The sequence below is a fragment of the Triturus cristatus genome, chromosome 5_2 (genome assembly GCF_964204655.1).
Source record: "Triturus cristatus chromosome 5_2, aTriCri1.1, whole genome shotgun sequence".
NCBI lineage: Eukaryota > Metazoa > Chordata > Amphibia > Caudata > Salamandridae > Triturus > Triturus cristatus.
Window position 1 is genome coordinate 1,101,107,973 of NC_140588.1, and position 269,971 is coordinate 1,101,377,943.

At 44.5% G+C, this 269,971-nt stretch overlaps 1 protein-coding gene and 1 long non-coding RNA gene across 2 annotated transcripts; one reads left to right on the top strand and one right to left on the bottom strand.

Annotated features, from left to right (window-relative positions):
• Positions 1–74,085: 74,085 nt before the first annotated feature.
• LOC146829765 (nicotinamide N-methyltransferase-like) lies at positions 74,086–201,706 on the top strand. The gene is made up of 3 exons (XM_085608486.1): positions 74,086–75,827; positions 151,517–151,724; positions 200,908–201,706. The coding sequence occupies exons 1-3, from the start codon at positions 75,680–75,682 to the stop codon at positions 201,359–201,361; spliced, it is 810 nt and encodes a 269-aa protein (XP_085464612.1). The 5' UTR covers positions 74,086–75,679; the 3' UTR covers positions 201,362–201,706.
• Positions 201,707–210,488: 8,782 nt separating this feature from the next.
• Positions 210,489–242,328, bottom strand: LOC146829766 (uncharacterized). Its single transcript, XR_014962044.1, has 4 exons — positions 242,178–242,328; positions 227,821–228,030; positions 215,907–216,114; positions 210,489–211,109 (listed from the first exon to the last, which is right to left on the bottom strand). It is a non-coding gene; the product is annotated as an uncharacterized LOC146829766 (long non-coding RNA).
• Between the last annotated feature and the right edge of the window lie 27,643 nt (positions 242,329–269,971).

Here is a 269,971-nt window from a genome sequence, read left to right on the forward strand (position 1 = left end):
CATACTCAATCTTACGCATATCAAACGATCCATACAAAGGCCATCGTAACTCAGGATCCTTTTTGGTGTATTTCCTCCACACTGTGCTGTACATTATAGAGGAAAGACCATGCTTCACATACATATCCCTATTAGGAGTCCCCTCTGGGGGGGCTGGAGCAGATTCCTCGAGGTTTAACCGGTTTCCAAAACAGCAGCACCACTTACGGAGTGCGCTAAAAGCAGGCATGCTCAAAAATAATGCAAAATATGCAGTATTATCAATAAAATGGCACTTAAACTTTGCGCCGTTCAAATTTACACAGCTCCGGAGAAATATCTCCACATTACCTGCCTATATGTGTTGCAACGCATATATTCTCACAGTAATCAATACAAGATATGACCGGTCATCACAAATCAAACTCAAATAGCCAACCCAGGCTTCAAAACTCGGAGCAAGTACCGTACAACGGTTCTTACCAATCAAGAGTGTCCAGATTCCAACTGCCAAGTTCCAAAATTCGCCCAAACGGCTGTCACGGCAAAACCGACAGAAGAGGTCTCAGTCGAGGACCGGCGCCACCCAGAAGGTCCGTTCGGAAGGGAAGGAAGAAAACCTCGGGATGCCAGGACTAAAACGCCACTGGCAGTGATCACATCCCCGGCCAAATTCCTCACCTTCGTCACGACCAATCCTTCGAGCATCCGAGTCGCCGATGAGCCCCACGTGATGGGCGCCAATTGATGAATACAGGCCCCAGCTAGGCCCGCAGAATACAAGGGTTCGCTCTCCTGTAACAAAAGCTAGAAGGAAGTTAGCACGGAAACTGCAAAATACAAAGACAGAGTTTATTAACCCTTAAGGGTGGTCCTACAACCCATACAACACTCTTCAGTATTGCATAGAGTAGCACAAATAACTTGGGTACACAGTCCCCTTTTATACACAACAGAGGGGCTCATAAGTGGGTGGATACAACATGAAGCAAAGAGTATTACCTTTTATGGACATTTTCGATACAGAATCAATATGTGGGCGGAGTTAGAGCACTCATAAGCCAGCGAAAACATGGTCAAGCAAGGACTAACTGATAACAGATGTGGTCAAGTCTGGGCATGCGCCAGACGGACAAAGGAGCTATTTATAGACTGTTACTAGGCAGATTATGAGAGCAACTGACACGAAGATAGGACTCTTCTCGTGCTGAGCACGTGGAGACACGACAATACAAAATGGAGTCCAGACATTAGTCAACATAAGAAGAGAAACTTGGTCCAAGGAAGGGGAATTCATGTCTTTAGTGAATGCTTAATCATATCGCTGTTTCAATTTTCAACAACCGTGGCTCACCTGACAGAACTCACCATAAAGAAGCAGCCTAAAAAGGTCATTTGAACTCCAGAGTGTCAGAGGCCTCTGATACTCTGAGGGAGTCTATGTGCTCACCACCAATGTTACTAGCCTCTGACTACAGGGATTGGGACAGTGTTGACACAAGTAAATGAGATGGGTCTAGATCAGCCAGTTGCCTTTATTAGCAGGAGATTACTCCCCAGACAACAACGATGGAGTGCCATTGAGAGGGATGCCTTTGCTGTGGTCTGGTCCCTGAAGAAATTGATACTATGGCTGTTTGATACAAACTTCCATGTTCAGACTGACCACAGACCTCTCAGATCACTCATGCAGATGAGGGAGGAGAATTCAAAATGTTTGAGGTGGTCCATGTCCCTCCAAGGGATGGGCTACCCAGTGGAGCACAAATGTGGGACTGCCCATTCCCATTCATAAGGACTTGCCAGTTTTTTTTCTACTTGGCTGATGAGGACTACCAGTGTGTAGGTTAGTTACCCATCACCTTTCATCTCGGGAGGCTGTGTGAGAAAGTCATCCTTTTTGAGCCCTGATCACTCCAATTTTTTGACTGATACCTGTGGTTACAGACTCTAATGGTGCTCTGGACTCTGCTAACCAGGCCCTCAGCCAGTGCTCTGTTTAAAAGGTATATTGTAATTAGGAGTACAAACAATTGGTTCTGACAGCCTACCTGTAAGTCTCTAGTATTTGGTAGGGCATGTAGGTGTGGAGACCCATACGATTTAATGCACTCAAGTGTGAACTTCTGTTGTGTCTGTATCATTTTAAAGCCAGTCCTTCTTTGCAGGCTGCTTGAAAAAGGAATCTGTGTCCAACTTTGACTTTGGAATTAAAAGTACTCTTAAAGTCTAAAACTATATTTTAATTACACATAAGTCATTCATAAGGCATGCCCTAGGTGCCCCAAGTATAGGGTGAATTGTTATAAAAAACAGAAACATTAAAAAATGTTTTATATGCCCTATTGAGGGAAAAATTGCCAATTTCATTTTTCCCCATTGTCTGTCCTTAGCTTCATATGGTAACTTTGGAAGGCTTTATTAAACTTTAATAAAGCCTTACCTTTTACAGAAGTGAGTTAGAACAATAATTTAAAGTATCAAAATAATAGTTACAATAATTCCTACAACTTGCCAGGGTTATATTTATTATAACTATTACTGAAAAGTATGTATAGAAGCTGGTTTCCTGAAGTAACCAAAAGTTCCTTCTGATTTTTGCAGTCTCTGATAGGCGACCCAAGCTACTCCAAGGGCTGAAATAAAGAAACCATCTGGTGGTAGGAGATCTACTGCTGCAGATGCCAGGACAGGAAGGGGGCTGGGTAGCCAAACTGGTCTTCAAAGGGAGAAGGAAGGGTACTACAGGAACGAGGCTTATCCCTACATCCTGCAACTCCAGCCAGATCGGAGCACCTCTCTTTTAATTAGGAGAAGATCTGGAAGGGGAGTGTAGGGGAAAGTTAGACAAATGTGTAGGTTGGGATAGCCAGACCTGAACTCCCAGGAGAGACTTTCTCCATGTTGATTTTGAGTGAGAAATGCTTTCTGGGACAAAAGTATGCCACAGTTCTAAAGAAGTGGTTAATCAATAAATCAGTACTTGTTAAGCATGGCTACCCACCTTTGAGGTTCCCAAGGCACTGCAGACACAATGATACCGACACATAAACTGAGAAATAGTCCTCACTCCGCCCAGACATAAATGATGCAGAAACAACAGAAGTTCACAATTAGGTGTATTAAATCATTGTGTCTGTACACCCAAATGCCTCACCATATACTAGGGACTTACAGGTAGACTGTCTGAACCAATTGTAAGTACACCTACTTACCATATACCTTTTAAAAATTAATTTGTTAAGACGTGACTGAACCTTATTTTTTATTTTTATTTTTTGTGGAGTTTCACATAGTGCAAACTAGACCCAAAGGTATCAGAGCCCTGTACATGAGCACCAGTTACGTCATAGATGGACACATTCATTTTGTTTTGTTAGGCACGGGGAGATTACGTGATTTGGACAGAATCACAGAATTTTGAGCGTTCCTGCCGAGACTCGATCCTGGTTCCCCAAATCCGAGGTCGACCGCCCTAACTCTTAGGCCATATTCTCTCAACCTTTTATTTGTGATTGTGGTGTGATTTCTAATTATAGGTACCTACCTGCACCTACTAATAAACCACCTTCAAACAAATACCAGTAAAATATTAAAGGCACAGCATCCAGTCCCCCACGGCAGCCAGCCTATGGCAACGTGCCACCCCTTTGCCTGACATCTGCCAGGTCAATCAAAAGTGCAGACCTAGATGCAACAGAGCCCGGTATAGAGTTCAAACCCAATCAGGATCCATGTGGTGGTGGGAGAGTGGAGGTGGGAGAGTGAATGAAAGGGTTGATAAGCCAGCCTATCTGAGGTAGTGCTCCTTGAGAAGTTGAGCTTTCAATAACTTCCTGAACAGTTGGAGGGTTACTGTTGTTCTGATAGAGAGAATACTGTTTCAAATCCTACGGGTAGAGGCAGAGCATGCCTATTTTCTTATTTTCCCTTCATGCACTGTTTAGTCTTTGCTGATAACAGAGCTCCTTTCTGTCACTGACCACCAAATATGAATAGTTTGTGAGGTAGTGTAGGAGAGTAGGATCTGCTGCACATGGGTACCGCCACTTTGTCCTTATTCTGGCTGTGACCGTGCTAATCAGGACCACAGCCTAGCTGCTTCCTCTCTAAAATGGTTTACATGTATATTAGGTACATATCTAATTGGATTCTGGAGTGCCTTATAAGCCCCTAGTACATGGTTTATTATGTACCTAGGGCATAGGTACCTCAGAGGCCTACCAGGGGCTGAAACATGTATTATGCCACCCCTGGGAAGCACTCCAAAATGGCACCACAGGTCTTCTACTGCAGCCTGGGTAAGGGTGTGCTTGCACCCCTTACTGTGGTATAGGATACTTATATCACTATCATTGCACACACATATAAAACCTATAAGTCACTCCTATGGCACGCCTTAACAATCCTGAAGGCAGAGTGCTTGGTTTTTATGTGAGAGGGTGCCCCTGCATGAGCAGAGCCCCTCTGCAGCGTTCGGAGAGCCTCCTCTGATGCTGTTTGTGGTGCAGCCTGACCATATACTCTTAAGTGCATTATAACCTCGCGGTAAATGCTAACTTTGGGATGGCTGCACGGAAACATGTCATGTTTGGTGTCAAACGCTTTGGAATACTACGCCCCTGCCAGTTCTGGCGGCGGGGGTAGCATTCCACCCTTCTAGAGGGAGAGACATGTTCACACTGGTCTAACCCGGTAGGAATTTCCTGAGCCCTGGCATCACAAAATGGATGCCTTTGCCACAGACACGGGTCTGGCCTCCTTCTGCTGATTGAAACTCCGACAGGGTAGGCCTGGACAATAGGTTTCCTGTCCCAGGGAGGTGCAACCACCTCCCCAGACAGGCAGATGTGTATTGGGGCTGGGCGGGAGCACTCTCTGGTGCTTTGAAGCCCTGCACTGGGGGCCCACTTATAATGCCTCACAGGTATCATAACATAAACTTGGTGTCCCTGTGCATAGTCCAGTTCAAACCGGTTCCAGGGGCTACCTGCCCCTGCTCTGGCGCGAAACTGGACAAAGGAAATGGGGGTAACTACCTCTCTTTCCAAACCCTCCCATAGGTGGGTCCCTAGAGTATGTCCAACCCCCAAACTTAGTATAAGTATGGGAACCCAGTCCTTGCAACTTTAGATTACCCTGGACGAAACTCTGCAATATATATCCTGGACCACCGACGTTCTACTTTGACTAGAAGACTGAAGACATTTCCCTTGGGGACAGTTTTCACCCCAGACCGCTAAGAGAAAACCTCCCCTTCGGACAATTCCTGCGTATACGCAGGAACTGCAGCCAGCTCACTGGCGACAAAAAACAATCGTTTGCTCTGGCATCCAGATTACAGGAACGAGGCTACCCCAAGAGAATCATTGAGAAAACCAACAAGAGGGCACGCAACCAGAATAGGGAGGCCCTTTTGGAAACGGTGGTAAAAGACACTGATCCACCACAAATGACATACATCACCACATACACTGTAGCCTCTAATCAGGTTTCCAGCATCGTCCGCAAGCATTGGGGCATCATCAATTCCAGTCCCAGAGAATGGGAAGAACCCCGTTTGCATATAAACGGGCAAACAGCCTAAAAGACCAACTAGTGTCCACACGTCCTAGGGCAACGCAAAAACCAACATCCAATACCATCCTGAACACATGGGGTCTTCCCAAAATCACAGGGCATTACCCATGTAACAACTGTAGTGTGTGCCACCTGACTGAACAATCTAAAACACTCAATCTGGAACAAGGAAAAGTCTGGACACAGTCCAACCAAACAAACTGTAATTCTACTAACGTAGTTTACCTCATTACATGCCCACGTGGCTTACTCTACGTGGGAATGACAACGCGAAAGGTCAGAACCAGAGTGCTCGAACACTGCAGTACCATCAGATGCAAAAAGAATATCAGCAGACTCACTGACCATTTTTTACAACACCATCATACTCCCAATGATATGACATGGACAGTGATTGATCAATACGATCACACCCAACGTGACCATGAAAAGACTCTTCTCACAAAGGAACAGCGGTGGATTTACCGCTTATCCACCCAACATCCTGGCCTAAATGACTCCATCCCATGGTGTTCCCTAAAACCCTAACACACATTATCTCTCTGACCCAACAGTACAGAGTCCCCGATGTAGAAATGATCTCTTCAGCACCCACTGTTAGTCTTTATTAATTGGTCCCCCCTACATTTAGTCTGTGTACTCCTTGTAAGATCACTGCGCATTAGCCTCACATTTTAAGTCTCACATTTAGGCTCCAGAATACATCACTGCGCATTAGCCTCGCATTTTAACATACACATTTAGCCCCCAGAATGCACCACAGGTGCTCTGGCACCTACTTCCACATTTAGGCCCCAGAATGCACTACAAGCACTCAGGCCCTCTTGCTTGACGACAATGCACTCGTGCAAGCTTCCCGTGCCATCCCCCTGGTAACACACTGACGCCTTCACCATGCGCACAGTCACCCAGTGACTCAGCCGAGCTCGGTTGCCATGACTACGCGCCCAGCGCCCACCGTGCATAGTCTCTCTTCCATGTCTTCCCTTACAGGGACACTACTGTGGCCAGGCAGTAACCAGCCACACCTGAACTTGCCACATATGATATTTAAGCACCGGCAGGATCCGGAGCCATTTCCCTCGGAGATCTGCAACGGAACAACAGGCTTCCAGTAGATTTTGGCCAACAGAGTTGTGAGTACTGTAAACACTCATCCTTGACCGGTTAAGCCTTTATCATTTCAGGGTCAACACCTCTGCCGGATTTCTCCATAGGGGCATTTGCAGCAAAACTCTAGCATGAGGATACCCCTTTAGAGTATCCACCTTCAACTTGTGTGTGTGCTTACGACATTTAGCCCACCACACGTACCAGCGTATATTTCTGTATTTCACCATAACCGCACCACCAGTACGGTTACACCATTTGCCTCATTTTTATCGTTTATAGTGCACAATACTACCGGGAATTATGTATTTTTGTTATTTATGCTACCATGCTAAAGACTCTCCCCTCTATTTTTGTTCGCCATACATGTTGTATGTTCAGTAATGCTGGGAGAGGGAATCCCCTTCCCACATGTATAGCACTTTAGCGCGTGCTCCACATTTTCTGATCACATACTCACTCAAAGTATAGATTGCACTTTCACTTAGTCAACGGTCCTGAGGAAAGCCAGTTTTACAGAAAAGGCCTAGCTGAAATATGTAGACCACACCTTGGATGTAGGAGTTCCTAATAACCACTCCACCAACATCCACTTGCCTTGATTTTAACGCTAACAGACGCCCAGACATTAAAATTACCCCCTGGGGAACTGGGATCACTGTATAGCTTTTGAAAGATCACTTTCACATCACTCACACTGCACACTCAGCAACACACCAGCTCCGCTGTAATACAGGCATAGAAGCACACCCGGGACACATTCGGTGTCACTGGGTGGGCCCGATGATGAAGCATGCCACCAACTAGGTTGGTGGGTGAGGGCTTTATAAAGAAAACTAATAGTTTCCCCCTTTCTCATACAGTCCTGAGTCCTGTACTATTCACAAATAGGCTAGTCCTCTCTTTACTTACACATCTGTGAATATTAGACACTAATGATTCCCCTTAAATATGCTATCTGACATTCACTTCTCGTGCAAATAAAAGCATTTTTTAATAGGAGTGACACATGTATTGATCTCGATAATGTCTTGATCACTAAATAATGCGTCTAAAATGGTACCTGCGAGGAATGTACACTACTAATTTCCCGCCAACTAGGGGTCTGACATTCACTTCTCCTATGTAAGTGTTTGTATTAGGAGTAGCGGTCGCTTTGAGTTACATGAGTTTGAGATGAGGAAGGGACATTTCCTGTGTTTTAGCGCTGATCATAAAAATGTTTGGTCATGGGCAGAGTAGTTATTGGAGGAGAAAAAATCGATTAGTGACCTCTTCAAAATTAGTGACAATCGTGCGCAGGGCCACTTTAAGATGGGTACTGCAAGGAAACCGATCATGTGATCTCAAATACAGAGCTTCCACCGGGGGATGTACGTGCTTCAAATAAGTAATTGACGTTGCCTTTGAGGGGCGGAAAGAGATACGGCCCATTGTGCAAAATTCATTGATACGGTCTTTTTAGAGGTAAAAATGCAGGAGTTACCTCTTTAGAATTATTGAGATCCATTCGTAGACCCACTCCAAGATGGCACCTGTACTGAAGTATCGACCATGTGATCTGAAACGAAGTGCGTCTATGGAGATGACGTACACACGTTTTTTTAATTAAGAAAAACGCGTTCACTTTGAGGGGTGGAATGCGACGAGACTCGCCACGTTGAAAATACGCTAGTAAGATCGTTGCAATTCAAATTCAAAATTAAGGACTGTGGCTGGAATTTTGAATTTCCAAATGTGGATTTGGAGACAAGAGTGTATGTGATTTTATAGCTTGTGTACAGAGGTTGGAAGGTACAAATGATTGTAGATCGGCCCCATCAAGCGCTGAACAATATCGGAAAAGATAGATGTCGCACAGGAGAGATACAGTCTGATAGTAGGTTGTACAAGTTGCAGTTTTTAAAAAAAATGGGAACATGGCAGTTCGATGAAAGGAAGACACTGATGTATGGGGCTTTCGGTGAGGTGACGATTCAACTGGAAAGGGGGCTTAGGTTACCCTAAAGGGGTGTGATTGTTTGAAGGGACCTTCATTTCTATGTGTGTGAGAGATGCTCACATACGGAGGTGCTAAAACTTGTTTTTGCCTTACAGAATAAGGACAACATAAGTGTCTTTTTAAGAAACAGGGCTACTCAGATGTCATAGCTCCTGTGTGACGAGGTGGCTAGCTGGTACGAGGGGGCTTGGCTACTACCAGGTAATTACAAATATTATGTCGGTCTGGTGATAAGGCTATACAGTTTGAATGCTTTGAATTCTTTTTGATTTCTGTTCTGGCTGGAAGTGCTTATTTTAAAGAACCTCTTTTTGCTTATACAGTCACTGGTTGCTCATATCAAGGGTCCAGATAAGGTGGACGAAGTCCTCGTGCCCTGAAGAAATTGCCACTACAAATGATAGGCAATGAAACATGTCGGCCCAACATAACTTGGTCTGCAAACATGCAGTATGTTTTTAGTTTGAATAAGCCCTCGAGTTGTGAATAAAGTAGTCTGCTGGTGACTGTGGGTCTTATCTCAATTTTAACTGCACGGGGTTGAAGTGTGTGATTCTGTCACATAATTTCACCAAGTTCACTGGTTTTCTGGACAGCATTTTCGTTTTGGTTTTCACAAGGTAGTGACCTATGATGATAAATGTGGGCATAACTGGTGATATTTAACCAGTAAGCTCACTTGGGTGGTGTGCACGTGAGGTGCTACCTTGTTCCTGCACTTTTTTCATATTTTTTCACACATTGTTGTGTTATATACATCCGTCAAGGTATGGGGTATTCCTCTTTGAACCCTGTGACTGTTGACTTTTAGTTTGGCCATTGTGAGGAGGGACAATTCTCCTAAGTTTGTGAAGGGAGATTGTTGAGGAACAAAATAAACTTCCATTCCCACTCACAAAGTAAATATAAAGAATTGCCGTGATGGCAGATTAGGTCCATGTGGTTATATTATTGCTTAAGAATAGTCAAGACTTTCCCTCAGTGAATGGACAACCCATACCTGCTCTCCTTTACGCGGATGATGCAGTTTTAATTTCACAAACTCAAAATGGTCTCCAGAGGGTTTTAGATAGTTTTAGTAATGTTATGAATGACCTTGGCCTCGCTATTAATATCTCCAAGACATTTACTATGTCCTGTGGTCGTAGGACAAGAGGTTAAAAGGCATGTTTTTGGAGAGGCAGAAGTTGGTGCAGACTAAGAGTTTTACTTACCTTGGCATCATATTCGACCAAGGTGATGCATGGGCCCCAGCAGTAATTGCGAAAAAACTGGCGTTTATAAAGACAACAGCGGAGCTGGCTTCTTTTTTGAGAAAAGCTAGGCAGGAAACTGCCAGGTGAGCTTATTCAAATATATAAAGCTAAATGCATACCCACCGCAAAGTATGGGGCTGGTGTTTGGGGCTTTACCAACACCCAGGCATTGCAAACTGTAGAAAACTCTTTCTTAAGATACATTTTATCGGTCCCAGCAGGTACATCTTCATATGCCTGCCACGAGGAGTAGGCCCTCTCCTATATCTCAGACCTTATAAAATTGGAACCTATTCTCCTGTCGCATAGGATCTGGTTAAAAGAGCAGACTACGATAGGGAGATTTTACAAGACTGCCTTAAACTGGAGGGGGCCTTAAAGATCCCATGGGTGAGTTTTGTGCATAATATTATGAGCGCCCTAGGACATCTAGAATATTTGACAGACCCCAGGTCCATGCAGTCAATAACCAGGAAGAACCTAAGGAAGGAAGGTCTTCACCTGTCGGCCACAATAAGATTGGCAGGAGCGATACTAAAGCCAAGTGTAAGCCAACATTAGCTAACTGTCACTACTTCACATATGGAACCTTATCTAGCATTTGTGCCAGGCGGCTATGATAGGCTAACTAGGTTCAGATTTGATATTGTCCACAGACTTGTGAATTTTCCAAGTGTGAACGGTTGGTCACGTAAACTACAATCATGTGCGTGTGACAATCAATCTGCCCAATCTACTATCCTTGTAGTCTTTTTTTACAAATTGTATACGGTCTTAAGGAAAGCGTGGATTTTACCACTCTAAAATCTTTACGGGTTGCGGCAATGCTGCCCGGCACTGCTCAAATTACAGTTTTTAGAGGACGAACGTTCTGCCTGGTGTGTGGCTATGTTCTTCAAGAAAACACTTTATCAAAGGAAGTCTATTAGAATGGACGAACTATAAATGTTAAGGCATATGCCACTTTCTAGATGGGTGTTTTATTAACGGTGTGTAAACCTTTAACTGGATTTTTAATATTTTTATTCTGATGATTGTAATTATGTGATATGACTGTATTTTGATGTGCTTTCATGATTGTTAATATAGCAGTTGAATAAAGCTTTCCTTGCTTTGCTTTGCTTTGCTTCCGTTCTTTGTTTGTTGACTATGTGGCTGGTAGCCATTTTCTGTAGCTACCCTGTTTTCCAGTTTTCAAAGCTAGTTTGTATGGAGATTGATAGGAGAGGCAAAAGCCTAAGCCTCTTTGCTTGTGTTTAATTGTTTATTTGTCCCTGATATCAGTTTAGTAATATGCTTGAAGCCTAGTTGCTCATAGCATATTATGATTAGGAACAGTGTTTTATATTATATGCTTTTTTCATTTTTCACCTGCACCTCCTTGGCTCCTAAATCCCAATGGGTTTCTCATAATTCCCTAGTACACCAGCAATTCGTTTTCTTGATTTTTATTCTTTTTTACCAATCGTTTGAATAGAAAAAAAAACGTATGCAATTGTATTTTTTTTAATTTATTTTTGCATTTTCATACCACCTATTAATCCCCTGCTTGCCATAGGTGCACAGCCACACAACAACATTCATTTTCTAAGGATTTTTTCATTTTTACCTCCACCTCCCTAAGTGCCACATGTGTCTCCCTAGATGATTTACATAAATCAAACAGTTACATCTGCATATTGTTATCCTTCCTGATTGTAAATAAAATATAATGATATTTTGATGTGGTTTGACTTTGGAATGGATACACTGTATTGTTGTTAATTTTTTATTTATAACTTAGGAAACCACGCTAAATTATATTGCTATACCGTTATTACCGTTAAAAAGTTTTTCTTTCTTTTATGCTTTTAGGTGCACAAGAGAAGAGACATCACCAACAGTGCTGTCAAACAGAAGGCCTGTACATGTGATGTGTGACCACACAACATCATTTGAAGTTTGTCATCCAATCTCTTCAGGTTGTGGACTTATGTGCCATTGTCAACTGACAGCTTTAAGATGGTCCCAAAGAAAGGTGCAGCCAAGACAGTGAGAAGAAGCAGCAACCCACGACTGGCGTGTCAGTCCAAACCTTTTTCCGGCAACTTCATGTGCCTGCCACACCTGTCTCTGGGGAGCAAATTGGGAGCCGCACTCCTGGATCAATGGCACCACCCCACCTAGGCCCAAGCCCATGTCTGGTATAGAGGCATCTACTGCAAACATGGAAATGGCAACAACAGTGACATTGAATTGGATTTGTCTTGTTAGCAAAGTAGTACCCAACTCTTACCGCAAACTCAGCTAAGTGAAGAACAACAGCCAGAGCCAGCAATTATACACCTTCCTGAAGTAGGAGTAGAACAGAAGATTGAGCTTTCTGCTGAGAAAGTAGAACTCCCTCTTTCAGAAGATCCATTGGCTACCAGATCTCCAGCAAGAAAAAAGAAGGGTATTCAACTATTTTCTCTAAGCCCCCTTCTGATGATCTAGACATGGATCGGAACCAACCTCAGTTCGAGAAATGCCTTTAAAGGCAAGGGAAAAGGAAAGTTCCTGGAGCCTTACTGTTAAACAGGAATAGGAGGAGCGTTCATCACCATGAGCGCTGTTCTAGCCCCAAAAGAGACCAACATTATCCCTCCTCAACCTGCTCCAAGGGATGTGGCACTTATACCATCAGCTCCCATATTTTTGACACTCATGCAACCTGCGTCCACAATTGCCTCAGTAGAATTGCACACTGCAGAGAGGCAATCGTTGACATGCCAACCTATGTCCACTTTTTTGGGCATTGGCAGTGGCAGCAGTTGCCCAATGAAAAAGTTGACCTCCCCAGATTGAGACACCGTTATGGTTAGCAAGCAGGAGCATAACATTGCCATATGCTCCATATGTCATGCGAGTGTTCAGTGAGGTAAGCCTAGTACACAATGTGGTACTGGAGGCCAAATGAACTATATGAAAAAACATTACACAATCCTCTGGGAGGTATTCCTTGACAAAATTGCTGCAGGTGGTGCTGGTGAAGGTGATGAGAGCAGGGAATGTGTTCCGATCATTGTGGAAGGTGAAGGTGATGAGGAAGAAGAGGGTGATTCTGTACACAAAGACGCCCTGTCCCCAGCAGCACACTAGTATTGTCCACATCAGTAATGTTAAAATGTCACAAGACTCACAGTCAAATAAGGAGACCACAGCAACAGCATACGGTGACTGCACTGAGATGAACATTGAATCTGCCATCTTCTCTCCAGATGCCACGTATGTTAGCGGCACCAGAAAAAAACCCCCTGACTACTATTACTTCCATGTTTAGGCAGGAGGGGCAGTATGAACGCAACCAATCAACAGCATGTTTCTGCATCAGGAAGCTGTGCCTCCTGCTTTTTCTTTTGTGGAAGGAGTGGATTTTATACAATTTGTGGTGGGCATCTGCCTAAAGTGGTTGGTTCTCAGCTGAACCAATTTTGCCAAAGTTGCTGTTCCATCATTCCATCACAATGTGCTGAAATTGGTTGGATAGTCTTTGCAGCAGGGTGCTGTTCACTCTATCCACCTGACAACAGACATGTGGACCAGTTGCCAAGCCACTGATTACATGACTATAACTATACACTGGATCTCTTTTGTCGGGGTTAGGAAAATTATATTGTCAGGTTTTGATGCGGATAAAATTTTTAATGGCTCTCGGAAGCATGCAACAGTTGCCTTGTTTGCCATTGACTAAAGCCATACAGCTACAAAAACAGCAAGGTGTTTGAATGGCTGCAACCCAAGGAGCTCAATATTGTATTTGCTAAAATGAACAATGTCAGAGATATAGTTAATGTCATGGCAGTTGGTGGCTACCCTATGTCTTTTGCTTGACACCCTGCATCACCATCATTGTACAGGACTTTCTCAAGAAAGAGGACCGAATCAGTAACTTACTGCCGACCTGCAGAAGAATCTACACTAATGTCAGCCATTCTTTTAAAGTCTGGAAGCAGTTGAGGATCATTTCAACATGATAATATAGTGCAAGTTAAAGCCCTCGTGCAAGAGGTGCCAACATGTTGGAGCTCCACTTATTACATGTTGCACCTTCTGTTTGAGCAGTAAAGACCAATCAAGGATTATGTCATGCAAAGAGGGGGTGCATCCAGGAAAGGCATGATCATTGAGGTGGACAAATGGGGCCTAGTCAAACAGCTGACAGAGATGCTGTTCCCTTTTGAGAACCGTACGATTGTCCAGCTTATCCAGTTGTTGCATCTGCTACAGGACCAGCTGAAGAAGGTGTCAGAATGTACATAGGTGTGGACAAATAGAAAGATGAGCATGTGTTGATGGTGAGCTTAATCCTTTGCTTGGCTGATAATACGGATCTGCAAAGAGACATTGTGTTGCCCAAACAGTAAATCAGCATCAACATTTTTGATCCACGGTACAAACAATTACTGGCTACTTTCATTCCTATTTCAGAAGGGGATGCTTCACAATACAAGGTCTGGATAACTGAGTGACCGGTGAGAAGAACAAATGGAAATTAGAGGCCTAGGTTTTGGGGTGCAACCTTCAACTTCCATAGGAGCATCAGTCCTAACATCTGCAATGGCTTGGTTTCAAGTGGAAGGTCTTACATCTGGTGCAGAGGCAAAGGCAAAAAGAAATCGAGCAAGTTGCAGCACCAATGTCCATTCAGAGAGTGGTCTAGGACTATCTGGATTACCCAACAGAGGTCTATCTGCATCGAAACCCATTGGTGTATTGGTATGGGAAGAATTAGATGCCAAGGACTAGTGCTCAGCAGGCTAGAAATAAAGTATATGGCTTGTCCGACAGCCAGTGTGTCTGCTGAGTGTGTGTTCAGTACAGCTGGGACAATTGTCACAGTAGGAAGGACCGTTCTCTTGCCTCTAAAAATGAAGAGATTGACAGTGATCAAAATGAACCAACTCTTTGTACCACCAAATCACACCATCAATGAAATAAAGCAGGAGGAGGGGAGGGTTAGATTCAGGTCTAGTAGTGAGTTAGCTGGTCAATGTCTGGGTGAACCACTTGAGTTTGAGAACAAACTCCACTTCCCTGACTGAGTATGCCTAGGCCACCATAGAACTTTTACTCACTGACTACTTTGCCTTCAAAAAAGAATATCTCTAGGGGAACATTATATAGTTTGTTTGTTTGTGTCAACTGAAATATGCAGCCCCACCATTTTAGGTACAAGGATTGGAGTTAGACCAGTTAGACCCGTGGCCAGTGAAGACGTCCCTCCATTCCCTTCAAATACATTGGAAAGACAATGACTGCCTCTGCCTTTTTTTTATTCCCTTTCAGGACTGCCCTAGAACATTTGATTTACAAGACTGTCCAATGTGTGTTGCATGCATCATAGAGAATCAACAACTGTGCACCACCATGCTATCATTAGAACACCTAGCGACTGCACCAATGAGTGATATAACAGTGATTGTGAGTGATGATTCTTGTGGTAAGCTTGATTGTGATGATCTGTAATTTCTGTGACCTGATGAGTGGTTTTCTTGAAGTTGATTGGTCCTTCTCCTTTGACACTTAGCATGATTTGCTTTCCTGATCCTCTCCATTATTTTGTGGTTCACACTCTTCAAAGAGCAGATCAGTCAGTTTATTTAACAGGCACACATCTACACAAACAAACGACTCAATGTTTCTCTTCTTGTTCATTTACAGTGGTACACTACAGGTTAATCTCTCTCATTTGGGTCGGGAGTCGACACAGAGTTGGAAAGATTCATTACTCAGAGTTAGGAGGATTATGGAAGGACTCAGGGGGGATTACCTCAACAACTGCCAGAAGAAGGAAGTTTCCAACTTCAGGGAGACCAACATGATGATGACTCTAAGAGGTCTACTCAGCTCTGTGGACTGGTGAGAGGTGAGTTTGGGAAATACAATGCTGATGAGTGTGTGCTAGAAAATTTGAAACTTCTCTATTATGTGATCAAATGAGGGGCCTTTTGTTGTAAGTAACTAGAGACAGACATGTGTTGTCACATCATAACATTATGCATGCCCATGACTCAATGTTGTCATGACAGTTATGAGATTGACTAGCTCAGTACATGCAGCCACTAGTCTGTGATAGGTTGTCATTTGCTTTCACTTCTTTATTTATTGCTAACATGTGTAATAACACAAATGCTTGCAGCAGACTATGTTCTTGCTCTGACACTGAGACTTCTTGAGATACTCCTCCAGAAGCTGATGATTTGTCCTTCTCCATGACTCTACAATATAGTTTATGTTTTAGAATCTGCATGCCTTCCCTTGTCCTGCAAAAAAGCAAAAGCTCCATAACATTCCTACTCACCTTATCGACTACTTAAGCCAGGCACCAAAGATTGACATACAATCTGAGAAGAATGAAGATGCACAATGGCAATACAGTATCCTTGTTATTTTAGGAATTATTGTTTCGAACTGTGTGGGTTCACTTCAGTCCTCCATAATTTGTATTTTTCAAACCTACATGGTGGAATGTTTTGATATTTATTGACAACTTGTTTCTCTGGGACTGAAGGACTGTTTTCAATGCATTTAACTGAACTGTGTGATACGCATTCCTTTATTTCCTTCCATAACATATTGATGAAGATGTGCTACTCGTCGTCAAGATGAATATTGATGTTGGGTAATATTTGTTTTTGTCACATCTTTCCCCAAAACCCATTTCCCGTCCATTCATCAAACCACTAAGCCTCTTCCTCCAGGCTGTGTGATTTATGAAGGCATGACTTAATTTACACCATAACTGGATCATACACTTGGTGGGGTGGATTTGGCAAAAGTTTCACCAGCTCACTTTGGGATCTTGTATTTCCTGAGCAATAGCCCACACTGGCCTCATGTATCCACCCATGCATGAAAGTGATCCATATTTTAGATCTAAAAGGACATCATTCATCAGCATCATCATTCACACTTAACCTTGTCTTTTCCTGACTTTGAGTCTACTTTTCCTGACTCAAGGATTTTGTAACTTTAGTTTTAATTCAATACTAGCTCCTTATTGCTCCAAAGGAGTTGCTATTGTTATTTTTTGTTAGATTATCAGGTATTCTTTGTTGTGGCATGGTGGCATGGTGGTAGTACTCTGGTCTCAATATTTTTAAAGCTAATATATCTATATAAGTTATAACCCACTATGTGTTTTTGTTTCAATTAGATAAGCTTTCAATTATTCATATAGTTGAAGCTCACCTATGTGGGAGTGGGACCACGCTTTTGATGCCTTCTCTGTTAGTGCACTATCCTACTACTACTACCACCACCAATAATACCGGCACCTTGGGAAATCCTGAAGTAATTAAGTTTTTAATAGATTCAAAGTGGTAGCAGCCATCCCTTCATCTGTTCAGATAACAGAACAATGGAGTGAAGTGAATTGGTTTAGTTAATAAGTAACTAACTTCTACTGCAGATAAGTAATTATTTATCTAGGTTGTTGTAGGCAATATAGGTAATGACAGCATACCCCCATAATGGTCAAGATACCTTCAGGGGGTAGTAAGCCAAGGGTATACACACTTCGAGAAGCGGATTGAGAAAAACAGGCTGCTCAAAAAGACAGCAGTGCAAAGTAAAAGTAAAATACAAAAAAACTGCTACAGGCATAAAGTATGACACAATAATGTGTCCCTTTACTTTTTAACAACAAAAACCCACCCTCTCCACTCACAACAGCCCCACCCTTCTCTCCAAACAAATCAACCCATTCCCAACCAATGTCCAATGTCCAAAGAAAACTGTTCAACAAAGGCCAAACTCCCGGCCCCAAATCCCTTCCCAATTCCCACCCTTTCCACTCACAACAAAAGTCCCTCCCAGAAAAAAAAAAAAAGTCAAGATGAGGACATCATCCATGAGGGTCCAGAGGCAATCAGGGCTCTGCTCCATCCGGGCATCTATATTTTGAATTGGTCCATTCACTGAAAGAGGCGGTGCAGAAATTGGTAGTCTGAACATGGGGGATGCAGCAGTAGTGGTTAGGGCCCTGACAGCTACCGGTGGTGGTGCTGGCAGTGATATATTGGCCAGAAGTCTGGAGGCTGTGGTTATGGATGGCTAGAGAAACTGGGGTCTGGGGCCAAGGTAGATGCTTCCGCCTCTGCCTCCTCATCTAGGGCAAGCAGCTGGAGGTGTCCTGCCTGGATAGTCTCTAGCTTCTGCCATCGCTGCTGGGCCATTCTCTCCTACTATGTTGGTGGTGGTGGGGACCAGCAGGAGTTATTATATACCACAACAAAACATGAAAAAAGACACATTGTAAACAATGCTATGTGCAAACACTTGTTTGAAATTTAATGGTGGCACATTTGCAGTACAATGCTTGTTCCCTAGTGTCATTGGAACTTGATGTGATTGGGAGAGTGACAGGCCGTTTTTTACCCACTCCAGCCTCACATAAAAAGCACTGATTCTCTCACTGAAAAGAATTAAGGCAGAGTTACGCCAGATGAAAAAATCAGTGACATTTTATTTTTTTAATTTAAAGGCTTTCCTAGTGAAAAATGAAACAGCCACTTTGTGGAGAAAATAAATAAATAATAAGTAAAGCTTAAAGCACTATGGGGTAAACGTTGTTGTGTTAAATTAATTGAGGCATGCTCTCCAGCGCGTTGGGTACTTTGCTACTCTTTGTAGTTTGCAATCGGGGCAGCAATAATGGACAATTATCTTACTTGAATTCCAATGGCCCAGTCCTTCTCCAAATACCTTTAAAATTCATTAAAGAGGTAGATGAATGATAAATAAAATACTACATCACACATCTTATGTATAAAATGTGGATATCCTGTCTGCCGTAAGTAGACTGTGGGAAAAAACAATGCAATGCACCAAGGGGAAAGGAATGGGATATATACAAAGTACAAAACATTGCACATTTTTTTAGAGGGCAGATATGCTAATACTTAAAATAAAACGGCAATATATCAATACAGTTCAATTTGCAGTATCTTCTATCAAAATGATCACATTGGGCATTTTATTGGCTGGCAATGTTAGAAAAGCCAGGTAGTCAAGCCAACCATAAAGTTTTCATAATGGGGGGCTGACAATGATGACTCTGAGTCACTGAAGCATAATGAAGGGGTAGAGTAATGGTCAATGAAGGACATATGGTGCTGTTTGGAAAATACAATGGGACCTCATGCTTTTCACAATGCAGCACTCTCATGGAAACTGCTAGTATATCATATAAATTAATTACATCAAAACAGTGTGGTGGATCCAGGACCATGGCCACTCTCTTGTAAACTGTTAAAGCATGAGCAATAACATTTTAATATTGAGTAAGTCAATGTGAATAATGATACATTTATAATATTGCAGGGATTCTGTGGAGTCACAGAACTATGATTTGGATCATGCAACCTTAGTAGGTGGGGACCGAGTCATCCTACCACCTATTTGTATTAATGAATATAGTAGTCCTGGTAGACCATTTCCAAGAAATCTATTGATTAATGATTAATAGACGTACGTTTCCCGCGTGGAATATCACAGTTAAACATCATAGTTTTATGAATACAATAAACTAATATAGTCAAGAACGAGAACCCCTGTAGGGGGATAATAAAAGGCATAAAGTGTTTTAAACAAAGAACTGAGAGGATAAATATCTAAACCACAATATTTTCCCCTGTTTCTCTGTGTTCTTACTGAGAAATGAATAAAGCACGCGTTATTCAATGTATAACGAAAAAACTACCAAAATGGCCCCCACGTAGACAAACGTACGTAATTAACTAACGTATGGTATAAATAAAGAGGAAATGACGTTGCTTTTTATACAAACACCATCTAGAAACCCCGTGAGACACAAGGCTACGCGGTACAACGAGGTAAGAATATGCCGGACTGGCTTTGTTTTATAATGGTAGCGTATCGTTCTTTTGACAACGCAGTACTCAGTAGTTCAGAATTTAGAAACCTATTTGTTAATAATCTGCTACAGTATAGTACATAAGATTCTCGTAAGTTGTAATGCTAGTCTTGATATTTTGACATGTCGTGCCGAGTTAAAGTGGCAGTATACCCATAAGATACGGCGATTTCACACGTAGTCCTCTTACGTAAACTCGCATCGGAGGACCACGCACTAATATTAGAAATAAACTTCGAATAGGGCACACCGAGAAGGGGTAGGATAGAACTGTGCGTGTCAGTGGTTTTGTCGTGATGTGCTGAACTTAAAGAATAATATAGAATGCACACCGTGGTTAGTAAAATCTATGGTAAAGATAGAATGGCTGCAGTGTGCTCACACACGCAGTCGAGTGAAATGAAGTGCGTAATCAACAAAACAGTGGTCAATCTGTCTCTGTAACATACATCTTAAAGACCCTTAATTAAGCACTCTATAGTTAAAACATTTCCTCGAATAAGCATATCATGGTGCAATCTCTTAAAAATTAAAGCCTTATACCCTAGGTAGAAGGTGTAAGCGAGCGAACAGTCATGTAACCACTCGATGAACACAACAAGGTGGCTGACTAAAATTTAATGCCTCTTTGTATATACAATAGCTGTTTTGAATACTTAAAACATTAAGGTCATATAATCTAAGAGCACGTATTTTCGTTTTTAACCTTAGGTACTGGCCAGAGCTTGAATTTAATTAAAAGCCAAGAACCATAGTGATTGCGAGATACAAAGTGAAACAAACGCAACATATGGAGTTTGAATGAAGAGTTAAAGATTAATTAATACTCTACTAAAGTTCAAATGGTGAGTTTAATTAATAGTCTTGTTCTTAAAATATTTCTCAATTAAAACACATAGGGGATTAATATCTACCTATTTACTTTGTATCTTAACACAGCTTTTTGAACCAATAATCAAAAGCACAAGTACAAACATGAAGATAGTATTGAGGATTCGTCGATATTAATCATTTGAGCAACAACCTGGGTAAGCGTACTCCCTATTAACACAAAAAGAAAAAAACACAACTTAATAACCCGACAGTGAGTACAAACATAGAAATTTAACTATGACTAGTATTTAGACTATATATTTGTCTTGCTGTATAGGATGCAGTGAATTGACACACTCTCCTATGGCCGTCAATGACATTGGAGTTGAAGCCCCATTTCAGTGTAAGTATAATCACTGAATTTGATTCCAACACGGGCCTTTCCATTGAAATTCTTCCTACATGAGAAGAAATGTGTACAACAGCCTTAAGCGTAATACTACACGATTGAGTATACACAATTCATGAGACCCCCCCATATCATGCCGGTGGGATCAAAACGACCCCCTATTATATCTTGTGGGTGGACAACTATGTATATTCCTTCAATGAGAATGAATTTATAACATAGGTTCCCGTATTCTTATTCTAAACAAGGTTCGTAATAGATTATTCTGTACGGGCTTAACGTGATACCTATGAATCCAATATTGTGAACCAAAGATAAGGAAACAGTACTATGAACACTAATTGTATTTATCCTCCTTTTTTATAGATTGTTTTTAATCGATATTGCGAGCTGTTTTAATGTGTTTGTCCTGAAGAAGGTGTTACATATTAGATATTGCACCGAAACGCGTCGACAAGAGGACACAAATCATATTTGCTGTTTTTTTATATTTGCAATTTTGTTCTGTTTAATTGATTTAAATGATTTATTGAGTGTTAATTTCAATTGTATGTAATTGTGATTATAATTGCTGAATATGTGTTTTTATGGTTGATAATTATATGAATTTCACTAATTGATGGTGACTGCAAAATTCTTAGCAGCAGTGAATGTAACATTTTTAAATAAATTTGAAAAAAAAATTTTTTAATAAAAAATATCATACTATATACTTGCAGTGTAATAGTCTGTAGATTCTAAGTCTCGGGTTCACAATATAGAATATCTAAACTGATTATTGGCATATATCAAGTAAATACAAAAGGGAAGCTTCTTTTGTTAAAACTTACATACCCGGTCCCTTTTGGTATACCTGGGAAACTCTCTCCTTTTTTGTATCCTACCACCTGAGTACTCAGCCCGGGGGCCAACTAGCTATATTGTCTCACTTGCCTTCCTATGCACTCACGGAGAAACAAGTGATTAGACACCCCAGAACACAACACTCCCGACCGTCTCAGGAATCAGAGTTACAGATCACACCCTTTAGCTCTAACTCTGATATTATTACTCCACAACAAGATCTGACAGAAGCACGAGAAAAGTTCAAATTGTTTATTTTAACTATCGTGCTCTAGTATGCAGTATAAGTGCCACATCAAGTACAAAAATGGCTAAGACAAATATGGGTAGCATAGCAAGTAGTCCGTAAATCATAAATGGTGCTGTTATTATATATGAGAGTGCAGCCTATCCTCCCTCCCCTTCTACAGAAGCAAAATGATTATGTATCAGAAGATATCTGGGTGTTAGTAGCAGATCCCGTACCTCAGTCTATAGATGCAAGATTTACATCACAGGTGCTGTCTCTCTCCCTTCTCTGGAAAGATCCCTCTCTAAGTGTGTATGTTACCCACCCATGTGTACCTTAATGACCAAAGTACATGTTCCCAAAAAAACAGCTGCATTTGTATGTTTTGTTTAGGTGCCAGTGCCAGACCACAACAGAATAACAAGAAATATTGTTGTCCGACCTTGTTCAGACTAAATCTCAGGAAAGAACACAACACAAAAAACAACAGCATGTTCTGTGAGAAAGTTACTGTGTGGCACAAAGCAAACTAAGTCTGTGTAGTAACAGGCTCATGCTAACATAGGGAAAATAACAATGGCCACATGAACCAAATAACAATGTACAACACCAAATTGCATCTTTATTTACAAATTGGCCTGTTATGAATTCAATGTCAACCCAGACTCAGAAATACCTAGTCAAGCACGATTCGCAACCCAGGTCCAAGGTCATTGATTGACAGGTCATAGGTGAGTTGGCATGTAGCTGGCAGACAACTGCACGAACAGGAAAGCCCAGATCCATCCTACAAATAGGCAATCATGGCTGGAGGGGTGCACACTTTAAAAAAACACAATAAAGTGAGATGCCACATGTTAGGAACACATAGCCAATAAACATAGCACACACAGTACACACCGAAATCACACGCTCCCCGTGCCGGACATCTGGACGATTTACAAACTGGCCATATTGTGTCTAGACAAGGTCAGGGCCCACCTAAATTCTTCATTGAATACATTAAGTTATAACTCTAAAGACAGTGGTTCACATTCCTTACCAAAAAAAGGACAGCAGAAGTATTTTATGGCATTCAATGAATTGTATAACACCCAGTTCAGATCAATTGTAAGTTGAAATATACCTCAGACCCTATGGCTGTAATTGTTCTCCCTGTCACAGTTTAATTAAGCAAACTGTTCATGTTTTCCCAAATTCTTCTTGTTTTTTCAAGGTATTTCATGTTCAAGCAATAAAAAAGAAAGCCTTCTAAACAAACATACACGGTGAATAATACTAGCCTACCTGGGCATGAAATCTTCACAGTAGATAGTAGAGTAAACAAAAAGTACCACAAAGTATCTAGGGGAAAGGGGGAATCTACTAAAAAAGAACAAAAAGGTGAAAGTCAGCTACAAAAAAATAAATAAATCATGAAATATAGAAAAAAGGATAATATAGGGATAACAAAAATTATACAAACATTTGGGGAGGGGAGTTGGAAAAACAAGCATTGGTAATGCATCAGGTTTGCCTATGTAATGAATAATGAGCTGTTTTTATCAATCACCGTCCGGGTGAAGGAAATACCTTCCTGACAGGTAATACAGGAGTGAAGACGATGTGGTGTTTCAGCCAGAGCTGCTAACTCAAGAGCTGGGGATCACGGTTTGAGTTGCAGCGGTACCACACAATATCCTGTGATTCTACTCAAATCACTTAATCTCTCTAGGTATTACATTTTCATATAAATATACTGAAAGAGTAAAAGGCAACATTTTATGAAAATATAGTTTCACCAAAGTGGATTTTAACAGTTTTTTTGCAACAGGAAACTGATAAGAGAAGCGGACAATGAAAAAGCATTGGTAAATGCCAGAAAATATGCTACAGCCAATAGAAATGGAAGAAAGGTAAGTGGCACGCACAAGAACCAATTTGAAGTCAATTTGAAGTCAGTAAAGTTAGGAGGCGGAATGTAAGTCCCTTTTAAGTTTATATTAAAAACAATAGATTTCTGAACCACAGTGCAAGCGCAGCGCAGGCAAAACCTAAAAAGGAGACAATATTAAAAATAAACAAAGCAAAATTAAAAGTAGTATAATAGTGGGCAGAGGTAAAAGTTAGGAAAATAATAATAATAAATATTAGGACATCCTGGGCTGAGCAGAACCTTTGATAGCAGCGCCGGTGGTCTACGCCTCCACACAGGCAGCTGGACCCACCTCTGAGCTGTCCCTCTGCTTCTTGCCTTGGATGCTGTTGTAAGAAATAAAGATGATTTAAAAAATAGATTAGTGTTACAGTTATTTTCCCAAAAATATTTTGACAGACAAATGCAGTAACATTGTACTTTTCTAAATCAGATCCCCTATACTAATTCTATTGACTAGCGAGTTGGTCATTACGAAGCCTATAATCCCTATTCCACATTTCTGAACAAAAACTAAATTTCGAACTAATGCATTGCAATGAATGCTCTTTGATTCTAGTTGTGTTCCTCAACACCCTTGATGGGCCAACTCAGTTTCCCTTTTTTGAAAGGTATAGATGCATTTTACACATCACTCTGAGATTGCTCTGGACCGTACGAGCTACATGAAGAAAGTCACAGAGAACACATTAACTCATTATAAAATTACTAATTCACCATCTTCGTGGCAGGAAGACAGAGGAGTCTGCAAAGGCTTCTTAAAAATTCAGCCAAAGGGAGCTCTGGAGAGTATGATTAGGTAGTGCTGAGCACCTGGGTAGCTCAAACCGGATCACATAATATACAAAAGCTTAACTTACCTATGAGTGCGAGCAGGATATTATTCAGAAAAAATATGTGAGCATTGTAGAACACAACCACAACAATAATTACCCACTGAACCTACAATCTCAATGCTTAGCAGGTCGAGCCGGTTCTGATTGCACTCGATGATATCTGCCACGTGGTGCTTCAGCTTCTGTTGTGTATGCTGAACATGGGTGGAGGCTGTGTACACACCGGCGAACCCTCTCCCAATGCAGCCGAGGCTCCTGCAAGGGGTAATCACTGCCAGGCCTACCACGTGCTGCCAGCATGAAGAGGAGATAGTGTTGCAGAAAAATAAATAATGCGAGCACCTCAGCCTTCTAAAAAATAGTGTGGAGCTGCAACCTTTGGTGGCACCTATGGCCCCAAGGTGTGCATCTAGTCATTGGGGGCCTGGCGCTGCCACTCCCCTGCTCGCCTAGCTCTGCCATGCTGCTGGGTGGGGGGGGGAAAGGAAAAGAAACAGGAAAATGAAGGAAGAAAGGAAGAACCAAGGAAGCAAAGGAAAAACTTTAAAAAAATAAAAATAAAAACATGACAACAACATAAACTACACAAACACACACAATGATGAAATAAATAAAAATGAGGGCTGGATAAGTTAGATAGGGGTATTATTGAAAAGATTAAATTATATTGGAAAAAAACGATCCAGTACCATGCTAGAACAATAAACAAAATGGCCATGTCAATGCAAACCATGTAGAGCTGCTCAGACACAGTTTCCTGTAATCGAGTGCACTTTGCGGTGTCTAAAGCGTAAAAACATCTTGCAAACAGGCGTGTCAGGCAGCTCCGCCCACTCGCGGAACTTTGCAAAGTAAAGCAGAGCGTTGCCTTTGCACGCTTTGCCTGGGCATACTCCTGAGGAGACATCAAAGGGGTTTAGGGTTGACACGTATTGAATTCCTTCTAGGTGAAAAGGATGCTTATACATTTTATAGGACGCTGTAGTGCTTCTCTCAACTGCAAAATTGTGAAATACATTAACAGTGGGGTTGAAGGATCAATAAAGAAAAGATTTCATTAGCACTACAGCCATCTTCTGCAGGCTTGCTGTGAGTGCCATCATTTTTTGTTTTAAGAAGTAGAGGATATCAATGGTTTTCTCTGAGGAGGACTTGTCTTGCAATGCTAAATATCTTTATTTGGTAAAGAAGAATGCCTATGTGCCGATGACACATAGTTACAGAGGGAAACAGTGCTAATAAGGGCCCTGATTAACTTATTTTCTTGGCTTTAAGATCACAAGCTGATTCACATTTCCCAGACTCTACCACCATCTATTGACTCTTCTGTTATGGTCATTCATGCCCTACTTTTGCATTAACGGCATTACCTAAGGTTCTATTGTTATGTACTTTTTGTTTGTTCTCACTATTTTAATGCTATGCTGCTTATACCTCTTTTGACAGCCTTTCCCCTACACTTATCCTCGCTGGTAACTATGCCCACAACATGGAAAGGGATCTGATATCTAACGCTATTTAAAACTCACGTAAATAAATAAAAGAGGTCAGGATGGCAGTGGGTAAAAGATGCTGACTAGTGGTTTAAATCGTGTTCATGCCTTTAAATCGAATTTCCTTAGTTTACCACTAAGGTACTCCCTGAGGATTAGTTCTATGTAATGCTAATTGCAAACAGCCCACGGTATGTATTAACCTAGTGCAGACAAAGCTCTTGCGAGACAACGTGTGGGAAGAAATGGTTAAAGGATCAGCCAGAATAGGTTAAAAACGATGGTTTTAGGCCCAGATCTCTGTACTGGGGTGAATGTATGACATTGTTCTGCATTCTGTCCATCAACTGTTGTTTTTGCATTTGTCACCCCGAGTGGGACGGGTATGCCCAGACGTGGGTCCCGTGCTCTCCATGCCACTGAAGTGAAGCTATCCTGGCTGATGAGGGCTGAAAGCCGGAAACTGATCCTAGGATGCTTGTTTCCAGTCCAGGAAGGACCTGCCCTGGCAGTTCATACTGGACTGTTCCCATTGGGTGCAGGGTCAAGACTGATTTGCATATGGCTGGGTTCAAACTGGAATGGCATGGTGAGCAAAAAAACGATGGATTTAGGCCCAGATCTCTGTACTGGGGTGAATGTATGACATTGTTCTGCATTCTGTCCATCAATTGTTCTTTTTACACTTGGCAGTATAGTGCCAATGCAGGCACCTTTGCACCATAGTGCAAGGGTGTCTTCCTGTAGGGGAAAATTGTTTATGTACAGAAAGGTCCCCTTTCCTGCACATAAACAATATTGAAATGCCATTTGTAACTTCTATGTGTGCTGCTTAATGCAGCACAGATGGAAGTTACAAAATGTCATTTTTTTAGAGATTATACATGTGCAGGAAGGGTCACCTTCCTGTACATCAACAATCCAAGGCGTTTAGCTTTTTTTATGTGTGCTTCACGTGGCAGCACCCACGGAAAAAAACAAAAAACAGGTTTTACCTGATCTTAATTTTCGTTCTGCTTCCTATTTGCACTGTCCTTGTAAATAGAGGACAGCGTAACAATTGATGCGTGTTGCTGTGGAATGCCTACCACAACACCCACTGCCCACTCTTTTCATGCTAAGCATGGATGAAAGGGGTTCTTATTTACAAGGCAGCGCCAAGCCACCTTAAGTGGCTTAACACTGTCTTGTAAAGTAAGCAAAGCCCCTATTGCCATGGAAACATCACAAAAAGGGATGTTTCCGTGGCAGTAGGGGATTGTACATATGCCCCCTAGAACCATAGATGGGTAGACATCAATTAGGGGAATGTTTTTCACTGAGGCGTTCTAAGTGATATTGCAGACAATGAGAGCAAAGCTCAAGTCGTCTATGTCACTCAGTACCCTGTGGTGATAAACATACATACTTTTAATATCCTTTTCACAGGTTTTTCTCATAACCCACTGGAAGACCAAATGGTACTTGGAAATTTTGTTTTATTTGCAATAGTTTACATTCCTGTAAGTACATGATACTATTTTTTAATGTAGAACATTGTTACTCCTTCTGCCTTTTCAGTCTCAAATGTACTTAGCTTTTTAGGGACATATTTATCAAGAGTTCTGAGTCACCATTGTGCCTCCCAAGGGTAAACAAGGGTAATGCAAATCCTACGTTAGATTAATCAAGCCACACATTGCCCCCTTGCATGGCAAGCACAACTCAGTGCAATCTGCTGCCTTGTCTTTCTCTGTATCAGGGAGGCTTTCCATGGGTGGAGCATAGGTGTTCCTACACATTTGCCTATGGATTTTGGCGCATTCCCCGATTTGCCAGCACTGGTAAACCTAGAAATGTATCAAAAGGCTTTGTCATGGCTGGAAAATTCCTTAGTGGTTTTGGTATTTGAAGTCGCCCTCTAGTGTAAGGCTTGGAATTCTACTTTTCAAATTTTGCATCTTGTTTTATTTTGTTAGTGAGAGGAGAAAACCGACAGAGCTCTACTTTTTTGTTTGCTTCTTAAACATCATTTCTAATATTTTCAGTTTGCCGCATCAGATATTCAACAGAGGTTCAGTGCGGCAGTTCGACTGCTCTAAGAGTTATATCGGCCTTTGGTCTAGTGAGTAGCACACTAGAACAATAATATGTAACAGCAGTTTATTTTACTAACATTGTGACACACTTACAGTGGGTTATGATTTTTAGAACACCCTGAAAGGGTATTAGAAGTATATATAACAAATAAATAATTTCCCAGAATTAATGTCGTCACAGATTGGAGGTACCCTCGTAGGGACTGTCAGGCTCAACCGACAGGGCCATAGCAAAGAATAACCATTCACAAAGACTGCCAGTGCAGCTTCCAGCACACCAGGTGGGCACACTGTAGCGGTCTAGTTGTTAGCGCGTCACGTGACGTGACGCGGGTACGCAGGTTGACGCCAGGATGCGCGCGCAGGAGTAAGCGCGGAGTGTGAAGAGAGGGGTGCGTGGCAGCGAGCGCAGAGATAGAGGTGGCCGGCGCTCCTAGGTGTAACTGCTCAACTGTTGTGCCAATAAACATAGCGGAAAGACAACACTTGTTCCGAGTGCTCATTTACTAACGTTACAGTGGCGACGAGGTCGGGACGGAAACCGGACCGACGGGGGGAAGCGCAGTAGAAGGCTACACTCCACGTGGCCCCACGAGTCGAAGGAAGACACGCTACCAGGCCATCAAGCCCAAACAAAACACCGCACGGGCCGCCTGGAAAGGGGAAGTCACGAGATACGACCCAGCCAACTGCGGAGATCGACCCCAGGCACAGAGCACCCGAGGAGCGTGGCAGTGCCACGGTACAGTAACCAAACCACAAACAGGCCACAGAGACGACGCCGTCCTCAACCAATAAAAGCACACGAGCTGCCCTCGCACGTAATCAAGCACAGAAAGCGCTGCACTGGCTACCAAAGAGGAGGAAGTGGGGCCCAGTGACAAGAGCCCCCAGAGGATCGAGCACACAAGAAACAACGACAACACCCCAGGCAGCCCCCCGAGTAAAGTCACCGGCGAAACAAGCGCCAAGGAAGCAAAGATGAGTACCCCGGCAGGGTATGCGATTGCACCGGTGCAATTCCTAACGAAACCCGGTGAACCAATGATGAAATGGGAGGACTGGAAGGAATACATAGACAATTTCATAGGGGTCTTGGAGGACGAGAACGAAGAGAAATTCACACCCCAGAGGAAAAAACGCATCCTGCTACTAAATCTAGGGCCTGAAGGTCTGAGAATATACAAGAGCCTAGTGCCCACGAAGAGAGAAGACACAGACGATGACGTGTATGCGCACGCGGTGGAGGACCTGGATGAGCGATACCGCCCCACCGTCTGTGTTTCGGTAGACAGATATAATTTCCAGCAAAGGAAACAAAAGGTGGGAGAATCCATCGAAGAATATGTAGCAGCACTGAGGAAGCTAGCAGCCCCGTGCAGGTACGCACTGTGGGAAGACGAATTTATAAAAGATCAGGTGATCATGCACACCACCAGTACAAACGTGCAGGACAAGCTGTGGGCGAGTGGGGACACCACACTCAAGGAAGTAATGGTCATTGTGAAGAGGGCGGAACTCTCGAAGAGGTGCGCCGATGCTACCAGAAAAGACACAGGCGCCCCAACCATGGTGAACAGGATACAGGAGGGTGATCACCGCAGGGACCAGAAACACAAGCCTCCCACAACCAAAGGAACCAGCAGATGGCAAGGGAAACAAGCGGACGGTGAGAGCAAGAAAACGTGCTACAGGTGTGGAAGCTGGTCCCACGAAGCCCACGACAGACGTTGCCCGGCCTTCAGAGCCAGATGCATGCACTGCGGTATCATGGGCCACTACGAGAAGGTGTGTCGGAAGAAACAACAGAAAGGAGTGGTGAAATACATGGACCAAAGCGCGGAAGACCCGGAAGACGCCACGGAGGAGGAGGTGGTCACCGTACTGTGCATATATGATCAGGTACTGAGCGTGGATGCCAAGAGATCAACCAAACCGGTCCTGGAATTGTCCGTGGGCGGCATAACCATCTCGGTTGTGGCAGACACCGGATCCCCATTCACCATCGTACAGCATGCAGTGTGGGTAGAACAATTCCAACCCAAGTTGGGCCCTAGGCTGGAGAAACTAGACATACGACCGGTAACATACAATGGTGATCGCATCCCCATGCTAGGGTACCGACGCCTGTTGTTCGAATTCAGAGGCCGTACGGCGTGGTGCAAGCTGTACGTGGCCGAGAAAGGACCCTCCGTCCTGGGATGGTTGGACCAGGGCGACCTGGGCATAAAACTCGACCCAGGGGGGAAGGAACAGATCCTGCTCACAGACCAGGTGGAATGGCTGGACACAGACAGATGGAAAGAAAACTACCCGAGAGTGTTTGGGGGTGCAGTAGGAAAAATGGAGAAATTTCAACACAAAATAGTGCTGAAGGAAGGAGCCACACCAGTAGCACACAAAGTAAGGAATGTGCCCATTGCAGTAAGGGAAGCTGTCCAGACGGAACTCCAAGACCTGGAGAAGAAGGGCATCATAGAACCCATAACCTGTGCCGAATGGTTGGCGCCTTTGGTGGTCGTGATGAAACCCAACGGGAAGGTCAGGCTTTGCGTAGACTTGAGAGAACTCAATAAGAACATAGTGGTGGAGAAATTTCCCCTTCCCAAGATAGAGGAGATGCTGGCACGAACCAGAGGAGTCCAGTGGTACTCCACCATCGACCTTACATCGGCTTACCACCAGGTAGCCCTACACCCGGACAGCAAAAGTCTCACATCGTTCATTACCCCGTTTGGGTGCTACAGATTCTGTCGCATGCCGTTCGGGCTGGCCTCGGCGGCGGCCGTTTTCCAGAAGATGATGCATCAGCTGTTCAGAGACTGCAAGGACGTGCAGTACTTCCAGGACGATATACTGGTGATGGGCAGAGATAGGAGGGACCATGACCGGACACTGGAAAAGGTGTTACGGACGCTGGAAGCTAAAGGTCTCACGGCGGAATGGTCGAAATGCCGGTTGGGAATGCAATCGGTGACCTATTTAGGCCACGAAATAGGGCAACAAGGGGTCACCCCCAAGATGGAAAACGTGAAGGCCATCGTTGAAGCTCCGGCCCCCATGAACAAGGAGGAGGTCAGGTCCTTCCTGGGGATGGCGGAGTACTACAGTAAATTCGTGGTACAATTCGCATCCAAGACCTATAACTTGAGGAGGCTAACCAGAGAAAGCACGGTGTTCCAATGGACACCGGAAGCCCAGGCGGAATTTGAAGTCATCAAAAAAGGGATCCTAGAAGCGATGCCTCTCAAGGGTTACGACCCGCAAGGCGCCACCATACTCATCACGGACGCCAGCGACAAGGGGTTGGGCGCTGTACTCATGCAAGACCGAGGAAGTGGAGAAGTGGAGACGATAAGCTTCGCCTCCAGAGCACTGACGGAGACAGAAGGCAAGTACAGCGTCATTGAGAAGGAGATGTTAGCGGTAGTGTGGGCCATGACGAGATTCCGGCAATTCCTATGGGGTACCCGATTCCTGCTCAAAACGGACCACAAGCCGTTAGTGAAGGTTCTGACGTCGTGTGGACACGCCAGCGCCACACCCAGGATATCGAAAATGTCCCTAAAATTGTTGGACTACAGATATGATGTAGAGTACATCCCGGGAAACAAGAACCGAGTGGCAGACTACCTGAGCCGAGCGGCGGCCATGGAGCCGGGAGAAGAAGACCCCGCGGACAGAGGAGAGATGGTGGCTCTCATTGAGGATCAAGAGAAGATCATCAGCAGACAGGAGTGGACAGCCGCGTATGACGAAGATGCGGACCTGATGGAGATAAAAGCCCACATCACCCAAGGGTGGCCTGACAAGAAAAAGGTGAAACCCAACCTCAAACCTTTTTATGAAGTGAGAGAAGAACTGACCGTGGGAGATGAGGGCATATTCATATACCGGGGAGACAGAGTAATCCCCCCCACGAATCTCATCAACAAACTACTGGACCTATTGCATGAAGGCCACCTGGGTATTGGGAAACTCAAAGCTAGATCGAAACAGAATTACTGGTGGCCAGGCATGGACATGAGAGCAGAGAGACATGTCAGGGAGTGCCCCCAATGCCAAGGGGCGGACAAAACGTTGAGGCCATTACGCCCGGCTCTGGGGAAATTCGACACGCCCGCAAACCCATGGGAAGAGTTGTCCATAGACATTTTAGGGCCGGTGCTGGATGACCAGAGCGTGCAAAAATATGTGTGTGTCCTCATCGACCGTTATTCCAAGTGGCCAGAGATAAAAGTGAGCGAAACGATGGACACGGAGAACATCCTGGAGTTCCTATCGGAAACATTCACCCGAGAGGGAATTCCCAAGTCCATCTTAAGCGACAACGGGCCACAGTTCACATCAGAAAAATGGAAACAGTTCATGGGGAGGAACGGCATCGAGGTAAAGCACACGGCCATATACCATCCGGCAGGTAACGGTCTGGTGGAACGATTTAACAGGGTGGTGATGGGGGCCATTCAAGCAGCCATCACCTGCAACAAAGACTGGAAGAAGGCGGTGGAGAATATGGTATGGGCCTACAGGATAACGCCCACAAGCACAGGGTACAGCCCGTTCCAAATATTGAGAGGACGTGAACCTTTCACGCACGACAACAGAATCTGGAAGGAGAAGGTGGTGACCAGTGAATGGTCTCCGGCAGTCGTGAGAGCAAATATGGAGAGGGCTCAAGCCATCTACACCAACAACTACAACAAGAGGAGGAGTGTGAAGGACACTCGGTTAGTGAGAGGAGAATGGGTGAGAGTAAAGTTGGCTACCCTACAAAGGAAAGGAGACAGCAAGTACAGCAAGCCCATGCAGGTCAAGGAAGTGTATGACAGAGCGGCTCTGCTCAGCGACGGGAACGTGTGGTCGCAGGACCGCATGGCCCGGTGCAACAAAATATTGAGATGGGAACAGTGGGAGACGGAAGGCGAAGGCACGGGAGACGCGGATGGAGAGAATAAGGCGGGCGGAAGTGAAGAAAGGGAAGAAGCAGGTACAGGAGAGGAGCAAGGAGGAGAGCAAGGGGGTGAGACCCCAGTGGCAGAGATGGACAGGCTGGGAGGTAATCTGAACAGTGGGGGAGCGATGGCCGAAGGGACAGAACGTGAGGAAACACAGAGCCAAGGGGCTCGAGGGTCAAGCGGTAAGGTGACCAGGAGCGGAAGACAAGTAGTAAGGCCTTCCAGGTTCCAAGACTTTGAACTGGACTGCGAACTGTAAGTGACTTATTGTTGGGTCGGTAAAAGGGGGAGATATGTAGCGGTCTAGTTGTTAGCGCGTCACGTGACGTGACGCGGGTACGCAGGTTGACGCCAGGATGCGCGCGCAGGAGTAAGCGCGGAGTGTGAAGAGAGGGGTGCGTGGCAGCGAGCGCAGAGATAGAGGTGGCCGGCGCTCCTAGGTGTAACTGCTCAACTGTTGTGCCAATAAACATAGCGGAAAGACAACACTTGTTCCGAGTGCTCATTTACTAACGTTACACACACCCGACCTGCATCCGTAATGGGCTAGGATGCCATCCTCATTAGGACATGTGGAGTCACTGATTCTGGTGGGCCCAACGTATCTCCTCATGATGGGCACCACAGGAATAGTGGTTAATGTGCACTCTGTCCAGGGTGGGCCTAGGGTCATTTGCTCCCCAATCTCTATCTTCATTTAGTCATTTGTACTTAACAATTACATATCAGCTCTGCTTTTTATTTTATTAATTTTATTAATCAATACATTTCAACAACCTTTGTTCTCGTTCCAATTCTAAATCATGCAAAGTAAAATGCTACATTTTTAAATTCACTCTTTTCTGCTTTTTTCACATAAAATGTCTTGGATTTGGCCCTCTCTGCTGGGCTACCCCTAGACCTTTTCCTTTCACCTCTCTTATTTTGTAAGTTTGTTTTCGTTGGCTTTAGAACTCTGTCTTCTTTACCACTGCTGACCAGTGCTGATGTGTATGTCCTCTCTACCAAAACAATTATCAAATTGGCCTGAACCTGATTATAAGTCCCTTGTAAGGTGATATGCTCGATCAGTGCTTAATTTGTAAAATATGAAGTCCAGGTGCTCAAATATTGGTCGGAGGCTCCACCCACTTTCACCTGGATCTGCCCATTTCCTCCACTGGCTCCACCCACTCCCTATTGGCTCTGCCCACATCCTCAACTGGCACTGATGAAAGGCAGATGTAATACCCGATCAGAATTTCAGCAAGGGAGCCTTCCTCCAAGTAAGGTTTTGATAGGAGGATCCTCTGCCCTTTTGGAATTAATTAGGTCAAATGACTAGTGTATTGAAAAGGGACATGTTAAACATTCCAGTGGTCTATGTGCCACTTTTAGGGAAAGGACAATACTCACATGCATTATAATGCCTAGCCCTGGCATAATGGTGGCATGACACGGTGGTGGCCAGTGTTCGGATATTAGCATCATTGTCAAATTGAGGTAGCCACATGTTGTATAATGATGGCCACCATTGACAAACGAGGGCATCCTTGAACTTAGGGTGCCACCCTCATTACCGTTTTTAATATATTTTGGGCATCCATAGTATTAATGGTTTCTAGACCTGACACAAAGGTGGCATTCACGCAATGGTGCCCATTATTGGCCTATTGTGTTGTCCTTGGCATTATGCTGGCCATCTCTGGCATTTGATGGTAATACCTATGCTTGTGGGAAACAATGTGTTCTGTGAGGGAGTAGTACATATGCGTATTCTATTAGATCGCATGCAATTTGGAAGTCGAATATACAGTATTTACCAACATGAAAACTGTACTTTATGGCACAGTTTGTGCTTCTCAGACAATTATTTTTTTTTGTTTGGAGGAAGTGAGTTTGTGTATATTTAAAGCCATCCAGCTGTGCTGAGGAGACTTAGATCTGGTGTTACTTCATTGATGCCACAGAGCACTTGCTGCTATGACAGGTATTAGTTCTGTTTTTGTAAAGGGAATGCACAGATTCAATCATGCTCTATGCAAGAGTTGTAAAGCGTCCTCCAGCACGGACTTGCACAACTTGAACGAATAAACAATGAAGATTGTCTACTGGTATCCCCGTTTTCATTGGAAGGCGCAGGATCTTTTTTGCCCTAAGCTGTGTAGCTAACAAATAGTTCTGATGCACGGCTTTATTTTCGTTCTCTTGGCAAACATCAACCTAGCTGTTAGGCCGGCTTTCTGAGACCATCAGAGCTAAAAGCATGCTTCACCTCGCACCTTGCACAACAGTGGGCTTATAAACGACCCCCACTACAATGGCTCTAACCCCATCGCGAAATAAAGTATGTTTTGGCAATTTTTAATGGAATTATTGCTGTCCCTGTTTCGTAAATACAATTTGCAGTGCTTTTTGTACCTAAGCAGTGGCAGCAAGTGCGTCAGAGTCAGACACTTTAGAGTAGACTGACGGGTTAAAATAAATTAAGCAAGGGCAAGGCCCTGCCCTTCTGGCAGCCTCGGAGCATTGCACTGCACCCGGTGCTCCGCCCAACGCCGGTGGAATGCTTGCTGGGGCCTCTGAGGCGCTGACTAAGTTCAGGTGACCGTCAACATGCACCAGTAAAAGCAGCATTGTTTTTAATTACTCACTACGTGGTGGCACTGCCAGGACTGCAGGAGTGCCTTATTAAGATGCCTGCTGCTGCTCCACATCATGCTAACTGGTGCTGCGCGCTGGTAACTCGTGCAGTGCGTGTGTGCTGCGGTGAGTTCCACTGTCCCTGGAATGAAAAAAGGTTACGCACGGCACGCTGGGGCCGCCCCCTACCCCCATAGAAGAACCAAATACAGCCCAATCTTCGGCCCGCCCACCAGCAACACTGAAAACAAATTGATTCGCAATTGCGTCATGGAGATGGATTTATTATCCGGCTGATTGGCTTCCTCTCTCAGCACTGAGTGCAGCACTGCACAGCAGCACTCTTTTTCACCGAGGGACTCCGGAGACTGTACAAGTGTGAAGTGAACAACACTGCAGTAAGGCAATTATATATAATTTACTCTTTGACGCATGATGTATAGACTGCAGTCCTGCAGTTGATGTAAGTTGTAGACCTGGCCCTGATAAAAAGGTGCCGGTGCTAAGCACTGGAAAGCACCGGCACAAATTAAGCACTGAGCTCGATCCACAGAGCCTGTAAACTAAATGTTACCAGCCGGACTGCAGCATGTATTGCCGCACCCACTTAAGTACCCCCATTACAGCCTGAATGTAGTTTTGAAATGACAAATCGATTTGAAAATAAAATTCCCTTGCCAAGCCTGAAACACCCCTTTTATTGACATAAGTCACCCATAAGTAGGCCCAATGCAGCCCATAGAGCAGGGTGTATTGTAATAAAAAGGTTGGACATGTCCTGCCAGTAAAAAACCTCCTGAATTAGTTTTTTTACTACATTAAGACCTACCTCTCACATAACATAAAATTGGGTTGTCTTATTACATTTACTAAGTGCAAATGTTTGGTGTCTGAGAAATTCTAATTACTTTTTTTTTTTAATGATAAAGTCTGATTTAGAATTCAAATTGTCAAAATACCTCTTTTAGAAAGTTGACATTTTTCTGCCCTAAACTATTAGGTGCCTGCAGCCTATCCTGGGTCACATGACTGGGTGCAGTTGGCAGCTGGACATTGGTATTCCTTGCAGAGAGATCAGGGGTGCTTGGGTGGCCTGACACCTGGTAGAGTGGGGCGAAGCTGGGAATAGCCCCACTTTCAACAGAATAGGCGGTGCTCTGTCTTCACTCAAAGCACTCCTGTCACCAATGCCCCCCTGCATTGTTCATGCAGCCAGCTTTGAGCCAGGGCAGGAGAGTCATGAAACATGAATCAATTCAAAGGGCATTCTCTAGAAACATCTCCTACTTCAAAGATTGCATCATGTATACAAAAGGGTACTCTCATAGCCACTAAGTTCACTTTCTATACCTGTTGAAGGACTCTCTGAGGACTGTCTTCTAGTGCAGCCTGCTATGTACTCTGCAAGACTGCTCTACTGCACTTGGAAGGACTGCCTTAGACTCTCAGAGGCAAGTCCTGCTGCTGGAGTCCAGCACCCAGGACTACCAGTGTGAATCAAAGGGCTATTTTGATGGCTTTCTGTTCAAAGCCTCAGGGGCAGAAAAGGGCCCGCCATGTTGAGCCCACTCCTAGGCCAAATCTAAGTGAGTCCTAATCCCAAAGTAGTGCACCTCCAGTCTTGGACCCTTAATGGTCATGTTAAATGTGCCCAGATAGCCAAAATAGAAGACTTGAGTCTGAGACATTTTTTTACTAAAACCTGCTCTAAGAACCAAGAGAAGTCCAGGACAAACCTTCTTGTCGTTCCATTAAAAAGGCACATCACTGGTCCGCCTGACTTCGCAGCAGCTCCTGCTGTGTTTTTTTCCACAACAGAAAATCCTGCTGATTGGACCTTGGCCAAAGAGGTATCTGGCCTTGTGGTTCCCACGTCAGATATATCCTCCTGCCTCATGCCGGTGGAGATTTCGACTTACAAAAAAGTGACTAAGTCAGAATGTAGAACTATTCACCACAACTCCATCCTCAGACTCCATCTGCAGCCTTTTCCTGCTGAACTTTACATTCTCAGACCTTTTTCTTCTAAATTTCTTCTAATTCCAAAAGTAAGTGCATACCGGATCCAATCTACTTCCTGCACATGAACTGTGCTCCGTTTGCTGTTAGCCATCTTTTTTTACATTGACTCAGTCTCACACGACAAGATGCTTTGATCTTTTAGGTGATAGTTTTTACCTTAAACCTTAAAAATTCCTAACTCTGGTTCGACTATTTGGATTTTTGTTGTTTGATGTCAAATCATTTATTATTTTTTCTAGATTTCTACATTGGTATGGATTTTTTCTTGTTTGGGGTTTTCAATTTATTACAGTTTATTTTCCGTAAATTTGCTGCATAAATACTTTGCCAGTAAGTTAAGCCTGCTTGCTTTTGTGCAAAGCTACCAGAGGGTTAGAACTTTAATTTTGTGACATTTGTGGTGCAACCTGACAGTGATTGTGGATGTTTCTTGAGCAGGGTTTAACACCCTCACTTAATAAACAACAGAGACTGAGACGGAGCACGACAGAGCCTGAACTGCCTTGCTCTTGCACCTACCACCCACTTCCACTTGGCCGATAGCGCAGCACCTCTGGAACTGACACAGGAGGGGCAGAGTAACGGAAGCGGGAAGAGGTGCGGAGGCCCGCTTGACTATTTAGAGCTGCCAATGTGGAGGGGACCAACGTGAGGAGGAGGCAGGCAGGTAATCAGCGGGACAGGCTAGGCCAGTAGAGGCCCCCTACCGAGGCGGAAGAGGCTGACAATAGGGTAGTGCGGCTGGTCTCAGAGGGAGCCCCACCCCTGCACACTCCTGCTGTTGGCCATCAGGGCTCTTGTGGTGTTCCTGCTCCTACAGGGTCATTCTGGACCTATCCGCCTGGGACTGGGAGACAATAGCCCCTTGGGAGAACAGAACTCTTACCACCTACTTGGCGAGACAAAGCTCACAACTCAATCCGGGTGATCCCAGCAAAATTCAACTCAACATGACGACCGCCATTAATGCCGTAACATGGCAAACGCAAACAATTGAAATTCAAATGGGCACTATGTGGGCAATAGCAGCCAAAAATGATAACTCTGAATGGAATCTGGAAATGTTGAAGAAGCAGCACTGTGCGAGGTGTTCATGCTATCCAATCATTGAGATGTTCAGCTGTCTGCCAGAAGTTTTTACATCACTAGTCACAGAATTAAAACAAAGACAAAAAATGATCACAGACAATCAGGACCATCCCATAGAGGACAGGGCTCCAACTAAAGTAAAAAACAACACAAGTAACAAGACAGCAGAAGCAGAAACCTTCCCAATCAACCCACAGTCAATAACAATGAAGAGCCCAAATCATACTCTGCAGAACCAATGTTTCAAGTCCCTTACTGTCAGGATTGCTAGGTCTCACTACGCTAAAAGACACACAATCAGCACCTTGGTGAGGAAATGTAAGTTTAAGATCCAAGGAAAGCAAGGGCGGCACAAAACATGGACTAACGTATTTCCTAAGATGGCCGCCAAGAATCGACTGTTGGGACAACAGGTTAGCGTTCTCGCTACCAAGAAATTTCGCCTTGATCCAGGTGGGGCGCCCGTTCTGTGGCGCACTTCATCTGAAATCCCCGGAGTGTGAGGTATCGTTCTGGAAGCGTTGCGAAGTTAGAACAGGGTTGAAACTTCGTCGCGCTTCGATATTGCCACAGGAGGAGAAGTAGAAGTTCGAGAAACTGCTGAGCCGTAGTAAGAATTTTCCATTATTTTAAAGTCGGAGCATGCGCAACTTTGAGAACTATTATGAGAAATGCATGCGCATTGAGTTCATTCGCACTGGGCATGTGCGAAAAGTAGCCGCTACTTCATGTTGAGGAGAAGTAGAGTCAGCACAAGTATCGTCGCCTTTTTTCTGTGAGAGAAAAAACGCGCGCAGTTCTTTTCATTAAAAAATCCAGGACAGTACAAAGTGTTGGGTTTCCTGAGAGAAATTATCTAAAGATACAACCTAATTGTTATAATACTCACACAAGAATAACTACACGACAAAGATAAGAGTGAGCATGAAACAAATACAACATACTTACCAGAAAAGATTTTGAGTCCTTCTGCTGTAATAGGAATAGGTGAGGAGTCTGTCGAAGAAATAAAAGGAAAGGTTTAGAGAGTTGGTAGGAGGAGCCTTTGTGAAAAAATTAATGATTGAATGATTTTAGTTGCAGCATAAGAAGACATCACTACACACTTAAGAAGAGAGGCAAGGGTCACACCACAACGGGGTAGGTGAGCAAGTGAGAGAGATTTCATTTAGACATTTAGGATTAATAGTTTATGTTAATTAATGTGTTTCTTTACAGTAAGCTTACACCCGCATTAGCCAGAAGAAGGCAAGAAGAATTCGACGTCTGAAGCTGAAGAAAGAATCAGATGTGGTGCGACTGTCTCTTCTCTGTCCCATCCCCTTTCCCCCCCTGGGGTTCTTAGGCGTGCATGCTAAGATTGTGTGACGCTGAGGAATCTAGGAGGGGCGTTGGGAACTTGCGACATTCTGCTCCTGTGCATTGGAAGGGAAGCACGCTCTGACACTTACCCATGTTAAAAAACAAGCTAGTAACCTTATCACAGGCCCTCCTACCTCTTTGCAACTGGCAACAGCAATGAGTCAATAAATAATTCAAGATATAACTCTAACAGCAATGCTGCGCTTAGGAGCAAAGGCCTGATGGACAACCTCGAACAGACCACAGAACCTAGTAAATTGCTTTCCAGAAGGGCTAAAAAATACCTGAAGAGCAAACAAAACAACATTAAACACCGGCATTGTGTAAAGGAACTGCAATTGCGCCTGGAAGCAATAGATGGTAATCCAGGTCGCAAAATGGACCCAAAGGTCAACAACCAAAATCACTCAGGCCACAGAAACTTTAACCAATCTTTCAAAAGGCGAGGTCCATTGTCAGTCCAGGGGATGGCCACCCAACTACAGTACCTGTAGCACAACCACTCATAAAACCATGCTGCGGTGAAGGCCCGGCTGACAAAGGGCAGAAGCAAGCCCCACAGGAGATCGAAATCCCTCTACAAATTGACAGTAGATGGGGCAACAACACAGCACAGCATCTAAACAGGCCTGAGCAAGATGTGACTCCACCCAACACGGATAGCACAAGAACACCTCTCCCAGCAAAAAACAGTATTTTGTTGCGGGAGATCAGTGCAGCCCAAATAGACTTCAGAGCAAATATAACAAATAGATACTGCCCGGAAACATACACGCTACTAAAAAGCTAAGCGTCCATGCGGGAAACTACATCATAGTCCTTGCCTCAATATACATCTCAAAGAAGTTTAGATACATTAAAGAGGGCTAATATTTTACAAATTCTGTAATATGTTCCAGAGTTAATACATCTCACAACAGAAGATTTAAACAGAGTTCAATTCAAGGCCCTGAACAACAATGCAACCCAAAGAGGAAAATGTATCCACACAAGCTAATGGGCAGACTCATCAATAGAAAAACACAGATGCATAGAAAGTCCATCTTCAGAGCAGCAACCCAAGCTGCTTATCTTTAATCATTCTACAACTTGAGAATACATTTCTCATCTATCTCCTCTGCAACAGGGCACAAAATCACCAAAGATGGAAAAGCTGAGCTGCACACATATAATCAGGATGGAGCAGTAAAAACACTGTCGGGTCAGCAATCAAACTGCTCCTAGCATAGAGAGACTGTACTGGCCTGTGAGTAGAACGAACAAGACCATCAATATAATTTCATGGAATGTGTACGGGCTGAAAACCACGCTACAGAAGAGAGCTGCCTTTGAATATTTACAGACAGGGGACCTTCTGTGTCTCCAGGAAACCTGTCTACTCGCCCCAATGGTTATACCAGGATTCGAGGAATTTCAACACCCAGCTCAAAAGCATAATGTATTCGAAAGACAATCAGGGGGCCTAAACTTCAGCCAAATCCCCAATAAGCACAGACCTGGTCCAAGCCTTATGCTTGCAAGGCCTGAAATTGAACAGTTCCCCAATAATTATCCTACTCTTGAATGTTTACTTCAATTGCAAAGAAAGCCCAAGACATGGCAAGATGAGGGAACTGGTTGACACACTTGAAGAACTGTTCAACAACTACCCGAATTGTTGGATAATAATGGTTGGCGACTTCAATACGCACAAACTAGAAACAGAAACAAATGCCCTACCACCTAGAGACCATGCTGGTAATCTGATTAATACATTTCTAAACACTTACAGACTAATGTCCGTACAAGAAGCAAAGCTGCAAACCACGCTTCGATAAAGAGTCCCAAGATAAATCCAAATCACATTTTTATGAGATATTGCTTTCCAGAACAAGTGGGAGAATGTATAAAACCAGTACAGCAGACCAGTGATAACCTCCCACTGTTCACGGCTATTTATCTGCAAATGGTTAACCTGAAGCACATTATTTCCCTGGGTGCATCTAATGGGGAGAAAATACACAAGCTTCTAAGTCGACTAAAGTGGAATACATTTGATGCATTCGGCCTGGCAGCCTGGAAAAAAATGCTCAATATCGACTACACTGAGGGGAATATACCTGCAAAATGGTCAAAACTGGTGCTGGAGCTGTACCCCCTACTACTAGGCACAAAACCAAACCATCGGTCAGAATCCAGAGAAAGGGTGAGCTACCAATATCAGCCAATGTGTAAAATAAAATCCAACTAAGCACCAAGGCACTGAGACAAGCCAACCGCAACTACAAACATGGAAGGAATGAAGGAGGACTCTAAAATTGGGTGACAGCCAGGAACTCGCACAGAAGAAACATATGGAACTTAAAAAGGCAACAAGAAGATTCCCAATGGCTGTACATTTACAGTTTTTTAATCCAAAGTAGACAAGCAGAATTTTGGCTATACATCAACATACTGTCCGGGCAGGGCCACGACCGGCGAAACGTCACATATGAATTAACCATGTAAAAAACACTCTACTGCAAGTCTCCTTACAATACCCTTCCAAACTATCAATGATCACTCACAAGCACAAGCCCGCACAATGTCACTGGTAACAAAATCGGGGCAAATCAAACAATCATGGAAGAAGCAAGTGTACATCTTGATGTGTACAACCGTGTGCTAATAATAATAAAGAACTTCACAAGCAACGGAGCCCCTAGACCCAACGGCCTACCTGGAGACCTTTTCAAAGAGGATCACATATTCTGGGGAACTAGACTCACCCCGTTATACAAGTTCTGTATAATTAATTTAACAATCCCCGAAGCATGTGAAGGCTCCCTACTACAACCAATGAGACACTGACCAAATACGGGAAGATAGCCCTTCTGGACATTGAGGCAAGGGCATACGAAAGTCTACACTTACAAGATCCATAAAACTGGGCTAAAGAGGAGGCTATACTACCAGTCTACCAATCTGGCTTCAGGGCAGGAGCATCAACATTGGATAGTATTCTAGCCCTAGCCTACCTGGTAGAACAGTCCACCCAGGAAAACAGCGTCCTCTTACTGCATGCATCATTGACTACTTTGCAGCGTTTGACTGTGTCAATAGAAATGTATTCTATGAATACCTATCTAGGGGTTTGGATCATGTGGAATGGCAAGCCGACAGTACATATTGCATCCATAGAATAAAAAGCCAAGGCGGTGACCCACGCCCTCTGCAAATTCAACCCCAAGCTGTGCAGTTCGACAACCAAGCACATCTGGAAGGTTATAAAAGCCAAGTTACTTTCCTCAAATTCTTATGGGTAACTAGTCTTTCCTGGAGTTCTAATTAACACTGGTGATGGTCAGTTAAAACTAGACCTGTAGTAGAAAAGTATGGAATGGCGGCCTGCTGATTTGCATTGCTCTGCCCTGGGCGTTGTGTAGATGCTTCTGTGTAACTCTCATGGATCTTGATGCATTCCCGGAATTGCCAGAACTGGCAAACCTGTGACTGTGCCAAAATGCAACGCCTTCTCAGGGGAGGCGTAACATAGAGAAATATCTTTATTTCTCCTTGTTGCTTCCTGTTTCTATGTGTGCTGCATTCTTCAATTTAAAATCTTTATTCACCGTAAGTTAGAATTTTGATTTGTGATTCCCGAAACGCTAAAACTTGAAGGGGTTATATTTTACCATTTGGCAGTTACAGTTATTGTGACTAGCTGATGGACATTGACTGAGTGTGCCCTGGGTTCCTGCCAACCAGGTACCCAGGGCCTATGTTTCCTGGCCACAGGTCAGCCCCTGGTACCAAGGGCACTGTGACCAGGGTAGGCCTTTAAGGGCTGCAATACTTGTTGTGCCACACTTAGAGACCCTGTGCCTTCACACTCACACACTGCCTTTGCAGGCTGCGTGGTTTGGTGCAGAACAACGTGAAGAGTCGACATGGCACATCCCTGTGTTCCATGCCTACAACCCACTTCCCTGGGAGAGATCAGCCACCCCTCTAGCTGGGTGCACTATACCATTGGTGAGGGTACAGGTACATGATCCCTGTACCCCTAGAGTATCTAAGTCCATTCTATGACATTGTGAGTGCAGTGCTGCCATTAAGAATATATGGTGCTGGGAGGCTGCCATTACGAACTCCACACTACCATAATGGCTGCACTGAAAACTGAGAAGTTTGGTATCAAACGTCTCAGCACATTAAACCCACACTGATGCCAATGTGGGATTTAGTGAAAAATTCACACAGAGGGCATCTTGGAGATGCCCCCCGAAAAATGACCTACCACTAGTGTCCATGCTGAGTGGCTGATTTCAGCTGCCACCACCCGACGTGTTTCTGGATCCCTTGGTCAAGAGTCTGCTGCTCTTGGGGGCCTGAAACAATGCACATTGTGGGATGAGGTGCCAAGCCTCCTCCCCCAGGGTAGGTGGGGTCCACAAAGGGGAAGCTTCAAAGGCTTGCCACCTTTGAGAGCTTCCCCAGGCCTTTTGCTGCCCCCAGCAACTGGTCCCCACCGGTTTTGACCCCCACTTTGGGTGGGAGACCTGGTGGGAAAACCAAGAGAGGAAGGAAGGTGTGCCCACCTCTGCCCACGTCTGCCCACCTCTGCCCACCTCCGCTAACTCTACCCCTCAGGTGGGGGAGGCGAGGTGAAGCACAACCAGCAGTCACCGCCATCTTGCAGATGGGGAGACCCAGCCAACCAAGGTGAGGCTTATGCCCCCCTCCCACTGGAGGGTGGCATAATAGGGGGTGTACCCACCCCAACCTTTTACCTACCTGTATCACCCCTAAATCTAGTATTTATGGGCACCCCAGAACTTTTCTTCCTCAGACAAGAACCTGCAACAAGAAAAAAAGAAAAATGACCAAACAGCCATGCCGAAGCTAAGAAGAGGGCACCCACGGACTTGGCCCCAGCCCTACAGGCCTGTCCCCACCTCAAATCTGCAGAAGTGAAACTCTGTGTGTACTGCAGCCAGCAGCCTCAAGAACCCCGAGGACCTGCCCTGCCTTCAAAAGAAAAGACTCTGTCTCCTTTGAACACTGGATTTCCTCACCAACAGACTCCAGGTCTAACAAAGTCTGTGAGTCTGCACCACTATGCACCCGACGCCCACGGCCTGAGTTTGAGTGGCCCATAACCAAGAGGAGGTCTTCCCAGCGATCCTGACCAGTGCAGTATCCAGGTACACTGCACTGTGTAAGAAAATTAATCTGCAAAGTAATCTACTTGAAATTCTACTGAAAAGACAATACAAAGTATATGTACAGTATTTAAAAAGCATTGCATTTCTAGTAACTCTACTGTAATCAAATCAAAGTGCATATACAATTGCAATTCAAACTGTTTAAAAACTGCATTACTACTGTAAAGCATGTAATGCTTACTTGTGCCAGGCTTGCATAATTCTAGAAAATGAAATTACTAAAAGAATATTTGTATACGAAACAACATTGGTCCGTCTTCAGTATTTGAGTGTGTGACAATCATCTGCTAATTGAGTGTGTACAACAAATGCTTAATTCTACCCTCTGATATAGCCTTACTGCTCTCCCACGCAACTACAAATAGAGAGTAAGGTGCTATCTACTTTTACCTCTGCCTAACTGTTAGACCTGTCAGCCATAGGGTGGTCTCCCACTCTATTTTTGATCGTGCCTCATATTTTCCACCCTCATTTTTATGTTGGACTTAGGTCTCCAAATGCCTTTTCATTGCCAATCAGTGTTAAGGTGCAGGTGCTCCCTTTTCCCAAGATGGCTGCCACAGGCCCCTGCTACTGCTGAGTGGTCTTTCTAGTAGCACCCTAGCTGCCAGGAGCTGGCTGGAACCCCACAACAATGTTGCGACACCAGCCCGCCTTTTTTTGTCCCATAGGTAGAATGGGGAAGCTCCTGGAATGTGCTGGAACCTTCTTGAAGGGAGGTGGGGTTTTTACTTTTGCCGCCTTGGATAGAGGTCACCTGACCTAGGGCTACTTAACAGAGGGAGGGAACATTTTCTAGTCAGTTGGCCAGTTGGGGTAAAGCAGACCTGGAGGATCCACGCAGGAGTTTTAGGCGGTAGGGCCTAGCCAGGGACTTATGCCTCTGAAAGTGACAGAACTTAGGTACTGCCTTTTATGTGAGTGAGGGATCCTGTACAGCCCACTGATCTAGCCCAGCGGTAGGAGAACCCAGGGGCCATCTGCCAAACCTGACTAGGAGGGAACTAGTCACCAACTCAATCCCTACCCCCAAGAAACAGAACCCCTAAGGGCGCCAGAGACATCTGCGCCAGTAAGATTGCTAGAACGTCATGCTGAAACTGAATGCTGGAACTAAACGCTAGAACTTCATGCTGAAACTGAGTGCTGAAACTAAACGCTGGAACTTCATGCTGAAACTGAATGCTGCAACCTAATGCTGAAGCTCCCTATTGAAACCTAAGCTGAAAGTGACTGCTGGACTGCTGGGGATCAACCAGGTACTAGCGCTGTGACCCCTGCGCTCCCCGAGCATGCCTGGGATCCCCTGAGCTAGTCCCCCGTTGAGCGCTGAGCGCTCCGTCATCCTGCTTAATTTGTCCCCCCCCTGGTGCGGGGACCGGAAGCCTGCCCCCATCGATCCGGGGCCTGCGGAGAAGCCCGGGGCTCCGTCGCTGCCGTCGCAGCGTCTGCAGGCATCGTGAGAGGCCGTGAAGCCGCCCCCCGGCACCCACGTGACGAGGGCGGACTGCGCTTCACTGCCCACGCCGGGACCACGTGCGGGACCCAACGAGGTGGAGAACCCCCGAGCGACTGCCTGACCCCAAGGACGCCGAGATCAAGGTAACCCCGGGGGCTGGGAGGTAGCGTGGCCGTGCGGAGGCCTGGGACTCACCCCCCTGCTCCCCGGGAGGCTGGTGGAGGACCCGGTGCGCCCCCTGTCGATCAGGAGCGGCACCGCACTCTGAGACTCTGGTTCCCCTCTGTGGGATTCCCCCCTTGCATCGGAGACCCTGATTCCCCTCCGTGGGATTGCCCCCTGGCCTTGAGACTGCCGCGTATAAGGGGACCGCTTGCTGAGGGCCTGTTGATTACGAGTAGCGCTGTGTTCTCAAGTTCTGCTCTGAAGTGCTTAATGCTTGATTATTACGAGTAGCGCTGTGTTCTCAAGTTCTGCTCTGAATTGCTTCATACTTGATTATTACGAGTAGCGCTGTGTTCTTAAGTTCTGCTCTGAAGTACTTAATGCTTGATTATTACGAGTAGCGCTGTGTACTTAAGTTCTGCTCTGAAGTGCTTAATGCTTGATTATTACGAGTAGCGCTGTGTTCTTAAGTTCTGCTCTGAAGTGCTTAATGCTGGATTATTACGAGTAGCGCTGTGTTCTCAAGTTCTGCTCTGAGGTGCCTAATGCCTGTTTATCCCGTGTAGCGCTGTGATCTCCAGTTGTGCTCTTAAGCGCCAACGGTAAGCGCTGATAATTACTAGAGACCATGCGAGGTGCCTACGGCGGATTGAAACGCTAGTGGTGGGAGGGGCGCAGCGCGCTGGTTCACCGCTGTGTTTATCGCTCCCCCAGGTTCGCCAGGTATTGCCAATGGAACTATGATGAATGGCTGATGACTCTGACGCTAATGTATTCAGGTACTGCCTATTGCATCATAATGAATTGCTGGTGAATCTGACGCTAATGTATTCAGGTACTGCCTATGGCACCATAATGAAATACTGGTGAATCTAACGCTAATGTATTCAAGTAATGCCCATTGCCATCTCATGAACTGTATTTGCATCTAACTGCTTAGATTAACTTGATTGATTTTCATTGAACCTACGGTGTGGCGTCCATTGTTGTGTGCGTTTCCTGCTTCAGGGGATGTGTGTGTTGTATGGTCGCTTTACACTTAAGCCTTCGGGTGCCCACCCGCTCGAGTCACGTTACCCCCTTAGGGCCCGGTGACCCCAGGTCTTACACTAACTTTGGCATCCACTCAACTCTGTGTACATTATACCTCACTTTGGTATGATATATACAGAGCCAGCTGCTTACACTTATAAAATGTATAAATAATAAGAATATTTATATATGTTGTTGGCAATAAAATCAGTATGATCTGCAATTGCATTTCAGAAATGCAGTATAAAACAGTTGCAGCAGAAATCAGTTGCAATAGAAATCAAGTGAAGTTAAAAATACTTAAATATCTTCCAAAATTTACAGTGATGGACAATATAAAATGCATGGTGATAACCTGTGTCATGTTAAACCATTTTGTATCGCAGGCAATGGAAGGAATCAGGTGAGAGGCAGGGCCGTCAATCAAAGACCATCTCCTGCCAGTCTCGGGGTGACGAGCAGGACCGTCAATCAGAGACCTTCAAAGTCAGCAGTAAAAGCACATAGGCTTTTGCCAGACCTGTGCCCACTGCACTTGGTGTTGAATTGTGGTTCTACTATGTCAGAGCAGAGGTCTGTGGGGTTCCAGGACCCAGGTGGAACACGCAGATCTGGATTACCTTGCCCAGGGATGCTTGACACAGGAACACATGGAAAAGTCCATTACCAAGAGCAGGGGTGGGTGTGCCAAAGACACGCCTCAATCGGTCCAATAACGAATGTCAGTCATGGTGGTTTCTGCCACACAGTCAACAATACCAAACAGGAGATGCAAAGTCATAGGAGCGTTTATGATGTAGGTTTCAAGGGCTGTGGAGAGCCCACTTATTGAGTGAAGACTGAAGGGGTTGGTGGTTGAATTGACTACCAACAAACCTTGGCTGGAGGTTGGTGGATGTAAAGTATGGCCTTGGAATACCGGGCAAAGTCAAGTACCACTCTTGAAGTGTTCTTGCCACTTCACTGTGGCTCACTACCTTGACAGACCCAGTGGTTAGCACCATGTTGCTTCTTTAAACTTGTCCTGCGACATGCAGATGATTAGTTCCACAACTCCAAAGAAGTTCCTGGTTCTTTGTGAAAGACAGTCATGCTTCTCGGGTTTCTGAAGTACAGCTGCAGGACGAGTCAGCTGTTGGTGCAGGAGTCAAAGACAACAGGCAGGCTTCCAGGGTTGGTAATAGGTGAGTCCCACTTCTTCTCCTTGCTCTTTGCGGCTCTTCAGTGTCCTTCTTTTTTTTAGGTCAGTAGGATCTGATTTTAGGGCCAAGGGTCGGCATCTAAATACTAAATGTAGGGTAATTAAAGGGAGTACCAGGTCGTAGCCAGTGTTTGGTAAGTGTACAGGGTGCCCCTCTTTGGTGGCCTTTCTGTTTATTTATTGATATATCCTACACTGGCATTAGTGTGGATTTATTAAGATGAGATGTTTGGTACCAAACATACCTGGGTACAGTGAAGCCATCATGGTGCTGGAGAACCTGTAATAATGGGTTTCAGCCCATGTACTTTATGTGGCTTCCCTCTGCACTTGTAATATCCAAGAATGGACTTAGGTATTGTAGGATCGTAGCTACTCAGGCAGATATGACCAAACATGTGATATAATTGCATCCTGCCTTAGGACAGTAAGGCATGTAGTAGGGGAGACTTACCTATATCCCATGCATTATCTGCGGGCATGGTACATAGGGATGTGTGCCATGGCGAATCTTCACTTTTCTCTGCGCCAAGACATGCAGCCTGCAGTGGACTTGGCGAGGAGTCAATAGGGTAACACAATTGTTCTAAAGTCCTAGTAGACTTTCTTCAGTCCCAATGCCTTAGATACCAGTGGTAGCATTTACTAGGGACTAACAGGGGTTGCAGAAGTGCCAATTGTAGAACTATTTTAGGGAAAGAACACCAGTACTAAGAACCTGGTTAGTGGGGACCCAGTGCACCTCAGTTAAAGTTGCATCAAGATGCGTCAAAAAGTGGGGGTACGGCAACAGAAGTGCAGCTTCCCACGCCAGCCTTTAGTTTATTCTGCTCTAATACTTACATCACAGTTCTACCTACTGCATTTGGAGCCAAAAGGGCTCCATCATTTCTAATTCACAAGAGAGTACGGGCATATTTACAAGCACGTGGAAGAGTGGGGGTTAGCTCCAAAATTGCTAACATCATGCTCCATCACTTTAGAAATGCAGGGATGCACCCTATTTACAATAATACAGTTCACCCCTGTGTTTCTCCCTGGGCTGGCACTAAATTATGTTACTTTCAACACCAAAAAAGCACCCTTGCACAATCGCAAGTGTTCTTGCATTGAGGGAATGATTGTTTATGTGCAGGATGGTGCCCTTCCTGCACATAAACAATCCAGAATGGCAATTTGTAACTTCTATGTGTGACGCATTGTGCGACATTCATAAAAGTTGCAAATGCTCATTTTTTAATGATTGTTATGTGCAGGAAGAGACACCTTCCTGCACATATACAATGTTTCATGGCAATTTGCTGTTTCTATGTTTTCTGCACAATGCACCACACATAGAAACAGCAAACAATGAGGAAAAATAAAGCATTTCTCCTCAGTTTGCCATGTTAAGACCAGGTTTTCCCTGGTCTTAAATTTGGTGCTGCCTCCTATTTACACAACCCTTGTAATGTAATGTAAGTGGTATCTGTAAAGCGCTGACTGCCACTCCGCATGGAGCATCCTGGTGCTGGTTGGTTGGAGGTGAGAGGGGGCCCTAAGGATACTAAATAAGAGAAAGAAAGGCACAATTCATCTGTGGTGCTGAATACCCACGTTTTCAGAGCCTTCCTGAACTGTCTTTCTGTATTCAAAAATCTCAAGTGGGGTGGTAGCAGGTTCCAGGCTTTGGTCCCCAAGAAGGCCACTGTTTTTCCTCCTTTAGTTTTACATCTAAAAATGGGTGATTTGAGGAGGTTGGCTGATGAGGACCTGAGAGTCCTGGTTGTGATGTTGGGAGTGAACCGTGCCGAGAGATACTTAGGTCCCAATTTATGGCTCTATGGGTGATTAGGAGGATTTTAAAGAGAATTCTCTTGTGCAGCGGAATCCAGTGAAGAACTTTTAATGCCGCAGATGCCGAGGATCTTCCTGGGTGTTTTAGAACTAAATGAGCTGCTCCGTGTTGGACAACGTGTAGCTTCTTTAGTGTTGGCTCCTGCCAATAGGCTGTTGCAATAGTCTAGGCGCGAGAGAATCAAGGCCACTGACACTGATTTCCTTGAGGCAAGTGGAATTAGATCAAATAATTTTTTAGCAATTTGGTAAGGCTAAAGCAGGTCCGTGCTACAGCTGTGGCATGTGGAAGGAAGGAGAGCGCAGTGTCAAATTGTACTCCTACATTTTTGGCTACCTTGACTATGTCAGGCGGGGGTGATGTTTCCTCAGGCCACCATTTACAAGGCTGGAATAGGACATATTTCCCTATGGGGAGTATTTCAGTTTTGTCGGTGTTGCATCTAAGGTGGTTGTCCCTCATCTACAGGATGACTGCAGCTAGGCAGCGTTTAAAGTTAAGTCTGGCCTCTGTGGAATTGTTATCCAAAAAAAGGATCATTTGGGTATCGTCTGCATAGGACGTAACTTCAATCCCAAAGGATCCTATCAGGGAGATGAGCGGGGTCATATAAACGTTAAACAACAGTGGGCTCAATGATGAGCCCTGTGGGACTCCTGTTGTTATGTTGTGTTTTACCGAGACGAAAGTACCAAGGGTAACCGCTTGTCTGCGGTTGGTGAGAAATGATTTTATCCATTCCAGAATGGTACCAAAGATGCGTACGGCAAGTCAAGTAGGATCAGAACCGCTTTCTTGCCATTGTCGGCTATAGTTTTTAGTGAGTCGGTTATTTCCAGGAGAGCCGATTCAGTGGAATGCTTGGGGCAAAAGCCAGACTGTTGGGGGTGAAGGATATTATTGTCTTCAATGAATTTGGTTAGCTCTTTTTGAATGAATTCTTCTATGATTTTGCCTAGCAGGGAGAGTAGGGAAATAGTGCAGAGGTTTGAGAGCACAGAGGGGTCTTGTTTCGTTTTCAGTGGTTTTACCAGTGCAAGCTTCCATTTATCTGGAACTATGCCTGAGTTTAGTGAAGAGTTAACTAACTGATTTTTAATTGGATTGAACGTATCTGTGATTTTGTGGAAAATCATGGGGGGCAGGCGTCCAAGAGTGAGCCTGATTTGCAGTCTCCTATGGCCTCGCGAGTCTGTTCTAGTGAAACTGGTTCACAAGTTCGGTTAGAGTGAGCTGAGGCCACGGGGATTGGCGCGGGCCGGCATCCAGGTCCTGGAACGGAGCCGTTAAAAAGTCCTTTTGGATTTTTTGAATTTTTTTCTTCGAAGAACACTGAAATTTTATCACAAAGTTTTTGCAAGGGGGTAATTTTTTCTGTAGCTCTTTAGGGTTTGTGAAGCACTTTACGACCGAGAAGCCTCTTGTATTTTCTTTGAGTAGTACTCTTTTTTGGCGAGTTTGATGTGGTGGTGATAGAGCTTTCTACTATTTTTAAAAGCTGTTCTTTCTTCAGCGTTGTACGATCTTTTCCACTTACGCTTGTGCTGCTTACATAGAAGATGTGCTTGTGCCAGGGTGGGCGTAAACCAAGGGATTTTCTGAAAATAGGAGGTATCATCAATTCAATGAGTGTTGCAGTGGAACACCTACCACTACATCCATTGCCCACCCCCTTCCTGCCAAGTATAGCATGAAAGGGTGCCTTATTTACAAGGCAGCATTAAACTACATTAAGTCCTTTAGCACCACCTTTTATTAAGGTGAAGCCCTTATTGCCACTGGAACATCCTTAAAAGTGACATTCCTGTGGTGATAGGGGCTTGTAATATACCCCGACATCCGCGGTGATAGGGGCTTGTAATATACCCCTACATCCGCTATCTGTTAAATAAAAAAAACTATAATCAATCTTCTTGGTGCTTTTTTTGTTCAACATTATCTTATTTCGGGAAACTGGAAGGTGTCATCTTGGACATCCAGGATCTAGTTCAATTGTGTAGAAGCTGCTGATGTTTTAAACCCTGTCTCTCTTTGAGCAATTAAATCTGATTAATGAATGGTCAAGAGTCTGAAGTAAGAAGTGGCCATGTGTCCCTTGTTGGACACTATCTGGAAAGGTTCTGCTTCAAAAAGACTACCAGATTTGCTTTTCTGTATTTGTCAAATGAGCACTAAATCTCCTCTCTTAAAGACTGTGTTGTTTGCATGCTGTCTTTTGTTAGTATACGCTTTCATCTTTTGTTTGCTCACGTTGGGGCATATTATCAAGAACGGCGTTAAAAATTGGTGTGAACATGGGCTTCTATGGGAATTCTCCAGGGCATATTATTAAGTCGATTATTGCCGCTTTATCGGCAGTTTTCTGCTGCTAAACCGGCAATAATTCCTACGCTGTCCTTGATAATATGCCCCCAAGTCCTTCTCATGAGTTGTCATCTCATCCTTCTCTCTCTGATTGGTCCTTTGAGTTAAGTGGGTGTTCATTGATCTCCTGAATATCAAAGACGCATGACTTTCACCTGTGGTCACGTGAGATGTTGCAAAATAAGGTCTCAAGGTGGCATTCAATACAGTTTTCAAAATGAGCTTCTAAAGAACGGCACACTGCACTGCCTTTTTTAGGGGACTCATAAAATGATCAGCCAGCCTGTTGGCTTGCGGTCGCAGAGGTGGGCTGTTTTAATGCTTTAACCTCAAATGCTCCAAAAAAACTCTGAATTGTTGACTATTGAAAGAAGAGCCGTTGTCATACTTTACTATGGTTGGAACACTTCATGTCACAAAGATGCAATCAAGTCTTTCAATGACTCGTTCTTGAGTTGCAGATGAAAGATATGAAATCAGTGGAAATCACCAATAGATGATGTCCATTGTCAAGTGAACCGAAAAAAGCAATGGCTGTTCTCTTCCATGCGTGCTTCAGGAGTTCTAACATGCTCTGTTTTTGTACAAAGACAGTTGCATAAACGGCAGGATTTTAAAGAAACTAGACTCTGTCTTCAAGAGCTTGTTTTGCAGGAAGAAATTCACACTGTTCTTCATGCGCTACCTCAGTTATTTTCTGTCAAAGACTCTCTGGAATCAGGATTTTTGACCCTCAAAATATTACTTCGTCCTGAGTTATGAAAAGTTCATCCTTGATATTTTTGTATTTTTTATACTAGCCATCCCTGGTGAGCGACTGAGTGTGATAGTTACATAACTGATGTACAACTATGTCCTTTACCTTTAACATGCCACTATGATGGTAGTGATAAACTGGGCTCACAAAATGGTAGCTGGTGTGTTTGATTTTACAATGAAGTTGATATAGGCCTGGATGGATGGACTACTGTGACTTTGTATAGGCATTCTGGAAAAAGTAGTCAGCAGGGTTCTGATCCATCTCAGGACAATGCACAATGGTATAATCATACTCATTTAACCACAGTCCCAAACATTCAATTTGAGGAGGCATTTTGGCCTTTAGATTTCCAAATATCGTAAGTAAAACTTGATGATCAGTATCCATCGTCAAAGGTTTTCAGTACAGAAATACATAGAAATGTTCACAATCCCATACCACAGGTAAGTTTTCTTTTTCAGGTTATGCGACCACATGTCCGTAAATTCCATGGTACGGAAACCGCCCTCATCAAGGCAGCCGATGACATCCAAATCATCCGTGATCAGGGCGGGACAGCACTACTTGTACTGCTGGATATCTCGGCAGCCTTCGACACGGTCGACCATAAGATCTTGGTCGATCGTGTCGGGAGGATGGGCATTCACCATACGGCGAGAGATTTGCTCTCCTCCTTCCTGGCCGACAGAACACAGATGGTTACATTAGGACCATATCAATCAGCCAAGTTGTCACTCCCGTGTGGGGTTCCTCAAGGCTCCTCCCTGAGTCCGACACTATTTAATATCTATGTGTCGGACCTGGCAGGTATCATCAAAGCATTTGGGATGAGCCTAACCTCATATGCAGATGACACGCAACTGGTGTTGGCCATCAAGGGTGAAGGGATGGAAGTGGCAGAGCGCTTCCAAAATGCAATGTGCACGATCGGAGAGTTGATGGCAGGTAACTGCCTGAAGCTTAACTCCGACAAAACGGAGGTAGTCATCTTTGGATCCCTCTCTCCGACCTGGCCCACTCTTTGGTGGCCCCCAGCTTTCGGCATTCCACCTAGCCCGACTTCCAAGGTGAGGAATCTGGGAGTCATTTTTGATGACCATCTTAACTTTATGGCACATGCAAATAAAGTAGCAGCCACAGCCCACTACAAACTGAAAATGATAAGGAAGATTATCCCATTCCTCCCAGATGTTGCTGCCAAAACACTGGTTAGCTCCTTGGTTCTTTCATCTCTAGATTATTGTAATGCACTTCTCTTAAATGCCCAAACCACAGTCACAAAAAAACTACAAACAATACAGAATGCGGCAGCCCGCCTCCTCTCCGGAATACCCAAATTTGCTCCCATTTCCGATACCATTAGGACATACCATTGGTTAACAATCAAAAACAGGATCAAGTTCAAATCCCTCTGCATAGTTTATAAGGTTCTCCATGATCAAGGCCCACGCCCTCTCAAGGACCAGCTCATACAATATCGACCGACTAGACAACTTAGATCTACGACTCTCAACCAACTAGTGGTCCCACGCTCTAAAACTGTTTCCTGGGGTGATCGCCGCTTTTCAGTTGCGGCACCCAAGATCTGGAACACGCTACCACAACAAATCAGAACTAGTCCTTCACTCTTTCAGTTTCGTAAGAATCTGAAAACCTAGCTGTTTAACCAGTAATTTTGCCCTGGTCCCTCCACTGCTGGGGAGAGTCAGCTGCTTAGTCTAGCGCCGAGACGCCCATGGGTATTCGTTCGCGCTCAATAAATGTCAGAAATAATAATAATAATAATAATAATGTGACCTATAAAATGAAAGATTGTTTTCATCAAGTCTCTCAAAGGAGCACTTACAGTGAAAAGGTTTTTTATGTATCTGGAACACTAACGGGTCATGCCAAGAAATTAATGCACCATCGAAACATCTGACTGGATCAGCATTAGACAGCGCTCGTAGTTTAGATGGATCTGGTCTCATGCCCCCATCAGAAAAGGTATGGCCAAATACAATTAGCTTTATTTTATGGAATTTACACTTACCTGCATTCAGAGGATGAAGACATTTACACAGGATGAATCTCTTCCTTTGTGTCTGTCCTCTGAGGAAATCAAATAATTGATTGGTTGAATGCTTGAATTTATCTCAACCACTGGTAAATGCTCTGAGTCCGAATCCAGTACACTGGTTTTTGGCCCACATGCACATCAAACAGAAGCTACAAATATGTACATCATCCTTGGTCTTGCTCCAGTAGGAACAGTGGCCAAGCCAGGTCACCTTCAAGCAAGACCACAAGAAACTCTAGGCTAGTTTGTGCAATCAGGACCCCTTCAGTAAGGTGTTGTTTTATTCCATTGACCCACTGAGCAACTGACCTAGGTCTGGGCATATCTGTCATACTTAAGATACCAAACTTAGGAAAGTAAAAAAGTGATAGGTGTATGTTTCAAATTAATCTCGGCCACTGGTAAATACTCCATAATCCAGTGCATTGGTTTTTGCCCACCAGGCCACCACAGGCAGGAACTAGCCTCATGCGAATAGTCCTTGCTTCTGCTACAATAGGATAAGTTAAGCCCTGTCTATCAGACCAAGCTCCCTCCAAGCAGGAACACATTTATGTAGATAGCCAGTAGGATGTAGTTTGATCGTTATGGCACAGGCAAGTCTGAGCATACCTGTCACACCAAAGGTGTGGCACAGAGGACAAATAAGAAAGTGATGGATGGATGCTTGAATTAAGCTAAATCATTTCCCCCATCATGTTTTTTCCATTTGTTAGTGCAAACATGTCCAAACATGGGACTTGTGATCACCCCTATGTGACTGGAAGCAAGCTGCATGCTACGGAAGATACCTAATACTCTATATACTGGCAGGGAATGTCTGTGTTCCATTTCAAGGGGATTTGAGCTGGCAGTTTGGAATAAGCTGTTCCTATTATAGCAGAATGAGGTAATTGGAATGGGCTGCGGACAAAAAAATTATCAGTAGCTGAGACTAATTCGCCATACCACCCATCACATTTGACATACATTTGTGCAGCCACCCCGATGATATAGGTTGAGACTCTTTTCTGATTTACTACTCTGATACCTCAGCAGGAGCATTACATATCAAGGTGACATGTTTAGTGCTGCTACCTGCTTGAGCTTCACCTGGTCCACAATTTTAGAAATCTATTTAGGTCATTTGGAATATCAATTTAGTGGTTCCATCAGGATACATGTTTTTGATTCAGATGAATAAGTGACCAATTGGGTCCTGTTTTTGTCAGAAACATTAAAAAGCTTCATGTAGCACTGTTTGGGTAGTTCATAAAGAAAGACGACGCTTCTATGTACATCTTAAGGCATATTTTTGCACCCCATTAATGAACAATGTTGAGCTTGTATAGTAGGTCCTGACTTCACGAAACTGTAATTTGGCCTCAACACCTTAGGCTGTGCTCAGAGCAGTGTATACACTGCTTCTTTCATCTTACCTACAAAGACAACATTTCAAATTTAGCATAATTAAATGAACCTAAACCTACTTGCTTATTCAGATCTTTGTGTGCTGTTCTGTCTCTGTGCTGAGCGTAATGAGATGTTCCTTCAGTATATTAACTGCTGGTAAACCTTAACTTTTAGAAAACAAATTAAAAATACCTGTTATAGATGGGGGTCTCTAGTTGCTAGGATTTTACCCTGTCCAAGTAGAGACCTTTTATTCGAGTCAGGGTAAAAGAATCACACGTCTAAAATAACCCTTGCTCGCCACCTTGGTACCTTGGCACGAGCAGTCAGGCTTACCTCAGAGGCAATGTGTAAAACATTTACGCATAACACCCAGAAATACAGTAAACACACTACAAAAAAGCACCACACTAGTTTTATAAAAATATAGCCAATATTTATCCGTTTAAAACAAGACCAAAACAATAAAAATCAAAAATACAGTAATAAAGATAGACTACTGCAAACAGACTTAAAGTACAGTTTCTTGAACTCAATAGTTTCGTCCAGCTTTATAAAGAAACAAATCCAACAGTTCAGGCTAACCATGAGGTTGCGGGCCAGCTACATAGTCAGAAGGCCAGCAAACAGTACCTTGGAAATGCAGGGTGTCTTGGACTTTGCTGTGAGTTCCAAAGAGGCGGTGTCGTCATCATCAGCAGGTGTTGGTTCCAGAAGTTGGTGCAGGAGTCCCTTGAAGTCACACGCGTTGAGGATCGAATTCCATGAGTTTAAAGTTGGGAGTACTGGCATTGATAGCATCAGGGCTACAATGCGAAGTTGGACGATGCAATGTGTGGTGCCCAGAGGTCATGGTGCAGCATGCAGCTTGGTGATGGTGTCCTGTGTCATCGTAGAGATCAAGGCTGTGTTGTGAAGTGAACAGATGTGACGTGCAGTGTCCGCAGATCACAGTGCCGGCAGCTGCGTCATCATTGCTAAAGAGCTGTTGTCAGCGACTGCAGGCCAACCAAACAAAGGAACACACAGTAGAGGGGCCTTACACCCCCTGTCAGCTCTTCCAGCTCCTGTTCTCTGCAGGTCCCTTAGTCAAAAAGAGTTCTAAAGTTCTGGGGTCAGAGCCCCAATAGTTATGCTACTCTACTTTTCGAAGTCTTTCGCAGAAAGTGTCCTTCACCCAGTAAAAACCAGTTCTGTTCCCCATGGTCCACTTTCACTACAGGAAGTGGAGACAACATTGTGCATATCAGCTTCATCCTATTCGGGTGTTGGTGATAACCCCTCCCACTACTCTAGCCCAGAATGGCCCATCAGCATTACAGGAGCTACCTCAGCTTTCTTTGTATGAGTGCCTGGTGTGAATGCACAAACAGCCCCTGTCAGTTTAAACCCAGACCGTGAATCCACAAGTAGGCAGAGGCACACAAAATGGTTAAGCAAGAAAATGGCCAAATTTTAAAAGTGGCATTTTTCCAAACCCAATTTTAAAACACTCTTTCCTAAAAGGTGTGTTATTAAATTCAGAGCTCAGGGAGCCTAAACTCCAATTGAAAGTTACACTTGTAAAATGTTACAAGGCATCTCCAATGAGAGCCTTTGGGAGTAGTAGTGCTTGCAATAGTGAAGAACAAAATTATATCAGTATTTCACTATCAGGACATGTAAAACGTTTACACTTTAGCACTGAATAGCAGTGGAAAGGTGCACAGAGACACTTCACCAGCAAAAATAAAGCCCAGCATACCATCAAAAACTGGTGGTCAGTAAGAATAGAGACTGGGGAAACACGCCAAAAGATGCCAGGTCTAACACATGTTTCCTGCAGCTGAAAGAAGAGAGTACTACTCACCTACGAGTTCTCTTCACTAAGGCAGAAAAACCTGGGCAGACCATCAGCATTTGCGTGTTCGGTGCCAGGGTGGTGTTCCACCATAAAGTCTATTCCCTGACGAGAGATGCACCACCTCAACAGTTTTTGGTTTTCACCCCTCATCTGAATTAACCGTCTGAGGGTCTTGTGGTCTTTCTGAACTAAGACGTGAGTCCCAAACAAGTAAGGTCTTAGCTTCTTCAGAGCCCAGACCACAGAAAAAGCTTCTCACTCAATTGCTCTCCACCGCTGTTCCCTGGGGAGTAGTCGTCTGCTAAGGAAGACTACAGGCTGGTCCAGGCCCTCTTTGTTCAGTTGTGAGAGTATTGCTTCCACACCATGCTGTAAAGCATCTGTCTGCACAATGAATTCCTTGGAGAAGTCAGGTGCCTTGACCCCAGACTCTGTGCACAAGACTCTCTTCAGTGCATCAAAAGCGGTCTGATATGCATCAGTCCATTCTCCCTTCCTTGGCTGCTTCCACGAAGTAGGCTCAGTCAAGAGGGTAACAATGATGCCATACACCTTGAAAAATCTCCTATAATAACCAGTGAGACCTAAAAAGGCTTTCACCTCCATCTGGGTGTTAGGGGTCTCCCAAATCAGGATGGTGTCAGGGACACCAACTGGTTGCTTGCTACCTGGTGCCCTAAGTACACAACAGTCTCCTGCCCTATCTGCCACTTACTGTCCTTGATAGTAAGGCCTGCCTTTTGCCAAACCTTCAACAATTCCCAGAGGTGGTGCAAGGGATTGAATACTGCAATGTCATTCAGGTAGGCAGCACTGCAATCCTCCAGTTCAGCCAACACCTTGATGACCAACCTAGGAAGGTGGCAGGGGAATTCTTCAAAAATAAACTTCTTCCACCTTCTAGGAGAAGGGCACCATTGTATACAAATAGGACCTTCAGACCCACTCTTCAGTTAACTACTGGACCTGCTGAAGGACCCTCAGAGGACTGTCTGCTTCTGTATACAGTTGCACACTCTGTCAGATGTTGTCCCTGGAAGGAATGCTTTGCTGCCTGGCTACTTCCTTGAACCCTCAGAAGCCAGCCCTGCTGTTGAGCCGTACCTTAATATCTGCACCCATGCCCTCTAGAAAAGACTCCAAGGTTTAGTCTGCTGGTCTCCTGTTCAGAGCCATAAGGACATAACATGCTTCCACCATTTTTAACCAGAACTTGGATCCAACCTGAATGAATCCTCAACCCCCAAGATGTCTACATCCAATCTTGGACCCTTGACTGTGCTGAAGTTACCACGATGGCCATTTAAAAAAATTGAGGACATCAACACATTTGGCCAAAGAGTGCTCTGAGAATCAGGAGGTAAATGAAACCAACCTGCTTGCCTATCTGCCCAAGATGCATCACCAAATAGATTGACTTTGCAGGTTCTCCATCTGTGTTCCTCTCCACAGGAGCAAATGCATTACACTAGTCCTTCACCAAAGGGGTATCCGACCTTGTTGAACTGTTTTCAGCTACAGTCCTCTGTCTCCTTCTGCAGGAGGTTTTCAAATTCAATTTTGGCAACTAAGGGCCTCATTTAGAGGTCTTGCAGTCAATCTCTCCTCCTGCCTACAAGGAGGTCAATGCGTTCTATTTACATTTTGGTGCATCTATGGACAATAGTTTGTTTGGATGCTGCCATCTCAGCCAGAATTCTCCACCTACTTCATTGCTGTCATAGGCAAAAGCTGCTGTCAGAGAGACTCTAACCAATTTTTCTGCAGGGCCAGCCACGATGTGCCTTTTACTTTGAGGAAACTGTTCTGGGTAAACCTTCAAACCTGAGTTGGCAGAATCGAAGGTATAGAAGGTCAAGACTTACCAGGGAGCTAGAGTTGGTTATGTGATTGTGTCTGATATCTGGCAGTTGCATGTGGGTCTGGTGTTTGTTCTATAGGTTTGGATGTGTGCTTTGGCTGGTGGTCATAATCTGGTCAGTGTTTGTGTTTGCTTTTGATGGTGTTGTGTTTGTAGGTATGCTTTTGTGTAAGTGTGTTGTGGTGGTAGTTGGTGTGATTGTGGTGGTTGTGGGTGCTATGCTTGTGATGCCTCTGGGTGCAATTTCAATAGTGTCGGTATGTTGTGTGTGTTTTGTTTGTGTTTCTTTCTCTGTTTTTGTCTATGTATGTGTGATTGTGATGCTTATGTCTGTTGGAATAGGTGTCTGTAAGGGAGTGAGTATGCTTCGAATTTGAGTGAGAGTTTGGAATTAGGTTGAGGAATCGGATCTGCAGTGGAACAGAAGGTCAGGCTGGTTGGGAGGCTGGGGTGAGTAAGGAGGCTGGCATGCTATATGTTTGAAAAAGGGTGAAACACATTTGCACCAGCTAATTTAAAAGCTAAAACCACATGTATGTTTAGTGACACATTAAAAATTATTACTTACCAGTCTCCGCTCCACCAGAGATTCCGGCCAGGCCTTCAGGATATAGGATCTGTAAGACCTTGTTCTCCCATGTATACAGTGGTAAGATGGGGCTGGGAGTACCACCATCAGTCATCTGGGCATCCCGGTTTTTTTTATACAAGAGGTCAGGCCCTGGGGGATGGGGTCCCCAGGGCCCTAAAAAAGGACAAAGAAAGGGGGCCACACAGCCCTCCTTCTAAAAAAAAAAAAATTAAAAAAGACCGGCATCGTGCCGGTGGCCCCGCCCCCTCCCAGCAACCCTCCGCAAACGCACAATGTTGCACATTTTAAGTTGTGGAATTAATTCCCCTTCAATAATGGGGGTCCCTGGGGGTCAACCAGATACCTCCAGTATGCATCACAGGGCCCCTTTTTACACCTCTCTGCAACGCAGCTCTGTGGCACTTACTGGAGGTACCTGGTGGGCGTGTTGGACCCCAGGGACCCTCAGGACTCAAGGGGATTTAATCCCCCAATGTACAACACACCAGGGGCGCTTTTGCACAGTGGTGCAGGGAGGGGGCGTGGCCTGATTTAACAAGTGTGCAAACACACCCTGTGGTGCGTTTTACGTTGGAGGATTATCTAGAAAAAGAATTGCTATTCTGCCCCGGCCTGGTTTCCCTGTCTAGTCAGTACAGTGTGTAGTTGTCAGGAAGTGCGATAGAAATACAAAGAAGACCCGATATATGAATCCAGGTTTATATAATAAAACATATGTCTGGGAGCTGCTGACTAAGTATGTCCCATAATTCTATAGAATGTTTTGGAAAAGACCTGGCATTTTGATAAAGACAATTTAACGGGGGAGAAATTGCAGGGGGTGACTTAGAAATATGACCTTTATCTATAGGTAAATTATTTAACTGCATAGACTCTGTCCTGGAAGAGGTACAGTTCTCCTTTTTTCTCCTAACAGTATGGATTAAATTTAAGGTAACTGCATACTTGCAGGTTATGCAGCAAAACAGGGCATCTAAATCATCAAAAAGCATTGGAAGGTATGCTTTGTCTAAGGGTTCAAGCTGATTTAACACATTACCTGTGTAGCATAACCTATGAGGAGGGATGGATTCTGACTCAAAAGATGTAGAGTTTCTGGCACCTAGCGATGGTCGGGCATGGAAGGGCGCAAACGGACTTGCCTTTGGCGTGTCTTTGGCATGGCAAAGGTGCACCCGCTGAGTGTTGGCACCATGGTCTGTTTGAATAAGTGGAAGGCCGGGAAGCAACTGGAACGCTACCCGTCAAAACGGTCGATGCAAGCAGGAAGTGGAAACTTTGTACTCCCTCCACTCAAACAGCAACAGACATGCTGCAGCAGACCGGGGCAAATAGGACGTGTTGCAAGCATGTACTCCTCAAAAACAGACAAAGTATAGGTGAGTGCCCTCTCTTAAGCCCCTAGAGAATAATGTCCAACAAAATAAGGATTGTTCACATTTAAAATGATAAAAACACACTAAGAAATATAATTTCAGTATTTCAAATCAATCTGGAAAGGCGAACCTTCAGCGTGCGAAGTAATAGGCACTGTTAATATTATTAACATATATTTTCATCAACATGTAATTAAAATGCATTTAAAATATTCAATTTTTTAATATATAACAAAATGCATTTGAATATTCAAAAATATGAATTTCCACACATTCTAAATTATTAAATTGTAATTTAATTTTAAATATATAGTTTTTTTTACAATCTTCCCACTCTGTAATCCTTAGAACTTTATATACATTAGTGCAACAAAAAATAAAAATGTCAACAATGTCATAGGAGGTCTATCACTGAAACACAAATGAATAAAAAGCATAAACATGTACAATCAAACACACTACAATAAATGATATACTTACAAACAATATTGCATACAACAATATTTTCTACATCGATAGTTATGCCAACTATATTAATCCCTTCGCTGCTAGGACTTTTCCCCTCCTGTGCTAAGCCTTTTTTGGGCTATTTGGGGTAGTGCGTGCTTAGGCCCCTGTAACTTTTTGACCACCTAAGGTATCCACGCCAAATGTGCGTCCTTTTCTTCCAACATTATGGGGATTCTAAAGGTACCCAGGGTTTGTGGATTCCCCTCGAGGGGTCCCAGAAATTAGACAAAATACAGCAAAAAATGTTTTGGGGGGAGAAAAATGGGAAAAATCGGCTGCAAATGACAGCGTCTGGGTTTTTCTCTGCAAATGGTATCAAAAAAGGGTTTGTGGGGCTGAAATCACCGTTTTCCCAGCTTTTAGGGAATGGCAGACTTTTGTCAGAAAACCAACATTTTTTAGACAGTTTTGGCATTTTTCTGGGGCATAGCATTTTCTTACTATTTTTTGTGCTTTCAACCTCCTTCCAGTTAATGGTAGAAATGGGTGTGAAAGCAATAATGGATCATGGAAAGTTATACATTTTAGAAAAAGTAATTCAGCAAGGGATCATTTGTGTAGATCCATCAAGGTTTCTTTATAAAAACTAACAGATAAATATAGGAAAAATTGAAAATTAGTTGAAAAAAACAGGCTTTTGTGTCAATGTTTTTACCTGTAACTTCTTCTAATTATGACAGCTCTTGGAAAGCAATATACCGTTATATCCACTGGACCTTACTGGTTGTGGGGATATATAGGACTTGTAGGTTCACCAAGAACCATATGAACCAAGAGTCAAAAACTGAGCAGCAATTTGCAATGGTTTTTTCTTATGTTCCAGGAATATAGCAATTATTGTGGGAAAATGTATACATAGAAAAATCGGTATGAAAGACGCCTATGTTTTTCTAAAATGGGAACAAACTATAGAGTTTAGAAACAGTACATATTTGCACATTTTCGAATTTGGGAATACTCATACTAGCATGACATTTATCGGTCATTTTTCAAAATGTCTTCATTTTTACACAATGTCTTTCATTTGGAAGGCAGAAATGCATCAAAAATCAAAAGGTAATAACGGTTGCTTTGCAAATCTGAATTACCCTAAGTATCCCAATAAAAATGGTACCTCACTTGTGTGGGTAGGCATAGTGCCCTTGACAGGAAATGGCTCAAAACCCAACGTGAACACACCACATTTTCACAATGAAAATTTACCCTTTTATTGCGAAGTGTCTAGCTGTAGTTTTTGAACACTAGCTCTGCCGGCACCTAGGGAACCTAGGGAAACGTAGCAAACCTATACATTTTTTAAAGCTAGACACGCAGGGGAATCCAGGATGGGGTGACTTAGCTGCCTCCCACCAGGTTCTGTTACCCAGAATCCCTTGCAAACCTAAAAAATTGTCCAAAAAACAAATCTTCCCCACATTTCTGTGGTGGAAAGTTCTGGAATCTGCGTGGATCCACAATTTTACACCCACCCCGCGTTCCCCAAAGTCTTACAAGAAAAATGATACCTCCCTTGTGTGGGTCGGCCTAGTGCCCGCCACAGGAAATGGCGCAAAACGCAATGTGGTCACACCTCAATTTCACAGTGAAAAATGACCCTTTTTTGGCAAAGTGCCTAGCTTTCGTTTTTGAACTATAGGTCTGCCGGGACCTAGGGAAACATAGAAAACCTATACATTTTTGAAAACTAGTCACCCAAGAGAATCCAGGATGGGGTGACTAAGTTGCCTCCCACAGGTTCTATTAGCCAGAATCCCTTGCAAACCTAAAAAATTATTAAAAAAACACATTTTCCCCACATTTCTGTGGTGGAAAGTTCTGGAATCTGCGTGGATCCACAAATTTCCACCCACCCCGCGTTCCCCAAAGTCTAACGAGAAAAATGATACCTCACTTGTGCGGGTCGGCCTAGTGGCCGTGACAGGAAACGGCACAAAACCCAACGTGGTCACACCTCAATTTCGCAGTGAAAAATGACCCTTTTTTGGCAAAGTGCCTAGCTGTAGCTTTTGAACCCTAGCTCTGCGGGCACCTTGGGAAACCAAGCAAACCTTTACATTTTTGAAAACAAGACACCTAGAGAAATTCAGGATGGGGTGACTTGATTGCCTCCCACCAGGGTCTGTTACCCAGAATCCCTTGCAAACCTAAAAAATTGTCCAAAAAAACACATTTTCCCCAAATTCCTGTGGTGGAAAGTTCTGGAATCTGCGTGGATCCACAAATTTCCTCCCACCCCGTGTTCCCCAAAGTCTTACGAGAAAAATGATACCTCACTTGTGTGGGTCGGCCTAGTGCCTGCGAAAGGAAACGGCGCAAAACGCAATGTGGTCACACCTCAATTTCGCAGTGAAAATTGACCCTTTTTTGTCAAAGTGCCTAGCTGTAGTTTTTGAACCCTAGCACTGCGGGCACCTTGGGAAACCAAGCAAACCTATACATTGTTGAAAACTAGACACCCAGGAGAATCCAGGATGCTGTGACTTAGCTGCCTCCCACCAGGCCAGGTTCTGTTATCCAGAATCCCTTGCACACCTAAAAAATGGTCCAAAAAAACATTTTCTCCAAATTTCTGTGGTGGTAAGTTCTGGAATCTGCATGGATCCACAATTTTCCACCCACCCCGCGTTTCCCAAATTCTTCAGAGAAAGAAGGTACCTCACTTGTGTTGGTCAGCCTAGTGTCCGCGACAGGAAACGGCTGACAACGCAATGTGGTCACACCTCAATTTCGCAGTGAAAAACTGACCCTTTTTTGTCAAATACCTAGCTGTAGTTTGTGAACCCTAGCTCTGCCGGCACCTTGGGAAACCCAGCAAACCAATACATTTTTGAAAAATAGACACCCAGGGGAATCCAGGATGGGGTGGCTTGACTGCCTCCCACCAGGGTCTGTTACCCAGAATCCCTTGCAAACCTAAAAAGTTGTAAAAAAAAATACATTTTCCCCACATTTCTGTGGTGGAAAGTTCTGGAATCTGCGTGGATCCATAAATTCCCCATAGTCTTACGAGAAAAATGATACCTCACTTGTGTGGGTCGGCTTAGTGCCCGCAGCAGGAAACATCGCAAAACACAACGTGGTCACACCTCAATTTCGCAGAGAAAAATGACACTTTTTTGGCATAGGCATGTAGTTTGTGAACCCTAGCTCTGCGGGCACTTTGGCAAACCTAGCAAACCTACACATTTTTGAAAACTAGACACCCAAGGGAATCCAGGATGGGGTGACTTGACTGCCTCCCAACGGGGTCTGTTACCCAGAATCCCTTGCAAACCCCAAAAATTGTCAAAAAAAACACATTTTCCCCAGATTTCTGTGGTGGAAAGTTTTGGAATCTGCGTGGATCCACAAATTTCCACCCACCCTGCATTTCCCAAAGTCTTACGAGAAAAATTATACTTCACTTATGCGGGTCACACCTCAATTTTGCAGTGAAATATGACCCTTTTTTTCCAAAGTGCCTAGCTGTTGTTTTTTAACCATAGGTCTGCCGGGACCTTGGGAAACCTAGCAAACCTATACATTTTTGAAAACTAGACACCCAGGAGAATCCAGGATGGTGTGACTTAGCTGCCTTCCACCAGGTTCTGTTACCCAGAAAACTTGCACACCTAAAAAATTGTCCAAAAAAACACATTTTCTCCAATTTCTGTGGTGGTAAGTTCTGGAATCTGCATGGATCCACAATTTTCCACCCACCCCGCGATTCCCAAACTCTTCAGAGAAAAAAGGCACCTCACTTGTGTGGGTCGGCCTAGTGTCCGCGACAGGAAACGGCTGACAACGCAATGTGGTCACACCTCAATTTCGCAGTGAAAAACTGACCCTTTTTTGTCAAATACCTAGCTGTAGTTTGTGAACCCTAGCTCTGCGGGCACCATGGGAAACCAAGCAAACCTATACATTTTTGAAAACTAGTCACCCAAGGGAATCCAGGATGGAGTGACTTGGCTGCCTCCCACCAGGGTCTGTTACCCAGAATCCCTTGCAAACCTAAAAAATTGTTTAAAAAAAACACATTTTCCCCACATTTTTGTGGTGGAAAGTTCTGGAATCTGCGTGGATCCACAAATTCCCACACACCATGCGTTCCCCAAAGTGTTACGAGAAAAATTATACCTCACTTGTGTGGGTCGACCTAGTGCCCGCGACAGGAAAGTTCGCAAAACGCAACGTGGTCACACCTCAATTTCGCAGTGACAAATGAGTTTTGCAGGGGTTTCTGGGTAGTAAACATTGGGGGATCCATGCAAGTCATACCTCCCTGGAAGCCCCCGGGTTTCTAGTCTTCAGAAATGTGTGGGTTTGGGAGGTTTCCCTAGATGGCCGCCGAGCACGGGGCCAAAAACCCAGAAGACCCCCCTTGCAAAACCAGGTGGTTTTGAGATAGGTAATTTTGATGTTGCCTCACTATATTTTGGGACCATGCCTGTCACCGGTACTTGAGCCTCCCACACAAGTGAGGCACCATTTTGACCAAGAGACCTCAGGGAAAATGCAGGGTGGTGGGAAATTTGAGTGAGCCCGGTGATGCCAAATCTTTCCCACACAAAAATGTGTGAAAAAAGTGATTTTATCAGCTAAAAATGAGGTTTGCAGGGGATTCTGGGTAAGGAAACGTTGGGGGATCCACGCAAGCCATACCTCCCTGGAAGCCCCCGGGTCTCTAACTTTCAGAATTGTATGGGTTTGGTAGGTTTCCCTAGATGGCTGCCGAGCACGGGCCAAAAACCCAGGTGACCCGGCTTGCAAATCCAGGCAGTGTTGAGGTATGGCAAATTTGATGTTGCCTCACTACGTTTTGGGCCCTTGCCTGTCACGGGTACTTGGGCCACCAACACAAGTGAGGCACCATTTTCACCTTGAGACCTGGGGGAACGCTGGGTGGTGGGAAATTTTTGTGAGCCCGGTGATGCCACAACTTTCCCACATAAAAATGTGTGAAAAAAGTGTTTTTTTTCAGCTAAAAATGAGGTTTGCAGGGGATTCAGGGTAAGGAAACGTTGGGGGGTCCATGCAAGCCATACCTCCCTGGAAGCCCCCGGTGTCTACTTTTCAAAAATGTGTGGGTTTGGTAGGTTTCCCTAGATGGCCGCCAAGCATGGGGCCAAAAACACAGGTGACCTCCCGTTCAAAACCATATAGTTTTAACAAAATTAGTTGTTTGTTTCTACAGCGTGAGAATTTCAGCACAATATTGCAAGGAATATGTGACAGACATTTTGAGGTTTGCAGGATATTGTGGATAAAATAACTTTTTGGAATTCACAAGAGCGACATCACCATGAACTCCCATGGGTTTACGACAATATCTACAGTTGGTAGGTTATTCTTAGATGGAATGTACACCTTGGCAGAGAAACTAAAAAGACAAAGATTCCTGCACAGCCATCTATTCCTCAAACACATGCATATACTGGTTGGATTTGGCATGAGGGCGAGTGATGGATCAGTATATAAAATTTTATTAACAATAGATTTCTCAAAAATGAAATGCACTGTCAATAATTAAATGGACAAAAAACCAAACCAGTGAATCGCAGCTCGTGAGCTGTAAAGCCATGGCAAGGCACCAACTGCTTTACAGGCCATTCACACACCTTTTATAAGTGATACACACAAGACCATTCACACCACCAGGCACAAAAACAACACATTACAACATTGACAAAAAGGGACAAGGTACACCCTGCTTCGGAAAGACAAATATTTCTGCACAGCCATCTAATCTTCAAGCACACACGCATACTGGTTGGATTTGGCATGAGGGTGAGTGATGGTTCAGTATATACAATTGTATTAGCAAGTGATTTCACAAAAATGAAATGCACTGTTAATAATTGAAAGGGCGAGAAACTGAACCAGTCACTCACAGCTCGTGAGCTGTGAAGCCACGACAAGGCACCAACCTCTTTACAGGCCATTCATATACCTTTCATATGTGTGATATATACAAAACCATTCACACCGCAAGCTGTGGGCCCATCACATTACAACACACACCAGCAGACAGCGCCATTCAAGGGCCCATCATTTTCACACACCCACATTCCTAACACAGCAACCACACAAGCTGATTGATAGCGTGGAGTGGCACTTAGCTAGCAGTGTGTGTAGTGACCAGCAGCAAGTCACTACTCACACACCGCAAGCTGAGCGCCAGTCCACGCACACCGCTAGCCAAACACTAGTACACGCATACCGCCAGCCAAGCACCAATCCATGCACACCGCTAGACAGACACCAGTCCTCGCACACCGCCAGCCAAGCACCAATCTAGATACACCACCAGCCAAGTGCTAATCCACGCACACTGCCAGCCAAGCGCCAATCCACGCACACCACCAGCCAAGCGCCAGTGCATGCACACCACCAGTCAAGCGCCAGTCCAGGCACACCTCCAGCCAATCACCAATCCATGCACACCGCCAGCCAAGCACCTGTCCATGCACACCGCTAGCCAAGCCCCAGTCCACGCACACCACCAGCCAAGCGCCAGTCCACACACACCACAGTCAAGCACCAGTCCAGGCAAACCACCAGCCAAGCACCAGTCCACGCACACCGCCAGCAAAGCTCCAGTCCACGCACATTTAGGATTTTTTTTAGACAAAAGTAAAAACACAAACAAATTGCAAATAGATACAAATCTACTAACACAAAATCTGAAACTAAATACATTGCACTAATGCCAACCTTGAAACAGAATCAAATTTTTTAAAGACTACAGACAAGGCAGTTCACTTTACCACTCATGGATCCGCCCAAAAATTATTTTGCTTGTGGTACGCTCTAAAACAAGCAGGGACACACAGCCCAGGGTTAGAAGGACACTCGGGCAGTACATATGAGTCTCCTTCCGTGTTCCTCTTCGCCAACAGACTGTACATCTCCTAGTGGGAAAGTCTTTTGAGGATGTGGGAAGAATGAAATCAGGAAAGTGGGGATCTTTCAATCGAGCCACATCCTTCACCACTCCAACTCTAGGAACACTTGCCTGTTCCACAACAACAAGGCTGCCTATCACAGATTGCTTAAACTGCACAAAAGTCAACTTTGATGCAGGAGAACACTCCTTGAACACAACAAAAGCATTAAAAGTTGCTAAATTAAAGAGATGGATGGCCAACTTCTTATATCAAACGTAAGCCTTACGAATAGCAGTGTAAGGTTCCAACATCTGATCTACTCTATCAGCACTATCCATGTGCTTATTGTAGTCTAAAATGCACACAGGTTTGCGCACTTCAGAAATCTGACCCCAAACAGCCACAGGTGAAGTACTCTCATCATGGATGGTAGTCAGCATATACACATCCCTCCTGTCCACAAATTTCACAGCTAGTAGTTCATCACTACGCAAGGAACTGCACTGTCCCTGAAGTGTTCTGCAAACAAGCTCTTTTGGATAACCTTTATGGTTAGAGCTGGTTGAGCCACAAGCAAAAGTGTCCACTTTGAAAAATTCCTTATACAATTGCACAGCAGTGTAGAAGTTATCAAGGTACAAATGGTGGCCTCTGTTAAACAGTCCTCTAGCAAGATCCCACACAATTTTCTCAGCAACTCCAAAAGTGGACGGACAACCAGGGGGGTCAATAGTGGAATCCCTACCAGTGTACACACGGAAATTAAAAACATATCCTGTCCTACTCTCAGACAACACATACAGCTTAATTCTATAGCGTGCCCTCTTGCTAGGGATGTACTGCCTAAAAACCAAATGGCCCTTGCACAAGACCAAAGACTCATCAATAGATATTTCTTTCCCTGGTGTATAGATCTCTGAAAATCTATCTACAAAGTGATCAAGAACAGGCCGAATCTTAAAAAGACGGTCACATTCAGGGTGATTTTGTGGCAAAGCCAAAGAATTATCAACAAAATGCAGCATTTGTAGCAAAAGTAAATACCGATCACAAGTCATAACTGCAGGAAATATGGACGTTGCCATCAAGGGACTGGTAGACCAATATGAAGCCATGGATGGCTTCCTTATCAAACCCATCAATAAAGTCAAACCCCAAAACTTCTTCATCTCTTCCAAATTTGTGGGAGTCTACCGGGTAGCTCTAGAGTGGGGTCTAAGTTTGTCACTGTTGTCCCTCAAAAACTGTTCAGCATACAAATTAGTCTGCTCAACCATCTCACCCCAAAAATACATCATCCATAAACAACTTAAAAAACTGTATAGGCAAAAAACGTTCACAATCCACTCTAGACCCTGCATCCCCACTAAAGGCAGGCAATACCGGCTGCACCATGTTTGGATCAATCCAGAGTCCAGCACTTCCAGTAGGAAGCCTAGCAGCCTCAGGCTGCAATCCAGATGCCTCTTGCACCATCGGCACAGCATTATCCTCCTCTAAAACAGGCACTTAATCCGCACTGAGAGTAGCTTCATCTGCACAGAGAGTACCTTCATCATCCGATGATTCCATGTGGAGAGAAAACTCACTGCCTGAATGTTCCCCTCCCTCCTCTCCCTCAGATGCACTGTCAGTCTCATAATCATGCTCAGAGGAAGATTCAAGAAGCATACCAACCACCTGCTGAGCAGTCATTCCACGGGTAGCCATACTGCTTACTAATACAAGTACCTTGTCAAACAAGTCAACAACAACAAAAACTTTGAAAAATAAGTAATAAACAAAATGCACCTTTATCAGAAATACCTATATACTCCAAAATGATACCACTCACTTGCCAGAAGCAGCTAAATTCACCACCACCTACTCTGCACAGACACAGTATGGATCAATACCCACTAAAAAAGAAAGAGAAAAGAAAATTACACATAAGACAATGTAAAACACATCGCAAAGAATTCCATGCACAAAACACTAACTAAATAAGCTGCCATTATGACACCACTTACAAAAACATTCATCCATACATGACAAAAATAATAATTTGGAGAAAATACAACAAAAAAAATGTTCTTACCAAAAAAAAGCAACTGCGCAAAACTGCAGAGCACCACTGTCGAAATCGCAAACTGGAATCAAAAGCTTTACACTAGGATGAAAAGGAGAATAAAACATTACAATCACATATGCAAATAATGCACCAGTCCACGCACAACCCACCAGCCAAGCTAAGGAGTAGGTGGACCTAAGAGTATACATAAAATATTCACCCCCGTAAAAGGGGAGCAACCCTTGCCTTTGAGGCCACTCCCAAACACAAAAAAAAACAGGTGTCTAGTGGCTTCTGCCCCCCCTAGATGGCAGATGGGCCTAAAAACATACTGCTATTCTGCCACCCAAAGAGGGCAGAAATGACCACAATCATCCTCCCATAAAGGGGAGCGACCCTTGTCCAAGGGGCGGCTCCCCAACATAAAAAACAAAAACCCGGGTGGCCTAGTGGCCCTACAAAAAAACAAATCAGCCAATCTGCCCCTCAAGGTGGCAGAAACGGCCAAATTAATGCTTACCAAATGGGAGCAACCCTTGCCCAAGGGGCCACGTCCCACGAACAAAATCCCTGGTGGTCTAGTGGGCCCAATTTTTAAAAAAACATGACGATCTGGCCCCCTGCGGGGCAGACACAGCCACAAATAATGACCCCGAAGGTGAGTGACCCTTGTTCAAGGGGTCACTCTCCACAAATAACTCCCTGGTGGCCTAGTGGGCCCTACATTAAACAAGCATTTGCAATGCAAATCGGTCTCGCCTTTGGGACCTTATATGTACTTAGCTATGCAGCACATTAGCCTGCGCCCTGAAACATCTGCTGTTCTTTGACATGGAGGGAAAGCAAGCACCAAACTGCATGACACGCCAAGTATTGGAACACACGGGGAGAAATATTGCCTTTCAGCGGGAAATGGTGTAGGCTAAAGCTCTGTTTTTAATATAAAATCTGGGCTTTCGGTGGTCATATCACTGAAAATACAAGATTTTAAAAAAATATTATTGTCTATGGGTGCTCGTGAAAGACAATTTCTATGGACTGAAAACTACAGAATGCTGAATTGATTCTGGTATTATACTGACCTCTGCTGCATTTTTTTGTTAAATAAAGAAAATCTGCCCCCCCAGGGGGGCAGACAAAGCCTGTATTACATTGCCCCCAAAAAGGGGAGCGACCCTTGCCTAAGGGGCTGCTCCCCCCCAAAAAAAACTTTTTAAAAAATGGCCCCCAAAGGGGAGCGACCCTTGCCCAAGGGGCCACTCCCCACTACGTCAAAGTTACATGGCCAAAGGGCCGATATTAATATTTAAAAAAAGGAAATATTGCCCCCCAAAAGGGGGAGTGACCCTTGCCTAAGGGGCCCCTCCCCCCAAACAACACAATTGTGGACAATCGCACAATCGTGCAGCAGGAATGCACAAAAGAGGCATAGAGGGGAAGGAAAGCCCTTTCCTTTCCCTTAATGTCTCTTTTAAGAAAATCCCCCCCCTCCCCAGCCCCAAAACTAACCTCTTAGTTCACCGACATGCACGAAGAAAATGGCTTCCTGCGCGTAGGTGATCCAAGGGAACCCTCAATGACGTCAGCGCTCCTCGCATGCTGACATCATTGATGACGCGAGGGGGTGTGGGGGGAAGCAGGGAAGGTCTTCCCCTGCCTTCCCCAGGAAAAAAAAACAGAACGGCCGCCCACGGGGGGAGCGCCAGCGCGGCGACTGTGTACCATGACGAGCCCAGCTCAGCATGAGCACCGAAGGGGTTAAGGACAATACTAAAAACTATATTTTCACATTTGATATTCCTGTCAATGACATTTTTGATATTCTTGATAGAATATTTTTATATTAAAGAATCATTTTTTAATATTTAACCTTGCCTGACACCTTGTCTTTTTGCCTCCTCACGGGATGAGCGTGTGAAGGGGGTCGAAATCATGTGACCTAATGGTACTGTGTAAGTTAGTGAATTTGTTGATGGTTTGTTACTGCAATTCCGGTCACATACTATTGACCAGTTACCGATACCTCAAGGAAATGATAACTGATTTTCAAAGGGAACATCATCACCTTTGGGATGGTGCTGGCTGCATCAGTGGAGTAATTCACTGTACAGCTTTGTTTCCTTAAGGGAACCCTGGCTGCTTTGAAAAACGTTTCCTGTTTGAGAATGCTTTACAGGGACAATTGTCTTCTGTCCTTTGAAGGCCAGGTTGTTTGCAGACAATTACACTGACCTACATGTTGCAAGCTACCTAATTAATTATTATTAGGGCAGGCCCTTCAGCTTCCGTCCACCAATGGTGATTTTATGAGCCAAGCTGACAGCAAATAGGTTGGTTTAAAAAACATCTAATTCATGCATGGCTTTCTGTTAACACTCGCATTAAACGTACCATACTTCAAAGTGTCAATATTAGCAAAAAGATGAATGCCAATAAACCACTTAAATCAGGAAGAAACTGTCAACAGACATAGATTGGCATAGATTAAAATAGATGAATGTCTAAAAGGTATGCATTATTTGTGTGTTGACTTCTCTCTGTTTTCCCTTTGTTTACAATTTAGAACGTTTTGCTATAAAACGGGTTTGCATGCAGAAAGCGTAAAGATTGATTACACGGATCTCAGAAAATGGCTTCCTTTTCTGAGCTGAAAGAGCTTCATGATCAATATTTGGAACCAGCACTGTTAATGGAGATGTACTTTGGGAAGGAATCCGCCTTCCGTGATGATACGAGTAATCAGATTTTTCCTCTTTTGTGCAAAACCTTCTCTTCAGGTATGATTAATTTTTACCCCACTTGATTCCCACATGCACAAGATCTCTGAATCCTGCTGGTAGTTCACACATGGAATCTGGGTATGTAAACATGCAATCACCCAACTGAAAGGTGTGAATTATTACTGGGTTTAAACATATGCTCTTTGGTTATGCATTGAGCCCTTTAAAATATAGATTAGGTGACTTGTCTTTGGGCGTGTTAGTTGTTTCATTAAATCTGCTCAGTAAAACAACTCTATATTCATTATATTAATTACAGCAATCAAACACTGGCAATTTTGTGTTACTCTGTACAAGCAATGCTTTCCATGGGTGTTGCACATGTATTTCCCACTAATCTCCCATGGTTTTTGATGCATTCTCAGATTTACATGGACATGTAAACCAGGAAATGTGCCAAAATCTTCATGTCTTGCCAGGTGAGGGTTAATGAGGAGAAATACCTTTATTTCTTCTTGTTTTTTTTCCTCTTTCTATGTGTGCTGCACTATGCAGCACATTAGAAAGAGGAAAAAGGCTCTCAGGAATGTTTTTTGTGCAGGATGGTGCCCCTTTCTGCACAAAAAAATCCTGCCTGCAACAGAGGCACCTTTCTACCATGGTGGATGAGTGCTTGTGTTTGTGTTTGGCTACCAAAATGGCATCAGTGGAAGAGGAAAACATAGAAATGAGCAACATTGGATCAATCAATCAAGGTTCTCAAAAAGCACAACTAGTCACCCGTTAGGTTCTCAAGGTGCTGGGGGGGTTCTGCAGCTTCAGTTGGAGAGCCAGGTCTTGAGGTCCTTCCTAAATTGAGACAATGACAGCGATTGCTTGAGTTGTAGTGTTCCAGGTTTCCACAGTGAGGTAGGAGAAGGATCTTTATCAGACCAAGGACTTGCGGATCCTTTGGATAGTGGCCAGGGCAAGTTGGGCGGAGGATAAGTCTGGCAGAAGTGTTTTGGATGCTCTAAAATGTATTTTGAAATTTTTTAGTGGTGCCGACAGAGTGTGTTGCTATATTCAAGTTTGCTGCTGATGAGCACCTGGGTGACCAGTCTCCTGCACTTGGTGGGGATAAGACAGCGTTGCGAGGAGCCGAGAATGATGCCCGGGTTGTGTGCGTGGTCATTAAGCATTGGAGGTTCTGAGCAATGCAGGCCACCAATAGTCATCCCATGCGGAGGCAGTGGAGCACAGGCTGAGGACTTTGGTTTTGTTTGGTTTAAGTTTGAGGCAGCTGTCCTTCATCCAGGTGGATAGTGCCTTCATCCCATTGTGGTGGTTGGTCTAAGTGGCTGTAGGTTCATAGGTGAGGGAGAGAATCAGACAGGTTTTGTTGGTGTAGGTGACAATGTTGAGTCAGTGGTTTATGATGATGGCTGCAAGCATGGCAATGTAGATGTTGAAGAGGGTGGGGCTCAAAGAGGAACCCTGAGGGACTCTGTAGCTGATCTCTATAGGTTCTGAGGAAAACTGTTGGAGCCTGACTCTCTGGGCTCTGCCGGTGAGGTACGAGAGGATCCACTCTAAGATTTTTTTGTGGATGCCGGCATTATGGAGCCTTGTGCAGAGGGTGTGGAGATGGTGTTGAAGGTGGCAGAGAGGTCCAGGAGGATGAGGGCTATGGCTTCATCTCAGTCAAGGGGACTGCGGATGTCATCTGTAGAATAGCAGTCTTGGTGCTGTGGTTACTTCTGAAGCCTAATTGGGAGGGGTGTGGTTTGTTTCAATGGATTCGGTAAGTTGGGCGTTGATGACCTTATTAAAGACTTTGGCTGGGAAGGGGTGTAGAGTTTGTAATTCTTGAGGCCCATCAGGTCGGCAGAGGGATTTCAGCAGCTGGTTGATCTTTGCATGTTTCCAGTCTTCAGAGATGGTGGGTGACTCGATGGAGCAGTTGATGGTGAGTTTGCGAGCCATAGTGGTGCCAACTCGTATGAAAATGTGATGGAGGCAGGGGTTCAAGGGGGCTTCAGAGTGGATACTTTTCATGATACTTAGGGTGCCGTCCATGGTGAGGGTGGTCCAGTTGAGGAGGGTCATCAGAGATCCGGAGCATTTGGGGTCAGAGGATGCAGACAGGGTGGGTGGGTCCTGGGTTTCAAATCTGTAATAGATATCTATGATCTTGCTGTGGAAGGGGTGGTGAAGTTGTTGTAGAGATCTTGGGAGGGGGGATGTCTGTGGGATCTGTGCTGGGTTTGGTGAATTCTTTGATTGTGGTGAAGAGTTATTTGCTGTTGTGAGCATTGGCGTTGATACATTCCTTCATGGTGGCTTTCTTTGCAGTTCTAATAAGGTGGAGGTGTTTGGTGATGGTGGGTTTTAGGCTCTGTGGCCTGCTGAGGTCGTGCTTCTCCTCTATTTTCTCTCGAGCTGTCTGCAAGTGCACCTGAAATCTTGGACATTGAGTGAAAGTGAGAACCAGCTGGCTTACTTGGAGGGCTGCTTGCAGAAGGCTTCCTGAAGGGGCAAATGTGTTGGCGCAGTCATAGATCCATAGGTGGATGTTGCGTGCTGAGATATTGGCATCGGTGGAGGTCAGTGGTGGGGTCTTACAGATGGAGGTGGTGAGTTGGTTTTCAGAGACTTTGTTCCAGCATCTGTGTGGTTACTGATTGGCACAGTGGTGTTTATTGGGTGTGACTGATGAAGTCATCGGTCCAACATAGTTTGGGGGTGTGGCTGATGGAAATGTTGTTGCTTGCGGACAAGATGGGGTTGAGCGTGCATACTGCAGAGTGGGCAAAAGGATACCCACTCGATTGAATAAGATAAATACTGCGCATTCCTGCCATTGCCCAGTAACGCAGGGCATTGCAGCAAGGTGATCGGCTGTGCTTCTCTGCCCCACTATTTTATAAATATAGCCCTGTGTGTGGATGGAAGATGTAAACTGACCAAATGAGTCGGATCAGTGTTCACCCTTGATGCTTTTTTTGTAAGCACTTAAAGGATAAAAGGTTATCTCTGATCTGCATCCAGGGAACAGGAAGAATTAGACCTTTTAAATGATGTACACATTAACAAGGTAAGGAACAGAAGGTTCTTCAAAGCACAGGAGGGAACCCTGGGCTGCATCTTTTAGCCCAGCACTGACTCTGAAAAGTAATTCTAAGCGTACTTACCAGTAACTTGTATATCTTTCCATAGGAGTCCATTGTGTGGTTTTCAGCAGAAAATGTTCTAAGTGTCCATTATTGAAACGTACAAATATTCCTCTAAAATCAGTCGAAATACAAATTTCGATTTATTCACCTGTAATCAGGAAAGAACCCAGTGCTGCATCTTTTAGCCCAGCACTGACCATGAAAAGTAATTCTAAGCGTACTTACCATGAAGTACTGGGTATTTTAAGCCCAGCGGTGCAGGGGAACACACCCTATGACTTCGGGGTTCTTCCTGTTTCAGACCTACAGAAAGACAGAGTCTTCTGGGTGAAGTCAAAGATCAGTTTATTGGCTGCAGACCAATTACAGGTATCCTAGAAGTACAACAGCGTGTATGTTCTCAGGAGACTGCTGAAAATCACAGAAACGGGCTTCTCCTTAAATACAAAATATCCTGCTTCTGGCACACATTCCTTGGTTTACGATATGGCCACTACATGTGTACATTACAAATGAAAAAGGCAGAGTCATGATGACCATCCCATATTCCAGTTAAGCCAGCCCGTAATTATTTACCCAGCAAGGCTCAGATCCCACATCAGATATCGATAGGCCCCAATAAACATGAGCATCTCCTGTTTGGAAAACAAGCCATAAAGCAGGAACAGTCCGGTGCGAAAGAGATTAGCTGGAGGCTTGTGTAGGATGAAAAGGCTTTATGGTGTGTCAAGCCCTGATGCTAATCATAGGTGGCCAGAGGACGGGGAACTCGTGAGACCGGACTGACCTGGGGCAGCAGAGCCAAGCTGCCCAGGTCACAGAAAAGTCAAAGGAAAGGCCCATGTGCTCGAAAAGGCCCGTATTTGCTTCATGCTATGTAGCCTATGTGAGGGCAACCATAAGATGGCCACCGCTTCTAAAATGGAACCCACGTAGTGATGTATAATAGCGTATACACAGTGCATTCATAGCTAAAACGTTACAAAAAGCACTTGTACATACCGCATTAACCATTCGCGGTTCACTAATACCGGGATAGACAGGGGTAGGGCCCTGCCTCCTACGCGGTCCCAAATTCTAAAGTACGACAAGTGTGCACTTTAAGGAGACTATATAGCCAAATATGTCACAGTACATCCTGAACTGACATCAAATAAAGCAACGTTCTCTGCCACCAAATGATGGTGATTAGTAGAGATGCAGGAAAGGGGAAAGAAAATCCCCTTTTCCCCTCACAACAAGGCACCATTATTTCATCCCCTCCATTGTGACTGACAGGCAGCGCCAGTGACCTCATAAGAGATACTACTGCTGGCACTGCACCAAAAAACCTATGACATAGAATGAGACATAAACACACTGCAGGGTGGAGGAGATCTGTAAATCACACATCTACCTTCCAGAAGCATACGGTCTGATCAGGTATGTTTCTACTGGTCATAATATATAAAACACCTGATTCTACTAGAACAGCAACACTTTTCAAGGAACCTCGGGACAATATAATAATACTGGCTTCTAAAAAATGTTAATAACTGCCAGATCCGGCTGTCCAGTTTTCATGGTTTGTCAATCTACCTGAGCGCAAATCATCGTGTTAGTGTAATCAAGAAGAAAAATAAGTGAAAGATCAGAAAGTACCTCACATAAGCTTCAGCAAGAGAGCTACTGGTTGGTACTCACTAGTTTGCTTAAATGTTTCAATCATAAGTGACTTTTATGACTGTGAAGAAATGAAATTGGTGTCACACTTATATATAAGAGGTGAAGATAAAGAAAAAGACAAAAGTGATGTGTGAAAGAATGACACAAGCACTCTTTGTCTGCTGCATGATATATCATTGGATTTGATGACTTTGAATTTGAGATTTCAAAAGTAAGTTGGAAAACTGGCATTGTTAGTTTTGTTCGTACTTTTCATGGATTTTTTTACATTTATTGTGGTGGATGGCGTGCAGTTTCAGTAGGGGCCTAGTTGTTTCTTTGTAAGTATTTTTCGTCTTGTATAAAGGAACCATCTTGCGCACTTCAGTACATTTTCTCCTTGTTCAGAAATCAATTTGCAATATTTATTTAATTCACTATGTAGCCCAGTAGTCTACCAATAGACCTTTCAGCCAGTAGGCCCAGAGCTAATCACTCATGGGTGCATGAAACAATTGTCTCTGTGGTGCCTGTTTTATTTAGACATCAGTTAGGGTATGGATGATAATTAGATAGAAATACAAATTCTGTTTTTAGTAATCTTTCACTTTATTTGCTGTGTGTGTTAATGCCTTTGTTGGATGTGTGTAGTTGTACATTTTTAGCACTGTGGATTATTGTTTTTGGCATTGTTGCATTAAAGATGTGTTGTTTTGCATGTCTCCTTTGTTTGGTCAGTGTGTGAGTGTGTTTGTAATAGAAGGCTAGTAATCGCTTTGGCTCCCAGTGTGGCCAGGGGACTATTTGCAAAGTTTGTGTCCATTATGTTCCAGGCCTCCTGCTTGTTGTTGTGAGTGACCATGTGGCTGGTGGCCATTTTGTGGAGGCAGTCAATGTTCTTTTGCCATAGGCCTGCATTTTCTTCCAATTGTAGGCTTATTGCTTCTTGTTGTGGCCTGGCCATTTGGCTGGGAGCCATTGTGTGAAGGCAGCCGGTATGCCTTTGCCATAGGCCTGTGTTTTCTTCCTGTTGTAGGCTTATTGCTTCTTCGTGTGGCCTGGCCACGTGGCTGGCGGTCATTTTGTCAAGTCAGTCAGTGTGTTTCTGCCTTCGGCATGCATGCCTTCTGTGTTGTTGCCATGTTTTCTTGTTGGTTGTTGTTTTGCATGCACATATTTTATCTTTTATTCAGCAAAAATGAAGCACACTTTACTACATTTTCTCCATTTAAAAGATAATTTAGCAATTTTGATTTGAATTGATTAACTATGTGGCTTAGTCTACCAATGGGTTTTCCAGCCAATAGGCCCAGAGCTACTCATGGGTGCATGAAACAAACTGTTTCTGTGGTGTCTGTTGAATTTAAACATCGTTTAGGGTGTGGATGGCAATGGATTGAATTTTTTTTTGTGGTCTTTCACTTTTTTTCTATGCATGCAGAACCTTTTTAGCACTCTGGAATTTTGTTTTTGGCATTGTTGCAATAAAGATGTATTGTTTTGCATGCCTCCTGTGTCTGGCCAATGTGTGAGTGTGTTTTTAATAGGAAGCCAGCATTTGTCTTGGTTCCCCATGTGTCCAGGGGCCATTTTGTATAATCTTTGTCCATAGACCTGCTTGTGTTCATTGTTTTGCAGGCCTCCTGCTTGTTGTTGTGCTTGATCATGTGGCTGGTGGCCATTTTGTGGAGGCAGTCAGTTTGCTTTTGCCATAGGCCTGCATGCCTTCCCTTTGTTCTTCTTGGCCTATTGCTTCTTGTTGTGGTGGTCTTGCCATGTGGCTGGCGGCTATTTTGTGAAGGTAGCCAGGGTGCTTTTGCCATAGGCCTGCATGTCCTCTCTGTGTTCTCCCGTGCCTTCTTCTTGCTTGTTGTTGTTGATGATGATGACCATGTGGCACTGGCTGGCAGCCATTTTGTGCATTCAGCCAGTGTGCCCCTCTGCGATATGCTTGCGTGGATGGTTGATCAATGAGATAAGTCTAGCAGCTTAATAAATTTATAATTAGATATGTGATAGTCATTTTTAATATTTTACTTATTATAATAATTTATTCAATATTTTTTTGTTTATTTTATTTACATTTTGCTTGATTTTGGTAGTTTTTGTAGTTTGTTTCTTTTTTATATTTTACATTTTTTATACTTTTTCAATTTTTTTATAAGGTTTTTAAAGAAAAAAGTTTTTATTTGTTTTACTTTTTTTTCAGTTTCAAAGTAACATGGTTTAGCATCAATGAACCATTAGCCCCATCTAGGGATTGTTTCATTGTCATTTGTCAGCTGCAGCTCCCTCAGTGTCGCATCCCACATGATGCACAATGCCAATTGCCGAACCATTACATTTTATATTTTTGTTGTTCTTCTTCTTCTTTCCTATTCTTTCTGAGTGTACTCTACAGTGCACCATGAAAGCCCTTGTTGTTGTCATAGTCTCATAAATGGTTAGACTGTATTGTTTTTTTTTTGGTTAACTGAGGTAATAACACTAACAAGTGTTACCTCACACTAATTAATATTATGTTTGTTTGTGCTAGCAATTGAACAACAACAATGCCATGTTTCACTGCTCTTCTTATTCTTTTTTTTTTTCCTCATTAGTCTTAGAATTGCCAGCCACGAGACCTCTATCCGATACCACCCTTTTCACGTGTCGGGACAGAAGCTTCTGATACTGCCTTACTTATCCGGACCTGCCCATGCACCTCAAAAGCCATGTTTTCCCTTGTCTTCGGCTCTCCCATAAGTGCGACCCCTCAATGGATACCAACTAAGAGAGATCCGAAGCTTCCTGCGAAATGGCATGTGCTTTATACTGAGGTCGGATTAGGCATAATCATTGGACAGTCCCTACATATCCCTATCCTTTTCTACCTCGCCAGCCATTCCTTAACTGCTAGCCAAAAGGTGTACCTTCTCCTTTCTAAGGAAATTGCATCCAAGCTAAAAGTGAATTCCAAGGATGATTTCCACTCTATATACATAAGAGGATTAGGGCTAATCCACTTTTTACACAATTCTCTTTGTGCCAACAGAATAGCATAAAAAATCAGTGTTTGCTTATCCGCATATTGTTCATTAGCTTCATTGTCTATCCCAAAGAAACCAGGAGAGGCTTACCTGGATTTGTACTTTCAAGACGTCTGCCAGAGCCTGGCATACTTCTCCCAAAAATACCTCAATCTTTGGGCATCTCAGAAACATATGCAGGTTGTCTGCCCTCTTCAAGCCGCATTTGGGACACATTGGCTCTCCTCTGTTCCCCACTTTTGGCAGCTTGTATGGAGTCCAATCTACTTTGTGGATAGAGAAAAGGTGATTTCTCCTTGAATAGGCGTGCTTGATCACTTTGTAAAGTGTAGAAAAGGATTCTTGCCATAATTATCCAGCGTTGCTCCTCCTGGCAAGTCAGTCCCCCACAACTCTTGTGGCAAGGTGCGCTCTCCATCCTCTTCTTCCATCATCCGCCAATACCAATACAATGTTTCTCTCTTCTTAGGACCATCAAGAGTCAAAGCTTCTTCTAACTCATTGAATCCACCTATCTTATTTTCTATTGACTGGAACCAACTCTGGTTTTGTAGATATTTGAACCTGGAAACTTGATTGTTCATTTTAATTTAAATCCCTTCCCATGAAATCAACAGTTTTCCCTCTGATAGATCCTCCCATCTTTCTAGTCCAGCCTTTCTTAGTGGCCCTGTCTGTTTGTCCTTCATCCACTCAGATGATCCAGTCATATCGCAAATGGGGGCCATGTTGCTATAGTACAACAATTTCAATCTCCTTCTAAAAATCTTGGATCTGCATATTTCCTCATAAAACCCGAAGTCCCTCCTTCTACACCTTCTAGCAAACCAGTAAACAGCTTCCCAACTTCCGAGTTTGAGGGTTTGTCCAGAAGCATCCTGTTATTTTTAAGCTGGAAGGCGTAAGCATATAATTCCAAATCCGGAAGAGTCAGACCTCCTTTTTCTCTCCTCCTCCACAGTTTTTTCCACGAGATACAGGGTCCTTTTGCCGCCCCGATAAATGAACCAATCTTACCCTGTAACTTTGAGAGCCCTACTTCTTTAAACGGTAGCGGTATGGTGTTGAAAAGAGAAGTATAATCATTTTTATTAGATTTACTCTCCCCAAGATTGTCAGAGGTAAGGTGCATCCAGCTTATCATTAAATCACATATTTCTTTTTTTCACCCTGTTGAACTCTTTTTCAGCCAGCCTGTTTAGGTCTTGAGTCACTCTAACTCCCAAATAGATCATTTCAGTTGTAGTTTTTTAAGCCCTCCATTTAGATTCCAGACCATTAGCTCAGTTTTTCCCCTGTTTATCTCGTATCCTGAGAATCTTCCAAAATCCTCTGCAATTTTTACTGCATAAGTCATTGTGTTTTCCGAGTCTGCCATGTATAGCAGCAGGTCATCAGCATATAATGCCAATTTCTTGAACTAAGCTTTACATTGGAAGGGTTCAATCCTCTGCTCTGTCCTCAGTATTTTCACTAACAGCTCCAAGTAAAGATTAAACAAAAGTGGAGAAAGTGGGCACCCTTGTCTTGTCCCTCTCCTGATATTAAATACCGATGTTAATACTCCATTTACGAGGACTTCTGCTCTTGGTTTTTTATAAAAACCTACAATTGCATTGCAAAATCTATCTCCTAATTTAACTGTTTTCAAAACTGCTTGCCCAATTCAAGCGATCGGAAGCCTTGGTGCCGTCCAAAGCTATAACTGCCAGGAGAGCATTATTTGCTACAGCCAAATCAATTGTCCCAATCAATGAATAAGTTAGCTCATGTAATGCCCTTCCCTGCATAAAACCTTTCTGGTCCTCATGCACTAGATCCCCCATAACATACTTAAGTCTGTCTGCCAGGACATTTGCAAAACTCTTGTAATGACAATTCAGATGCGACACTAGCCTATAAGAATCACATCTGTTTTTGCTCTTACCTGGCTCCAAAATCAAAGAAATTCTGACCATGACTCTGGTTGGAGTGCCCCCTTCAAGAAAAAATAATTAAATAATTTAGTCAGAATTGGAGAGAAAGTATCCTCTAATGCACTGTAAACTTCTAAAGGTAAACTGTCTGGGCCGGGTGCTTTCCACGCTTACCCTTTTTCAATACCTGCTCCACTTCTTCCTTCCGTGTTTCAGTGTTTAGAAAAGCAGTTTTCCCTCCCTCCAAAGCAACAATATCGAGCCCCCACTCAACCAACTGTCCCTCATATCTTCAGACATCTCCAGATTCTCTTCATATAAAGTTACAAAGTAGTTATAAAAAGCCTCCTCAACCTCTTTTCTATTAGTCAGGACCCTCCCGGTATTCTGGAACTCTATTTGCTGTATTACATTTTTTTACCTGATCTTTCTTTGTCTGCCTAGCTAACAATTTCCAACTATTTTCCCCATGCTAGAATCACGCTGGTTTACTTGTTTCCCACCTTTCCCTTACCATCTTATCAAGAATAGGGGCAAGTTTTACCTTCAGGTCAGATAAATCCATCTGTCTAGACTCTCACTGGTTACTGTGGGCCATGTCTCCTTCCAATACTCTTATTTTCTCCTCCGATTCACTAATCTCTTCCGGGATCAATCTTCTCTTTCCAGCTGCATAACTAATTAGCTTTCCTCTCAAGAAAGCTTTATAGGAGTCCCTCACGACCCCAGCCGAGGCCAAACCCCAATTAAAGTAAAAAAACTCATCTGTCTCCTCTCTCTATTGCTACACAATTGCCTGATCCAGCATCAAAGTACGATCCAGAGTCCACCTGGAGGATAAAACATCTTCCCTAAATCAGGTCTCCCAAAAAATTGCAGAACGGTCTGACAGATGAATCCCAATATGTTTTATGTCGTTTATTAGCTCCTTTCACCCTAAATCCAGCAAAATATAATCTATCCGCGACTGGTGGTGACATTTCTTATTTGTGTATGTATATCCTCTTTCATCCTCCATTTTCAATCCCCAGCTATCAAATAATTCCAGTTGTTTCATCATTGATTTTATCTGCCCCATCATTTTCTGGTTTGCGATTACTCTGCTACCAGTCAATCTATCCAAAATTCAATATAATACCACATTAAAATCACCTCCCAGAATAATTGGATCTGAGGAGTAGGATAGCTGCACAAATAACTCTTGCAACGGTGTTATATGGTCCTCATTTGGCCCATAATACCCTGACAGCGTAAAATCATACCCCCTACCCTTAATTTTGCTACAACCCATTTACCTCGGCTGTCTGAATTGCTTCCTAAGATGGATACCTTAGGATCTTGTTTAGTCAATATCACCGCCCCTTTAGTTACAAAGGTTTGCTTTGTACACACCGATTGATGCACCCACCTTTGGGACCCAAAGACCTCTTTACACTGTTTCTCTGTCAGATGCGTCTCCTGAAGCACACAAATCCGGGCAGGACAATCTTTTTAATACTGAGATTAATATTTAATCTCCTTGACCTCACCCTTAAACCATTAACATTCCAGGATAAGATCTTCAAACTCAGCTTCTGTCCATCTCCCATGTATCTATCTTTGTACCCTTCACTTTTGGCAAAATAGCGGCTTCTGAGGAAATTGTCTTTCTCTTTTCCCTAAATGCTCCCCACCCTGTGACCCTTTCCCTTGCCCAGCCACCCCCCATGGAGAACCCACCCCCCTTTCTAATGGCCTTAGCCTATGGGTTATCCCCCAAGTGTGTTTTTTTAATCTTAACTTAAACATATTCATATCTAGCCACTCTTTACTATATATATATATTTACAGAATTCTATAAAGGCACCCACTTCACTCACAGCTCTAAAATTGTGCGTCTTATTATTCATCATTACCTTGCAAACCGCCGGGAACTTCATTTGCACTGAAGCCCCCAACTCCTTCGATTGGTCCATTCTCTTGCCCAGCTCCCACTGTCTATTGGACATAATGTAAGAAATATCGGACCTAATTTCGCAAGACACCCCATCTACCTTTACTACTTTCATTTTCGATGCCCAGGATAAAGCCTTCTCTTTCAAGGAGTAAGTAAGGAAATTAACCAAGATCCTCCTGGGTTTGCTTTTATTCAGATGGAGCCTAAAGAGGTCTCTATGTATTCTCTGGATATCCGTACCCAACTACTGCACCGTCTTTAATCAACTTTATTACCAGCCCTTTCAAGTCTTTTCCCTCCGCTCCATCTGGGACATTTAGGATCCGTAAGTTATTTCTTCATTGATTACTTTCCATCCTTTCCTCCCAATCCTGACGCCCTGGTTCTCTAGATTTTAAGGCTTTTATGTCATCTTCATTTGTTTGTATCTTGCTTTTGAGTTTTTCAACTGATGCTTGTAGAACAGTTGTTCTCCCTGCCAGATCATCAATTTTCTTCTAAAACACCTCACACGTCAGTTTAATCTCTCTCTGATTTCCCTAGCTATCAAATCACCCAGAGCTGCTCCCCCAATATTTACTTCCACCTGCTCTCGCTGTGTCGTATCTTTACTCAAAGTTTGTTCTGTGCCAAGTTTTTCTGTCCCCCTTATTTTAATCTCTGTATCTCCCACTGGCGTTGAATTGTTCGTATTCCTAGCACTCAATTTTTTTTGGGGGGATTTTTTATGTCCTCCGGATCTTCTCAGACGTCATCCTGTAATATTGTGTACCTATTGGGGCTACACAACTTTTCCCACTCCACCGGTGCTTCCTCAACCAAATGATGTGACTGTCCCTCCATCATCCTACTGCTCTCCTTCTTCCTATCCACTGTCCCAGCTTCACTCAATATTAGAGTCTTTGGCAATACTTTAAAGAAAGTCCTGAGGGAGGGGGTAACTTTTACCTTCTGGGCTTTGTTCATGTTTCTTTACCAGCCCCTCTTGCCACTCTTGCTTGATCACTTTCTGTTTGCTTCCCCGGGGAAATCTAACCACTGGAATTTTAATTTCAGGGTTTTTTCTCCTTTCCTTTCTTTCTACCCTCACCATAGCCACCACCACCTAACCACTGCTCTAGTGAGGCTTTCCCTCTCATTGTACTCCTTAAAGTGTACCTTCCAACCCCCTGCTGTTTCAGTTCACTTGTCTTTCTGTTTGATGGTTTGTTTTTTGATTTTGGCTTTACTTTCACATCTAGCACCTCTTTGGGCTTCTTTTCCTCCCCTCCCTTCAAACTAGCACTCAGCTGTAGGTCCAGAGCTCTACCTGTATTCCCCGTCGTGCCCTCTAAACCTTCTAAGTCTCCAGCCCCCCTTCTTGGTGCCTTTGGGCCATCCCCACCGCCTCGTCTCCGGAAGGGTATTCTTGCTTCTGCTTTCCTCCCTCTCTTCACCTCCAGCGCGTCTCTCGACCAGCGCTGCTCGCTACCTTCCCAGCCTGCCGTGACTGCTTTCTCTCTGCTTCCACTTACTTTTCCCTTTTTGGACATTTCCTCAAAAGGTGCAAAGAAGACTTTCCCAGCTCTCCTCGCAAACCGCAATACACTTCCCGCTCCACACGGCTCTATGCTCTGCTCCACACGACTCTGCTCTCCAGCCGCTCTGACACTGAAGCCCCACCCACAGGAAAGGACGCTGTTACGAGCCTGCACTGTGCATCTGAGTCTCAGCTTACGGTAAAATACTGTCAATTAATCCTTCTAAAAGATTAAATTGCCACTGATATCATTCCGGTATTTCCTAAGTGAAATCCTCTTTAAAGTGGTCAGCTTTAGCCCTTTATTCCGCACACACTTGGAGGAGCTCCCAGTGATCCGCCTTTAGCCGGCCACCATGTTCTCCTCGTCCGACCGAACCGACACGTCTGCTGCTATTCTTGCTTATTTGCTTTTAGGTGTCCAGGAGAGGAGGAGACAACATCACCCACGGTACTGCCAGACAGAAGGCCTGCGCACAATTTCATGTGACATGTGACAACAGACATCTCTTCAACTTGTGAATCTAATACAAGTGCTGCTGCATGGTAACTGACTGCTTCAAGATGGCCCCAAAGAGAGGTACCGGTGCCAAGAAAGTCAAAGTTGCCAGTGAGAAGAAGGCGCTGCCACTTGCACCCACTGGTATGTCACCCAAGACCTTTTTTAGGAAACCAAAAATTGAGCCTGTAGTAGCGGTGTTCAGGAAGAAATCTTGGAGCAGCAACCAAGCATCAGTGGTCCTACCTCATCAACCTAGGCCCAAGCCTATGTCTGTCTCACAGGCAGCCAGTCTAATCACAACAACGTTGACAAGCAGTGACGTTGACATTGACTTATCGTTATCACAAAGTAGTACCCAATCAATACAGGAAACTCAGATAAGTGGAGAACAACAGCCGTAACCCCCACCAATTGTAGTTCTACCGGAAGTAGGGGCAGTTCAGTAGATCGAGCTTCCTGCAGAGGAAGAAAAAGAGCAAGCTATTCTTTCAGAAGATCCATTGTGTTCTAGATCCCCAGCAAGGAAAAGAAGGGTTAGTCCATCAACATATGTTCCAAGCCCCCTTTCTAATGATCTAGATGACACTTGCATCCCACCTCACTCCCAGAGTGAGACATGTCACAAGACAAGGCTACGGAAAAGGAAGGTTCCGGAAAGCCTTAGAGTTATGGCGGTAGATATAGAAGAGGAGTACGATGATGAGCCAGCCATCATGGACATTAGCCCTGCCCCAGTGGAGACTGACATTATTCCATCCCAAATTGCTGTGAGGGATGTGGCATGGATACCACCAACACAGATTCCACAAACACCACCTCCATATGCCATATTTACAAAGTCCCCGCAGTGACCTTCATCGACCACAACCACCTCAGTAGAAGTAGATACTGCAGAGCGTCAAATGTCACGCCCACCTACCAGTTCATCTGACATTGCAAGTGGCACCAGCAGCGTCAGAAAGTTGACCCCCTCGGTTTTGGACTTCTTTTCGTTTAGCCAGAAGGAAGTGAAGAGTGCTATATGTTCCATTTGTAGAGTAGGTGTTAGTCAGGGTAAGCTTGGTACAAACTATGGTGCCGGAGGCCAAACAACCCATCTGAGAAAACCTCACTTGATCCAGTGGGAGGCGCACCTTAGTGGCCAAAAAACTGCAAGCGTTGTTGGTAGAGGGGATTAAGATCCGATCACAGTGGAATGTGAAGAAGAAGGAGACACAAAGAAGCCTTGTCCCCAGCAGTACAGTGGTACAGCCCACATCATCATTAGCAACATAGCAATTGCACACGACTCAGGCCGAGACACCAAGGGGTCCAAGGCAAGAGAGTACTGCAACTAAAAATCATTGAGCCTACCAATATCTGGTCTCAAGAAGTCACCTGCATTAGTGGCATCAGAAATGAAAAAAATCCAGGCTATCATTCTCAGCATGTTTAGGCCAGAGGGGCAGTATGAACGCAACCACCCAACGGCACATTTGTACAACGTGAATCTGGCTAAAATGTTAATGCTGGACCTACTCCCTTTTTCTTTTGTGAAAGGGATGGGGTTTCTAAAATTTGTGGCAGCCAACTGCCAGGAATGGAAGGTTGCCAGCCGTTCCTATTTCACCAGAGTTGCTGTTCTAGCACTACATCACGACATGCTGGAATTGCTTGTACAAGCTTTACAGCAGAGTGCTGTTCACGCTGTCCACCTGATGACAGATATGTGGGCCAGTTGTTAATCCACTGATTACATATGCATCACTGCACAATGGATCTCTTTTTTGGGGGTTAGAGAAAAGATATCTGCAGGTGCTGATACTGCTGACTTTTTAATGGCGCTCAGAAGCATGCTACAGTAGCCATGTTCAGCATGGAGAAATCCCGTACGGCTGCAAACATTTTGGAATACCTTAACACTTTGAATAGCTGTAACCAAGAGGTATTAACATTGGTTTTGTTGCCATGGACAATGGCAGTATTATAGTTAAGGTGATAGCCGATGGTGGGCATTTTTGTGTCCTGTGTTTGGCGCACAGCAATAACATCATTGTTGAAGACTTTCTGCAAAAATAAGACTGAGACAGCAATTTACCAATCACCTGCAGAAGAATCTACACACATTTCAGCCATTATTTTAAAGACCAAAAGCAGCTGAGGCTCATTAAGCATGATAATAGAATGCCAGTTAAAAAGTGCCAACACATTGGAAGACAACCTATTACATGCTTGAACATCTGTTTGAGCAGCACAGACCAATACATGAATATGTCATGTAAAGAGGGGATGCTACTTTGAAAGGCATGATCATTGAAATGGACCAATGGGATCTGGTTAAATGCCTGACAGAGATGTTGCTTCCTTTGAGGTCTTCACATGTGAGGTCACTAAGGAGGACTGTACCATGGGCCAAGCTATGCCATTGTTGCACATGCTATTGGAACAGCTAAATGAGGTGTCTGCAATGTACGCAGGTGTGCTGGGGAAAAAATAAGCATTTGAGTTGGTGGAGAGCTTAATCATTCACTTATTTGAAAATACAAGCTTGCATCCAACAATTATATTTCTGCAATAATTCTTGATCTGTTAAACGGTAGCGGCAGTTTCAGTCGATAACCTTTCAAGTATTGCCCGGCGGTAATCGCCTCTTATACCATTCGATGTTAAACCAATAAAGAGGCAGGCGCCGGAGACTGGAAGGCAGGAAACAAAGTTTTATTCCGTCGGAGCAGAACACATCAGATCAGACAGCAAGGTATCGTCACGAGGTGCTCTAACTGCATCTCTGAGGCCTGGCCTCTTATACACAGGTTTATGACTTTATTGCAGGTTTATCATACATGGCACATTCTTGAGATCACTTTGATGAATGAAAGAACGTCTTCAGAATCCTTGGCTTAGATCCGATCCCACGCATAGCTACAGTAGAAGTTCCCACCCCACCCGCAGTAGGAGATGGCTATCACACAGCAGGATATTCCGCCAATTCCCGGGGGGCGTGTGTGACCGGTCGGGTCTCAGGGGGTGGGGGGCCTTGATCTACTGTAATCCCTTTGATGTGGGGCGTTTTCCTTACAGTAGGGACAATAAACTGCATCCGCAGGGCTAGGTGATGGCCTGGGATCGGTTCGGACAATGGGGCGCAGAGGAAGGGGGCTATCAAAGAGATGCATGACCATGTATGGGATGTCGGTCAGGCGTGGGGTGCGGTTCCATGGCAGGGTCGTGCAGAAGGAGAGGGTTTACGGCCCGTGTATGAGAGAGCGGGGGTGGCCGGCGCGCGGGGGATGCTTGCAGCGCCAGGGGGACGCGCTGGCGATCGGCAATGAGCAGGGAGAGGCCAGGGTGCCTAAAATGGCTGCCGTGTGCTTTCCTGTGTGTCGCGCTGGGGAGAGACAAGATGGCGCAGATAATGTTCAGTTTGCAAGCTAAATTTCCACAGTCCTCCCTTTTAACATATCTCGCCAGCTTGTCTAGTTCGGATCTATCCCCATAATACTACGAACTTCCACCTCATACAGAGCTTTCATTCGTTCCGCTTCAAAGTTCAAAGTCTTAGGGCAGATGCAGTTCATAAAAAGCGAACATAAAGGTGGCAGACACTGAATCCCCAAGCAACATCCACATAGTATCACAATCGGTATTAGGATAAATGAAAACAGCCTCCATCCCCAACTTTTAATAGTGTCCCAAAACCAACTTCCAAGGGACCATCCTTCTTGCTCCTGATGAACCTCTGCGGAAAGTCTGTGGAGGTGTTCAATTGCTTTGTAGACTGAGGGTGAGTTATCCGGTACATAGGTACAACAGCTGGACCCAATGATGCGGCATGCTCCTCCACGATCAGCCAGAACCACATCTAGAACGAGGCGGTTCTGAAGAGCCACCAGGCGGACGGCCTGAAGCTCGGCGGTGTTGTTGGCGAGGATGCCAGCCGTAATGTTCATCGCCGTCTCGACTGCCTGAGTTAAGTGGCGGATGGCACGGCTGTTTGCCATTGAACCCCAGAGTGGAACAAGTCCCTTTACTGCATCCAGGAACTGTGCCCCGGTGGAGTCGGCTTGTACAAGGTCTTTGGTACTTTTCTGTCGGTGATGGTTTGCTGGAGCCACATATGTCGGAGGAAGGACAAAAGCCATGTAGCAGGTGCCTCCCCAACCTTTCGGGAGCCAGGTGTAGGCCTTAGTACCACAGATGAAGTACATATTCGGGGAGGCAACAAAGGAGGGTGGATCAACTGAGTCCAATGTTCGGGTGATGAGGCAGGAGCTGTGGCCCACCGGCTGCGCCCCCAGTCCTTCGAGGCACACAAATCCAGTGATGTTGATGACGGATAGGGCCACTGTCAGGGTGGCGGCCGTTCGTTTCCGGAGGTAAGAGAAGGTGGGTCTGGCTGGGTTGTTGAACACTTGCATTTCAACTCGTTCTTTGGCAGGGATGTCCATGTGAAAGGAAGTGTTTGATCTCAGAGGGCAGAAGGGGGCAGAAGTTTTTCCAGTTTTGTTCAGCCAGAACCCATGGTAGAAGTGTGACACAGTTTTGCCAGAAGTGGCATTGTCCTTGTAGCTTTCCTGCAGGAGGATTAGCCAGGCGAGGCAGGAACCATGGACAGAAAAAGGTGAAGGGATGAAAGGGATAGAGTGTCCAGTGGCATGTGGTAGCAATCCACAGATCCAGCAATTAGTGGCGTTGGCGACAAGATTGTGTTGGTGGAGCAACTGCACAAAAGAGTTATTCCAGAACTCCTTACGCCTTTCTCGGAGTTGGGGTGAAAGTGAGATCAGATGGTGTTCTTTCATGGTGGTAGGTTGAACGGTGGTCAGCAATGTCTTATGAGCGGGTGTGCTCTCCTCCATGATCCAGAAGGTGACCACGAGGAGAAGGCAAAAGAGAAGGGTAATGAAAAGTGCAATAGTCTTTGAGCTGTGCATTCTGTCAGTCTTTGGGTTTTTGTAGTGGATCTTCGGACGTCCGGTTGCTTCCATCATCTTCATGTCGGGCGCTTCCATCACCTTCAAGAGACTCGGTAGCGGGCAGAACCACAGACCTTGTTTAGTTTCTCTCCTGGTGGCCTTTGAGGTGACTAGGCTACCGCTCTGAGATTTCCACTTAGTTTGTGGTCTGCTTAGCCGAAGTTCTCTCCTTTCGTCGCAAGTTATACCCTTCCTTGGATGGCACGGTGGGATCGGGATATTTCACTAACTCAAGTGTCTCCGTATCTGGGCAGCGGTTCAGGGATGGTCGGTCTTTGTCCAGAAGTTCTTCTTGGGCGGTGATGTTGTCCGTGGTCGTCAGGGTCGGTGATACCTTCTTGCAGTGGTGTGCATGCAGCCAATTGCGTTTCCCCTCCACTCGAAGAGCTGTTCGGGTGGTGATTAGGACTTGCAGGGGGCCCGTCCACCGGGGCTCCAGACTCTTGGTGCGCTGGAAGTTACGCACTAAGACAAAGTCACCGGGCTGGATGTCGTGTCCGGGGCCCCTGGAAAGTGAAACATCGGGAATGGCTTGCAGCACCTGCTGATGGATAACAGACAACGTTTTAGTTAGGTTATATAAATAGTCAGACATGAGGACGTCCGGGACGTCGTGGATGGATGTTGGCTTTGGTGCAGTCCAAAGGTTCATGGGCCGCCCGAAAACGACCTCGTAGGGGGTTAAGTGGTGTTTAGTGGGGGTGGAACGCATTGATAGCAATGCTAGCGGGAGAGCGTCTGGCCATTTCAGTCCTGTGGTGGCAACTATTTTCGCTATCTTAAGCTTCAATGTGGCATTATGACGCTCAACCAAGCCTGCAGATTGGGGGTGGAAGACCGCATGGAATTTCTGTTTTACACCCAGCCCCTTTAAGATGAGTTGGATAACCTCGGCTACAAAGTGGGGGCCGTTATCGCTCCACAAAATTCGACAAAGGCCGTATCGGGGGAAGAATTCTTTCAGTAGTACTTTTACGGTAGTCATAGCGGTGTTGTCGTGGGTTGGGTAGGCTTCCACCCACTTGCTGAAGGCACACACAACGACAAGTACATACTTCAAACCTTGGCACCTTTCTAACTGGACATAGTCCATTTGTAGGACTTCAAAGGGGTGATTGGGAACCCCAAACCCTCCCCGGGGTACAGCAATTCCTTTCCCAGGGTTGTGTTGGAGGCATACCAGGCATCGTTGGACCAGACGTTTGGCTGAGTCTGGGATTTTGTCGTTGTGCCAGACTTTGGAGATGAGTTCGATCATGGGGGCAGACCCTATGTGTGCGGGGGAGTGTGCCATGGTCAGCATGGGGATCAAGTATGAGTCGGGTAGCAACCATTTGTTCGAGTCTTTAGTTCGCCAGCAACCGTCATCGTCCTTCAATCCCACCCGGGCCCATTCAGTTAATTCGTGTGGTGTGCTGGCTAGTTGGATATCCCTAATCGTTTCCCTAGCATCCTTCCATTTCTCAGTTTGTGACCTGGTCACGTACATATGGGTCGTGGACCTATTCTCGGCTGTGGTTCCGGCAGTAATGTCAGCTAGTGCATTTCCCTGTCCTATAATGTCTGTTACCTTCTTGTGTGCCTGGCATTTGATCACAGCCAGCCGTGTGGGGAGGAGGACTGCTTTGGTCAGGGCAGAGACTAGATCTCCATGCAGGATGGGTGTGCCATGGGAAGTCAAGAATCCCCTCTCTTTCCATAAGAGCCCAAAGTGGTGAACTACCCCGAAGAGGTACTGACTGTCTGTGTAAATGTTTGCGGTTGTCCCTGCTGCCAGGATGCATGCTCGTGTGAGAGCAATTAGTTCCGCCGCCTGTGCGGATCGCTGTGTGATGCGGGCTGTCTCAACAACTGTTCGGGCTGTGGTGACTGCATAGGCAGCTGAGGTGGTGCCATCGGGGAGCTTGATACATGAGCCATCCACCCACAGTTCTCCGTCAGGGTCCGGGAAGGCAGTATCCCGGAGGTCAACCCTACTCTTGGTCTGTTCGTCGGTGAGGGTCACGCAGTCATGTATAGGGGACGCATTGGGGTCAGCGTCAGGGAGAGGTAGTAGTGTAGCTGGATTCAGAGTGGTGCATCGTTTCAATGTGATGTGGGGTGCAAGCAGAGTCAGTTCGTAACCAGTCAGTCGTGCGCTAGTCAGGTGTTGAGTCTTGGTTTGGTTCAGGAGGGTGTCAACCGCATGGGGTACCAATACTGTGAGGGGGTTCAAGAGCACGATCCCCTCACTTTGCCGGATAGAGACAGCAGCGGCGGCTACTGCTCGAAGGCAGGCGGGCAAAGCTCTGGCTACAGGGTCAAGAGTGGCAGAGAAGTAGGCACAAGGGCGTTGTTTAGGGCCTATGGACTGGGTTAGGACAGACAACGCACATCCCTCCCTTTCGTGGGTGTAGAGGGAGAAAGGTTTAGTGTAGTCTGGGGTTCCTAGGACTGGGGCCGAGCAGAGGGCGTCTCGTAATTCTTTGAAGGAGGATTGGCATTCGGGTGTCCAGGGGAGGGGGAAGGGGACATCTTTAGCTAGCAGGGAAAGCAGAGGTTTTACAATAAGACTGAAGTTTGGCAACCATTGTCGACAAAAGGAGGTGAGGCCTACTAGAGACCGCACTTGCTTCTGAGTTTTGGGAACAGGGGTTTCTAGGATGGTCTGAATTCGGTCAGAGTTAAGTTTCCTCCCGTCTTTGGATAGTAGGTGGCCTAGATATGTCACTTGGGGTTGGCAGAATTGCAACTTCTTCCTGGAGACCTTGTGACCGTTCTCCGCGAGGAAGTGGAGGAGGTGAATGGTGGCTGTGACGGCAAGTGGAGCGGTGTCGGCCGCCAAAAGAATGTCATCGACGTACTGTATTAACACCACTCCATCGGGTAGTTGGACTGCATCTAGTTGCCTCTTGAGGGCTTGGCTATAAATGCTGGGACTCTCGGTGTAGCCTTGGGGTGCCCTACAGAATCTGTACGACCGGGCTTTTAAAGTGAAGCCGAACAGGTAGCGGCTGTCTGGATGGATGGGGATGGAAAAGAATGCGTTCTTGAGATCAATAACGGTAAAGGTGGTGGCAGTGGACGGAATCAGGGTGAGGATGGTGGTGATGTCTGAGACCACGGGGTACTGAGGTATGACTACTTTGTTAACTTCTCGTAAGTCAACAATAAAGCGGTATGCTTTCTCATCTCCCTCGCCTTGCTTCTTTACAATGGGTAGGATAGGGCTGTTGCAAACATTACTGACTACTTCTTCTACCACTCCTGCATCGACTAGGGACTCGATGATTTCCACCAATGCCTTCTCGCCTTCGGGCGATATCCGATACTGTGGAAGCTTTGGGAGCACTGCGTCCGGTCGGACGGTTATGTGTACTGGGTCGATCACCATGCGCCCTACATCTGAGTCGGTTTTAGCCCATAGATGTGAAGGTAACGTGTCGAGTAGGGACAGGTCAGCATCGGTTATAGAGAGCATACGTCGTGTGTGACAAGGTCTGAACAGATCTGGGTTATCGTGCAGGATGACTCGAACTCCGTCTGGGGAGCATCTGATGGTAGCTCGAAAATGTTTTAGCAAATCAAGTCCCATAATAGCATCGGGGGTGTTGGAGGAGAGCAAAAAGGTCGTGTCAGTGGCGTTATCTTCTAAGTCAAAGGAGATTGGTGCTGATAAGGGGTTAGTGGAGGGCGTTCCATCGAAGCCTATTGAGGTTACGTGTGAGCCAGACAAGGGTGCCCTAGGAATCAGTCGTTTAGATAACGCACTACGTGTCGCCCCAGTATCTACCAGGAATGGAGACTTTGTGCCCAAGACCTTAGCAGTGACGTAAGGACCTTGCTGGTCAACACGGAGTTCGACTGGATCCCTCCCTTGCCCCTGGCGATCCTATGCGAAGTCATGGGTGCTTTCATAGTCGGACTGTTGACACTGGTTTTGTCGGGGGCGTTCAAAGGTGTTTGGTCTGCCTGGCCTGTCGTTGATGGCGTCGTTCGTGTATCCTCGTCCCTGTCCTCTAGTTCTGGGGTCATATGCTGTGTCTCTGGGGTCCCTATTTTTGTTCAATTCCAGAAGGACCGGGCACTGGGATTTCCAGTGTCCGAACCCTCTACAGAACGCACATTGGTTCCCATCTAAGTCTCTCCGTCCGTTGTAGGGTGCAGGTGTATGGTCTCTAGGGGGTAGCTTTCTAGGGGCGATTGGTTGGTAATTCCCTTTTGGGGGTTCCCTTCCTATGGTCACCCCTTGTAACTGTGCTATCATTACCCTCTCCTTCAGTTCCTTTTTCTTCCTCTCTGACGCCCTATCGTTCTCGTTCTTTTGGTTTTCGTAGTATTGGGCCATCTGGAGGATTGCTGCGGGCTTGGAGGCTGCCCAACTACTCTCGCTGGTCTGTAGCTTCTGGGAGACTTCTTGTGACAGACCCTTCACATAATTCTGGACAAAGAGGTAATGTCCGGTTGCGGTGGTCATGTCTTGGCCACTATAATCGGAAAACACAGTCTCGAACCGAGAGAAGTATTCAGACACATCCTCCTGGGGTTTCTGGCGACAAGCCGTCACTATCGACCAGTCTACCTTTCTTTCTGGGATTAGAGTCTTCAACTTCTGTACAATCTTGTCTGGGAGCTCCAATATGGCTTTCGGGGGTTTCTGTCCTGGTTCTCGCTGTTTATCTATGGTATCGAGTTGTACCCAGGTATATCCGAACGGCTCAGCGTGGTCAACTTTCCGGATTTGCTTCCACACATCAGCCGGCAGACATAATCCGAAGAACAAGTCGATATCTGCTAAAGTCATTATTGTTGAGCCTAAGGCTGTACCTAGTTCGGTGTAGAAGGCAGTCGGGTTCTTTCTTAAGTCGGGTAGAGTTTTTCTAAAGGTCAAAATATCTTGTCGGTCCCATGGCTGGTAGACCCAATTATATACAACCCTTCCCTTCGCATCTTGGTGGTTGATGTCGTCATGTGTTCCCTGACCTCGTGGGGGGACCCAGTAGGGGGCGGCCTCTTTGATGGGCATCATGGTATCAGTCCTTCCTTCCTGGGGCTTAGCCGCTATGGGGGTTTCTGCTTTGGTTGTCTGTCTGTGTTCTTTAAGGTGTCGATAGACCTCGAGTGTGCGAGTGAAGAGGTTCGTCACATCGCTCTCTCCTTCTTCCCCAATGTCTACCTTCCTATATAGGGCCGCTAAGCCTTCGGGACCTTTATCGTGGTACCTATCCTCATATGTATTCAGGGCGTGATAACAAAGTCGTACGACAAAGTGTCGTCTGCGGCTGTCGGCATACGAGTTATACACGTCTGTTATATACTCCTCACTTTCCTTTCGCTCCACCAGTGTCCCTACTATCTTGTCGATTCCTGCTCGTTCATCCTTTGTTAGTCGATTCATTCTGGTGGAATCTTTCTTTCTCATCTCAGGGTCATCCAACGTTATTGCCGACGTTGTGTTCAGTACAAGGGGCTCGGCCGGCGCGGAGGCCGTGAGGACCGAGGCCCCTGTACTGCTTTCGCTCGTGTTTGGGGGTTGTGGGTGTTGCACTACCGATCGGGAGGGTGCGTATGGAGGGGGCATGTAAATGATCGGGGGACCTAATAGTAATTTGTCATTCGTTCGTTGCTTAGAGGACAACTCAGGGTAGAGCATAGAGGGGGTCCTAACAGCGTACTGGCCTGATGTTTCGAGCCCCTGTCTTAGTTTAGTTTCCCTTCTCTCCTTTATTTCTTCTTCTAACTTTCTAGCGGCAAGGTGAGCTGCCTTTCGTAATTCCTTTTCTGCTTTTACTTCTTTCCTCTTTTTCCGTTGTGTTGCTTCTTTGCGCCACATGCCGATACTGTCAAGCATAGTAGGCGTCGTCTTATTGCTACGCAGAGCTATTTCTAGCATTTCTATCTTATGGTCGTCGAAGGATCCCATCAGTGGCCACTGACTCTCGGGGTCCTTCTTGGTATATTTATGCCATAGCTTGCTATAAGCTACGGCGACTAGTCCATATTTAGTGAACATGTCCTTATTAGGGGTGCCTTCCAGAGGAGCCGGATGGTTCACCTCTAATAAGCGGTCCGGGCAGAACCAACTACCAATCAGTGGGGAGAAGATAGGCATGACGGGTTTCAACGGGGACAATAGTCAGCACTACCTATCTTTTCACTGCTTGCAAAGACTAGACAGAATATCTCTATTCCTCGTTATTTGTAAGCAGAGAATACCTCCAAAAGAACCAATATCGAACAGCTAGTGTTCGGACAATCAATCAATCAATGGGGAGATAAAGATAGGCACGACGGGTTTCAACAGGGACAAAAGTCTGCGTTACCTACCCTTCACTATTTGCAAAGACTAGACAGAATATTTCTATTCTACGTTATTTGCAAACAGAGAATATCTCAAAGAGCACTATTCTTCAAAACAATCAATGTTCGGACAATCAATCAGTGGGGAGATAAAGATAGGCACGACGGGTTACAACGGGGACAAAAGTCTGCGTTACCTACCCTTCACTATCTGCAAAGGGAGAGAGAGAGAGTTTCTACTCCTCCCCGTTTGTAGACAGCGAATATCTCAAAGAGAACAATCAATAAGCAATACTAGTATTTCAATCAATCAATCAATCGTTTCGCAATTTGTCGTGTTTCACGACCTTACCCGGACCGCGTGGACAGTTTCTCGTCTTCCGCCTCCAGCGCCCGATCGTCCTCTACTCTCCGTATTTGCCGCGGCACTCCTGATGGTTCCCAGTCAGGACCGTAGATCACTCGAGAGTCGTCTGCTCGGAACCAGTGAAGTTCGGATGATCGGCTGCCAGACGAGGGTCTATCGGGCAGGAGCTCTCCCGATCGTTGCAGTCGTTCACTCTGTCGTCGGGACCTCTCCCACTGGATCCACGTGTCGCTGATGGGCCCCATGCTTGGGACGCCAATTGTTAAACGGTAGCGGCAGTTTCAGTCGATAACCTTTCAAGTATTGCCCGGCGGTAATCGCCTCTTATACTATTCGATGTTAAACCAATAAAGAGGCAGGCGCCGGAGACTGGAAGGCAGGAAACAAAGTTTTATTCCGTCGGAGCAGAACACATCAGATCAGACAGCAAGGTATCGTCACGAGGTGCTCTAACTGCATCTCTGAGGCCTGGCCTCTTATACACAGGTTTATGACTTTATTGCAGGTTTATCATACATAGCACATTCTTGAGATCACTTTGATGAATGAAAGAACGTCTTCAGAATCCTTGGCTCAGATCCGATCCCACGCATAGCTACAGTAGAAGTTCCCACCCCACCCGCAGTAGGAGATGGCTATCACACAGCAGGATATTCCGCCAATTCCCGGGGGGCGTGTGTGACCGGTCGGGTCTCAGGGGGTGGGGGGCCTTGATCTACTGTAATCCCTTTGATGTGGGGCGTTTTCCTTACAGTAGGGACAATAAACTGCATCCGCAGGGCTAGGTGATGGCCTGGGATCGGTTCGGACAATGGGGCGCAGAGGAAGGGGGCTATCAAAGAGATGCATGACCATGTATGGGATGTCGGTCAGGCGTGGGGTGCGGTTCCATGGCAGGGTCGCGCAGAAGGAGAGGGTTTATGGCCCGTGTATGAGAGAGCGGGGGTGGCCGGCGCGCGGGGGATGCTTGCAGCGCCAGGGGGACGCGCTGGCGATCGGCAATGAGCAGGGAGAGGCCAGGGTGCCTAAAATGGCTGCCGTGCGCTTTCCTGTGTGTCGCGCTGGGGAGAGACAAGATGGCGCAGATAATGTTCAGTTTGCAAGCTAAATTTCCACAGATCCAGGGTACAAACCATGACTGGACACTCTCATTCCTTTTTCAAACAGAGATGTTGCCAACTGGAAAATTTGGATAGCTGTGCAAGCCAGTCAGCTAGAGAAAGAACGGCCAGGAATTAGAGGCCCCCTCTTCCAGGGCACAACAAGTAATGCTGGGCAGCCTTAACATTCAACATCAGAGCCTGAGGGCAGTGCAGTTCGCTCATAGCTGCCAAAAACACCAACAAGGGCATGGTTGCACCTACTTTTTTCTGAACTGCTGATGGCTTTGTCTGAGTGTGCCCTGTGCTCCTGCCAATTAGGTACCCAGGGCCTATGTTCTTTCCCTAAAACTGCATTGAAAACAAAACCTAATTGGCATCTCTGGACACAGGTCAGACCCTGGTATATGGTACCACAACACTTATTGTGTCACCCTTAGAGGCCCTGTACTATTACTCTTACACACTGTATTGCAGGCTGCGTGTTTTGGTGCGGAACAAAGTGAAGAGTTGACATGGTACACATCCCTGTGTGCCATGCCTACAACCTACTGCCCTGGCATAAATCAGTCACCCCTCTATCTGGATGCACTATACTAGTGATAGGGTACAGTAACGTGAGCCCTGTACCCCTACAGTGTCTAAGTCCATTCCTAGACATTGTAAGTTCAGTGCTGCCATTATGAGTATGTCGTGCTGGGAGTCTGTCATTATGAACTCCACAGCCCCATAATGGCTACACTGAAAACTGAGAAGTTTGGTATCAAACTTCTCAGCATATTAAACCCACACTGATGCCAGTGTGGGATTTAATGAAAAATGTACACAGAGGGCATCTTAGAGATGCCCCCTGAAAAACGACCTACCACTAGTGTCCAGACTGAGTGGCTGCTTTCAGCTTCCACCACCAGACTTGTTTCTGGACTGCTGGGTCAAGAGCCTGCTGCTCTCAGGGGCTTGAAACAATGCACGTCCTGGGACGAGATGCCAAGCCTCCTCTCCCAGGATGGGCAGGGTCCACAAAGGGGAAGCTTCAAAGGCTTGCTGCCTTTGTGAGCTTCCCCAGGCCACTTGCTGCTTTCAGCAACTGGTCCCCACTGGTTCTGACCCCCGGTGGGAGAACCGGCAAGAAAAACAAGTGAGGAAGAGAGGAGGCCCAACTCTGTCAACTCCACCCTGAGGTGGGGTAGGAGAGGTGAAACACAACTCTGAGTGCCCAAAATCTTGCTGATGGGGGGACACAGCCAACTAGGGAAATGTTTATGCCTCCCTCCCACTGTAGGGTGGCATAATAGGGGGTGTACCCACCCATGGGAAGGGACTCATTGGTCCCAACCTTTTTACCTACCTGTAGCGCCCCTAAATCTAGTATTTAGGGTCACCCCTGAACCTTGCTTCCTCAGACAATAAACCGGAAGAAGAATGACCAAACAGCCGTGCCAAAGCTAACAAGAGGAGGGCACCCACTGACTTGGCTCCAGCCCTAGTGGCCTGTCCCCACCTCGAACCTGCAGAAGCAAACCTCCAGTGTGTGCTACAACCAGAAGCCTCAAGAACCCTGAGGACCTGCCCTGCCTTCAAAAGAAAAGACTCTGTCTCCCATGAACACCAGATTTGTTCACCAACAGACTCCAGCTCCAGCAGGATGCACAAGTCTGCACCACTCTGCACACAAGGCCCATGGCCTAAGTTTGAGTTGCCCAACACCAAGAGGAGGTCTCCCTGGTGATTCTGACCTGAGATCCAGTGGCCCCTGACCTGCCTTAAGCCTCCAGCTGATGCCTGCAGGCTCAAACCTGAAGTTCCCCCAACCGCAACCAGGATCTGGTAAGAAGAGCCAACCCTAAAAGACACCTCTGCACCCGACGCCCCACAGCCCTGGGTGGCCCAACTGACGATGCCTAATGAACCCCCAGCATCACAACTTACCTCTCCAAGTGGTGGTCACAGCCAGAAGACCTTCATCCCGAGCCTAAAATGTGTTTGCAAACCAGAGACGGCCCATTGAAAACTACAGGGCTCCTGACACCAAAACAGCACTCTGCACCCGGCTGCCCCAGTAACACTGATGGTGCAAATATATGACAACCTTTAAAACTGTAGCTAAATAACAAAAACACTTTTACTTACCTGTTTACAGGAAATGTCCCATTGCAGTATCCAGGTACACTGCACTGTGTAAAAAAAGTAATCTGTAAAATAATCCACTACACATTTTATTGAAAAGCCAATACAAAGTATATGTACAGTATTCCACAGTATTGCATTACCAGTTATTCAAACTGTAACCACACCAAAGTATATATACAACAGTAATTCAAAACTGTACTATTACTGCACAGTATTTATCACTTACCTGTTCCAGACTTGCTTGGTTCTAGAAAATAAAATGACTAAAAGAATATTTTTATACAAAACAATTGGTCTGAAGTTTAGTCTTTGAGTGTGTGAATTCATTTGCTGACTGAGTGGGTACAACAAATGCTTAACACTGTCCTCTGATACTGCCTTACTGCTCGACCACACTACCACAAATAGAGAGTAAGGTGCAATCTACTTTACCTCTGCATACCTTTGGGGTTCCACTGGACTCTGTGCACACAATACCTCAATTTGGTATAGTATATACAGAGCCAGCTTCCTACATTGGTGGATCAGTGGTGGGATATACAACTCTGTATTGGTTGGACTAACTTGGTTATCACCTCATCACACGACAGAACTCTTAAATCGTCTTTAGAATTCAGATTTTTTTCAAATTGGCATTTTTGCAAAATTACTAAAAGTCTTGTTAGGGCCTTGGTTCAGTCCCTTTAGAATTTTAGAACTTCAGCTAGGATTAGAGGGGTTAGAACTCTTTTTTTAACAATGTCTCATAACAAGAACCCAGCTTTTAGTGAAAATAACCATAATGACATAGATGACCAGGTTGAGGAGCTTGACCTCACCCCTTACCATCTCTTGTCGTTCAAGGACGTAAGGTCTCAATGTAAAATTAAAAACTTAAACAAAACACTTCAGTTTAAGTAGGGTCTGAGGTAATTTTAAAGACCTAGCATGGATAACCTCCCCCAAAAAAGTCACAATTATACAACAAATATAACCATGGGTCTCAGTTTATCGTTTAAGCAATGAGAAATCTAAGACTAAGAAAGTGTGCCAATTTCCCTAATTAAGGCCGTTGATATAGGAAAAATCCTATTTAAAAGACGGATTCCCATCACTCATCAATGGTGACATGCTTCATCATCTGGGTCTCCTCTTGGTGTCAACCTAGTGACACTAAGGGCTGCAACCCCTTCCAAAGGAACAGGAAGCCCGAGGATGTTTTAGAAGGGGTTATGAATAAAACACTCAATGTTGTTCTTCTTAGTGGGCGACCAGATGTGAATAGATGTTTAGTGTGGGAATAATTGCAGTGCAATATAGTGTAGTGAAAAGTGAGTTAAAATTGAACTGTGAGAGAACCAACCTTTATTAATATCTCTCAGAGTCCAACCTAAAAACAGTGCAAACAACAGTGTGTAAAGAATTGACTGTCTAGTGTGTATCACTATAATTCCATGCCTTCTTCAGGACCACAAATGTTTTGCTACTGCAATTGTGTAAACAAACAAAGAAAAATCAAAGTGCATAAAAAACGGTTGGAATAGATACAACCAGTTTACCTGTAATCAGGAATGTGCATTACTTCCTCCGCAAATCATATGATGCAGATGGCATCTGTAATGGAATGAAAAGAAGTGTACGCAATTGTTTAAAAGTGATAGAATTCTCAAACTGCAAAAACCAATACATTTGTTATAGTGACATCCTATTTGTCATCTATTTTCTTCAATTTGTGAATCTAAGAATGGCATTCTTACCCGAAATGCTTGAGAAGTAGACCTCACCTCACCTAGCTACGGCTCAGGGTAAAAGGGAGGCACCGCTCTATGAGAAAAAGTGGGAAAATACCACACTGGTTATGGTTCCCTACTTATCTCATAATCTATCATTTGTCTCTACAAGGCAGGAGTTACATGTAAACAGATATAATACGGATTAAGAATATGTTGGCTGTAAGTTTAAGTATATGAGGTGACTACAGTTGATGTTAATCATGTGCCCCTCATATGTAAATAATCAAAAAAATCAAATATTCCATTTAATTGCAGTTAAAATTATTCAAAACTTTGTCACAATTTTCAATGTTCCGCAAGATTCTATATTGACACTATATAAAGGAATGTGTCTTTTTCCTAACTTTATATGTGTTTCCATTTAAACTAAGCAATCTTCGTTGTCCCGAATCTGATGCGCGCACCAGAACCCACGGGGCCAAAGTGAAAATAGCAAAATCCCCCTTATATATTTGTCTCAGCGATGCGTAATCCAAAAGTCATCAGTGACATATAGATCTACAATTAACTTCTTATTGTTAGGCATACGAATCAGCGTTATGTATATAGATCGTAATAAACCCTGAATTAACTAAGCGCTGGTGTAGACATGCTCAGAATAAGTCGATACCTAACAAATATCAAAAAAGTGGCGCCTACATCTCCATCGGTACCTCTGGCACTCATCTGAACCATCATGAGAGGTGCCGCTTGTAGCAGGACGCCATGTATAAGTAACACTAATTAAGTTTAGAACGCGTCGTTAGACGCATGCGCGTTGTTGACCCCTCAGTGTTTGCGTTAAATCTAGGCACCCTAAGAATTCTGGGAATCGTAGTCTGTCACTCATAGACTCCAACAAGAAAAAAGGTTCCAACCATAGTGACTCCACAGTCTTGTTAGATAACATCATGATACGCTTTTATACAACATGCAACCGCCCGCGATAATGCAGCGGTTTCTTTGACAATCTCGACCATCACGTTTACATACCGGTCTGTTGATTTATCGCAAGACGTTGCAGTTGTCTAATATATCCAGCCATGACATCCAGATGTATATTAAATTATTAAACAACTATTCAACAAACAGATATTGACTAGTTATCCTAATCGGTTTCCATTTTGTTCATGCCAATGTTGTATTTCTAGCATATGTAATATTCAAACCCATATACTGTGATCTACTGTGTCATGAATCATGTCAATGCGGTTTATTGAGATAAAATCATAGTGATCAAGTCACTGTGTTATACAGAAAAATCTTTTAGATGTAATCACAAGAATTAAAGAGATTTTTTCTTTATAAATCCTGGTTGCCAGAATTAATTATAACATGACCCAGGGTATAGCGTCATTCAGACCCACTCTGTCACTGTGCAGCTTAAAAACCCATTTTTGTTCTCTGAGTAAGAGGAACTTGGAAATGTCTGTAATGTGTTCCGGAATGTGAGGCTGTTCTAGCACTGTCCATTTCAAATCATCCTGCCGGTGATTTACTTCTAGGAAATGACTTGTTAGTCTTGTTGCCTTTTTTTGACCTTACGGTGCTCTTGTGTTCCAAAATTCTTTATTTCACCTCCTGTGTGGTCATGCACACATAAATCAAATTACACAGGCATGTTATAAGATAAATCACTTTTTCAATGTTGCAGTTTTTGAACTTTTTTTGGACCCACGGTCTGTCTGTGCCTATATCGATCGTTTTGTTTTTTGTGTCTGTGGGCAAACTACACTCGAACCCCAGAGATAATGGCCCTGTACAGCAGGGAGATCCCAAAGGGTTCCTACTGTGTGTATTTTATGAGTTCTGGGTCTAGTGTGAACTAGTTGGTCACATAAGTTGGCACTCCTTTTAAAAGAGAAAAGTGGTAATGGGACATGTGTATCTCCAATGTTTAGTATTTTTCAGTGTTTTCAAACACCTTTTTGGATGTCATTAGACATCGTATTAAAAGTGTTAACAAAAGTAAGTCTATTAAGTACACATTTTTTTTCTGAGGGTTCTAATAAAGCCTCTCTGTTGTTATTCATTACTCGTTTGATTGAGCGACGGACCATTTTTTTTTTTTTTGGGGTGAGTATTTCGCAGATGATGAAGCATGTCACCATTGGTGAGTGATGGGAATCCGTCTTTTAAATAGGATTTTTCCTATATCAACGGCCTTAATTAGGGAAATTGGCACACTTTCTTAGTCTTAGATTTCTCATTGCTCAAACGATAAACTGAGACCCGTGGATATATTTGTTGTTTAATTGTGAATTTTTGGGGTAGGTTATCCACGCTAGGGCTTTAAAATTACCTCAGACCCTACTTAAACTGGAGTGTTTTGTTTGTTTTTGAGCAGCTTTCGGCTGCAGGTCTTTGTTTATTTGGCCTTAGAGTGTTTTGGTCTTAAATTGTACTAGTGGTACAATTTAGCTCTTTGCTATATGCTTGTCTCTGATTGTGTGGGTGGATGAGTGTTCACTATGAATACGGGTTCACTATGGCTGACAATTGTGGTTTAGCTTATGATGATGAAGTTCTACAATCGATACTTTCTACCAATCCGAGGATTCTGGATAATTTACCTACTACGATGAGTAGTAATGAAGACGATTGGGGCAAAGAGTTGGGTTTAAAGAAATCTCATTCACGCACAGTAATCCATGGGGCTATCATGACTGAATATTTACATGGCAATTATGCCCCTACAGGATTATTGGTTACTAACGCTCCTAGATTATTTCTCACAGATAAATTGTTCCTAAAAGACTGGTCGTTAATAGCATGGTGCTGCACGCGCGATTGGTTAATTCTCATTATTAGGACAGTGAAACGTGTGGCTGACACCATTCTCTTAGAGATCCAATTATTGGAATCACAAATTAAAGCTACGATTACAAGTACCTTGTTCATAAAGAATCAGGAAGAATCTAATAAAAACAACAAAGAATTTTAAGATGTCATCTTATTCTCCAAAATTGCGAAGTTTAAGAAGGATTTGGCATGAGAGGGTGTATCCATATACGAGTGAAATTTACGTCCCTCCAGAATTGAACAGCACAGGACGAAAGCAAGGTTCCTCATATGGCATATCCTGCTCAGACGAGGGATCTAGCGATTCGGATTCATCAACAAAGAGTGGTCAATACAATAGAGGGCACCAAAAAAACTTTCAATCTTAGTGGCGAGGAGGTCCACCAAATCAATACCAACAATGGTGGCAACCAAACCCATGGAACTTTCCAGTTCCTCCTTTTCACCAACCTATGGTACCTTTTCAACCACCCTTCCAACCACCAGTCTTTCCAAATACCATCAATAACCAGTCTTTTTTAGGGTTTGTCCAAGGGCTCTCCAGAGGAAGGCGGCGGAATCAACAGGCCCAGATCCACTGGAGCCCCCCGCCATTACCCAGGAGTCTGCGCAGCAGCAAGAAGAAACTCCCCGGTCAACCCGAGACCAGTGCGGAAATGGATTAGCGATAAATTTGAGTTTGAGATCCTTAACTCTAGATGAACAAAAAGTTCTGATTACAGGTCTCGGTTTTGTGTCTACCTTTAGGGGCGATTCGTTCCAGTCTCATTGGGAATTTGCCACATTTTTCAGAAAAGTTTGTTTATATTTCTTTTTAAAAAAAGAATGAGAATAATTAAAAGATCAGGTTGATACTAACACTGGACTGAAAATCAATCTACTTTTAATGCCCCGGCACATATCATACCAGCACGGGTATTAACTTTTGAACAAGCCATGTGTGATGACATAACTGCCCTTTAAAGAAAAGAGGAGAAATTATTTTGTAATCTTCCCAAGAGCGAACAGGTAACACTACCCAATCTTACATCGGATGACCGGATTGTAATCAAAACCAGCCGATAAGGGTGCAGCCATAGTGCTATTAGAAACTGAGAGCTATCATGCTGAATGTTTGAAACAGTTAGGGGACAGGAGATCCTATCGCCCTTTAAAAGAAGACCTAACAGAGAAAATAAAGAACAACATCTCTACAATGGCATTAAGTGAAGGATGGAAAACTGCACAAGAAACTGTGTTTTTACAAAGTAAACATCCTATCATGCCTTATTTCTACGTACTCCCTAAGGTACACAAATCAGAAAGGCCACCACCATGGTGTCCTATTATATCCGGACTAGGCTCATTATTAGAACCTTTGTCTACCTTTGTGGATCACTTCTTAAGACCAATGGTAAAAGAGATGTCGACTTTTTTGCAAGACACAAAGGATGTGCTGAGATTATTGCCAGAAATTGATTTCAATTTGGAAACCGATGTTTTGGTGTCCTTTGATGTAGAGTCTCTCTACACTTCAATTCCCCAAGATGAAACACTTGATGCCATCACTATATTACTATTTGAGAGGAATCTGGACTGCATCACTCCAGCACATTTTATCATGGCATGTGCCCAAATTGCAATGAAAGAGATTTTTTTCAGATTTGAGGACACCATTTATCTCCAAGTGTCTGGCACCAGTATGGGAAGCGTACGCGGTTTTGAAGAGGAACATGTGTTGACACAATCCAATCCATATCCTGAGTCTATATGTCTAAGGAGGCATTATATATATTTCGTCTTGTTCGTCTGGCTTGGAGGGACAGAATCTATTGGTCAGTTCCTCACATGGCTGAACAGTAGAAATGAATTTTTGAAATTCACTGTTGAATTTGATAAGCATTAAATAGCCTTTTTCGACTTACTAATTGTGGCTACTCCAACCGGCTTAGAGACAGAACTATATAGGAAGCCGATGGCAAAAAATTCATTATTATGCTATGATAGCCATCATCCGAAATCCCTTCGGGACAACTTACCTTATGGTCAGTTTATACGGGCCCGTAGAAACTGTTCTAATAAGGAGGGATTTCTAGAGCATGCCACTACTCTTTCATCACAATTGTGTGCCAGGAAATACCCCCAAAAATTGGTCCGTCGCTCAATCAAACGAGCAATGAATAACAACAGAGAGGCTTTATTAGAGCCCTCAGAACCAAAAGTTGAACTTACTAGACTCACTTTTGTTAACACTTTTACGATTTTTCCTATCTCAACAGCATTAATTAGGGAAATTGGCACACTTTCTTAGTCTTAGATTTCTCATTGCTCAAACGATAAACTGAGACCTGTGGATATATTTGTTGTATAAATGTAAAACATAACCATGGGGTTTCATCCCACCAAACAAAAGCTCCAGGAGCTGTTGGCTGAGTATGCTAAGGACCACTAATCTGAAAATGGTAGAGATCAATCAGATGAGGAAGAAGATAGAAGGGATGAGGAGGTAAACCAACCCCCCACTTCACAGAGCTAAAAGAGCCCCAGTGGCCCTGACTCCAAGAATCAACCTTTCAGTACCTAGATCCCACACAGGTGGATCAGGCACTACTGAGGACATTGAGGACAGCCTCAATGAGGAGGACAGCCAGCTAACCAGGCTGACCAAATGATTGGACCTAGAGACCAGACTCAATGGTGGTAGCAATTTACTTGATAAGTATAAAGAACAATCTTATTACCCTAAAATCCCCAAAGGGATTGCCGCTAAATGTAAAGAGAGTCATGATGTCACAAAATGGTTCACATCCTTTGAGAGGGCCTGTGAAATGAGAAAAATGAAAAAGTCACACTGTTGGGAACACCTATTGGAATTGTTCTCTGGTAACTGCAGAGACAGACATCTCACCCTTTCTGGGACAGATGCTGGGTCTTATGACCTCATGAAGAGAAGTCTGATTGAGGGATTTGGACTCACAAATGAGGAAGATATCATTAGATTCAGGGGTTTACAAAACCCCAAACTAATCCTGGATTGACTTTGCAGACTACTCAGTTAAACCACTAGATGGTTGGTTAACTGGACACAATGTGCATGATTTCAATGGACTATACAATTTGTTTATGAAAGAACATATTTTAAGTAATAGCAATAATGAAAATTTAGATAGCATTTGGTAGACCTGGGTCTAATTTCTCCCCAAGAATTGGGAAAGAAGGCAGACCATTGAGTCAAGAAAAGGGTGACAAAACCAACCACTGGGGGTGACCAAAGTAAAACAACAATCTACTAATAGGTACAGGGGAAAGAACTTTGATCATGCAAGGCCTTGTGTAACTTAACTGGCGATGCTACTTGTCTTTAGAAGAAGCCCCCTAATCCTAGTACAGCTACTCTTGGTGTAGCCAGTCCCCAGTTGGGATCAATAGTGTGCTCTAGTTTCAGAAGGGGAAGTTGAGTTTGCCACTTTAGCTGTATGGCCGCCCTACTTAAAATAAATATTTGAAATACTCTTGGATTAATGGAACTAGGATAGAAGCTCTGAGGGAAACAGGTGCCAGTGCCACTATGGTGAGAGATACACTGGTTTCCCCTGAGCAATACTTGGTTGGGAGAACTTACCCAGTCACTAATGCTGACAGTGTTAGCACTTATCATGTAATTACTATGGTGACATGATACGGGGGGTTACTGGCCTGAAACAGGTAGTGGTCTCTCCAAATCTTCCATCTGTATGTCTGCATGGCAATGACCTGGAAACATCAGCATGGGATGAGGTAAAATTGACAACCTATGCAGCAATGCTGGATATCCCAGAGACGGTGTATGTAAAAACAATAGCACAGAGTAGAAAACAGCATGAACAAGGAGTGTTGGAGCCTGAAAGTATGGCCCAAACTTCCAAGTGAAAAGGTAAGAAGACTGGAAAAACAGCTTCTGAACAGCAAGAGGATCAGGACCCCTCTCCTCATGAAGAGGAGTTGGACACCCCAGAGGGAACTGAGCCCATGGAGCTTGACACTTACCAGGTTGAACTCTTAGGCGCTCGGGGACCCTCTAGGAAAGAGATTTGCCTTGGACAGCAGGACTGTCAAACTCTTGAAAGCCTGAGGCAGCAAGCTGATACCCAGGAAAAGGGAGATGTCAATGGTGCCCGCAGAGGTTTTTGGGAGGAGGGACTACTGTACACTGAGGCGAAAGACCCCACCTCTGGAGCCACTAGGAGCTTTAGAAGTACAGGGAGTTCTTACTAACTTTAGCAATATTTGATTGGGAAGTCTTACCCAGTCAACGCTGACAGTGTCACCACTAGTCATCCCATGGCCATGGTGACATTAGGCTGGGGGGGGTTACTGGCCTGAAACAGGTAGTGGTCTCTCCAAAGTTGCCAGCTGCATGTCTGCTAGGAAATGATCTGGAAACCTCAGCCTGGGCTGAGGTTGAGCTAAAGACCCATGCAGCCATGCTGGGCGTCCCTGAATTGGTGTGTTTGCAAACCAGAGCACAGAGCAAGAGGAAGGGTGAAAAAGTAGGTCTAGAGCCTGAAATAATGGCCCAACCAACCAAGAGAAAAGGTAAGAAGACTGGGGAACCAGCTTCTGTACAGCAAATCAATCAGGACCCTTCTCCACAGGGAGAGGATTTGGATACCCCTGAGGGAACTGAGCCCATGGAGCTTGACCCTTACCAGGTTGAACTCTTGGGCCCAGGGGGACCCTCTAGGGAAGAGCTGTGTCAGTGTCAGCAAGACTGTCCCTCTCTTGAAAGCCTAAGGCAGCAAGCTGTTTCAGAAGCAAAGGGAGATATCAGTGGTACCCACAGAGCTTATTGGGAAGAGGGATTACTGTATGCTGAGGCAAGAAGCCCCACTCCTGGAACCACTAGGAGGGTGGTAGTGCCACAGAAGTACAGGGAGTTCCTCTTAACTTTGGCTCGTGACATCCCCCTAGCTGGACATCTGGGTCAAACAACAACCTGGGAAAGGGTAGTTAGCCACTTTCACTGGCTCCAATGTCTCAGAAAGTAAAGGAGTGTATCAGCTCATATGTCACCTGTCAAGCCAGTGGCAAAACATGTGGACACCCAAAGACCCCCTTGACACCACTACCAGTGGGTGGGGTTCCCTTAAAAAGGATAGGTCTGGACATAGTGGGTCCACTTGAACCTCCCACAGCATCATGAAACAAATGTATACTAGTGGTAATTGATCATGCCACTAGGTATCCTGAGGCAATTCCCTTAGGACTACTACAGCTCCTGCAGTAGGTAAGGCCGTCATAGGTGTCTTCACCAGGGTAGGGTTTTCTAAGGAGGTGGTTTCATACATAGGTTCCAACTTCATGAATGCTTACCTCAAACACATGTGGAAAGAGTGGAAAGTATAGTACACGTTTACTGCACCCTCTCACCCACAAACCAATGGTCTTGTTGAGGCCAGCTGGAGCTTCAGAAGGACTAGCATGTCCAAAAAGTTGCACTGGTAGAATTTCAACCTGGCCAAAAGGTGTGGGTTTTAGAGCCAGTGGCACCAAGGGCTCTCCAGGACAGATGGAGTGGCCCTTATCCCATCTTAGAACAGGAAAGTGAGGTCACCTACTTGGTTGACCTGGGCACAAGCAGGATACGGCTGGCATCACCATGCTAATGGTGACTGATGAGGATCAGGAGACAGAGAGTGAACCTCTCCCTGACCTCCTCTCATTCAGCCCCAAAGATGGGTCAGTAGATGGAGTTGTCTTTTCAGACACCCTCACTGCCCACCAGCAGACTGATTGCAAGCAAGTCTTGCAGCAGTATATAAAACTGTTTTGCTTGAACACTGGTCAGACAAACTGGTGTACCCATGATGTGGACACTGGTGACAGTGCACCTGTCAAAAACAAAATCTATCAACATCTATCAAAGTCAAGGAAAGCATCAGAGCTGAAGTCAGCAAGATGCTGGAGTTAAGGGTTATTGAACACTCTGACAGCCCCTGGGCCAGCACAGTGGTTCTAGTCGCCAAACCGTGCTGTAGCAATATAGTTATTAGGTTACCAGTCACTGTTTTTCTTGACTTAGGATCATGGTGAATATGTACGTTTACTGGCCCATCAATCGATTCCTTTCACCCATACAGTTTCACCCACCCAATCCTCCAATCCTTTTTTCCTTTTCCATCAACCCATCAAGGTCTGACTCTCAGTCTTGTCTATAAAACTTTCTCTGCTGGGTTGAAGACTAGAAGTGGCCATTAGTTACTCAACTCCTGCTAATGCTAAGTAAAGGCTGTCTCCTTCAACTGTTCACATCTTAGTGGCCGATTACGATCTCATCAGAAAAGCATTCCTACCGAATTTGTTCCGAATGCTTACCGAACGACTTGCCGCGAGTATCCCAAACAACGTATCATAATGCAGTGCATGTTAAACTCCCACTGAGTCATTCGGAATGCATTTTGTCTGACTAAATCGTCTGGAAACAAGCCAGATGCAACTGACTCATTCGCAAATGCTGAAGAATAGCATTGAGGTTACGAATTGGACTTGGTTTACTCCGCGAACAGATGAAGATGCAGCCGACGTGGTACCTGAACTGTGTCTATTTGTGTTACAAAAGGCAATTGGTATTTGTCACAAACAGTCTAAACAAGCACTGGCAAAGCCACATTCAAATTTAAAAATAAAAGAAATTTGCCACAACCACTAATACATCTATATAAAGCGCCAAACACATGACCATGATCCCTTGCTCTAACAGAACTGCTAAGAGGTCACAGGATTTCCAGCACATTCCCTGCTCTCTACCTCATACATTCACACTTCATCCACCACACAACTTGCACAGATTTGTTTGGTTAAAACAATTCTCACAACCACACACTCTTTTCTTATTCACACTCACTTTCACCTTCATACTCACAATCACCTTCACATTCACACTCACCCCCACCATGGACCCAAGAAAGCAGCCAAGGTTCACAGAGAAGGAGTTGGAAGTGCTTGTAGATGAAATCGTCAGAGTTATTTGGGAGTCAAGTCCAACAGACCCCCATGTCCCAGAGAAATAGGTTGTGGGACACGATAGTTAACAAGGTGAATGCTGAAGCACCTGTCCTGCGCACAATGGATGATATCAGGAACAGGTACTATGATGTGTGAAGGAGGGTCAAGAAACTGCTGGCCAGGGAACACGTTCAAAGCCAGCAAACTGGCAGTGGCCCTCCTGTTCAACCTGTGCACTTCACTTCACAGTATGAGCAAGATGCAAGACACGTGAATCACATATGTGTCATCCCTCAGGAGGCAGAGAAAGGGGACTTTCAGATGTATGTGAAGTGCCTATTTCACCAGATTCTCCCCGACCTGGGAAAAGAAGATACACAGAACCCAGGGGCATATCAGCAAGGCGAGGCGATAGAATTATCGCCACTTTTGCGGCCATTTTCGGCCGAAAAGCGGCGATAATTTTATCGCCTAATTAGCAAGCTCACGCTAACGCATGAAAACTTGCGTTAGCGTAGGAATTCCTAACGACCAGCTTTGCATCTCTAATGAGATGCAAAGTGGGTGTTCCTGACCTGACATGACAGGAGAAATGTCGCTAAGCGACATTTCTCCTATCATCAAGCCCCAAGCTATAAAGCATAACAGCAAGAAAAGTAGCGATAACCCCTGTTATCACTACTTTCCTTACGCCTGCTTCAGGACTGACTTAGCCATGATATCCTATGGAAGGTGGATATCATGGCTAAGTTTGTGAGTCCCTATCATCAAGCTAACGCCACATTGCGTGAGATTATCGCTGGGTTTCCAGCGATAATCTCACGTTAGGCAGTTAGCGTGAGGATTTTTATCGCTTTTGAGATAAGTGTTGCTAATAGCACGCTATCTCAGCGATAAAAATCCACGTTAGCCGGCGCTTAGCAATAATTATCGCCGGTTGTTGCTGATATGCCCCACACAGAGTTAATAGAGCCATGAGTGCAGGTGATGACCCACCAGATATGCTGATCTCCTTGCATTGCTACTGCCAGAAGGAAGCCATCATAGACGAATGTCATTTAATTTGAGGGCACTTCAGTGCTCCTCTCTCAAGAATTAGCACCAGCCACCTTAAAGAATCAACAGCATCTCAAACCTGTCACCACCTTCCTCCGGAGGAAGTTGGTGAAGTACCGTTGGCCCCATCCCTTCAAACTACTCTTCACCTGGAATGGCAGAGGCACAAGCAATTTTTTCCCTAGAAGAAGCCTTTGCAATTGTGCACCTCCCAGAGCTTACTGACCAGGCTCATCAGTAACTCCACTGAGGGCAGAATGCCTACTGCGGTGTGCTGGAAAATGGACTAAAGTTGCTTGGGGGAAATCAACAGCAAAAACTTCAGAGGATGAGATGCAGCGAGATCAAAAAATGTGCTGGACAAACTACAGACATATGATTCAGCTAACTGGACAGTGAACGCAGGAATGTCCACCTGGTATTCTCTGCCTCAGGAAGGTATGGTGCAGTGAATGTGCATCTACACAGCCTTATGCGGCCAGGTTGGAGAAGCACCAAGTGCACAATAATGACTGGTAAGATGAGCCACAGACTGTGTGAGATCCTTTGGACCCACAGTTAAAAGGACTACTGTGCAACACTGGAGACCACATCACCGTACCAAACCAACACTTCCACACCATACTTGCCCAACACTGTGCTGCCCTAATGATCTACAAAGGCACCTATCCCCACTCCATGCATGTGTAGCACCCTCACCCACTACCACCACTGCACTTCCTTAGTCTCAGCACTAAGAGCCTTAATGCCACAGCGTAACACACTTTCATGCTGTGCAAGTTGCAACATATTCCTCGTGCAAGAAATTCACCTGCTTATAGGGACTGAAACCAGCTTTGATTGTGCTGGTTTGCCCAGCAGGTCTTGTCCTCCGCACCAGCCAAAAGGGAGGGTAGGCCATATTGTTAACCTATCAATTCACAGGTAAACTACTCTCGACTGTTGCATAGAAACCCAGTAAGAATGCTGGCAGTATACATAACACACCTCACACTCTGCAACCTACACACTCCCCAATTAATCACAGGAAGGGTTCCTCAGTGAATCAATACCTCAGATCCTGGGACCCCAGATACTGAGTTTCTTAAATGTGGGGATTTTAACTTCCCATCCAAAGCCATGCAGACACAACTAAGTGCGACCCCGCTGGCATCCCGAACAACACTACAATAAGCCTCGCTCATGGGGGACATAAAAGTAGAGGAGACCATTGCTAGCATTTCCAAATTACACACTGGTAAAGGTCCAGAAATGTTTACAACAGCCTTTCACCAAAACTTTAGTACAAAACTGGCTCCTCTACTGGCTAAATTATACAACTCTTTTACAGACACCGCTGCATCACCCCAAAGACGCAGACAGCCCCCCTGTCATATCCATGCCCGGCAAGGATCAATACACCTGTTCTTTGTATAACTGCATCTCGTTTGTAAACGTAGACGCAAAGGTAATTACAGAAATTCTAGCCCAATGACTTGCCCCATGCATGCAAGACCATGTGAGCCAGGACCACATTGTGCTTTTCACTATAGAGGGCTGTTCTGAATACACAAAACCTAATTAATATCATGAATAAAGCACTCCATGCCCAAATACCTGCCTTTTTCTTAACAATTAAAGCTGAGAAAGGATGTAATAGAGTCCAGTTGCCCTTTTTATGAGAGGTACTTGATAGTAGCGGAATGGGCCTCAGATTCCAAAAGTGGGTGTTCAGTGGTTATGACCATCTAGATGCACAGGTCTGCATCAATGATAAAACCTTGGGCCCCAAGAAGGGAATTAGACTAGTCTGCCCCTGTCTACACTCCTCTTTGCCCTCTGTATGGAACCCCTAGCACAGGCAACTCCTAGAAACCCATATGTCACAGGGACACCTTTGGCTGCACAAAATATAAGATAGAGTTCTATGTAGACAATTTTCTTATGATGCTCATCATCCCGCTAACCTAATTTCTGGCTAATCTCCATGAACAAGAATCATTGTGCCTGGTGTCAGGGTTTAATGTAAGCATTCAAAAGTCACAGTTCCTGGCACTCCATACCTTTGGAAAAAAACAGGCTGCCTTCAGTGACAATGCCCCTTCACCTGGGCTAACCACTATATTTCCTGCTTATTCATAATACTCCGCTAACAAAGGAGAATGCAACAAACCAAAACTCCAGGGAGCTCATAGGGATTTACAGATTTGTCATTATGGGGACATTAATACCAAGGCCTGATAGCAGTGGTGAAGCTAAGCCTACTACCAAAAATACTACAAAAAATTCAGGTTCTCCTCCTTCATCTACCTGGGGCATTCTCTCTGTATGTATGTATGTGTGTACATATGTATATATGTATACACATGTATGTACATATGTGTGTACTTATTTATGTACATATGTACGTATGTATGTATGTATGTGTGTATGTATGTATATATATATTCACTTAAAAAACCATAGGTTTCACACATGTTATAGTTAGCTGTACATTTCACTCGTAAAAAAACGATGAAATTCCACGTTATAGTTAAATCAGGTAACTATAACTTGCGCGCCCACAATAAACTGCTGATGACGTCACATAGTACATCACTCATGACATGGTCAGTGACATCACTCATGACATCAATGATGACATCTGAAATGACACATTGTGGATTGCGGTCGCGCAAGTTATAGTTACCTGATCTAACTATAACGTGGAATTTCATTGGTTTTTTACGAGTGAAATGTACAGCTAACTATAACATGTGTGAAACCTATGGTTTTTTAAGTGAATTTGCAAGGTTTTGTAAATGATAATTCCTAACTATAACGTGTGTGAAACCTATGGTTTTTTCAGTGAATTTGTACGGTTTTTTAAATGCTAAGTTATGTATTTTTTTTTTTTTTTTTCGGGTTTTTCACTATGCGCACACCCTGCGCGCACGGTGCGCTTCGCGCACCGAGCGCCCACATTGCGCAGTCCATGCCGTGCGCGCCTCGCCTTTTTTTACGCAGTAACATTTGTTTTTTTCTCCCTTGTGGGTCCTTTAATTTATTTAATAAATGTGATTGTTACTTCTTTATTTATTTATTTATTTTCTTTTTGCCGTGCGCGTACGGTAAGCTTACCGTACGCGTACCCCGCGATTTTTAAAAAAAATTATTAAATATATTTTTTGTACTTTTGGGTCTTTCTTGGACCCCCTGACAAACACTAGGGGGTCTGCAACTCTCTTCGTTGCCCCCGTTTCACGTTCCCCACCTTTGTTTCTCAGTGCGAGAGACAGAAAACGGCGGCCGACACTTCCTGATTTCGACCGATTCGAATGTTTACAGTCATGTAACCACCAATCAGAATTGAGCTCGCGCACGGCACCGTACGCATACGGTAAGCTTACGGTAAGCCCACGTAGCGCGCTTACAGATATATATATTGATTTAAATGCTATTTTCTCAGGACCTACTGAACAGATTTACACCAGACCTACAAAAGGCACATTCTTGACCTAAGGACTACCTCTCTGCCAAATTTCAAGTAATTCTGTTCAGCCGTTCGGGCTGTAGCTGTGTCTAAAGGTCCTATGGAAAAATGCATGGGGAAAACGCGTTTTGGGACCCCCCTTTTTTCTCAGCCCCCGCTTGATGAATCCCCCCGAGACTTTCAGGGTAGGAGCGGAGCGTAGCACCCCATTAGTTTTGAAAATTTCGCGAGGATTCGTCGACCGGCGCCAAAGTTATTCCAAATAGAATGTTGCGGATTTCCTATGGAAACAGGGTCCTAACTATAACTATCTACTAGCGACCGCCAGTAGATAATATATATTAACTGAAAAAAAACATGGGTTTCAGGAACGTTATAGTTAGCAGGACATTTCACTCAGCTAACTATAACTCGCGCCCCTGTAATGCACTTCTGATGACATCACATTTTACATCATTCATGACATAGTCAGTGACATCACTGATGACATCATCCAGTGACTGTGTGTTTCTGTAAAGTTTAATTTTGTTTTCTATATATGCCAAGCTGTATTGAGGAATGAGTGGGTGTATAAGTGTCTGTATGGAGGATTTAGTAGGTACGTGACTGACTGTATAAGTGAGTGATTAAATGTGTCTTACTGAATGCATGGGTTAGTGACTGAACTGTGTGAAAGCCTGTATCAGTCTGTCTGTTGTTGTGTAAGCTGCTGCATGGGTTGGGGAGTAGCTGCATGAGTGTCTTTATGGGTTATTGATTGCTTGCCTGAGTATTTGTATGGCTGCCTGAGTGTGTGTGTGGGTGGGTGGGAGGTGTGTGACTCTGTGCATAGATGTGTGAGTGGTTGATTCACTGGGTGTATGGGTTCAAGGGTACATGTGGAAACAGCTGTATGGGTGGGTGAGTGTGTGTATGGGTGTGTTGGTGACTGAATGCATGTCTCATTCAGCAGTCTCAGCTGTAACCGAGTCTAAAGTTTCCTATGGGAAATTGGTTTTTTACCTCTATTTTTTGAATATCTCAGGAACTACTGAAGGAATTTACACCATTTAAAAAAAAGGTCTCTGTCTGAACCAAGGGCTACCTTTTTGCCAAATTTGGTGTAATTCCATTCAGCAGTTCGGGCTGTCGTCGTGTCTAAAGTCTCCAATGGGAAATAACATTGTGAAAACGCGTTTTGGGACCCCCCAGTTTTCTCGGCCCCCTCTTGGCGAATCACCCCGAAACTTTAAGGATAGGAGCTGACGTAGCGTGACCAATGTTTCGAAATTGTCGCGAAGATTTGTCAACTGGCGGCAAAGTTATGGGTAAAAGAATAAACGCTTTTTGAATAGAAACAAGGTCCTAACTTTAACCACCTAGTGCCGACCGCCATTTTATATATATACATACATATATATATATATATATATATATATATATATATATATATATATATATATATATATATATATATATATATATATATATATATATTATCTACTGGCGGTCGCCAGTAGATAGGTATAGTTAGGACCGTGTTTCCATTGGAAATCCGCAACATTCTATTTTGAATAACTTTGGCGCCGATTAACGAATCCTCGCGAAATTTTCAAAATAGGTGGGGCGCTCCGCTCCGCTCCTTCCCTGAAAGTCTCGGGGAGATTCGTAAAGCGGGGGCTGAGAAAAAGGGGGGTCCCAAAACGCATTTTCCCCATGCATTTTTCCATAGGACCTTTAGTCCAAGCTGCAGCCCGAACGGCTGAACAGAATTACTTGAAATTTGGCAGAGAGGTAGTCCTCAGATCAGGGATGTGCCTTTTGCAGGTCTGGGTTAAATCTGTTCAGTATTTCCTGAGAAAATAGCATTTAAATGAATATATATATCTATAGGCGCGCTCCAAGCGCGTACCGTAAGCTTACCGTACATGCACGCTGCCGTGCGCGAGCGCGATTCTGATTGGTTGTTAGATCTTAGTAAACATTGGAATCGGTCGAAACCAGGAAGTGTCGGCCGCCGTTTTGTCTCTCGCAGTCTGAGGGGGTGAAAAACAAAGGCGGATAACGTGAAAAGGGGGCAGGCTGGACAGTACCTGCCCCCTAGCCTTGGTCAGGGGTCCCAGAAGGACCCCCAAGGGCAAAAATGTATTTTAATATTTTTACGAAAAATCGCGGAGTGCTCGTAGCGTACATGCATGGTAGAAACGGAAAAATTCCGCGAACTACGTAACGTGGGCGCGCAGTGTGCGAAGCGCACCGCGCGCCCACAGCGCGCGCACGGTGAAAAAACTTTAAAAAAATTAATAAATAAATAAATACATAACTTAGCATTTAAAAAAACGTACAAATTCACTGAAAAAACCATAGGTTTCACACACGTTATAGTTAGGAATTAGCATTTAAAAAACCTTGCAAATTCACTTAAAAAACCATAGGTTTCACACATGTTATAGTTAGCTGGGCTTTTCACTCATGAAAAACCATTGAAATTTCCATGTTATAGCTACTGCAGGCAGCTATAACTCACGCGACCGCAATCCTCTGTTGATGCTAATACTGTATTTAGACACTTATTACCCATGTCTTCTTCCATTAATTTTTAGCTATACATATATTACAAATATTTTTTTTTCAGAAAAACACATATGTCATCAGTGATGTAATATCTGACGTCTTCAGCAGAGGATTGCGGTCGCGTGAGTTATAGTTGCCTGCACTAACTATAACGTGGAAATTTCAATGGTTTTTCACGAGTGAAATGCCCAGCTAACTATAACATGTGTGAAACCTATGGTTTTTTAAGTGAATTTGCAAGGTTTTTTAAATGCTAATTCCTAACTATAACGTGTGTGAAACCTATGGTTTTTTCAGTGAATTATATCTATATATATATATATATATATATATATATATATATACTCAAACATCCTCTGCTGTTGAGGGCAGCCATGGCTGCGGGAAACAGAGCTTCTGATAATTAAATCAGAGACAAAAGAAGTGCCACAGCCCGGATCCAGAGATAATCACATTTAATGTAGATTGATACAGGTTACAACAGAATGTTGTTTACACTGACGCATTTGGTGGGATGCCTTGTTCACAGGTAAGTAAAAAAAATATCCCAGGTATTTAAATAGTTGTTATATATTAAGTGCCTGTGTGCTATCACACAACAATTCCCATAGTGCCATATTATTTGCAGTATAATCTATATCCTGACACAATGGCGTCTTTGCATTGGTCATCGAAATAGTCTCCATACCTTCATCCAGCAGAAAGTCCTTAGGCTGTGCAGGCACTGAGAGAATTGAAAGTAATCTCACATGCATGATACTTCTAATTCAAAGTCAAAATACAATGATCGCAATAATTATATGTCCCTTCATTGAGGAAGAGGCTAATGTAAATGACACATTTAGTAATGGGCAGAGTTATTGATACCATTAGCTGCACATGTTACCCAGTATACTGTCTCACCAACTATCCTTGTACCCACATCAATCAATCAGGGAATTGTGAAGCATGCTATTCACCCGTAAGGGTCTCAAGGCGCTGGGGGGGCGCAGCTCCATTCAGTGGAAGAGCCAGGTCTTGAGGGCATTCCAGAAGATGTGAAGACTTGGAGTGCACTTGTGGGACACCCCCGCGCCGCACGGCCACCAACTGCTGTGTGTGCCCCCTTGCCTGCCCTCTGCCTCGCTGCCGGCTGACGCCGCTGGCGTCTGTTTTCGCCTGTTTTGTCGAAAATTTGTGCTTGCTTAACCGCTCTTCTCCCCGTGTTAACTATTTTTTTTCGTAGCGTCTGTTCTCGCTTGTTTTGTCAAAAATTTGTGCTTGCTTAAACTGCTTTTCTCCCCGTGTCAACTGTTTTCTTTTCTCCTGACATTTGTGCCTGCATTTTGTTCGTGTCTATTTCAGCCCTTCGCGCCCTCCTGCCTGCCTGCCCGCCCACCGCGCCGTCTTCCCTCCCCGCTCCCCGCTTCCCGCCACCACCGCTGACCACGCCCCTTTTTTTTCTTTCTGTTCCCTCCCCGCTCCCGCCTCCCAGCTGCCCCGCCCACCCGCGCACTTGGCCTTATATGGCGACCGTGCGACGCAGGTGAGTGTGACCCACTTGTGGGACACCCCCGCGCCGCACGGCCACCAACTGCTGTGTGTGCCCCCTTGCCTGCCCTCTGCCTCGCTGCCGGCTGACGCCGCTGGCGTCTGTTTTCGCCTGTTTTGTCGAAAATTTGTGCTTGCTTAACCTCTCTTCTCCCCGTGTTAACTATTTTTTTTCGTAGCGTCTGTTCTCGCTTGTTTTGTCAAAAATTTGTGCTTGCTTAAACTGCTTTTCTCCCCGTGTCAACTGTTTTCTTTTCTCCTGACATTTGTGCCTGCATTTTGTTCGTGTCTATTTCAGCCCTTCGCGCCCTCCTGCCTGCCTGCCCGCCCACCGCGCCGTCTTCCCTCCCCGCTCCCCGCTTCCCGCCACCACCGCTGACCACGCCCCTTTTTTTCTTTCTGTTCCCTCCCCGCTCCCGCCTCCCAGCTGCCCCGCCCACCCGCGCACTTGGCCTTATATGGCGACCGTGCGACGCAGGTGAGTGTGACCCACTTGTGGGACACCCCCGCGCCGCACGGCCACCAACTGCTGTGTGTGCCCCCTTGCCTGCCCTCTGCCTCGCTGCCGGCTGACGCCGCTGGCGTCTGTTTTCGCCTGTTTTGTCGAAAATTTGTGCTTGCTTAACCGCTCTTCTCCCCGTGTTAACTATTTTTTTTCGTAGCGTCTGTTCTCGCTTGTTTTGTCAAAAATTTGTGCTTGCTTAAACTGCTTTTCTCCCCGTGTCAACTGTTTTCTTTTCTCCTGACATTTGTGCCTGCATTTTGTTCGTGTCTATTTCAGCCCTTCGCGCCCTCCTGCCTGCCTGCCCGCCCACCGCGCCGTCTTCCCTCCCTGCTCCCCGCTTCCCGCCACCACCGCTGACCACGCCCCTTTTTTTCTTTCTGTTCCCTCCCCGCTCCCGCCTCCCAGCTGCCCCGCCCACCCGCGCACTTCGCCTTATATGGCGACCGTGCGAACGCGCAGCGGTCACGCGCAGCGGGCGCGCCGATTGTGCGCCGAAGGCGCGCCAAAGGTAAGCCCGTCTACGCCCGTCCGCGCCTGGACCGCGCCCAGTGCCAGGACCCCTGGACCTCGAAGACCCCGACCTACACGCCTGACGTACTCAGCCGCCACCCTCAGCGCTCTCAACACCGGCCGACACCCAGAATGCCATCAAGCCACTCCTGGACGTACCAACGGACCTTTCAGCTGCCACGCCTGCAAGTTCTCATGCATCCGATCCTGCCCCGCACCCACCAAGCCGAACACCAGCAGTACCCACCTCAAGTGCATCCTGCTCAACACCCGCTCCGTCCACAGACACGCCATCGAACTCTGGAACCTCCTCGACGCCACAGCCCCTGACGTTGCCTTCCTCACGGAGACCTGGATGAACGCCTCTTCAGCTCCCGACATCGCCATCGCCATCCCAGAGGGCTACAAGATCGTCCGGAGGGACCGAAACGCCAACCAGATGGGAGGAGGCATCGCCATCATCCACAAGAACACCATCCGTCTCACGACCAGCACCGACAACACCCTGACCAGCGCCGAACACCTGCACTTCCAGATCCACACCAACCCGACCACCACCCTCAGAGGCACCCTGATCTACCGACCCCCTGGACCACGCACCCAATTCAGCGAGGACATCGCCGACTTCGTCAGCCCGCTTGCCCTCCCCTCCGCTGACTACATCCTCCTGGGAGACCTCAACTTCCACCTGGAGAACAACAACGACCGCAACACCAGCACCCTGCTCGACAACCTCGCCAACCTGGGACTCAAGCAACTGGTGTCCACCCCCACCCACCTTGCCGGACACACTCTCGACGCCGTCTTCTCATCCAGCACAGACATCGACTTCAGCCACGCCACAAAGCTTCACTGGACGGACCACAGCTGCGTCCACTTCACCTTCAAGAGAACGCCGACCCACCATCACCAACAACAGGCCGCCCGCAGAAGCTGGAACAAGATCACAGCAGACCAGCTCGCCACCTCCCTGAGCCAGCACCCTCCTGCCAGCTCAGCGAACCCCAGCCAGGCCGCCGACAACCTCACGAAGTGGATCAGCAACTGCGCGGACGAACTCGCCCCACTAAGGACCGCGCCCAGCAGACCCGGCAGCAAGAAGGCCCCATGGTTCACCGACGAACTCAAGAGCTCCAAGAAGAACTGCCGAGCCCTCGAGAAAGTCTGGAAAAGGGAACCGACACCGGACAACAGGACCTCCTTCAAGCTTGCTACCCGGAAGCACCACCAGCTGATCCGCGCCGCCAAGAAAACAGCATTCAAGGACCGGTTGGACAACAACGCACACAACTGCAAGGAACTCTTCAACATCGTGAAAGAGCTTTCCAACCCCAGCGCAGGAAACAACGACATCACCCCATCGCAAGACCTCTGCAACTCCCTCGCCTCATACTTCCACAACAAGATCACAGACATACACAGCAGCTTCGACAACCAACCAACGCACAGCATGACCGAACAACCACCCCCCACCACCACCCTCCACGCCTGGACCCCGATCAGTACCGAAGACACCATCCGCACGATGAACTCCATCCACTCCGGATCACCGACTGACCCCTGCCCTCACCACGTCTTCAACAAGGCCGACGCTGTCATCGCACCCCACCTGCGAGACATCATCAACACATCCTTCAACACCGCCACCTTCCCGGAGAGCTGGAAGCACGCCGAACTCAGCGCCCTACTCAAGAAACCAACAGCGGACCCCACCGACCTCAAGAATTACCGCCCCATCTCGCTTCTCCCGTTTCCAGCCAAAGTCATCGAGAAGACCGTCAACAAGCAGATGGCCGCCTTCCTCGAGACAAACGGATCCCTCGACCCCTCTCAGTCCGGCTTCCGAGCCAATCACAGCACCGAGACCGCCCTCATCGCCGCCACCGATGACATCCGAGCCCTGATGGACAATGGAGAAACAGCGGCCCTCATCCTCCTAGACCTCTCCGCGGCTTTCGACACGGTCTGCCACCGCACCCTAGTACGGCGCCTCAGCAACGTCGGAATCCAGGACAAGGCGCTAGAATGGATCATCTCCTTCCTCGGCGGTAGAACACAGAGAGTCCGCCTACCACCATACAAGTCAGAGGCCTCCGAAGTCATCTGCGGCGTCCCCCAAGGATCTTCTCTGAGCCCCACCCTCTTCAACGTCTACATGAGCCCCCTCGCGGCCATCGTACGCAAACACAACCTCAGCATAATCTCCTACGCCGACGACACCCAGCTGATCCTCTCCCTGACCAACGACCCCGCCGCCGCCAAAGCCAACCTACAAGAAGGGATGAAAGAGGTAGCCGAGTGGATGACGACCAGCCGCCTGAAGCTGAACTCAGACAAGACGGAGGTCCTCATCCTGGGCTCCTCACCCTCCGCCTGGGACGACTCCTGGTGGCCTCCCGCCCTGGGCACCGCACCCAAACCGACAGACCATGCACGCAACCTGGGCTTCATCCTGGACTCCTCCCTCTCCATGACCAGGCAAGTCAACGCCGTCTCCTCGTCATGCTTCAACATCCTACGCATGCTACGGAAGATCTTCTGGTGGATCCCCACAGAGACCAGGAAGACCGTCACCCAGGCCCTCGTCACCAGCCGACTGGACTACGGCAACGCCCTCTACGCCGGCACCACCGCCAAGCTCCAGAAGAGACTCCAGCGGATCCAAAACGCCTCAGCCAGACTCATCCTCGACATCCCACGAACCAGCCACATCTCCGGACATCTGAGAGACCTCCACTGGCTCCCCGTCAGCAAGAGAGTCACCTTCCGCCTCCTCACCCACGCACACAAAGCCCTACACGACCAAGGCCCGAGCTACCTCAACAGCCGAGTCAACTTCTACGCTCCCAAACGCCACCTCCGATCTGCCAGCCACGCCCTCGCCGCCGTCCCCCGCATCCGAAGAGCGACTACAGGAGGAAGGTCCTTCTCCTACCTGGCCGCCAAGACCTGGAACTCCCTCCCGACCGACCTGCGCCTGACCCAAGACCACCTCTCCTTCAGGAAGAAGCTGAAGACCTGGCTGTTCGAGCAGTAGCGGCACCCCCCCCCCCCAGCGCCTTGAGACCCTACGGGTATGTAGCGCGCTCTAGAAATGTCTTGATTGATTGATTGAGTGCATCTGATGTTGATCGGAAGCTTGTTCCAGGTCTTTGCCCCAATGTAGGAGAAGGCTCTTTCACCCGTTCTGGCTATGCAAATGTGGGGGTTTGGGCAAGGGGAGGTCGGAGCCTCGGAGGTTTCTCATGGATATGTGAAAGGCAATTCTTTAATTGAGATATTGAGATCCGGTGTTGTGGAGGCATTTGTTTGTGTGGGTGAGTATCTTGAAGGTTACTCTCTTCTCGATGGGGAGCCAGTGGAGGTCTCCCAGGTATAGGGTCATGTGTTTGTGTCAAGGGATGCTGAGGACGAGTCTGAGGAGCAGAGATTTTGTAGATTCCGGCGTAGAGGGTGATTCCGCAGTCCAATCTGCTGGTTATAAGTTTGTGTGTAAAGGTTTTTATTGATTCAGGGATCCATCTGAAGGTCTTGCGAAGTATGCAGAGGATATTGAAGCAGGTGGATGCGACAACGTTGACATTTCAAGTCATAAAGAGGGAGGAGTTGAGTATGATACCGAGGTTCTAGGCATGGTCCGTTGAGGTGGAGAGCTGCCAAGGGTGGTGGGCCAACATTTGTTGGGGGATGTTCTAAGGACAAGAACTTCTGTCTTTTCTGAGTTGAGCTTCAGGCAACTGCTGCTCATTCCGGATGCAATGTCCTTCTTCCTTCCTAGAAGCTGAGTCTGGTGGTGAGGGGTCCTTAGAGAGGGAGAAGATGAGCTGGGTGTCATCAACGTAGGATGCTTTGCTGAGTCTATGCTGTCTGAGGATGGTGATGAGGGGCTGTCTGATGATGGTGGCGAGGAGGGCCATTGAGATGTTGAAGAGCATGGGGTTGAGCGACGATCCTTGGGGTACTCTGCCACTTACCTCTGTGGGTTCGGAGAGAAAGGGAGGAAGTCTGATTCTTTGGGTTCTGCCAGTGAGGAAGGAGCGGAGCCAGTCAAGGGCAGTTTCCTCTATGCTGGTGTCGAAGAGTCAGGCAGCAAGAATGCGGTGGGAGATGGTGTCGAAGGCTGCAGAGAGGTCAAGCAGGATAAGGGCTGCAGTGTGTCCCTGGTCGAGGAGTGGCCGTATATCGTCTGTAGCGGCAAGTAGGGTGGTCTTGGTGCTGTGGATGCTGTGGAATCTGGATTGGGAGGGGTCAAGGATGGAGTTCTCTTCAATGAACTTTGTTAGTTGGACGTTGACAATCTTTTCAGTGACTTTGGCTGGGAAAGGGAGAAGAGAGAGGGGTCAGTAATTCTTGAGGTCTGTCGGATCAGCTGAGGGTTTCTTGAGAAGGGGCTTGACTTCTGCGCATTTCCAGTTGTCACGGAATGTACCAGCTTTGAAGGAGGCATTGATGGTGCCTTGTAGCTCCGGTGCAATGGCAGCTGCAGCTTTGTGGAAGATGTGCGTAGGGCAGAGGTCCTTGCGGGCTCTTGAGTGAATGCCTTTCAGTGTCGCTGTGGTGTCTTCGGTGGTAACTGGGATCCAATAGAAGATGGTAGGCTGACTGTCGTTGCTGGGGGAAGGAGTGGGTTCAGTGTCTGGGGTCTGTTTGTCGAAGTTGTCATATGGGGATCTTATTATCAGGTGGAAGTAGGATCCGAGTTTGTTGCAGAGGTCCTGGGAGGGTGTGACATCCGTGGCTTCACTGGGTGGCCCGGTGAATTCCTGAATGATGTTGAAGAGTTCCTAGGAGTTGCTGGCGTTGGCATGGATTTGGTTTCGGATGAAGGTCCCCTTGGTGGATCTGATGAGTTGGTGGTATTCTGTCATGACGTTCTTGTATTGGGGGCAGTCTTCTGAAGTTTTGCTGCGTTCTTACAGCACTAAACATTACAATGAAAGTTGTTTCTATGACTTGCTGTAGGGGGCACTCTAAACTAAGGAATAGTGTAATTTACTATTTCAACACCTACCCTACTGTTGCGCACGCTGGAGTTGGACTAGTAAATAATACTATTCCTAAGTTCAGGGCGCCCCCTACTTCAAGTTGTAAAAATGACTTGCAATGAAATGGTATGCATTGTAACAATGCGGTCATTGTAACGACTACATTGTAATTGCATGCGTTGTACCGCATGCAAAGTAACATCACATATTCGTGCGTCTGAGGTGCTGTCTGACGGGGTTGAGAAGAGGTGCTCCTCAGTGACCGTGCCCCAGATCCTTCGTGGAGGGCAGTGTGCAGGTTTGGGTGCAGTGGATTTGTCGATGTGGAAGTTTACGTAGTGGTGGTCCATCCAGGTGGGTTACATGATGTGCCTGAAGTGGATGTTGTTACATACTTCAAAGATGGGGTCGAGGGTGTGTCCTGCCATATGGGTAGTGATGGTAATGAGTTGTTTCAGTCCAAGGTTGGCAAGGTTGTCCTGGCAGGTGGCTTAATTGGGGTCGGTGAGGTTTTTGAGGTGGAAGTTGAGCTCTCTGATGAGTATGTAGTCCATGGAGGTGATGGCATGGGGTGCTATGAGGTCGGTGATGGTAGTGGTGAACATGGTTTGAGGTTGAAGGGGTCTGTAGGCGAGAGTGCCTCATAAGGTTCTTCTGGAGCTGATCTGGATCTGGAAATAGAGGTGTTCCGTGGTGAACAGGGAGTCGCTTGAGCTAGAGGTGGTGAGTCAGAGTGAGCTCTTGTGTGCGATGGTAAGTCCTCCTCCTGGGCGGTTAAGTGGTCCTTCCTCTGGTTTTTGTATCTGTCAGGGATGGCGGTGGTGATGTCAGGGGTAAAGGTGGGGTTGGTCCATGTTTCTGTGAAGAAGGCGACGTCTGGTGATTGGGTGTTGAGGAGGTCCCAGATCTCTACAGCATGCCTGTGCAGGGAGTGCAGGTTGAGGAGGATGCCCCTCAGATCATCCGGGGTATTAGTGTCCAATGTGGGGAGGCGGCCATGGGGACAGAGGTTAGTGAAGGTTTGTCGGCAGTGTCAGCAGGGGTCTTGGCCATGAGTGGGGTTCGGTGTAGACAGCTAGCTGTTGTTTTTCCTTCCACAGTTGAGTGCAAGGAGGGCAGCAGAGTTGCAGCGGTGGGTGGTCAGAGAACCAGGCTCCCTGGCGCTGGTTGCATTGGGGTTGCGGATGGGCACAGGCGGTCTTGCCTTTTGTGCACCCTTATATAGGGAAGGGGGAGGGAAGCACAGCTGGGAGGTGGAAGCAGAAACTAGCAGGTGGAGGGCCCGATGTGGCAGGAGGAAATGGTGGCAAAACAGGCACGGAGGACACAACAATGGCACAGGTACAATGAAAAACAGTTAAAGAAGGCAAACAATATAAAGAATGACAATTACAATTACAACACACAAATAACAAAAGACAGACAAAGACAGTAAATGGGCACAAACACAAGACAGACAACAGCGGATGTAGGGATCCCTCTCCAACTAGAAATGCGCATGATAAGTAGCCTCATTGGTTCATCTGTGTCATTTGTCCTTAGTCAGGAAGATCAAACTGTAAAAATCCTTACCCATGAGTCATGGACTAAATTAATGACCATGGTATACCAACTTCTAAAAGATAAAGAATACTCTCCAGTCTCTGTAGGAAGGTCTTGTCGCCAATTTCAACCACGATGCGAAAAAGTGGAGCAAAGTAAGAGGTCGCTCAGAATAGCCACATGTATCTATAAGCGAGACGGAAAATATGAAACATATCAAAACCAACTCCTAGCAAAGAAAATCCATAGGAAGTATGTGTGGGACTATACAAGAAAACAACAAGATTCGGAGTGGCTACATGTTTTTTCCTTGCTAAGCCCAAATAAACAGGCTGAATTCTGGTCGTATATTAACAAGCTTTCCGGGCATGGTCAAGACAGGTGTAATGTGGTTGCCAGTGCCATATGGATAACCTATGTAACAACATTATATTGTTGCACACAAAATCTGACATAAGCACACAACCAAGTGCTCTTTACCACTACCATTCTGCCCGAAACCTCACTAGTATCCACAGAAGACAAACCTGGACCGGTGGTCGTAAAGAACCCATTAAATATGGAGGTACCTCCAGAAGCCTCGGTCGTAGGGAATCGCGTGACAACAATCTTAAAAAACATTAGAAAGAGTGGGGTACCAAGCCCTAACGGATTACCAGGACAACTATTTAAAGAAGATCGCGATTTCTGGGGAAGCATACTCACTGCAATTCAATTCCAGAGACTTGGAAAGGATCTTTATTACAGCCTATCCATAAAAAGGGCAATACCAGGGACTCCTCAATCTATAGGCTGATAGCCCTTTTAGACATTGAAGCAAAAGGATATGTCTCCTTCTACAAGACCTGCAGACCTGGACCAATGAAAATGAAATTCTACCAAGTTGCCAAAATGGCTTCAGGCCAGGAGCATCTACAATGGATAATATTTTAGCCCTTGCTTATATGATAGAACAGACTACACAGAAAAAGTCGCTGCAACTCTTTGCATGTTTTGTGGACTATTCCGCGGCCTTTGACAGAGTCAATTGGAGACTTCTGTGGCAGAAACTACAAGGTATGGTGGATACCAGAGATTCTTTTGAAGGCAATAATTAGCCTTTACACTGGAACCTGGGTATGAGTGAAAACTTCGATGAATTCAGCTACTGAAAAGATCGCAACAGACCGTGGTTTAAAACAAGGCTGTGTATTGGCACCTTTGCTTTTTAATTTATATACGGCAGACCTCCCTAAAACTATTCTTAACGCAAATCTTTTACCCCCGAAAATTGGCGCAAATAGATTATTTTTAATGCAGTATGCAGATGATATGGTGCTATTAGATCACACAAAAGTAGTCATGCAAAGATTATTGGACGCACTAAACCTTTACAACATCAAGAATGACCTAAGAGCAAATGCAGGAAAAAGAAAGGTAATTATATTCGGAAAGTATGCCAACAAACCCAGACAATATTGGAGTTTGGGCAACTTGAAGATAACAACAGTGACCAAATACAACTACCTGGGGGCGTGGCTGATGAGTAATTGGAAGTCAACAGCTCACCTCGCTTCAGGCGAAAACAAAGGCCAAGGCAGTGACGTTCGCCTTGTGCAAGCTTAATTCTAAACTAAATAGCCCGACAACAAAATCAAAATCAAATCAAAATATTCGATTTTGAGCATTAAAATCATAAAAGCAAACATATAAAAAGAGAATACATCATCATCTATTGCATTTTAAAATTCATCAATACGCAACTTTCACGGGTAAAATCCTATAAATTGATAATATATATGTAAACATTCTGTAATTCCCTAAATAGTCTATCTCATACTAATTTATTCCAGCCCAACACGTTTCTCACAATTCAGTTGTTGAGACCTTTCCTGGTCCTCAATACACTCTTTAGGAAGCCCACCATAGAACCGATACATTGACAATTATCCAACATCTGTAAGTACATGAAGGCAGGACGACATTGCCTCCATCCTCCCTGTTTTAAATAGTGGTATTAGCCATCCATGCCTTTCGCTAGTGTAGAACTTACAGAATAGAACCACGTGCATCGTACTTTGTGATGAAACATTGTCACAGGAGCATAGACAGAGTTCCCTTGACCAGTCATTAATGGCTGGGTAAGTAGTCAAATGGTGGAACGGTTCAAACCTAAATCTTGTCAAAAGGTATCTGTCATATCCATCCAAAATGTATAACAGATGTGGTTGAATGTTGCACGTAGTGTTAATTAGTTGATGTTTGACCACCATACGTTTATTCATCTCAAGAGTTAACCTATTTCATTCTAAGTGAGTCATGCAAACTTTTTTAAACTCCTTCCGATTGATGAGGTTCATACTGTCGGGCAAGGTAAAATATTCAGGGTGACCAATGTCCTGCATAACATTTTCAACATATTTCAACTATAACATTCTACGGACATTGTCTAATCTCATTGCGTCCTTTATTATTTCCCTGTTAAGGCCTGTGCTATCTGTGGTCCAAATTCTGTGCCATGGCAATACCGGCTGGGCTTTAATTAGATCAGAAATGTATACAACTCCTAACTCAGAGTGACTATTAAAAACCGGTGTACTAGTTGGGATGGCTAGGATGAACCTCAAAAAGGTATTTTCCATACGTTGAATTAATGTACAGTCTTGAAATCCCCAGGTACCTACCCCATACACTTCTATGCTCACACACTATGCCTGGTAAATCTTTAATAACATTTCTGGTGGTCTTTTCCCTAGCTTTTTTAAAAAATTTAAAAGAGCTGCGATGGTCTTCATAAAAAGTAAGGACATAGCCTCAACTACTGGAGCCCAAGAGCCGGTTCTATCGAAAAGGACGCCCAGATAGCTAAAAGAAGTTATAGATTTCACCTTGCCCCCCCGCCTGAAAACTTCTGTTCTTGTTTTTTGCTCTCCCACATGACATCATGAAACTTTTCTTGGCATTCAATTTTAAACCAACCTATCCATGAATGTGGTGTAGAAAGAGAGAGCCCTTTGTAACCCAACCTGGGTGCGGGCCATGAGCACCGCATCATCGGCATAGAGGAGAGATGCTATCGGGCAGGTATTTACAAATGGCGGATCCCTAGTGTGTAGCACCAACTCCTGTTCCAAGGCGTTAGTGTATAGAGAGAACAGGAGTGATGCCAGAATGCAGCCCTGCCTTACGCCACGTTCTATTTTAAATGGGGTGGTACACTCACCCTCTATACCATAACCGTTGAGGTTCCGTGTGAGACGGGACGGCACTTTCGAGTGGTGATGAATATGGACGAGTTTGGTATCTACGAACCGCAAATGACGAGTATAGTGGGTGTATGCAGTTTCGCTATGCAACCACGTATGGTTCGTCCCATTTTTGGGTTTGTTCATCCGAACCCTCGGGTTCCATTTTAGATACAGCATCCATTTTGTTTCTTGCCCTCAGGTAGCCAGCAAACGGACTTTGTCCGCCTCATGACCCAGGGACTCCCAAGCTTACACGAGGGACACGTGTTTCTTTGAGGTGACTTTTACGATGAGGGAAATGACACGACTAAGGCAGATGGCCCCGCTCGAGGCTCATCTTGCAGCGCCGGTCTATTGTTTCAGCCATGCATACATTAGACACGAGGTCTTTGACCCCTCTATCAAGTTTCCTTTATTGCTCCTAACACTCTTTTCAAACCTGTTGTGCGTCCTTGTTCTTTCCTTGCATCTGTTTTTCGTCCTTCCTCTTAATGTGTTTACGGTTAGGATGAAATGTGTTTATTGCAGAGGAGATATGTTTTTACAGTTGGGAACCGGCAAGACTGTTGTAATTGTGTTCCGGCCTCCTGAAACATGAACGCGACCCTTTTGAAGTTTATTGTGGGAACTGAGTTGTAACCTTTGTTCACCATACTGTGCTATGGCAAAAACTTGTATAAAAGGACCGATCCACTTCTACAAATTTGAAGCAGTCTCCGAGAACCTACACGTTGTGTACTTCTTGTGACCTCTGTATCCCTGCAGTAAATAAACGCTGATCTCTGACGTCGCTGGAAGTGTCCCGTGTCTCTGTGTTTAGTACGCCAGAACAGGTAACCCACGAAGGTTTCAGGTGTTGTTCCCTGGCACCGCTGGGTCTTAAGAATAACCCAGTCCTTCAGTTGGCGCCCAACGTGGGGCGACATCAACGGTACCGGTCCAAAGCCCGACGATCGTGAGGAACTTCGTGTGAAATCTCCGAGGGAAGGTGCACCCCGCTTCATCGATCCAGTTGTCGAAATAAGTGGCCCGACGTCTTTTCCCGCGAAGATCCCCGCCTCCTGACGGCTGCGACGGACCGATGCCCTGACTGTCGACCTGTTTATGAGCTCTATAGTCGCCATGGCGTGGGTCCTATCGTATATAATGAATATTGGGTCCGCTACACCAAAAATGATGGCGTCCTAAGTTGGCCATCTCATGGTAGTTTCGAAACTGCCGTTTTAGATAATTTGGAAGCTAAATTGTTTAAAAGGAAAGCTAGGCCGGCCATGTTTGATTCCTTCCGGTTATGGCGGAAAGAGGCCAAGCAGAAAGAAATCAAACAGAGTAAGAAAAATAAAAGAGAAGGTGTTATTACGGTGATGCGAAATGCAGAACAGTATCAGTTAGACAAAGATGAGAAGGAGCAGGAAGTTAGTACTCGGCTTCGTCATATGGCGGTGGATAAATGTTATCCGGTGCTACCTTCTGATATCGATAAGACGGGAGAAGAAGCGATGGAGGATTCGCTCTTGTCTTATCTGTTGAAATCACCACCTCCCTATGCTCCCGACGTTATGGGTCCCGTACATTTACCCCTTCCTCAACCTGCTGTTTTGGCGGCTGCAGGTCAGCCCGCCGTTCCTCCCGCTCTCCCAAATCCCCTTGTGCCACAGATCGTACATCCTCTTGTCCCGGTTCCTCTCCCTACTGCGCCTTTCCAAGTCCCTCCTCAGCCCGTTGTTCCCGCTACTCCTGCTGCAGCGTCTACTTCTACTGTTTCCACTCCTACTGTTGCTGCGCCTGCATCTTCTTCCTCTTCTCCTTCTGTTCGTAGTCGTCTCCTGACTGCTGTTGCGACTCTTTATTCTCCACTTTTTGGGCAAATACTCGGCTCGACTCTTTCAGATGTTGCTCAAAGGCGCAGCCAGCTTCCTGATGGTAGGGAACGTGAATCGTTGGTGAAGATGGCACGTAAATGGATTCGTAATCCTGTTAAGTACACCTCACGTATGGTGTTTGAAACGTTTTCTCAGTTTAATGTGCCTACGCAACGATTCATGTTTGAGGAATTGTGTAAATCGTTGAAGGAGGAGTGGGATGATGATGTGGCTGATGATGTACCGTCTGAGGTTTCTGAGCTCCAGCATCGGTTCGCCACGGGTGTAATTGTAGGTGACAAAGTTCGAGAAGCTCTAGAACGCTTGTTATCTTTTCGATGTACAGTGCAACCTCGTGCGTTGTTTAAGGAAGAGACCGCAGAATGGATGGCACAACCTGGTCAATATCCTATGCGGGAAGTTCCCCCAGTGTGGATGCCAGGTGATCCTAATGCTAACCCTGCTGTCCCAGGCCGTTTCCAGAGAGTGTGGATACACCTCCCTTGGAAACGATCGGAAGTTTTACAAGTGAAGCAATCCTTGCCTGATCCTCGTAAAAATCCTGCAGGTTATTATAAGGAGCTGTCCCAAGTGGTGGATGCTACCGTTATGAACCTTGCAGATATCGACATGTTGTTTGGCAATGTGGTACCTCAGCCGATTTGGGCGAAAATTCGTCACGAGAATCACGTAGCCGAGTTAGGCGGTGACTGGGCTGCCCTTACGGCGGCAGACGCCCAGCAGGTCGGTGGGGCTAAGCCTGAACAGCTTATTGTGGCTTTGCCTCAGAGGATAATTACTCTCATGAAAACGCTTATGCCAGCACTGCGCGTCAATTGGGACAAATTATCAGCGTGCAAGCAAAAGAGGGATGAAAGCGTTTCTGATTTCTTTACGAGATTTGAGGAAGCGTTTGTTGATCATAGTGGTCAGGACATGGGTTCCGAGGGTGGTCAGCGGCTGTTCGTCGATAAGTTTGTATCGAACTTGTTGCCCGACCTTAGCAACAAGTTGAAGAATTCTGAGAGTTCGTGGGCTGTTTCTACCACTGCTAAAATACTGGCTACGGCCCAATATTACGAAAATAGAGAAAAGGAGGAAAGTGAGCGTGCAGATAAGAAAACAAAGGATCTTAAAACCAAGGTCTTGTTGCAGCAAGCCTATCCTCCGCGTTCGAATTTTAGTGACACACAGCAGCCAAATCGATCACAATCACAGTTCTCCAGATCACAGATGCGAAATGTCTCTCCCGCACCTCGCTTTGTGTTGGGATATAATCAATGCGCATATTGTCGTGGGGAGGGCCATCTGAAGTTTGATTGTCCGGTTCTCCGTGATAGGAACAATGGTGTGTCGGCTCGAGGAGGCCGTAGTGGCCCTCAACAGGCTTCCCGTGGTAGAGGTCGTGGAGTTACCCAGAATCAGGCTGAACGTTTCGCAACGTCTTCGGACTCGCAAAATTGTTTTGATCGGCGCGAACCATCGTCTGGTCGGTCTGCACAGTATCATGTGGATGACTGTTACGTTGAGTGTGATGTTGATACGGACGGAATCTACTAGGACAGCCATAGACGAAGGAAGGGAGAAGTATCAGTTCCGGTTGATCAGAGAGGGCCTTATGTTGCAGTAGCCACTTTGGGCATCGTTGAGCCTTTTCTGTTGGACACTGGTACAGCAAAAAGTTCCATCATGCATTCGAAACTCCCTGGCGCGCCTTTGTCTGGCTTAACGAATGTTTCCGTTGGATTTTCTGGCGCCCCCGTTAGCAATCCAGTTTCTAGCCCCTTGCCCCTTACAATTGGGTCTCATGAGCTAGAGGCTCCTTTGATTTTGACTACTGGTTGTGGTGAGAATCTTTTGGGTTTGGATTTGTTGAAAAGGTTACATGCGACTTTGTACTGTTCTCCTACGGGCGTGGAGCTTACATTGGGTAAGAGCGTGATTTCCCCTATGTATTTATCGATCGATAAGCTCCCACCGGAATTGAGTTCTCTTTCGGTCTCCTTGTGGGCGACTGGTCCCAATGATGTGGGCCTGCTGGATATACCACCTTATGTTGTTCAATTGAAAGTTGGAGCGCGCTTGCCGCGCATACCCCAGTATCGTATTTCTCTCGATGGTGAACGGGCACTGTTAGCGATCATTTACGATCTGATCGGGAAAGATGTTATTGAGGAGACACGGGGTAATGTGTGCAATAGTCCCGTGTTGCCTATTCTGAAACGAACGGATCCCTCCAAGCCTCCCGTGTACCGTCTCGTTATTGACTTACGGGAAGTGAATAAAATTGTTGTTCCACAGTTTCCTGTGGTGCCAGACATTACAGCTTTACTGACTTTGATTCCTGCCACTGCATCATGGTTCTCGGTAATCGATCTGAAGAATGCGTTCTTTAGCATTCCGATTGCTGAGGAAAGCAGAGACTTGTTCGGTTTCTCGTTAGGTGGTCGCAGCTTCAGGTTCAAACGCGCACCTCAGGGCTACTGTGAGAGTCCATCAATCTACAGCCAAGCTCTTAAGAGTCAACTTGATACGTTTGTGTTACCGGCTGGTGCGGCCTTGATTCAGTACGTCGATGATCTGTTGGTAGCTGCTGACACTGAACAGCTTTGTAGAGCTGCTACAGTGTCACTGTTACAGCATCTTTGTGACTTACATCATAAAGTGTCACCTTCCAAACTGCAATATTGTTGTCAAGAAGTAACCTATCTAGGTCACTTATTGTCAAAGGCGGGAAGAAGGTTGACCCCTGAACGAATTGCAGCAATTGCTCGAATGACTGTGCCAAAAACTCAGAGAGATGTGCGTGCCTTTCTAGGTATCACGTCATACTGCAGACAGTGGATCCCGAACTTCTCACTGTTAGCGAAGCCATTGGTAGCTCTCACGTGCAAGGACGTTTCGACTCCTTTGCCATGGACGGAGGAATGTCAGAAAAGTTTTTCTGAACTACGTGATGCACTGTGTTCGGCTCCTGTGTTAGGTACTCCTGATTACAGCAAGCCTTTCACATTATACGTCCACGAGAGGGAAGGTTGTGCGTTGAGTGTTTTAACGCAACAATTTGGTGGTAAGCAGCGTCCGTGTGCATATTTTTCCTCGACCTTAGACCCGGTAGCTAGAGCGTTGCCGAGTTGCTTGAGGGCGACAGCGGCAGCGGCGGCGTCTATTCGGCAGTCCGCAGGTCTGGTCATGGATAATATGCTCATAGTGATGGTTCCGCATGCAGTTGATACGCTCTTGAATCGGACAAAAACTCAACATCTGACGAGTGCAAGGTTGTCTGGGTATGAGCTGACCCTTTTGGCAAGTCATATACAGATCAAGCGTTGTAATGTACTGAATCCGGCGACATTGTTGCCGATTGATATGGAATCAGATGATGTGCTGTCACATGATTGTTATTTACGAACTGAGGAAGAAACAAAAGGTCGTGTGGACCTGAAAAACACTCCCTTGGCAGATCCCGATGGTACCTTGTATGTGGATGGCTCGTGTTTTAAATTGCCGAATGGCGATGTGGCGACTGCGTATGCTGTAGTGACGTTGAGCACGGTTGTGGAAACTGCGAGATTGAACCAGAATTCAGCACAAGCGGCAGAGTTAATTGCATTGACAAGAGCGTGTGTTCTGTCAAAGGGAAAGCGAGTGAATGTGTTTACCGACAGTCAGTACGCATTCGGTGTTGCGCATAATTTTGGAAGATTGTGGAGAGAAAGAGGATTTATGACATCGCATGGTACGAAGATCCAACACGGGCAGCTCGTGAATGATCTTTTGGATGCACTTACATTGCCTAAACAAGTAGCGATTGTTAAATGTAGTGCGCATCGGAAAGTGACGGATGATGTTGGTCGTGGTAATGCGTTTGCGGATGAGATCGCTAAGGAAACGGCTAAGAATCTTGCGACTCGAATGTATGTTGCGAGTTCAGTGAGGTGGCCGACGGAGACTGGTATGTGTGAAAATACCGTTGAGAGTGTGAAGGCAATTCAGAACGAAGCTACTAAAGCTGAAAAGACCAAGTGGAAAGAGAGTACAGGAAGATTGGATACTCATGGATGTTGGGTTGACCTGACGGAATGTCAGAGGTGGATGTTACCAGATGCGTATGTATTAGCTGTTGTGACAATGGCTCATGGGTTGTCACATATTAGTGCGAAAGGAATATGTAAGTTCTTGTCCCCTGTATGGAGGAATGAGGGTATTGCTAAGTGTGCCGAAAGAGTGGTTAAGAATTGTATGGTGTGTTTGATGCACAATCCCGAAAGGGGCACCCCCACTCCACCTGGTCATTTTGCTCCTCCTGCTTGTCCCTTTGAGGTTATCCAGCTGGACTTTATCCATATGGAGAGATGCAATAACCTGAAGTATGTTTTGGTTGTGGTTTGCGCGTTCTCCAGATGGATTGAGGCCTATCCTCTTAAGGATAATACTGCCCTGTCCACAGCAAAAATCCTGCTGAAGGAGTACTTTCCTAGGTACGGAATGCCACGGATTGTGTGGTCGGATAATGGAAGCGAGTTTGTGGGAAGTGTAATGCAGAGTGTGTGTAAGGGCCTGGGAATACGCCAAAAATTCCATAGTGCTAATCATCCTCAGGCAGCGGGTTTGGTTGAAGGGTACAATGGTACCCTGAAACTAAAACTCGCAAAGATTCAAGCTACGACTGGTCTATCATGGCCTGATGCCTTGCCTCTGGCTCTCCTATCGACCAGAGCGACCGTACACTCACGAGTAGGGCTTAGCCCATATGAGATTGTGCTCGGCCGCCCTGCGAATATTTGGGGAGTCCCGAGGCCGAGGGCTTTTGATAGTCTTGAGTATCCAATGCTGATTGATTACTTGCATGATTTGACCACTAAACTACGGTTAATCTATCAACAGGTCTTTGAAGCTCTACCGGCGCAGACAGAGGGTCCTGGACACCAGCTCCGGCCAGGGGACTGGGTTGTTACCCGAAATTTTGGTCGGAAACGTAACTTGGAGCCAAGATTCGTCGGACCCTTCCAAGTTTTGTTGACAACGAGGACAGCGGTTCGACTGGAGGGCCGGAAGAATTGGGTCCATGCCAGCCACACAAAAAAGGTGCCGATCCCCTTACCAACGGACGGTTGGGTGAGGACTGGGATTTTGGCCACAGAAACTGAGACTCCTTTGCACTTTGTGCCGTTTAGCGACGCTCAGCTTGTGGGGGAGGATTTGTCACTGCCAAACACACATGTGAAGTCATCAGTAGTAGAGAACCCAAGGTCTGACTCGTTGTCCACTTCATCGGACACTGTTGCGCCAGCTGAACAATTGTTTGTAGAGCAAACTCGACCTGGAAGAAGTCGATACTTTCTTCGTTCAAGGACTAATAAAAATTAGTAGTATACTTTTTTGTTTTTTGATATTTCAAATATTATGGACAATTATATACTTTCTTCTTGAGTTTTTATGTGTTTTCCCACTGCTAAGAGATTTGTAAAAAAACTGAACGTTTCGAGGAAACCTCTCCATCCGGGTTACCGTAGGGCCGTGCGGGTACTCCTTTCTGTTTAGCAGGTTTCTGACGTTAGGTCGGTTACTTTTGTCGATTCCTGGGAACTCCTGGGGATTGATAATCGCTACTCAGAACGAAGTGCGTCAAGTACGTCACGGACGGTTTGTAGAGGATGGCATTCTCTAAGCTGTTGGAAGTAGAAAGGATGTCGACGCAGAGATTAGAGCTATGGAGGGTTGTACGAACAAAATGTTTTCTGTTCAGGTGTTTCTACTGTTCTTGACTGTATCTATGTTATTGGTGGGTGGAGTGTATTTTGGAGTACCGCTGTCATTACCTTCTGTTTCCCCTACCTTCTCTCCTAAACCTAGTTCCCTCACCACTGTCTCCCCACATTCTTTTCATCCTTTGCCTCAACATGAGCAGGTTAGACGTGCGGAATTCATGAATAATTCCTTTGTTCAACTCCTACACCAGCATCAGTTGGTGGTGAACACTACCAATTGTTGGGTGTGTGGGTTAATGCCACATACCATGGATAGGGGTATCCCGTATTTGGTACTTCCTTACAGCTCTCAGGGTTCAGCTCGAGCATTCCAAACTATGTTCCGTAGTGCACTAGATTCCTACCCCAGTCGAGAGCCACGGTCTGTCAATTTTGGTCCTGGGCCGTATCATAAGCCTTTGGCGATAGCAATAGCGGATCTGGATAGAGATGTTTTTGATGCATCACTCATTCCAGGCGAAGAAGTGCAGGCCTATAAGGATCTGAGCGAGGCTGAGTATAGTACGTCAGTGGGTGATAGACAGCTTAAGAGCTCGTCCCCAATATGGATTGTACCACACCTTGGTAATTTCTGCTTGAAAGGTCTGGGTCGAAATCCGAGAGCACAACTTGGGAACAGTGCTTGCACTGATACGTATGTTCTACCGATGCTCTCCTCCCCTGTTTTTCTGACTGCTAAGGGCACTTATTTTGTATGTTATGAACGCGCGTATACATGGTTACCCCGCGATTTTTCAGGTACCTGTTATATTGCGAATCTTTTACCACCGACTTTCACGGTTGCTTCAGACTACCACAAAACTAGAGTCGTGAGAGGCGTTATTAGCAAAGAGGATACTGCTGGTCAAGAAGCAGGAGACTTCTTTAAGGGTTTCTTGCCATTTTGGGGTCCTATGGTTAATAGTAGGAACCTAAGACAGTTGACCCGTGTAGTTGAGTCGACTGCTAATATTACTGCAAATGCCCTTGGTAACTTAACAGCTGAACTACAGGCGGATAGACTCATGACGTTGCAGAACCGTATGGTTCTAGACGTTGTTCTTGCAGATAGAGGTGGTGTGTGTAAAGTTATCCATTCGAGTTGTTGCATTTTTATTCCTGACAATGCTCCAACTGTTTACCAAGCCATCTCGAAGTTGCACAAGATTTCCGAGTCCATACACGTGGACGAAGGTAATTGGACGCTCCTAGGATGGTTTTGGGGCCTGATGTCAACATGGGGTTGGAAGATTCTAATGATCGTAGGGGTTGTTGTAACGTTTCTGTTCACGTGTTGTCTTTGTGTACAGTGTGGTCCGGCCTTATGTGGCCTATGTGCTACAACGTGTATGAGGCAGCCATCTGTTACCAAGGAGACGTTGATGAATAGAATGATGTTCCAGCAGCAGCTGAACGATTTGATGAATATTGACATAGACTCCGATCTTGACTAGTGCTTGCCTACATGAGGGCAAAAGGAGCGTCTGAGGTTCCGTGTGAGACGGGACGGCACTTTCGAGTGGTGACGAATATGGACGAGTTTGGTATCTACGAACCGCAAATGACGAGTATAGTGGGTGTATGCAGTTTCGCTATGCAACCACGTATGGTTCGTCCCATTTTTGGGTTTGTTCATCCGAACCCTCGGGTTCCATTTTAGATACAGCATCCATTTTGTTTCTTGCCCTCAGGTAGCCAGCAAACGGACTTTGTCCGCCTCATGACCCAGGGACTCCCAAGCTTACACGAGGGACATGTGTTTCTTTGAGGTGACTTTTACGATGAGGGAAATGACACGACTAAGGCAGATGGCCCCGCTCGAGGCTCATCTTGCAGCGCCGGTCTATTGTTTCAGCCATGCATACATTAGACACGAGGTCTTTGACCCCTCTATCAAGTTTCCTTTATTGCTCCTAACACTCTTTTCAAACCTGTTGTGCGTCCTTGTTCTTTCGTTGCGTCTGTTTTTCGTCCTTCCTCTTAATGTGTTTACGGTTAGGATGAAATGTGTTTATTGCAGAGGAGATATGTTTTTACAGTTGGGAACCGGCAAGACTGTTGTAATTGTGTTCCGGCCTCCTGAAACATGAACGCGACCCTTTTGAAGTTTATTGTGGGAACTGAGTTGTAACCTTTGTTCACCATACTGTGCTATGGCAAAAACTTGTATAAAAGGACCGATCCACTTCTACAAATTTGAAGCAGTCTCCGAGAACCTACACGTTGTGTACTTCTTGTGACCTCTGTATCCCTGCAGTAAATAAACGCTGATCTCTGACGTCGCTGGAAGTGTCCCGTGTCTCTGTGTTTAGTACGCCAGAACAGGTAACCCACGAAGGTTTCAGGTGTTGTTCCCTGGCACCGCTGGGTCTTAAGAATAACCCAGTCCTTCACCGTCCTTTGCAGTAGCTCCAGAGTCTTAAAAACTGAATTAAAACGGGGTCAACATTCAATTCATTTAGGACACCCCACAGCTTATCGTGAGCTACGCAGTCAAAAGCAGCTGTGAGGTCTACGAAGGCCAGATAAAATTTCCCTGTTTTGGCCTGGGTGTATTTACCAATCAAAATCTGCTCATTGGTTCCTAAACCAGCTCTAAAACCATATTGGATGTCACTTAAAATACAATTTTCTTCGGTCCATCCCTGTAATCGATCTAGAACAATCCTGCCCGCTATCTTCCTCAAAGAATCCTTCAAGGATATTGGACGGTAGCAGGCAGGGTTCTCCCGCTCACCCTTTCTTAAAAATTGGGACTATGATTGATTCGGACCATGTGCTGATAAATGCTTTTTCGCAGCATGCTTGTAAAACCCTAGTTAAAATGGGGCCCCGAATCTCCAGATTTTACTTATAGAGATCAATTGGTACCCCATCAGGGCCGGCGGCCTTGCCACTCTTGCTTACCTTGAGTGCAACATTTACATCATGGAGCGAGATATGAAATTTAATAGGTGTAAAGGACTGGTCTGCACTCCCTGTTTCTAGCCTCTGGGCTGCTTCCACGATAGTCTTCTGTTTTGAATAAACTTTAGAAAAGAAGTCTATCCAGGTCTGTTCCACTATGGCCGACTCAATTGAAGGAACGTCTGTTTTATTGATAAGGAGTGGGGCGTTAACTGCCGACCAGAATTTCGAGCTATCTTTGCTTTCGGCGGCATCGCTGAGGTCCTTCCAGGCCTTATCTTTCAGCTCAATTATCCTATTTTTCATTGCTGCATTATACAGCTTTCTACAGGCCCTAATCTCATTCTCATCTCTCGCCTCTCTATGTAAGGCATTCTTTAAGTTAGAGTAGCTTTTAGTGCAATTTTTATCAAACCAGCCCTTCTCAATATTGCGCTGATAGCCAAGTGATTGCTCATGACGTTTTGGGTGATATCATAGGCTTTCACGTGACTAGCATAATGTATGCCCAAACTCTACGGTGGGTGTACACAAGCGGTTTGAGAATCCCAGGTCATGTTTAAACATGATTTCATTACGCAGCTCGCCTTTTATGGTATGTTGGAAATGGATCGGCGGATCATCCTTATCTAAGGTTAAACCACACTTCCCTGATTCCGCCACCGGGCACAAACTGGTATTAAAATCCCCACCCCAAATGGGGATGATCTCGAGGTCTCCCTTTAATTCTAAGGTGCTAATGTTTCCACTGAGCTTCTCCACTATAGCTCCCAACTGGCCTATTTCTGTGTTATTGTAGAAGTTGACCAGGAGCAATGCATTGCTGCAGTCAGTATGTATTAAAAGCGTTTGGTAATAGATTTCTGAACTAACCATCTCACTCGTATGTACACCCAGAAGATTCAAAATGTAAACACATAGCCCTCCTTTTGACCTACCGCTAGGTGATTGAATTGCAGGTGTATGATATGTCTTGTACCCATTAATATGTATGTTGTCGATAGCCCAGGTCTCTTGCAGACACAAAATGTCAAAGTTATTAATAAAAGTCAACCAGGCTGGGTCGTTCACCTTATTCCTTAAACTGGCCACATTCGAAAAGAGGACTCTGCATGGCCCTAACTCGTGATCGGTTAGGTTCATATGGCCACCCCCTGGGACATAGACACTACTTGGGATACTATCCCCTTCATCCTCTCGTACTTCCAAAACCGGGTTCTGCGGGATTAATACAACCTGATTTTCAGCAGTAGGGATATGCTTGTGTACAAGCTGGCCCCTATCCATCGAATGTCAATCGTTTTCATCTAAAGTAATTAGGGGACCAAATCTATTTGAGATGGCTAGTTTATGGCATGAGCCCTCTCGTGTCCAAACTTACGTACCATGGTTTTCTGGGGTGTTTATAGTTTGTGGTCGATAAAAGAACCCCAGGGGGCGGACTTGGATGCTGGTATTAGGTGTATTTATTTTATACGTTCTCAATAGGATTTCCCTGACTAAGGCGGGTGATCCTAGCGAGAGAACTATGCAGTCTCCTTCATAAAGTTTACTGCTGTGACCTACCCAGTCAACCCTCCTCACCATCTTAAATTCCCTGAAAAGAGCATTTGTTAAGCCTGTCCTATTACCCAACCAATTTATTGTCCTATATCTCAATGCCAGCCATGTTTCCATTGTTACTGATGGGAGCTGGGGAACGTTAGCTAAAATGGTAGTGTATGGTATTGCTGCTGGGGGGAGGTTAAGTATTTGTGCTCTATGCCTCTCCTCAGAAGCGTTATTGACCATTTTACTAGTACTTTCCCCACCCTTCTGTTCAGTTCTTATTTTACTATCTTCCCCACCCGAGACTTTAGATCTATTTACGTTTGCGTCTTGTGTAAGTCTTTTACCTAGAGATGTAGATGCATTTTGGCGAGGGTCCCTACGCTCACCCCGCTTACTTATTTCTATGTTTTTTTTGTCTATCGGAGTTGTCATTTTTAAGACAGACCTGTCTGGTTGCACATCTCTACCCAAAGATTTCTGGTTTACTACTCCATTATTTTGTGTGGTATTTTGATGAGCCCCTAAAATATTTCTAGCCCAATTTCAATTTTTTCCAATCTCGTCACAAGAGTGTTAATAGATAGCCACACAAACTCCTTTAGATCTTTTAAAGCTATACACAAATCCATCACTTCACTTGAGGATTCAGTTTTTTTCCCCTTCAAGGCGCTCGTGGTGGCCATATCCTTTTGTGTTTTGTACCTAAAACCCTGTGTTTTTCCATGTGTCTTTTTTAAATGGGTCTTTAATGGTCTAGATGTATAGGCAGGAATCGGATGGATTGTGACTACGTCTCTAACAGTGATGTTAATTGCCATTGTTTTGGGCAGGTTACAGGGTTTTTTCAGGGGTGGTAGTTGGTCGCTTTCTACTGACCCATTTAAGATATCATCAGGAATTTCCTGAACACACCCATTATTAAGCTGTGCATGGGTAGCCTCTACATCACTTACATCACATATCACATTATAATCCATTGTTTGTTGTTGAGGAGGAGGTGGGGTTATAGTTTCATTATTTATTGTTTCCTCCACGGAAATGATCTATATCACCAACAGCCCCTGTTAAATAGTTCAGCAGTGTCATATTAATCTTCCTATGTTTACTTGGTGCTTTTGATATGTGGCTCACTGTCTGCTTTCTTTTCCCCATTTTAGTCCGCCACTAATAGACCTACAATGCTTGTAGGGCTTATATGGTTATGTCTCAATAAACCTTAAAAATAGGTACAACACGCAAACTATACGCTTGCTAAGTCGCTATTCACCCGCGCGTGAAAGATGCTTAAATATGTAGGACCTGTTAATGGAATATTAAGAACTATAATTGAAACTGTTAAGAACTATTACAATTTTTAAAATGAAAAAAAGCGATGGAACTGTAAAAGGAATCAAGCATGCGCATACAGGAAAGTGCAAAGTGCAAAGTCCAAATTTGTTAGCAGCATAGAGTCATTTGGAGTGCAAACTGGAGTTAAATTACTTGCTTCAATGTGCATCAAAATTTAAGGAATTCGGATGCCTACAGATTAGCAGTGCTCAGAGAGCACGGTCACAGTACCTTACTTGTTAATCCCAGATTGATACAGGGACTTGGAAGTTAGAGAGGTGGCCCAGCCCAGCCTCCTCCGGCCTCGGAGGGGCGCGGACGGGCCCGCCCTTGGCCCGGGCGCCCGCGCGCGTCCCGTGCCACGGGAGGGCAATGCTGACTAAGAGGGCCTCTGGCACCCTCTGGTGATGTCCGGCTCCCCTCAATTACATATGGCCAGCTAGCATTTCCTGCGGCTTTTGTTAATAGCTTTAAACAAATCAACTGCCAAGCATTTAATCGAATCTTCCATATTCCTAAGCATACACAAAATATATTCTGGTGCGACTGGAATTTGGGTTGAATAAACAAAGCTACGAGCACTGGGCAACGTTCATGCGGTACTACAGAGGGGTTTGTGCAGCCCCTTCTAAAACAATGAAGTCAACCCTGAAAATAATTTTTATGAAAGCCAACAATTCATGGAGCAAAGGCCTGCAAACCGCCTGCACTGCATTACAGCTTGACATGATCAAATTGCAGGATGTGATCTATCAGCCTGTCGCATTAAAATATATATTAAAAAAACAAGTTAGGTCCTTATCTAGGGAAGAAGACACGAAGGAATTGAATCGTTCCAAAAGCAACATTGGGATAGTTGCATGCTCCTATGAAGATTGATTAAGGCAACCATACCTCGACGCTGCGTTAAACAAAATCATTTTAAAGCAAATGTTAACAGCGCCAAGACACCCCCGGGTATATGTGTGCTCTATAAATTACTGTAACATAACATAACATAACATAACAGTGAGGCTTATGGCATTGCCGATAAAAGACATTAACAGGCGCTGGAAATCCCTAGAGGCGATCACGACCTGCAGACTATGTCACCAGTATGAGGAACCTATGGTTCATTTGGTCTGCATATGCGATTGCTTGATACATGCACATCGCACTTTACAGAGGCCATTGTTTTTAATATATGGGACGCGCAATTGCAATGATGCTATGAAACTCTTGTTCAGCCTGGAGACACCGATGGAACTGGTTTGCCAAATTTGCACACAAAGTTAAAGAACGTTTAAGTAACGCACATTACACTGTAGAACTTCAAGACTGCATTTTGGGTATGCCTAGACTCTGATTTGCATGTTATGACATGATTTATGGATTCTGCATTTTATTGAAATTTCTGTTCCAAAATAGGTCCTTAAATGTCTCTTTATCTGGAAATTTTATAGGATTTTGCTTGATTTGTGAAGTTTCTACACACGCAAAAGTCCCTTGTTTAAAAAAAAAAAAAAAGTACCCACTTTTTACCTTTTCTTCTCTTTTTTTTCACAATTGATATATGGGTCTTAGTGTTTTTATTATCTATGATCTGCATTACCAGGATTGGTTTTAGCTGATGTAGAACATCAAATTTGTAGCAGTTAATGATGGCTACTGTAGCAAGCACGTTGTTTGGCTATTTTATAGGAAACTTTTTGTAACAATTTCTGTAAATTGATACAATAAAAATGTAATTCATTCATTCATTCATTCATTCATGAGTCATAGACTAATGATGGTACCTTGCGGGCAGGATTTTGGCTAGGATATTGAGGTTATAGTTAATCAATGATATGAGGTGATAGCTACTACATTCCAGAGGATCTTTCCCCTCCTGGCAAATGAGCAAAAGTATAGATTTCCGTAGAGATGCAGTACAACAGTTTATAAATCCTCCCTCTTTAAAGAGCATCAGTAGAATTGGAGCACGTGCTCCTGACCTGTCCTATGGCCATGGAAGCCAGCCTCCAGCAGAGAGTTACAGAAGAAAAGTGGTGTAAAAAAGTATGGTATTTCCTTTCGCCTAAGTTTACCTTCTAGCTTTTAACTACTCTTATGGGAGAGAGAAGGGAGGTCCAACTGCTTTAGAAGATATTTATCTTCTCTTTTGTATCAATGAGCTGTAGAGCCTAATAATACAAGTCTCGACCATCAGAAGCTGATGAGTTGCCAGCCTTCCCATGATATTCCGCATGGCTGCCATTGTAGACTATAATTTTCTCTGCCGTAATTGAAAAGTAAGCAGCTATCCAGCCTTCTACGACCACTCATAATGTTGCTGCTCTCACTTGATCAACACCCACCCTGCCTGCATGATGATGACAGTATTAAGTGCACACGTCTCTGATATCTACTGACCCTGTAGCCCAGGTATCAGTTCAGCACTGTGTTGCCCAGTGAGATCCCTAACTGCTTTTTCATATCTTTCGCCAAAACATGCCTCCCCATTCAGGTCAATCCCATCAAGAGGTCTTTTTGAGAAGCATCACTGACTGCCCACAGTAATTGAGCCAATAAGACCAGCATTGTTCTCTTCTCGATACGCTAAAATATGTGCCTGAGGTGTCCTTTTATATTGGGATTGTCTCTATATTGTGAACTGCATGCATCATGGGTTTGGTGGGGGACCTACAAAACCTATATCAAGCCTGATTTGCACCATTAACTGGTCACCTTCCATGACACAACAGTGTGTCACATGGCAAGTAATGCAGAGCCTGCGAAGAGGTAGGCAATGCACCATTATGTGGATTTACAATTTTTCTTTTTATGAACTTTTTTGTCAATGTTGTTCTGAAAATGTGCAGATGTTGCATGAACTGGTACCAATATATCATTTCAATTTGAGTTTCTTTTTACTTTTTAAAGAGCTTCAATAATTGAAGTAATGAACATTTTTCTCACCAGGTGTTGAGAAGGGAGAGATGCTGATTGCAATGTCCATTGTTCCTTTCTTCCAATGGGCTCTTCCAGCCTGTGAGCATTTCACAGACATAATTTTATCCTGCCCAACTAATAAGTGCATCTTAGAGATAGAGAAATGGAGGACAAATGCACCTGGGGCTATGGACTGGAGTCATGCAGCAAAGATGATTTGTGAGATCGAAGGCAGTGGGTATGTATTCTGCACTAATCTGTGTATTACACCTGCGTATCTATACATTGCTTTTCAATGATCTTAGCCCATAGTGCATCAGGTTTACAAACATAGGAGAGTTCTCAAAGTTCCTATCCCTTGCACATAATATTGTTAAAATAATCAATTTCACAACGCCTTCCTTTTTTTTCTAGCTCTCTAAGTGAACTGGATTGCTTGCCAAGTCATAGCCCATAACCAGATTAATCTCAGAGAGGAATAAAATGTGCACTATGATGCATTAAGAATAGATGTATGCAATTCAGAGATGCAAAGATTACAGAACAATATCAGTTCAATATAAATATACATCACCACCTCTGTAAAAAATACTCTTATGGCTTATAGAGCTCAACTTAATTAAGCAACAATGCAGAGTTCATTAGAATCTGAGATGATAACACCATCTTAATTTGTATGTGACAGCTTAACAGCTTGAAAACAGCTGCTGATGTACTTGCCAGAATACTAGACTATACCCTCTAATTTCGAGAACCAAGGTTTATCTCAATTGTAAAATGACAAATAATAAATCATTTGTATAGTCCAGTTTTGCTGCAAAATCAGATTCAGAGAATTGCATCTTATTAGATAATTGACTCTACTAGTTAGGAACTTAAAAACATGTAAAGAGAGATATTCTACATCAAGGAGTTAGGACTACTTCTAATATCAGGAAAAAGGAGGCTTAAAGGAAACCCCAAAGATTGAACATGTGAAGTAGTGATTGAAGAGATAATATTTTGTTTGTTTAAGAAATGAATGCAAAATTCAAATTTGTAGCCAACTTTAAATGCCAGAAGCCGAGCAGAAAAGATCGGAAAAATTGCAGCTGTTTGTTGTCTACAAAAAAGGATCTCACCAAAAGAACTGCTTTATTAGAATATGGTCTGATGATAGAACATTTGTGAGCAAGTCATAAAACAAGTTCATGTTCAAAAACAAAGTTCTGCTTTGGGATTTTACTTTTGAAAATAAAAAAAATCAAAGTTGTAGAACTACATCATGTTAATGGAGCTGTCCATACAGCTTTCAATGCATTTACAGGAACTGCTGGACAGCAGTTCCTGCAAATTTGAAAGATGTCCTCTGGACAATTCCAAATGTGTCAGGCGAAGTATCTTCACCATGGCAGGAATAAAGAATAAAGTACTCCACTGTACACACAGTAAATCATTCTTCTGCCAAACTATAAATCCAGCCCGAGGGTATCGAAATGTGGACATGGTGCAAGAATAATACGTTTTTCAGTTTCTCTTTAAGTGAGATGTGTACAATTCCAAGTACTTACAGCTAGCACAATTATGCAAAATTCCACAAAATCTATCCTAAATTTCACATAATTGTGCAATATCTCTTGCAAAAAAAGATGCCAAAGCACATTTTGTTATAAAAATAGTGCATAATTGCATGATTTGCAACACATGAATGCAATAATTTTGAATAGGAACTGACTGTGTACCTCATTCCATCCAGCTCTATCCTGTCATTTCCTGTCACCACTCCCACTCTTCAAATGTTATTCTGCTGATTTACCTATAAACTCAGCAAGATTCCGTGGAGTTCCACGAACGGCAACGTTTGGTACGTTACACTGATTTTTGGCACTGGGAACTTGTCCTGTGCTGTAAAATCAGTGCAAATGGCACCATGCGGTGTGCCAGAGGGTGCTGCTTATTTCTGTTGCTCCAGTAGAATTTCTTCTCCAGAGGCTGCTTTCTCAACCTAAGCGGTAGTGACCTTGCTTGATCGCCTGTGTTGAGAAATCTCGACGGGAGACGGCCTAGCATCGATTTTCTCACTATACATATATACATACACACATATATAGGTTTAATCAAAAAACTGACACGTTTTGACCAAAATGATCTTTGTCAAAAACCATGAATGTGAGAAAAAGAATCACCATGTCATAATAAACATAAAAGACAAACTTGACAAACATTATGTAAGTAATCCAAATTAAGAAAATACATGTTATGTTATGTTATGTTATAATGAACTTGTATAGCGCACATACACCGGATTGGTTCTTGGCGCTTCTTGGATCAGAGACAGGGAGATTACGAATCAGTGGGTCAGTCGAATGCTTGTTTGAAAAGCCATGTTTTTTGCAGTTTGCGGAATACCTCGATGTTTGTACAACTTTTGATCTCTAAGGGCAAGGAATTCCAGTACCTTGGGCCCAAGAAGGCAAACCTAGATCCACCAAAACGCTTCTGTTTGAAGGAGGGTATTGTTAAAAGATGCAAGTGAGTGGATCTCAGATTACGGTTGGGAACATATCTGGTGATTAGGCTGTCAATGAACTTAGGGTTTTTACCATTCAGGGTTTTGAATATAATACAGCCCATCTTAAAGGCGCACCTTTGTGATATTGGAAGCCAATGTAATTTCCTGAGGAGGGGGGAAATATGTTGGCGTTTGTTTTCTTGAAATATTAACCTAGCTGCTTGGTTCTGTATTAGTTGTAAGCGATAGTTAAGATAGGCTGGGATACCAAAATATAAGGAGTTAGCATAATCGATATGCGAAATCACCATAGCAAGAATAGCTTGTAATTTAGCCTCCTGAGTTAAGAATCGACTAATTTTCTTTATTTTTCTCAGTTGGAAAAAACATGTAGATGATACTGATCCTATTTGAGTTTTCATGGATAGATCACTACAGATAGTGACTCCCAAGGTTTTGGCATGCTTGGAGGGGCTCGGTGGTTGTCCCAGTTCGTTTGGCCAAAAGTTGGGGGTCCACTGGTTTAGTGAGCCACCCGTGAGGATCAATTCAGTTTTGTCTGGGTTTAGTTTCAATTGGTTGCTGTTCATCCAGTCGCGGATGAACAGCATGGTTGTTTGGAATTCAGAAACGGCGCCTAAAGAGTCATTGATAGGAAAGATCAGTTGAAAATCATCTGCGTAGTTAAAGGTCTGGATATGTTTTTCTTTTAATGCATGGATCAGAGGGAGAAGATACAAATTAAAAAGATGAGGGGATAAAGAGGATCCCTGGGGAACTCCACAGGTATTTTTGATCATGGGGGTTGAGAACCCGCCAAGATATACAGCTTGTGAGCGATCTGTTAAGAAGGATCTGATCCACTCAAGAGCAGCTCCTTTGATACCTGCGGCTCTGACACGGTCGAACAGGATGTTATAGTCGACCGTGTCAAAGGCTGCCGAAAGATCCAACAGTACCAGTGCTTGAGGGAGACCCTTATCCGCCTTTTCTCTCAGGGTGTCCAGCACAGACAAAACTACTGACTCTGTGGAGTGAGCTGGACGGAAACCTGCCTGCTGGGTGTCCAGATATTCAGACTGCTCCAGGAATGTTGACAGATTTTTTGCTACATGTGCTTCCAACACTTTGGCCAGGTAAGGGAGCAGCGAGATCGGGCGATAGTTAGTCAGTGTTTTAGGATCTGCTCCTGGCTTTTTTAGGAGAGGAATAACAACCGCTTCCTTAAAGGTGTCTGGAACCTGACCCTGAACTATTGATTTATTTAAAAGGGCCATGGCTGGTCCAGGACAGATGGTGAATACTTCCTTTAAAATCCAGGGGGGACAGTGGTCCCTTGGGGACCCAGACTTGACTTTCGCCAATAGGTCGCTGAAATTTTCCTGGTTTATTATAGGGAATTGTTCCAACTTGTATGGGTTCGCAGGTTTTTTGGGGTATGCAGGACTTGGACAATGAGGGATGTTAGATTTAATGGTTTTGATTTTTTCAATAAAGAAATTATTTAAAGAATCACATATGGACTGGGAAGGAATGGGTTTAATCGTTACTCTATCTGGATTAGATAATTCATTGACGATAGAGAAGATTTCTTTGGATCGATTAATTGAATTAATGATTTTGGAGGAGAAATATTCTGCTTTGGAAGCCAGTATAGCTTTTTTATACGATCCTCGTGCATTTAAGTACACAATTTTGTCGTCAGGTAGATATTTGTTTCTCCATTTTCTTTCTGCTTGCCGCAATGCAAGTTTTAGGTTCCTTAGTTCGATGGAAAACCATTTCTGGGCCTCATGGCGACGAGTGTGTAAGGTTTTTTTGAGAGGAGCATGTTTATTACTGGCTGTCAGCAGCCAGTTTGTAAGGGCATTCTCACTAAGCTCAATGGAGGGTTGGTCCGTAGGTGCGGTGTTGGCCAGTGATTCCAAAAAGGTATCTTTATCAATGGTTCTCCAGCTCCTGCGTGCATCGGGATTGACTGGTGTCTTTTTAGTGGCGGTGGGAATATTTATGACAAATTTGACGAGATAGTGGTCAGACCAGATGCAGGGTATGGCTTCAACATTTGTTAAGGACAAGTTACTTGTCCAAACCTGGTCGAGCGTATGCCCTTTAATATGTGTGGCAGAGGAGATATGCTGGCTTAGGTTCAGTCCAGCAAGTAGATCCGTAAGTTCCGCTGAGTGTGGACCCTCCGCTGGGTCATTGGCCCAATAGTTGAAGTCCCCAGCCAGCAACACTTTAGCATGATTTGTTACCAATTGAGTCATATGCTCGCTCAGTAGTTTAGGAAACTGAGGCATATTCTGGGGAGGTCTATAAAGTAGCACCATAGCTAAGGGGGTGAGTGAAGACTCTAATTTCAAAACTAGATTATCCGTTTGTGGTATATCTAGAGAGGTGAGTTTAGTGAATTTAAGGTCTTGGTGTACAATGGCTGCTACTCCTCCTCCCTTTTTTCCCTGAGGGCGATTGACTTGAATAATATAAAAGTCATTTGGCAGTGCTGCTAGGATATCGGGAGCGGAGTCTTGTGTTAGCCAAGTTTCAGTTAGGAGAAGAATGTCTGGATGTTCTGAGATCAGCAGATTGTGAATATCTAGTTGATGTTTTGGCAATGAGCGGGTATTTAGGTAAATGACAGAGAGGGATTTTTCCATATTTGTCATTAGGGATTTCGTAGGTATACCAGTGTCTATAGGGTGTTTAAATTCCACAAAAGAGGATCTCGTATCCCTTATTCCATTCCTACGGAGTCGACCTAACGTGCGATGGTTGATCGCGAACACAGTACAGTGGATCGATTTAAGCTCATCCGAGGTGTAGGTTATGCATTGTGCATTGTGGGTAGCCCCTTGCCCCTGCCGGCCGCGGACGGGCGCAGACGGGCTTGCCTTTAGCGCGCCTTCGGCGCGCTGTCGGCGCGCCCGCTGCGCTCGTCCGCTGCGCTCCCTTGCTGTGACCGGCATTAGTAGCCGTCGTCAGCCTTGGCTCCTCCCCCCACTTCCCTGATTGGCGCCCAGCAGTGGCGTGTACACCAGGAGGTGAGTCGGGCCAGCGAATGCGGTGAGGTTTCTTTCAACGCGCAGCAAATGCTTCAAGTCGGTGATTTTAAAATAACAGAGCAAACATAAACTAAACAGTGCTTATTTCATTCAATTTTAGTATCTTTTAAAAAATTCAGCAGCGATCACAACAGTGTGTCTCAAAGCGTCACTTTCCCAAGTAGCTTTCCCCTCGCTTCAACCGGCATTAGTAGCCGTCGTCAGCCTTGGCTCCTCCCCCCACTTCCCTGATTGGCGCCCAGCAGTGGCGTGTACACCAGGAGGTGAGTCGGGCCAGCGAATGCGGTGAGGTTTCTTTCAACGCGCAGCAAATGCTTCAAGTCGGTGATTTTAAAATAACAGAGCAAACATAAACTAAACAGTGCTTATTTCATTCAATTTTAGTATCTTTTAAAAAATTCAGCAGCGATCGCAACAGTGTGTCTCAAAGCGTCACTTTCCCAAGTAGCTTTCCCCTCGCTTCAACTGGCATTAGTAGCCGTCGTCAGCCTTGGCTCCTCCCCCCACTTCCCTGATTGGCGCCCAGCAGTGGCGTGTACACCAGGAGGTGAGTCGGGCCAGCGAATGCGGTGAGGTTTCTTTCAACGCGCAGCAAATGCTTCAAGTCGGTGATTTTAAAATAACAGAGCAAACATAAACTAAACAGTGCTTATTTCATTCAATTTTAGTATCTTTTAAAAAATTCAGCAGCGATCGCAACAGTGTGTCTCAAAGCGTCACTTTCCCAAGTAGCTTTCCCCTCGCTTCAACCGGCATTAGTAGCCGTCGTCAGCCTTGGCTCCTCCCCCCACTTCCCTGATTGGCGCCCAGCAGTGGCGTGTACACCAGGAGGTGAGTCGGGCCAGCGAATGCGGTGAGGTTTCTTTCAACGCGCAGCAAATGCTTCAAGTCGGTGATTTTAAAATAACAGAGCAAACATAAACTAAACAGTGCTTATTTCATTCAATTTTAGTATCTTTTAAAAAATTCAGCAGCGATCGCAACAGTGTGTCTCAAAGCGTCACTTTCCCAAGTAGCTTTCCCCTCGCTTCAACCGGCATTAGTAGCCGTCGTCAGCCTTGGCTCCTCCCCCCACTTCCCTGATTGGCGCCCAGCAGTGGCGTGTACACCAGGAGGTGAGTCGGGCCAGCGAATGCGGTGAGGTTTCTTTCAACGCGCAGCAAATGCTTCAAGTCGGTGATTTTAAAATAACAGAGCAAACATAAACTAAACAGTGCTTATTTCATTCAATTTTAGTATCTTTTAAAAAATTCAGCAGCGATCGCAACAGTGTGTCTCAAAGCGTCACTTTCCCAAGTAGCTTTCCCCTCGCTTCAACCGGCATTAGTAGCCGTCGTCAGCCTTGGCTCCTCCCCCCACTTCCCTGATTGGCGCCCAGCAGTGGCGTGTACACCAGGAGGTGAGTCGGGCCAGCGAATGCGGTGAGGTTTCTTTCAACGCGCAGCAAATGCTTCAAGTCGGTGATTTTAAAATAACAGAGCAAACATAAACTAAACAGTGCTTATTTCATTCAATTTTAGTATCTTTTAAAAAATTCAGCAGCGATCGCAACAGTGTGTCTCAAAGCGTCACTTTCCCAAGGCGGCATTATTGAAGTTACACATTTAATAACTTCTCAATTCTGCGAAATGCAATGCAAATACAATAATAACCATGAGCACACCATGAAAGTCATTCAATTTCATAGCCAGAAAGGGCAACCCACAGGGCAACATGAGGGATACGTTTAAATAAAATGGTCCCACGCCTTCAAAATAAACATAAAGACATTATCGGGCTGAACGAGTATCTCAGACAAGTGGCTAATTATATTTAAAGAATGCCTAAGGGTCAATGCCTACATTTGGACAGCACAAGATGCACATTCTTCTAAAAGGAAAAATCATAACAAACAAACGTAGTGGCAGAAGAATGACTGACATAAAGCAACATTACAGCACATGTATATCTAAAAACGTAAAAGCTCGATGATATATTCACACTCCATCCCTGTCTCCACCTCTTGTACTCACCAGGTCCCTGTTGAGACTATAAAAATAAATATTTTCAGTATTATTTGTGCGGATCTGATGTCAATGTCTAGTCATGGGTTAACTGGACTCATTATTCCCTAAGGCACAAATGAGTTCAAGAAAGATTTTCTTCCCGGGGAAGATAGTACTCCCCACATATTGAAGTCCACATGGAAAGACCAAGATATGTACAACAAAATCAGTACTGCAAGTGACAAATCTCTTGATTTTACCGTTCTCACCTGTGGGTAGGGTATAGAACTTCACATTAGTGGTGTGCGCATGAATTGTATCAACCGCATTTTTTGTAAAAAAACTTTTATTCACTGAGCCACGAGCCTGTGACTCCTGGGTTCTTTGTGGGATAGCTACTTACTAGTATATCCCTCAAGGATCTACTCTTTGTGTATAAGATGAAGGAAAATGGACTGATTAACTTACCAATTGTCAGGTCTGATCTCACCATGCCCCAATGTTTCCTGAGTAACCTGCTGCTGGCCCCTGATCCGTAACCATAGCTAGTGATAAACCTAACTTCATTGTTTAAATCATTCCTGCTGGGTGTATCAATTTCTAAACCTAGATTGCACAATGACTCCCATTCTCTTAGCCAATCCTGATTCAAATTCCCTCAATGTCGCTAGACCTTCTATGTCCTCAATACAGAGAAAAAATCCTAACTTCAAGAGTGCACATTCCTCATCACTCAGTTCATGGTAGATAAATTGATCACAGTTTAAGATTCCTCAATTATTATGTAGATCTGTTGTTCTACTTAGGTTCCTCACATGCAGCACAGTGTTATTTTTCTCTGTTTGCACTTCCCCTTTTTGCCTCCTCCTCTTGGTGGTTTTCTGTGGGGCATTTGATTCAATACGATAGTGGTAAAAGATGTAAGGTTGGAAGCAAAACATGTTGGAGGATCATCAACATTCGAATAATTATCTGTTCTGGATTCGGACGTAACCAATTCCTGTTGTATGAGGCCCTCTCTATGTAATTCTTTCTGGGCCGCATCATATTTTCTGCCAAAAGTCAAAATTCTCCCAGAGGCACAATCCATTTTATCTCACAAAATGTTTTGATTTTTCTTGATTTTTATCTCCTCCTCTTATTTTGCAAGTCTTGGTTCCAACGGCTTTAAGAAAGTTTGTACCTAATCTTGTGAGGATTGTTTGTCCAAAGAATTCTTCTTTTTCTTAATGTCCAACACCACTTCATCCAATTCCAATTCATAGGTAAAAGGGCCAAGATATTTTTACAGATGACCACCAACAAGAGGGACCATTTTTCCTGCAGTTCAGCGTACAGATTCTAATAGTTTGGGGTGAATAAAATCCTTAAAACCCATGGTACTCTGCCCCACTTGGGTGTAAATATTGAGGGAATTCCCCTCTGAAATATGATTGATCTCTTTTCTGTACAACTTTACATATTGGTTAAAGTCTTGTTACAGAGTTCTTCCTGTTGTGGGTATATTAGAACCATTATTGCCTGTGCTTGTGTCATGCCCTGATTCATGTTCTTTGAAAAGTCATTTGCAAACAGCTTTGCACATGTTTATCTGAACAATCCACCACGTTTTGACCTGTTCAACACAGACAGACAATCCCCTGATCCTGCCCTGGGCCGGAGATACTCCAGCATGACAGAACTCCTGCCAGAGATGTATGTGTAAACAGAACGTGCTGCAAATGGTCTCATGTTGATGCAAGGGATCAGTAACACCCGAGTTATAAAACAAGCATGGAGACAGTCCCCTACAAACTGCTCACTTCCTGACATCCACCAGAATCATATTCTGTACAAACCTTGGTGGCGGGGTTTGAGTAACTTTTACTATAATGTTGATTTCCTGCTGCTTTCCAACAGCATCCACCTTGTGGAGTTAGTGCGAGATACTGTGGTAGGACCCACTGTATATGAAAAGCAAAAGCCGTGTGTAACATCACACATAGAAATAAACATAGATTCCAAGAATTGTTGCTATCAAAAAGTTTAATCAAAAGTATGACATGTGTCGAACAACACAATCTTTGACAAATGCTTTGAATGTGACAAATGTATGTGTGTCTTTTAAACACCATGTCATCATTAACATAACAACAACTAACTTAACATACATTACATAAGTAATGCACAAATTTGGGGAAGGAGAGTCTGGGAATTAAAGATTGGATGGTTTGGTAGAACTTTGAGAGACAAACACATCATTCAGCAAATCCATGAGCACAGCAAATCTCTCTTTGAAGGCCAATGACAGTTAAGTTGACCTACTCAGTCATTATCAGCTAACAGCCACCTGAGTATTTATAGTTAAGTATGCTGAAGTCCAAAATGACCATAATGCACACAGTTCACAAATATTTATCATAAACATTAAGAACAACAATGTGACTGTATTCTTCTGGCATTGGGGTGACTGCAGAGCAAGAGTGCGGTGGTGATTCCTCTTTCTTGTAGAAGAGAGATTCTATACAATGAGACAATATTTGAAAGTCAATGGAAATATAGTGCATGAGAAGTCAGAGTGCAGAGCATAAGTTAGAAAACAATTAAGGACCAATGTACAACCATTGATCTCCAACAACTAGCTGAATGACTAATCACCCAAACAATACAAAAGCCCATCCTCATGTCCACCACAAGTTGACAAGCACTTGTATTTGCCACTCCAGCCACTAGTCTGACTTATACAAATAACTTACCCATTTCCATTTTCAATCCTCGCTACCTATATAAGTTGAGAGGCATTAGTTCTTCTGTATGTTGTTGTTGAAACTTGCAGATTGTATCTGAAGTGATCTGGTTCAACAACAAGTTGATGTGACACAGCAGACGTAGCCAGGATAGATCTTAAGCGTATTTATTAAGATAGTAAAGTCCATAGAATAGCCCCACCAGGAGCAGCCTGCTAGCTACTCAGCCCATCCTCCTAACTGTCTCACACCACACCAAACTCCAACATTCCAGTCACGTCAACATTCCACATGGAACTCTCACACTGGCTGAGCAGCTAGTTACAAGATACAGGAGAACAGTAATAACCTTACATGAAGATACTACAATATCTCCCTTCTTTACAATTGAAAATAAAACACACAATACTAAAAGTTCAAAGCAACTATACACAAAATATAAACAAGGAGATAAATAGTCCAAAACCCAAGGGCAAGATGAATAAACTATACCACGAAAGGGAACCAGACTATAAAACAGCAGAAAAGGGATAAGAAAAAGGATGAAAAGATAAGAATAAACTATCACCATCCTCCTCTTATAATAAGACACAAAAGAAAACATTAAACTCACTCACTATCACCAACCTCCTCTTTTAATAAAACACGAAAAGAACGTTAAACTCCCAAACAGAGAATTACAATAGAAAACGACTACAGGTACTCTAGAAATTGAAGAAACATACAGGAAGAATCACTCCCAGAACAAATACACAATGGGTGGACCTCACCCATCACTAAAACATAGGTGGGACTAACACCCCCTAAACTCTGAGTATATGAGTCTAACACCCAAATGTACAGAATACAGAAATGGGACTAAAACCCACGGACTTGTGCAGCAAGAATAACAGAAATGCAGCACAGTGAGGCATCAAAAGACGGTTACCCACACACACAACAGCTAATATTTAAATGAAGGGACTAAAACCCAACACAAACGTGACAAAGGTGGGACTCACACACCCTTTAAATTTAGTAAAAAAGGACAAATACCCATTACTATTAACATAGGTAGGACTCTCACCCCCTAAAACAGAGTAAAAGGGACTGACACCCATTACAATGACCTAGGTGGGACTAACACCCCCTAAACACTAAGAATATGGGAGTAACACCCATTAAGAATGACCTAGGTGGGATTAACACCGCCTAAACACTAAATATATGGGACTAACACCCATTAACAATTTAATAGGTGGGACTAACACCCCCTAAACACTAAGTATATGGGACTAACACCCATTACTAATTTAATAGGTGGGACTAACACCCCCTATACACCGACAATTGAGTCACAGCATGACCAACACACAGAATAGTAGACAACGTGCAGCATAGAGTGACTGATACACACCATACGACCAACACAAAAAGAATGTGGTACTAGATCAGAACACCAACATGAGTATGCAAAAACATTCTCACCAGTAGTGCAATAATAAACTGTGACCCGCCGGTGGGCGATCTCTCACCCGAGTAGTGAGACACTGGATGCACTCTCACATAGTGCTCCCCAACTGTAACCAATAGTGTGGAAATCACAATAGATCGCAATAAATTACAATACATCTGGAAGCTAATGCTAACAAAACAAGTTGGCTCTTAAGTTATTTTCCAGGTAAAAACATTAAAGCAAGCAACCATTTCAATCAAAATCGAACTTGGCACTAGGTGGCAGTGTAACACTGGGCAGTGAATACAAGAAAAGACATGAACAATCCAACACTGCACTCGTGAAAAGAACTGCTCCGATAAGCCTTCCAAGTATGTTTTGCCCATTTTTACATGTTACAGTTTCCTGAAATTCTGATGTGGAACAAGAAGAAGAAGACAAATAGATCCTCTCACCGGATAGAGCTCAATCCTATTAACATCCACGAGCAGGCAAAGCAACAAAGAGAGCCTGTAATTGCTGCTCCCACGACAACGTTCTAGTCAGCCAAATGCTTCAATTAACTTTATTTAAACCGCCAGCATAGGAAGCAGACGTGGTTAGCAAAACTTGCTAAAATGGTGGCACGTAGATTGACGTAAAGAAGGGTGGCTCATGGCAGAAAGGTGCTCCAAAGATTCCCGAGCAGCTGCAGTGACGCTGAGGATAACCGTCACAAAGACATGAAGGCAGGAGGCAGCAGGATTGACGGTAAGAGCGTGTATGAGCTTGAGTAGGCTCTGTGTAAGCTCGAGCTACTATTTGAAAGTGTGGCAGAAGCGGTTAAACTGCCATTGTGGGGGATGCATGGGGCCCAACAATAACTATAATTAGACTCACCCGACTCGTCCAAACAAACTAAAAATAAAGTGAAAAGCCAGGAACAATATCACTGCAAAAGCGGCTCCCACACTCTGTCTACTACATTACCCAAAAAGTTCACGGCATATCTCTAACTCTATGAATTGAAGCAACTTTTTCTGTGCACCTCCTGGGGAAATTCAAAGTAGAAAACATCCATGGTTATCTGCATGTTGAAGAGAGTCCTCATTGTTATGGAAGATCACGAGTTTTAAAAACATACAGCACATGAAGAGAATCGAAAGGCACCGCCACAGTAGCGCCCACAACTGGCAGTGGACAGATAAGGTGTAGGACAACTGTCCTTGTAAGTCTTGACGTTCAAGTACAAAATCATTTCCAATAAGTAGACTCTCCTTGCAGGTGCAGGACTTGTGGGTGTACACACAACCACATGGTACAGCACTGTTGTTGGGGCTGTCCGATGTACAGGATAAACAGTACCACACAGCGATCTGGGGTTAGTAGCACTCCTCACCAGAAACACCTCTTCCGGTGACAGCTCCCCAAACACTCACTTCACGATCATCAAGTGGCCCTCCACAGTCCAACACAAAGAGACTGCAGGTAATTCTCCTACACGACTGTCACAGGGGCCAGCAGCCAGCAGCCTTCAAAAGACACCATACTTGGTCGTGAAGACATCCACAAGGAGGCTCTGGGACACAACACCTCAAAGTAGAAACTGAACTGAGGCAAACCTCTGTGCTGCAATAGGGAACAGCTTGCAGCTCCACTCCTCACTCCAACTGGCACACAGAGGTTTGGGCGACCGGTGTTGTGGTCACTGGTGGGGCTCACGGTGCCAGGTAGTTCCGCCAAATGAGGAGTTTCTTTTCTTTAAGTCAAGTTTCTTCAAGTCACTAGTTTAGTTACACACCAGTCTATTCAGGTTACACGCATAGGTTATTTTAGTCTCCAAATCGTCGCCAAATGAAGTGACCTGGTTCCACAAGTTGATGTGACACAGCAGACGTAGCCAGGATATATCTTAAGCGTATTTATTAAGATAGTAAAGTCCATAGAATAGCCCCACCAGGAGCAGCCTGCTAGCTGCTCAGCCCATCCTCCTAACTGTCTCACACCACACCAACCTCCAACATTCCAGTCACGTCAACATTCCACATGGAACTCTCACACTGGCTGAGCAGCTAGTTACAAGATACATGAGAACAGTAATAACCTTACATGAAGATACTACAGTATCTCTTCCAAAAATAGGCAGATCTGTTGAATACAAAAATAAAAAGAAGTTTAGTCTTAGTCAAGTATGGATAAAGTAAGAAGATTTGGGAAACCCCCCACAAGGTAACTGTGTGCAAATGTCCAGAATGGTAATAAATAAAACAACATTCCCATTGGTAATCCTGAATAAAATGATCACCCAAGCATAAATTATCATAAACCTATCACATCCTTCAGATGAATCATCCTCATTTAACATTCATTGACGAAAGTTACCGGGTCCAAGTGCCATGTCCATTCACTTTTCTCTGTGTTTCTTTTTTTCTCCACTTATCAACACACATTATGTGAAACGTTTGATTGCTGGTTACCTGGGGCGTAAGTAAGCCCTGGTCATGCAACAGCCACAATCCCTTGCAAGGGAAACCACAAAAAGTCACTAAATTAATCTGTGTTCAACTTTGTGAAAAAACAACATAAGACAAATTAGAAAAGCAGAGTCAATTTTAATAAATTATTTGACATCAGCATGTCAAAAATCCAATCAGTAGAACCAGAGTTATGAATTTTCAAAGCGTTCAGTGAAAAAAGTCGTCAATGCACCACTGGTCCAAAGTCAAGAGTTCAGGCCAACCATGATTGAGCTCAGGTTAGATACAGCTCTAGATTAGTCCTGCAAATAGAATTAAAGAGGGCCACGAGGAGCAAGGAGAAAGTCAAAGGAGGCTGTTGGCATGATGCAAAGAGCAGGCCGGGTGTCACTGGCGAGCAACCTGGAGCTTTGTGTAGGCAGTCCTCCATGACTAATCAATGCAGCAATGTGAAGATATTGGCTCGTGGTGTTTTGCATGGATTTGTGGTGTCAGAGGCATGTCGTAGGTGTGAAGGGGTCCTTTCATGGACACAAAGAGGCCAACATCTTGAATTCACTATCTGTGAGCTACAGAGTACAAGTGTCCCAACAGAACACACCACCTGGTCACAGGTATGGCCTTCCGTTTGCTAGACCTAGCCAGTGATAGGATTTCTAAGTCAGACTGCTTGTGCTGTATTTCCTCACTTTCATTGCCCATCAGGTCCTAATAGTTGCAGGCGGATCTGGCATTGACTGACTGCTGCTCTTCCTTGCACTTCTGTGTCTCTTCTCCTGCTGGTAATGCCATAAACAATTCGCCAAACCTCTTCACTACCAGCTCTAAAAATGGCCTGTGCATCATGGGAAGAACAAAGCTGACCAAACCTGAAACCAGCCATCAGAAGACAGCCACAGGTCCTCAACAACTGACTCTCCTGCAACTAGACCAGACAAACTAGATGCTATCCTTAAAGAACTATGCAAAAAGATCAGTTGATTGACAGAATGTAGAACAATGTCATACATTCACCCCAGTACAGAGATCTGGGCCTAAATCAATTGTTTTTTTGCTAATAAACTGGAGTGGTGTGGTGAGCAAAAAAATGATGTATTTAACCCAGATCCTTGTGACTGTGGGGGAATGTTTGCATTGTCAGTATTCCATCCATCAATTGTTTCTTTTGCATATGTCCCCCTAAGTGGGAAGGGTATGCCCAGACGTGGGTCCCATGCTCACTACACCACTGGATTCAAGCTAGTCTGGATGACGATGAGTGCTGCCCTGAAACCGGTCCCAGGATGCTTGTTTCCGGTCAAGGGAGGACCTGGCGTGGCAGTTTGTGCTGGACTGTTCCCTCGAGGAACAGGGTCAAGACTGATTTGCATATGGCTGGGTCCAAACTGGGGTGGTGTGGTGAGCTAAAGAATGATGGATTTAACCCAGATCCTTGTGACTGGGGTTGAATGCTTGCATTGTCCAGCATTCCGTCCATCAATTGTCTCTTTTGTATATGTTGCTCTAAGTGGTAAGGGTATGCCCAGATGTGGGTCCCATGCTCACTACACCACTGGATTCAAGCTAGTCTATCTGATGAAGGGTGATGCCCTAAAACTGGTCCCAGGATGCTTGTTTCCATCCAGGGAGGACCTGGCTTGGCAGTTCGGACTGGACTGTTCCCTCAAGGAACAGGGTCAAGACTGATTTGCATATGGCTGGGTCCAAACTGGGGTGGTGTGGTGAGCAAAAGAATGATGGATTTAACACAGATCCTTGTGACTGGGGGTGAATGTTTGCATTGTCCAGCATTTTGTCCATCAATTGTTTATTTTGCACCCTTGAAGACCTTGACATAATCAAGGCTTCTCTGAAGGTAAAGATTGATGCCATTGCAATTGATTTTGGCTTTTAAGGGATGATCACAAATGATTGGCTGGTAGAGCTTACCCAATTGAAGAAGGCAATACAAGAGCTTCATCAACAGACATCTGACCTCCATTAACTTAATGGACAAGGAGCGGTTCTTTGAGGGAAGGAGATGCAGGGGGATGCTTCAAACATCGCAACATCTGAGAGGTTTGCATGTCCAAGGGCTCCAAAGGGTAGGATTCCACAGTATTTCTAGAAACCAGGGCTTTGTACTACCCCATCAAACCTCTCCTTTAATTTCTATAGAAAAGTTAATCCGGTCCCAACCTGATGAACCCCTCCTGGTGCCCTGTCATAAAAACTATTCACCAAGGACCCATATTTCAAAGACTGGCATGGGAAATTGCATTCAGCACAATAAGCAAGGTGCCTTCAAGAAGATTACCAACAGAGTTTTTCCTTCTTAGACTATACACTGGACATTAAGCACTGACAGACTTCCTTCATGGGCATTAAAGGGAAAGTTTGGGAATATTCTTCCTTATTACCGGCCAACTAAAGATCTTGTCAGCATTCAACCTGAAGAGCCCTAGAATGCCATTACGGAAAGACTGGATCCCTCCCCTCAGGCTGACATGCTGTATGGATGGGTGACTGAAAGATCCAAAAAAGAGATGCAGGTGACCTAGAACAAATGTGGGAATCCTCCTCCCACAGTGGCAGCCTCCTCCTCCCATTAACATGCCCAACACAGTGAATGATCTGCATTGGTAACTGCAGCCTTCTTTCACCAATCATCCAAAGTATCCATCTCCACCTCAACATATTCTTCACAAGAAGATAGCACCTCTCCTTTGTCTTCTTTTCAGGACTTGGGCCCTGCCCTGGTGGTGACCCGCCTGTCTGCAGTTAACCTTATTGAATGAAAATGATTCTTGCCTTAGATGTCACTGGTGGACTCTTGACCTCTCTTGGACATTATCTGATCAGCACCCCGGGAACCTCTTTAACCTAGACTGGGATGTACTTATGCTGTCCTAACTCATCCCCTAATTTACTCAAACTGAACCATGGGAGACTATGGGAGCACAACAAATTCTCCTACTACTAACACTTAACTCTCTACATGAGGGCTGGCAGACTAATTATTGTTAGCAGATGGGTGTGCCCTCAGAAAGACCTCTGAACATTGCTCACTGTACCAAATTAACCCCTCCTCATGCCACCAGTTGTTCTGCTTCTTCTGGATTGACTATATCTTGCTTCTACCAATCCTTTGTATTACTCTGTCAGTTGTCTTGTTTTACATTCACTAGTATTTTTTTCTTTGGAAAGGGATTGGAAAAGAGCAATAACCCAAGAAACATATCAAGACTGCAAGGACAATTTACTCATGCGTTTTCTCCCAGTTAACGTGAAACATCAGGGGATACACGCAGTCAGTATGTGGTACAAAATGCATGCTTTGCTAGTCTGGGAATCTACATAGTTGTGCTCCAAGAGCCCAATTTTACCATGACAGAGGCTATTAAACTTCAAAATAAATACTACTTATTTCTCAGCCTATACCAGGAGGGACCTAATTTGTGTATTTAATTTACTTCACACTGTCACTACAGACTAGAAGGGTAGATTTGACCTAGTGGAAGAAAAGTATTAACCCCTTCGATGCTCATGACGGAACGGTTCCGTCATGAGCATCGGTTGCGCTGTGCGGATGACAGAACCGTTCCGTCATGGCCCCGCCCGCGCTCAAACCCTTCAGCACAGCACGGTAATCCGCGCCGCGCTGAAGGGGTTAATAGATAGTATTGATGCCTCAAACAAAGAACACTTTCCCTAACCCGCTATCTCCCCACAACTAACAAAGTTGGTCAACTTTTTGTCCATCATGAGTCAGGACTGCATCTCAAACATTACACTAGAAATGTCACACCCTTCTCTTACACAACTCCAAACAACACAGAATGCTAAAACATCTTCACAATTATAGCATATTTACCTCTCTTACTCAACAGCATCCTCCTTCTGCAAATCCATCCTGACTAACACTCATCAATCTGCCTTCAACTCCTTTACCTCATAACACAGTGAAGACTATAGTATGATCTATAGGTGTTTGTTCCTCAACTCAGCAACTCTTTACCCTTTGTTCTCAATATGACAGTTAGACCTCTCACTATTACCACCCTAAACATGAATGGCCTGCTAAACTTAATCAAACAGCAAAAAGATTTTCAGACATTTTTTTTTTACAATAGTAGGACATAGACATCATACAAGAGACAAACTGTAAAACAAAGAAACAGAAAAACTTAGGAGGAACTGGGTAGTAAAAAAGATATACAACTGCAAGATGCCCCAGCCTCAATCCCACTAAGACCACCCTGTTGTCACATGAAACAAAACATGTGGGGTGGTGATACTTGCACATAAATCTCTACCGTGCAAGTTCATAAAAGCTTGGATAGATGAAGGGGTAGATATGTATTTGCAAAGATACAGATTGTCATCATAGTATTAGGTGTGGGTTCCATATATGTCTGTAATAGGAACAAGACTGCCTTGATCCTCTGCATGAAATGGAATCATCGTGGAATTGGGACATCCCATATGACCATCAGGGGAGACAGGAATTTGGTCTTGGACTGCATTGGCCCACTTTATATGCACAATAATAATGACAGGGCAGGCACTGCTGCACAACATACTCAATGATCAGGGCTTATTAGATATATGGTGCTTTCTCTACCCATCTGTCAAAGAATAATCCTTCCTTTCGGCAGTATATGGGACCCCAATCACGACTTGACTTTTATTTAACATCACAGCCAGTCACTCAGATAGTCCTAGATTGCAACATTCTAGAAGGCTGTCTGTGATAAAGCAGGGCTTTTGCAGTGTCCCCCCGTTATTGCCCCCTTTTTTGACAACAAGATGCTGGTTTTCTGACTCTGATTGTGCACTGGGCCCTGCTAACCAGAGCCTGTGTTCTGTGTCAGGTATGATTACTGTTTGGTAATGACAATTTACCTGTAAGTCCTTAGTATGGTAGGGCATGTCAGTTTAGAGGCACAACAGATTTCATGCACTTAAGTGTGGACGTCTGTGGTGCCTGCTGTCATATTAAAAGCCAGCTCTGTCTTGCAGGCTGCTTTGAAAAAAAGTAATATGCAAATTCAACCTTGGAATTAAATGTACTTCCAAAGTCTTAAATTACCTTTTTTTTATACATATAGTTCTCCCATATGTGACCCAGGGGTTGGGTGCCTTGTAACTATAATCAGGGGCATTATAAAAGATGTTTTATATGTCCTAGTTAGGGGAATAAACACCAATTTGGTTTGTCCCCATTGTAGCAAAAGGGATCCATCTACATCTAATCTATAATAATATTATAACTAATGAAAGAAAGGAGGTAAAATAAATTCCATAGCATTAAAATGCTAAATACCAATAAATCCAATGCCCTGTCACCATTAGATTTATTATAACAATCACAGAAAATAAGTTATAAACAGGTTTTTCTGTGAGTCAAAAACTAGCCTTACAACTGCTCTCTCCTTCTTGGCCAGACTAAGTGAAGCTGAGCCAGGCTGCCTTCATGATGTGTAAAGTGGCCTGACTAGAGAGAAATACATACCGTGGGAGGAGAACTGCAGCTGCAGAACAAAAGGCAGAACGGGGGTGGAGTAGCCAAGCTGGTCTTCTAAGAGGGAATGACAGTTTAGGGCAGCACAGACTCTCCTCACATCCTGCACCGCCTGCCAGACAGGAGCCTCTGTAATTAGGCAAGCAATGTTAGGGAAATTTAGCCATCCTAGTGGGGTGGCTTAGCCAGATCTTAACCTCCAGGAGGACGTTTCTCCATTTTGGGTTTTAGAAGAATAATGCTTTCTGGGTCAGGAATATAGGACACTTTGGAGGAAGTGGTCATACCCGAGGGTGGCACCTTGCACCCCATTGGTCAGGGGTGGCACCTTGCTTGTCACCCGGGACTTAGAAATAAATAAGGAAGTGTTGCCCAGAAACTTAGATCCCTGTATGAAACAACAGAGACGGCCCTACTGGAACCCTGAACTGCACTCCAAGGATTGCACTCTGAAGGAAGGCACCCACTGCACAATTTGGAACCACAGCTTAAGGACTTAACCTGGCTTCACAAAGAATAAGCAGATGACTCCCTGAAAGCAATAGGTTTAAAGAGTTCCACCTGCATTATCTCAACCAAGAAGGGTTCATCTGAAGTGCTTCCTGTAGACTTTTAAGGATTTGGCCAGATGCATTGCGGGGAACATCCCAAGGACCATCTCAGAGCTTCTATACCCTTGGATTGGTGTTTTGGAAATTTTAAACCCACAAGAGGAACTTCAGGAAGAAGTTCCAGAAGTTTTGAGAATTTTGGAGCAACATTGGTAATAAGCTCTTGAAAGTGAACAACATCAAGAGTCGAGGCACAAACTTGGAATCACAACCTGGTCTGTATTTCAAGTTTGTCCTACAGTAAGCTCCGGAGCTCAAGACTTCCACGAGTTGACTGGGGTCTAGAGTTGGACCAAGCCAATGGCGTTGACTCAAATGTAGCCTGGTGAAGTGCCTAGCTCAACATTGAGAGGAAATGCTCTGAAAAAGATTCTAAATTTGAAGGTCAATTTTTGACTGAAGCCTACCGAATAGTGTATCGGACCCGCACCTCATCGTAGTAAGCCTCAAACTTTGACTTTGCCCCTTTCAAGCAAGACCAGATGTCCCAAGTTAGAAATTTTATTTTTTAATAATTAGAATGTGTTTATTCTCTTCGAATTCTTATCTCCGGGTCCCTACATTGGATTTTGGTCATTTTAGTGTTAGCTGTTTATTGCGTGTTGTGTCCTACTTATTCCAAGTATTGGTTTTTTCAAAAGCTTTATACACATGTCTCTTAAGTTAAGGTTTGAGCAAGGGAATAATTTATTGAAACCTTGACTTTTTATTGTGTTTGCGGTCTTTTTACTAATGGTAGGTTCCTACATCACACTACTAATCAACCACTTTACCGTACAATAAAGCCCATGGAGAATATGGTTTTCTGGGTGAGTTTTACAGATGGACCAAAGAGGAGGCAGTGGAACAACTATATGATGTCTTCCAGGAGGCAGAACAGTTGGTCACTCTTTCATCTCTCTCCAAAAAGGCTACGATAGCAGTCCTCCCAAAGCCTGACAGGGACTCTCGGTTCCGCAGCAGCTATCATCTGAACTCCTTTTTAAAAACTGATGCAAAAATCCAGGCCAGTGTCCTGGCCACTCACCCTAAAAAGTAATCCTGAGCCTAATACACCACTGACAAATGTGGTTAGTTCATGAATGATTTTCATGAAACCAAAAATGAAGCCTAGCACACCTTTTCTGGTTGTCAAAAGACATTCAGGAGAATGCTGTAGCCATATCTCTTGCCAACAAAAAGTAATTTGTTGGTAGAGATTGTGGATATATATTAAGCACTATGAAAAAATGGGTCAAGGGGAAAACTACATCAAGAAGGATCAGTAGCTCTATACTTCTCCCTCCATGCAGTAAAACTGTGTGAGATTTCTCGGGGCAAGATGGCGTCCGCAAGTCGGCCGATGAGCTGAGCGCTCCGAAGCACTCTCCCCCCTCAGCTAATGCCGTAAATCTGTTGCTTGATATCCCTGGGAAAAAAACACAGGACATACCGGAGGTCATCGGGGCTATGTTCCTTCTGACGGCGAACTCTTGGATCAGAGCGCAACGATCCTAGGGTTTCAGCTGGCGTCTCTCCCTGCTACGGCTTGCAGTATGAGGAAGCGTTGGCGGTGAGGGTGGAGCAAGCAAGCCCAGTGAACTCAGAGGCTTGGTCACAATGCCCCCAAAGGCGGCTCAAGGTAGAGCACGTACACCCACTGAAGCAGCATCTATGGCAAAAGCCGGCCAGCCGCAAGGAAGCTTAAAGAATGGCATGAAGAATGGCAGTACAAAGATGATGGAGAAAGGACGAGAAAAGCGCAGTATACCTACTCTGTTCTTACAGAGTAAAGGGAAAAAACAGCTTAACTCTGATATTACTGAGGGGTTAACAGGGGAAGCATGCAAGGGGAGGAGCGCTATGCCAAATGTTTTGCTAGAGGAGGACTGTGAAGATGACCCTAGCGATCAGCAATGCAGAGCTCTGCTAAGTAATCTAACAATTGCTACTCCATTCAGTTCAAATACTTTGTCCAATGAAGGCCCTGGAGGGTCACCTGCTAGTGAAACCTCCCTAATGTGTGCAAAAGGAACGGGTTTACTCAATATTCGGAAAAGGAATGTGACCTGCAAAGACAGCATACAGACTACGGATGGAGTAAATGAAGAATTGGATGGGGGGACAGCGATAATACCCAGCAAGCCCCAGTTAAAGAAGTTGATTCTGGTGACTTCTTCGTTTCCCTCTCAGACCCGTCGGACTCTTCAGGAAATGAGGATGGCTTAGAGCTCAAGATGGGATCTAAGAGAGCATCAACAAGCAGTGAATCAAGCAATATTAGAACTACCCTCGAACAGTCCGAAAAAACAAAGGCCATATAGATTATAACAACCTGAATGGAGGCGATAGAGGGGAAGATGCTCTGGTATGGGATTTTTCCTTTTCAACCGGGTCAGGAGGAAACAAAGGCACCACAGTTACGAGACTATCATGGCCCATAGGGAAGAAACTCGTATGGAGAGTCAAAGAACTCAAGGGGCATGTCGTAAACTTAAAAATTCAATAAGGCAGATTGCAAAAGTCTGCTCCGAGTTTGCGGAAAGAGTCACGGAAGCAGAGACTTCGATTTCTAAAATTGAAGACAAATTAGCAGCTCAAAAAAATTATGATGGAATCAGCACAGGCGTCAAAGGATGATACATTATGGAAACTTTCAGACCTTCAAAATCGCCATTGGCGTAACAATTAAGAATCTTGGGTGTAGTAGACGGGGTGGAAGGCCAAGATATAAGAAAATTTGTTGTAGATATGTTCTCAGAAACCTTCCCGGAACTATCACAATGGGATTGGAATCAAGAAATACAGAGAGCCCATAGATTCCCATTGACACAGCGAGCAAGACCTGGGCAAGATACGATTAGACCCAGAGCGATGTTGATATCGGTCAATAACTTCTTTGCCCGGCAAGCTGTGTATGAGCTAGCGCGGTCTGATAGAAAGAGAAAGGGGAAAGGTTCAGAATTTTTTGTAAGACCGGATTTCTGCCACCAGACAGTAGAGAAACGTTGGCAACTTAGGCAGCTTATTAATCCGTTTCAGAGTAAAGGGGCACAAGCATTTTTAGTGAACCCAGCTGCACTGAAACTTATGTACAAAGAACAGACACAGTTCTTCACGTCGGAAATTAAAGCCAAGGAACACGTGAAAACTATTGTCTAGGTTTATTAGGGGCGTGAAAGGGGCACATAAGGTTGTTTTCCTGGATGTGATACACGGTGAGGCACTGTGGGACATTATCATGTGATGACCCTTCCCATGTTTTTTTCTTACTTCTTCTTTTTCTTCTTATATCTTTTGTTTGACGCAGGGATGCACTTATCTACGGCATTCATGAATAGTCAGGAGATCTAAAAGACTTGTGGCTCATGTCAGCTGTATAAAGATACTAATTTAAATGCTCAGGCTGACTGTATGAAATTAATACTAAGTCGGGCTACTGTGTACTTTATTAATGTTTCAGATATGTAGGGGGGGGTCTTGGGAGAATTTAGCTATCCATCACTGGGACCATCGGTCCTAAAGCCTCATCACAGGAGGGGTGGGGTGGAGTCAGTTCACTGGCTACACTACTGGTAGAGGAGGGGGATGGAGTTGGTCAGGAACGGGAGGGGGTAAAATAGAAAATGCAATCCACAGCACATCGAGGATGAGGATGGGAATATGGATTTGGATATCAGGAGATAAGGTCATAAAATGGAGAGGCACAGCAGTTTTTGAAGGGGGATAAAAGGATCCAGGGTAACTTACGGGTATGTTCATTCAATGTTTGTGGGTTAAACAATAATATGAAACGCCAAAGGGATGCTGGAGAGCTGCGGGTGATGCAGCCGAACTTGGTATGTCTCCAAGAGATTCACATTTCATGGGACAAACGGAGGGTTCTCAGCAAGCTAGGGTATACAGCACTAGGTAAATATACATGCACACATGTGTGTGCTGCTATTTTTATTTTTTATTTGAAGTGTTTAGTCATATGTGAAAAATGGTGCAAAAGGATCATAGCTCCTTCTCTCAATTTGTGGGAAGGGCAATGTTTAAAAAAATTATAAAATACCCCTCACACACTGAAACCTGATTCAGTGTCATGCTTCAACATTTGGGTCTTCCCGCCCCTCTACGGGATGGGATGTGCTACGACTTACGTAGACGCAGGAGCACTTTATCAGTGATTGGTGAGTATGTGTAGTGTGTGGGATTGTGAAAAGAAAATGTGGGACGGTTAAAAATTCTCTGGCTATTGGAGTGAAAATACTTTATTGTCTTCCCTGCCTGGCTGAGAATAGTAAAAGTGGGGAGGTGTAGATGGTGTACTTTAATGAGTCACCTCCTACAAGGTCGACATGTTTCAGAAGACATCCCCTTGGCTTTCTTCCTCAGAACCAAAAAAACGATCCCTGTTACACCTCAATGGGTGGTAGAATAAATGTACATATGCCTGATAGTCACAAACACTGTCCTTTGTTCCCTGTTATGGGAGTAGAAAAATATACCACTTGTATATCTTAAGAACCCGAAAGAAAAATATTTTGGATAAATCATGGCTTTCATCATTTATCTGGAGAAGTGTGGCTCACTGGTTAGAGGCGGCAGACCCGTAAGCAGAGGACGGCCCGGGACCAGGGTTCAATTCCCGATGCGGCAGGGTCGTGGACCAGGGTCAGCGGACTCGATAATTCTCGCTTCGGTGCCTACTCTAGTCAGGGACCACACTCGGCAACTCTGGGCATTAGCTTGCCTCATCTTCACAACGGCCCCCCCAGACTGCCGGGGATGCTTGGTCGCACCTTGGAGATACCCATTAGGGACCATCTCTCAGGGTGAGCCAGGACGGGTTCCCCAGCGGTCGAAGCGCAGAGATACTCCTCCGGGAGTCGATTCTAGCGCTATATAAACCCACAATTAAATTAAATCTTTATCTATTCACATCACCATCACGTGGAAAGTTTTAAGCTTTTTTGTGATATATTTCTCTCGTACAATTCTGTTGTAGGTAATGGTAGCATTTGGTAAATATCCTCTACTTACAGATGGGGTAGTTCCCCCATCATGGGAGGAAGCAAATATTATTGTTTTTATAAAGAAGGATAAATCACCAGCGCTCCAGGGATCCTTTCGACCAATCTCTTAAGTAAATGTCGACGGGAAGATATGTACAAAAATTCTAGCCACTCACCTAGCGAATGTTATTACTCCACCTGTATCATTGAGACAACATGGGTTTATACCCACCAGGGGTCCTGTAAATCATATCAACAGGATAGTAGCATTGCTGGACAAAGCTAATGTACAGGGCACTACCTTAGGTTTAGTTTTATTAGACACCGAGAAGGCATTCGACCGTGTGTCATGGAGCTTTCTCTGGGGGACATTACGATCTATGGGGTTTGACCCTGGCTTTATTCAAGCAATTCAAGTTGTTTATAAGACCCATAAAGCTCGAATCTGCATCAGCGGGTTAGAATCAGCACCAGTATATATAACCAGAGGCACGAGGCAGGGCTGCCCGTGCTCTCCATTGTTATTTGCATTATATATAAACCCATTTTTGACCATGTCAGAAGGTAACCCGAGAATCAAATCTGTTGAATGTGGTTTGGAACAGCTTCGAGTATTAGCATATGCAGATGACGTGGTAGTGTTAACAACGGACCCGGCTACAGCAATTTCAGAGATAGAGCTAATGGCACACAAATTTGAAGCTGTCTCTGGGTGTAAGCATAACGAATCCAAAACACAAATACTATGTACTAACAAGCCATGTGTCCAAGACCCCAGAGTGACTGATGAAGTTAGCTATCTGGGGATTAAAATCAGGGTCTGCCTGGATGAATTGATTAAAATCAATTGGAACTCTATCCTTACGAGTGTTAAGAAGCAATTAGATAAAATGGAATGCTTGCACCTCACAATGGTGGGGAGATGTAATATCTTAAAAATGGTAATCTTACCTAAAGTTTTATATTTCTTTAGGTCCGTGCCACTAGAAATATCTGGGGAACAGTTACAGCAACTACAATCATGCTGTATGAGATTTTTAGTGCCCCAAGGGAAATTACGAAGAGCAATTCACTTTATGTCATTACCTCAGGAGAAAGGGGGTGGGCTGTACCCGATTTCACATTTTATTACTACGCATGTATTTTGCAAAACATCAGGTTAATGCTTGCTAGTGAAAACCTTACTAACCCCGCAGAATACCCCTCCATATAGCAGATGCTATTGGGGGCAGCAGTAAGGAATTGTCTGTTTAGAAAGCTGGACTATAACCATTTCAAGAGGGCACGATTTAAGGTAGCAATAGCTGCCTATAAGGTGTGGAGGGCAGTGCGGAAAAAGCTACAAATTGAGGGGGTGTGCTTCAATATTCCAATAAATACACCCATTTTACTACCTGCTGTTTTCACTGATAGAGTTGCTCAGACATGGAAAGACAAGGGAGTCACATATATAGGTAAACTATATAAGGATGGAGTTCTGCTCTCCTTTCAGATATTAGCCGATGAATATAAACTCCGTCAAACTGAATTTTTTTAATTCCTCCAGATGAGGGACTTCCTGATGGAAAAACAAAGGACAATAGAGCCATATTTATTTGTCGAGGCTATCAGACCGAAACAATGGATTGGTGGGATTTACAGTTGCTTATTAGATACGCAGAGAGAAGACTTGGAAACCCAAAAGATAAGATGGAGAAAATGATTGGGAGAGCAAGAAATACACACAGAACAATCAATCGATATGGCAGGGAAAATTTTAATATCAGCCAATTTAAGAACACAACATTTTAAAACCATATTTGATTTATATCATACCCCTGCGAAGATGATGAAATGGCGGGGGCTTAATGATGGGATATGTTTTAGATGTGGGGCAGATGTGACTAACATTATACATATTTTTTATACGTGTGGGAAGTTGACTCAACTTCTGGACCAAATCGAGAAGTTTCTCTTGGAAATTACGGGAGTTAAAATCAATATCACTCCATCCATTATGTTAATGGGCATAGGGGAATATCTAATGGAAGGACAATCAGCTTTTTAATTCAGATACCTAATCTTTATAGCAGTGGCGGTAGCCCGTCTATGTATAGCCTCCTTATGGCTTCAAAAAGAGGTCCCAACCTTTGAAATCTGGAGCGCTAGATTCTTTGTCATTTTTATGTTTAAAACGTTTTTATTGAAACAAAACAAACCATGGGGGAGGGGGATAGGAGGTCAGGATACATAGAATACAATCAAAGAAAAAGGGGGCAACTCAAGAGGGTCGGCAATGAATAGCTCGGTGGGCCAGGGGAAAAACACAGTAAATGAAGGGCTAGAAATGCAAGCTGTGGAATCCCTGCGTGCATATCCGACACCCCAACTCTAAGCAATGAAAGCCAGCAGCAACTCAACAAAGCACAATCCCCCCCCCCATCCCCCCAGTAACGAAAAAACCAACACCCCACCCCCCCCGTCCTATGGTCCCGCGCCAGATTAATCCTCACCAAGAAGCCCCGCACCCCCCCCCCCCCGGGAGGCCCCCGTCTCACATGTGAACTAGTCCGCCGGGGTCACCGGCGGCGTCAACCTGAGAAGCCTAAGATACCTCGGGCAGGTGAGCTCCCGGAATTCGGTGGACAGCAGCGCTAGAAAGGGTTGCCACAGCTCTTCAAATTGGTCTATCTCCCCCGCCACCGTGAGCGACAGCTTCTCCATTCCCAGCACATGCCAAAGCCTATGCAACCAACCCGTGATGGAGGGGACAGTGGTGGTGCGCCAGTGGATAAGGATGTTCTGGACCGCAGACCCCAGCGCAATCGCGATCTGCCGACCTCTGCGGGACTTCAGTGGGTACATTAGGTCATTGGGGAGGCCCAGCAGGACATACGCCGGGAAGCGCGGCAGCTCTATCCCAAAGTGCTTATCCACCTCGTCCAAAACTTCCTTCCAGTAAGCGGTCAACACGGGGCAATCCCAAAGAATGTGTGAGAGGTTGCCCTCCTGCCCGCAGCCCCCCCAACACCCCTTGTCAGTGTGTTTATGCATTTCATACAGTCTCTCCGGGGTGTAGTACCAATAAGTGGACACCTTAGTAAAGGTCTCCGTAAGGCCCGTGTGATATGCAGAGTGCCGCGCCCGATACGCAATTTTGTCCCATTCCTTGTGGCTGAGTGTTCTACCCAGTTCCCTGTGCCAGCGCTCCCTCCCCGGGTTGTAATAGTGAGACGGCAGGGGTTGTAAGTGCTTGTACAGATCGGTAATTAGCTTAGCGTCGGAGGACCGGGTGACCAGCCACCTCTCATACGGTGTAATTTGACGAGCCGCTGTGTCACGCACCTGGGGCTGGAGGGCCCAATGCCGAACCTGCATGTAGCGCAATCTGTCCAGCTCCGTCAGGCCGAACTCCTGGCGAAGTTGCTGAAACGGGATCACTCCCTCCGGGCCATAGATCTGGAAGAGCGCCCTGCAGCCCGCCTGCGCCCAATGGGAGAAAACTCCCGGCTCCGTCCCTGGGGAGAAGTCCGGGTTGCCCACTATGGGTGTGAACGGCGAAGGAAAGGTGGTGAGGCCCCGAACTTCACAGACCGCGTCCCACACCCGCAGGGGGACCCGCGTAACAAAAGAAGTGTAAAGGTTAGGTGGGCGGTGCGCGCGGCGCAGGAATGGAACCTCTTGTAGGGTGCGGCCCGCCACCACCTGGTCTTGAAAGAGCCAGTGTTTGTCGGACTCCCACCTGCTCCACTCCACCAGATATCGCAGCTGTGCCGCCTGAAAGTACTTACGGAGGTCCGGAATACCAAGACCCCCCGCCTCCGGAGCAAGCGTGGAGAGGACCCTCTTCATTCGTGGCTTGCGGCCCTGCCAGACAAAGCGGGAGATGTCAGCCTGCATTTGTCGTATCCAGCCCACCGGGGGCTGGAGAGGGAGGGCCCGGAAAAGATACAGTATCTGGGGCAACACCGTCATCTTGACCGCCGCGATTCGCCCCAGCCAGGACAGTAGGCCCTTGCTCCAGCGACCAAGCTCCTCCTTGACCTTCCTGCTGAGGGAGGCATAATTGGCCGTAACCATCTCCGGTAGCGTGGGCGCCAGCAGGATCCCCAGGTATGGCACCGTGGACGAGGACCACTGCATGGGGAAGAGTCGCTGAAGGTCCCTCCTGGTGTCCGCAGCCAGGGACACGTCTAACGCCACCGACTTGCTCATATTCATTTTGAAGCCGGCCACACAGGCAAAGGTGTCCAATTCCTGGAGGCAAGCAGGCAGCGACCTCCTAGGGTCGTCCAAGGTCAGCAGAACATCGTCCGCGAAGAGACTGACAGTGTGGACATACTGGCCCATCCGGACCCCTACAGCGTCCGGGTTATCGCGAATCCTCTGAGCAAACGGCTCCATGTAGAGGGCAAACAAGAGCGGCGAGAGGGGGCAGCCCTGCCTCGTGCCGCGTTCGATGGCAAATGCACCAGAGCTACACCCGTTGACCCGCACCGACGCTGAGGGATGCTTATAACAGTTGAATACCATGGTGCGGAACCTATCTCCGATTCCCAATTTCTTGAGAACCAGCTCGAGATACGGCCAGTGAACCCTGTCGAAGGCCTTCTCCGCATCCACGGACAGCAACATCCGCTCCCCCGGGACCCGCGAGGCCTTCTCCAGAACATGCGCCACCCGCTTGGTGTTGTCAACCGTCTGTCTGCCAGGTACGAAGCCGGCCTGGTCCGCCTCCACCAATCCGGGGAGGTGCAGACCCAGCCTGGACGCTAGAATTCCTGTATACAACTTGAGGTCAACATTTAAGAGCGAGATGGGTCGGTACGAGCCGCAGAGGGCCCGGTCCTTCCCAGGTTTCGGAATTACCGCGACCGTCGCCCTCAGGAGATCCGGTGGGATGGCTCCCGGTTCAGAAAAGGAGTTAAATAGCCGAGTAAGGACAGGGGCCACAGCCGTGCAAAAAGTCTTGTAAAACAAAGACGTGTACCCGTCCGGGCCCGGGGCCTTACCATGCTTCAGCCGCGCGATGGCGGAAATCACTTCCTCAACATGGATATCCCGCTCCAGGTGGTCCGCCTGAGCCGGATCCAGCACCGGAAGGGTCACCGACTCCAAATAGCCTGCGGCGTCCCGTGTCGAGGAGGGCTCCTCAGCGTACAGCGCCTCGTAGAAGCCGCGGAAAGATTCCGCTACCTCAGCGTCCCCAGGAGACGACCACCCCATCCGTGCCCGCCAATTCCTTCACGACGCCACGTTGCTGCGTGACCCGGAGCCGGTGTGCGAGGAGCTTGCCACATTTGTCCCCCCCGTGTAGAAGGCATGTTTCAAGCGCAAGGCGGCATACTCCGCCCTGTCAAGATCCAGTGCCGACAGGAGCTTCTTCGCAGCCTTCAACTGCCTCCACACCCTTGGCGCCCCCGTGCGGCGGTGGACCTGCTCAAGCTCCCGGACCTGAACGGTCAACTCGTCCCTCTTCTGTTGCCGCTCCCTATTTTCGGCGGCGGAAATAGAGATAAATTCCCCCCGGAGGACTGCCTTCAGTGCCGCCCACTGTGTCGCCTGCGAGGTGTCGGTGTTGCTATTGTGAGTTAGGTAGTCCTGTATGACCTCCCCAATGCGCTGCACTACAGACTTTTTGTGTAAGAGGGTATCCCGGAGGCGCCACACCCCCCGAGAGGGGGAGGCCGCCGGCCACTGGAAAACGCCGGTGACTGGTGAATGGTCAGACAGGGTCAGGACACCGATGTCCGCCGCCGTGGCAGCGGCACGCATCGGTCCACTCACCAGAAGGTAGTCCAGCCGTGAGTAGGTTCGGTGTGCGTGCGAAAAGTAAGAGTAGTCCCTATCCGTGGGGTGCATGGAGCGCCAAAGGTCGTGTAAGTCCATTTCCGCAATCCGGGCCTTCCCAGCCTGGGACAGTTCCCCCGTCTGCGGGAAGCGCTGCGCCGATCTGTCCATCACAGAGTCGAAGACGATATTAAGGTCTCCCCCCAAAATGACGTGGCGGTCGGGAGAAGCAGTGACATCCACCAACACGGAGTCTAGGAAACGCTCTTGGTGGTCGTTTGGGCTATAAACGGAGCCGACCGTAAACGTTATGCCTCCTAAGCGCATGCGATACGCAAGAAGCCTCCCCTTCTGTTCAGCACACTTATACAAAACCTCCCCCCTAAAGGAGCTCGCTAGAAGAATGGCCACCCCCGCCGTCTTGTTCGCTGCCGAGGAAAATAACTGGGTAGGGAACTTAGCAGAGCGCAGCCTATGGCAATCCCGGGGCAATAAGTGGGTCTCCTGCAAAAGGCAAATGTCCGCCTGCGTCCCCTCCAGCAAAGATAGGATCGCTCTGCGCTTCACGGGGTTATTCAGACCCTGAACATTAAGGGTCACTACCTTTAGGCCCGGCATTCCCTACGGGGATCGGGAGCGCCGTGCAATGGGCAGGGGATCAGCAGGTGGGGCGCGCGGGGCAGCCGCGCAGGACAAGCCAAAACAGACCAAGCGTGGGCATGGACAACATCGGACGGGACCTCCCCAACCCCAGAACAACCCATACACCCACCCAAAACACAACCCAGGCAACTAGCCAAACGCAAACTCAAACACCCCATTGTCCCAGTCAAGCCCCAAAACGGGCAAGTCCGTAGAAAAGAACGAAGTGGACGTCCAGCCACTCACCTCCATCCACTCCCCCCCGACCCCCCCGCCCCGCACCCAGCATTGAAAAAAGCTAAAGGCATCTCCCCCCGGAGTGAGTGTTAGGCCGTCAAGGCCACGCCGGTGGAGCCGGCCGAGTCCCTGGCCGCCGCCCTCAAAGCATCGGCCATGTCCGCCCTGATGGTAGGGGAATCAGGACGCCCTGCGCTGGCCGCTGAACGTCACCTCGTCGACCTCCGCCGGCTCCGTCTCTCCGAGGACCTCCACGACGGTGTAGCTCCTTCCTCCTCCGCCGCCGTAAGCCCCAGGACACCACAAATGTCCTGCAAGGAACGTAGCTGGTGTAGCACCCCGTTCCACCGGAAGATCAGGCGGAAGGGATGACCCCAAGAGTACGGCGTCTCGTGCTCACGCAAAAAGTCAGTGGCAATCCTAAAGGACCTGCGTTTCTGCAGCGTGATGGCGGAGAGGTCCTGGTAAAGCGCCACCGGCCGATCCCGGAAAGTCAGGGGCTGTTTCCTGCGGGCCTCAGCCATGATGCGTTCCTTCAGCGGGAAGTCGGGCAGGAAGGCCAGAATGTCCGGTGCGGGTGCCGATGACTGGCGCTGCCGGCCAACTCTATGCGCCCTATCAATGCTGATGGGGAAGTCTGTCGCTTCCCCCAGGATCTCTCGGAACAGGGCCCGCAGGTAGCCCCCCAGATCGGACCCCTCGTCCGCAGTCGGCACACCACGCACTCGAATGTTATTCCTCCGGGATCTGTTCTCAAGGTCCTCGGAGTGGGCCTGGAGCTCCACGCACTGCTCCCGGAGGCGGAGAACGTCCTGTTGAAGATGGACTATCTCCTCCGCTCGGTGTTGGGCCTCCGTCTCCACCGTTTCAACTCGCTCGCCAAGGCCTTCCACTTCCCTGCGCACTTCCCGGACCTCGCTGGCCACCTCCCGCTTCAGTGTCTGGAAGTCCTCCCTGAGGGAGCTAAACAGTTCCTCCATAAAGGTCCTCGTGACGGGTGGCTCCCCCCCGGTCACATCCGCCGAGGCCCGGGAGGACCCCGGCGAGGGCTGTGTCCTGTCCCGCAGTTGCTGGGCCCTGCCAAGCATGTCCGGCAGGGTGCGGTCCCCCTTCTTCGGGCCGCCTCTTCCAGACATCGCAAGCACTGCGGTCGGGCACAGGTCCGGCCGCCCCAGGGATGCCCAGCCGCTGGAAAGCGCTCGACGTGAGTGTCCCCCCACAAGCAAAGTCGCTGCGTCACAGGTGACAAAATGGCGGCCCAGTCCGGCCACCGCCAACCGCGGGCACCCCTTCGAGACAGCAACGGGAGCCACAGTGGGGGGCGCCTCAGCAGCACATCCCCCAGAAAGTCAGCCCGGCAGCAGCGGCGGGCACAGACATCCAACAGCAAGGGCTCCGGCGAAGGCCACCACCGCTGCTCCCTCGGGGACAAGATGGCGGCAGGGCGGAGCAGGGCAGGACGACCAGGCCCGGCGACACCACCGGGGCCCCCAAAACGCACAACAATCAAATAGGGTCCACCGCCGGCTTCAGTCTGTCACACGCAGGGGCCCAGATGATCCGACCCCATCAGAAAGTCCGCCGTACCTCGGCTAAGGGGTAGGGGCCCCGCAGTGCGAAGTGTCGCCGACACAAGTAAGCACCCGTCCTAATCCTTCCGTACCGACGGGTCCCCTCCCGCGGGGCTCCTTCAGCCTCCGTCGAGCGGCGGGCCAGATTCCCTCCAGATCGCAACTTTCAGCACCAGGCCCAGCCGAGGCGCCCGGACAGCACTCCGATGCGCTCCGCCTCTCAGGCCCTCCGGCGCTCCTCGAACTCGATCGGACTTTTTGGGGGCTTCCCCCGAGGCGATCCAAACCAAAACGGCAACAACGTGCGCCCCAGGTGCTCTGCCACGCTCCTCTCCCACGCCGAGCCTCAGCGGGGGGAGAAAAGCGTAAGAAAAGGGCTCAAGCTTGGCCGGGCCGGAGGAGCTACGGGAGGAAGTGTCCGCTCACCCCGCCATCTTGGCCACGCCCCCCTTTGTCATTTTTAATCTAAAACATAGCTTATACGCTCTCAAGGGGACATGGAAACGGAAACGGAAACTTGGTCTGTTAATTTGGGGCCCAGTGATTAATCACATGAAGGAATAATATGAAACTAATTATGCATTTTTACCCTAGGTTTTTTTTTTCAGGTGCCTTGTAGCTTTATGTAAGGAATTTATGATAAGAAATGTATGTTAATCCCTGTAAAAACAATATGGATTTTTATATGATATTAACCTCATTTGCAATGTGAAATTGTATGTATTTAAAATTTTGTATTGCAATTAAAAAATAATAATAATAACCTGTGTGAGATTTTTCTCTAACCCAATCAAGGGGTGCCCTCTGCCACCATTACTATTCTTGTTGGCAATGAAAACCCTAGTCACAGCAATCTATCAGGTGCCCCAGATTACAGATATGACCATGTCACTTGGTCTCACGAACTGCGGCTCTATAGGGATGATATCTTAATCCTCCTGACCAATTTAGACAGTTCACTGCTTCATCACAGACTTTTCAGTGATATTAGGGTATAAAATCAATTGGGACAACACTGAAGCTCTGTCCATTTCACAAATTGCCACCAAGGCCACCATTGCTTTTTATTTATTCAAATAGAATAAGTCACTATATAAATACCTAGGGATTCTCATTAACAGAGGGTTAGAGGGAAACAGCTTAGTCTGTGCTTTTTCTTCTGAAAAAGTAAAAGTAAATTTATTACACACACAATACTTAATACTACACAGAAATGTAGAAATACACACAAGCTGATGTAAATACTTCTGAATGACATTGCGTAATCATTCTTACCCATTCATCCAGTGGGGCCTAGTACTACAGCTCACATGGGAAAACATTATCTTGTTTCTTGATGCAAGAATTAAACATAACTTGGAGTAAAAGCACTTAATAAAGGCACCAAAGCAAGTGGCTTCTCACCTCTTTATTGCAACAAACATTTCACCTGAGGAATACATTTAATAAGTACCCAGAACCATGACTGGGGGCACTTAATACTGACAATAAAGCATGAAATCTTCTATCACAAGTGGCTGTCAGTCTAATTTTTTAGATAAAGTATTAGCAAGAGTAAAGTTCTGAGCATGACTGGGAGAGCTGTGTGCTCATCACAATTTAATTACAGCCTCTAAAAGGCATCACATTTATACTTACATCACTTTGCAAATGTAATAATTCACCCCTAGTGGGTGTTTCAGCATACAGTTTTAAAACATTCAGATTAAAACAGTGCAAATTAAACTCACCAAGGTGCAATTACCACCCTTAGAGGGTGTTTCTCAATCTAGAAACTCACATTGTCAAAGGTTAGGCCACAAGCACTGCAGTCATAACTCTGCCCTAGAAATGAGGGCAAACCTGATGAGCCCCACAGGGCTTTAGGGGGCGCTCCTTTTTTTTTAATTTGCAGAGTTTTACATAGCACAAACATGACCCGAATCGGGTATCAGAGCACTTTACTTAGCACCAGTTATGTTACATGAGGACACACATTCATTTTTCTTAGGCACTGGGTGATTAAGTGATTTGTCCAGAATCACAGGATGTTCAGAGTTATTGCTGAGACTCAAACCCAGTTCCCCCGATTCGAGGTCACCCCAGCCTGCTGTATTGAATATCTGAGTAACAGCTCTACGACTGCACAGGGTAGAGCTGCAACACTTTCCTTTTTGTTTAGTTTATACTTCTTTTTTGACGTGTGGTCTCAAGCAGTGGCTTCTCTTTCCTCAGGGTGCCCAGTTGCAGGACAGAATTAGCTTAAAAGGTGGACAATAGTGTTAAACATGCGCAGTCCGTCAAAAAGATCAAAAAGAGAATATTCTGGGCAGTCAGAACTACTTTATTGCAGGCAGGGATGACTACAAATGACCTGTTTGGATGATTAAAGGCAGACAGTGATAGAGGAATTGGACAGGGACACCAGAAAGTTCCGAATGTAATTCTATCTTTACACAATGGCTTAGGACATGTCCTAGATGCAGAAAAAAACTGACTAAACTATACCACTTGAACTGTTGGAAATGCAAACAGCCCACATGGGACACAGTTCACATTTTCTATGAGTGCCAAGACATTTATTGCCTATGGTTCAGAATCTGATAAACATTTAATTCAGTCCTTAACCTGCCCCCCACCTTATCGAAACAAACAGTTTTGCTCCACAAAGCAGGTGACCTGTGTCACGGGACATAGACCCACACTGCTGGCAGCTCCAATGGTCATGGCCAAAGTTTCAAGAATTTGCCATCTGCACTCACAGCTGCTTCTACCCATGATAAAAAGTTACTGAGATGTACAAGCTGGATTCATTTGAGCTGCCACTTTATAAAATGCAAGACAATCTAATTGTGTTTGGAAATATTTGGTCCCTTTTCCTGGATGTAAATGCAAATGTCAAGTATTTGTATAGCGCACAGCGACCCTGAGGCATCCCAGCGCTTGTACTCATACCGCAGTGGACCCCTTTGTGGAAATGTGGATTTTCCTGATCAGTTATGTCCCCTATCTTGGACCCCAACGGTTCTATATGCATGTTACAAGCACATGTATGTTCCCTCCAGTTCCAGTTTCGAAGACGCAAACACATGTGCGTCCACCATCAACATGTCCTCTGTCAGATCCGCCATTAATGGGCTGGATATTCAATTCCTAAGTATGAAAGGCCACCGACTTTATATGGCTAAGTTACTCCATTTTTACAGTTCAGGCGAAGTAGGCCCGATTCTGCCATTGAATTCTTTCCCTGCTCTCTGCCTCTGACAAGCGTCAGCTTGAGCTCGCATCTGTATCCATGAACTTTGTCCTATTTCCTGTGCAGCTAACGGTGCCTGCCTCGGCCAGTTTCGCCCGCCTGCCAAGAAGCTGTATTTCACCTTCGAATTATCTACTTTGCTCTTCAGCCGATGCATTCCTGTCTAGTAGTTTAGGTAAACATTTCTTCAAGCTACCGAGCAAGGGGCCCGGCCTCTCTGTCTTCATGCAAGTAATTCATAGCCCAGTTGCCATGGAAAGTTTTCTGCCTCTTGCATCTCATATAGACACTTAGACGCTTGTGCACGCACACACAGTCAGTATAGAATAGATTCTGTCCGAGAGTCCTTCCTTGTGGATAACATAGTTCTTTAAACATAGGATGTTAGATATGATTTGGGATTAGGTTGACTTGACCCCCCAGACTTTTCGTCTCCGCATGTAGAGCTAAATGTCAAGTCCCCTTCACCCCCTAGTTGCACGTCAATTACACGTCATGCTGCTGCGCGCGCATCTCTGCCAAGTATTATCTTATAGATCCACCTATACATGACATCATAACCAATCATGTTTCTTTTTACTCCTTGTTACGCCTAGTTTCGGTTACGTATTCATAGTATCGTTTCTCTTATCAATTGTTACGCCTTCTACATTTGTTTCATTGTAATGTATGTTCTATAAAAGCAATTTCCTGTCAATAAAATATCGTACTTCACTTCCTGAACCCTCGTGGTGACGGAACCTGAAGGCTGCCACTCGAGTCGGCCATTTTGGAATAAAGCCCATTCAGAAACCTCTTATACCACGGATTCTGCCTCTTATTATTCTGAGCTATTTTATTTAATATGTCGTATGAAATTCAGTCCCGGTAATATTTTATTTACCACATAATTGGCGCCCGAATAGGGACATTTTCTCATCTCACGCGCCGGCGGTGCGTTGCAGGCCCGGTCTCCTGCCACAGCTGGACGGACCATAACGCGTACCAGCAGGATTTCCTGTAGCTCCCTCCGGTCAAGCGGGGGCGACTGAGGCTGCGATCAACCCAGACGAGGCGGTGAGAAGTGCGAAGTATCCCGACCAGAGCCGAGCTGGGAGAGCAAGATCCGAGGTATACAGAGGCCCACCAGGTTTTCGAAGTCCCGATGTCCAGAGGGTCCGATGTCCACAGTCGAGTCCAGTCCATTCTCCGAGGCCTTTTCGTTTTGAGCTACCCGGTGAGTACCATCACGGGGGAGGCGTGCTGACGCGCACATAGGTTGTGCCGGTCAAGACGGATTTGGGTACACAAATCCGGTCTGCACTGTTTAGCAGTGTATATGTACTGTTTAGCAGTATATCAAGTATTCCGAAGTATCTAGTTATTGTCAAGAATTCTGCTTGGTGATTCGTTATGCAGACTATCATCATTGTTGGTCATCTTTAAATGTTTAATGTTTAATGTTTAATGTGTTAAAACGTCCTGCATATTGTGGTATGAATGATTGTTTATTGTTCACTGTTCATTATTGTGTTTTTTTCGTATTAAGTGTGTTCAAGATTAAGTATCAGATTAGTTGTCAATATGCCGCTCTTTTCGAAGTTAAGACAGATCACTACTAGAAAAGGGGTGCTTGAAGAGGCAGTTCCTATTCCTCCTAGGGACACTCCAGGGCACTTTATGTATCACAAGCATGGCTTAGACGCCATATTATTTCTTGATCTATGGGTGGACTACACCAAAGAGTTACCAGAAAGTCAGAGATGGCCCGTTGCTGGGACCTGGGATGCAGAATGTATCATGAAAGTAGAAGAAGAGTTGTGGAAGAGGAAAGCTAGACAGTCACAGAAAGACGCTGTTGAGTTATGGCGTAAAGAATCGCATAGGCGCACCGAAAAAGCGCTAAGACAGGAAGAGAGAAGTAAAGAAAGTGCAAATAAGGTTCGAGAGAATCTGTTGATTGAAGAAGGTACACGAGTACAAGCAGAACAAACAGAGAGACAAAGAAATGCCCTTATAAAAGGAATGTATCCCCTTCTGGCCGAAGGATTGCCTAAAGCTACTACGGCCATACCAAAAGACTTGCCACCCCCATTGTTTCCGATAAAGGTACATCCTAAAGGACATCCCAGAACCGCAGAAGATATTTTTCTTTCCTCCTATCTAGATGACGCAGTTCCCGAATATGCTAACCCCGCACCACATAGACCGTCTGCTGGGGGGGTTCAACGTCAAGATCAGGTATCTGTCTCTGTGCCACAGCAAGCTCCGACACAAGTCATGACACAAGCTTCGGCAAGCACATCTGCTTCCGCATCTGTCCCCGCCACCGATTCTACAGCTGTGTCCACACCTGTACTGGCTGTAGCACGTTCAACGAATCCTTTCACGTCCGGTACCCTAGAGGGGGCTACGGGGGGTGCTACTAGCATTCATTCCACGCCACCCCGAGTGAGTAAATTTTCTTTCCAAGAATCAGTACATGCACGTACGCCTAAACTTATAAATACCCGTATGCTTAAGGATCTTATGATAGATTGTAGATATGATCCGGTGCCCGGTAAAGAGGACGAAATGGTCCTAGCATCGTTACGTGTTAGACGAGCTGCATCGTTTTTAGGAAAGCTGCCAGGAATGGCTATGCATCTAGATGGCATATATCATTTTGTTCAAACAGGGAAAGATCCTGAATGCATTAACAGAGCTATGGAATACCAGAAAGTAGAGATACAGGGAGAATTGTTACGTTTTCTTGTAAATTGTGTGATCAGAAATCAAGACCGACCGGGGGTAGACCCGGAAATAATGCAAACTCTTACTAAGTGGAGTCAGAATATATCAGACGGAAAACATGATAAACAAGGAAGTATAGTAGCCATGTGCCGAAAAATTAGGAAAGAAGTAGAACGTATACATGAAGAAAGATTGGAGACAGACGAGTTTGAGCAAGATGAAGCGTCCGAATCAGGGGATTCCGTAAGACAGCCAGACACCATAGCCTATGTAGGTAGAGGACGAGCATGTAATACTACTAGATGTTTTTCTGATCCAATACATTCTGTATGTCCAAACAATAGCAGAACTTATCCGACGCCTATAATAAATATGAAGTCTCCCGAACGTTTGTTTCAAGCCGCAGATAAAATACTCCGAGAACGAAGGGGTTACCACCTCCTCGATTCTATGGACGAGCAAGAATTAGCTAGGTCAGCTGTTCATTGGATGGACAGTCCTGGAAAATATGGTGATGTGACAGTCGCACACACGTTTTTAAACCTCAGCCCAGATGAACAACGTTTAGCTGGAATCTATATGATTCAGCAACTTCTTATATTATATAAGAGCCAACATGCTGATCCTGGTCCCTTACCTGATATATTAACTGAACTACTTGCGAATAGATGGAGAGGTTCTAGTAACAAGTTAATCAAAGAAATACTAATGTCACGAAAACAGTATGTTCTTTTTGTAAGCCCAGATCCTTTCTCGATCCCCAATAAAGAAGGAACACCGTACTACATGGATAGACAGAATCCCTTACGAGAAGTGCACCCAATAAAGGGCGAAGACAGTCAGTTTCACCGTGTATTTGTATACACACCCATAACAAAAATCGAATTGTTAGAAATGAAGAAAGTAGTACCCAGTCATGACAAAGACCCAGCGGGTTTTCACCGAGAAATTAAAGACATGTTACTGATGGGAGAGTATACCTATCCTGATATTATGACGATATTAAAGGTGCTAATGCCTGCTGGCATTTATGAAAAACTGAAAGAAAAAGAGTGGGAAGTGGGAGATCAAAAGATAGATTGGACAGCATTAGAAGCAGAAGAAAAGGCCCGAACTGCAGGTTCAGGACTCGGGGATAAAGTTAAAGCATTACCAGGTTTACTAGTACAGGTACTGCCACGATTATTAACTACGAAAAAGGAAGATTGGGGTGCAATCACAGCCTGTAAACAAAAGCATGATGAAGACACAAGTGATTATTATGCCCGATTTGAAAAATGTTTTGGTATAAACAGTGGTATAAAAGCAAGTAGTGACTCATATCCACATTTATTTGTGACAAAATTAGTGGAAAACGCATTGCCTCCAGTAAAGAATAGAATATTGAAATTCGAGAGTACCTGGCAAAGTAACACTCCGTCACAAATGCTACAAATGTTACAGTATCATCACAATAGAATTAGAGATGAACAAGAACACGAACAAAGACGTATGAAGGATACTAAAATGAAAATGCTAGTTTCCCAGACAGTACCGGCGGATGGTCACAAAAAGGGTGTGACACATTCCGGAGATTCTGCAGTTCCTGTAAAGGGAACCTGCAATTACTGTAAACAACTAGGCCATTATGTACACGATTGTCAAGTCCTGAAACGTAATATAGCCATAGGTATTGCAAAAGAAAGACCACGACTAGTCAGACAGGATCAGAATGAACAAGGAGCTACGCAGCATGGACAGGCCATGCCAGCTCAGCAACAGTCTATGCCAGCCTCACAACAGCCCATACAGTTTGTGCCAGCTGCACCACCGTTGCCTGCTGCTGCCACACAAACAACTACACGACAAATGTATCAGACCGCACAGTATGAATATCCTGAATATCAGCGTTACACATGAAACAGCCTAGAGAGGGAAGTTGACTTACCCCTTATTGAGATCCCAGTAGATCAAGAAGGACCTTATGTACATAGTGAATTATTAGGTCAAGACAGAAAATTTTTACTTGATACAGGGGCAAGTCGAACAACCATAAAACGTAGTGAAGTTCCAGGGGCACCCCTCTCAGGCTCTCAAAATGTTTCCCTTGGTTTTTCAGGGAAGCCTATTGTTAATGAAGTATCACAGCCGCTTCCACTTACGATTGGTCCCTTGACACGAACTACTGATTTATTGCTTACTAAATCATGTCCAGAAAACTTGTTAGGTATAAAGACATTGAAAGCCCTAGGGGCTATTATTTGTTGTTCTCCGGAAGGAGTAAGATTGTTTTTACGTGATTTTAAAGGTCATTATGTATCCAGAGACATGGATTCCCGACTACAGGCTTTACCCGCACATTTATGGGCACAAGGCCCTACTGATGTTGGTTGCATGAACATTACACCATATCGAGTCACATTAAAGGCAGGAGTGGTATTACCACGAATGCGACAATACAAGTTACCGCAAGATGCTGTAGCGGCTTTACTGAAAATCATTGACGAGCTTGTTGCCCAAGGAGTGGTTGTGGAAACCGACTCCAATGTATGTAATTCACCGATCATTCCGATTCTTAAACGAACTGATCCTACGGCCCCGCCAGTATATCGATTGGTTATTGATTTGCGCGAATTAAATAAGTGCATTGTGCCACAATTTCCTGTGGTCCCCGACATCTCATCATTACTGACAGCTATTGATTCTCAAGCCACATTCTTTACAGTAATTGATCTCAAGAATGCCTTTTTCAGCGTCCCAATAGATCCGGAAAGCCAATATCTGTTCGGATTTAGTTTGAATGGACGAAGCTTTAAATTCACACGCGCTCCTCAAGGATTTACAGAAAGTCCCAGCATCTATAGCCAAGCACTGAAACGAGAACTTGACAGTATACACATGCCAGTTAACACTGCACTGCTTCAATACGTCGATGATCTGCTGATCACCGCCCGAAGCGAACCCGAATGTGAAAAAGCATCTTTGACAGTTTTACATTTTCTGGCCGACAAGGGGCACAAGGTGTCTCCTTCTAAGCTGCAATTCTGTGTCCAGCGAGTTATTTATCTTGGTCACTCGCTGTCCAAGGAGGGAAGGCAGCTTACACCTGATCGCATTCAGTTAATTGCTAACATGCCAATGCCCAAGACACAAAAGGAGGTGCGGGCTTTCATAGGCCTCACTTCGTACTGTAGGCAGTGGATCCCTCAATATGCATTTCTAGCAAAACCACTCATTCAGTTGACAACACAGGAGGCAGCCACATCGACTGTCCTCCCTTGGACGCAGGAACACACACAAGCTTTTGAAAGCTTAAAGAAAGCTCTATGTCAAGCACCTGTTTTAGCAACAACATGTTACAGCAAACATTTTACACTCTTTGTTACAGAACGTGAAGGTACTGCTTTGTCAGTACTCACTCAGGAACAAGCAGGATCACGCAAGCCATGTGCTTATTTTTCCAGTACATTAGATCCCGTAGCTCAGGCTTTGCCTGCGTGCCTAAAATCAGTGGCAGCAACAGCTTTAGCAATCAGACAAAGTGATGCCATAGTGTTAGGGCATCCATTGACAGTACAAGTACCACACGCAGTAGAGGTTCTTGTGAACCGAACGCAAACACAACACTTGACCGTAGCTAGACTTACAGGGTATGAGTTGACATTGTTTCAGCCACACATAGAAATCAGACGTTGTAATACATTGAATCCTGCTACACTCTTGCCCGTAATGGGAACAGACCCACTAGCTCATGATTGTGTTGAAGTTATTGAGATAAAGACGAAACCCAGACAAGACTTAACAGACGTTCCATTGTTAGATCCAGACCTGACGTTGTATGTAGATGGTTCGTGCATGAGAACAAGTACAGGAGATTTAGTGGCCGCGTATGCAGTCACAACAGACACTGAAGTTATTGAAACAAACTGTATAGATACTTTGTCAGCCCAAGCAGCAGAGCTTATTGCTCTAACACAAGCCTGTATTCAAGCCACAAATAAGAAAGTTAATATATACACTGATTCACGTTATGCATTCGGAGTCGTACATGACTTCGGGGTGCTTTGGAGAGAGAGGGGTTATTTAACTTCTCATGGAACCCATATTCAGCACGGGTCCCTCATTCATGCTTTGTTAGACGCAATTCATTTACCGACTGCAATATCGATTATGAAATGTAAAGCACACACGAAGGTTACTGATATCATTTCTCAAGGCAATGATTTAGCTGACAGAACAGCTAAACAGACTGCTCAGACTCGCACATCCGACATGACAAAGCCAATAGTTCCGACACCAACACAGTGTATGACGATTAAGGATCCCGCACTTGACATAATTGACATACAGACACATGCCACAGCAGAAGAGATAAAGAAATGGACTGAACTAGGAGGGATCCAAACAGATCAGGGATGGATGACGAAGGAGAAATCTGTATGGTTCCTTCCTGATTCAATGGTCCAAGCCATTATAGCTACGATTCATAGTCCGGCGCATCTAGGAGAGAAAGCTATGCTAGACAGCATTCAACACATTTGGTTCAACAAACATTTACGAGCAGCAGCTAAACAAAAAGTCCGTACCTGTATGATATGTTGTCAGTTTAACCCAGGAAAGAGTGTTCCCGTAGAACAGGGTGGATTTCAGCCTCCTGATCATCCCTTCGAAGTCCTCCAGATGGATTACATCCAGATGGAACGATGTCGAGGATTCAAATATGTTCTCGTAGTTGTCTGTGCTCTTTCCCGGTGGACTGAAGCATACCCAGTATCAGATTACACTGCCCCGACTACTGCCAAGCAGCTAGTTCGAGAATTCTTCCCACGATATGGTTTACCACGTGTTGTATATTCAGATAACGGCCAGCCTTTCTCATCCGAATTGATGAAACATGTTTCGCTTCTGCTAGGATATCAGTGGAAATTTCATTGTGTCCGACACCCCGAGGCAGCAGGTCTCGTGGAACGACATAATCAAATTCTGAAAATCAGATTGTCAAAAATATGTCAGGAAAAAGGTGTTGACTGGATAGTAGCCTTACCAGTTGCACTATTTTACATGAGAATGGTAGCACACTCTCGAACAGGGCTATCCCCTTATGAGGTGATCTTTGGCAGACCACCGAATATGTGGGGGACGCCTATACCCCGTAAAATAACTGATGTTGACTGTAATATGCTGACAGATTACCTGGCTTCCTTGATGTCTGCACTACAATCTTGTCGTTCACAGGTAGCTGCAGCTTTTCCTGACAACACTGAGGTGAAACCCCATGACGTAATCCCAGGCGATTTCGTCCTTGTAAGGAATTTCGACCGAAAGTCTCAGCTGGAGCCCAGGTGGAAGACTCCTAAGTTAGTCCTGCTGACGACAAGGACAGCTGTGAAGATCGAAGGCAGGAAGGGCTGGGTCCATTCCAGCCACATCAAGAAATTTCATGGACTTCCTTCAGATATAAACAGTCCTCCCCGTGTGTCTTCCCCCATTGACTCAAAGCTACCTTTGGCTGAGGCCAGTAGCACCGAACTTTACAAACTGAAACTCAGATCCAGACCCAAGCTGTCGGACGATTTGATTGTTTAAGTCCTCTCCAAGGTGAAGCGGTTGAATCTGTCCCGACATGTATCCCTTAGGTCTGAATCATGAACAATCAAGAACAATATTGAAACGACAGGCTTACTGTAAATTATTGCGTAGCCACTGTATTGTGACTTTATTAATTTTGTTTTTCTTGAGTTTTATAATAATTACTGCAAGTATATTGTTGCATATATATTATCCTGTTTCTAAACATGTTTTCAATATAACTGATGAACATTCTTTTAGTGACCTACCCCCACATGAGTTGTCCTATAGACTTGCGCTGCGTAATAACACTTTCATTAGTATGTTACATCATTCCCATCAGACTAGTAATGCCACTAATTTTTGGGTGTGTGGCCGACTCCCTCCCTATCAGAATAACAAAGGAGTTTTGCCTTTCTTTCCACATCCGTTCACACATAATGGCTCCTGTGGAGCATGGTTCAGTTTAATCAATTCTATAGACTCAGATACAGCAGTTTATCAACACCATTGGATATGGGGAAATCTGAACATAGTTCTATTAAAAGTCTGTTACCCTGATAAGGAGGGTCACCCCAGTAGAACAGGAACTGATCTAGAAAATGAAGTATATAGATTAGGTAATTTTACACCTAATCTCATGATTCTGAATGTCGAATCCGAAGTTGAGCTAATTTTGCCCACCATGTCAGTATTTCCAGTTAAGGGTGAATTATGTATAAGAAAAATTGGTTCCATACATATGGGCCATAGCAAATGCACTATTACAGTAGAATTTAGTGATGAAGGCAAATCTTCATTTAGAGCTTCACGCCACTCCTACTTCATATGTGGTCAGACTGCATACATGGGTCTACCACCAGACTGGGATGGTACCTGTTACATAGCATTCCTTTTGCCACCTGTTTTCCTAGCTCCTCCTGATTATTATCGAAATGTTCATTTAGTACACCATAGAGAGCGAAGAGATCTCCCAGTTGTCGATTATACTGAGACAGCATGGGACAAGTATGTAGATTTCAATAAAGGTATCTTTCCCTATATAGGTACAATTTCAAATAGTAAGCTGATACGTAGACTAACCAAGACTCTTGAAGCTGTAGTGAATGAAACTATAGCCGCCCTAGGCAATCTGACAGAGGAACAATCTGTGATGAGAACTGTTGTTCTTCAAAATCGTCTTGTCCTTGACGTCATCCTGGCCGATAGGGGCGGAGCTTGTAGGGTCATCGGATCCAGCTGCTGCGTATTCATACCAGAAAATTCGCCATCTGTATATAAAGCTATAACACGCCTTCATAAGATTGTGAGCCAGATACACGAGAATCCAGGCACTTGGACTTGGTCCGGGTGGTTTTGGAGTGTGATATCAGCCTGGGGATGGAGAGTTCTATCCTTCCTAGGTATTGGCCTTCTTATACTCTTCAGTTGCTGCTTATGTCTGCAATGTGGACCAGCGATTTGTGGTCTGTGTGCCACATCGTGTATTCCACATCAAGGTTTTCGTTCAAAATCCCGGAAGAAGAAAGAAGAAGAAATGATGCTCCATGAGCAAATCGATGGATTAATGAAGATTGATGTTTCTTGACGGGCAAGTAGGGGACAAGGAGGGAATGTGGAAAGGTGGATTTTCCTGATCAGTTATGTCCCCTATCTTGGACCCCAACGGTTCTATATGCATGTTACAAGCACATGTATGTTCCCTCCAGTTCCAGTTTCGAAGACGCAAACACATGTGCGTCCACCATCAACATGTCCTCTGTCAGATCCGCCATTAATGGGCTGGATATTCAATTCCTAAGTATGAAAGGCCACCGACTTTATATGGCTAAGTTACTCCATTTTTACAGTTCAGGCGAAGTAGGCCCGATTCTGCCATTGAATTCTTTCCCTGCTCTCTGCCTCTGACAAGCGTCAGCTTGAGCTCGCATCTGTATCCATGAACTTTGTCCTATTTCCTGTGCAGCTAACGGTGCCTGCCTCGGCCAGTTTCGCCCGCCTGCCAAGAAGCTGTATTTCACCTTCGAATTATCTACTTTGCTCTTCAGCCGATGCATTCCTGTCTAGTAGTTTAGGTAAACATTTCTTCAAGCTACCGAGCAAGGGGCCCGGCCTCTCTGTCTTCATGCAAGTAATTCATAGCCCAGTTGCCATGGAAAGTTTTCTGCCTCTTGCATCTCATATAGACACTTAGACGCTTGTGCACGCACACACAGTCAGTATAGAATAGATTCTGTCCGAGAGTCCTTCCTTGTGGATAACATAGTTCTTTAAACATAGGATGTTAGATATGATTTGGGATTAGGTTGACTTGACCCCCCAGACTTTTCGTCTCCGCATGTAGAGCTAAATGTCAAGTCCCCTTCACCCCCTAGTTGCACGTCAATTACACGTCATGCTGCTGCGCGCGCATCTCTGCCAAGTATTATCTTATAGATCCACCTATACATGACATCATAACCAATCATGTTTCTTTTTACTCCTTGTTACGCCTAGTTTCGGTTACGTATTCATAGTATCGTTTCTCTTATCAATTGTTACGCCTTCTACATTTGTTTCATTGTAATGTATGTTCTATAAAAGCAATTTCCTGTCAATAAAATATCGTACTTCACTTCCTGAACCCTCGTGGTGACGGAACCTGAAGGCTGCCACTCGAGTCGGCCATTTTGGAATAAAGCCCATTCAGAAACCTCTTATACCACGGATTCTGCCTCTTATTATTCTGAGCTATTTTATTTAATATGTCGTATGAAATTCAGTCCCGGTAATATTTTATTTACCACACCTTCCTGGTATTTCCTGTGAGATGTCAACTCCTGGGCACCCCAAGGTGAAAGCCAGGCATCCTTAGCACTGTGGGGGCCGTTGTGGAGATTAAGCAAGCTATTGCCCAGAGTTGCAGTGTGGGAACCATGATTAGAATAGGCACCGAGGCGAGAATTATCAGGTCCGATGGAATTGAATCCAATACCCGCCGAGGCGGGGGATTGAACTCTGGTCGGGGGCCAGAACTCTGCATCAGGGTCTGCCTGCTCTAACCATTGAGCCACACTTCTCCACATGTGGCCTCTAGTCTATCTAGATGACTTTCCTCACACTATGTTTGAGTTAGCAGGTACAATACCAACCTCCGCCTTCTTGCCCCCTACCCCCTTCCTGTCTTATTTTATACCAGCCACTGAAGATTCCCACAAGAGAGTCCCTGATCTACCTAATCTTATGTCAGGCAGATGATTGCGTTAATCTCTACATGATGTTTAATGCCTATGCGTATTACCCTGGCTACTGAGCCACTATCAGGATATTGTATTATACCGTAATATTTAAACACATTTAGACAAAGTTTTATAGCCAACAAATAGCCCATTTTCATCTAATGTGTTGATGATTATTTTCTTGCATGCTTGTAATTACTCTTTAATTTGTATACAATAGAAACTTACACCTAATTTAAACAAAATAGATTTTGAAAGCCTTGGCATAGGTGGGCAAGAATAAAGATATACACTGATGCACTGATCACAGTGAGGTTTGGAAAGGAACAAATGTACCAGTAAAACACAAACACATCATTCTGAACGTGTGTGAATGGGATTTGGTTTGTCCGAATCTGACTCAGAACCCATGTTTCTGACCAATTCAGAAAGCCTCCCGACTGACCGATTACGAAATTACGACTCAGTTCTGAATGGCATTCAGGGCATCCGAGTCATTCGGAGGTGACTCATTTATGGAGCGTGTTTCTGACTGACGTATTACGATGCCAGTGTTGGACGGCCTTTCCAAATCAGTTGTTTCAACGTGGATCGGCTGTCGGAATTCAGCCCGTAGCAGACCCCCTTCAATGGGGCCCTCTGAATGGGGCCTGTGGGGGTATAAATGGGTCCCCTCTTCCGAACCATGCTTTGTGAGGCAAGCACCATTGGATGCCTATACAAATTTAAAGAAAGGGTTACTGTTCCTAAGGGGACGTGGCTAGTGTCCAGAGAGGGGTAAAGTAAAGTAGGGAAAGGGATATTCTAGGTTCTGTTCTCTCAAAAAGAGACAATCGCAGATTGTGTCTCTTGCTGCCCTCACACATCTCAAGGGATGTCATGCTTCATCATTGAGTGTTGCTTCTCATAGGGCTGGAACTGCAATGCACTATGTGTCCCCCGAAGGGTCTGTTTAGCTGAGATCTTTTTATTATGCTTCATGATGAGTGGGGGGGTGAGATTTATTCATAGATGGGTTGTGAAAGGTGGGTGAGTGAAAAAAGGATAGGCCTATGTTATATTTTTATGTGTGGAGTTGTCTGACTAGACCTACACCAGCATGTAAGTTTACCTAGTGAATCAGGCCCATATTGTTTCTATTTAATCAAACTATTTTTGAAAACTTCCTCCTTAATGAAAAAAACATGCTCAGCTAATAATAAAAATAACAATATTAATTGTGTTTATTTCCTTGTTTAGGGAAAAATGGGCTGAGAAGCAAAACAAGTTAAGAAGTAAAATCAAACAAATTCTCACATATGACGTGAGCAAAAGTAACCCGCTGTCTCCTGCTATCCTGCCCCAGGCTGACTGCTTGCTCCTGACACATTGTTTGGCAGTCCATGCGACAACTAAAGAGGAGTTCTGCAGTGCCTTCAAAAATGTCTCATCTCTGTTAAAAAATGGGGGTCATTTAGTATTGCTAATTTGTGCCAAACAGACATTTTATATGGTTGGTACCTTTAAGTTTCCACAGCTAAGTATTGATGAGAGTTTGGTAAGGAAAGCACTAGGGGATGCTGACTATGTCATTGAGGAGCTGCAGGTGCTTCCTAGACTGCTTAATGACTTGTATGACGTGGCAGATTGTGAAAGCTTTATTTTTGTTCATGCTCGAAAACAAACACCTTTTAGATCTACTTATGAATCATAATTGATAGACAATCAACTGCAAAGAGGAAATGAATAGGTTGCCTCTGTCTTGAATCAAATGTCTTCCGTATCACAGGTTGTTGACCCCACTGCTGCTGATACTAGGGGGGCTCTGCTTTCTGCCTCTCCTCTCACTGCTTCACTTTACTTGCTGCTAACACTTTGCCTTAGTTGTGCCAGGTTCTCTTAAAGTCAATACCTTTTTCTACAAGTCGGTGTGGAGCTCAGTGAATAAAGTGGTGGGATGGATGATTAATTTATCTGACATTTTATTCTATTTTGCAGCCAAAAATTGATATTGCACTAGTACAATAAAATATATTGTCAATGTATCAAAGACTTCAAATCTTTTGTGTTTTGTTCTTTAATGCTCTAGCCCTGCGCGTGTGCCCTGAAATAGATGGTTCACATGTCACATGGCTATCTTCTATTAGGGTATAGGATACAGCCCACGAACAACTATTGACCATTTCTCAATGTACAATTAAGACATTAAAATACAGGTACAGAAATCCATACTAAACTGTGTAATAAACATAGCTCAGTCATTCTAGTGATGTATTATGTTGTTACACTTGTTAGCACATATTTTTGGTGATTTACAGTGTAGTAGGAGACACAGTTAGACAATACCTTATTCTGCAGACTCGCTTCATTTGGAAGGATGCATAGCACTCCAGGGTCCTAGACACACACATACCACTCAAGCACTCAAAGCTTGTTGACTTTGTTGCACAAATTATCAGATATCAGTAAACAAAATGAGGAAGGATGAGCAGATGTCCAGGACATACATGATGAAAAATACTTGAGATCTTTAAGGTGACAGTTTATGATGACTTGTCCTGGCTCTACAAAGAAGAGGGTCTAAGAGTCAAGAGTTTGAATCAGATTCCACTGAGATGCATCACTTTTAATCATTAACAATAGTAATATTCTGAGACAAGAAGAAAATGATTAAACCAATCTGAAGATATAATTGAAGCCAAGGAAACATAGAATGGTAAAGGAATCTCAGAATATGTGAAGTTACAGAAGTGGTGGTCAAAGAAAGCTATGACAACCTATTTTCAACTCATAGAAGATAACATTTTATAATGGCTGTTTGTGAGAATCACTTCTCTTAGCTGTGGCGCTGATGTGTTCCACATAGAAAGGAAATATTTTAAATACAGCAGGAAAACAAGGTACTGTAGCAGCCTTTCTTTTTTTTCAAATGCTGTCACATATGACTGGCTCATATTGAAATGAGGGAACATCCAAATGACGAAAACATTCTTGTATATTGTCTCTTATTCATTTTCTTGTCTATCATCTGTTTTCGCTGTTTCAAAGTGGTAAGTACTTGCATAAGTTCAGTATAATGTAGCAACAGAATGATAATTCTTCTGGGTTTGGAAGTGGAGTTGAAAATAAAAGATTTTGGTCCCAGACGGTGAGCTCTTTAAATGTTGAGGTGGAATTGATAGCAAGACCCATTTTACCTAGGACAATTTTGTTTGAAGGAAACAATCATGCATGATTGCAATTTTTAAAGTCCTCTGTTTGTCTTTTAAGAGCTTCAAGCTCCTTAGAAAGAGTGTTCATCTTTAAAGATGTGTCTCAGAATTCAATTGAATGAAGCTTCAAGTCAGAGACCCTTGCTTCAAGAGGGGACCATTGATCATCGAGATGTTGAAGAGTGGTAGTTGTATCCAACATAAATGTTTGAACATTTTAAGTTTGCCTATGAAGTCCTCCATAGTAATTGGGATGGGTGACTTTAAGGAGAGGCTGGGTCCTATTTAAGGTTCTTGCTTCCACCCCCCTTTGCTCTTCTTATGAATAGCTGAGGATTAGTTGCCATGAGAGCCATTTAAAGTGAAGAACTGCCACCCTCTGCCATAGTAATGAGATAAGGAAGGGTAAGGAAGAACATGAACAGAGGAAGAAGTACAAGAAAACTAATGCTTCTGAGGTATAATTCACAAAGAATAAATTGGAAAGCGTAAACAACAATTTTATATTGAAGAACATTAATGAATTAGTCTGAAAATGAATAGTCCCGGAAATGAAAATGGATATAAGTCATCACAAGCATTGATCAAAATGTGTCGCGACACAGCTGAGTTCTCCTAGAGGAGTAAAAGGAGTGCTGGAAATACTGTGAGAGTGCGCTCAGTGAGAGTAGTCAAGCTTGCTCAGCAATGAAAGCAAAGAAGGCAATTAATAGATTAAGGATGCTCTGTCCATGAAGCGAAACTCACCACCCTATTCTTCCTGCTCTCATCAATCATTCAATCAATCAATCTTTTCTAAAGCGCAGCACTATCTCCCCTAGGGATATTTGGGTGTTGAGATTGCTGCGTTTAAGTCAAAAAGCCAGGTCTTGATTTGCTTTCTGAAGACTTCCGGGGAGGGTGCCATATGGAGTTGTTGGGGTAGGTCATTTCAGGTCGTGGAGGCAATGTAAGAGATTGTGCAGACCCCCTGTGGGTGTGATGGATGCAGAGGACAAGTACAAGGGAGATTGAAGTGTAGCACAGGTGTTTTAGGGAAGATGGATGTTCAGCCGATGGTTGATGTAGGAAGGTCCTTGTTTGTGGAGGGCTTTGTATGTGTGTTTGAGCCTCTTGAATGGGCATCTTTTCTGGTCAGAGAGCCAGTAGAGGTTTCTAATGTGAGGAGACATGTGGAAACACCTGGGGAGGTCTAGGATTAGTCTGGCTGCCATGTTGTATATTTTCTGGAGTCTTTTGAGGAGTTGGGTGGGGATCCTAGCATAGAGCACATTGCCATGGTCAAGGTGGCTGGTGATGAGGGCTTGTGCGATGATCTTTCTGGTGTTTACTGGGATTCATCTGAAACTTTTGCAGAGCACTGAGATGGTGTGGAATCTGGAAGCAGTGAATGCATTTACTTGTTGTTTTATGGTCTGTTTGATGTCAAGGATTATGCTATGGATGTGAGCATGGTCAGTTGGTTTGAGTGTGTTGGTCTGAGTTCTTCCGGGCCACCAGCTGTGGTTTCAGGAGAAGACATTCTTTCCAAAAATCAGTAACTGAGTTTTGTCAGAGTTCAGTTTGAGGCAGGTGTTTCTTATCTAGTCATCTACATCAGCCATGGAGTTAGAGGGGACCTTGGTGATTGAGAGTATGAGTTGAGTGTCATCAGCATAGCAGATGATGTTGAGTCCATGGGATCTGGCTATGTCCATGAGGGGAGATATGTAGATGTTGAAGACAGTGGGGGCGAGGGATGATCCTTTGGGCACGCTGTATAAGATATCCTTGGGAATGGAGGAGAAATGAGGTGCGTCCTGAGAGGAATGAGATGATCCACTTGAGGGCATGTTGTTGAATGCCTATATTGTGATGTGGAGGGCAATTGTATTGAACGCTGCTGACAGGTCAAGTAGTATCAAAGGCACTGTTTTCCCTCAGTTGCAGTGATGCTCGTGGTCTCAGTGCTATGCTTGGACTAGAAACCTGATTCTGATGTGTAGATTAGATGGTTTGCTCTAGGTAGTCAGTGAGCTGTCGGTTGATGGCCTTCCCAAGTACTTTGACTTGGTATGGAAGCAGGTAGATTGTCCGACTGCTTTTGAGGGCAATGGGATCAGCTGAGGGCTTTTTTAGCAAGGGTATGATGTCTGCCTACTTCCATCCATCTGGGAAAGATGCTGTGGAGATTGAAGCATTGAGGAGATCGGTGTGATCAGGGCTGATTACGTTGGATCCAAGGTTGAAGAGATGGTGGGGGCGGGGACAGTGGGTGCCCCGGAGTTGATGGAAAACATAATGGTTGTGGTGGTCTGGATGTCGAGTGGGAAGCAGATTATAGCTGGCATGGGGTTTGTTTGTTAAATGAGGTTGCTGAGTCTGAGCAAGGTGGGTTTGGGCTTAAAGTTGTTATAGATGTAGGATTATAATCAAAGCTCCTCCATAGAAACAGGTGAGTGGTAGCTCTGATGGTGAAAAATAACACATAACAGGCCAGGAAAGAGGAGCCATCTTGTGCGCATCTGATCATGCTCTCCCTTCAGATCTACTTCTTGACAACTCGAAAGCTCTACCACTGCACTTGACATACAGGGGTCTGTAACAGAGCCCTTTCGAACTCATAAAGTCCACAGTCCAAATGAAAATTTTGGTATGCTTCTTGGGAGTCAAGGCAGGAAGTGGCGCAACTATGGGTCAATATTTCTCTACAGAATGATAATAATTTTCATTACATCTGAGAAAGGATGTAGGTTTCAGGGAACTCCACTCTCCAAGAGTGCTTGAAGTTTCTTCTCTATGATCTACTAATTCTCTCTATCTGTCTTGTGAGAAAATAGACCACCAAGCTCTATTTTGATACTTGAATGCCTTTTGCATGCCTTGATTTTAGCCTGCAAAACATTTCCTGGTTGATTCTTGCAGCCAGTGCTGAAGACCTCCATTAGATCTGTCAGCCTTAGAGTGGTTCTTTCCCCAGATGTTATGCCTCACCTCCTCCATTTTTGCTGCACCTATTTCTTTTGGCCATAGGACTTTGTACACTTTACTACTGCTAACCAGTGCTAAGGTGTATTTGCTCTTTCCCTACAACATGGTTAGTTGGGCATATGCCCCCAATGCCAGCATCTTAATGACTTCTGTCCTGATTATCACCCTCGCTTTGTCACATAGCTTGTAAATTTCAGACAGACAGTCCCCAGTATCCATATCATGGATATACAAGTGTATAAGCCCCTCTGCTGCTCTGGGGTCAAGGGAGGGGTTAACACCCTCCACTGATAATTCCTTTTTTTAAATTACAGGAGATCAGGGAGAAGTTCACTTTCCTCCTCTCCACCCTCTGTCTCCAGCAGCACGATGACCTCAGACCTCTCTAATTGGGGTTTGAATTGATTGAGATGGAGTACCCATAAGAGTTTTTGGAGGGTATAGAGATCCACTGGCTCCATCGCCCATACTTTCTGCCACTCTGAAATTCCACTATAGCATCTGCCTGGTCATACCATTCGGCACCGTCATTAGTCCCCTTCAGACTCACTCCCCTCATTCTTTAACCAGTACTGCTGTACCGGGTTAGAACGCCTCGGTTTGTTTACCTGCTCATCATTGTAGAATCCCGAGTCCTGATTATACTTTTGGGACCCTCTATTCTGCGGCAAGGGCGGTTTTGGCTCCTGACTCTGCTGTCTGACAACCTTCTGCTGTTGCTGCTGTTGATTACACCCCTCGTTCTGCACCTGTTGATTTAAGGGTTTATTTTCGTTACTCACTAATGGTGGATTGGTACACTCGGATCACCAATGCCCCAATTGTCCACAGTTGTGACAAGGGAACTTCTTCTTGGCCTCCTCTAAATTCCCCTTTCCTTTTCCTGCATATCTGGGTCTAATTCCTGGATTATTTGCCTGTTCCACCAACTGTGCTTCTTGTTTCTCAGCAACTTTCACCTGTGCCCACATTGCTTTTTCTTTCAGCTTTCTCTGTTTGGCTTCAATCTCATCACTGAAGTACTTTGCATGTCTCAAGATTTCATCAATCTTTTTACTCTGCCAATCAACTGTATGCTCACGTATTCTTTCACTGATTTCAGGTCTCAGGCCATATACAAATCTGTATACAAAATGACTCAAATCCTTATCACCCAGGTGTTCATCTCCACTGAACTGTTTGAAAGCCAGTATCAGCCTTTCGTAAAAAGCATGAACTGATTATTTTGCTTCCTGATGTGTTCGATCTATCTTAACCCAATCTGTCTCTTTTGGAGGTACTTTATTTTTCAGGAATACAATTACCTGATCATATTTCTTCATCACCTCTGGATCTGGTGCTCCTGTTTTCGGATCTCTTGGATACTCCTTAGCAGGCCAATCTACAACTATTTTACACTCTGCCCACAAGTCTGCTGGAACAATTATATCAAACAGACTATTCAGGTCAATCCACAGCACTTTTGACAATTTCACAAACCTGTCTACCTGCCTATACCACTCGACGGGCTTTTCTCTCAATCGAGGGAAATCATTCGTAAATGATCAAATATCCTGTCTAGTCCATGGGACATGTACATATCCACCTCCAGGAATCTCTCTCGTAGGATAAGCATCCACTGTTTTCTCTTTTTCTCTCATGGGAAAAGCTGAATAGGTCCTGTCCACTGAATCTTCCCTTTTCTTGTACCATCTATCCTTCCACTTTTCCACGTCACCCCATTTTCGCAACAATGCAATCATTTCCTTAATCTGTCCTATTCTACCAGCACCATTTAAATTCTCAATATCTTTGTCCGTAAAATCCATCCTGTAAGACTTCTGCAAAGCCTTCACCTTATCTATATCAGCTCCTTGTTCACTCGCTATTGCTCTCAATCTGTCATGTGTATTTTTAGCCCTCCAGGTGATGCTTTTGCACCTAAATAATAACTCTCCATCATGATGGCTTTTGAGTATGTCTATAGGAATTGTCCCTGCAATAAGCTCCTCTAATTCCATACGCAACCTGGCTACATCAATTGCCTGTGAATCTTTATCCTTCTTTTGAAGAACCTTCAACCAATCATTCAAATCCTCAGCTGTTATTTCAGTAGACTTCTTCACTGTACCCACTTGTTCTGTCATCCTTTGTGGTTCCAAAATCGTTCCTCCCAAACAACCAGTATTCAATCCTGAATTAGGCTGCACATCTAATCCTCCACTACAGGCATCATGTCTCGACTGTCTCAAATTATTTCCTCCTGTTCTCATTCCTGATTCCTCCAAAGTGCAAGTACCAACCAAACCATTCCCAACATAAGGAACTGTCAATCTATTTTCACCCATTCTTTGTTTATCAAAAATAGGCACAACCGGACCTATGGTTACAGGCACTGTAACAGCTTCCAGATTTTTCGTCAGCTCTCTAATTTTCTCAGTCAGCTCAGATGTCGTTCTGGCTAATTCTCTTGTTTTTTCGTCACTGTCTCGATTCTCTCTCTCTCACTCTCTCTCTCTCCCCCTTTCCGTGAAAGAGCTATCACTTTTCAGATCAGGTGTCACAACCTCAGTTTTAATAATCCGCAAAGTATCTCTTACAGGAGTAACAGCTGGCGTACTCTCTTCTGGTTCTGGTCTATACGGCGGTGGTCTCTTGTAAATCATGTCATCCAAGACCTCATCCTCATAATCATTAGCTCCATACCTTCTCTCTTCCGCATTAGGCACCCTTTCTGTACCCTTCCTCCCTTCCTTCTCGTCAACAGTTCTCATAGGATATAATCCCTCTGACATACTAGCATCTCGCCATCTCCTCATTCGATCATGATGAGTTTCACGATCATATTTCCTCCCAAAAAAGTACCTATAGTTGCCTCCACTCCTCTGCTTTTCTCGCTCATGCACCTCATCTTCCCATTCCACCAACGCCTCGAACTGTGTCGGTCTTGGTCTAGGCTCTAGACGCATCATTTTCTCCCGTAAATTTCTCAACACGGCCAGATTAAATGAACCATGTTCCGGGAATGCTAAAACACCATCTTCCTTAGTATACCTAGCCCAGTTCTCTAACCAAATACAGGTATGATACCCATATTTCCCAACCATAAAGGATGCAGGAGTCCTCTTCGGAGGTAGCAATTCACCCTCTCTGGTTATTATGTTTTTATCCTTGTCAAACCACCTTTTAATTTTACCGAACAAGGATTTCTTTTTCTTTTCCTCCGGTTGGTAATACATTTTAACGTTTACCAATATTCTTTAGTCCCTTCCGCAACTCTGCGATCTTTTTGTCCAATAACAGCGCGACTCACACCAACGCACCAATCTTGGAGCGTCTATGTCAACTCTGTACTCCTTCCAATCCCTGCGCGGCTCACACCAATGCACCAATCCCAGCGCGAGCACTGTTCTGATCCACTACCCAATCAGAGCGCGGTCTGTATGACGTCAGCAGTCGCTGCAGTCGCTTCTGCTCCTGTCTCCTGTCACTCGTCTACCCCTCCTTTACAAAGCCTTCTCAGTAGACTTCGTTTCAGATTCTACAAAATCTATTAGTTACAACATATAAACATCTCCATTGTCTGTTTCGCTAACCACAGAATAGTAAAGTAAATTCTTTCTCACAAGAATCCCGCTTCTCTCTAGAACAGCGCTTGCCTCTGCTCCACTACGGAATTATCACTTTCGTTGACACAGTAGCACATCCCTCTACTCTGCCCTTCTAACATGCGTCCATCAACTGTTTCCTCTAGGACTGCTCCAAAGAGTCTTACAATCAACTAAATGCTCATACATTCACGCACTTTCACACCAGAAAAATATAGCACAACCACACAGAATCCTGCCTTTCCCGAGAACAGCAAACAGTCTGTCCCACTACAGAATTATAACACACGTTAACCAAGCAGCGCTTACCTCTGCCCAGTCCTTCAGACAAGCTCAGAGAATATCTATTACTCCTCCCGCGATAAGATTTAACGGCAAACCTTTCGGATCCCTGGGACTTAAGACCAGAGTTTCATAAATAACCTTCGCTACCATACGCACTCCTTTTATACCGAAAATATGTCTCTAATAGTAACACACGACGATGTCACTGATTCCGAACCCAGACAATGTGACGCGCAACTTCAATTGTCACACGTTTTTCCTGCATACATACAGGTAATTCCAACAATCCCGTTTTTCCCGAGAGCAGCACACACTTCCCTCTGCCCTACTACGGAACTGCCATCAGCTCCCAAGTTCCAGAAGCACTACATAAAACTCAATACGACGACTTCAACATATAGTATTAGTACATATACCAACACAAATCAATAATCAATGAATCAAAAGCCAATGTACAAGCAATCTAATCTGATCAAGACAATAATCTAACCATCATACTGCTACCAGGAAAGTGCTGCAGATCGGCGCATATAAAATCTCCCTGCTTCCACGGACAGAGTAAATCTACAGTCACACGCACATAAATACATCATACGCTAGGGCCCATCACACTAAATTCACGCTATTACTCTATCCACACTGGATATAGGAGAGGAAACCTAAACCAATCTGCATCTACAATGAGGTCAATGCGACCATAACATTTCTGTCCTGAGTCATGATTTTAGACATAGGAAATACATTTGGAACTCAATAATTGACAAGGAATAAACACCCAACACTGAAATTCAAACAATGCTTGTTTATCTAAATTAATTCAAATGAAAAGTCTATCATTAGCAAAATTGTCATTCTCATAGTTACCTATTCTAGCTAAAAGGGTCAGGACAGGTCTCTCGGTAAAGTCTCTCGAGCTGCCGTCCTCAGCATGGGTAACGTCCAAACGCGATGACCACCAGGAAAGAATGAATGAACGAACGAACATGGACCCTCTCTAGTCTAACATATTTATAGGAAATGTTGCGAATAAAAGTTACAACAAATGTTGAATATCCGTTGAGCCGCTGAGCAGAGCGAGCAGGAAAGGAAGTCTTTCAGTTACATTTAGAAAACCTCCGCTCAGGAAAAATCACAAAAATAAAAAGACGGAAGAAGGAAACTCGAGTTTGCAAATGTTACTTTCGTAAATGTTCTTCCTTGATATCTTAGCAAAGCCACCGCAGACTGGACAATGTTCATTGTGGCTTTATCCTTGTCCAAGGACAGCTGGAAATGTTCCCAGAGCTGCTGTCCTCACGGAAGATTTTCTAACCAGGCAAAGGCTGTGGTCAGGTGACTCTCGACCATGTTCAGCAAGGCCTCTCGTCAAAATTCAATCACTCGAGTGCAGGCTGTAAATGGCAGCCATCTTGTTTTAGGCCAAAACAGACCATTTTAATTAAAAGAAACACAAAACAACGTTACCACAACATAATGATTAAACAGTGTTAATCCCCACTAATACCCTTATGTGTATGTAATTATCTAGCCTTCTGCAACACAATAAAGCATTAGTACATGTTATTTTAAAAGAGTTTTGTGCTTAAAACAAATAGCACTTTGCGACATTCATTTAATAAAACCCGCACAGTATTATTAAGCAACATATATGCATTCCCACGTGTAGTTTCTCTCATTAGTAATGTTGGTTAGTCTGACTTCAACAAGACAATCTATTAATTAGTGTTTTTAAACTCGTTATTTTAATCAAAACATATAGACAAAACTGGAGCTTAAAACTCAATAAATTTTCAACAGAAAACTCTGCTCCAGCAATAGCACCTCATTAAAAAGCATTGCAGTTAATAGAAGACTTTAGTTACATTATAAATTATTTGTTGATGGTACCATACTCTTTTTAGGAATTGTGGTATGTTCTAAGGCGATTTCACCATGTGAAAAAGCCTTCTGCTGGGGTATCATGATTGAGAGAAAAATATTTTCTCATGCTTTTCCCACAGAGGTTTGGAAGGTGATCTATAAACTATACTGAGAGCTTATTTTCTGTAAATTCACATTATCTTTCTCAGTCATGTGAGAATGAAGTCTGACATTCTCAGTAAAACATGTACATCCAACAAGGGCAGAGACTGTCAGTTGATTCCTTTGTGTTCTACTGCAGCTTCCCAGAGTGTTCCAAAGAACAACTAGAGCGCTAACAGTCCTACTTATGATAAACGTATGGCACACCTGAAGCCATCTTGCTTGGATTAAAGTGGTAACTCTTAAAACCTTTAATTTAAAAAGGAACAAAATGAGGGGATTCATTTTCCCATAAAAAGTATGATTAGTGCTGCAGAAAGAAAAATTAGGGCACATTTTGAGTGACTTCTCAAATCCTCTTCTATTTCATTAAAAAATTCTGACATGCAGACTGAAACATGCACTTTCAATGCCAGCAGCAGTTTTCCCTGGTGAGCAGTAGCTTTACTACAGTGATCTAATGAGCAAAAAGAGTGCTAACATTCTGAATTTATGGCAAATGTGTGACACATCTGAATGCCTTCTTGATGGAATCAAAGTAAAAAACTGAAAGTATTTCCTACTGAGGAGACTGCAGTAAATGAGGAAACTTCATAACAAATAAGTCTCCCAAGATGGCCACCGGAGACAAAGAGCCCAAATGTAGCCCAAAATCACCCAGATGTAGCCCAAATATAGCCCAATGACAGAAGTGTGCAAAACACTTATTATTTTGTGTTTTTGCAGTGTTATATAGTGCAGACTTGTCAGGTATTGGAGTGCTTTACATGAGTATTGGTTACATCACACAAGAACAAATTCATTTTGGTTGTAGACATGGGGAGACTAAGTGATTTGACCAGAATCACAGAATGTCGAGCTGAAGCAGAAACTCCAACCTGGTTCCCCAGTTGCAAAGTCTGCAGTTCTGGAAGTAACACCACATCCTCTCCCCTAAGTTCAACATTTAATCAAGTGGTCAACTGGATAAAAAACATAAAGATAACAAATAATTTAAAAGTGCTTTGTCGCTATTTGAAAACTCAGAAACTTATTTTTGCCATTGTTATTGATATATCTATAACTATAGATGTGCACCATTTAGCTGCTTTTTTCACCTGGGACCCGCGTCTAGTGGTTTTTACAATATAGAGTGTGTGCTTTATGTTAAAAGTGTGTGTGTCCTATGTATTTTCCTTTTTTTCCACCATTATTATGCAACACGGACCGATTAAGTCAGATAGTGATAGTGGCTATATTCACATATATCTATCACTTTCTTTACAGGGCTCTACATATTGTGAAGGATAATACATATAGTATGTGTGTTTTTTTAATGTCTCATGTTTTTCTTCCAGATCCATTTATTTAACATACCTATTGAGGTATCACATGAAGTGCATGTTTATTATCTGACATGTACTTCACATAGTATTATCTACTTGTGTACTCATTTTGGAATATATTTGAGTATACAAGGGATCCTTTGGTCCTGACGAAGAAGCCAGGGGAGGGATTCGAAACATGTTAACAACATAGGAGAAACTGCTAATTATAGCTATGTATCTCCACCATATTCCCAATTTTTAATAACACCAGCCCTAAGGAATATTACAAAAAAAAAAAAATCTTCCACAAGGGCCAGGTGTTTTTTAATTTTCAATCACTCCTTTGCTCACTCCTGACCCTTCCACTCACATTTCCACACTACACATAGTTTTGTTTCACAATATCAGTGCTCCCGCATAGGCGCAGGTTGTAGCACGCCCCATCCCGCAGCGGGGCGGGAAGACCCCCATGTTGAAGCATGAAACCAAGGGCCCTTTTGGTGTGTGAGGGGTATTTTAAACAAAGCTAAATGCTTACCACCACTGTAGGAAACACAGTTGATCTTGGAGAACACGTTTATACAGTCTGAGGTGGTTACTTTTTGTTTCTTACATAATTAGATATTGTCAGGCCTAATTTATACTTTTACAGATGAATCATTTTCTGTCAACACAGTGGAGTATTTTAAACCTGCCATGGCTAAAATACGCATCTTTAGATCTGTTTGCTTGCCCAACTGACAGCTCTCTCATTTCCACAAACTGCTGTGACAGCTTTTCCTATAAATGCATTGAAAGTTTGATGGATAGCTCTGTCAACATGATGTAGTTTTCCATCAAACCTTCAAGTTTTTGAAAAACAAAATCGCAAAGCAGAATTTTGTTTGTGAACAAAAAAAGCAATGACTTACTCAACATGGGAATTCTCAGACCATATTCTAATAATGAAGCTATTGTGGTTAGATCCTTGTTTGTTGAAAATATAAAGTTGCAAATTTCTTTTCTTGCTCGGATTCTGACATTTCACACTGGCTAAAATTGATATTTTTCTATTAAATTTTGAAACAAACAGGATATTGTCCTTTCAATCAGTTTTTCACATGTCCGATATTTGGGGTTTTCTTTTAAGCTTCCTTCCTCTTGACATTATAAGTAATCTTTGCCCCTTGTTGTAGAATACCTCACTTTAAACGTTTTTGAGTTCCTAATTAGTAGAAACAATTATCTGATAAGATTTAATTCTTTGAAACTGATTGTGAAGCAGGACTGAACTATCTAAATAGTGGAAGATTTGTAATTTAACAATTGACCTTCAGATTTCTTGTGTTTCTGACAAGAAGCTGGGGGTGATCACATTCCATTTCTAATAGTTGGGTCACCTTCCTTCTGCTTATCCAAGGATCTTGTGGAAGTGACCACAGGTAATACCTTTGTGTGTGAAATTAGGGAGAATAGTCTACTATTCTGTCAGGTAATTCAGGAGCTGTATTCAAGCTGTGAAGCAGAAATATACAAATCAAGATAATAATAATAATCAAGATAATAATGGGGAGAGGAGTTGGCCTAACGGCTAGGGCGCTCGAACTCGGACCTGGGGAACTGGGTTTGAGTCTCGGCTGAACATCCTGTGATTCTGGGCAAATCACTTAGGGCCTCATGTAGGTAGCCCAATACCGGTCGGTAACGGCCGATTTTCGGTAAATATACCGTTACCGACCGGTATTTAGGCTTTTGAGATGTAGGGGGATCATTTCTGTATTCGGTAATTTACCGAATCGGTAAAATTACCGAATCGGTAATTTTACTGATTCGGTAAATACCGAATACAGAAATGCGATGTAGGGGGACTGTGTGGTGGGTGTGGGGATTCGTTATTTACCACCAACTAATAGTTGGTGGTAAATGACGAATATGTGTGAAAATACATTTTTGTGCACTGTGAAGTGTGCAATGTGGCAGACATACATGCCCCTAGGGCATGTATGTGCGCCACATGTGCACACATGGACGAATCAGGGGTGCAACAGGGTGTCAATGTGACACCCTGCCACCCTTGAATGTGCTCCCCCCATTACCGAATCGGTATTTACCGATTCGGTAATGAGGCATACCTTCCCATTGATTCAATCAATGGGAAGGTATGCCTCATTACCGATTCGGTAATTACCGACTTACTCCGATTCGGTAACATTTACCGAATTATTACCTACATACACTTTACCGATTCTTAAATACCGAATCGGTAATATTCGGTATTTAAGAATCGGTAAAGTGTATGCCACCTACATATGGCCCTTAATCTCCCCGTGCCTAAACAAAAAAAATGAACGTGTGTCCTAATGTAACGTAACTGGTGCTATGTAAAGCGCTCTGATACCTGAATGGATTCGGGTCAAGTTCTCGCTATATAAAACTCTGCAAAAAAAAAAAAAGAAATTATTATCTTAGATTCTATTGGCCCATATTACTCTTGCTGATTTAGTTTGAACTCTATAAACCACAAGATGATTTTTACTCAGCTGCTTTTCTTATTGATCATTTGTAAATTTCACCAATATGTTTCTGTAATCTGTAATCCTTGCTTCTCTGAATTTCATACTCAGGGCATATTTTAGGCCTGATGAAGTATTTCCCCTCTGAGATGTATATGGTTATGGTGTATAACTTGGTCAAGCAATCCAAATAACTTAGAGATCTAAAGATATAAAGCGGAAGAAAAGGAAGGCATTGTTAATTGGTTTATTTTAACAATATTAATTGTAGGGGGATTAGAACCTTTTGCATGCTGCTAAGCCTGTTGCAATATGGGATAAGATCTTTGAAAAAGAAAGTACAGATAAGCAGTTGGAATACACAGATTAGTTTAAAAGACATACCCACTGCCCTCAATTTCACAAATCATCTTTGCTGCATGACTCCAGTCAAAAGCCCCAGGTGTGTTTGTCCTCCATTTTTCTGCCTCTGAGATGCCCTTATCAGTTGGGCAGGATAAAATGATGTCTGTGAAATACTCACAGGATGGAAGAGCCCATTGGAAGAAAGGGGCATTAGCCATTAAAATCAGCTTCTCTCCCTTAACAACACCTGGTAAGGAAAATATTCAATTATTGAAGATCTTTCAAAAGTAAAAATACATTCTAATGTAATGATATGTTGGTTACAGTTCATGCAACATCTGTACATTTTCAACATTGATCTACAACTGTATAAAAAGAGATGGGAAGAAATGAACATAAAAAAGCGCAAGATTACCCATAGGTGTCCTGGTGCTGAATAACAGATGTTTATTGTTACCCAACTCAAAAGTACTCATTTTATCGACCTCAGATGGATGAAAGGCTGAGTGGACCCGCCGGGATTTGAATCAGTGACCATGAGGTCGAACACAAGCCCCTGCAGTGGCTGCTTTAGTCCACTGAGCCACAAAACCCGGCCTAATCATGGCACATTGACTACCTCTTGACAGCCTCTGCCATACTCTCCCATGTGACACAATGCTGTTATCATGCAAGGTGACCAGTTAATGGTGCAAATCAGGCTTGGTGTAGGTTGTGTTTGTCCCCGCATCCATGAGTATTCAGTCCACAATGTAGTTACAATCTCAATATAAAAAGACACTTCAGGGACATATCAGAGCATATTGGAAAAAAAACGAGGCTTTGGTCCTATTGGCTCAATTATTGTGGGTAACCAGTGATGCTTCTCAAAAAGACCTCATGCTGGGAAGTGACCTGAACTGGGAGGCATATTTGGGTGAAAGATATGAAACAGCAGATAGAGATCTCACCGAGCAATACAGTGCTCAACTGATACCTGAGCTACATGGTCAGTGGAAATCAGAGAAGTGTGTACTTAATTATGTCCTCATCATGCAGGCAGAGCGGGTGTTGATCAAGTGACAGCAGCAACATTATGAATGTGGGCAGAAGGCTGGATAGCTGCTTACTTTTCAATTATGCCGGAGAAAATTGTAGTGTACAACAGCAACCATGCTGAATATCATAGAAAGGCTGGCAACGCATCAGCGTGAGATGGTTGAGACTTCTATTATTAGTCTCTACTAGCTTGGAGACACAAAACAGAAGCTGCAGATCTTCTAAAGCAACTGGGCCTCACCTGTCTCTCCCAAAAGAGTAGTTAACATCTGGAAGGTAAGCTTAGGCAAAAGGAAATACCATATTTTTTATACAACTCCCCCTATGTAATTCTCTGGGAGATAATGGCTTCCCTGGCCAGAGGACTGGTTAGGAGAACTTACTCTGCACCCTAATGATGTTCTTTAAAGAGGGAGGATCTATAGCCTAAAGCTCTAAAGCATCTATCTAATTATTCTATAATTTCACTCCTTTGCAAAGATGAGAAGCATCCTCTGGAATGTAGTAGCTATCACATCATATTCATTGATTAACAATGACCACAAGATCCTAGCCAAAATCTTGCCCAGCAGATACCATTGCTTATCCATGACTCACAGGTGAGGTTTGTTTCAGTCCAAACCTCCTGAACCTAATTCAAATGCTGGCCCATCTCCACCAGAATGAAGCACTGTCAGTATCTGTGATTGCAGAGAAGGCTTTTAACTGTGTCATGTGGTGCTTTCTTTTTAGGATTGTGGAAAGGGTTGGCCTATCTCATGATGGAATCACTAAGGATAAATGGGTATATTATATCTCAACAGCACAGATGAGCCAATGGGGCTTCCTATCATGCACATTACTAGTGGGCAGGTGAACCCTTCAAGATTCCCCACTGTCAATCAAACCAACTCATTGCAATGAGGTAATAGTGGCATGAATATGATGGCTGAGGATAGACCCTCCTCTTCACCATAGCATTTCCTTATGGCTTAATGTTGGTACGAGGACTGGTGGGGAGTCAGTACTGGGTGAAATGGGCATCTAAGGGTGTCACTAACCTTGGCCTCTTCCTAAACAAAGAGGCATATATAATTATTTGGATCATTGGATTCTGACTTTGCAATAGAAGTCTCATGCATGTGCCAGTTAATATATATTGTTTCAGTGCGCATTCTAAAGACCTGCTGGATGAAGATTTAGGAGATGACCAATGGACACTGGAGCCGTGTTTGGCACACCTTAGTATTTAGGATTACATGGCAGACATCTTTCATTACAGATGAGCATGCTTCCATTTGAAAAAAATGACCGTAAAAAAGAAATAATATTAATTAAAGCTGCAGTGAACAGCTGGATAGAAAAAAGGGAAACTATCAATGTAATAGATAAAATAACTATTATGAATGCATGTGCCCATCACAAGAGAGAAAGTTGGTGCAAGCAAATAAGAACAGAGGAGCTTCTAAAAGTATGAATATGTCTACGGGTGAGTGCATATTACAGTCTGTTTCTAAAATGTTTTTGCAATGAAGACATATCACAAAATAACTGTTGTCACAATTTTCCAGTTCACACAATGACTCACTGAGAATGAGAGGACCATAGCTAACAGTGTCCTAACCATCAATTTCCCCAATATTATACTAAGATTGCATACCCAGAGCACATGTAAGTCAATAGAAAGTGTTGTTTTTTGGCTGATAAATTACCCTTTTTGTTGTTTATTCTTGAAGTTTTCATTTATAATGCATTGACATAAGAAGAAAGGCGTTGAGGGATGGAGCTTGACTGCATCTAAGATGATCTTCTAATAGACCCCTGTCAAGCCCAACCATGCAGATGTAAAGCACCGATTAGTACCACTGAGGTTCTGGACTTTTAAGAGTCCAGAGGTGCCAGGGGAACAACACCCGAAGACCCCTGAGTTCCTTCCTGTCTTGGTGCACAAATCAACAGAGACACGGGCTTCTCGATGGTGGCGTCAGAGACCAAGGTTTATTTACTGCAGGGACACAGAAATCATAGGAACCACACAAAGGCAGAATCTACGAGACTGTTCGAGTTGCAAGAAGTGGGTTGCTCCTTAAATACACGAAATATGTCTTTAGGCAACATTACACAAATATTTCTCATGCCCAACCCGGTATCCCAAACAGATAATAAACATACATCAAACAATAATTAGTCGTAGGTTTTCTGTATTCGATCATGTCTCCTTGTCAGTTTTCCATTCTTTGCCCGATCCTCCCCATCGTAAAAATCATAACCTCCCCATTGTAAAAGCCCAGAAGGAGAGGAGCAGGACCAGGTGCAAGAGATAGAAGAATGGGATAAGAGGTGTTTATGGATCGTAAACGGGCATGGCTACCGTCTTCGGCCTCTCAATCTGGACAATAGACACGAGAACCAGTATAGCAGGATTGGCCTCAGGCAGGGGAGGCAGCTTGATTCTGCCTAGTCACGCAGCATCAGCTTTCTCGGGGTTTGAGCTTACGTGTCCTTAACAAGGCGATTCTGCCGGGGTCATCGCTCGTCCATTGACTATGTGAGGGCAAGAAACAAAATGCATGCCGTATCTAAAATGGATGCCATGATTTAGCAACAGAATGCCCTATTTCCCAGTGAATTCATGCTCGTTGCGCAGCGAAAACACTGTCATGTATATAATGGATCATTTGCGGTTCATTGGTACCAAAATCTTGTCAGCACTACGATACCGAATACACGGGTTCGGATCGCTACAGAACCTCACCACCCCTATTTGTGAGAGGAGTGATGGAGAAATCATTAAACAGATTAGCTCTGAAAGGGTAACAATAAATATGAAAAAGTAATTGCCAACTGCGTGATTGGGATGGATTGTCCTATGCATCCTGTACTTAGAGGAGAGCCCAAGGGATGCTGGGTTTGAATTCAAGATTCCCAGGTAGGGATGTTGTGTTTCCTGCACTCCCAATGACTCAGGTGGCAAATGCTGGTGCTGCTGAGTCTTCTGAGTGGACAGCCAAGTCTCTCCCCACTCATAAAATCCCCTGTGAGGGGTCAGAGGTGATGGGAACTGTCCAGGAAAGATGACAGCAGCCGTTAATGTCATCTCACCCCAAGTTGGATCTAGGACCTTTTTTGATACCCTGGGGAACCACCGAACTGATGTCGAGGATTTGAATCTTTCCAGGTAGAGACACTGCTGGCCTTTCAGGAAGATGGCAGGTACATTGTTACTGTGTCACAGAAAACCTTTGAGGGCACCATGATGGCTTTCTTTGTTTATGTGCTGCAGAAATCCAAGGCAAGCCTCCTCATTGGGATGGAGAGGTCACTTCCTTTGGCATTACCAGTGCTGAATTAGCAAGGACTGTCAATGAGTCTGTTGATGGAAACAGCTATATAACACTCCAAAACCTTCACAAAGGTTCTTGATTTCCTGTAATCATGACTTAAAACTCATTAGTACCACAGTCAGTGGACTCTGGACAGGGTGACAAAAAGGAAACTCAATGGGGCGAAGTCCTACCATCTGTGGGATACCCCAGTAAACCAACGAAAGACAAGACAGGAAGAGATCCCCTTGAGTCCAGAAAGACCATCACTCATGCACTCATAACAAGTAGACTGGATGACGGAAACGCCCTCTACGCTAGACTCAACAGATCCCTGCTATTCAAACTACAGACCATCCAGAACACCACGGCCAGACTTGTCCTCAGCATCCTCTGACACAAGCACATCACCCATGACCTGCAAGACTTTTCAGGAGACATTTGATGTGCTAAAGTCAGAAATGATGAGTGCTAGAGCTCTGAGTTCTTATGATCGAGAGTGTCCTTGTACGGAGTGAGTGAGTGATTCAGATTCTTTTTAGTTCCTAGAAATACAGCTTAGAGAAAAATAGTGCATTACCCAGTTCATTGACAGAATGCAATTACAAATAGCATACATTCACCAATAAATAACACTTAATTAAATCAATCCAGCCAACACAAGTGAGCTATTGTCTTCTAAAACTCATTGGGCAGTCAGATGTCCATGTACTTCACATTTGTCTAAATATTTCAACAACATGCATGACTTATTTAATCCATTTAGACAACCAGAGAGCATTCTACAGGCCTGCAGAGCATAAAAACAATTAGTCCTGCTGAGGCATAGACATCAAATCTCTATGTCTATGTCTGTAGAGGGCTATAGGTATAGCAATCCACAAGATCTTAGTCAGTCTGACCTTGTTTACAGACTCAGTTATCCAAGTTTGTGCCAATGTCATAACCAGGGCATCTTCGTAATTTGATCTTCACCTACGTAATGATTCGGGGAACACCCCTTCAATCAAAACTGAATTTTGATGCCAGTGTAGGACAGCTAAGAGGATGAAATCATGGCTTAGGATAATGCAGATGTATGCAAATATTGGACAATGTCATTTGCTACATCACAGTATCTCAAACCACGTGTAATGTTTAAACCCATTTCCCTCAACAATATACCCTATTTTTAAAAACAAGTGACAAATCTTCATCCTTTCCTCTAGAAAGGATACCCAATCCAACTGTAGGTGGCCCCCTGGGGTATTTTATCCACTCACATTGACATTGACCCTTGTTCCATACTATGTTTGCTTTTAGACCTGGCTTCCGCCCTCCAGGGTAGATCCTTACCCTAAAATTCTGGTTTTCATTTTGCAGCATCCGATCTGGGATTCTGTATAGATACGGAAAAAGTGTGGTAATTTGGCAGAGATCGCTGTTAGCATTTAGCTGAAGCCATCTTGTTTCCGGCAGCCATTTTGTCAATCATGTGCTTTTTCCTTCTTCACTGTTGCTTGCCCTTGTGCTTTGCTCAAAGAACTGGCTATACTTAGCCTCTGCTACTCTGCACATGTGCAGAAGAGTCTGTAGCTGCCCATGCACCTGCTCTAGTCTGTAACTGTCAGGTTGTTTTTACCAAAGTCAGCAACTGCTGGCTCCTCCTTTACTGTTGACTGTGCATTCTTTGTATGACCATTTATGTATATAACTCTCCTATGTGTGCTTGTACCGCACTTTTGAGCTCCTGTGTGGGTATAAAAGACCCATGGTTCTTCTACTCCTTGTGCTACTACATACACAACCGAAAGGTGTTGTGTGAAGGATGTATGACGTTACAACGCACACTTTTACAACGCATGCACTTACAACGCATTTTTTACAACGCATAATCCATTACAACGCACTACACTTACAACGCATGACACTACAACGCATTTTTAAAAACTACCATTACAACGCATACCATTACAACGCATAATATTTAATTGCATTTAAGGTAAGTATTAGATAGTATAGGGGTAAAAATTACTTTTCTAACTCCAGGGGGTGCAACAGTAGGGTAAGTGTTGGATAGTATAGGGGTAAAAATTACTATTCTAACTCCAGGGGGTGCAACAGTAGGGTAAGTGTTGGATAGTATAGGGGTAAAAATTACTATTCTAACTCCAGGGGGTGCAACAGTAGGGTAAGTGTTGGATAGTATAGGGGTAAAAATTACTATTCTAACTCCAGGGGGTGCAACAGTAGGGTAAGTGTTGGATAGTATAGGGGTAAAAATTACTATTCTAACTCCAGGGGGTGCAACAGTAGGGTAAGTGTTGGATAGTATAGGGGTAAAAATTACTATTCTAACTCCAGGGGGTGCAACAGTAGGGTAAGTGTTGGATAGTATAGGGGTAAAAATTGCTATTCTAACTCCAGGGGGTGCAACAGTAGGGTAAGTGTTGGATAGTATAGGGGTAAAAATTACTATTCTAACTCCAGGGGGTGCAACAGTAGGGTAAGTGTTGGATAGTATAGGGGTAAAAATTACTATTCTAACTCCAGGGGGTGCAACAGTAGGGTAAGTGTTGGATAGTATAGGGGTAAAAATTACTATTCTAACTCCAGGGGGTGCAACAGTAGGGTAAGTGTTGGATAGTATAGGGGTAAAAATTACTATTCTAACTCCAGGGGGTACAACAGTAGGGTAAGTGTTGGATAGTATAGGGGTAAAAATTACTATTCTAACTCCAGGGGGTGCAACAGTAGGGTAAGTGTTGGATAGTGTAGTGTAATATTATGCGTTGTAATGGTAGGCGTTGTAATGGTATGCGTTGTAAAGGGAGTTTTTAAAAATGCGTTGTAGTGTCATGCGTTGTAATGTCATGCGTTGTAATGGATTATGCGTTGTAAAAAATGCGTTGTAAGTGTAGTGCGTTGTAACAGTTGCGTTGTAAAGGTTGTTCCCCTGTGTGAATGTAGTTACAGCTCATGAGGTTAATAAAATATCTTTTTACTATTTCAGCTTCTGTGCCAACTTCTGTTATCTTGTCTGAGGATTTTTGTGCAGAGAAGGGTGAACCCCCGCACTGGTAGGCCTTGCTGAGGTCCACCTCTGCAAAAGGTCCATGTATGCCTGACAAATTAAGACAGACACAACAGATCTCCTATTCCTTAAATACTGTAGACCCTCACTCTGGATAGTTCCCTCTGCAGAGCACCTAAGAGTGCTCAATATTTGACTGATTTGCTTAACTTTGCCCCCTTAAAAGGGCATCCCTGGAATTCCAATGTGCTCCAAAATAATTGTTCTGCTTACCAAGGAAACTAGGCATTACCTCAGGGAGTACTACCACTGATAATGCACTGCAGAGGACTCAATTTTGTGTCACAAAAAACCATTGCAGGGCTCTTGTGCCTGAGCACTCCAGGCTGCAATTCTCAACTCAGCTCGAACCAATGCATTTTTTGGTAAGTCAAGGAGAGATTGCCATGTGAACTATCTATCCATTGACAACATCTCTGCTCCATTTAGGGCCTGGAGGATTAGTTTGTGCTGTATGGTTCAAAGGAATAAATGTCGTATTTGCAGTCACTTCAGTTGTCATTTTTTCTCCTAGTTCAAAGACGTTTGTTTAATCTTAAATAGTCAGAGAAAATTGTACGCAAATACTCGAACCTGCTCCAGCCGTGACTTGCCTAAAATCTAAGGTAATCTCCTTTTCCTTTTTGCAAAGAAAAGGATTGTTTTCTTTTCAATGTTGATTGTTAGTTTGTTTTCAAGTCCATAAGAGCTGAGTTCACCTGATTTGTGTTGAAGCCCAATTGTTGCAAGTGTCCTTCTACAATTATGGCGGATGACAGTATATATGGGCTAGGTGCAGTATTGACTCAAAACGCTACAAATTGCGAAGTTATCATAAGCTAAGCTTCCTGGGTACTCTGTGAACCAGATTGTATGTGTGGGGCAGGAAGTATGTCCTCCAGACTGATCACAAGCCCCTCATTTGCATTCTGAGTAGTGACAAGGTTGAATTCACTGCATCAAGTATAGCTCTGCTCACTACTAAACTGTCACAGTACTATTTAAAAATCACACTTATTCCAGTTGAAGACAATGGGCCAGATGTATCAAGAAAGTATTTTGCGATTCTGAAAAAGCAAATTTTACTGATTCGCTATTTTGGAATGGCAAAATGCAATGTATGTAGGATTTGCAAAAGAAATAGTGATTCCAACATATTCCCTAATATCCAATTCGCCATAGAGGCCCATAGGAATGAATGGTAAAGCATTCGCAATTTGCGATTACTAAATGGGTAATCGCAAATTGTGAATGAAATTGCAAAGGGTGTTAGGGGGCCTAAGGCCCCTCTGATGCACCCCCAATATGGTAAGTGTGCACATGTTTCGCACACACATGCCCTGAGGGTATGTGTATGCGCCACATTGCTCTTAAAAACATGCACTTTTGTGCATTTTTTTAAGGATTTGCAAATTACCATCAACTTGAAGTTGATGGTAATTTGTGATTCCTTAATGCAAAGTCGCATTTCAAAAAATGTTCTTGCAATGCATTTAGGGAAACGCAAATTACGATTCCCTAACAGCATCTGCAAAATGGCTAATCGCATAAATTGTGATTACCTATTTTGCAAATGCTTTTTGAGTTGATGCATCCCAAAAGGCTTTTTACCAGTCGCAAACTGGCTGTTGCAACCCGTAAAACGGTTGATACATCTGGCCCAATGAGACTGCATACTCATTGTCCAGATTGCAGTTATATACTCATGTAGAGGTAAACCTTGAAAACAACAATGAAAATTGCTGTGTTGCCCTGGTGGATGTGTCAGAAAATTAGGCTTGTTCAGAAGCAGAATATAGGAGTGAGTGTGAAGTGGATGGAAGGATGGTACGTGTAAAGAGTTTATAATAACTTGGTGATCCAAAGAGAGGTGTGCATGTCCATAAATTCAACCTTGCTGTAAGATTGCAGAAGAATGTTCTATAAACATTGAGTCATTGTAAGAGGATGACTGATATGTTCCTCTCAGGACTATAGGTTCTACGTTGACAACGATGGATCATGAGGGGCATTTGTGTTCCACCACAACAATATTATTATCTATTATTGGTGGCCTGCATTGAACAAAGACATAAATGCGGTAGTGAAGAAATATATGGTGTGCTGTAGGGTAGAGAAAGGTTTTAAGTTGTATACCTCACCATTACAAGCCATTTCGTTCCCTGACAGCACTTCAGTTTTACATCATCATCAACATTATGTGTTTGTGCTGATGGATGATCATAGTAAGTGACTGAAAGAATGTTATGTTTCTGCACCCACAACTGGTAAATCGGTGTTATTATAGAGGGAAATTTTTCACAAGAAAAGTGTTCCTAGGAACACATAATTTCAGACAATGGGGTTCAATTTGTGAATGCGGAAATTGAGACATTTTCACATGAGTCAAGTGATAAACATATTAAGAGTTCTATCATCCCCAAACTAATGGGTTGAAAATTGATTGCATCAAAGGTGAAAAGAGTAATAGCTACATCTTTGAAGAGGCCATAAAATAAATTTTATAGTTTTACCACACCACCCCACATTCTGTAACCCAGGTGTCTCCATTAATGTTACTTAGGGGAAGACAACCAACGTCTGTGATTTATCCGGCCTGGTTATCTAGAGTGACAAGGTTGAAAAGGGTGATGATCATGTGGTCATTATTCATAGAGTAGAAGAGAGTCAAAGTAAACAAAAATAACTATATTATGCCAGAGAGTGTGCCAGAGGCCAAGCAATTAAGGTGGGGAATCTGGTTGCTAGTTATGGTGAACCTGTGAATTGGAAAATGTGTGTGATAATGCCATAAGAGTGGAGGGCGGACATTGGTGGAATGTTGGAAAAATTGTTAAGGGACTTCCAGGGTGTACTTCAGGCCCAGGTTTGGAGGGATTTGATGTTTCTCCAGAGGCATCTGTGAGTCAAAGGTAAGAAGTTCTACGAAATTCATCCTGGGAATAATTTGTACCTTTAAAATTATTGGTCGCTTACTAGTTTTAATATGAGTCTTTAAATAAATGGAAAGGCTGATTAGCTTTATATGTATTGTAGGTATTTTTCTCTTTTATGTTTCTTTTTTTTTTAAAGGAGCTGTTATGTAGCTCTTCAAGTATGTAGAACATAATGCATATAGAATGCTCGGTCATGTTGTTCCCTAGATGTTGCTCTTGTGAGGAACAGTCAACTGGTGACAGTTGGAGTTTCTCCTGAGAGACCACGCCAGCGGTGGTTTTGTTGATGTACAGCTTCACTAATAAATAGCTGTGATACTCACCCGCATACCTGGCACTTGCATCACTAACTAGTTGCATTCTACCTCAGAATGAGTTATAAATTCCCAAGACAATCATATGTTACTGCTTCAGAGATAACATTCATATATAAAGGAAGATTTAATACATTAGAATAATATTTTTATAAGGTGTTTGTGACAAGTATTGACAACCTAAGTGAGTAATGGGCTTCACTGAAATCTCTTTAGAAAAGTGTGTCCCACAATTATCATAATTTTAACTGTGCAATAATAGGCAGACAATTATAGCAGATACATGACTAATTTGGTTGGGAGATTTGTGGTTGATTGCAGCTTCTGTAAATTCATGATTTTTGCTTAGGTGACATGCATCAAGAATGGGGATCTTTACGAAATGCAAGAGATCCTGTTTATTGTCAATTTTGGAGCAAATCTTGGGCCCACTCATCACCATTCATGTGTGAGTACATTATCAATGAATAATCCTATACAAACACTTATAAAAAGAATTAAGAAACTGAAGGTGTTCACTGCCATTGTAGGAACATATATGTTTTAGTGTTACTAGAATATAAGCACCCAATGGAATAATCCTTGATGACAAACAATGGCTATTTTCCGCAAAAGGAAATAATTTATAGTGCTATTTATGAGCAAATAGGTTGTGTTGTAAATTGTCCATTTGCAAAGTATAGAAAATGAACTTCTTAATTATTATTAATTTTTTATGGCAGTCTGTTCTTATTAAACTGCTCCTTGTCTCTTGAGCTTACCTGACATGACCCACACATGGAAAGCTGGCTACTTGGCAAGCCAGATGCCTGATAAATGTGGCTTTGGTATCTGACTGATAGTTTAAGACTACAACTGTGGTCACAAGCCATTGCTACATTTCATTATGAATTTCAAATGCTTTTAATTGTGATTTGCAATGAGTCACAAATGGCATTTTGCAAGCTGGAATGGCTTTACTAACTCACATAATTCTTTTAATATACATTGCATTCTAGAGTTTGCTAATTCAGTCCACACACAATGTACTGATCTCACAAACTGCCAGTGTTTGTCAATGTATTTAATATAGTGAATATACATTTGTTTTACTGCACAAGTTTAATGAAAATATTAACAAACTCAAAGGACCAACCTATATTTTAACTGGCTCAATGCAGAACCAAACAACATATGCTTGAATCTAGTAATAATTCACACCTTTCAGTAGTGTTATTCCATGTTTACATCCCCAGACTCCATTTATGGACTGCCAACAGGATTCAAAGATATTATGTGTATGAGAATCAAGTGGAGTAAAATGCCACATACCTGAAGAGAAGGTTTTGCACATAAAAGGAAGTATTTGTTTAATCATATCATCAAGGAAAGCAGATTCCTTCCCAAGGAATGTCTCCAGTAACAATGACGGCTCAAAATATTGCTCGTGGAACTCTTTCAGATCAGAAAAGGAAGCCATTTTGTTTATTCCGTGTACTCTTCGATGTGAGAAGATGCAAACCTTTTTATCAGTAAAATGTCCTAAAATGCAAATTAAGGGCAAATAGAGAGAACTCAATATGCAAAAAATGCAAACCTCATTGCACATTCATTCCTTTTACTCTCTGCCAACCTGTGCCTGTTAACAAGTTCTCACTGAATTAAGTAATTCTTTGGTATTCTATTTTTTTGCTAATATTGATGCTTTGAAGCCTGGTACATGTAATGCTGCTGCTAACACAAAGTTGTGCACCGTAACAGGAACAATAACAACCAAAGTTGAAAATCCATTATATTTCAATGTTTGGAATTTGCACAGTGAATATGGTTCTAGTTGCAAAATGTGGCTGTTTGTATTAGCTTGGTTTCTTGTTGATACAGTAGGAATCACTGCATACGTTCTGAAGAGGCTACCGACAATACAAAACTGAGTGGCAAGACTCATCCTTGGCCTCCCAAGACAGACTAACATCAACCCACACCTAAAGAAGCTACTCCGGCTCATAATCCAGAAGAAATACCAGTTCAAGATGTTGACCCTCGCAGATCAAGTGCACAATGAAGGACTAGCAAACATCAACAAATGAATGACCTGCCACCAACTGACCAGGCACCGGAAATCCGGCTCTCTCTTCCTCACAATCACTCCCCGGATCCGGAAAGCAAATAGGGGAGGACACTCCCTCTCTCACTGGGTCACCAAATCCTGGAAAAACCTCCCCATGCACCTTAGCACTGCCTCATCCCTATGGAAATTCAGGAACGGGCTCAAGACCTGGTTGTTTGAATGAGTAGAGTACCACGAGGCAGCTAGCGCCTTGAGATCTTTGTGGGTGATTTGCTGCACTTTATCCTAATTGAATGATTTATTCACTTTGTGTTTGCAATCTCTTTTTGATACTTTAAGTATTTTATCTGTCTATCAGCATCTTATAATGAAGAACAAAGGGCTCTTGAAAAATATGACTGAAAAGTGAGCACCAACTTTGTGGACTAATTCATATTTTTCAAATCAACCTGTATATCCTTATTTTGGTTCACAAAATCGCCATTTGAGAATGCGTGCTGCAGGGACACCCTATTGATATTCATTTAGCAGGTTGCAGTTTGCAGGTCTCTGTAACTGACTGCAAACACATTGGCCTACAAGGGACAGTAGACCCCTATCCCTGTGTAGCATTCTCAAACAGGAAACCGTTTATAAAGCAGCAAAGTTCCTTAAATCAATCAATGCTGCTTTAAAAGAAATTAAAGTTTCCCATTTTGTAAACCTTCAAAAGAAGAAGGCAATGGTTTGCTCCCCCTAATGCAGCCAGCACCATAAGCTCCCTTAAAGAACTGATCCTAACAGTATCATGTGGCCCTCTGTGGTCGGGGTTAAAGTGAAAAATATCTTTGCACAAATATCACAAATGATAACACCATTCACTGTATTACTCCCCTGTGGAACTTTAATCGTGTTGTTTACAGATGTTCTATATATATATGTAATTGAGATGTCAATAAATCTATGTTTGAATTGTATTATGTTTGTATTGTATGTATGTTGGACTTTTAAGTAGATTAAGAAAACGTGACAGAAAAAGCAGTCAGGCTTAACTTAGAGGCAATGTGTAAAGTATTTCTGCAGTCACAAAGAGTAATAAAGTGGAAACACAAAACAAGAAAATCTTTTAAGAACAACAGAGTCAATTGCAGTATTTTTTGACACTAAAACAATACTCAAGCAACCTTTGACCCTGTCACCAGGCAGGTCGCTCCCCCCATCCGCCACGCAGCCCCCTGTGGGTTGAACCTCCATTGCCACTTTTGCCGCCTGACTGCTCGCTCCCTTTTTTATTCTGTACCCCTGCGCTTGGCTTTCTGTGCCACTTTGTTTTTTCATTCTGTGCCCCTGTGTTTAGCTTTCTGTACCCCTGTGCTCTGTTGTCCCTCTCCCGCCGTCTTTTCCTGCTGTTTTTTCCCCGGGTTTCCTCCCCCCGCTGAGCCCCTGCAGCCCCGCCCCCTTCACTCCCATTGGCCACCCCGCTCCCACCTCCCAGCTGCTCTTCCCTCCCTCTGCCCTCATATGGAGGCCGCGAAGGGGTGGTAGAGAGCGACCTTTGACCCTGTCACCAGGCAGGTCGCTCCCCCCATCCGCCACGCAGCCCCCTGTTGGTTAAACCTCCATTGCCGCTTTTGCCGCCTGACTGCTCGCTCCCTTTTTTATTCTGTACCCCTGCGCTTGGCTTTCTGTGCCATTTTGTTTTTTCATTCTGTGCCCCTGTGTTTTGCTTTCTGTACCCCTGTGCTCTGTTGTCCCTCTCCCGCCGTCTTTTCCCACCGTTTATTCCCCGGGTTTTCCCTGGGTTTTCCCCCGCTGCTGAGCCCCTGCGGCCCCGCCCCCTTCACTCCCATTGGCTGCCCCGCCCCCACCTCCCAGCTGCTCCTCCCTCCCTCTGCCGAAGGCGCGCCTAAGGCAAGCCCGTCCGTGCCTGGACCGCACCCAGCACCAGAACCCCTGCACCCCGCACCCCTCGCAACGCCAGACTGCACTACGACGCAAGCACCCTCCACGCACTAAACACCAGACCACCCCTGCTACCGGGCCACCCCGAAACGCACCCAGGGGCCTTTCACCTGCTGGAACTGCAGATTCACCAGCATCCAACCCTCCACACCACCAGCCAGAGAACCCAACCACCTCCGCTGCATCCTCCTCAACACCCGCTCCGCTCGCAAGCAAGCCATCGAACTCTGGGACCTCCTAGACTCCACCGCCCCTGGCGTCGCCTTCCTGACGGAGACCTGGCTGAACACCAGCACCTGACATCGCCATAGCCATCCCACAGGGCTACAAGATCTCCCGCAGAGACCGCACCAACGGAGTGGGAGGAGGAATCGCAATCATCCACAAAGACTCCATCAAAATCTCAACGAACACCGATGACACCCTCACCACCGCCAAGCACATGCACTTCCAGATCCACACCGACCCCAACACCACCCTCAGAGGAACTCTCATCTACAGACCTCCCGGACCCCGCCCACAGTTCAGTGACACCATCGCCGACCTCATCAGCACCCACGCCCTCGCTTCCACGGACTACATCCTCCTCGGGGACCTGAACTTCCACCTCGAGAACAACAACGACGCCAACTCCACCGCCCTGATCGACAACCTCGCACTCAAACAGCTTGTAACGACACCTACTCACGCCGCTGGACACACGCTCGACCCCATCTTCTCCGCAAGCCCCCACGTCTCCTTCAACCACACCACCGAACCACACTGGACCGACCACAGATGCATCCACTTCACCTTCAGAAAACCCACCACACACCACCGCATTCAACAGTTACCACGCTGCTGCTGGGGCAAGGTCACCGAGGACCAACTGACTACAGCCCTCGCCCTGAGACCACCCACCGACCCCACCGACTCAGACACCACCAACTCATCAGGACCGCCAAGAAGACCGCCTTCAAGGACCGCCTAGACAACAATGCACACAACACCAAAGAGCTCTTCAGCATCGTGAAAGAACTCTCCAACCCCAGCTCCAACACCAACGACATCCCGCCATCTCAAGACCGGTGCGACTCCCTGGCCACCTTCTTCCACCGCAAGATCACCGACATCCACGACAGCTTCAACTCCGACCCCCCCGCACCCACCACCGAATCCACCACCCATGCGACTACCACTCGCACCAGTCGCCTGATCGTCTGGTCCAGTATCAGCGACGAAGACACCATCCAAACCATGAACTCAATCCACTCCGGATCCCCATCGGACCCCTGCCCTCACCACGTCTTCAACTAAGCCAGCGCAATCATCGCGCCCCACCTCCGGAAAACAATCAACTGTTCCTTCGAGACAGCAACCTTCCCAGAAAGCTGGAAGCACGCCGAGATCAACGCCCTTTTGAAGAAGCCAAAGGCGGACCCCAAGTACCTCAGGAACTTCCGGCCCATCTCCCTGCTCCCTTTCCCAGCAAAAGTGACCGAGAAGATTGTCAACAAACAGCTGACCCGCTACCTCGAAGTTAACAACATCCTGGACCGTTCCCAATCCGGTTTTCGCAGCAACCACAGCACCGAGACCGCCCTCATCGCCGCCACTGACGACATCCGGACCCTGATGGACAAAGGAGAAACAGCCGCTCTCATCCTCCTGGACCTATCAGCAGCCTTTGACACGGTCTGCCACCGCACCCTATCAGCACGCCTCCATGACGCTGGTATCCAAGAGAAGGCCCTGGCCTGGACCACATCCTTCCTCTCCGGCAGAACCCAGAGCTTCCGCCTCCAACCCTTCCACTCTAAAACCACCGAGATCATCTGCGGCATCCCACAGGGATCCTCCCTCAGCCAAACGCTGTTCAATATCTACATGGCCCCCCTCGCCCATGTAGCACGACAAGACAACCTCAACATCATCTCCTACGCCGACGACACCCAGCTGATCATATCCCTCACCGAAGATCCCCACACCGCCAAAGCTAACCTCCACAGAGAAATGAAGGCCGTAGAAGACTGGATGAAGGACAGCAGACTGAAGCTGAACTCAGACAAGACAGAGGTCCTCATTCTCAGACCCACCCCATCAGCCTGGGACGACTCTTGGTGGCCCACGTCACTAGGCACAGCCCCGGAACCCACGGACCACGCACGCAACCTGGGGGTCATCCTCGACTCCACTCTCTCCATGACCAGGCAAGTCAACGCCGTCTCCGCGTCCTGCTTTAACAACCTCCGTATGCTCCGCAGGATCTTCAAATGGATCCCCCTCGACACGAGAAAATCCGTTACCCAGGCCCTCATCACCAACAGACTCGACTACGGGAACGCCCTCTACTCAGTAACTACAAAGAAGCTCCTGAGACGACTCCAACGCATCCAGAACGCCTCGGCCCGACTCATCCTGGACGTCCCCCGCCGCAGCCACATCACACTCCACCTGAGAGGCCTGCACTGGCTCCCCGTCAACAAAAGGATCACCTTCAAGCTCCTGATCTACGCACACAAAGCACTGCACAACACCGGACCCACCTACCTCAACAACCGACTCAGCTTCCACACCCCCACCCGAAGCCTCTGCTCAGCCAACCTCGCCCTCGCCACAGTCCCTCGCATCCGAAAAACCACCACCGGCGGCAGACCCTTCTCCTACCTCGCCGCCAAGACCTAGAACACTCTCCCCACCATCCTACGACAGACCCAGGACCTGCTGGCCTTCAGAAGACTCCTCAAGACCTGGCTCTTCGACCAGTAGCACCCCCCCCCCCCAGCGCCTTGAGACCGTCTCGGGTATGTAGCGCACTTTACAAATGCAGTGATTGATTGATTGATTGAATCCAATCACTAGAAATAGAATTATGCATTTTTAGAGTTTAAGGTTCAAAAGAACACCTAAAACCCATTCAGGACTCTGACTGGTTCAAGGTGGGGGATTGATGTCTCTATACCTCTGAACACTCTACCAGCTAGCCCTTGGAGTCACTTCTAGTAGTCGTGGGTGTAGATGCAGGGCCCAACTGCAGAGCTGGCCTCTGAGGGCTCAAGGCAAGCACCAGCCAGTAAAGCTGTACGTCCAGGTATTGCAGCAGACTGGCAGAGGGAACACCAGGTCACAGCAGCAAGCAGCTCTCTGAGAGTCCTTAAAAAGGTCCAGCAGTGAATTGAAGAGTGGGTCTGAAATTCTTACTGTTTTAGCATTGTGCCCTGTTCCCAGAAGGTTAGAGAAGATTTTGGAGAGGTTTTTTGAAGTTCTTGAAGTTTCTTGACTCCCCTGCCTGACTCCAAGCTGGCTGCAGTGAAAATACAGAGTCATCAGGCCTATTGTGAGGAGACCGGACACAGCCTAACCAGGTACAAGAGGGCTGTGCTCAGCTCTGCCTCCCATTCTGCCAGTTAATGGCCCAATGAGGCTGTCTGTGAGGAATATACAAAGTCTAACTCTCAGTTACACCCAGGCATGTGACTCAAGTCAGGCTGCAGGCACAAAGGGCTAAGGGTAAGAAAATGCATACTTTCTAAAAGTTACATTTTCAAAATTGTAATGAAAAATCAAATTTTACCATTAAAGATGGGTTATCATTATAATTCCACAGGTACAAAACATAACACATCTACAACTTCTTGTATTGGTTGGCTTTTTAAGCTTGTTTACCATTTTTGCTTCTTGACCTCCTGTTTTTGACCTATTATTCATTGTTTTCAGGACTCCAGGCACTTGACCACCGCTATTCAGTGCTAAAGTGCATATGCTCTCCATGTAAATGGTGTTCATAGATTGGTGTTTCCATGATTGGCTTATCTGATATACTACTAACTCTCTAGTACACTGCACTTGGCTAGTGGGCCTGCAGCACTGATTGTGACACCTACACAAGCAGCCTTTCAAAGGGTTCTCAGACTTGCCACTGCAATGTCTGTGTGCAGTTTGAAACTGCCATGTTGACATTGTGAGTGCACCCATTTGTTAGGCCCTAACATTCCCTTTCTTTCATGTAAGGTACCCCTCAGGTAGCCCCATGGTATCCCCATGGGAAGGGTGCAGTGTATGTGGAAGGTAGGACATGTGCTAGTGTATTTTACAAGTCCTGATAGTGATATACTGTGTAGTTTGTTTTTCACTATTGAAAGGCTACCTGTCCCATTAAATAACATGGGAGTTGCTTTACAACACCTTACAAGCATAACTGACAAGATACAAGGGACAAGATAGAGAAATGAATTCAGAATTTAAAAACACATCTTCAAGTGAAGATGATTTTTATATTGTTTATTTACAGATGTCACTTTTAAAAAGTTGACATTCTCTTGCTTGACCATCCTGGGTCCCCCTGCCTTTTGTGTATTTATAGTCTGGGTTTGTAGTGACAGGAGTTGGGGCTGTGAATTCACTCTAGGCAGACACAAGGGGAGGTTGAGGTGTGCCCTGCTTTCCTGGGTGACTCGTAGCCAGGCTGAATAGACCTAGCTGCATTTAGAGTAGTGGGAGGAGTTGTCGCTTATACCTAAATGGACTGTGGTTGCCTTCCACAAAGTTGTCTTCAAATCCTGTAGTGAACCTGGCCTGAGCCAGGCAGAAATGGTTGATGTGTGCCAAAGGAACTTTGTTTGTACCAACTTCAAAGGAAAATGTGGTATACATAGTGGGGCCCTGACACCAAGACTTTAGATTTCTGTTGGACTAAGAATCCTGCCAGAATGTAGAGCTGGTAGAGCTGTGGCTTTGTTGGGTGGGCCTGCAGTTGCATCTTCTGTCTTGAGCAGGGAAAGTGTAGGAAAGTGCCCCTTTTTCATGGTTACCCCCACTTTTTGCCTGATAAATGATGCACTTTGACTTGGTGTGCCCTGGGTTCCTGCTATTCAGGTTACCAGAGCCTGTGTTCTTTCCAAAAGCTGCATCTTTGTTCCCCCAACTGGCACCTCTGGCCCCAGGTTAGCCACTTCTAAAAGGGACTATGGGTACCAATGACACTGTGACCACAGAAGGTCTCTAAGGGCTGTAGTACCTATTGTGCCACTCTCAGAGGCACTGTATCTCAACACCTACACACTGCCAGTTCATGCTGCATGTTTCAGTGCAGAGAAAAGTGAAGAGATGAACTGGCACACATCCCTGTGTGGCGGGCCTACAAAGCACTGCCTATGGTCAAGGTAAGTCATCCATCTAGCACGGTGCAATAGACTACAGGTGAGGGTAGAGTTGCATGAGCACTGTACCCCTTCAGTGTCCAAGTCCATTCTTAGACATTGTAAGTGCAGTGAGGACATAAAGAGAATATGGTCCGGAAGTTGGTCATTACAAACTGCAAAGTTTTATAACGGCTTCACATAAACCTAGGATGTTTGATAGCAAACTTCTCAGCACATAAAACCCACACTGATATCAGTGTGGGATTTCATGTAAAATTAACACAGAGGGAAACAAGAGATGCCCCCTGAAAAACTACCAGCCCTGGTCGGCTTCCTGAAAGGTTGCCCGCCATTTGTCATCAGACCTCCTTCCCCACGTTGGGCTGGTTTCAGAAAAAGTGAAGCTTCAAACGCCTGCTGCCTTTGTAAGCTGTACCTGCCTTTGCTGCCCCCAGCAACAGACGCCCACCAGTTCTCTCCCCCACTTTCGGCTGGAGAATCAGTGTAAAATCCGTGTTAGGAGGAGGGTGTGCCCACCTTTGCCAATCCCACCCCTGAGGTGGGGGAGGGGAGGTGAAGCACACATATCAGTCCCCTTCACCTTGGAGTTGAGCAGACCTGGCCATTTAGGAAGAGGCGCATGCCCCCTCCTAGAGGAAGGCATAATAAGGGGTGTACTCACCTCAAGGAGGGGGCCCATTGGTCCCGGCCAGCACACCCCTATAACACCCCTAAATTTAGTATTTAGGGGCAACCCTGAACCTTGCCTCCTCAGATTCAAGGAAGAAATAAGATGGACTGAAAAGCAGTGCTGACCCAGGAAGAAGAGGACACCTATTGATTTGGCCCTGGCCCTACAGGCCTGTCCCGTCTTCAACCTACCTACAGCAAAGGAGGACCTGCCCTCGCTAACCTTACAGATGCTATCTCTCATGATCACTGCATTTGCTTAAACAAAGAATTACCCAGAGAGTCTGGATCCAGGCGACTCCACAATTGTGTACCAGACTGCGCCCAATGCCCCCAGTCCGAGCTCGAGTGCCACATCACCACAGGAAGGTCTCCCCAGTGATCCTGACCTGGGATCTAGTGATCCTGACCTCCCTCAAGCTTCAAGACAATGCTTGCAGCCCCTACCTGAAGGGTCCCCCTGACAGCGACTGGAGCTGGTGGGAAAACCAGATGACAAAAGACACACATGCACCCGATGCCCCACAGCATTAGGTGGCCCAACCATTGTTGTTCAGGCATCCCCCAAGAAGCTCCCTGCCCGAGCCTGCAGTCTCTTTACCAAAGCGAAGATCCCCATTAGGATTCGCAGGTTTCCTGATGTCTCCTTGCCACCCTGCACCCAGCTGCCCCAGTGCTGCTGGTGGTGCAGCTCCTATGCTGATTGTTGGCCCCTTCAGTACTGACCTTAACCCCAGGATCTTTGCTCCCACACCTGAGGGGCCTGATCAACAGCAGTCTCTGGGAGAAGGCCCCCTTAGCCCTATTGGTTAACATAGGGGCCCTTGCAATCCATAACCAGCCGTCGCAATGCCACTGGTGGTGCAATTTGAGTGTCTACCTGGACCTTAGGAACCTTGGTCCTAACCTCCAAAAGTTATAATTTTAAGTTGAGTGCTTACCTGTAAAACCGATAACCATTTTTCTTCCATAGAAACTAATGCTATGATTTTTGTTTAAAAAATGTTCTGTGTTGAACTGTTGTTTTGTATGGGAAGAAAGTTACTATGTTTTAAACCTTTAACTGTGATACTTACCTGTAAGTGACACAGTCTAGGGTCTGATATCTAGGCATATCACCCGAGTAATCTAAAAGTAACGAGAAAGTAATCCAAAATAATTACTGTGTAATTTAAACTGCTTTTTGAACCAATACATTCCTGTAACAATTGCAAATCAATTCCCAATTGAACTCCTGGAAATGTTCTATGATTAAAAGTATATTTTGACTACCTCTGCAAAGATCTGCTTGGTTCTAGAAAAAACTGATCAACTACACCTTTTTTATACTTATCCAATTGGTCTAGATCTAAGCTCTGAATGTGTGCCTTTAGTCTTGATCAAGTGAATACAATAAATGCTTAACACACTCTCTGGAGAAGCCTAATTGCTTGACCACACTAACACAAAGAGACCTGTTAGTACTTAGTTAATTAAGCCTCTGCTATACCTCTGGGGACAACCTGGACTCTGTGCACACTTTTCCTTACTTTGGTAAAGTATATACAGAGCCAGCTTCCCACAGAAATGACTGGACTGCACTTGCAAGGGCTTGACGTAGAGCTTGTGTCCTGTTGGAAGTCTGAGGGAAATCAAATACTTCAATATCTTCTGTGTACTGGCTCTGGAGCTGGATGTTTCAGTGGCCACAGAGGAGAAAAGTAACCCAATGCCATCAACCATGCTGCTACCGGGTCTGTGACCTGAAGGCACGGCCGAGAGCACCTCTGCACTTTGCACCTGAACCCTGGTCTCACGCCTGCTGCCATTCGACGCTTCCACCGAGCCACTGCTTGCACCGTGACCTGTGGGCATCACACTCCACACTGCCTTGCTTCACACTGCCAACCAGATATCCCTGAGGATGCCGCAATGACGACAATGATGCCCCTGCCTGCACACCTCTCGTGGAGAACACAGAGTACCAACCAGTTTCGCTCTGCAGCTCTTGTGTCACTGATGATATAGCTCCAATCTGACATCAATGCCACAGCTTGCACCGTGGTTTGGGGGCACTGCTCATAAGTTACAATACCCACATTGAAGCCTTGGCTCACCAATGCCAGCACCATTGACTCCAGATCTTTAACTAACACTGCTGTTTGCACCACAACATGTGGGCCCCAGGCTTGGGTCTACCTAGAACAGCGATTCAGCAACAATGATGCCGCTGCTGACAGCAAGACCTTTTAGTACTGCAATGAGCTTTCCCCACTTTGCACTGCAGCCTTGACCTCATCGATGCAGCTGGATGACCTCACAAGCCGATGCCTGCACCGGAACCTGAGGGCATAGCAAAACATACCACTCCGCTTCACACCACAGCCCTGATGCCTGCTTGGGCTCCTGACTTCAAACTCCTAGAGTTTGAACTGCAACGTGTGTCACTTCAAGAGGCCCCACGACTCCTGCGCCATCTCCAGAACCGATGCATTTTGTCGCCCACTCCAGTGGAGCTCCCTGCATCTCTAAAGGTACTGTTGTTTTACGGATCTCCCCGACACAGTAGCTGGCTCGCAACACCGCCACTGGCTAGAACTGTTGAATTTGTTTGTTTGTGATGCTGTGATAGCCCTGAATAGAGCTACGGACTTCAAGGAGCTATATATAAAGTCTTTTTTGCTTTATGTGTATTTTGTATTGTGGATTACTCTATTTTGGGTTTTTATTGTTTTGATCTCATTTTACAGAGATAAATATTGGAAATTTGTCTAAAGCTGGTGTGGTGTCCTTCTGTAGTGTGTTCACTGTATATCTGTGTGGCATATGCAAATGCTTTACACACTGTCTAACTGCTCGTTCAAGCTACCAAGGGGATGAGCAGGGATTATTTTAGATGTGTTATCCCTAATCCTGACTAGAGTGGTGGATTCTGCCTGGCTTCAGTGCATAACCTAGCCAACCAGAAAACATATTTGTAACTCTTCTCAATTAGGAATTGCAGCGCATCAAATGTAATAGGGAATGCCCAATGTTATTCAATGGGGTGGTAATCCTCACAGTAGAAGAAAATGAGTTTGGGAGTTTTCAGTATCATGAAAAGAAAAACTGAAAAGTACATGGCAAACCCTACAATTGCACAGCTCCCTGTCCTATAGGCTACCAATGTTTACATTAGCGGTGACTTATATGTAAAAAAAAAGGAGCATAAAAGGCGTGGCAGGGCGGTTTGATTGAAAAGTTGATATAGCAGTGGAACACTGTTTTCAGGCTGCAATGGCAGGCCAAGACATGTTTTAAGTGTTTCTTACGTGGATGGAAGAATAAGTGTTGATGGCCCACAGTTAGCATTTAATTTACAGGCCCTTCGTATAATGTATATCATTCTTTAAGGGACTTACAAGCAAACTAAGTATGTTAACTCGGTATAAACCAATTCAACCATGTTTTAGGGATTGAGTACAACTACTTTAGCAGGATAATCCCAACCAAATTGTAGTGAAAATGGGACTTAACCATTAAAAAAGGTTTATCATTACAATTTAATAGGTACCAAATATGAGATATCTACCTTCCAGGAGTTACAACTAATTAAATGTAATAAGGTATCTCCAATGTTATCCAACGGGAGGGGTAGGCCTCACAGTAGTGAAAAACAAATGTGGAAATGTTTCGCAAGCAGGAGATGTAAAACCTAACACTACATGTCAAACCTTTTAATTACACAACACCCTGTCCTATGGCTTATCTAGGGCCTGCCTTGGGGGTGACATATATCTATCAAAAGGGGAGTTAAAAGCTTGGCAAGGGGGTTTGAATGGCAAGTTGATATCACAGTGGAACCCTTTCTTAAGACTGCAATTGCAGGCCTGAGACATGTTTGAAGTGTTTTTTAAATATGTGGCACAATACCTATTGCAGGCCCACAGGTAACATTTAATTTATACACCCAGAGTATATGGTACACCACTCTACAGGGGACAGACAAGCAAATTAAATATGCTAATTAGGTATAAAGAGATGTAGGATGAAAGCACAGTCTTTTTAGCACTGGTTAGCAGTGGGAAGCTGCAGAGTCCTAAAGCAAACAAAAGCAAATTCAGCAACAAAGTGGAGTGTGAAGGTAAAATGTTTGGGGCTGACTATGCAGAGAGGGCCAGGTGCAACATTCTCAATCCTGGATTGCGGCTGAATTGCTGAACACACTGGCAGAATAGCCGGCCTGGCATCAGTCTTCTGGTTTAATAATATGATTTCTTCTATTTTCCATTGCCTTTTCTGATGAACAGTTTGGAATTACTCATCAGTCATGAAAATGCTCCAAATTTAAATGACAAACTCTTAATTCTTTAAAATAAAAATCATATTATTTAAAGTGCCTTCCTCTACACCAATGCAAGTTAAAGGGTGAAATAAAATGACAACATGTATATCTATTCTTTACTTGTGTGGTGAAGATCTGACCTATTTTGATGTAGCTGCAGCTTCTCTTGCTCAGTTTCAACAACTACACAAATATAACTTTTGAGAGGACATAATCCATACATTACATGTGCAACATCTTCAGCCCTGACATTTTTTTGCCAAATGCATTATGCACACATTCATGTGTATGCTGTCTGTGTAAGTCAGCTACTGGCTTCTTAATGGACATAGACCAGGATCTTCTCTGCATCTTTCACAATTTGAACAATATCAGTTTGTATTCTTGCATGCTGTACTTAGCCATGCTACTGAGATCCTGTCTACCAACTGTATAATGGGCTAGCACAGATTTGCTTATGCAGCTAGGATGGCAGGGTTCATGGGAGTAAGAGTACCATTTTCTGTTGATGCACTTCATTCTTCCTGTATCTCGGGTCTGAGGTTGTTATTTTCAGGTACATTTTATTATTTCTTGCTAATGGACAGTAGGAATGTTGCACCATGTATCCTCCTTTAAACGTGCATGTGTTCAGTCTTGAGAATCACGTTTAACTAATTGCAATTGTACAATTATGGCCCTGAAAGGGTAGGTTTTAGATTGATGTAACTCGGTATTGCATTGGGATAACGTTTTACTTGCTGGTAATTTAAGATGCTATCTTCTTATATGTTGTTGGGTTCATTGATGGAGATTCAGTTGTTACCGTAGACAAAGTGTTTGCTATGTGTACAAGGTAAAATGTGTGTGCCTAAAGGATCTCCCCAAATCACACCTTGCTGAATTCAAAATGTTTAAAAAAGTATAACTTTCTGGGATACATTATTGGTTTCACACCTATTTCTACCACTAAATGGAAGGCCATTGAAAGCACAATAAATTGGAAAAAAAGCTAAGTCCCAGTAAAATGCCAAAACTATATAGGAAATGTTGACTTTCTGACAAAAGACTGCTTTTGTTTGAAAGCTGGGAAGATGGTTAATTTAGCACCAGAACCCTTAGTGGATACCGTTTGCAGGTAAAAAACCCGACAATGTCTTCTGCAGCATTTATTTCTCCAAAAATGAAAATTGTGTTGTATTTTGAGGACTTTCTCAGTCTCTTCCTGGGGAATATACAAACCCTGGGAACCTTTAGGATCCTCTGTATGTTGGAAGGAAAAGATGCAAATTTGGCAGGGATACCTTACGTGGACAAACATTATGGGTGCCGAAGCGCAAACTACCCCTGATAGACAAAAAAGCATGGCATGGGAGGTCCCACGGAATATGAAAACCCACCCTTACAAAGTCTGAACCTTGATGGTGAAACAGCTAGTATTCTCACCATTGTCCACTCAGTCATCCTAATGCTGTCATAAATTGCATTTATTCTTTTTTTAGTATTACTTTAAAAACAAAATCTGTTGAGGAGCACATGAAATTTCATACTTTCCACAAAAGTGAAAAAAAAGAAGGAGTTTTCTTACCTTGAGGAAGGCAGCCTTGCTCACCCTTGGTCTCTAGTGCAAGGCAGTGCACAGAAGCTAGTGTTGATATCTTGCTATTTTCTTGGCATGACTCTCAGGTCTTCTGCCTGAGTTGACCATGTCTCAGAAATCAGTTTCTGCTTCTCATTGTGCAGTCTTGTATATATGTATTTGTTTTTTATTAGCTAAGCTTTTCCCACAAAATGTTTAATATACTGAAGACGCATCTCATTAAACTCAGCCCAGAGACAGAACAGCACACAAAGATCTGATTTGATTATGACAAATTTTAAATGTTGTCTTTGAATACACTGCCAAGACCACAGCCTGCGGTTTTGAGGCCGAATTACAATGTCTTAAGCTCCGGACCTACAATACAAGCTCAGCTTTGTGTGTAGAACACTTTAATTAGTGTGATGCAAATATATGCCTTATGTTGTGCATGGAAATGTCACTTTTCTTTATGTAGAACCCAAACAGTGCTACGTGAAGCTTTTTAAAAGTTTCAGACAAAAACAGTGCCTATTTGGTTGGTTTTTCATCTGACTCAAAAGCATGTATCCTGACAGATGCCTATTGAGCAGATGTTACCCTTGACCTAAATGAATTGTCCAAAAAATGGACTATACGGGTGAAGTTTGAGCAGGAATCAGGACTAAACATGTAACCTTGATGTGTAATGCTGCTGCGATGGTATTACAGTAGTAAATTAGCACAAATCTCAACCTATACCCTGCTGGTGGCTGCATAAAGGCATCTAAAAATGTGATAGGTGGAATGCTTGAATTAATCTCAGTAATTGATAATTTCTCGGTCCGCAACCCAGTCTATTGTTATTTTTTACCCATGCAGGAAGTTTCCCAATTGGCCTCATTCGTCTATAATACGAACAGTCTAACCTGAGCTGCGAGGACAGGCACACAGACATCCCAAGCCAGGTTTAGAGCATTAGGCATCTTCTGTTGCATGCAGCTTGCTTCCAATCACATATGTGGCTTCAAGAGAACCCTGTTTAAACTTACTCATTGGTTAGGAATTCGCACTGACATTATGTAAAAAACATGATAGGTCAAATTTAAGCGTTCACCCATCATTCTTTTTACATTTTCCAGGTATGCTAAGACTTGGTTGTCTAGCTCGTTGTGCCATAGCGATCAAGCTACCCCCTACTGGATACTTACTTAAACGTGTTCTCAATTTGAGGGAACCTGGTTTGGTTGACAGGGGTTGATTGATCCCACTGGAGCAGAACCAAGGCTGATTCGCATATGGCTCATTCCTGTCTGGAGTGTCTTGGTGGGCAGAAAGAATTGCACTGGATTATAGCCCAGAGTTTTTACCAGTGGCTGAGATTCATTTGAGAAATTAACCCATTAGATTTTTGTTTTCATGAGTGCAGGATCCGAAGTGTAGCAGACCTGTCCAGACATGGGTCTTGTGCTCACTGGGTCAATTACACAAATACAAATCTTACTTTAGAGATCCAAATAGCCTAAACCAGCATAGAGTTGCATCTGGTCTTGCTTGAAGATGACCCGGATTGGCAGTTGTAGCTGCACAGTTCCTAATGGAGGAAGACCAAAGATGATTTACATATTTCTAACTCCTTTCTGATGTGACTGCTGGACAAAAACCAAAGCAAAGCTAAGATCAATTCAAACATTCAATCATTTTTTGAGAGCAGAGGCAAATGAACAGTTTCATCATCTGCACATAGCTTCATCCTCTGAATGCAGGAATGCAGGAGTTCCATAAGACAAAGTTAAAACCCTTGTTCATATTTTTTCTGATGGGAGCATTCCAATAGATCCTGCTAAAGTACAAGTGCAGCCAAATGCTGATCTCCATAAAATGTTTCCATGGTACGTTAATTTCTTGATATGGTCAATTGCTGTTCCAGATACATAAGAGACTTGATGAAAACACATTTTTTGTTTCATTGGTCACATGGATGTGACAACAGTTTTAAGGACATTAAACAAGCCATTGAGAATGCTGCTGAAATGGCATATTTCAAACCATAGCTTCACACACAGGTTGTTGTTGAGGCTAGCCCAGTTGGGTTAGGCACCATCCTTGCAAAGCACAGTGAAGACTCGAACGCTTGAAGCCACATTGGGGAATATGGAAATACAACTTGTGCCGAGCAGAACGTGCAGACTCACAATCTGAAATAGATGGCTTAGCTGTGTTATGGGCTTGTGAACATTTACATGTATGGACAATATTTTACAGTGGTAACTGTCATTAAGCTTTACTGACTATATTTCAAAATCCAAAGGCCAAAATGTCTCCTCACATTGAATGTTGGGGACTGTGTTTGCCAGAGGATAATTATACCATTGTTGATCATCCAGAAGGTGGTCTGGAGAAACATTTTCCTTGATTGTCAAAGTCCTGTCCTTGAGGCAACTGCCTTTATTCAAAAACTATTCACCACACCTTGATCATGTTCGAACTCGCAAAGCATGCATTGACTTTTTCTTCCTCTTTACAATGGACATCGTCTATTGGTGATTATGGATGAACACTCTACTAAGTAAAGATCTTTAATCTACAACTCACGAACGAGTCTTTGAAAGACTAGACGGCATCTTTGTGCCACGGGGTGTTCCAGCTATAGCAGTCTGCCAATGTCCCGCCTTTCAATAGTCAACAACTTAGAGATTTCTTGGCATATTTTCAGATAAAGCATACGTCTCTGCCCACAAGCCGCGCTTGAAAAATACAATATGAAAACTGTATTGAATGCCACCTTGAGAGCTTATTGTGCAACACCTCATTCAACCACAGGTGAAAGTCTTGCAACTTTGAAGTTCCGGAGAGCAATGAACACCGAGGTACCTGAAAGGAACAATCAGAGAAAGAAAAATTAGATGGCAAACCATGAGAAGGACTTGGTGAGCAAACAAAAGATGAAAGCATATGCTGACAAAAATTGACATGCGCAAAACATCATCTTTAAGAGAGGAGAAGAAGGGCTCATATGACAAATACAGAAAAGAAAAGCTGATACTCCTTTTTATGTAGAACGGTTCCAAGTAATGTCTACTAAGGGACAAATGGTAACTGCTGACCATCATGGGAAGTCTATCACCTGAGACTCTTCTTGCTTCAGGCACTTGACCAATTGTTCACCAGATCAAAGTGCAAGAAGAGAGAATGGGTCTGAAACATCAGGCAAATGATGTTGCTTTTACACCATTGATGCAAGTCCTGGAAATCGCTGAAGATACCTTCTAGTTTTCCAAATAAGATCATGTTAAACAGTTAAAGCACCAAAAAGATTGATTGAAGTGATTTGAATATATATGTCTGTCGATCCAAATATTTAATAACATTTTCTTTTTACATTAAACAGAGGGGAAGATGTAGTGTCCTGCGAATTAGAAATTATGGAATCATTTTAACTCCAGATGAACTCGTTAGAACTGTCACATAAGTGTTAGAGCAGAATGTACTGAAGGTTGGTTTAGAAAATTGTACTCACACTTATACGCACATGAATAAAGACATGCATTGCTAAGCCTCGTGTGTGGCATAATCATTCAAGGGCACCCGGGCGGGGGAGGACGCTATAATTCCTGTAGTTCATAATCATACAATCTATAAATAACAGATGTCTTGAATGTTGCTTTCCATTTGTATTTAGACATCTTTACCAGAGATTCCCAGTAGTACTATCTTTGTTTTAGGGTTGATCCGATGCTGGGTATTAACCCCTTTGGTGCCAGGGATGTAATGGTTATGTCCTTGTCAGTAGTTCTGTTGTGCCGAGGACATAACCATTATGTCCTGGCACTGCCACACAGGGGAAGCGCTGGTGTTCCCCCAGTGGGGAACCCACTCACATGACTTCAATGGAAATCCCGAAAAGGACTTTTCCCCATGTCTGTACAGAGTGGATTGCTGCTCCATGATCTTGGCTGTAAATATATTTTTAGGTGAGGGACCCCTTGGGAAAGAGATGCTGCCTTGGGTGCAGTATGTTTCCCTGTGTTTTATCCCCCCAGGCCTAGGTCAGCCATTTCATTGGCCCATCTAGCCCCCAGGAGTTGAAACCCACTCGGAGCCAGAGATTTTGTCCATTATGTTTAGGTGGCGCGACCCCTTGGGCAAGAGTTGCCCCCCTTTTGGGGCATTGATAATTTGGCCATTTCTGCCACCCTAAGGGGTATATTGACCATACATGTTTAGGCCCATTTACCCCTGGGGGGGGCAGAAGTCCCTAGACCACTTTATTTTCATATATATGTGCAAAATGTTTTGGGAGCAGTTCTGGGGTAAATATTCTGTACATTCTAGCTCTTGGGGCAGATCGACCATGTATTGTTAGACAACCAAGGAAAGTTTGTCTGCTAAGTGTAGTTGGCTGATGAGTGTTTTGGCATTTGGCAGGTTGTATGTGGACTGGCACTTGCTGGCAGCGTGTGTGGTTGGCATTTGGATTGTGATGGGCAGACTTCATAGTATTTGATAATGTTAACTGTTATTTTTTATCATCATTGGTATTTGTATTTTTTCCTCCTTTGATTCTGGTGCAAAGTTGTTATCCTCGTGGTTACGGTTTTGACAATTGTAGATCTGTAAACTGCGTAGTTGCTGGCGTTTGGCAAGAAATCTTTTTTATACTGTTTACTGGAAATTAGTATCAATGACCAGCTTGAATGTGTTTTTAAAAATGCGGCTATAATATCAGCCTATTTAGCTTCTGTTTCAATGTGTGTGAAAGTTTCCTTCTATATGTGCACAATGTGTATTGTGTTTCCTTGCGTGCAATTTTCTTTTGTTTTTCTTTTCTAGTGGGTTTTCATTGGTGCGTGCTGTGTTTGTGCAGTGTAGGTGCTGGCGAGTCTACCTGTCTTTAGCAAGTGAGTGGTATTGTTTTATAGTATGTAGGTCTTTGAGTGCTTTGCATTGGTTGACTTTACCTTGCAATTGCTCTATGTCAGTAGTTTTACTTTTTGTTTTATAAATCCACACTTTGTTTATCACTTATTTTACAGTTTTGGGTATTGTTGACTTATTTGTGAAGTACTTCTCTTGGTAAGGATTACTGGCTAGCTGCAGGATGACCACTCAGCAGGTTGTTGGTATGCTTTTTAAGTCTTCTTCTGACCATGATTATAAGTCTGGCTCTGTTCTGAGACAAAGGCCAGAATTCTGTCAGTGAATTTTTGTCAGAGAGAAATCACCTAATTAATAAGCTGCTTTCAGTATGGATGAAGCTACTCTCAGTGTGGAAGAAGTACCTATTTAGAGGTGGACACTGATGTGCCGATAGTGCAGCAGGAGGCATCTGGATTGCAGCCCAGGGATGCAAGGCTTCCCATTGGAAGTGCTGGACTCTGGGTTGACCCAAACATAGTACAGCTGGTGTTGCCTGTCTTTAGTGGAGTTGCAGGTGTAGAGTAAATTGTGAAAATGTTCTGCATATAAAATTGGCTGGCTGTGTGGGAGTAGTAACTTGCTGCTGGTCACTTCACATACTTCTAGTCAAACACCAGTCCACACATTCCGTCAGCATGTGTGGTTGCTGTGTCAGGCTTGTGGGCTTATGAAAGTGATGCACCCTAGAATGGCACTGCCTGTTGATGTGAGTGTTGTAATGTGCTGGGCCCACAGCTGGCAGTGTGAATGGTCTTGTATGTGTCATGAATGAAAGGTGTGTGAATGGCCTGTAAAGAGGTTGGCACCTTGCCATGGCTTTACTGCTCACGTGCTGTGAGTCAATGGTTCAGGTTTTTAACCTTCGAGCTATTAACAGTGCATTTCCTTTTTGTCCAATATCTTGTTAATAAACTTTTACACTCTGAACCTTCACTCACCCTCTTCCCAAATCCAACCAGTATATTATGTGTACTCAAGGAATAGTTGGTTGTGAAGTAATATTTGCATTTTATGGCTTTTTTCCCCAGGGATTACATTTTACTGACATTGTCTGTTGATGTGAGTGTTGTAATGTGCTGGGACTGCGGTTGGCAGTGTGAATGGTCTTGTATGTGTTATGCATGAAAGGTGTGTGAATGGCCTGTAAAGAGGATGGTACCTTGCTGTGGATTTAGAGCTCTCGAGCTGTGAGTCAATGGTTCAGGTTTTTAACCTTTTAACTATTAACAGTGCATTTCCTTTTTTGTGAAATATCTTGTTAATAAAATGTTACACCCACACTCGTCCCAAATCCAACCAGTATGTGTATGTACTTGAGGAATAGTTGGCTGTCAAGTAATATTTGTATTTTCTAGCTTTCTCTGCCAGGGTGTACATCTTATTGACTTGTCTGTTGATGTGAGTGTTGTAATGTGCTGCACCCATGGCTACCAGTGTGAATGGTCTTGTATGTGTCATGTATGAAAGGTGTGTGAATGGCTAGTAAAGAGAGAATAAATGACATTACAACACATGCAATTAATTACAAAGCATGATTTTACAACACTGTCTTTACATCCCAACTACCATTACATTGCATGATTTTACAATGCATGCCATTACAATGCATTTTTTTCAACTACCATTACAGCGCATTCCATTACAGCACCTACCATTACAACTCATACCATTACAATGGATAATACTTTTAGGGCAACAGTAGGGTAAGTGTTAGAAAGTGTAGGGTTAACAATTACTATTCCTACTCCAGTGAGTGCAACAGTAGGTAAAGTGTTGGATAGTGTAGGGGTAAAAATTACTATTGCGATGTACCCCAAAATCCATACCCACCCTAATACTAAAAAAATCTCAATTACTTACCTTATAATGTGTTGTAATGTTATGCGTTGTAATGGTCTGCGTTGTACTGGCATGCGATGTAATGACAAGCATTGTAATGGCATGCATTGTAATGGCATGCAATGTAAAGGCAGTTGCTTTGTAACAGTTGCATTGTACAGGTAGGTCGTTGTAATGACTGCATTGTAATGGATGTTTCCCATAAAGAGCTTGGTACCTTGCCATGGCTTTAGAGCTCACAAGCTGTGAGTCAATGTGTCAGGTTTTTAACCTTTTACCTAGTAACTGTGCATTTATTTTTTGTGAAATATCCAGTTAATACAATATTACGCTCTGAACCTTCACTCGTGCCAAATCCAACCAGTAGGTGTGTGTATGTGAGGAGTAGTTGGTTCCGAAGTAATATTAGCATTTTCTGGCTTTCTCTTCCAGGGTGCACATTGTCTCTATGGAAAATCTATCAATTCTTGATATTTTCATAAAGTAGAAACCCAGGGTAGGACAGGGTGGTGTCCCTCTCATGGATCCCAGCAAGTTGTCTTGCCCAAAATGCCCTGCAAACCTGTAACTGAGACTACAGTCACACATTTTCCTTGAATTACTGTGCCATATTCTTCTCGAATTAGAAAGAAGCCACAAATTCCTTACTGCTCAGCATTCCCCCAGGTATCCCAATAAAAATGGTACCTCACTTGTGTGGGTGGCCAAGTGTCTGCTAAAACTTATTATGGAGGCATCAAAACTGAAATGACCTAGTTTTGCAAGGGACTCACCTGCGTTTTTGGTCCCGTGCTCATCGGCCATGGAGGAAAACCTACCTAATGCAGACATTTCTGAAAACTAGACAACCAGGGGAGACCAAGGGTGTGTAGCTTGCTTGGATTTTCCATCGTTTTTCTACCCAGAAACCCCAGCAACCCCCAAATGGAGCTGAAAAAAGTCACATTTTCCTCACATTTGTGTGTGGGATTTGGTAGATTTCTCCAAATAGCTGCAGAGCCCTGGACCAAAAACACAGATGACCCCCTTGCAAAACAGTTTCGGGCCATTTTCTGTTGCGGGTACTAGGCCTACAAACAGAAGTGAGGTAGCATTTTTATTGGGAAACTTGGGGTAACTTGGGAGACTTGGGACACATTGCAAAAATGGGTTTGTTTTCTGTGGAAAAATGTGATGTGTCCACATTAAGTTTTGGCCAGTTTCCCGTCACAGGCACTAGACCTACCCATCCAAGTGAGGTACCATTTTTATTGGGAGACTTAGGGGTTTGGTGCATGGAAGTTTGTGGCTCCCCATGCATTCCAGAAATTTCCATCACATAAATTAGAGGAAATTGTGTTTTTTACAAAGTTTGAGGTTTCCATTGGATTCTTGGTAACAGAACCTGGTGAGACTCAAACACGTCACCCTTCCTGGACTCCCCTGGGTGTCTAGTTAAAAAAAATGTACAGGTTTATTTATTTAATTTAAACAGTTTTATATAGCGCTGTCTAGCCCCGTAGGTATCAGAGTGCCTTACATAAGGTCAGCAAAGTTACAGCAATAATAACAATTAAACGTTACATCAAATATATGAGACACATTTACGGGAGAGAAGGAGAGACAAGTATAGAGGGAAGGGGAGAGGGGGAGTGAGAAGGGAGAGGACGAGGATGAAGAAGGAATAAGAGACAAAGGCTAAGTCAGCACAAAGACCGAATGGGTATGTGACGGCCAGGGAGGTAGTCCTAGGCCAGTCTCCCCTATAGCTCTCAAGGAAGCTTCAACGGGTATCGGTCAGAAAGGTGGATAGAAAGGTGACAGGCAAAGGCAGAATGGCAGAAATATGATGAGGGGGAGGGTGGGTGAGACAGTGAGAAGGGGAGAAACTGTACCCAAGGTCCGGCTGGCAGGTGATGGTCAGGGGGTGAACCAAGTCCGATCTCCTCATTAGCTGAACAGAGCAGCTCCACTGGGCATCGGACATAATGCTTGGACTCCGCTGTCATGTAGAGGTCATGTGTACTCAGGGATTGTCAGAGTAGTGCAGGGGGCATGGTCCAAAAGAATTCTAGATGTCCTCTTGCGGTCAGGCACAGTCCTGGAAGGGTTGAGTAAGTAAAAGTTCAGCAAGGGAGAAAAAGTCACCATTGTCGGCTATGTTGGGCTCAGGCATCATTGGACCCTTTTATACACCGAGAGTGTGCCTAGTACAATGGAGCTCTGTAGGGAGGGAAGGGTCAGACTCCCATTAGTTCTTAAAAAGGACACAAGATCTCCCCCAGTGTCCCTAGGCGCTCGAGGCATAGCGCAAACCCTGAAAGCGAACTGGGACACATCTCCCATTACAGTGGGCAGTGCGTTGGAAACCGCCATTTTCCCTCACGTGGGGGAGAGGGGGGACCGCTCACCTCGATCTTCGGCAACAGGTGTCTCTGGGCTCTGGGCAAACTATCCGGCATGTCCACTGCAGCCGAGGGATGTTTTTCACATGCAGCGGATGAGCCACACAAGTGGACATGGGCAGATGGAGGCTCGCCATAAGTCAGGATCGAGTTGTGGGCAGGTCCAATGTTCAGGGCTGTGCCTACTGTGTAACTGGTCAATAACAGCTGCGGGCGTCCACCGGGGAAGCGGGTAGTGGAGCCCCCGATAACGCCGCTAATCAGGAATAGGTTCTAATGGATCCGCTCCCTATGATGCAGCCCCCGCTCCGATACTTCTAAAAGCTAGTCAGTTCCATCCCAGGCGCCATCTTGAGGCAATATTGCCAGGCAAGTCTTTTGCCGTTATCCTGGCATTGCAGCATCCTGTTGGAACGGCGGCCACAGCGGCACACGCTCCCGACCTTCCGATATCAGGATATGGCTCAATCAGCTGTTTAAGTGGGGTTTAAGCGCCGCGCCTGGTTGTTGAACGCAGGGCTTCAACAGAGCAGAAGCTCAGAGCAGCCACGATGGATCCTTGCTCCACCCAGAATCAGGTTTTCTAGGTTTTCTTTGGTGCCGGCTGAGCTAGTGCCCAAAATCCACAGCTGGGCACTTTGCAAAAAACTGTCAGTTTTCTGTGAATAAATGTGATTTGTCCATGTTACATTTGGGTCGTTTTCTGCTGCAGGCACTAGAACTACCCACACAATTGAGGGACTGTTTTTATCAGGAGTCTTGGGGGAATGCTGGGTGGGTGGAAGTGTGTGGCTCCTGGCAGATTCCAGAACTTTTCATGACAGAAATGTGAGGAAAATGTGTTTTTACCCCACAAAGTTTAAGGTTTGCAAGGGACTCTTGGTAACACACCCTGGTGACTAGCATGCAGGTCACCCCATCCTGGATTCCCCTGGGTGTCTAGTTTTCAAATAATTTCAGGTTTGCTAGGTTTGCTCTGAGGTGCCGGCTGAGCAAGGGCCCAAAACCTACAGCTAGGCATATTGCAAAAAAGGGTCAATTTTCTGTGGAAAACTGTGATGTGTCCATGTAGCGTTTTGGGTCATTTCCTGTCAAGGCCTACCCACACAAGTAAGGTACCATTTTTACTGGGAGACTTGTAGAAATGCTGGGTGGGTGGAAGTTTGTGGCTTCCAGCAGATTACGAACTTTTGATCACAGAAATGTAAGGAAAATGTGTCTTATTTTCACACAGTTTGAGATTTGCAAGGGAGTCTTGGTAACAGAACCTGGTGAGAGCCATGCAAGTCACCCCATCCTAGATTCCACTGGGTATCTAGTTTTTACAAATGTACAGCGGCAGACGCTCCCGACCTTCCGATATCAGGAGATGGCTCAATCAGCTGTTTAAGTGGGGTTTAAGCGTCGTGCTTGGTTGTTGAACGCAGGGCTTCAACGGAGCAGAAGAACCGAGCAGCCATGATGGATCCTTGCTCCACCCTGTATCAGGTTTTCTTGGTTTCCCTGGGTGCTGGCTGAGCTAGGGCCCAAAATTCACAGCTAGGCATATTGTCAAAAATGGGTCAATTTTCTGTGGAAAAATGTGATGTGTCCACGTTGTGTTTTGACCCGTTCCCTGTAATGGGAACAAGCCCTACCCACACAAGTAAGGTACTTCTTTTATCAAAAGACTTAAGGCAACACAGGATTGTAGACAAAACATTATTGCCCATTGCTTTTCTCTGCGTTTCCACCATCCTAATGTAAGACAGTGCGTACAAAAAGAAGACATTTTGAAAAAAGCCACCTAATTCACTTGTTAGTATGGCTACCCATATATTCAGACATGTGAAAAGAACCACAGCTTCTAAAATTCAAATCTTCTTCCCATTTCGGAAATACATAGGTTTTCTTGATACCTATTTTTCACTCTTTGTATTAAATAAAATTAATTTCTGTATACCCTGTACACAATGAAAAAACATTACAAGGTGTGGCTCAGTTATTGGTTCTCGGTACATCGGGTTCTTAGTGAACCTACAAGCCAATATATCCCTGCAACTAGAAAGCTCTTGTAGATGTAACGGTATATTGGTTAAAAAAAATTAAAGTACAGTACGAAAAAGTTACATGTATTAATAAAGCCACAAGTGGCTGTTTTTTTCAACACAATTTCAATTTTGTTTATTTTCAACTGTGTTACAAAAGCCTTGAAGCATCTCCACAAATCCCCATTTGCTGAATTCAGAAGGGTGTCTTCTTTTCAAAAATGTATAACTTACCAGGATCCATTATTGTTTTCCACCCGTTTCTACCACTAACTGGAAGGCGGTTGAAAGCACACAAAAATAGGAATAAAAGCCTATATCCCAATAAAATGCCAAAACTGTATAGAAACTTTTGCTTTTCTGACAAAATGCAGTCTGTTTTTGAAAGCTGGGAAGATGGGTATTTTAGCAGAACAAACCCTTTGTGGATACCATTTGCAGGGGAAAAAACAGACACTATCTCCTACAGCACGTATTCCCCATTCCACCCCAAAAAACAACATTTAGCTGTATTTTGCCTCATTTTTTAGTTCTCTCCAGGGGAATCAACAAACCAAGGGTGCCTTTGAGGATCCTCAGGAAGTTGGAAGGAAAGGATTCAAATTTGGAATGGATGCTATATGTGAACAAAACATTATGGGGCCCAAAGCACAAAGTGCTCCAAATAGACAAAAAAAGGCAAGGCACGGGTGGAGGCCTGGCAGTGAAGGGGTTAAGGGTGCCTGGAGAATATTGTGTACACACTCTGAGGAAAGACAGAAAACCTTTCTCAGTTGTTTCACATGTTGCTGTGATGCCCACATGAAATCTTCTTAGATGCTGTGGGGTTTATTGACAGAGGTTCAGAAGTTGCTTTACACAATGTGTTTGTTATGCATACAGATTTAAATCTGAGGGCCTTTCAGGGAAAGAAGAAAATGGGTGCTGTGCAGTCCACTTGCAGATTACTACATGAACTCTGCTTCATTCTCAGTTTCTGCCTAAAAGGACCTACTGAATATGAAAACCCAGCCTTCCAAACTCTGAACCTTGATGGTAAAACTGCTAGTATTCTCGCCAGTGCTCTAATGCTGTTGTGTTAATAATCATAAGGGAGTCCCGTTGTCAACACAGTCATTTAAATTCAATTTGTTCTTATTTTTAGTTTTACTTTAAACCCTTTAAACCTGTTGACGAGCAAATGAAATGTCATACTTTCCACAAAAGTGACCCCGAATATATTCTCCTGACCTTGGGGAGGGCAGCCTTACTCTCCCAAATCTCTAAGACAAGGCCGGCCACAGGAGCTAGAAATTGTCGATGACTTGCCATTTTCTTGCCATGGCTTTCAGGTCTGCGGCTTGAGCTGACCATGGCCGGAGTATCAGGTTCTGCTTCTCATGGTGCGGTCTACATATGTGTTATTTGTTTTCTAATAGCTAAGGTTCACCAGCTGAAGACTTAACACGAGGAAGGAGCATCTCATGAATCTCAGGGCAGAGACACAGAACAGCAAGCGAAGGTCTGAAAGTACAAGTGGGTTTAGGTTAATTTGATTTTGATAAATTCAAATACTTGTCCATGTAGTCACGATGAAAGAAGCAGTGTATACACTGCGCAGAGCACAGCCTAAGGTTTTGAGGTCAAATTACAAAGTCTTACTGTCATGACCTACAATACAAGCTCAACATTTTGTGTAGAATAATTTCATTAAAGTTGCACAAACATGTGCCTTATGCCGTACATGGAAATGTCACTTTTCGTTATGGAGTACCCAAACAGTGTTACATGAAGCTTTTTCAAGTTTCAGTCAAAAATAGGAAAAAATTGGTTATTGGTTATTTGTTCATATGATTCAAAAACATGTATCCTGACAGACACACTGAAGAGGAGTGGGGCAGCAGCCTGGCCAGCTAATTCCACAGCACAGGGATCATGGTTCGATCCCCAGCTCCGGTGGCAGATCAGCTCAGCACCATGAGACTCTGGGCAATAGCTCACTTAATTTCCACGACGGCCCAACGCCTTGAGACCAGTAAGGGTGAGTAGTTTGCACTTTACAAATACTAGATTTAGAAGGAAAGCCTATGGAGCAGATGATCCCCTTGACCTGAAAAGATTGTCCACATTTTGGACTATCCAGGTCAATCTGGAGCAGGCGGCAGCACTAAGGGGCATATTATCAAGCCAGGCGATAAAATTATCGCCGCTTTAGCGGCAGAAAACTGCAGCTAAAACGGCGATAATGGTCTTGATAATATGCTCTTTGGAATTCCAATTGAAGCCCATGTTAGACGTCCTTCACATTTAACATGGGCTTCAATTGGAATTCCATACAGCATATTATCAAGCCCATTATCGCTGTTTTAGCAGCAGTTTTCTGCCGCTAAAGAGGATATAATTTTATCGCCTGGCTTGATAATATGCCCCTAAGCATGTTACCTTGATGTGTAATGCTGCTGATATGGTATCAGAGTAGTAAATGAGAAAAAATGTCAACCGATATCATGGAGGTGGCTTCACAAATGCATGTACAAGTGTGATGGGTGGTATGCTTGAATGAATCTCAGCCACTGATAATTTTTCGGTCCACAACCCAGTCCATTGTGTTTTTACCCATAAGTTCCCGATTCGGCTCATTCTGCTATAATAGGAACAGTCTATCCCGAGCTGACAGGTCGGTTCCACTTTGGACCTGAGCACAGACATCTCCAGTCAGGTCTTTAAAGTATTAGACCTCTTCTGTAGACTGCAGCTTGATTCTAGTCACACAGGTGTGCTCAGATACACTTATTTGGACATACTCATCGCTTGGGACATCGCACTGACAAATGTAAAAAACATGATGGTTAAGATTAATTCAAGCGTTCCCCCATCACTTCTTTGTTTTCCAGATTGCAGCAGGTATGCTCAGACTTAGGTCTGTAGCACACTGTGCCATAGTGATCAAGCTACCCCCTATTGGTTACTTACTTAAATGTGTTCTTGCTTGGATAGAACCTGCTGTGTTAAACAGGGGTTGACCGATCCTATTGGAGTAGATCCAAGGCTGATTCACATGTGGCTCATTCTGTCTGGAATGTCCTAGTGGGCAGAAAACAATCCACTGGATTATGGCCCAGAGTAATTACTAGTGGACAAGATTAATTTCAGCAATTTATTTATTTTGCTATTTTTTTATAGTGCAAACTTGACCCTTGTGTTCCAGATACATAAGTGACTTGACAATTTTGCTTTTACAATTGTTTGGTCGCATAAAATGTTTAAAAAAAAATCGAAAAAGCCAGTTAGAATGCTACTGAAATATTACATTATATGATTATACACCAGACATGGAACCAACACACTCAACTGCTCCCTAGTGATGGATAATATCTAAAATGCAAAAATGTCAAGGATGAATCGTTCATAACTTAATAATGAGTAATATTACGAGGGTCAAGATCCTGATTCCGGAGAGTTTAAGCCAGAAAATAATTGAGGTAGCCCATGAAGGACATTGTGGAATTGTAGCCATAAAACAACGTCTTCAAGAACGAGTCTGATTTTCTGACCTTGATGACAGGGTTGAAAAGGAATTAAAGGCCTACCATTGATGCAACTACCTTTCCACAAACACTGTTCACCATCAATTGAACATGTGACAACTCCCGAAGCATGCATGGGAAAGAATAGCAATTTACTTTTTAGGTCCTCTTGACAATGGACATCATGGATTGGTGATTGTGTATGAATATTCATAATTCAAACTAAGGCAAAATCTTTCAGCTACAACTCAACAATGTGTCCTTGAAAGACTGAATAGCATCTTTGTGACATGAGGTGTTCCAGCCACAGTAAAGTCTAGCAATGTCCTGGCTTTCAATAGTCAACCGTTTGGAGATTTCTTAGTATATTTTAAGATAAAGCATCAAAAGAGGACACCTCTCTGGCCACAAGCCAATCGGCGTGTTGAACATTTTTTGAGACCCATTAAAATAGCAGTGCAGAGTCCCGCTCTTAAGAAGCTCAATTTGAAAACTGTATTGAATGCCACCTTGAGAGCTTATTGTGCAACACCACATTAGACCGTAGGTGAAATTCCTACTACAAGGGCTATGAACACCAAGGAACCACAATGGACCAATCAGAGAAAGAAACATGAGATGATAACTCATGAGAATGCCAAAGAAAAGATGAATGTGTATGATTATAAAAGTCGACATGCAAAAAACATTGTCTCTAAGAGAGGAGATACGCGGCTCATGTGACAAATACAGAAGAAAATCTGAAACTCCTTTTGATGCAGAACCTTTCCAAGTTTTGTCAACTAAGGGACACATGGAGACTGCCCAGCATCCTGGGAAGTCTATTTTCCGAGATACTTCTCACTTCAGGTACTTGAGCAATCATTCAGCAAATCTAATAACTGGTAGAGAGACTGGGTCTGAAACATCAGAATTTGCGAGAGCGTCTACACCAAAAAGGAAGGCTTGGGTGGAAACAGTCTGATGTTTGTGTGGATTATTGTCCATTTCAGGTATGTCTATAAAACGTTGTCTCTTTTAAAAACATTTAGAAGGAGTTGAAATGGAAAGAGAGGAGCCAAAGTCTCCATCATATATTATCGCAGATTGGAGAAAGTTTGAATTGTACTCTCATAATATGTAAGGATCATTCATTGTTCTTTTGGTCATACTCATATAGTGATTTTTTGGATACACATAGTAAAATCGCTCCACCTTCAGATAAGGTGAATGCATTTTTCAATCACCAAGGTTTGATTTTGCCACTACCAACAGGAGTTTGAGAAACTCGAATGCATAAGAGAATCAAGTGGATAAACTATCAAATACTAGAAGAGAAGGCCTTGCTCAAAAGTCAAGTTTGTCGCGTAGTAATCTCTTCAAGTAATGGGGCTTCCTTCCCAGTGTACATGGCCATTAACATTGCTTGCTCCAAAAGCCAGTCATTGCCCTCCTTCAGCTCAGTAAATTATGCCATTTCTCGCATAAGTATTGACAGAATCTTTTCCCTCAATGAATGCATATGTTTGTATTGTATTCCGATCAAAGTGCATACCTTGACGCAGCTGAATCACATCCACAAGGCAGGAATTTCATCAGGTGACCTTGTTACAGTACGCTGATGATGTAGTTCTGATTAACTCAACAGGCATTGTGCTTCAGAGGTTCTTAAACAATCTCTACTCTTATTGTGGGCAATAACTAAATGTTGGTGAACCCCACAAAAAATCTAATTGGGGAATTCGTAAGGAAGGTCAGGAAAACAGGAAGTTGAACCCTGTGTGTACTACCGGTCTCAAGAGGCACTTGTTATACATAGCTCCGTGTCTGGCTGCAAGAACTCTTTACTTTTCATTTGCATCTGAATTCATTAAAGCCATACACTGCCTCATTAAGTACTTCTTTTCAATCCTTACACTGCAAATTGCAAAGCCCAACCGTGGTGCCTCTTTCTGCAGTGATAAAAGCCAAACGCAATCAAACCATCAGCATTGGCACACTGGCTTTCCTGGGGAAGTTCACCACCTTTTTTAACTCTACACATTTCACATTCTTTTTCACCTTCTTTAAAGTGCAGCCCCGGCCCAGTTGTGGCTGGAATTTGGTATGCTAAGCTAAATATTAGTAAAACTTGGATCTTAACTTAAATATTTGTCACTGCTAAAGCTGTATGAACACTGTGTGCTGAAATATGAGAAGTAATTCAAATGGCAACACCAAAATGAAACAGTAGGATGTGTGCTTTTGAGCTGTAGGTGAATATCCTTGAGGCTAATTAACTATTGGAATCAACATCCCTGCATGCCCTCTTCAAATATCTTTAAGCAAGCAAGGAAAGAAGATCTCATGGATGAGGCACAAAAGAGACTTTAGGAAAAGAAACCATGCATGGACAGTCTTTGACTCTTATAAACAACCCTAGACCACAATCATACCTAACTGTTTTAATGAGATTATTTTCGAAAAGCCAGTTCATGTTTGTTTCTGTTTGTGCCAAACTAACAATTGCATCCGAAAATGGTCCCAGAAACTCATATTGTAGCAACTTGCGCTAAATTGATGACTGAACACAGGAGCTTTGTTCGGTAACCTTTTCAATCAGAATGGCATCAGAACCTGCTGTCATACCTGTTGAAAAGATGAATGTCCCTAAGTGGTTGCTGCTTTCATAAAATGTATCATAAACTCCGATAAACAGCTCCCTGGTAAAGGTTTAGACACTGCAGGGTAGAGGAAGAATAGCTCCACTCTGACGTAGCTCAATGTTTCCATGGGATCCTTCCAGTGGCTTTTGCACACAGATTTCACCACTTAACTCTGGATAGAATGGTCATGGCAGTGCAGGACATGACGTGGAACAGCAAGGTCCAAAGGAATAAGGGGCCTATTGCGGAATATCCAAATCTGATGCTTCTTATTATTATCTTGTTCACTTTACTGTGAATTTTGCACCAACTAGAAAAAGGTCACTGTAAGTGTGCGGTATGAGGGGGGTTGAGTCATTTGTTTTACGCTGGATGTATTTTTCTTCAAGTTTGAGTACATGTTGTCTGATCACACCTTCATTTAATATTTGGTATTATGGAAGGAGCAGCATAAGACAATAGGCAACAGCATTTCCTAAGAGAATATGGGTGACACTGCTGTCCAGAGGAGTCGCCTGTTTCTCTTTTATGCAACCCTTTCACTTTTAGCCCTATCACATTTGCACCACATATATAGGTTTATGGACAGGTCATTGTCAGATAAAATGTTAATTGCAGATCTTAAGGGGTGAGTGTGTTGGAGTAAATGTTTTCCAGCTTGGTGTATTCTACCATTTTTAATAAATGTTATCTTGTCACATCTGCACTTTATATCTGGTATAGTGGAAGAGGCAGTGTTAAGACACTAGGCAACAATGGGGTACAAGAGGAGATGGGGACTTACTGCTGTGCAGAATTGAGTTTACCCTTTCCTTACTTCTCACTTATGTAACCCTTGAATTTTTAGTACACTTTGGGCTGCCACATTTGCACAATCTATTTGTTTTTATGGCAGTGGTACCGCAGGACAGGATGGGATGCAATGTGAGCAAGATGATACAGGATGATACTGCTCCCATGAATTAGGTTATTGTTTTAATTCATTATGAGCCTTTTTCGTTCATTGTCTTGTGATGTGTAATTTATGGTTTTAATTTGCTGAAATAATCTTGACTTTGGCTGTGTTTTTATTGCAAAACAATCTAAACTTGAACATATGGCTAAACAGCTATAAACACACTGTGCTATGCTTGTACTGTTACTCTCATTCCAAATTAAGTGATTATTTGAGGACAGCCAGCTGGTGATGGAAGCTTCAATGTTGTTCCATATTGTTTGTCACGTTGGGTGAATACAAATAACGTCCCACAGACTTCTTGCTCATTCAAAATGGAAATTTGTGACGTGGTAAGATTGTTATTTCATGGGTTGGCCACTGCAGTGAAAGAGATGTTCATTTAGATCAACTGAAAAGATAATCTGACATTTGTTGTTGAAATCAAAAAGAGCTTGTGCTACGGACTCTCAGATTTCAATCTTATTATCATCAACCAATGGAACAGGAAAGGATACAATTAAATATCCATAAATGCACAGACCTTGCAGTGTAATCATGAGTACTGTCTCCACCTCGGAAGGCACTCCTAGTTGAGAATAAGGACACAGGTGAGTAACTAGAGTGATGGACATAGTATAAATATGTACCTTTATTGCAGCTCTTTTACTAGCGGCTTCCAATACACGTATGATTACTAGGGCATAGGAGGGTGTTGAGCCAGACCACATTTAGTGACACATCTCTTGTTCTTGACCACTGGATCCAATGCTGTGTGTCAATAAATTCCACTCATGGCTTTCTGAGGGCGTCAAAACAAGAGTTCAAAGTCTATCAACACCAGGCGACCGGCGAGTCCCACTGCATCAAGTATTCACAAATTACATTGAAGGGAAATGTACAACATCAAAAAACTGTCTCTTATGATATCACAACAATTTCAACTCAACCATCTGAGATGTTTCTACTCGCACCACATCCTAAATACAAAGTCCAACTAAAGATCACTGGAAAATCACTGATGAATTCTCTAACTTGGACTTCACCTAAACCTGCATCCACATTCTTAAAAAATCTACCCCTCTCTGACAATGTTGTTTATGCCTCCTCTACTCGTATTTTGCTCTGTTTTGCCTTTTTTGGATAGTTTTTCTGCCCTGTGTTTTGCCTTTTCTACTCACTCATTTTTATGCCCTCTCTTTTTTGTTTTTTTCTGCATGTTTCTTTCCTCTTCCCGCTGATTCCTAAAGCCTTTGTTTTTCGACAGAGACCCCACATGCCAGCACCCAGATACCACCAGTGACAAATGCTGATTGATTGATAGATCAATAAATCACCCATAGGATAGGCCCTACAAATCCCAGAGAGGAGGGTGCAGTGTATCTAAAATATGTGATATCTTTTGTACATGTCCTGGTAGTGAAAACCCCTTAAATTCATTGTTTATTACTGTGAGGTCTACCCTTCCTGCAGGATAACATTGGAGAATCCTTATTTGATTTAATAAACTGTAATTTGCAAATGGGAACTGGCAATCAGTTCATGTTGGTGTATTTGGAGTTCTGATGAAAGACGTTATTTTATGGTAAAGTTGGATTTAAAATTTCAATTTTGAAAATGCGGCTATTAGACAGTGACGTAGCCATTTGGTGCCTGCAGCATGGGTCACATGATTGGGTGTAGCTGACACTTAGACTTTGTAAATTCCTCGTAAGTAAGAAACTTGTAACTTGTAGACTTGTAGAGTGCACGGATGCTGAGGCGTCTTGGCACTATATGGTGCATGGGAGCGGATAGTAGTCGGATGCAAAGAGCTTCATTCTCTAGCAGGGAAAAGCCAGGTCTTAAGCATTTTCCTGAACCGGGATCTGGAATTTTGAAACCTAATGATGGCTGGTAGTTCATTCCAGAGCTTCGATGCTCGGTGTGAGAGACTTCTAACTCCCCATCTGACCTTATAGATCCTGGGGAACTGAACTAATCCTTTGATGGCAGATCTAAGCTTCCAATTAGGTAAATACCACTGAAAGAGTTTCTGTAGGTCCTTAGACCGGCCCTCCACCATACAGAGCTTTATGCACCAGACTTAAAGCCTTAAACTCAATGTACTGTTTGATAGGTAGCCAATGGAGCTACCTGATGCTACTTGAAATGGGCTGGTGCTTAGGAATATTGCGCCGCACTCAAGATGTTGCATTTTGCAGTGATTGAAGTTTTAACAGTTGGCACTTGTCAGGGCCCAGAAGGAGTCCATTACAATAGCCGATATGGGAGAGGACTAGTGCAACTATAACCACTTTCCTGAGGTCTAAGGGGATGAAAGGTAGGATATTGCGCAGGGTTTTCAACAGAAAAAAGCAGGATGATGTTAGCTGGTTGATCTGCCTGGCGAAGCTTAATTTGGACGACAAACAGAAATTCTAGGCTCCTAACCTTATTTAGGGATTTGGGCAGTGCCCTGCTTCTGCTGGCCACCAAGACTGATCCCAAAGAGGAGGCCCCGTCCCAAACTCCATGACCTCCATTTGGCTGTATTTAGTTTGAGATGCATCTGATGCACCCATCCCATAATTTGCTTCAGAGAACTCTGGAATCTCCCTGCCACAGTTTTGGCATTTAAGGAAATGGATATGATGATCTGCGTATCATCGGTGCAAGTTGCCAACGAGAACGTGTGTTCCCTCATTAACTTGGCCAAAGGAGTAACATATATGTTAAATAGTGTTAGTGACAAGGCTGAGTCCTGCAGAACTCCACATGGAAGGGAGAACCTCTCTGATGTGTAATTATTCCAACACGCCCTCTGTTCCCTTGTAGTAAAGAACGAGGTGAGAAGGGTTAGAGCCTCCTCTTTAATTTCTATTGCCTTCAGCCGTTGTGTCAGTACCAGATGATTTACTGTATTGAACGTGGCTGATAGGTCTAGCAGTATCAGGATGGCTCTACCTACTCCATCCAGCTGTTTACATATTTCCTCCATTACCATTATTAGAGCTGACTCTACGGCGTGCCTTCATCTAAAGCCATGCTGTGTTCAATCCAAAAGGTCATTGACGTCCAAATAACAAATTAGATCTTGATTAACTGATTTCGCTAATATTTTTGCAACCAATGGCAGGCAGGATATAGGTCAATAGATGTTCACGTCTAGTGGATCAAGAGAGGGTTTATTTAAAATAGGTCTAATACAGGCTTTCTTCCAAGAGGCAGGATAGGTTCCTGAACTAATATTATTATTCAGGATCCGTGATAGTATGGTACTGCTCTTAGCAGAGGCCAGATGTATTATTGTGGGGGGACAGGCATCAGTTGGGGATCCAGATTTTGTAGCTAATAACTGATTAACTTTGTCCACAATTAAGAATAGAAACTCATCAACTGGCACATCATTGTGTCCGAGATGGGCTCCTTCGACTGTTGTAGGGGAGGTCCGCTCGATGCTGGGACCTTACCAGCAAGTTCATCATAGATCATTCTGACCTTCTCCTGAAAAAGGTTTGCTACTTTAATACAAAGGGCTTGGTTCAGTTCAAATTGTTTCACTTGTCGCAGTTTGGACAAGGCAGTCATGGTCTTAAAAAGTTCTTTTGAGGAGTTTTTGGCAGCTTCAATGTTATATGTAAAGTAGTTTCTTTTAGAACTTATGATAGCTGCCTTATACTCAGCTATTGCTAGATTATTGGCATGTTTACCTCGATGACTAAAATCTGCCCTCCATGCCCTCTCTGCTCATCTACTTAGGTTTGAGGTCCGAGTTGTACCAGGGAGATTAGGTTCTATTTTTTCAGACTTGATTAGTGCTTCCTGGGAACAGCTGGTCCACGTCTGATCTAATCCAGCGATCAAAGTTATCATTCGCCTTGATATTGTCTGCCACTAGTAAAGGTGGGCTTTTACCGGGCATCTCTACAAGATCCTCTTTCTTGATTTTTTCCACAACCTTGTTATTATGGCAGGGTGCAGTTTGTTTGACCGCACACTGCCATTATCCAAAAAGGATTGTTTAAAGTTGATGGCAATATGGTCAGTCCAGCTGAGGGGTAATAATTTGTCTACTGTAATATTGTGATTGTTCATGAATATACCATCCAGCATGTGAAGGGCCTTGTGTGTGGGCTCTAAGACTTGCTGTGTTAGCCTGAAATCTTACAGATAGTCAAGTAGAATGGAAGTTTCCACCTTCTTTTCATTCTCAAGGTGAAAATTGAAGTGCCCCAATATCGCAGAATATTCCAGACAGGATTGCATAAGGGGTTGTATAAATTTTAATGTTGAAGGACATAGCTTCTGCTCCAGGCAGCTAAATGGACTCTAAAGTGGCTTTGAGCCTAGACCGGTAGATTATTTGCCCCATTCTGTCCACACTGGTCAGTGCATATCTTGTTAGTACAATAATTACCCAGTTGAGCTCTGATGTTTCGTTTGCCCAGGTTTCCGTTAAAAATACCACATCTAAGTTTGTTCTTTGTAACAGTGATTCAAGTTCGCTGACAGCCACACACAATAAAGACGTTAGGTGTGCCTGTAATGGCAATCATTGGCAAGATAGGAGGGGGAAATGCTGGGCACACCCCTATTCACACTCAAATAGACTGTGTCTAGCATCTGCCCAAAGGTTGCAGAGCCTCTCATTATCTCACCTCTAACACTAGCCTTTCCACTTCCCATAATATTAGGGGGGTGCTATTGTATGTTCATTGCCTTGTATCTAGGTTTGAACAAAGTTGGCATTTGTGTTTCGGTTCATGATTGTAAGACATTAATATTCCATTGGCTGACGCATTGAGCGGTCGAGGTCCAACATCAGTTGGGTTGTAGAATGATCTGAAATCCCACTGGCGGCAATGTAGGTGTCTACTTCTCTACTCTGTGCAGTAGTTTCGTGGATAGTAGGAAGAAATGAGTCAATGAGCTGGGGAGCATGATAGAAATGCATATTCCCAGCCTGTCTCTCAGACTGAGGAGATTACGGGATTGCCTGGATATGGTCTTTGGCTGGTTCCAGCGGAACAGTCTAAAGGCCAACTCCAGTAAGTCGGAGGTGTTATTCTTCGGCTGTGTCATCGATCCCGAGTGGCGGCAGTGGTGGCCGGCCGCCATGTGTCCCCCGGCACAATCTTCCTTGGTGGCCAAAAATCTCGGCGTTAAGCTTGACAACAAGCTTTCTCTCAGATCGCATGTTCTTGGCCTGGCCGGCACCTGTTTCGGTGTTCTGAAAATGCTCCGCAGGTTTCTTCCACTACTATCTGCGGAGCATAGACGGATTACGGTGCAGGCGCTTATCGGATCCAGGCTAGACTATGCCAATGCCCTTTTCCTGGGTCTTCCAGACTATTTGGTCCAGCGTCTGCAGGTGACACAGAACTCTGCAGCGCGCGCAATCTTTGGTTTGCATAGACGCGCACGGGCTTCTGGTCTTCTGCAGACGCTGCATTGGCTCCCGATCCGAAAGCGGATTATGTTCAAATCCTTGACGCTGGTACATAAAGCTCTGTTTGGCTCGGGCGCAGGTTATCTGCAGAAGAGATTGGCTTTCTATCGCCCTGCCCGCTCACTGCGTTCGGAATCCCTTTTCACGGCTGTGGTTCCACGCGTGAGGAAGGCTCGGATTGGGGGGCGCTCTTTCAGCCACAAGGCCTCCCAGCCGTGGAACTCGCTCCCACTGGTACTTCGCAGTACTCCCAATTTGCTTCAATTCAGAAAGAATTTGAAGACCTGGCTTTTTAATCTTTCTGTTTAGGTGGATTTTCTTCCTTTTCTCTTTTGGGGCTCCTGTTTTTCTTGTTATGTTGTTTTTCTTGTTATGTTGTTATACACTGTAGCTGTATGTGGAAAGCGCCGGGACACTCTTTTAGAGTAGCCGAGCGCTATATAAATGCATCTTAACATAACATAACATAACAGGTGCTATGTGTCATGTAAGAAGAAGTTCTGGTGGAGATCTTGCTATAGTCCACAGTTGCCTTGTGCCATGCATGTTGTGTAATGTGATTTGTCCATGTGGCAGTCTAGGGCAATGTTCTACTCACCTCCTTGAAGTAGTTTCACATGTCATGTTGCATTTACTACGGTAGGCAATAAATAGGTTTGGGGTGGTCTAATGACAGTCACCTGCAAGTATTCTTTGGTATGGGGGATGTCCCCCACGGTGCTCTCAAAGAAAGGGAGGAAAAGTTTGATTTCCCTCAAAAAGTCTAAACCTAGTTTTGACAATCAATGTTTTAGCTGTATGAGGCATTAGTGATTATTTCAAAACTTGGTATACAAAGCAGTGTACATAACAAAGAAAAGACCATTTCCTGATGATAATGATTTATTCACTGGCACTTCGACCTCTTCTTTGTGCAATCTTGTAAGCTTTAGACCAGGTGTCTCCAACGAGTAGCTCGGGAGCTACTGGTAGCTCGCCAGTACCCTGAAGGTAGCTCGCAGAGAGCCTATACATGTTAAAGAAGGCAGCACGACTCATCTCAAAACACTTGAAGTGAAAGCCAACCAAACCAATAGCAGACCCTTTGAGTAACCACAAACACAAACTGAGTTGGGTTACGGGTCTGCCACATGACCATCTGTATCCACTCTAACTCTAAATCACAAGGAGATCGGCCATGTTATACACCCTGCTCTTTCAGTCGCAGCACATATGAGAACAATGCACTATCAAAGAATGACAGTAGTAATCAGTGCAGACCCACCAAAGTGTGGGACTGTAGGAGCCGGAGAGAAAATTTGTTAGGAGCATGATCAGCCCAAGAGGTGAGAGGAGCAGTGTATGGATCCAAAGCAAATAGAAAATAATAGCCTCATCTGCATTTATTTATGTGTCACATGTCTGACATGGTGTCGCTCCCTAATAAACAGTGTTGTTTCCTGGAAGCTACGTCTAGAGTCAAGGTCAGTAAAATGTGTATGCTGGCCTGCAGCATAAGGGTTTTATCTTTGGTGCAATTGTTTCTGTTCAGGGCATAATAGTGCCCATGCTGTAATAATGGTCATCCTTGACTATTACGGGTATTTTTTAGTGTGGTTGTCCAATAGCAGCTGCCGTCATTGACATATTGACTGGCCTACTTTTAGCCAGCCCTGAAAAAATTATGACTGTTTCTTGCATAAAAATGCAACAAAAGGGGGTGGTGATGGACGGATCATCAGAACCAATCAAACACTCACACCCAGTCAACAGATTTGGGTTTGATCCATCACCGTTCTTTAGCCCAATCTGCCACCCCAGTTCAGACATGGCCATATGCAAATCAGTCTGACCCTGTGCCTCATGGGAACAGTCCAGCTCGAACTGCCAAGCCATGCCTTCTCTGGACCGGAAACAAGCTTCCTAGAACCGGTTTCTGGCATTTCAGCCGTCTTCAGCCAGGCTTGCTTGAATCCAGTGGCAAAGTGAGCAAGGGACTCACGTCTGAGCATACCCTGCCAACTTATGGCGGACAAAGCGGTACAAAAGGGGGTGGTGATAGACAGAGCATCAGAACCAATCAAACACTCACACCCAGTCAACAGATCTGGGTATGCTCCATCACCATTCTTTAGCCCACTCTGCCACCCCAGTTCAGACATGGCCATATGCAAATCAGTCTGACCCAGTGCCTCATGGGAACAGTTCAGCCCGAACTGCCAAGCCATGCTTTCCCTGGACTGGAAACAAGCTTCCTAGGACCGGTTTCTGGCATTTCAGCCATCTTTAGCCATGCTTACTTGAATCCAGTGGCAAAGTGAGCAAGGGACTCACGTCTGAGCATACCCTGCCAACTTATTGTGAACAAAGCGGTACAAAAGGGGGTGGTGATGGACGGAGCATCAGAACCAATCAAACACTCACACCCAGTCAACATATCTGGGTTTGCTCCATCACCGTTCTTTAGCCCACTCTGCCACCCCAGTTCAGACATGGCCATATGCAAATCAGTCTGACCCTGTGCCTCATGGGAACAGTCCAGCCCGAACTGCCAAGCCATGCCTTTCCTGGACCGGAAACACGCTTCCTAGGACCGGTTTCTGGCATTTCAGCCGTCTTCAGCCAGGCTTGCTTGAATCCAGTGGCAAAGTGAGCAAGGGACTCACATCTGAGCATACCCTGCCAACTTATGGCGAACAAAGTGATACAAAAGGGGGTGGTGATGGACGGAGCATCAGGACCAATCAAACACTCACACCCAGTCAACAGATCTGGGTTTGATCCATCACCGTTCTTTAGCCCACTCTGCCACCCCAGTTCAGACATGGCCATATGCAAATCAGTCTGACCCTGTGCCTCATGGGAACAGTCCAGCCCGAACTGCCAAGCCATGCCTTCCCTGGACCGGAAACAAGCTTCCTGGGACAGGTTTCTGGCATTTCAGCCATCTTCAGCCAGGCTTGCTTGAATCCAGTGGCAAAGTGAGCAAGGGACTCACGTCTGAGCATACCCTGCCAACTTATGACGAACAAAGCGGTACAGAAGGGGGTGGTGATGGACGGAGCATCAGAACCAATCAAACACCCACACCCAGTCAACAGATCTGGGTTTGATCCATCACCGTTCTTTAGCCCATTGTGCCACCCCAGTTCAGACATGGCCATATGCAAATCAGTCTGACCCTGGGCCTCATGGGAACAGTCCAGCCCGAACTGCCAAGCCATCCCGTGCTCTCCATGCCACTGGAATCAAGCTATCCTGGCTGAAGAGGGGTGAAACCCCGAAACCGGTCCTAGGATGCTTGTTTCCAGTCCAGGGAGGACCTGGCTTGGCAGTTCGGGCTGGACCTTTCCCATGAGGCACAGGGTCAAGACTGATTTGCATATGGCTGGGTTCAAACTGGAATAAAATGGTGAGCAAAACAACGATGGATTTAGGCCCAGATCTCTGTACTGGCGTGAATGTATGACATTGTTCTGCATTCTGTCCATCAACTGTTGTTTTTGCTCTTGCATAAAAATGGCCATAACTGATATACGTTGGGCATCCTGGATGTTATGGTGCCCAGCCTTGGTACGTTGGTCCTGGTATAACGGTGGGCATTATTTACATCACAAAAGCAAACTTGGAGCTATGATGAGAATCCATTACCTATGATTGTAATACCTGGGCACTTTAAATCTATCTGTCTATCTGAGGCATTTTTACACAATAGTTCTGATATTTGTGGATTGTGTGTTTTCTAAAATTGAAAACTGATATTTTAATGGCACATATGATTTTTAGAAAATATTTTTATTCTGGAATCTTAGTTTGTTTGCCCTAAATGGAAAGTGGTATTTGATAGAAAAATATATGCGTATTTTCCATAACTAATATGCTGACGAAGACAAAATGTTTTATTTCTAAAACACATTTAAAGTTGATAGCCGAATGCTAATTCAAGCTGAGTTGTGGGGGACTTACTTCTCTAGTTCTGTCCCCTGTGCCGCAGAGCATTTGATAATTTGAATGAAACTTCATTAGTGAGGGGGTGGCATTTAATAGTGAGAAATGCTTTCCTGCTATTTCTGCTGGTAACATTATCCTTATCTTGAATACTTGGGTGACTACTGACAATCCTGCTTAGAGTGGCCATAGTGTAATGTTAACACATGTTGCCACTACTTTACAGTGATAA

What these genes read in the sequence shown, in the direction of transcription:
- LOC146829765 (XM_085608486.1), top strand. Translation starts at nt 75,680, where the DNA reads ATGGCTTCCTTTTCTGAGCTGAAAGAGCTTCATGATCAATATTTGGAA. An exon ending in GTGCAAAACCTTCTCTTCAG is followed by an intron (nt 75,828 to 151,516) that starts GTATGATTAATT and finishes TTTTCTCACCAG; the next exon opens with GTGTTGAGAAGGGAGAGATG. An exon ending in TGTGAGATCGAAGGCAGTGG is followed by an intron (nt 151,725 to 200,907) that starts GTATGTATTCTG and finishes TTCCTTGTTTAG; the next exon opens with GGAAAAATGGGCTGAGAAGC.